This window comes from Orcinus orca, chromosome 6 (genome assembly GCF_937001465.1).
Source record: "Orcinus orca chromosome 6, mOrcOrc1.1, whole genome shotgun sequence".
In the NCBI taxonomy this organism is placed as follows: domain Eukaryota; kingdom Metazoa; phylum Chordata; class Mammalia; order Artiodactyla; family Delphinidae; genus Orcinus; species Orcinus orca.
Genome location: NC_064564.1, coordinates 40,299,222 through 40,582,664, shown reverse-complemented (window position 1 = coordinate 40,582,664; position 283,443 = coordinate 40,299,222). Strand labels below are relative to the sequence as shown.

The following is a 283,443-nucleotide window of genomic DNA, read 5'->3' as shown; positions in this document are numbered from 1 at the left end:
GTTTCATGCACACAGCCTCTTGGGAGACCCTGCTGCAGAGAACCCGGCTGAACTGCTGGGACCCCCGATTGGCTGCCTCAGCTTGCTCTGTGCCTGAGCAGTTTGCTTCCAGTGTCCGAGCATTGATTTTCCCACCTGTCAGCTGGGTGATAGTTCCTGCCTCCTGCCCCGAGCCTTTGGGAGGGTAGTGGGTAGGGAGGGTCTCCCAGTGTCATGTGGCATCTCAGCATGGTCAAGCCTCTGGATCCTGTCCCAGGACTGTCTCTCAGGGCGTAGGGAGGGAAGGAACAGAGCAGTCGTGAAGCTGCTCTGGCAAGGGCTGGGACGTTCAGTCACCTGCCCCCTTACCCCCCGCCCGCCCCCCGCCTACCCCAAGCCTGCCACATGGGTGAGGGAGTCAGGGGTCTTCACCTACCCACACTTTCCCAAGAATTTCTAATAGAAGAATAGCTTCTAATAGCTTTTGAGCACTTTTGATACACCAAGCACTGTGCTCATCTCTTTTACTCCTCAAAGCCCCATAAAGTATGTATCCTTATTTTCCCAATGAGGAAACTGAAGGTTGGAGAAGTTAGATCACTTGCCCAAGACCACTCAGTGAATTGGGGATCTGAAATTCCTACCAGGTCTGACCCCAAAACCTGTGTCCTCCCCACTCCATGGGCAGAGCAGTGGGAGCTCACACAGCTCATCCTGGAGTCGCTAAGACTGCGTGGCCCAGCAGGTCAGGACAAGTGGGAGGGAAGCTTATACCATGTCCCAATGTAGAGAATACCCCCAGAAGATGAGACCTTTTCCTACGGTGGCCACGAGGGGGCAGTGTGTATCCCCAAACCAGGAGCCTGGGAATGGGGCGAGGGAAGTACTTACACTTTGCCTCAGGGAAGCACTCTTTAAAACTTTTTAGATGAGTTTATAACCAATATCTTTTAAGCTTATCACCTTTTCATCTCTTTTTTTCATACTGTTTTTTCTCTTCTTATTGATAGACACAGTATAGGCACAGGAGGATAAACATCCCAGGCAGAGGGAGCAGCCGTGGCGAAGGCTCAGTGGTAGAAACATGCCATGCACCTTCAAGGAACAGCAAAGCCACCAGGCCAAAAGGTGAATAAAGGAGAGAGTAGCAGGGGCCTTGAGGTCATTGGAAGGCTTCGGGCGGAGGAGTGAATGATAAGATCTGGCTCAATTTTGGAAAGGATCATCCCAGCTGCTGTATTGAGACTAGACTGTAGGGCTGAGTCAGAGCAAGCGGAGAGGCTGGGAGAGCAGTCAGAAGACCACTGCTATAATGCTGAGAGGTGGTTGGATTCTGGATAGAATTTGCAGATAACACCTATAGGATTTGCTGGCAGCTGGGATGTGGAGTGTGAGAGGAGCAGAAATGACTTCAAGGTTTTGGGCCTGAGCAAGGGGAAGATTGAATTTGCCATTTACTGGGATAGGAGAGGGTGTGGGAGGAGCAGGCTTGCAGGATGAGAATCTGTCCAGTAGGCGGTTGTCTGTGGGAGTCTGAAGCCTGGAGACAGGATTGAGCTGGAGATCTCATTTGGGGAGCTGTTGGCATATAATGGTATTTAAAGGGTGGTGATTTCACCAGCCTTTCAGCAGGCTGGCCATTTTGGGAGGGAGGGTGAAAGAGAAGAGGTCCAAGGATTTTGCCCTGGGCACTCTGTCATCCAGAGGGCAGGGATCTGAGGACAGGGCAGGAATCAGAAATTGCCAGAGCCAGAGCTGGGGCCTGAAGCTGCAGGACTCAGTGATACGGGGAAGTGCTGTGGAGTGAGGGTCTCTAGGGCTTTTTTCCACATTGCCCAGGAGGGCATGAGCTTCCCTCACTTGCCCTGACCGTCTGAACCACCTGAGGGAAGGAACCAGCCCCAAGGCACAGGTCAGTTAAGGCCCCAGAGTGTTTGGGCTCCCGGGGCCCGGGGAGATCATGGGCCTTGGCTGCTTCCTCCTCTTTAGCCGTCTCTAAAACGTGGGTGCTCCCCAGGTCTCCATCGTTTCTCCCTGGGCACCTCATCCAACTGCAAGCCTTCAGCTACCACCCTGGGCTTCAAAGCGCTTTCTCTATCCCAGGCCCTTGCCTTTCCCACGATGTCCCACAAGTCCCTCTAATTCAGCACATCCAACCTCTAGACTGTCCTGTGTCTCCAACCAGTCTCCCCCATCCAGTCTCCCCTGCCCTGGCACTGGGCCTCCGTTAGGAATTTATCTTCGGTCTAATGTCCCCTGACCTGGGGCCAGAGGCCAGGGCATAGGTGGAGGAATGTGGCGGGGCAGTGAGGGCAGGAACACATTCTTGCTGGCCCTGGCAGGGCTGTTCCAGGGGCCTGTTGGAACCCTCATCTGAGGAATCCTCTTTATCAGCCAACAAGGGTTTTGTTGGGTCCCTGGAGGACTCAAAGGCTCAGCCCCAGACTTATGACCTTATCTGTGTGCCTGGGCGTACCTAGCTCTGAACCATGTGTCTCATCTCTCAGCCTCTGAGCTCCATCACTCACTCAGTCCCCCAACTGAGCCCAGAGCATCCCCTGCACACACCCTCCAGCACCTCCCCCCACCACCTTGGCTCCTGAACACAGACCCAAGGGGAGACCGTGAACTCTGGTAAACTTGTTCCATCATAGTGGAATGCTGATGGCAAAACTGAAACCTGAAGCACCTCATTTCTCTGGGCCATGTGACCCCCATTTTGCAGATGAGGAAACTGAGGTCCAGAGAGGTTCAATTAACCTGTCAGAGCTAGGTAGGGAGCACTTAAGTGTTTGGGCTTTTTTGTTTATTTAGAGATTTTGTTTTTGTTTTTTAATGTTTTACTGTTATTTTAACTGTACCTGTATGTTTTATACATACATTTACAGAATATATTTCACAATTTAAAGACCAAACAAAACCCGGCAGAGATCATATCAACAAAGGACTGGAATCCCTCCTCTGTACCCCTTACTGAGCCAGCCTCCCCAGCTCCCAGATTCCTTGGGTGTCAGGTGGGCGTGGTGACATGAGGACCACGAGACGGTGTAGAGTGATAACAGCACGCACCCTCCCCATGTGCCAGGCATAACTCATTTCATCATCCCAGCAGCCCTGGGGGGTGGGAGCTATTATTCTCCTGTCCTGCCTAAGGTCATACAGCTAGTGAGTGGCAGAGCAGGTATTTGGATCTGGGCCGGGTGGCCTCATTGTGCTCTTGGGTGCCACGGTTATGAGCCCTGCAGCACATGGGAGGGTGGGGTCACACCTGTTCCCACTCTGGGTTAAGCACAGGGGTGGGTGCAGAGCCAAGCTCAGGCTGCATGGCTCTAAGTGGCCACAGCCTTCTCCCTCTGAGGGTGCCAACACCAAGGTCCAGCCCGAGATGGCTTCTCCCACCTCTTCTGGGGCTGCAAGACCTCATCTGAAGGAGGGACAATGAGACCAGCCAGACCGAGGTGCTGCCTGTGTGTGTCTATCCCTCGGAGGCCCTGAGTGGGGGAGCAGCAGGCTGGACAGGGAGTTAGGGGCTCTTCCCAAGGCCAGGACCACTGAGCTGAGGACCCAACCTTCATCGGCAAAGCCCTGGAGGGGCTTGGCCTGGGCCTGGGGGGTCATTCTTGTCCCATCCCTGTCCCCATCTCAAACATGGCCTCACCTGGCATAGGGGCAAGGGACAGTAATGGGATCATGACATGAGGCTTCGAAGTGCTGGAAGAAGTCAGAGCTGGGAGGCTCCCCAGACACCAACAGATCCAAGCCTCATTGTACAGACAGGGAAACTGAGGCCCAGAGAAGGGAAGGGTCCTGTCTGGGTCACACAGCCAGTCCATGCTGGTCTGGGACTAGGAGAGTGGGAGAGGAGCCAGAGCTCCTATAGCTCACATCCCAGCCTGGCCTCCTGAGCTGCACAAATGTCCCTCCTGAGTCCAGCCAGGGAGTGGTTACAGGAGGGACTGTGTGTGTGAGCAGAACTCAGATCAGGGACCCGTTAGGCGCCATGACACCCACCCCACCTCCTCCCTCCCTCCCTCCCTCCCTCCCTCCCTCCCTCCCTCCCTCCCTCCCTTCTTTCCTTCCCTCCTGCAGTGGCACCTCCCTCTCTCCTCCAGAGACCTCCCTTACCTCTGCCCCAAGCCTTGGCCTCACCTCTCCACAGGGTTGGTCTGGGTTCACCCTACCCCACACACACACATTCCTCTGGCCTTGTCTTCTTCCACTCCCCCACTCTTTCCATTCCAGCAATGGTCCTTCCATGCTCAAACCTCAGATTCCTTGCACTGGCTATTCCCTCAGTCTGGCATGCTCATCCCCCATATGTCCACATGGCTCACTGCCTCACCCCCTTCAGTTCTTTACTCATTTACCTCCTCAGCCCTCCAGTCTTCACTCCTACACACAATTCCTATCCTCGTTTCCCGCTTTTCCTGCTTAGTGTGTATCACAAACACACCACATGTTTTGCACAGAATGTCAGCTCCGTGAGAACAAGGACATTTTCCATCTTAATTGTGCCTACATCCTCGGCTCTGGAACGGTGTCTGGCACGTTTGTAGGCTGTCAACCTAAGTCTGCCAAGAGAACAAAAGGGGTGTGTGCCCTGTGCACAGAAGTGCTCTGTGACCAGGGTCAGAGTTCATCTGAGCCTGACACTGGGATCAGCATCTGCAGGAGGTTATGGGCAATGGGCCTAGTATAGATCTGTAGCAGAGCAGTGGACAGTAGGAGGGGTTCTGGACAGACTCCCCCTGGCTGGCCTGCCTCCAAAGCCACCTCCCGGGAACATGAGGATGCCAGAAGCCTGAAATGGTCAGTGGGGCAGAGAAGGGTAGGAACCAGAACCCTCATCTGTGGCTGAGGCCTTAGGGTCACACTGCTCTGGAACACCAGGAATGAGAGTGGCCACCCACCCTGTGTTCACAGGGTCACTGAGGCTGAGAGGGGAAGAGACCCATCCAAGGTCACGGAGGGAGGCAGCTGGCTGGCATTTCCAGCTGTGGGCCCCTCCCTAGCCACTCCCAGCCCTGGTTCCCTGGCTCAGCTCCTCCCACCGTGGGATGTCAGACACACTCAAGTCTCTCCTTCCTCCCTGCACCCCCAGCCCCCTAATCTCAGTGGGTCCCGTACCTGTCACTCTTCCCACCACCTGTTTTCATGCTATTCCTATTTCTTCTTCATCTTTTAGAATACATGATACCTACGAATGAATATATATCACAGTTGTATGTTATAAGCACAATCACATAATAAACCGAAAAATTTACCCCAACTCCAGAACTAGGAAATTATTAATAGCTTGCGCCCATGCTCCTCCCCATCTTATCAGCCATCTCTGTCTCCATGGAGGAAGCATCCCTTCTTTTTTTTTTTAAGTAGTTTTATCACATACGTGCACCCAAAGAATATATTCCTTTTTGGTTGGTTTTTTTTTTTTTTTTTTTTTTACTATTTATTTGGTTGTGCCAGGTCTTAGTTGCAGCAGGCGGGCTCCGTAGATGCAGCTCACCAGCTCCTTAGTTGCAGCAAGCATGTGGGATCTAGTTCCCTGAACAGGGATCAAACCCAGGCCCCCTGCATTGGGAGTGCGGAATCTTATCCACTGCGCCACCAGGGAAGTCCCGTTTTTTTGCTTGTTTTTTAATGGTATAAGGTGTCGTACTCCCTCGCTCTTCATGCCTCCAAACTTTCCCCGTGTTGTTGCAGGTAGCTGTTGTGCCTTAGTTTTCACTGATGTATCGTATTCCACTATATGTGACTAGACTGCAATGTATCTGTTCCTCTGTTGATGGACATCTGGGATGTTTCCAGTGTCCCCTGACCACCCAGCTTGTGCCCCTCGTCAACCAAACCTCTTGAGAGGCCCACTCCACCTCACAGCTGCCTCTTGGCTGTGCTCCCAGGACCCTGCTCACTGACCCTTCTTTCACCCTTCCTCGGCCCCAGCTATATCCACACAACCACAGTTTCCCCAATCTCTGCTTCAACTCTCTTCTGAGCTCCAGACCACACAAAAGGCATAATGGTTTTTTGAGCACTTACTCTGTGCCAACCACTATCCTCAGCATTGTACATATTTTATTTCATTGAATATTCACATCAACACAAATGGCAGGTAATATTATTAGACCCATTTTACAAATGAGAAAACCAAGGCCCAGAGAGGCTGAGTAACTTGCCCAAGACTACACACCTTGTTTTTTTTTGTTTGTTTTTTTTTTTGCGGTACGCAGGCCTCTCACTGTTGTGGCCTCTCCCGTTGCGGAGCACAGGCTCTGGACGCGCAGGCTCAGCGGCCATGGCTCACGGGCCCAGCCGCTCCGCGGCATGTGGGATCTTCCCGGACCGGGGCACGAACCCGTGTCCCCTGCGTCAGCAGGCGGACTCTCAACCACTGAGCCACCAGGGAAGCCCAAGCCTACACACCTCTTGCCCAAGTCCGATAGGCACCTCAAAGTCAATGTGTCCACGATATAATTTATCATCTTCCCCTTCAAACCATTTCCTCTCCCACACCCCACGCTCAGTGGGGACATCTCCAACACCCGGGCCCAAGCCAGAAACTGGAAGTGAGCCCTGGCCCCCGCCTCTTCCTCACCCACTCCTTCCTCCAGTCCAAGCCCAGGTTCTGCAGGTTTTACCTCCTTGGTATTAGGTGAATCCCTTCTCTCCTCTCCGCCCACCAGCGCTGACCTGTTAGCTGCCCTGCCACTCCTCTGGAGCAGCCTCACACCACACTCCCTTGCAGGCCCCAGTCTCCCTGTTTTCCAGCATCCTGCACACTGCAGCTCAGGTGGGTTTTCTAAACCTCGTCTCGCCATGCCCACACTTCCAGAAGAAAGCTCAGCCTCCTCTGCCCGCTGTCTCCTCCTACCTTAAAGTGTGGCAACCAGCCCCAGGAAGGACACCCCCCAGCCCCCATTCTGCTCTGTCTCCTCCTGAGGCTGGCCTACGAGCCCCCTCTGCACCACTTAGCTCCTTCCTTATGATTGCCTGTCCCCAGTAGGTGCTGCCCCCCTCAAAGGCAGAGACCCAGCCTCATCCCCAGGGCCTGCACCCAGGAGGAACTCCATGATTGTTGGAAGGCTAAATGCACGAGCAGTGACAGGAGCCATGGGTGATGCTGCCTTCTGAGTCCCAGAACACAGAGGATTCCACCGGGCCCCAGGGTCAGTGGACTCTGGCTGCCCCACCGCCACCCAACCTCTGCACCTGTCCCCCTGCACCCCACGAGACCATTTCCTGTGCCCTTTGGAAGGATTTTCCTCTCCGCATCTTCCTTTCCAACTCTGGAGCTCCTTCCTGTGGGAGAGCTCTGGCCTCAGGAAGAAGGAAGAGGAGCCCAGTCTCTTACCTCCTTTCAGTCTTCATCAGGCGTTTTCAAGGGTGGGGGAGACTTTGCTCCCATGGGAGAAAAAATGGATCCTTGGAAGGGAGAGATTTTTTAAATCTTACTTTTTTTTGTATAAAGCAAAGGTATGTGTACAGTACATAAACAGATATACAGTGTATCTGTGGTATTTAAAATACTGTGTGATTAAGGAAAAAATGTCTAAAAGGCTCCTGAGGGGGCGATAATGAAAACAAGGTTGAGAACTCTGACCTACACACTTGGGACGTGACTTGCCTGGTCCGAGAACTGGCCAGAACTGAGGGAGAGTGCAGAGTCCTATCCCAGGGCATTCAAGGTATATCCAGAACTGACCCCCACCTGCTAGCTGGTGTCCCTTCCCCCAAGCTATCCCCTTCTACCCTGTGCCTGAAAGTCCACTGTTCTGTGTCCAGTGTTCTGTGATCTGATCCTGTTCTTACCGAGGCCACAGGTTGTCCCTTCCACTTTCTTCCCCAGGCGCGACCCAGCTCCCAGAGCCAGAAGGAGTCGGAGGCCTCTCAGCTCTATGCTCAGCCTTGGGTTATGGCATAACCCTGGAGCTCCTGGAAGAATCCAGGAGGGAAGCCCAACCACAGGAGGCACCCAGGAACCGGGGGTGCCACTGTGGGACAAGGCTTTCTTTATTGGGATGGGGATGGGGTCAAAAACAGTCTTACTTAGAGGTGTTCTAGGCAGATGGAGTCAATTAAGGGTGGGACAGGACTGAAGGTCTGTTGTCGGGGACACAGAGACAGGGGTGAGGGAAGAGGTCACGGGTGTGTGAGATGTGGTCTTGGGCAACACAGGTGTTCCGTGGTCTTCATACGTCGAGGGAGTCTCCAGTATCTGGGGCTTCTGTTGGATGCTGGAGCCAATGAAGATCAAGTAGATGATGGCACCTAAGTAGGCACCTAGGGGTGGGGCCACCACTGGCACCCACCACCAGTCCTTGGTGCTGCAGGCAAGAGGCAGAGGCCTGCTTAGGGGGCCGATGCCCAGCATGGCACCTGCATCTACCTCAGGCCGAGACAGAGAGTAGGGCCTGAGAGTAGAGGAGAAACCCCACCCTAGCCCGGGAGTTGCCCCTGAGCCTGGGGCACCGGTCAGCTTCAGCCTGATTCAAGGACAGAGGCGGGTCTGGGGCAGGGTTGACCTTCAGTCCAGGAGCAGGGTCTGGAGGAAAGTCAGGACCCGCTCTTGCCTCCCCAGGCCACTGGGAGCTCTGCAGGATGCTCCCGGGCTACTCCACCCCTCCACATATAGGGAGCCTACAGAAGACTCACAGCAATGGTCTGGACAAGGCAGTACCTGAAGACCTGTGTGCCCCAGCCAGCAATGAAGGTGAAGAAGCGTGGAGGCAGGTCCCGGGAGGGGTTGATGGCATATCCTGTGTTCATGCCCATGGACACTCCAATGATGACAACAAGGATGCCAATCACCAAGGCCTGTGTCCCTTCCAGTGCTGGGTTGTTCCCCTTGTCCGTGATGGCTAAGAGACACAGCTGAAGCATCCCTGTCACTAACACCTGGGGAGCAGACACCGTGGCAGCCGACACCGTGGCAGCCACCTGGGACCCTTAGCCAAGCCATAGGGCCTCAGCAGTGCCCCCAGCCCAAACCCGCTGGCAGAAACATGTCCTGGCACAAGGACAAGTCCCCATCCAGAGTTCTTGTCCTCTTCACCATGAGGGGCTCACTGCTGGCCCCCTCCTGAGTGGGGGAGGGCTTGAGGAGGGGCACCCACCCTGGACCACTGACCTCATCCAGGAAGCCCCTCCACAAGGTCATGTGGTCAGGAAGGTAGGTGGCAAAAATGTTAGCAGTGGCTGTGGGGCCAGTCACTGTCAGACTTCCCCCCGAGTAGTCGATGATGGCGGCTGTGGAAACACAGATTGAGTATAGACCTGCCCGCAGCCAAACCCCACTGCAGTCTCAGAGATGAGGCTGTAGGATGGAGGGCAGGGAGTACCTCCAAGACTTTTCTCTCCCAGACATTTTCACAGGCTAGGACACTCGGTTGGATCAGCCCATATTTCAGGGGAGGAGGCTGAGGCCAGAGATGGACAACCCAGGGCGGGACACTCACTGTAGAAGAGGCAGTAGATGGTGGCAGCAGCCAGGAAGGAACCCAGGAACTGACCCAGAACATACACGGGAAACTTCTTCCAGGACATGCGGCCTAGTGCACAGTTGGTGAAGGTCAAGGCTGCGTTCATATGGGCCCCTGCAGGGAGGGTCAAGTGTGTCGGCGTAGAAACAAACAACAAGAATCAGTAATACTGAGAGCAACGACAGCAACAATAATAACGGCTAGCGTTCGTGGAGCGTACTCACTCAGTCCTCAAAAGGACCCGGCGAGGCAGGCACCACCATCTCCATTTAACCATTACGGAAAGTGAGGGATGGAGAGGTTCAATCGCTTGCCTAAGTTGACCCAGCTAGTAAAAACAAGGGGTCAAGGGGGCTCGTGAAGCGTCTGGGCAGAGGAAAAGGGCTCAGGGTGTTCTCCCTCCAAGCCGCCCGTGAGGGCAAGGTGCTGGCTGACTTGGAGAAGGGGACAGCCGGAAGGGGGCAGCAGGAGCCCGCAGGGGACACCTGGCCTTGCCTGTCAGACGGGGCCCAGCCCACTCACCGGAGATGTTCCCTGCCATGTGCACTCCCATGGTGACTCCGAAGCCAAAACCCAAGTTGACACCGAGGAAGCTCCCCATCTTGTCTCCTAGAACCATGTGGGCCACGGAGCCGAGACCAAACACCTGTGGGAGAGGGCCTCTGAGGGAGCTGCCCGCCCAGGAGCCCCAACCTCAGAGTGGCGCTCGGCCCCTCCCGCGCTACGCCTCCCTGGCATTGCCCTTGGAGACCCTCTGCCCTCCCCCCTCCTCCAGAGACTTCCCTCCTCGTGACCTCTCCCCCTTGGCCCTGCCAAGGCTGCTCAGACATGACCAGTGAGAGCTGGGTGAGGGCTGTGCAAGGAGCCGGGGCGGGGCGGTGGAGTGAGGGGCTCTCACGGGCATGTCCAGGTCCCTAGATTCCAGGTGCACCTGAAGGGCCTGGAGGAGGCAGGGCTTCCAGGAGGGCAGGGCTGGTGTGGATTCGACCCCTCAGAGCTTCTCACATTTCAGCCTAGCCTGAAGGGAGTTTCTTCAAGGAATCTCCAAGCCTCACATCTGGACTCTGCCAGGAACCTCCAACCATCAAGAGCCCCACACACTCAGCCCTGGAGCCAGCCTCATTCCCATTGCCCTCGGGCGTCACTCCTGAACTTCTTGCCCATCCCCCAGCACCAGATCTCAGCAGGTGACATGGCCCACTGACCCCCTTCACAGGGATGTTAGAGACCTAAAAGGAGGCCCTCACTCAACAACACCCACCTGCCCCTATATCCACCTTCCCTTCAGCTCTGGCCCTTGCTCCCACCTCTCTCTCCTTCTTCAGAGACCTTCCCCTGGCCTGTATCCTCCACACTCCCCTTGAGTGGCTGCCACACGCTCGGGTCTCTTCCTTCCTGAAAGTGAAGCCTCCCTCCTCAGCCCGGTCTCCCTGTCCACCGGTGGACTCCTGGACGGCCCCTCCCATGTCAGTCAGGCTCCAGGAAGGACCTGCTGGCTGGCTCCTTTATCCCTTCCCTTGCCCTCCCTCCTCAGCCCAGCTTCTGCTTCCAACTGTCACCGACATCTGCGCTCTGTCCGAGGACTCCAGCCTCCAGATTGCCCAAAGGTCCCTTCAGGCATCGTCTCACTTGTGCTGACTTTCACCCCCTTAACCACACTGTGCTTCTGGAAAGTGCCTCCTCTTTGGCTTCCATGACATCTCCCTCTCCTGGTTTTCCTTTTCCCTCTGTAGCCTCCCCCGGTCCACAGTTCCTTCCCACATTCTTCTTCCTTCATCTGCCTCATAAAATACAGATGATCCCAGGGTTCTATCCCTGGCCCTTTTCATATCTCACCCCAGTCACTCCTGCATTTTCTTACCAGGGCTAGAGCTTCAGATATGCCTGATGCACTAATTCCCAAAACCTCTACCTGGGAGCCAGATCCCTATTTCCAGATACCCACTGGAAGTCTCCGGGGTGCTTCACAAGCGTCTCCAGCTCTATTTTGAAAGCTCACCATCTCTCAGAAAATGTGATCTTCATCCCATGTTCCCCCATCCCAGTTGGCCAAGCCAGAAACTTGGATGTCCTCTCCCTCCTCCCCCACACACAATCAACTCAGCTTACATTCTCCCACGTGCCTCAACTAGAGAGCCTGCACACCAGAAACTACAGAGCCCACACGCTCTGGAGCCCCTGCACCACAACTAGAGAGAAGCCCGCGCACCGCAACTAAGACCCAATGCAGCCCAAAATGTTAATTATTTAAAGAAAAAAAAAAAAAAGACCACATTCAGACGGCACCTCCTCTGAAAAGTCTATGTGTTTTGGATATGTTGTCTTTGAGGGACCTCTAGATGTCCAAACTGCTGGAAATCAGAGTCTAGACCCGTGTCATCCAATATGATGGCCATGAGCCACATGTGGCTATTATGTACTTGAAATGTTGCTAGTCCAAATTGAGATCTACTGTATGTGTAAGGCACACACCAGATTTCAAAGGCTTAGTAGGAAAAGGAAAATGTAGAAGATCTTATTCATAATTGTATATTGATTACATGTTGAACTGGTAACATTCTGGGTATGTGGGTTAAATAGAGTAACTATTAAAATTAATTTCACCTGTCACTTTTTACCTTTTTAATGTGGCTACTAGAAAATTTTAGATTACATATGTAGCTCATATTGTATTTCCTTTGAACAGTTCTAGAGTTTTTGAAAAAAGAAAACCTGAAGAACTGTGGACACAAGGGCTGCAGTTGAAGCCGTCGGGCTGGATGAAGACACCCGGGAGAGGGCGCAGGGTGAGTGGGCAGCTGAGGGCTGAACCTAGGACCAAACGTCAGCCCTCAGGGGTGGACGTTAGAAACCCCAGCTGGAGCAGCAGTTGAAATGGAAGAACAAAGAGAATGTGCCCTGGACCCCAGGGAGAAGCAGAGTTCCCAAGAAGGGTGTGGCCCACACGGTCATGTACAGACTCTGGGTCAAGCGTGAGAAGGCCTGGAAAACATCCCTTTGGGTGTGACCATCCAGTGGTCATGAGTAGCGTGGTGAGCACTGTGTCATCAGGCCATGGGGTCTGATGAAGCCAGGTCCCAGAAAGCGTGAGGGGGGGTAGGTGGTGAACAGTTGAAAGGACCACGGTAGACATGCCTTTGAGAACCTACCTGAGGAGGGAGGGAGAGCGAGTGTGATAAATGAAGGGATGTTCTGTGTTCTGTTGTTTTAGGTCGAGAGACCTGAGTGTGTTAAGGTTGAGAGAGGGAGGGGCTGAAGATAAAGGAGAGAGGAAAGGAGGAGCAAAGTGTCTGAGTAGCGCTGGGGGCGGGGAGCAAGGCCAGGCCAGGCTGGCAGGCTTGGGGGGTCAGGAGGTGCAGGGGCTGGAGCAGGCATGGAGGGTCTGAAGACCAAGGGTCCCCATTTCCAAGTAGGAGCTCAAAACCATTTACTAAAAATAATGAATGAGTGAATAAACCCCACGTGATCTCCTGTGTCAAGGTTGCCAACTGGCAACCCCTGGACCTAAGCCGTCCAGCCCACGTTTTGTTTGGGTAGCCTGGTCTTGACACAAGCACAGAAGTTCCAGCTTCTCTTGCAAAATCAGAAGGTCTGCAACAGTGGCCCGCATTCTACATGGCATGGCAACAGTCGGCTGGAGTGGTGGCAGCCACGTCTTCGCATAGGTCCGCACTCTGCCATTAGCCACCATCTCCGCCACCCTCAGGTGACTCTCTTTGGCCCCCCACAGCACGAGTTTGCAACCCCTGCCCTACTACTCACAACTACAGCTGGTTTTCCAGGGCCCTGATAGCCCAGCGCCCACCCTCTCTGATCAGTGAACGTGGCCCAGCCTGTCCAGGTCCCTCCAATAGCCACGGGCCCAGCCCAGAGGACAACAGCCCCGGAGGTTACAGAGTGGAACTGAGTGGAACAGTCTGCTTCCCTTATCTTGTCGGCAGTAAATGGGGCCCAAGGTCACTGTAGGTTTTCTGGCGAAAGCTTTGTGCTGATGACTCACTGAGCTTCCTATCAACTGAAAAAGCCACCACTTCTTGGCACACAGGCCCGACACCTAAAAATAACAACAATACGATGTCCTCTGTGAGCATGAACCTCACAAAGTTCTTTTACAAGGGTAACTTCCCTTCGATCCTCACAGCAACTGAATGGCAAATGTTTCTGCTCCCAAGGGAAACAGAGGCCTGGAGAGTGGTCTTGAACTACCCAAAGTGAGGGCCTTACCTCAGCTGGGGGACAGTCAGAAATCTACAGCTAAGCTAAGGAACAGAGCATAGCGATGAAGGGTCAAGACAGGGATATTAGACTGGACTGGATTTCATCTTAACTTAAAATGTGACCTTGGGCAAGTGACTTTGTCTCACGGAGCCTCATTCTCCCCACCTGTGAAATGGGGATAATAGTACCTCCCTTACAGGGCTGTTGTGAGGATTTGGGAAGATGCTGCACATAAGGGCTTAGCATTATAGTGCCTGGTATGCAGTAGGTGCTCTATAATAATCTCAATAAAAGGAAGAAAAACGCAAACGTGGGCAGTGGGCAGGCATGAATGCATGTGGTCAGTGCTTGCTTTCCCTAAGAGCTCTCTGAGGAGGCACCCTCCCGCCTCCACAGTTCCAAGGTTTAACAGCCCTCACGGGGCTGGAATGTCTTGTCATAAATGAGTTACTTTGCCCTGGATTAAGGCAAGAGCGGATCCAGATGCTGGTGTCACAGCTCAGGAGGGCAGGTAATGGAGAAGGGGGAGACAGCGAGTGGCAGGGAGGGGAGAGCAGCTGAGAGCGCTTGTAAGTTTGACAAGCAACCAACACATATGTCCTATGTGCGCTGGGGGTCGGTCTCTTGACCTTCTTCACAAAGTTGGCCAGCTCGCTATTAGTAAAGTTCTGAACAGTTAAGATGCTTATGTAAGATCACAGAGCTAGAAGATAGCAGAGCCGGAATCCAAACCCAGCTCCAAAGCCCATGGAGGCCCGATCCAACACACTTAATAATGTCTGAGAAGACAGGCTCTGAGCCACAGAGAGACCTGTCCAAGGCCAGCTGGTGACTCACTGGCAGGATGATCAGTATAAGAACCTAGGTGTCTCCAGGGCTCTGTGGATCCCACTGCCTCCTACACCGTGACTCAACGTACACACACACACGAACACACAACCACACTCGTCCTCTCCCCCCAACCCCCAGCCCCCTGCCGCCTCTGGGACACTCCCGACACCTTCACTTCCCTTCCCAGAGGCTAGCCCTTCTTTTCATGGACCTGGGCCTTCGTAAGGTGCAAACAAGCATGGCCACAGCTTAAGGGCAGAGGCTGGATGGGATAAGTGGCAGGGCCGATGCAGGTGGACGGACAGGGAGTTTCCAAGAAAACCCACATCCCACTTGCCTATGGTTTCTGTCCCATGATCCACTAAAAGAGCCCTCACCAATGTGCCCCAGGACCTCCAGGTTGCCATACTCTACAAGAAGGCGTCAGCGCTCACTTCTCTGGCCTGTCTGCAGCCTCCCACGCTGCTGACCACTCCCTCCTTGTGGACCCCGCCGCTTCTGTAACCTGGTCCCCCCCCCACTTCTCCCCTCACCCCTCCGGTCACTCCTTCTCAGGCCCCTTTGTGTGCTTCTCTTCATTCTTCAGGCTGTCCTCAACTCCGTTTTTTTCTCTGTCTGTACATTCTCACTGGACAATTTTTATAACCACAATTCATATTCTGATGTAGTCTAACTCTTTACTTCCAGCCCAAGCCACTCTCTAGAGTTCCAGACCTCTATATCCAACCGCCCCCGAGATTTCTCCCCGGCACCTCACCTGGTCCCATTAAAACTGACCTCACGCCTCACCCTGCGCTGGGCCGCAGGCTCCGCAGAACGGCCCCCTAAGCATTTACCCCACATCTGTTGCTTGCAGGTTCCCTCTTCCATAACTCTCTCAGATGTGTGCTTTCTTCTCCACAGCCTCTCTACCTCTATCCTAGGTCATTGCCACAGCCTCTTCGGTTCCCCTCCCTCCAGCTTTGCCCATTCAGCTTAGGCTCCACACTGCGCCTGGAATTTCCTTTTAAGATCCAAATCTGGCCATATCATTCCCCTGCTTGAGAACCTTCGATGTCTCCCCATTACCCTCAGGGTTAATTCTCAAAGCCTCAATGTCCTCTCCAATCTCTTTGCTCTTTGTTTCCCTTCTCCTCACTTCCAGGCATGCCCCCTGACCCACCCATCCCCAAGCAGCCCAGGATTTCATTCTGCTCCCACGTACCATGAGCCCTTTCTCTCCCAAAAAGGCTTGGTGAGAAAGACAGAGCTCTCCTTATGTTCCTATGCTTCTCCCTCAGGCTCCTAGCTCAGAGGCCGGGAAATGGACAGTGTGACTCAGGGCCCAGCGGTGGGGAGGGGGTCATGGATTGCCCTTACTGAGCCCTACCTTCCTGAGGCCCCTTCCTCAGAGCCTGCTCACCCTGTGCCACCCACCCACTCACCATCATGACAAACGTGCTCAGGAACTCGGCCAGGAACTCGCGCACCATCTCCTTCTGCAGTACTGTTTGCATCCTTCTTACTGCAGACGGTGTGACCATCTTGGACATGCGGGTGGACCTGAAGCAGCAGCCCGAGCCCATGGGCAGAAATGAGATCAGGCGCGCTTACAGTCCATCGGGTTTTCAACTCATGGCTGAGTTAATGGGTAACCCAGTGGCCTCTCCACACACCTCCTCTTGCCCAGGGCAGCTGGTACTGCTGGGGTCAGAGGCATGTGAGAGTCCCAGGGATGTGGAGAGGGACTGGGGGTATCCAGATCATGCCCCTTCTTCCTCCTGATGGGGGACTGGACCATTGAGAAGCGAGCACTAATGAGGCCAGTTTGCAGAGGAGGCAGCTGGGAAGCCAGTGAGCGCCATCTGTGCTGCCAAAGAGCCTCAGGGGAGAAGCAGATGGGAGAGAGCAGGCAGGAGAGTGGAGCTCAGTTGTCTGTCTGTCTGCCTGTCTGCTGGGGCCAGAGCTCTGGGGACACAGGTAAGGCATCAGGCAGGAGCTGGCAGCAGTGAGGCTCTGCAAACAGCACAGGTTGTGGCAAAGTCTGCTCCTGGGCCCTAGAAACAGCACTGAGGCCTGAAGCATGCCCCAGGTTCTGCCAGAGATGACGGGGACGGCACAATATACCAGGCTCTGAAGCAAGGTCAACACAAATGAATGCTTGTGAGGGAGTGAATGAATGAACGAATGAACGGGAGGGACAGAGGAAAGGAGGGACTGTGTCTTACTCCCTGGTGTATCCTCATTGTCTAGCACAGTGCCGGGCACATAGTAGGTGTGCAGTATACACTGTCGAATGAACGAAAACTGAGAATTCATCTGTTACTCTCCACTAGATCCCCAGAACTTCCCACAGTGCCTGACACATGGTAGAGGCTTGATAAACGTTTGTTTAGTAAGTGCATGATTGGATGGATAGACGGATGAAAAAGTGAGTTAGAGGCTCTATCTTCTGTTGGTGGTGGGGGAATAGGACTTGAGTGTGAGGAAGGAGACGGTGTCCGGAGGCTTAGGAGGAGGTGGGGTGCAGATGCCTCTAAGTGCAGCCTTAGTGCTTGTTCAGACTGGTGACCCTCCCCCGCCTCCCACGCTGAGTGACCCTCACCTTCCTCATCCCGCTGGGGTCAGCAACATCACCCACACCCCGCCTCAGCTTGCTGACTTTCCCCAGCCTCACAGCAGCAGAGAGTAAGGGAGTGAGAAATGTAAACCAGGCATGGATAGAACCCCTCCCACTTTTCTGTCTGAGACCCCATGCTCATTCCTCACCCACCCTAGTCCTTGCTGTCTCCTTACTTCAGGGAAACAAACCCAGGACTGAGCACATGGAGGGGGATGTAGAGTTGCCTGGATGGTTGGCCCACTGGCTCCCATCCAGCTGCAGCTCCCATGCAGCATCATATAAGGGTCGCCTTGCCCCTATGCCTCCTCAGCCCTGAAGAAGAGCCCGAGACAGCAGGAATTCAAGAACAGTCCTGGGAAGGTACCACAGAGGCAGAGGAGCAGTAGACAAAGCAGGAAGTCACAGACACCAAGAGAGCTCTGGAACCCTGGCCCCTTCCTCCTCACCACAAAGCAGGCAGGACGCGGTAAGTGACAACCACCAAGGAGCCAGTGAACCAAAGATTTATTGAATGCCTACCATGCCTGCTGTGTTCAGTGACTGCAGTAAAGAACATTGGCATGATCCCGGCTCTTAGGAAGATGAACAATTAACTAAGCAGTTACTTAAAATTGTAAAGAGTGTTGCCACAGTGAAGAGTGGGCACTATGGGGTTGCAGGGAGGAAGCAGATGACCCAGAGGAGGGAGTAGGAGTCTCTCCCAGAGGAAATTTAGGTCTAGAATACAAGACCGGCCAGATGAAGGAGCATCAAAGGAGGCTGGGGGAAGGTTCTGGGCTAATGCTTGGACAAAGGCTTGCAGCTATGACAGTGTGTGATGTATAGAGGAATTCTATAAGGATGGGCTGCAGAGAGAGAACAGAGAGTGGCACGAGATGGGCAGAGAGGGGCAGATGGCCTCATGGCCCACGTTAGGCAGTCTGACCTCGCCCCAGAGGGCCGTGGGGTGACGGATTTAAGCGGAAGCACTGTCTCCTCTTTGGAGGCAGGAATAAGGGAGCATGAGTAGAGGCGTGGTGAGCAATCGGACAGGCTGAGAGGTGATGGCAGCCTGAGCCAGGAAGGTGCAGTGGCGGTGGTGAGAGGAAGACAGTCAAACCGACAGACCTGGTGTCTTATTAGAGAGGAGAATGGAGAAGGAAGTGTCAGGGATGACCCCAGGCTCTGGCTAGAGCAGCACGATGGCCTGTGTGAGGCACATGAGAGAAGCTGCAGGCTTAGGCTGGAGAATGAGGGGTCCCCTTCTGGGTGTGGCGAGTTTGAGGAGCTCACTAGACAGCTAAGTGGTGGTGACCAGTAAGGAGGCTGCCGGTCATGTGGTCTTGTTTAGAGATACCTATTTGGACGTCACCATGTCCAAATGTCGTAGATGGTCGTCTGACCCATGGGCATAGATGAGAGAGCTCAAGGAAGGGTATAGAATGATAAAGGGCATCTAAGAAAACTAGCCTACAAACCAAGAAACTAACAGCCAATGAGGTAATTACCTAAGTAATATGTGCTAACCAAGGAACTAAATATCTAACAACCCACCAACCAACCCTTTGACTCATCAACCTAGCAACTTAACCAACTGATTCTCCTATTGACCAGCTCATTTAATTATCTAATCAACCAACCAGCTGCAAACTATCCAACTAACCTCAAGCCAACCATTTAACCGGCTAACCAATATTTATCCATTTAACACGTTTGTTGAGCAGCTACTTATAAGTCAGGCACAAGGGGGAAAAGTAAAAATCCAGTCTCTGCCCTTGGATGGCTTCATCCAGTGGAGGAGATGGATAACACCATCAGAGCAAGAAGCCCCCGGGTGGGAGGCAAGGCCTGAAGAGACTTGAAGAATGGGCAAGTGGTGGCCTAAAATGGCTGTGAGGGCGTAGGGATGTGGGAGTGAGGATATCTTACATATTTTAGCAGATTGGTGGTTAGATGTGAGGGACATGAGGTGGTTAGTGGGGGACAGAATATCAAGGACAAGGCCTTGACTTCTGGCTTGAGCATCGGAGGAGAAGGGGATCCTTGACTGAGCTGAGACCATGGGAAGTGGCGGGAGAGGAGTGGAAAAGGCTGTTTTCAGCTGGGACTGAGCTGCCTGCAGGACCAGTGAGTCTCTGGAAAAAGGGTCTAAAGCCCTATGAGAGTCCTGGGCAGAGACAGCGATGTCATTGGCACAGAAGGGACCCATTCATTCTCTCTATCCAAGAGCACACAAGCAGACCAACATCCATGCTCATGTGGAGCTGACAGGCAGAGATGAAATGTCCTAAGTAGGTCATCTGTGTGGTAGAAGGTAGTACATCCTACGGGAAAAGGTAGGGCAAGGAAAACGGGGTGGACAGTGACTGAATAGGGCAGTCAGGGTGAGCTTCACTGAGAAGGTGGCATTTGAGCAAAGACAGGGAGGAGGGGACTACCCTGGTGGCGCAGTGGTTAAGAATCCGCCTGCCAATGCAGGAGACACGGGTTTGAGCTCTGGTCCGGGAAGATCCCACATGCCGCGGGGCAACTAAGCCTGTGCACCACAACTACTGAGCCTGCGCTCTAGAGCTCACGAGCCGCAACTACTGAGCCTGTGCACCGCAACTACTCAAGCCCATGCACCTAGAGCCCATGCTCCGCAACAAGAGAAGCCACTGCAATGAGAAGCCCATGCACCGCAAGGGAGAGTAGCCCCGCTGGCGGCAACTAGAGAAAGCCTATGCGCAGCAACGAAGACCCAAGCAGCCAATAAATAAATAAATTTATTTTAAAAACGAAAAAGACAGGGAGGAGGGGAGGGAGCGAGCCCTGTGGGGAACTGCGGAAAGAACGTTTCAGGCAGGGGGGATGGCCACTGAAGGACTCTGAGCATGTTTGAAAGAAAGGAGGGGAGAGTGGGGTGGGGGAAGGTCAGAGAGGAAATGGGCACTAGATAGGCAGGGCCTTGGCCATCGCAAGGACTTTGGCTTTTATTTCACCCCAAAGAGACCTGAGCCTGAGCGGGTGAGAGGTGGTGAGTTCAGTTCAATTGAGCACAACCTACACAGGGGCAGCTGGAACCCACTGCCCAACTCCTTGACCCTCATCTGGGTCTTTCTGAGCCTCCCCTCAGCCCAGGGCCCAGCCCATGCTTGGCTATGGGCACAGGTGGGAGAGATCCTTCTTCTGGGCCCCATGGGCTGGTACGGGGTGGGAAGGAAGGAGTCTGGGAGCATCAGCTACCATGAGGGAGAGGCTGAGAGAGGGGCAGGGAGGGCCCTGGGGGTGTGCTGGGTGCAGGACGGAAGGGCTGGGGTAGGGGAATGGGTGGGATGCTTACCGCTTCTTCCTGTCAGCCTGAGCCATATTCTGTCTTTGAGATTTTTAGATGCTGTGGAGCCAGAGAGAGGTCACTAGGGCTGGGGGGCTCAGAACTTCGCCCCTCATTCTCATCAGACCTCAGCTCCCCCAGGGAAGAAGCCACAGGGACAGCTGCTGCCAGTGCCAACCCCTCAACCCAGCCGAGCTGGCAGGGACAGAGAAGGAGGGGTCGGTGTCTTCAGCCAATGGGGAGTGGCACTAAAGCCACACCCCCTCACCCCTGCTGGGCCCCGGACTCGTGGTCCCCGGACCAGGCCCTGCGGAGGTCCTCCTGACCTTCCCAAGTCTGCAGCCCAGCTTTGGACAGTGGAGATGCCCACAGCCTCCCCCCAGCAGCTCCACCCCTCATATATGCGGGTATTATTGTCTTCAGTCTAACCTCAAGCTCTCTTGCTGCTGACTTACACTGTGACTTTCCAGGGCCTTGTCTGCCTCCCCTTGCACACACACACACTCACACACACACACACACACACGCAGGATGAGGTCCTGAAAGTTCATTTAGTCCTAACCCCCACCTCAGAACAAAATCTACCCTCTCACTTTTCCTGAAAATTCCCCCCTTTTAATCCCCATTTTCCTCACAAATGACAGCACAAAGGTAACCCTGGAGTTTCCCCATCCTGCATGCTCCCTTGTTCTCTAGCCCGCTTCCCTCTAACTGCAGCCTAAGTTCACATCCCTAGCCCTGATGGCAGAAACCCTCTAGCCCCAGCCTCTCAGGAGGGGACTCCAGAGGGAGGAACCACTCCAGCAAAGCCAGAAATCCACCCATTACTCTGATCTGCATCCCTTCTGCTTTGGTCCCGTGTCGCCAGTCTCTACTCGCCCCCCGACTCCCACCCCCCAGGCTCTGCTGGCAGCCCAGCCCCACACAACCTCCCAGTCTCTGCTGCACCACTGGGCCTCCCAGCAGTCAATTTACGGGTAAGGAAACTGAAGCCCAGAGAGGAAGTGTGATGCGCCCATATGACGCAGCAACTCAGGACTAAACCAGAGCAGATATCCAGGCCTTCAACTCCCGGCTGGGGTTCCTTCCCCAGACAGTCCCACGGTCACCTCCTCCCCATGTGGTCCCCAGCAGTGGCACTCCCAGGCCTGGGTCCCAGGGGAGGCCCCCTGTCCCAGCCCTGCCTAGAGCCCGACTCACTCTGCCCAAGTGCCTTATGCTTCCCAGCGTCAGGCTTGGGGGCCTCTCAGTCACAGCAGGTCTTGAACTTGTTCCTCCGTGACTGTCTCAGGCTCCGCTGTCCCTGCGTCCCCAAGCTAGAGCCCGCCTCTCGGCCCTCCTCGGGGTGGCCCGAGCACTGCTCTACTCTGCTGTTCCAGGGAAGAGGTCAGTGAGGCAGGGGTTTGGCCCCATCACCAAGTCCGGACGCACTGCCCAAAATAGCATCCCTTCTCCTGCCAGCAGCGCCATGGAGACCAGGTTCTGAGGCAGCCTTTGTGAGGTCAGAGGTGCAGCTTGGGTGGGTGCTCTGGGCCTCACGGTCCCACAGGAAGGCCCTGTGCTCCAAGCCAAAGGTCCAGCCCAGAGCCGAAGGAAGCCCTCCCAGGGCCCCAGAGCTGGGGGAGGCTCCAGAGGCTCCTGAGTGCCCCAGCTGTGGGCAGAACTGCATGGAATGGGGATTGGAGGTGGAAAAGTCTGGAGATCAATAGCCAGGTGGAAGGGTTGGGGAGAAGACCCTGGGTCAGACCTAAGGAAGCGCCCATCCCGAAGAAAGAAAGAGAGGCTCATGCCCAGGACTCAGGGGCCTCCCAGTCTGAGGGGAAGGAAGAGACATAAGCCATATTTGCAGGAAAACCTCAGTCTAAGAGGGGAGGTAGAAAGCCAGGCCTGGTTCTCTGGAGGTTCTTAGTCTGGTGGGGAGGAGAAAGAGCCTGGGCCTCGTGCTCTGGGAGCCCCCGTCTGAGTGGGGGAAGGGGAACCCTAGACCCCACCATCAAGAAGATGCCTCCCTTGGGAACAGCAAGCAAGGCATCTGGGAAGGAGCCAAGCTGGACCAGAATGTAAGGCTGCAGGTGGGGTGACCAAGGAGGGGTCAGGAGCAAACCAGGGCACCAGCTGCCATCTGAGAGGACTTCTGGAGCCAGGGAATGGCTGAGCCTCCAAAGATGGGCCAGTTTGGGATTTGAGCAGGTGACCCAGTGCTGAGAAAAAAGGGTGGGGTTGCTGGTCTGCAGAACGTAAGGAGGCCCCCCAGGTGGAGTAGTGGATGGTGGGCAGTGGGTCCAGAAGCTTCTGAGGACTGTAGCCCCTCATTGTGGAGAGGTGGTATAGGATCTAGTTGCAAAGCCAGCTCTGGTAATAGAACTGTCCTCTAGAGGGTGCCAATAGACCGGGTCAGGTCTGGAACTTGCATTGCCCAGGTTCCCACCCCCACTTGCCCTCATTCCCCTCTGCAGACTCGAAGAGGGCTCAGGACGCTGAGTCCTTCTTCAGGGAGGTAGAGATGTACCCCTGGAGTGAGGGGCACCTGCCTTTATTCCTTTCCTTTGTGTGCTGTTGAGGCCAGGGTGAGGTAAGAGTCAAAAGTGAAGCTGGGGTCTTGGATGAGGTCAGAACTTGAGCAGAGCTGGATTGGGCTGGGATCAGGCTGGTGAGGGAGGGAAATGAGATCCATGTTGGAGTCAGGGATCCAGCCCTGGACTCATTTACTGGGCTGTACGCTGAGGACCCAGAGGTAGAGCAGACACCCTCCTGCCTGTGTCTTGGGACAGACAGATAAACGGCAGGTGGTTCCCGCAGAAAGGGGCGGGAGAAAAGGTGCGAAAGCGACATGGGAGCGCAGGTGATGTCCAAGCATTGCCCATTTTTAAGCAAGAAGAGTCAAGTTTGCCGCCAGATAATGAGAATAAAATCCTCCCTTTTCAATATGTGCTTTGTGCTGCCACCTCTCCAGCAGTGAAACTCCATGATGAAACCCTGACACATCTCAATCAAGGCCAGTCTTATGAAATCCAAATACTAGACAACAGGAAACTTGGAGAACTACCAGAAATTAATGGCAAGTTGGTGAAGAGTGTATTCCGTGTCGTGTTCCATGACAGACGGCTCCAATACACTGAACATCAGCAGCTGGAGGGCTGGAGGTGGAACCCACCTGGAGATAGAATTCTTGACGTAGATATCCCAATGTCTGTGGGTATAATCGATCCTAGGGCTAATCCAAACCAACTAAATACAGTGGAGTTCCTGTGGGACCCTGCAAAGAGGACATCTGTGTTTATTCAAGTGCATTGTATTAGCACAGAGTTCACTATGCAGAAACATGGTGGAGAGAAGGGAGTGCCATTTCGAGTACAAACCGATACCTTCAAGGAGAATGAGAACGGGGAATATACTGGGCACTTACACTCAGCCAGCTGCCAAATCAAAGTCTTCAAGCCCAAAGGTGCAGACAGAAAACAAAAAACAGACAGGGAGAAAATGGAGAAACGAACGCCTCATGAGAAGGAGAAATAGCAACCTTCCCATGAGACAACTATACTCACAGAGTGTTCTCCACGGCCCAAGATCACGTATGTCAATAATTCCCCATCACCTGGCTTCAGCAGTTCCCATAGCAGTCTTTCTCTTGGGGAAGGAAATGGTTCACCAAGTCACCAGCCAGAGCTGCCCCCTCCAGTCACAGATAACCTCTTGCCGACAACCACACCTCAGGAGGCTCAGCAGTGGTTGCATGGAAACCGTTTTTCCACGTTCACGAGGCTTTTTACAAACGTCTCAGGGGCAGATTTATTGAAACTAACTAGAGACGATGTGATTCAAATCTGTGGCCCTGCAGATGGAATCAGACTTTTTAATGCATTAAAAGGCCGGATGGTGCGCCCAAGGCTAACCATTTATGTTTGTCAGGAATCCTTGCGGCTGAGGGGGCAGCAGCAACAGCAGCAGAAGCATGAGGATGGAGACTCAAATGGTACTTTCTTCGTTTACCATGCCATCTACCTAGAAGAACTGACAGCTGTTGAACTGACAGAAAAAATGGCTCAGCTTTTCAGCATTTCCCCTTGCCAGATCAGCCAGGTCCACAAGCAGGGGCCCACAGGAATCCTTGTGCTCTTTAGTGATGAAATGATACAGAGCTTTCAGGAAGAAGCCTGTTTTATTCTGGACACAATGAAAGAAACCAATGATAGCTATCCTATCGTACTGAAGTAGGTGTGGGGCATTCCATCCTCAGTGGCTGCTGCTCCTTTCACCTATTGGGAACTCCCCTCTTGAAGGGGGTCTCAAATGGAGCTTTGAAGGGCTGCAGGAACCTGACCCATCTGACTGTGTGTGGGCGGGTCCAGGCCTTGGAGGCAGAATCCCAGGCATCTGTGTTGGCCCAAGCTTTTAGGGCACCCACAGATTACTGCCCAACATGCATTTCTGCAACTATTTCTTATTTAAAATTTCTGGACCCTATTGTTGAATATCAGTAGAAACTCCACATCACTTAGAGTGTGTGTAGGGCATAACGATGATGAGGATTGTGTGATGTTTAATGGAAAGATGTTAAATTTTGTGATATGGAGCCATGTAATTTTTTTTCTAACATAAAAGCAAATATCTATATTCATAAGACTAGATCCTCAATCTTTTTTGCCTCTGAAAACCTCATTAAAGAGAAATATGGAGAAAGGAAAATTCTTCTTTTGATTTCCCTGTAATTCTATGACTAATAGTAATTTTAGGTAACATTTATTGCACATTTAGTTGTGTCAGGCAGTGTGATAAATTCTTTTTTTTTTTTTTTTTTTTTTTTTGTGGTACGCGGACCTCTCACTGTTGTGTCCTCTCCCGTTGTGGAGCACAGGCTCCGGACGCGCAGGCTCAGCGGCCATGGCTCACGGGCCCAGCCGCTCCGCGGCATGTGGGATCTTCCCGGACCGGGGCACGAACCCATGTCCCCTGCATCGGCAGGTGGACTCTCAACCACTGCGCCACCAGGGAAGCCCAGTGTGATAAATTCTTTAAGTGGATTATCTTGTTTAAATCCTCTTAATAGCCCTATATGAAGTAGGTAATAATGATCCCTAATTGAAGTTGAGGAAATGGAGACAGAGAGTGGCCGAGGAGCTTGCTGAGTAACAGGAAGCTAGCAGCTAGTGACACTGAAATGCAAACCCAGGCCGTCTGGCTCTTATTAACTGCCATCCGTGACTGCCACGCTTGTAGTCCTCTGTGCTTGCCATCGTTTCTTACTGTGGCTCTTCTGGTGAATTGGATGTAACACTGAGCGAGAACTGAGGAATTAACACCAAAAGGGACAAACCACACCTAAAAATTGATGAACAAATCAAGACCTACAAAAAAATGAAAACATAGACACTTTCAAAGCATCATCAGTTACCAGATTCACAGAATTTGAGGTGGTGAAAACTAGGGATTATCTGTAACTCCCCAAATTCACTGTTCTTGAATGACCTTCTCAAACTATTTATTAATGAGTTAGACTAACCTCTGCTTTCTCTTTCCACTCTCTGCATCTTCTCTTGGTATAGAAAGTTCTTTTACTCATGCAGCATTCTTTTTTTTTTGTTTGTTTGTTTGTTTGTTTGCGGTACGTGGCCTCTCACTGTTGTGGCCTCTCCCGTTGAGGAGCACAGGCTCTGGACGCACAGGCCCAGCGGCCATGACTCACGGGCCTAGCCGCTCCGTGGCATGTGGGATCTTCCCGGACCGGGGCACGAACCCGTGTCCCCTGCATCGGCAGGCAGACTCTCAACCACTGCGCCACCAGGGAAGCCCCTTTGCAGCATTCTTTTATATAAGCTTTACAAGAAATTCATTCCCATTCCGTTTGCATTCTTACCATATACTTTAGTTCTTCCTGATTGTGACTGTGTGCTCTTGTGTGTGTGCATGTGTAAGACTATGGGTCTTTTTTCACATGTAAAGTTTTATCCAGAAATCCCTCTACATGTTATGCTGAGGTGAAAAATGATAATCTTCAAATGATTCTGTATTGGATTTGGATCTGTGTGTGTGTGTATTTTTAAAGAATTTGATAAAGTTTAAATGTTTTTATACAGAGATTTTTGTTCATTAAAATCAACCTTCAAAAGAAAAAAAACTGCAGGTGACTTAGGATACACTGTGTTAAGGTAGAGGGGTTACAGGAACAGCTAAGCCAGCCTGGAGGTGGGCAAGAATCTTCCAGAAGGGATGACATGGGCACTGAGTCCTTTAAAATGAGAGAGGGAGGATGGGGTGGTAGTGGTCTTTTGGTTTTGTTTTGTTTTGTTTTGTTTTGTTTTGTTTTTTATTTGTTTTATTTCTGACTGCGTTGGGTCTTCGTTGCTGCACGCGGGCTTTTCTTTGGTTGCGGAGAGAGAGGACTACTCTGTTGCAGTGCACTGGCTTCTCATTGTGGTGGCTTCTCTTGTTGTGGAGCACAGGCTCTAGGCAAACAGGCTTCAGTAGCTGTGGTTCGTGGGCTCAGTAGTTGTGGCTCGTGGGCTCAGTAGTTGTGGCACACGGGCTCAGTAGTTGTGGCTCACAGGCTTAGTTGCTCTGCAGCACGTGGGATCTTCCAGGACCAGGGCTCAAACCCGTGTCCCCTGCATTGGCAGGCAGATTCTTAACCACTGCATCACCAGGGAAGCCCCGGTAGTGGTTATTTTAAGTCATTTGAAGCCCAGTGGGATTGTGAGAAAACCTAATATGTTCTGGGGACTGTCAGCGGTTTGCACAGGGCTGGAGAAATGGGCAGGGACAGACCATGAAGAGCTTTGTCTGCCAGGACACAGAGGCAGACTTTATCCCAAGAGCCTGAGGAGCCCTTGAAAGGTGCTAAGCAAAGAGAAGAGTGAAGTAGTCAGTCTGGGGTCCTTGTGGCCTCAGAGCACCCAGCAGGCAGGGGCATGATTGGGCCCAGGCTCAGGCTGGAGAAAGAGAACAGATGTCAGCCCCTGGGCATCTGCCACAGGAGTCAATGGGCTCGCCAGGAAGCATGAGGGTGTGGGGCAAGGGATGGGGGCAGGATTCTGGGGACAGGAGGGTGACTGAGAAGGAGCAGGTGATGAGGGAGATAGAAACCCAGACACCAGGCTGCCAAGAGGACACTGGAAGCTCCGGGAGGCTGTGGCCCCAGAGGTGAGTGCTGAGGGGAGGCTAGCCTTGGTGAAATGGCGGGATGGAGGACGGTCACAGCACTGAAGAAGTGGAGGCTGAGGCGGCAGAAAGTTCAACCATGGAGAGAAGACAGGCAGCAAGAGGGTCAGCGAGGCTGGGCACTAGGGTCAGAGGTGGGTCTAGACAGAGCCTGGGGGGATCTCCAGGGCCAAGGGGGATGGTGCAGGCAGACAGGGAATACCCGGGGTCCTGTCTGCACAGGGTGGGCTCTGAGTAGGGCCGCCAAATGAAACGCAAGACGTTCAGTTTTGAATTTGAATTTCAGAGAAACAATATATGCAATATTTGGGACATACTTATGCTAAAAAATTACCCATTGTTTACAAACAAAAAAGGAAAAACAAACAAAAAATTACCCATAGTTTCTCTGAAATTCAAATTTAACCAAGTATCCTAGCTCTGGCTTCAGTGAAGACCCCGCCAGATGCCTTGCACATTTACTTGGGTTTGAGTCCCAGCTGGGCATCAGATTCACTGCCCAACCCTGGCTCAGTCCCTGCCCCTGAGCCTCTGTTTCCCTACCTGTGAAATGGGGTTGGAGGGTATGCAGTCCTCTCACCCCACTACTTTTGGCCTCTAGAAAGGATCCAGGAAAAGGTTTACAAAGGCAGCAGCAGACCATTAACTCAAAAACTAATTTGGTTGAAATGATAAATCAGTTGAAATGAATTGGTAATATTAGTGTGCTACAGGGCAATTTTTGCAGACTCTGATGTATCTTTAGGCATTTGGTCCCTCTTTCAGAAGTCATTCAGTTTTCTTATTTTAATTTTGCCTGCAGTACACTTCTTTTGCTAGTAAATAGGTTGGAAAAAACCCAGTGCTCATCAACCTCCCCTTTCTTACTCACTACACTAAAAATCTTTTAATGTGATCTAGTGATTGGGGACATTAATGTTCAACCTAACTGAAAATTTAAATGTTTATGAACACATAGCCAAACAAGTCAAGCAGATATAATTGTCCATCATTGGAGTGGAAAGTTTTTAAAAATGGGAAAAAAACTCAGATTCTTTTCTTTTACTTCTTCTATTACCTAAAACAGAAATAAGCGAAAAGAGCATTTTCCCTCCATGACAACAACTACAAAAATTCTGGTAAGTTTCTTTCTAATCCTTTTTTTAATGTATACACATACACACATTCTCCTCCCCCACCCCACACTTTGTCAACAATAAGTAGAAGGAAACTTCTATAAAGATTTGTAAAGTACTTTTTTCACTCAAACTTTAAGAACATCTTTTCCATGCCAGTAGGTCCACATCCATGTCATATATGTGGCTGTACAGCACAGAATTGTCTCCAATTTTAAATGTATCCAACTCTTTTCTATTATGAATAGCATGGGACAGACACAATTGGCTGAAACGCAGTTAGGAATAAAAATGCAAATAGAAATTTAAAAAAATCAGAATAAAGAAAAATGCCCAGATACACTAAAACTTCTCTGAACTTCCCTCAAATGCCCCCCAAAGTATCAATGTGTAAAAAATGAATCATTTCAACTATTTATTTCCACTAACATGCCATTTGATTAACTTATTTATCATGTAAACTGGCTTTCAGTCAAATTGTTTTCCACTTGGGATTTTCCAGACTTTTTTTTTTTAAGAACTTTTTTTTGGGTCCACACCATGCAACCTACGGGATCTTAGTTCCCCAGCCAGGGATCGAACCCATGCCCCCTGCAGTGGAAGCATGGAGCCACAGAGTCCATATAACTCAGGCACTGTGGTATCAATCAGTAAGAAATGAGCAGCTCTGGTTGAAGGAGCAGGGAGCGGGGTGGGAGAGCAGTGCCTGTACCTGGACAAACCCTGGTCTCTCTGAAATCACCTGACATCTTGAAAATTCTCAGACTGCTCAAAAAAGAAAAGACCCTTAATCCTCACCCAGGTAAGTGTCCCCTTTCAAACTCAGGTAGGGAACCTGAGATTCAGAGCAAGGTAGCAACTTACCCAAGATGACCCAGAACTAGAACATCCAGATCTGCCCAGGAGGCCAGGGACCCAAGCTAGGAGAACTGGGGGCTGGGTGGCTGGGCTGGCGAGGGCTGGGGGCACAGTCAGGACCCAGGATGGTCTTTAACCCTGACACTCTCCAATGACCAGACCCTCCCCCGAGCCCAGGCTCTCATCCTTCCTTCTCAGAGTCATACGTGGGCCTCCAGGGAAGAGTGGACAGAGACTGAGGCAGACAGGGTCAGGAGGCACCACCACTTGCCCAAGGACAAACATCCTATAAGTCATGGAACCAGAATTCAAACCCCGTCTGCTCCTCTCTAAAGTCCTCATCGGGCTACCTAATTTGGCATCAGAAACCAGGCATAGAGCTCAGGCCTGTCACTTTTTAGTATGAGCTGGAGCTGTCAGGGAAGGCTTCCTAGAGGAGGGGGTCTCATTGACAGAGGAAGTTGGGAGATGACACTGAAGAAATTTGCATGTGTGAGAAGCATTTGTATCTTTGTATATATCTGTATGTGAACATATGTGTGAATGAGTAGGTGTGTGTGTATATGTACGTGTCTATGTCTGGTCTTGAATGTGAAAACCTCTCTGTGGACTCACTGTCTCTCTCTCACACACACACACACACAAACACACAGAGTCGTGCACACACGAGCATGCGCCCATTCCTCTGGGTTAATATTTTCCTGCCTGCGTCAGCACGGTGCCCGTCAGCAGGCCACTCACTGCAGAAACGTGCCCTATCTGATCTGGAACAGGGGGCTGAGTGTGGGCAGAGAGCTTATCTCAGCAACCCCAGGCAAGCTACTCTCTCTCCACTGTCCTGCTCAGCCTGAAAAAGGAGGCACGCCCAGAGGGCCTGGCTACCGGGGTGTGATGTGACCACGCCATCGCCCCAATCACACTGGTGGCTCCCCGAGTGGAGCCGTCTCCCTACCTCCTTCCAGGTGGGCAAGGTCGGCTGCTCCCTGAGATACCTTCCCTACCTGTCATCTCTGCCCAAATCTGGAGGCCTCTCCACACATATATATGTTCCATTGAGGACAAAGAGAGAATAGAGACCCCGAGGAAATGCTCACAAGGTGCCCCCCTTCAGCAGGAAAGCAGCTCTGAAATGACCGTGCTAGCCTGCGGGAAGGTGGGATTTGACTTACAGCTTTCCAGGAACACAGTGATTGCCCAGGGGGCTGTTCAGAGGTCTGTGTGGGCAGGGACTTGGGCCCAGGCACCCACAGGCATTGAGCCCAGGAAGGCTTGGTGGAACACAGGGGCCCAAGGCGAGATGGGGCCTTCCCAGTTCCCGGGCCTCTCCCAGTATCAATGGAGGTTCCTCTCACGCCCAGGCTGGTCTCCTGCAGTACCAGCTGAGCCAGATTGGACTGAGCAGGTAGACACAGTCTCTTCTGCTCTCGGTATAGCCGAAGGTCCAGCGTGAGTCAAGCCCAGGTGTCCTGGCTCCTAGCCCGGCCTGAGGATGCCCTAATGCATCTCTGCATGGGAGAGACAAGGATGGAGCGTACAGCGAGGAGGACCACCCCAGCAGTGTTGTTCCCCACGGTGCAGAATTAGCAGCAGTGACTGCAGAAGGGGTGGTTTAATATGATGGTGGTTGACATTGTAATTGGATGGAATTGCAGGAAGGAAATGAGGACATGTTGCTGAGTGAATTTAGAAGAGTCAGCAGAGGTTGGGGGAGAGACCCTCCCGAGACAGAGTACAACTTGTTCAGCTCTGGTGATGGTCTAGGTGCCTCCATTGCCCTGTCCCACACCAAGGAGGGTATCCAGAGAGCTGGTCTTGTCTTCTGGGCTTCCCATCTCGTCTGGCTGGGGGCACTAGATCGGCCCTCATCTCCCCCGCCCCACCCTCCGTAACAGGGCCAGAGGCCTTCCTCTGCCTACAGCTCTGAGCTCTCCTCTTGATGTCCCTCAGCCCAAAGACTGGGCATCTTTGGTCATGTTTCCATGGCAGGAGAGACAAAGATGGAGGGCAGGAAGGCTTGACTGATTACAGAGTGAGTGGAGTTGGAAGAAGGGCTGCCTATGTCTGCCTAGGCTGACCCAGAGAGCCTGCCCCGTCTTGGGGACAATGCGCTATGTTTCAGTTCCAAACAAGGATTCCCACCAGCTACGTGGATGTCAGAGGAGCTGAGATGGAGGCGGTGGACTGGACAGAGATGAGTTCCCAGCAGTCAGGCCAGCTCAGATGCCCAAGCCTAACGCCTGGAAGCAGGCTCCATACCCCTTTACAGCATTTTTAAATGAAAATTTCTAACATGCACCAAAGTAGTGTATGAACCTCCACATAACCTTCACCCAATAAAATCATCAACCTTTTGGCACTCTGGTGTCACAGATGTTTTGGGGGTTTTTTTCTTTTATGAAGTATTTTGAAACAAATTCCAGCTATTATGGCATTTCACTCCTGCATTCTTCAGTATTCATCTCTAAAATCTATGAACATTTACTTACATAATGACTATCCCATGCCTAACAAAATGAACAATTCCATGGAATTACCAAGTACTCACATTGTTTCCAAATATCTTAATTTGTTGGTTTGTTCCAGTCAGGATCCAAACACATTGCACTGGGTTAAATGTTTTCTTAAACATGACCCGTTCCCCTTTCTGTTCTGTTCACATTCTGTTCCTGTCACTGTCACTATTGAGTACATGTGGTTCCATAGGAAGTCACAGTTCTGGGTTTGTGTTTGCTTCCTTGTGGTATCATTTAACTTTTCCTCCATCCCCTGTATTTCTTAGAATATATAGGAAGTTAGCTCTAATCATGTAATTTTATTTAGGATCAATTTGGGGGGTAGGAATCCTTTGTGGACAGTCCTGTGTGCTTCCTACTGTACTTCATCCAGAGACACATAATGTCTAGTTGCCCCAAGCTTAGTGATGCTGACCCGCCAGTGGGTTCAGAGGGTGGCAGCCTGATCCCACCACTGTCAAGTTCCCCATCAGCCATTCACCTTCTGGTTTCATCCTTTGACTTCTGCCTAAATCAATATCAAAAATCCTTCTACAGTAAAACATTTTAAAGGAGAAGCTCTGAGCAGCAATTTCTTAACCCACAAGTAAACAAGAGTCAGGGCTTCCCTGGTGGCGCAGTGGTTAAGAATCCACCTGCCAATGCAGGGGACACGGGTTCGAGCCCTTGTCTGGGAAGATCCCACATGCCGCGGAGCAAGTAAGCCCGTGCGCCACAACTACTGACCCTGCGCTCTAGAGCGCGTGAGCCACAAGTACTGAGCCCGTATGCCACAACTACTGAAGCCTGCACACCTACAGCCCGTGCTCCACAACAAGAGAAGCCACTGCAACGAGAAGCCCGCGCACTGCAACGAAGAGTGGCCCCCGCTCGCCACAACTGTAGAAAGCCCGCGTGCAGCAACGAAGACCCAACATCGCCAAAAATAAATAAAATAAATAAATTTATTTTAAAAAAAAGAGTCTAATAATGGTGGCATCTCAGGTACTGAGTTAATCAGAGCAAAGAGGGAGTCCAGATCAGGGATGCTTCATGAGAAGAAGAAAGAGTGCGGTGGTAGCAGAAAGGAGCAGTGAAAACCTCAGGGACCTCCTGGCTGGGAGCCTGAGTGTGGGGCTGTTTTGGGGTTTGGCTGTTCAGGGGTGGTTCCCCCCATCCAGGTAGTGAGCTGTGGTTCCTAACTCAGACTTTATAGACAGCAGACCTGAGCTTGAATCCAGTTTGGCTTCTTAATTGGTGCTGGGTGCCTTTGAGCAAGATATTCAATTGGGTGTCTTCATCTGTATGATGGAAATACTAATCCTCACCTCGCAGTGTTTTGGGAGAATGAGTTGGTGGGGAGTAAACACTCTGTGGTGGAGAGGACGCCTCTTTTTTTTTTTTCTTATTCGTTATCCATTTGATACATATTAGTGTATATATGTCAGTCCAATCTCCCAAGAAGATGCCTCTTCGAGGAAAGAAACCCTGCACCCCGTCCCTTCTGCCCTGATTGACTCTTGCCTGACTCCAGGACCAAAGCTAGAAGGGCTGCGGGGCCTGGGGATGGGGTAGGAAAGGATACCATGCTCATTCCACAGGCAGACAGCAAAACCAAAGCCCACGGACTTCCGCTCAGATCTCAAGATGCTCCAGCCAGCTGGGTGCATCTGGTCTCCAGCGCTTCCCATTACAGCTCAGCCGCTCAGCTCTTGGACTTGACTTCCCGGTTGCCGCCCCCCAACCCAGGGTCTGGGGGTGGGGCTTGCCCCAGGCACCGGACAATCGCCAGCTCAGTCAACAGGCAGTCAGGTCCAGGGGTGACAGGGCCTTGAGCAGGCAGCCTCCTGGGGATGCCCCAGCCTGCACAGGATGTTGTGCAGAGCAGGTGCACAATAAATGTATGTTAAGAGAACTGAGCTCCGCCTGCCCCGAGTGGGAGAGAAATAGGCTGTCAGGGAGGGCAACTAGGCCTATGGGTGGGGTGGGGTGAGGGGAAGTCTTGGGCATCCCCAGGAATTCATGGCTCGGAGACCCTGAGCCCTGGGGCGAACAGCCGGGATGGGAGTACAGCCGGGAGGTCCTCACTCCGGCTCTAGTTCCAGGCTGTTCCTTTCCTGCTCCACCTGCAGCCCTGGCCCCCAGTTAGCCTCTCAACTGCTTTCCACAGCAGCTGAGGCAACTTAGCCCAGGCTTCAGGGGGGCGGTTGAAGGAGAGGGGATGTTGAACCCCATCCCCCTCCCAATCACACCCTTTTTGCAAGACTCATGAGACAGCGCTAGCGACTGCTGATGACGGCCTAAGCTGACGCCTTCGGCCAGAGTCCATAGGAGGCACCCCCCAGGAGCCCCCTCCTGCCCCGCCCCACGAGGGACTGGCTGGGCCAGCCTTAGTCCCAGGGTCCTGCTCTTAGGAGGGACGCACGGCTCCATCCAGCTCAACCCACACACCTTCGCTGTGGCCTCCAAGTTTTCTGTTCCACGTCATCTGTGCTGCTTCCTTTCTTGTTTTGTTGACTTTTTGCTGTCTGTTTGCTCTGGCTAAGCCTACAGCCCCAGGATGAGAAGTCTGAACTCAGGGCATTTGAGCCTGAAAGACAGCAAGCTGGGAGTGGGGCGGGAGGGAATGAGAGAGGGAGAGCTGTGTGCTGGTTCCCAACCTCGGTCTGAGGGAATCTGCTGTTCAACCCCTACAGGCAAGCCGGGTTGGGAGGGGCAAGGATGGGTGGACAGACTTTCCCAGCCTCACTGCAGGCAGGTCTTGGCTTGTAACGTCAAGTTATTTTGAAGTTCAGCCCCAGAACTCTAAACACCTCATTTCTCCAGGAGGTTTGAACACCCCTTGTAGAGAAGAGGGCAGGTTCTCTGGAAGTTGTTCCCTGCTTTCAACCCCTCGCCCTTCAACCAAACATTCCCCTTGTGAAGCCCCCAGAACCAAGCCTTCCTGACTTTTCAACACCTCCATGAGACTCTGTTACCCAACAGCCTGTGAGGTGGCACCACAGGGATTGCTGCCCCTCCACATTTTACAACGGGAAACTGGAGCCTCAGAGAGGGTAAAGGGACCTCTCCAAAGTCAATAAAAGAGCTTGGGGTAGAACTCAGGCTTCCTGGCTCCCAGCCCAAGCTCTTTGCCCCACTTCAAGCATCTCTCAGATCATGGAGCACGATGGGAAGGCGGCACCAAGCCCCGGGTGCTGCGTCAGGGGCCAGCACACCCAGACGCGGCTACACACGCACACTGCATGCCAGCACACATACCAGGGGCATAGGCAACCTGGGGACGCCATGCTCTCCCCATATCCCAGCAGACCAGACACCACTCGGACCCTTATGTCCTTCCCACCCACAGAGGGAGTGAGAGGAAGCTCTGGCTGGATGCCCACACTCACTGCTCCTGGCCTGCCTGTGGTCTGTGGAGCATGCCTGCCCTCTCAGGGTTAGGATGGGGGAGCCATCCTGGCCTGTAGCCAGGGGCTTAAGGGATAAGCTCAGGGAAGCCGCTGCCATCAGCACGGGCTTAGAGTGCCTGGCATTGTCAGCTGGTCCAGCCAAGCCTTCCTTGGGGAGAATGAGCATCATCAGGGAGATTCCTCACCTGTCTCCCACCCAGGCTTCCTTCTCTGACGGCTCACCACGCTCCAAAGCCGCATCCCTCTTTCAGGGAGACACCTGAACCCGTGCACACGTGCCCTCAGAAGAGCTATGTGTTCACCACCCCCCCAGTCTCCGTGGGACACCCTCCACACCTGTGGCCCACATCTTTGGACATCCCACATGGCCTGTAGGCACAGTGAGACATGAGCACACATCTCAGACTCAGGCACGTAACACAGCGTGTACCCCCATATGGAAGAATACACAGTTCCATTCTACATACACCTGCTGCCCCAACCTGGACCATGGTCACGTGAAGGTGAGGGGTGAGTCACCTGCCAACCCGTGGGACCTGCTGAGCCAGCAGGATGGGAAGCCCTAAGCTGAAGGCTGTGGCCTTGAGGGACCAACACCCCATGTGGGGCCCGCCCTGCCAGCAACCCACAGTACCCCAGTAACACTCCACTTCCACCCTTATTATCTCCTGCCCACACCCTCAGCCAGAACTCATGCCAGAAAGGCACCTCTAGTCCTTTCAAATATGTATATATATATATATATATCTGCAGCTGAGCTAGCTGTCTGTCACTGTCAAGGTCTCCCACCAAACTTCTGCTGTTAAATACAGATGCCCAAGGAGAAAAACCATGAATCCAGCAGGACCCATCCTCTTTCCTCTCCCCATCCAAACCCAAGCCTCCTATCTATGCCTCCTCCATGGAAGCCCTTCCTATTGATGATCATTCACATCTCTTTCTCCTCTTAACTTGCGTACACTTGAGTCAAGAGCCCCACTCTGGGCCCAGACAGGCTCTGTCCCACCTGTATATGCCTGTTCAGGAGGCTGTCCCTGAGACGGGGAGCTCGCTGAGGGCAGAGGGAGAACCAGGTGGCCAGAGCAGCCCACGTGAGTGTACTGTCCACCAGATGAAGGAAGCTGGTAAGCTCCTCATACACCATTATCAGCAAGTCGAGTCTTGCTGGGTCTGAAGAATGTCCTCGAGCTCCTACCATCTGCCAAGCATATCTGTAAACACTGATCCACTTTGTACATGCGTCAATATTAAGAAACATCACTCCAGGTCTCGTTATCTTTCACATCTGAAAATATGTCGTGGTTAAGAGTGTTGCCTCTGAAGCCAGACCCCTGGGTTCAAATCCCAACTCTGCCGCTTACTAGTTATTTAATCTCTCTGGGCCTCAGTTTCCTCATCAGTAAAAGGGAGGCAATAACACATATGAAGTGCTTGGGAGAGGGCCTGGCCTAGGGAAAGTGCTGAGTTTGCTGCGACTGTTCTCCCTCCCTCCACTAATCTAGTGCCTTATAAGGTGTCCCTAGCAATCCAGTCTTCGCACAACTTGCCAACATGATCTAAACACAGATCCAGTGGGGTCTCTCCTGTACTCAAAATCCTTTTGTGGCTCCTCATAGCCCTCAGGATGGTGTCTGGCTCCTGAGCCCTGCTCCCAAGGCCCTTCACACCTGTTCCCAGTGCTCCAGCCTCACCATCTCCCCTCTCACTCTGCCCTGAATACCTGGACTCCCCTGGACCCTCTCTGCCTGAACCCTCTGTTCCACGGTGTGCTGGTGAATGCTTAACACCTGGCTTTCTAGAAATAACGTGTACTTCTATATATGTACACAAATTTATCATACATTTTATTGGTACAAAGCTGTGAAATAGCACACAATTTACAAATACTACTAAAATATACAGTGTTCTTTATTGTAAATTCTACAGCATCAATTGCTCTGTAGAATTCTCTCTTCGATTTTTGCCAACCCTTACATCTGTAGCCAATCTGTGGTTGCAGTTCATCCAAGATCTGACAAAATCAGATCGTGAACAAATGCTTGATTACTATTCAATTCTGCAAAAAGTCATTCACATCATTGACTAACGAGTATAGTCCTGACCTTAATGTTGGCTGATATTTTCATTTACATTAAAGAGTAAGACAAAAGTAAAAGAACAAAGACACGTATTTGAAACATCAGTCATTCACCAAAGATACGTGACCTTTTTTGCTGAATTGGATGACGGTCTTCAAATATTGGAAGAATGTTTCCTCAAGGTTTTGTGCTATTCACAACGTAATGGCCATAGACATGACAAACTTTTATGTTTCATCTGTGTTAATGTTTTCTCCATCGCTTTCTTAAGTCTAGACCAGAGGTCAATAAACATTTTTGTTAAGGGTCAAATGGTAAATATTTTAGGTTTCATAGGGCATACAGTCCCTGTTGAACTACTCAGCTCTGCCGTGGCCGCACGAAAGCAGCCACAGACAGTACATAAACAAATGCACGAGACTGTGTTCCAATACAACTTCATTTGCGATAGCTGAATTTTGAATTTCCTCCTGTCACAAAATATCTTAACTATTAAATAATATAAAAACCATTATTAGCTCACAGGCTGGATTTGACCTGCAAGCTGTAGTTTGTTAACCCCTGGTCCATGCAATCAACAAAACCATAAATTAAGCCCTGATGTGTAGTGTTAGTTCATTTCAATGATGCAGGGAATGCCCTGGCGGTCCAGTGGTTAGGACTCTGTACTCTCACTACCGAGGGCCCAGGTTCAGTCCCTGGTCGGGGAACTAAGGTCCCGCAAGCTGCGTGGTGCGGCCAGAAAAAAAAAAAAAATTTTTTTTTCAATGATGCAAATACTACCACCATGACTGTTTATAAACTACCAACGTAGAGCTAAGCAGCCATACACCATTAGGTAGTTCCTCCACCCAAAGATTCAGTAGATATAAATAACTTCAAGTGCATAAAATGTAATAACAATTAGGAAGGAATGTTTCATTAATTATTACCTTTGTTTTAAAAATAATGTCTGTGATTATACATGTATACAATTTAATTTTTAATAATGTCTGTGTTTAACAAGTGGTTTGCCAAATTCCTGAAAATGTAACAATTGGCCCTTGTAAGCTTATTGGAGTGGCTTCAGAACCTCTGCCTCTGTCTCTGAACCAGGCTGTCCCCCATGGCCTCCCTGGCAAACTCCCACTGACCCTTCCAGGCTCAGGGTCTACGTTACCTTGGCCCTGACCTCCCCTGGGCTTCTCTGAGCTCCCACAGCCATGTGGCCCTCTCACGTAGCCAGTAAAGGCAAAGCTACCTCACTTATTTTCCTGCCTGTTTTCCCCTGAGGGGGGACTGAGCACAAGGACCAACAATCTTGTTCACCTCTGAATCCCTAGAGCTTAGAAAATACCTGGCAAATAACAGGTGCTGGACAAATATTTATGGAATGAAGCAAGGAAGGGCCGAGGAGTCTTGAGGAAGGACCCTGCAGCAAAGAAACAGGATTAGGGAAGTGGGCTGATGAGAGAGGCTTAATCCAGGAGTTCAGAATGTCTGGGAAGGCAGGGTCAGAATGTTGCCTAGTTGCTGTGGGCACCTTTGGGTGGGGATATCTGGTCAGGTGACTTATATCCTAAAGCATCACTCTGCCCCCAACAGGTCCAGGCTCTCCACTCTCCACCTCACTCAGCCCAAATTTCAACGGAGTTTTTCTCTTAGCTCCCCAACACTTCAGAAGGAATTTATAAGGGAGACTCCCTGGTCTTTGGTGACCAGATCAGGAAACACTTTGTCTTTGGTAGACGAGGGCCAAGGAGATTCTCCCCATTTCACAGAGAAGCAACCACCGTCCAGGGCTGGCAGGTGCCTGAACCAAGGCTTACATATCCCAGGGCTTCCTCTTCAACTGTGAATCCCCTAAACCCTGGCTCAGAGCTACAGGCTACTTTGTTCCCCGGGTCATCCTATCTCCCTTGCCTTCGAACAAAACAGCTCTCTCCCACTGCGGCTGGGTGGAATGACTTTTCCCCACCCTCCTGGGAAGCAGTCCAAGAAGAGGCACCTCATCCTCCCTGATCCACCATCATCTGCCCCCACTGCAGTCTCACCTAAATCCTTCCTGCTTTCATGACACCGCCTTTCCTTCCCAGAAAGGAACCTTGGTTCCCACCTTAGAAGTGACCTCACCAAGGGGTAGTTCTCCACCCCCGGCCCTTCCCCAACCCCACGGCAGAGCCAGGACCTAGCCCAACCCAGCTTGTATCTCTGCATTTCCTGAGGGCCGTAACCAGGTCAGGTCAGCTGACCTGCTGGAACCACCTCTCCCATCTTTGACCTTTGCCTGGGATCCACCCTCGCCTACCCCCTCTCCACGACACATACACACACACCCCATCCTGGGGCCCAGGCTCCACTGTCCACCTGTCCAGACTCGCCTTCTGTCCTGCTGGCTGACACACCCAACCTAGCTAGTGCCCTGTGGTATAGACTGTCTCACTCAGGTCAGTGAGAGGAGAGGTCACCAAAAGCCCCAGTGTTATGAGTGGGCAAAATGAGGCCCCCAGAGGGCCTTGAGAGTGTGGACCCTGAGAGCCGGCCCAAGGCCTCAGGGTGGGTTAGTGGTAGGGACAAGATTAGATCCAGGGCTGGGTCCTATGCATAGTCTCCCATCCCTGCACAGGATGGTCTCCTTGCCATGGACAGCCACTAGCCAGGAGACTCAGAGGGTTCCCCGGAGGAAGCTGGGGGTACCAGAGGAGTCAGGGGCCAGCGTCAATTCTAGCAGAGGACAACCTTGCCCTGCAGAATTTTGAGAAGTTGGATACATTTGATATCACTCCCAGCTCAGTGCTGAGGGGAAGAAAACAGACCAGCTCACCCAGTAATCAGTGTTCCTTACCAGTGGCATACTACACGGGGGTGGGGTGGGAGCAGTCCTCCCTGGGGACAAGCAATAGGGGGTGCGTGACCAGCAGAGAACTGAAAAACAACTAAAAGTCAGTCTGCTTATTAGCAGCAGCAGCAGCAATTCTAAACAATGTCAATAATAAAATACTTCTTTCAGAAAGAGTGGATCACTCACCTTGCCCCTCACTTAGTACACCACTGTTCCTAACTACACATTCACTCCCAAATTCTTGCCTATCAAATTCACATTATTTCTTAGATCATAAGACAATTTCATCCCCTTTGGAGAATTTATGGATCCTTCAAGGGCATCTTTTTTCTGAATGTCTACTTCTGAGCATCTTAAGAAGTATTAATCAGTTCCTACAAGGGTACTTGATTCATTAATTACTCATTCATTCATTCATTCACTCATTCAACAGTCTTGGAAGACCTACCAAGTGCTGGTTGCCGGACGTGCCATGAAGAACAAGTCATAGGCCCAGCACTGGAGAGCTTACAAGGCCTGTAGGGAACCTGGTGAGCAAATAAGAAGTCACAATGCAGAGATCAGAGATAAAAAGCACAAGGGCCTGTAGGAGTTGAGAGGAGGGGCACCTAACCAAGCTGGGCAGAGGGGGACACCAGGGAAGCTTTCCTGGAGGAAGGGACATTCACTTTATAATTTTTCTTTTTTCTTGCGGTATGCGGGCCTCTCACTGTTGTGGCCTCTCCCGTTGCGGAGCACAGGCTCCGGACGCACAGGCTCAGCGGCCATGGCTCACGGGCCCAGCCGCTCCACGGCATGTGGGATCTTCCCGGACCAGGGCACGAACCCGTGTCCCCTGCATCGGCAGGCGGACTCTCAACCACTGCACCACCAGGAAGCCTGAATGGTGGCTTTTGAATGGCTCTGTACAATCCTGCAATTAGAACTATTCTGTGATTAAAATTTAAAAAGGAAGATTAGAGTGAGGATTTGTTGCTTTACTGGCTGAGATGGCTGTCCCAGGCACTCTAGCCGCTATGCCAAGATATCCACTCCTTCCACAGCCTCCCATTCCTATACCCAATTCCTAACACTGGGGCTCAGGAAGTGGTCAGACTGACTCCCCATCCTTATAGGCATCAATTAGAAAATCCTACAGGGGAACTTCCCTGGTGATGCAGTGGTTAAGAATCCACCTGCTAATGCAGGGGACATGGGTTCGAGCCCTGGTCCGGGAAGATCCCACATGCCGCAGAGCAACTAAGCCCTTGCTCCACAACTACTGATCCTGTGCTCTAGAGCCCGTGGGCCACAACTACAGAGCCCGTGCGCCACAACTACTGAGGCCCACGTGCCACAACTACTGAGGCCCATGTGCCTAGAGCCCATGATCCACAATAAGAGAAGCCACCACAATGAGAAGCCCGTGCACCACAACAAAGAGTAACCCCCGCTTGCCACAACTAGAGAAAGCCCGTGGGCAGCAACGAAGACCCAACGCAGGCAAAAATAAATAAATAAAATTAAATTTAAGAAAAGAAAGAATAGGGACTTCCCCGGTGGTGCAGTGGTTAAGAATCCGCCTGCCAATGCAGGGGACACGGGTTTGATCCCTGGTCGGGGAAGATACCACATGCTGCGGAGCAACTGAGCCCGTGCGCCACAACTACTGAAGCCCGCATGCCTAGAGCCCGTGCTCCGCAACAAGAGAAGCCACCACAATGAGAAGCCCGCACACCGCAACAAAGACCCAACACAGCCAATAAATTAATTAATTAATTAAAAAAACAAAACAAAAAAACAAACAGAAAGAAAGACTATCCTGTGAGGACTTCCCTGGCGGTCCAGTGGTTAAGGCTCTGTGCTTCCAATGCAGGGGGCCTGGGTTTGATCTTTGGTCAGGGAAATAGATCCTGCATGCCGCAACTAAAGATCTCGTGTGCCACAACTAAAACTTGACACAGCCAAATAAATAAATAATAAATAAATAAATATTGGAAAAAAAAAGAAAAAGAAAGAGAAAATCTTGTGTTTGTTCCTGAGGCACATGGACCTGGTCTGGTATTGTCCATCTAAACCTGACAGGGCACCCAGTTAGGGCCAGGAGCCACTCCCGGGGCAGGGCAATTTCCCTTACGCAGTTATCCTGTAGGAAGTCTAAATGCAAATGGCCAGCTGGCTGGGTTTCTCCACCTCAGACTTGTTCAATGAGAAAGATAACAACCTTCCTTATAAGGAGGATCCTCACTTCTATTTTTGCTACCTACCACCCTTCATGGGCAGACATGCACATTCTTCTCAATATAATGTTTACAGGAGATGAAAGGAGAATGGTCATTGATAAGGCCAGGGCAGAAGCGTACTAGCTCCACCTAACAGACCCAAGTGGTACACCTGAAGCACTTGACAGTACCCACAGCTGAACCAGACTGGGACCCCACTGAGGGAGGAATGCCCTCATTAGAGCACTGCCGTAAGTGCATCTTGGCAGAGCTTCCCTTCAAAAAGTGGTACCAACGCAAAAGAATCTGAACAAAATTCAAGAAATTCAGCAATAACTGGAAAGTTTAGGTCTCGCCTGGGTGGAAGAACTGCCAGATGTCGTAGGTATAGGCAGAGAAGGTTCAGGGCTTCCTGGTAAGGCCTCTACCTAGTACTCTTTCAATACTCTGGGAATAAGTGCATGGCCCCAGGGTCCAGACAACATGGTGAAATGAAGCACCCCTGGCCAGAGCAGAGAGCAAAGGTAAAGAGCTTGGCAATTCCAGATACGGAAACCCAGAGGAGGCCAGAGGCTGGAAAGGCAGGAGCAAAGGCTCAGAGGTGGGCCCATGCTGAGAATGTCTACCCCAGAGGGGAAAGCCCATTTCGAGACCTAGGTGAGGGGCTGGAGACAGGAAGATGTTGATGACAGTGATGGGGGTGGCGGAGATGGGCGGTGCTGGTGAACTAACCTGGGAAAGGTGGTGACGGTGCAGAGGACTTAGAGGTGATAGAGACTGGGACAGGTGGTAAGGGCTGTAGTGACTAGGATGACGAGGATGACAGGCACAGGTGGTAACAGTGAAAGTGACAGGGAGACGGGAATGGAACTAGCCAGTGGCAGGGTTGGGTAAAGGCCTTTAATAAAGAAGACAGTGTGGGTTCAGATAGCAACAGCCTTGGGCATGGGGCTGGGACAGGGATGGTGGCAATCTGGAGGCGGTAACATGGTGATGGAAACTGGGTCGAGTGACAGCATGGTTAAGAAAGTGGCAGTGGTTGTGATGCAGGGATGCTGATGAGGGTGGCAAATGAGTGACAGGATGGGAGATGAGTGATGACAATAAAGGTGACCCGGGGTTGACACGAAATGTGGGAGGTGAAGATGTCTGTGCTGTAGAGACACCCACCCTGCCCCCTCCCCTGGGCCTGTTTCAACATCAGAACTGTTTTCTAGGCTGCAGGTCCCATGACTCAGGACCATCCATCAGCTGCCCCCAGATAAGATCTCTGGGTGCAGCCACAGCCAGAGGGGCTGGCTGGGTGCCTTTCTTGGCTACGTCCAGGCTCATCAAGAAACCTTAGTGTTCCAGAGCCTGTGCTCCGCAACGGGAGAGGCCACAACAGTGAGAGGTCCGCGTACCACAAAAAAAAAAAAAAAGAAACCTTAGTGTTGCCTCTGCCTCCTCTGTCCTGGGCACACATCCACCCCAATCTGAGGTCCACCAAGAACCCCTAAACTCCCTCTCCTTGGAGACTACAGCTTCCACAGCTGTCCTAGCCGGGGATTTGTCTATTCCACCAGCTTCTTCCACAGCTGATTCTTCTAATGCCTTGTCATAACCATTCCCTGGAAGGAGAGAGAAAAAACGTGGGCTTCGAGGGGAGATCTGAATAATCCCATCCATTCATTCGGCAAATCTTTACTGAACCCCTTGCATCATATGAGGCGCTAGCTTTTACAATCAGACCTGTGTTTCCCTGTCTCCATGAAGCTCAGTCTCGGGGACAGACAGGTAAATGGCAGTCACCATGGAGAGAGAGTTCTATTCCCTTGTAAAGGAGGAGGGCAGACTGCTTTTTAAGACCTGAGGAGAGTAGGTCCCATTAAAGAAAATCTCAGGACCTGTGTTAGTGACCCTTTGCTCAGCTGAATACTTTACCAAAAACGTTTAGAGTATAGTGAGCAATCCAGGGGGAGAAAGTGAGGAGGGAAAGTAAGAAGAGAAAAAAAACCTGTGATGTGGCCAGAGGCTAGGATGCTAAGTAGGATAAAGGGCCAGTGAGAAATCACCACCAGCCTGATTTCCAAGAACAGGAGTGCCTGATAGTCAACTTGAACATGTTAGGTTTGTGCAAAGTAAACTCCCTCCATCTCCCCAAGCCTTCAGCAGTTTGTTACTAACGTAAGACCTGCTATGAAAAGGGAATTTCTTTCTCTTTCTTTTTCTTTCTCTCCTCCCTTCCCTCCTTCCTTCCTTCCTTCCTTCCTCCTTCCCTCCCTCCCTCCTCTCTCCCTCCCTCCTTTCCTTCTTTCCTTCCTTCCTTCCATCATCTGAATCTAAGACTGTTAGGAACCCCAGAAGAGAATCATAGAACTTCTGTGCTGGAACTTGCTTTGGGTCTCAGAGCAGCCTGGCGCTCTTGACACCCAGGCCTCTCATCATACTCCACTTACTTCCCTGATCATCTGATCTCCTTCCAAGGCAGGGTCTGGCCCCCAGCTGGCTCCTCCCTGCCCGTTAGCTTGGTGATGGATGAGCTCAAGGGGCCACTAAACAGGAGACTTAGGAAGCTTCAGTTTCCCAGATACTCCATGACCGGTATCCTACCCGACATGGCCACACCCACTTTCCAGTCTCATCTAGTACTCTAAGCTCCAGCCGCAACTGAATTCCCTCCAGCTTTTCCAGGGAATCTGATCTCCTGCCACCAGGCTTTTGCACAAACTGTTACTGCTACCTGGAGTACCCCATCTGGCTGATTCCTTCTCCTTCTTCAGGTCTCAATGAAGAGGTACAGGGCTGGCTTTATGGACAGGTGACCTGGGCCTTAAAAGGGCCCTATACTTGATTTAATACTGTTGCTGTCTTGAAATTCTAAATAATTTTTGAATAAAGGGCATTTTCATTTTACACTAGGCCCCACAAATTATGTATCCAGTCCTGTAGAAATGTTTTGTTCTGGTAAAATGTCCCAATTCCCAATTTCACCTGTTTGATTGTATTTGTAGTCTCCTCCACTAATTCATCTTTAAGTTCCATGAAGACAGGAACTATTTGGTAGGCTCTGGTTTCCCTTTTCCTAACAGTCCTCATTTCCATTTGGTAATCCATTTTGTTTGGGTGCAGCTGACATCTCTCTTGGGGCCAGAGATGGAACATGTGACTTAAGCTAATCCAATTAATTGGGCCATGCTTGTGACACAGGGCTGGGCATGAAGCCAAGCTGGTCCAATCAGAGTGTGCCTCTGGGTGTTTTCTGGAACTGTGGTGACAATGATGCTCCCTCTTCCCTGCTGGACATTAACAAGAAGCATGTAGCCTGGAGTCAGGTGTCTTGGAACCATAAGAGAATCCAGGTTTAGGATGAGGCTGACGCCTCATGGAAGGAGGAGAGGAAAAACAGAATGGAAATGAGTGCTGGATCAAGCCTCACCTGAAGTTTTCCTCTGATTTTTCAGTTTTCTGAGCCAATGAATGACCACTGCTGCCCAAATCAGATCGAGTCAGATTTTTGTGCACCCAGATGCACCCTATATGATCTTGTATATATCTTGCTCATTATAGTAATCCTGGTATCTACCGCAACCTGGCATGAAAAAGATCCTCAATAAATATTTGATGAAATAATAAGGAAACAAATGAATTAAACCCAAGCCCTCTGGCAGAAAGACCAGAGGTACAAATTTATATATAAGACTTTTCCAGGAGTTTTTCTGCAGAGTTTCTGCTGGTCTTCTTGATCCTGTATACCTTAAGGGACCCCAACAGGTCCCCATCTTTCCTGGCTAGGGCCCAAATCCCTGGGACAGGCCAGAGCTTAGTCACTTTCTGTTCATCCCCAAGCAGCTAGGCCTGCTGTGGCTTCTGTCTTCACTCAAGTGTCACTGGGCTTAGAAGCTTCCCCTGAGACTGGGACCTAAGTCTGGACTGGCACTGCCTGACCTAGTAGCTTCATGTAAGTCACCTGTATTTATTTATTTATTTATTTATTCATTTATTTATTGGCTTAAACAATAAACATTTATTTCTCACAGTTCTGAAGGCTGGGGAATACAAGATTTTTAAAAAATTCTTTTCCATTATGGTTTATCATAAGATACTGAATATGGTTCCCTGTGCTGTACATTAGGATCTTGTTGTTTATCCATCCTATATATAATAGTTTGCATCTGTTAATCCCAAATTCCCACTCCATCCCTTCCCCACCTCCCTCCCCCTTGGAAACCAGAAGTCTGTTCTCTATTTCTGAAGTCACCTGCATCTGAGACTCAGCCTCCTGCTCTGGGAGATGGCAGTGAGGATGGAGAGCCGTTGACTTCAGAGGGTGAGATGGCCCTGACTCTTTGGTTGCCTAGGATTCTAAACTTCTGTGACACAGACAGGCAGCTCTACCAACCGGAAATGGGGAGTTTTAGTCAATCCTGCTGTTCTCTTATTCAGCAAGTATTTGTCAACAGTTACTATGTGCCCTGCCCAGGCACTGGGACTCTCATCCACATTCTCTAAACCTCCTGCTTCCTGACCCCTTGCCCTGAAAATCTGGGTTGTGACCTCAACACCTAAAGGCTTCCCAAGCCCACATCCTGACCCCTGTGATGCCCACCTCTTTACCTCCTGTCTCTGCACTCACCCACACACACCCATCAGACTCATTGCACAGATGTGTGGCTTCTGGCGACCTGCAAGGAGGAGTGCCTTCGAGCTGGGTAAGTGTGTAGTCAACTGTGAGTGGGTGTGTTGACATGTACTTAAGCGTGCATGGCTGTAAGAGTATGTGTGTGTGAGGCCATGGAGTGAAGGTGCGCGTCAGAGTTTGAACGTGGAAATACTGGGTGTACAGGAATGTATCTAAGTGTGTTTGAGCACCAGAGTGTGGGTGAGTGTGAGTCACTGTCAGAGTATGAGTGTGCATGTATGAATATAGGTGGGTTGAATGTGAAGTGAGTGTGCCTGGGTGTGTTGGTGAGTGAGTGAGTGAGTGTGTAAATGCACTTGTGTGAATAGTTACAGCCCCCAGAATTCCCTGGCGGTCCAGTGGTTAGAACTCCGAGTTTTCACTGCTGAAGGTGCCGGTTCAATCCTTGGTTGGGGAACTAAGAAAAAATGCACAACCCCTCCAGTCCTTCACCAGTTACAGCAGACACACCCTCACATGTATGTGGGCATACTCGCTCCTCTTAGGGCCAAATGTGGCACAAGCTATAAACCTTCAGTCCAATAAAGGGGAGACTTTGTCCACAGGCCGGGATCAGTTTCCCTTCTCCACCCCTGACTTGGAACTGGGGAGCTGACTTCCCTGGGTAGCTAAAGGCTACCTCTCCTAGGAAGGAGCTCCCTCAGACCAGAGCCTCCAGCCTGCCTCCCCGCTTAAGCCAGTCCCCTCCCTACTCCCCCCATCTCATCTGTTTCCGGCCAGGCCCTGGCAGTGACCCTGAGCAGAGAGGAAAAGGATGAGGGTGGGAGGCAGGACATTCCAGGTACTTCCTTGGCTATGGGGTGGGGGTGGGGTGTCTCCATGGAGATGAGCGGTGGACCATGTCCAGGTGGTTATCAGAATTCCCAGAGTCCTCCCTTCCCTCACCCAGTCAGGCCTCCTTGGCTCTGAGCACAGTGAGGAAGCCTGGCAAAAGTCCATCATTCCTCAAAGGGGCTTCCAGAGAAGAGACAGGGGCTAGAGGTTCCTAGGAGTGGGCCAAGAAGACTTCCCAGAGCAAGGATCAGAGAAGCTGGTTGAGATGACTGCATCTGGTTTAAGCCTTTATCCCCAGAGAGCTCTGGAGACAGAGAAGAGTAACACCCACCCCTTCTCCACACCACATCACATCTGACTTGAAGGTATGACCAAGGCAATCCAGGGAGGTGTCAGATTGTTAGTCAGTTTTCAGCCTCTTCATAACCTCACCCCACTGGCAACCTCAGCTGTCCATAAGACCCCCCCATTAGTGACCCCCAGACCTCCTCTCCTTCGGTCATATGCAGGATTGGGTAGGGGCACACAGACCCTCTTTCTCCTCCCAAAGCTACTGGAACTCCAGGTGCATTGGTGAGAGCTGGAAAAGACCCCCAGTGTCATGGTAATTGTCCTGGGAGCTGAAGCAGGATGGCAGTGAGCCCTGAGGAAGGATTTCCTGAGTAGCAAAGAAACGAGGTTTGGAAACACAGACTGGGATTTTTGCTTCTGTCTTCAGCCACCCTGGGATCAACCCTCTCCCTCTAAACCCCTAATGCATCACTGCAACCATTCTCAACCTCTACCAGATCCCCAGAGCCCCACAAAATGGTGGGGTGCCTACCTCTCCATCACTCAGGAACCTGAGTTTTCTGGAGAAGAACCAGGATGGGAAAGGGGCTCTGGTTTCATCTCCCCTGACTCCAGTCTTCCTAGGGAAAGTTGGTTCCACTTGAGTTGGAGGGATTGGGGCTAAACAACCAGGCTGAAGCCCTTTATTTTTTAATTGAAGTACAGTTGATGTACATTATATAAGTTACAGGTGTACAGTATAGTAATTCACAATTTTTAAAGGTTATACTCCATTTATAGTTACTATAAAATATTGGCTATAGGGCTTCCCTGGTGGCGCAGTGGTTGAGAGTCTGCCTGCCGATGCACGGACGCGGATTCGTACCCCAGTCCGGGAGGATCCCACGTGCCGCGGAGCGGCTGGGCCCGTGAGCCATGGCCGCTGAGCCTGCGCATCCGGAGCCTGTGCTCCGCAGCGGGAGAGGCCACAACAGTGAGAGGCCCGCGTACCGCAAAATAATAATAATAATATTGGCTATGTTCCCTGTGCTCTTTTTGTGTGTGTTTTTTTTTTTTTTTCTGGCCATACCATGCAGCAGGTGGGATCTTAGTTCCCCGACCAGGGATCAAACCCGTGCCCCCTGCATTGGGAGCGTGAAGTCTTAACTACTGGACCACCAGGGAAGTCCCTCCTTGGTTTGTACAGTATATCCTTGTAGCTTATTTTATATATAGTAGTTTGTACCTCTTAATCCCCTACCCCTATATTACCCCTCCCCCACCTTCCATATCCCATCTGATAACCACCAGTTTGTTCTCTGTATCTATGAGTCAGTTTCTTTTTTGTTATATTCACTAGTTTGTTATATTTTTTAGATTCCACATATAAATGATATCATACAGGCTTCTGCCATCTTTCCAGCCCTCTGTCAGACAGGCGTGGAGACGCTTCTAGAAGTAACATCATGATGGCTGCCCAATGAGAACCCTAAGTTCAGTTCAAACTTGTATTGGTTGGTGATGGTGGTACTGGAAAAACTACATTTGTGAAACGTCATCTGGTGAATTTGAGAAGTATGTAGCTACCTTGGGTGTCGAGGTCCATCACCTTGTGTTCCATACCAACAGAGGACCTATTAAGTTCAACGTATGGGATACAGCTGGTCAGGAGAAATTTGGTGGACTGAGAGATGGCTATTATATACAAGCTCAGTGTGCCATTTGATGTAACATCGAGAGTTACTTACAAGAACGTGCCTAACTGGCATAGAGATCTTGTACAAGTGTGTGAGAACATCCCCATCGTGTTGTGTGGCAACAAAGTGGGTATTAAGGACAGAAAGGTTAAGGCACAGTCAATTGTCTTCCACCGAAAGAAGAATCTTCAGTACTATGACACTTCTGCCAAAAGTAACTACAACTTTGAAAAGCCCTTCCTCTGGCTTGCTAGAAAACTGATGGGACACCCTAACTTGGAGTTCATCTCCATGCCTGCTCTCGCCCCGCCAGAGGTGGTCATGGACTCAGCGTTGGCAGCGCAGTACAGGCGGGATCTAGAGGTTCCTCAGACAACTGCCCTCCCAGATGAAGAGAAAGTGAAGCTGGACTCCAGCGTCAGAAATCTAGTTTTATAGGCAACTGTCCTGTGATGTCAGTGGTGCAGCGTGTTTGCCACTTTACTATATAGCTAAGCAGAACATGTGCTTAATCTTTGGGATGCTGAAGGAGATGAATGGGCTTCGGAGTGAATGTGGCAGTTAAAAAAAAATGCCTTCAGTTTTTGGACCTGCTTATTTAGGTGTTTTGGAACACAGTTGTTTCCTCCTTGAGTTTCAAATATAAGACTGCTACAGTCACATCACACACACACACACAAAGTGATATCATACAGTATTTTTCTCTGTCTGACTTATTTCACTTAGCATAATACCCTCCAAGTCTATCCATTTTGTTGCAAAGGACAAATTTTCGTTCTTTTTTATGGCTGAATAGTATTCCATTGTATATATATTTATATATATATATATACATATATGTAGTATACATATAGTATAAGTAGTATTCCATTATATGTATATAATGGAATATTATTCAGCAGATGAATGAATTAAGATTAACAGATGAGTGGATAATATATATACCACATCTTAATCCATTCATCTGTTGATGGACATTTAGGTTGTTTCCATATCATTTTCCATATCAATTGTAAACAATGCTACTATGAACATTGGAGTGCATGTATCTTTTAGAATGAGTGTTTTTGGTTTTTTCAGATATATATCCAGGAGTGGTATTTCTGGGTCATATAATAGTTCTATTTTTAGTTTTTTGAGAAACCTCCATACTGTTTCCACAGTGGCTGCACCAATTTATATTCCCACCAACAGTGTATGAGGGTTCCCTTTCTTTTTGGGAAAAACATATTTATTTATTTATTTAGGCTGTGCTGGGCCTCAGTTGCAGCATGCGGGATATTTAGTTGCAGCGTGCGAACTCTTAGTTGCAGCATGCACGTGGGATCTAGTTCCCTGACCAGGGATTGAACCCGGCCCGCCCCCTGCATTGGGAGCTCGGAGTCTTAGCCACTGGACCACCAGTCCCAAGGGTTCCCTTTTCTCCACATCCTCACCAATGTTTGTTACTTGTGTTATTTTTGATGATAGCCATTCTGACAGGTATGAGGTGATAGCTCATTGTGGTTTTGATTTGCATTTCCCTGATGATTAGTGATGTTGAGCATCTTTTCACGTGCTGCTTGGCCATCTGCATGTTCTCTTTGGAGAAATGTCTATCCAAGTCTTCTGACCATTTTTTAATCGGGTTGTTTATTTTTTTGATGTTGAGTTTTATGAGCTGTTTATATATGTTGGGTATTAACTCCTTATCAGTCATATCATTTGCAAATATTTTCTCCCATTCAGTAGGTGTCTTTTCGTTTTGTCAGTGGTTTCCTTTGCTGTGCAAAAGCTTTTAAGTTTAATTAGATCCCATTTGCTCATTTTTGTTTTATTTCCTTTGCTTTAGGAGACTGATCCAAAAAAAAATATTACTACTATTTATGTCAAAGAGTGTTCTGCCTGTATTCCTCTAGGAGTTTTACTGTCTCTGGACTTTTTTTTTTTTTTGACTGTGTTGGGTCTTCGTTGCTTCGTTGCTTTGTTGCTGGGCTTTCTCTAGTTGTGGCGAGTGGGGGCTACTCTTCATTGCGGTGCTCAGGCTTCTCATTGCAGTGGCTTCTCTTATTGCGGAGCATGGGCTCTAGGTGCGTGGGCTTCAGTAGTTGTGGCATGTGGGCTCAGTAGTTGTGGCTCGAGGGCTTAGCTGCTCTGCGGCATGTGGGATCTTCCCGGACCAGGGCTTGAACCCATGTCCCCTGCATTGGCAGGTGGATTGTTAGCCACTGTGCCACCAGGGAAGTCCATGGTCTCTGGTCTTACATTTAGGTCTTTAATCCATTTTTAGTTTATTTTTGTATATAGTGTTAGAGAGTGTTCTAATTTCATTAGTTTACATGTAGTTGTCCAGTTTTCCCAGCACCATTTATTGAAGAGACTATCTTTTCTCCATTGTATATTCTTGCCTCCTTTGTCATAGATTAATTGACAAAAAGTGCATGAGTTTATTTCTGGGCTCTCTATTCTGTTCCATTGATCTATGTGTCTGTTTTTGTGCCAGTACCATAGTGTTCTGATTACTGTAGTATAGTCTGAAAGTCAGGTGGGACGTGATTCCTCCAGCTCTGTTCTTCTTTCTCAAGATTGTTTTGCCTACTTAGGGTCCATACAAAATTTAAGATTATTTGTTCTAGTTCTGTGAAAAATATCCTTGCTATTTTGATAAGGATTGCATTGAATCTGTAGATGGCCTCAGGTAGTATAGCCATTTTAACAATATTAATTCTTCCAGTCCAAGAACACAGTATATCTTTCTATCTGTTTGTGCTGTCTCCAATTTCTTTCATCAGTGTCTTATAGTTTTCCAAGTACAGGTCTTTTCCCTCCTTAGGTATGCTTTTTCCTAGGTATCTTATTCTTTTTGATGCGATGGTAAATAGGATTGTTCCCTTAGATTCTCTTTCTGTTAGTTCATTGTTAGTCTATAGAAATGCAACAGATTTCTGTATATTAATTTTGTATCCTGCAGCTTTACCAAATTCATTGATGAATGAATTGATGAATTCGGTAAAGTTGCAGGTGAAGGAGGCTCCCCACCTGACTTTCTCCTTCCTTTGCACTGCCAGCATTCCCAGGTGCACAACTCAGTGTCCCCACCTCAGGACAGGCTCCCTCCTCCCAATGAGGAGGCCAGTACCTGCACAGACCCTCCTGTGGGGGACCAAGGGCGTCTCTGGCCTCTGGGGTCTCTGTTCAGGGTGGAGTAGTCCCTCCTCTCCCCTTCCCACCCCACCCAATTCTACCCCACCCATGCTTCCCCAAGCCTGGGGTGGCCACACCCAGGCTTTTAGACAAACAAAATCAAGGGGAAAGAGTTAGCAAGAAGGAGGGAGCTCATTACTAGGAATTAAGGAGGAGATATGCCCTTGGGTAAGATGAGCGGGACTGGTCACTCAGACTCTCTTAAGTACATGACATGTTCATTTAGAAGTACACATAGAAAGACCCAGACACAAAGAGTCAGGCAGGGACAGAGACACAGAAAGAGACAGAGGCATGGTCAGCCAGGGGCACAGACCCAGAGCCATACCAGACAGACTGAGAGAAAGATAGGTACACCCAGCAGCACTGAGAGATGCAAAGCTGCGTGTGCGCACACACAAGCAGGCACACAAGGAAACGGAAACCCAGCTCAGGTTTCAGGGAGGTGGATTTCAATGCCAGCAAGTCAGAGCTTTAAGGAACCATGAGCTCCTCCAAAGATGGCTGTGGAGAGGACTAGCTCAGGAAGAAGGGACAGAGATGAGACGTGGGATCTTGTTCTCTCTCAAGTCCACCTTGGCAAACGGATTAAGTTACTTTTCTGAAAGAGATGAAGAGGTTTATTTCTAGAACTTGCTATCAGACAGAACTGCTGGTAGGAGGCATATCTTAGAAGGGCGTAGGGGAGGTGGGAAGCTTCGCTCCTGCCCCCAGGGGTCATGCTGCTACTTGGCTTCTGTCACTGGGCGGCCAGGCCTTCCTCTTCCTCACTCGGTCTGACCTTCCATCCAGCGTGTTCCCTAGGCTGCATGCTCCTCTGCTCTCTACACCCGTGGTGGCCCCCTCTTGTGTCTCCCTCCTATTCCTCCCAAAACCCTCCTCAAGTTAGAGCACGGCAAGCCATCACCCTGTTCTCCCTCCCCCCTCTCAGGAACTTCAGATTCGTGGAAGGAATCTGAGGCGGAAGAGGATATTAAATTCAATGACCTTTAAAAAACAGCCTTCAGATCTCTCCACCAACCACCATCCCCCCTCCCCTGTTCTGCAGGAAAAAATCATTTTTTTGACATTTATTGACTATTATCTTCCATTACCTCCTCCTCTCAATGTCTCCCAATTCACAGATGAGGAAACTGAGGTTCAGGGAAAGAAAATGACCACCCCAGTATCACACAGCTAGAGAGAGGCCAAGCTGGGCTTGGAATCCAGGTCTGACTACTTGTTCACCACTGGGCCAGAAGCCCTCCCACCACCCCCTGGTCAGGGTCAACTGCAGGAGTTGAGAGTAAGAGAAGACAAAGGGCATGGGGCATGCTGGGGAGGATAGCAGAGTGAGGGTACCCAAAGCGGGACAGGTGTGGCTGCAGTGAAACTCTGAAGCACACATTCTCCTCCCTTGGTTTGCCCTTTCTCCCCCCAGGGCCTGAGAAGGGGACACTCCCTCTGGCTCAGACATTCCAGACACGCCTCCTGGGAGCTGGGGACGAGTGGGTGGAGACCTGAGATGGAACTGCCTTCCCCCAGCCCCACCTGCCCAGAGTCCAGGCTGTGCGACCCACCCACTCTGGGCCATGGTCTCCTTATCTGTGAAGTGGCTGGGGAGCAAGAGTTGGCTCATCCTCTAAAAACCACAGTTCTCCTCCAGACCCAGGCATCCCAACGTGGTTAACTCTGCAGGAGAGCTTGGGTTGGGGCCGCCTTCCCTTTTTATTCCCAGTGAAAGTTGAGGAGGATTCGGTAAGGAAGGAGCAGGAGGTGGGAAAGGGCATGTGATCTCCCAGCAGAGCTTCCCAGGCTTCAGTCAGGGCACCAGAGTTAGTCCAATCCCAGATCCCAGCCTTACAGGACACAGGGGTGCCTCAGACTGAAGAACTGAAGCACAGGAGGCACGAATGAATGCAGCTGTGGTCTCTGGGTTCAGACAACTGACTGTAGAGATGGTGAAAGAATGGGTAAGGCAGGGATGACTTCCTGGAGGAGGTGATGGAGAAGATCAGGAGGATTTTAGTGAGTGGGCAGTGAGGTCGGAAGGCACAGGAGCACACAAAGTAGTCTGGGGTGGATGGAGCATCGTGAGGGAAGGTGTAGGGACCAGGGCCAGGTCCTGGAGGGCCTGACTGCAGGATGGAGGGGTTTGAATTGTCGCTGGGTAGCGGTAGAAAGAGGCCCACTTTCAGCGGGGGTTTTCAGAAAGATCCCTCTGGTTGCTGTGTGGACTGACTGGGGCAAACTGGAGTCAGAGAGGCTGCTCAGGGGGCTGTGGCCAAGGTCTAGTTGAAGGTGATAGAGCCCAAACAGCTGCGAGGTGTAGAAGGCAATAACAGGTTCCCGGTCTGATGGGTCTCTTCCAACAACAGGGAGCTCACTATTTCTTGGGTAGCAGTCCTCTCCTTTGGGCAGCTCTGCCTGGGAGAAAGTTCTTCCCTAAGCCAGGCTTCAGCCTGCCTTCCTGGGGTAGTAGGTGGGTGCAGGGGTTGGGAAGATGTGATTCATTGTACTGGGGGATCCCAGGAAGATGGAAACTTGGGGGAGAGTGTGGGACTCTGAGTTCAAGCTGAGCTGAAGGAGCTCTCTGACCTGTCTGTGTGACTGACCCCTGCCCCTAGGGCAGGTTTGAGTATTACCCTGAGGGTGCCCTGGCTATCTGTGGCCAAACTCACCGAAGCTCTTTAGCTGGTGCCATGAAAACAGCAGAGCGAGCAGAGAGATATTTACACAATTGGCATATATTTTATTATTTTTTTATAAAAGGCAAAAGAGTACATGAGTTGAGGATTAAAGGAGTGAAGGAAAAAAAAAAAAGGAATGAAGAGCCTATTAGAGTCTCCCAACCCCATCCCTAAAACTGTAATATTTTTATATATACACACACACACACACAAATATATATATATATATATATATATATATATATATATATATATATATATACACTTTTTTTTCCTTTTTTTAAAGAGCAAACGTGAAACTTATGACCTGGACTTCACCCCACCCACCTCATGCCTCCATCGTGACAGAAACACATCACTCCGCTCTTACTTATGCATGAATAGCTAGAGCTCCTCATCTGGGCTGTGGTCCCCTCCTCCTAGCCCTACTCATATTCCCACCCTACCTCCCCCAAAGCCTATAGAAGCCCCCTATGTAGAAAAAACAGCAGACACACACATACTAAGAAACACATGTACCTGGACCCTCCTCCACACGGAGCCCCTGAAACATGCAGATCCCTGGTGCTTTCCTCACTCATAGACAGACACAACACCCTCCCTCCCTCTGGGCCTCCCCAACACGCCCACAGATAGAATCCTTTCCACTTGGTCCTTTGCCCTGAATATCTGGAAAACCACACACACGCACACGCACACATCTGCTGCCCATTCTCTCTCTTTGAGAGACAAAGGACTAGATTGGCCCTACTCCCTGTGCCACCAGCTTACAGGCAGTGGCCAGCGGTCCTATTGGATCCTATTTCCTTCAGGATGGAAAATCCTGAAGGGGGCTTTCTAGAGGGGCGGTGGTAGACAAGGAGCTTCTTAGCCTGGGAGGGGTGTCGTGAAGAGGGCTTCTAGGAAGCAGCCCCTGCACAGTCAAAGGATGCTCATGAGAGGGGTTGAGGGGGAGGCCCCTGCCCATTCACATCTGCCCCTTGTGCTTCACGTGGGACAGCTTCACATTCTCCTCATCGGTGGAGGGTGGAGGTGGTTCCAGGTGCCAGCCGATCATGAGCTGATACACGAGGACACCCGCGATGGAACCCAGAAGTGGGGAGATGATGGGCACCCACCACCAGTGGCGGCCGGTCCTGGGGGCAGACAGATGTGGTCAGGGACGCGTGGGGCAGGGCAGAGGGGAGACGGGCTGGCGTACGCTGGCGGGGACTGCACTCACGTGAAGACTTCCGGGCCCCAGCCGGCAATGGCTGTGAAAAGGCGAGGGCCGAAGTCCCGGGCGGGGTTGACGGCGTAGCCAGAGTTGAAGCCCATGGACGTGCCGATGACCAGGACCACCAGGCCCACAGTGAAGGCCTCCAGGCCAGGCGGGACAGGGTTATTGTAGGGGTCCACAATGGCCAGCACACACACGATGAGGGAGGCTGTGCCAATGAACTGGGGAGTGGGGAGAACAGGGTGAGAAGAGCCCCCGTCCACCTTCCGGCCCCTCCTTCCACCTTCCAGCCTCCCTCCACTCTCAGAGTCTTGGCATCTCCCGTGCTCTGCTCTCCAGAGCAGTGGTACTAAGACTTTTGCTGGTTAACTTTGCAGATTCCTAGGAATCTGCTCTAGACGAGGAGTCCTGTCCCCCAGCCAGCCCATGAGCAACCCAAGGCAGCCTGGTCCTCCTCCCCGAGTTCCCCTCACTCACCCCCAGCCCGTACCTGGTCGAAGAAGCCATTGACCATGTCCAAATGTCCAGAGGGGTAGGTGGCAAAGATGCCAGCTGTGCCGTTGGGGCCCGAAACTATAAGCTCGTTGTTGGCGAAGCCCCAGATTGCATCTGGTCACAGATTAGATATCAAGTGGGTGAGGGCAGAGGCCTGAGCCCCATCTCCCCTCTCAGGCTAGGCCCACCCTCCCAGGGGTCACAGGTGAGTGTGATCGCTGCTTTATTACCCTGGAGTCGGGGGTGGGAAGGTGGAGGGGTGGAGGGCCTGACTCCATTGTTGCCCGACTCATTTCTTTCCCCTCATGACCCCCACCTGGGGCCTGTGCGTGAATGAGTCATAAGCCCGGGGCCTGGGCAGGCCCCAGCCATCTGTCATCGAAAGGCCTGGTGCCAGCAGGTCCCAAGCAGAGGGAGGGGGTAGTGGAGGAAGGCAGGGTAGGAAGCCTCACCATAATACAGCCCAAAAACGATCCCGGCACCCAGGAAGGCTCCCAGAGTCTGAGCCATGGCGTAGATGGGCAGCTTGATCCAGGGCTCACGCGCCAGCAAGCACATAGCAAAGGTCACGGCAGGGTTCATGTGGGCCCCTGGGCAGAGGGGAGATGGAACCTATTAGCCCCTGCCTGCTACAGTGGGGAGGCCAGGATTCCCCCGCCCCATACTCCCCCTCTCTGGCCTGGTGAGCAGGGATGCAGAGAAGGGTTTCTTGTACAGAATGGTGTGTTGGACTATGTAACAGACCAACTCGACTAATCTCTGATTCCAAGGTCAGAGTCAAAATTTCCAAGTATCATGTTCCTTCACCACTCTTCTTTTCCAAGGACCCAAAGCTAAGCCCTGGCTATGCCCTGTTCTGAGATGACTTCCACTCCCACCCTATTCTCCAGCGGGACACCTTGTGGGAATGCTGTGGAGGGGTGATGGCTGAGGGTGGGGTAAGGCCTTACCAGAGACCTGGCCAGCGATAAGGATGCCTAGGGTGACGGCGAAGCCAAAGGCCAGGTTGATGGTGAGGAAACCACCGTGGGTGCCCCGGCTGAGCACGACCTGGGCCACAGAGCCACAGCCAAACAGCTGTGTCAGGAAACAGAACAAAGCAGGGAGAGTGAGGACCAGTGAGTCTCACTCCAGAGGGCAGGGATGAAGCCAACAACCTCCCCCTGCCTTCATGGGGAGGACGGGAGGGTGAGAAGCCCTTTCCTGGAATCGAACCCCTCCTCCTCCTGCTGCAGTTATAACCCGTAGAAGAAGCAGACATGGCCTCTTAGCCCCAATGTCCCAACTCTACTAATAACAGGGTCCTATGGAAGGGACTGGAAGCAAAGTTTGCAACCTTGAGCCCAGAAGATGGCTGAACCATCTCCACTGATTTTTCTTGACTCTCAGTAGGAGTGGGTGGAAGGGGACACTCTCACCTGAGCAGTTCCTCCTCCAGCCCTTCAGGCCTGGCCCATAGGGGTGGGAAGGCTCTCACTCATCCCCTACCTGCAATTGCCTCCCTCTCTGCCCCAAAGAAGAGCTGAGGGGGAGAGGGCACAAAGAAAGGGAGGAAGCCAGAAGTTCTCCTGAATCTGGGGTGTCAGAGCTCCTGCCTCTCCCTGCTCTCCCTCTCAGGATCTTCAGCCTCCTTGACCTGTTCCTGACCCAGAGCCTCCTCTCTCCACTTGCCCTGACCTCCCTGCCCTCAGAGGTCCAGGTTTCCCACTCAGATTTGGAGGTCCCAAAGACAGCGATCTGTCTAGTCTCACTAGCCATAGTCCAGGACCCCCAGAGCAGTGGAAGTGGGGAGACTAGTTCTAAGCTTTCTGCTGGAAATTGGGGGGGTGGTGCGTATTCAAGAGGACTAAAATCCCTGATGTCCTGCAAGTACAGAATGTGCTATTTGTCCGTTCCCCTTGTTCAAATGTAAAAATGTTTCTGTACTAGCTCCTCTGCAAAGAGCCATTGCCCTGAGCCCCCAAAGTGTCCCCCGAAGCTGCTCCAGCCCTGCCCCAGCTCTCCTCTCCCACCTCTCCATAACTAAAGTCTTTATGCCTATCCAGCAGAAATTTTCCAAAACCTGTGCTAAGGGCCCTCGTCACTTCTAAAGGGTCAGTGTCCTGCTGTGCTGGGTGGTTAAGCATTTTGATTATCATCCTTCACGAAGACCAAGAGATAGTGGGGAAGCCAGCAGACGTGATGCAGGGCAAAGGTGTGCAGGCAAGTGAGAGCAAAGGTCAGAGAGTGTAAGTATGTATGTGTGTTGGAACAGGCACGTGAGGGTCTGGGGCACCCTGCCCAGCTTGGCCGGCCCTGGCCTCAGCTCCTTGCCTGCCTGAGGCCCAAACCTGGCTCCATCCCAGGGGGCCTTGGAGGGAGAAGCTGTCAGAGCCAGTTCCACCACCTTGAGACTCTTCTTCCTCTTCCTCCGGGCTCACTCTCCCTCTCCTCACCTTACTAGGAGCCTCAGAGAAAGGGGCTTCCCTTGCCTGAAAGCCAGCCTTGCTTCTGCCACTGCAGGCTCTCGATCCCCAACCCACAGAGGTATGCAGGTAAGCCTTCACCGACCACTTGGGCGTCTCCCGGGCCTAGCCTCTCCTCTCCAGGCACTGACACAAAATGCCCCTCAGCCACCTGAGCCTGAACGCCTTCACAGACATAACACCCTCCTTCTGTGGTCAGGGAGAAGCCAAATGATCCTGGGGCTCAGCGGGAGGCCTGACTGCTCCTTTGGGGGAAGGCAAACTGAGACTAGGCAGGAGATAGGAAGACCCCTCTGTGAAGGGAAGACAACTTGCTCTGTCCTGGCTGCTCTCAAACAGGGGGCTGGACTAAAAATCAGACAGGGACGGGGGGACACACGGCTCGGGGGCAGGAGGAAAACAAGCGTCTGCCCCTATTCCCTTCTTGGCACTTGGCACTGGGAGAGAAGAGAGGCAGATGACTGGGAGGTCTACTAGTCTGCGGAGGGGGTATGGATAAAGTGCCCCACCTGGCTTCCCCCCTTCTTGTTCCTGGAAGCCAGAGGTGAGTCCAGCTTTCCTCTCCCTATAGAATCTGCTCCACCACCACCACCCATTTAGGGTGGGCCATCCAGCCCTACTTGCCCCTAGTTAATCTTGCTAGTTCACAGGGGGCCGCCTGGTCTATGTCACCTAGGGTTGGAAGTGGGACATGGAGTACCCCATCCCCTGCAACAGAGCAAATGAACCCAGACGTAACCCAGAGGGAAACAGGTGTAACCACAAGAGTGGCCGAAAATCTGAGAGTAACTGGGACAGGAAATGGAGCCCATAACTGGTGTGTCTGTCAGATCCAAAAGTGCAGAGTCACCCAGGAACAACCCAGACCCAAACTGGCATAACCAGGGCATAACTGGGACTGGGGAGTAACCCAGACAGGGAAGCATCCCCCTCAGAGAACCTGTACAGTAACTCAGGCCCCGGGAAGTAAGTCAGAGTGCTTCTGCATGGAAGCTGACAGCATCTGTCTGGGAGTTGCTCAGCACTAGGGGAGGAATTTTAGTGACACCACATCCTTTGTGCCTGGGGCACAGCTGCCTTCCACAGACTCCTGTCTTCAGGATCCTCCCTCCTTCCCGCTTGCTGTTTGCTGTGTAGCCCCCGCCCTCTGCCCCCACCTGTGGCAAACTGTCCTTATGGCAGGGCAACTTTTGGACTTTCTTCTGAGGCTTAATTATTCATTAGGGGCCAGGCATCCAAGACCCAAATAACCCAAGAGGGACCCATTTGCCACTGCCTCCACTGCCTCCCAGGGCTGGGACTCTAGGAACCTGGGGAGCTGTGGAAGCCAGAAAGGGCTGGAGGTCCCAGACTGCAGAGGTGACTGCTGTCCCCAGCCTGTGGGCTGGGTCACTGGTGAGAGGGTAAAGGATCAGAGCTGTCACTGGGGCATAACAGCTGTCATCCTGGCAAGAGTCGAAACTGTCAGTCACTGAGGGGGTTAACGCTATGGGCGAAGAGTGCTCCGGAAGGGGTCAAGTTGGGGGCGAGGGATCAGAGCTGGGAGAGAGGTCAAGGCTGTCTTAAAAAACACAGACCCTCCGGTGAACAGAGGGACTGGGGAGTGTGGGGCTGGAGAGAGGCTTCTCCCGCCACTCACCACGAGGATGAGGGTCCCCAGGCACTCAGCCAGCGCCTGGCGAAGCAGCTGGTAGCGGATGTGGAGCATCTCCCCGCAGCGGGACACCAGCTCCTTCTGTCGACCCATGGCTGGGGCAGGCGGCGGTGCTGTCGGGCGGGCGGGCGGGCGGGCGGCGGACGCAGCAGCAGCGGCCGTCAGCGCCGAGTGGCGCCTTTTATAGAAGCCAGAGGCAGCGCCCCGCCCGCCGGCACCGCCGCCTGCTGAGCCGGGTGCCGGTCTCAGGAGTGGGCGGCCACCCCGCACTGCTCGCCTAGGGAGGCTGGAGGGGACGCTGGGTTGGGGGGACGCTGATAAGGAAGGTAGGAGTGTGTGGTGTGAGGAGGCTTTAGGGCTGGTGTTGGCCCGGGGAGGAGGTGTGTGGGGGCTGAGACTAGACTGCGGGATTGTGGAGTCTGAGAGCCGATGGTGGGGTGTAGGCACGTGCAGGACGGGGGGCTCACGGGGGAAAAGGAGCCGCCAAAAACACCTCCTTGGGCCACTCTCAGTGAGCCTCGCTGCCATCCTCACCACGGTGGAGGGGAGAGGAGACATGTCAGAAAGGAAAGGAACTCTGCTTAATTCACTGTGGTGTCCTACGTGGGAGGGAAACCCAAAAGGGAGGGGATATATGTATAAGTATGGCTGATTCATTTTGCTGTGCAGTAGAAGCTAATACAGCATTGTAAAGCAGCTGTACTCCAGTAAAAATCAGCTAATACAAAAAGAATTTTTTTTTTTTTTTTTTTAAAGAGAGAAAGGAAAGGAACTAGCCCCAGCTCTACACGATGGCTGGACCTGGCGTGTCCTCAGTCAGGGGCCTGGAGGGAGGAGGCTGTGGGCCCCAAGGGAGAAGAGACCCTCTCAGAGTCCAGACCCAGGTGGACTCAGGAACACAGGTGCTGAGTTCCAGCCAGGCTACACCGGCCTTTGCTTCTTGCACAGTTAGTACATGTCACATGTTGCATGTCTTGACCTGCTCCGTTCTCAGCTGTGTCCACACATGACATCTGTCCTATGTGCCTGATCACACTTTCTGGGCATTTTTTTTTTTTTTTTTTTTTTTTTTTTTTTTTGGCGGTTCGTGGGCCTCTCACTGCTGTGGCCTCTCCCGCCGCGGAGCACAGGCTCCGGACGCGCAGGCCCAGCGGCCATGGCTCACGGGCCCAGCCGCTCCGCGGCATGTGGGATCCTCCCGGACCGGGGCACGAACCTGCGTCCCCTGCATCGGCAGGTGGACTCTCAACCACTGCGCCACCAGGGAAGCCCGCCTTTCTGGGCATTTTTCATGGCTTTGCTCATGCCTGTTGAACATGGCTGGGTTAACAGAGCTGTCACACGTGTACCTGCGTGCATCTTGCACATGGCTCCAGAGGCTGAGCTGCAGTTGTCCTGACATGCCATAGGCCACATGCTTGCCGGCAAGGTGAGTTCCAGCTGGTTTGTTTTTTGGTTTTTAATATTTATTTATTTGGCTGCACACTCAGATCTAGTTCCCTGACCAGGGATCAAACCCCGGTCCCCCTGCATTGGGAGGGCAGAGTCTTAACCCCTGGACCACCGGGGAAGTCCCGAGTTCCAGCTGCTTTTAACCCTCGCCTCTCCCACTCTGGCTGATCCCTGGCCAGGGGCAAGTCTGTCCCTTTAAGAGATTAAGCTGGCTGAACTGAGGGTGTGTCAGTCCCATCTCAGGGGAGGCATGGGGCAACCCTGTTCCCTATGCTGCATCTGATAATTGGGAAACGGAGGTCTGGTAGCCTGGGCCTTACTCCCACAGGACTGGGAGCAAATATGCCCTCACCCCAGTCTCTAAAGACAGCTTTGCCAGGGAAGAGCACATTTTCCAAAGGGACTTAATCCAGGTGGGCTAAGGGCCCAGGGGACTTGTCCCTTGAGGAATGTCTGTCAAAAATGAGGGCTCCAGGGCTTCCCTGGTGGCACAGTGGTTGAGAGTCCGCCTGCCGATGCAGGGGACACGGGTTCGTGCCCCGGTCTGGGAAGATCCCACATGCCGCGGAGCAGCTGGGCCCATGAGCCATGGCCGCTGGGCCTGCGCGTCCGGAGCCTGTGCTCCGCAACCGGAGAGGCCACAACAGTGAGAGGCCCGCGTACCGCAAAAAAAAAAAAAAAAAAAAAAAAAAAATGAGGGCTCCAGAGGCGACTCATGACCAAATAGATAGGGTTTGGCAACACACATAGATAGATTCACAGGTGCACGTGCAGGTGTGCAGCACACACACTACCCCCAAGGCTGGCAGCCATACTTGCCTATAGACCCTGAGCTTTGTTCACGTGCTCCCAGGATCCCATTGCCCATGAGAGTCTAGCCATAGGCTCACATACATATGTAATCCCCACACAAGAGGTCCCCCATGACCCTTGGCCCAGGAAGAAGCACCATACCCCCTGAACCCCACGGGCTGGGAGGGCCCAGAGTGAATCAGGGAGCCATTACTGAATGCCTGTCGGAGGCCCCACTGCCCATCTGTGACTCAAGACAAAACCCTAGACGCCTGGTGCCGGAGCCCAGACTGTGGGAAGGGGGGGAAGCTCCCCACAAGGCTTCACTCTCTTCTCCCCACTCCCTGGTATGCTTCTCAGCCCCTCACAGCCCCAGGTGGGGCTGCACAGGGCAGGAAGTGGCAAAGTGGTTCCTCAACACTGAAAGAAAGTAGGGAGCCCCAGCCCACAGAACCCCATCCTCACTCCTGCTGGTCCTGGGCCTGCCAGCAGCCGAGCCTGGCCTGGAAACCAGAGAAAAACAGGGGCAGCTCCACCATCAGCAGGCAGAGCACACACCTCCCCCCGGCCCCATATACACATGTGTTTGCACTCAGTTCACATAGGTGTTCACATGGGCTGCACCCTGAGGGAGCAGGTCACACACATAACTGTGGATCTGTGTATCTTGCGAGTAGCATCTATTTACACATGTGCACTTACATGTACTCACACATGTGCACATTCGTGTACATGCTCACCTATAATCCTGGGGCTGCAGCTCACCATAGAGCATCTTTGCAACCTCCCACTTCCCAAGTGGATGCAGCGCCATGCCGAAGCACATGGCTTGGCAAGTGGAACGAGAGCCAGTTCCCAATGCCCCCTCACTCCAAATCAAGGTCCAACCTTCAAGACCATGACCCCATATACTCCCACCAAACTGGTTCTTTTCTGTAACTAGGGTGTACACACATGTTCATACATGTACACACCATGCATATTGGGATGGTTTAGGGTTGGAGCTGAGGAGGTATGGGTAGGGCTTCATGCTTCTTAGTGGGCCTGAGAGGACCCTGCCTGGAGGAGGGGGAAGGATGCAATGCTTTCCAAGGGTCCCTTATTCCTGTCAGCCCGCCTCGGGTCATCTGGGAATAAGAGGGGTCAGGGCCTGAGGATGCTTGTCCAGAAGCACTGGGCTGGCTGGCCAGAGTCTGGGGGGCTGAAGCAAGACCTCATTGCACAACTGGATGCAGGTGTTGGGGTGAGGAGGCTCATTCTCATTGTAGTCAGTGTGAATGGCGCCCCCAGGAGCAAAAGATAGAAGGAAGCTCAGCTTCACAGGAAGAGCCTGAGCTTGGTGAGGCAGGCCCTGACCCTGAGTCACGCGGCTTACCCAGAGCCATCTGGGCTCCCTCCTGTGCTTAGGGAAGGAAAGCCTGAGTACGGGCTGGAAGCCAGCCTGCCTGCCTGGGAGCTCCAGGACGAGGCACATGTCGAGGCCCTATCTCCTCCCAACACATCTTGAGCAAGGTCTGTGTCTCACCTGTGCAGGAGGGCTGAGGGCAGGAGGGCTGTGCCCAGGAAGGCGACTGACAGCCGATCCACCCCATGGGACGCCGTGACTCCTTGAGGTCAGAAGCTGGGGGAGTGGGTTCCCAGGCAAGGGAAGGGCTGAAGACTCAAGTGCCAGCCTGTTGGACCAGAGGGACTGGCTGGGGCCCTGTAAGGGGTAGGGGTGACACACCCTTCATTTCCTGTCCCCCAAACTCTTTTTGCCTGTATGAGAGCAGCTTGAAGCAGCATAGGAGGAGACATGGGCCTTGCTGTCAGCAAGTGGAGTGGAGAAGAGTGTAGACATAGAAAACAAGTCATACTACAGACCCCCGGCCTCCCTGAACCCCTAACCTCTTCCCGAGCATTGGAGTGGGATGGGGGAGGGGCTGACCAAAACAGACATACATACATTTTTCAAGTTTAGAAAGTACTTCCTGGGGCTTCCCTGGTGGCACAGTGGTTAAGAATCTGCCTGCCAATGCAGGGGACACGGGTTCGAGCCCTGGTCCGGGAAGATCCCACATGCCGCGGAGCAGCTAAGCCTGTGCGCCACAACTACTGAGCCTGCACTCTAGAGTTTGCAAGCCACAGCTACTGAGCCCGTGCTCCACAACTACTGAAGCCTGCGTGCCTAGAGCCTGTGCTCCGTAGCAAGAGAAGCCACCGCAATGAGAAGGAGCCTGCGCACCACAACAAAGAGTAGCCCCCGCTCGCTGCAAGTGGAAAAAGCCCATGCACAGCAACAAAGACCCAAGGCAGCCAAAAAAAAAATAATAAATTTATACAAAAAAATAAGTAAATAAAATAAAAATAAATAAATTTATTTTTTTAAAAAGTACTTCCTCCCATTTGTGAAACAACCCCCAGAAGTGGGTGTATACTTTACCCTTTCACAAATGATAAAACTAACAGTTGGAGAGAAGTCACTTGCCGTTAAGTGCTTTTTTTTTTAATAAATTTATTTATTTTAGTTATTTATTATTTTTGGCTGCATTGGGTCTTTGCTGCTGTGCGCGGGCCTTCTCTAGTTGCGGCGAGCGGGGCTACTCTTCCCTACAGTACGTGGGCTTCTCGCTGCAGTGGCTTCTCTTTTTGTGGAGCACGGGCTCTAGGCGCGCAGATTTCCGTAGCTGTGGCGCACAGGCTTCAGTAGTTATGGTGCACGGGCTTAGTTGCTCCGTGGCATGTGGGATGTTCCCAGACCAGGGCTCAAACCCATGTCCCCTGCATTGGCAGGTGGATTCTTAACCACTGCGCCACCAGGGAAGCCCCCCCATTAAGTGTTGAGCTGGATTCAAACGCCATGCGGATATGGAGGAGACGTGAAGAGGGCAGGGAGGCCAGGGAGCCACAGGTCCCTCCATGCTTCAGCACCCTGTCTAGAGGGTGCCCCACTCTTAGGCCACTGCTGGATGCTATTCCTATTTCTGGGCCTTGAGAGTCGGGGGCTGGCTCTGGACAGGAACGGGGAGTGGAGGGCAGAGATGAATCACCCTCTTATGAGCGTCCCCAGACTTGGGAGTGGGCAAGCAGTTCCTCCTGCTGCACCAACAGTCACCCACTGTCTCCAGGCAGACGAGATGGAGGAGAGCCTGTGAACACAAACCACACCCCGGGGCACCTCCGGCCAGATGTCCAGATGGAACTTGAGAAAATCTACCTTTTGACCCATATCCTGGGGACTCTGTGTTCACCTTCTGGTGTCACCCTGAGCTGCCCTCGGCACCCTTTGAGGACAGCAGAGGGTCACAGAGAGGAGGCAGAGGAATGGGACGGGAGGCCTAGGCCCTGTGCTGAGGAAGAGCCCAGAGCCACAGGGGCTGGGCTGATGGGGGCAGAGCCCTCCTGTAGACCCAGAAGCTCAGCTCCAAGCCTCACTTGGCCACTGACCAGTCAGGTGGCCGAGCCAGCTCCCTTTCCCGGCCCCTCAGTTTCAGTTTCCTCATCAGTCACCTGCAGGTTTCAGGTGGAGTTCCCCCCAACACACACACACCCAGGGCCACTGTAAGAATCAGACAAGATTATGGATGTTTCAGGCTTTGAAAACTGTATTACAGTCAACGTAGAAGGAAAGGTTCATTCCAGAAGCTGCCTCGTTAGAGTCACGTTTCCTCCTGCATGAATGTCGTGCGTATCCATGTGCATTCTTGGCTCTGTGTATGCGTGTACCCATGGAGGTCTGTGTGTACATGTGGGTGACCCTGGGGTTCTGTGTGCCTATCTGTGTGTATCCCTGTCTGGGCTTGGCTGTGGGTCTGGGTTCAGTGTTTATAAAAGCCAGAGATAGGAGGTGGGGAATCTGTTGAGGAGTCTGGAGACAAAGTGACCTGGTACAACATGATGAGAGGGTTTGGATTTGGGATTTAGGAGGCAGAATGGGCAGGGCAGGTCGGCAAGAAGCTGAGGTTGAAGGTAGGCAGAATTGCGTAGACAGGAACCTGAATCTGGGTGGGGCCCAGGACAACTGCTCTCTGAGAGGCCTGCGGTCTGAAGGTGGCCGTAGGAGGACAGGTGGTGGAAGGCTCTGCATCTGGTGTTCCAGAAAGGTGATGGGTATGTATGAGCCCCAATATACTCTCCCCTCATCCAAGCCCAGTCTGGGTGCTAATTACAGGGCAGCCACCCACTGCTGGCCCTAAGGGAGAGAAGTCTCAGGGGAAGGATCAAGAGGAGAGGACAGCCCGCAGCAGGAGATTCTGCAGTCAGACTTCAGGAATGACTTCCTGAGCGTCTCTAGACCTTGGGGCAGTGGAGAGGGAGACTGGGGAAAGGCCAGGATATCATATCTATCTTTTTCATCCAAACCGTTTGGTCATCAGGTGGAACAGGAGCTGGGTCTCAATGCCCGTCAATGACCCCTCAGTCAGGGTCCAACCTTGGCCTCGGCAGTCTCTAGGAGACCGCAGCTCTGTTCTGTGGAGGTTTCTAGTCTGGGAGAACAGAGGAGAGCTCCCAGACAGGGAAACAGAGACATAGGTTTGCGGTAGACCAGAATGCTCATGCTCCCACCCGCTACCCCTATCCTTGACCTTGCTCCCCTGGGTCTAATAACAGCTTCATTCTGCTGCCTTGTGCAGAAGGGAAGGGGCAAGACTGGCAGTCAGCCCAGGACAGGGGAGGGGCCCGGCTTTTCACTCCTCCCCGCCTCACTGGAGAGATCCAGAGCTCCGGCCTCTCTACTCTTTTATTCCTCATCACCCAACCCCTTAGCCCCAGGAAAGCCCAGGCTCAGAAGCAAGGCCTGCAGCCAGGATACATAGATTCTCTGTAACTCCCTGTGTGACCCTAGACAAGTTCCAACACCTCTCTGGGCCTGTTGCAAACCAGAAAACTTATCCTCTCCATCCCTCTTCCAGAAACTGAAGTGGGAGAGGGAAGTGAGTCTCCCTCTGGGTTTGGAACACTCTTGTCCCCCTTAGTTCCCCAGGGCAGCCCAAGATGCAAAACTCGCAAAACTAGTACCAGATGTTGAGGGGGTTAGGTGCATATTTATTGGGGTGGAAGTGGTGGGCCTCAGACTAGCCCAATCTGACTTACTAGGTCAGGGATGCAGCAGCCCTCAGGATTTCACTGAATGTAACCTGCTGCAGGGACCCCTGGGCTTTGGGGTCTTGCTTTTTTTCTCCAAAGTAAGGAGCTGGGCGGAGGAAAACAGGGTCTTCAGCTAAAAAGATTCTGGTTTAGAGGAGGTTGTCAGATAGCACAGCCCGAAGAGAGGACCCTTTGAGAATTCACCGAATGTGACTACATAGAGAGGCTTGGGAGGTCTGACAGAACTGGGGAAACTGAAGCCCCAAGAAGGGGAAGCCTTTATTTACAGCCATGTAGATTTACAGGAAGGAATCCAGAGTTCCTGCCTCCTGAGAGCTTTTCCTCCTGACTTGCTCTTTAAAAACAGAGCAGATTTTGCCTTTTACAGCAACCCAGAGCTGGAGGCAAAAACCTGCACAAGCACACTAGTATATACAGATGTGTACACACCCGAGTCCAACACACACAGAGCAGACAGATCACACCATACGTCACACACAGCCTCCCACCCCATCCATGTCTACCTGCAAACGCAGAGGCCCACAGGGGCAGACGCACATGTGGCGGCGCTGTAACACACATCCCCCTGCACACCCTCGCTCCAGCAGAAGTTCCTCCTAGGCTCCTGTCCTCTTCCCCTGAGGTTCCAGCTCCTCATGTCCCCTCTCCCCCAAGGTCATGTTAGACCACACCAGCCTCCTCACCTACTTCCCAGAGAAAATCCAAGGAAAACAGGTTGGAGCAAGCATTGAAATTGGAGCCTGGACTTCGTGCTCCCCTCACCCCGCACCCCAAGCTGGAGCAGGGAGTGCAGAAAGCATGGCGGATGTACCTCCTTGGGCTTCTGAGTCATCTGCCCTCTTCCCTTGCCACACTTGGCACCTGACAAAGCCATTATCATGGCTTCTTTCTTTTCTTTTCTTTTTTTTTTTTTTGGCCACACTGCATGGCTTGAGGGATCTTAGCTCCCTGACCAGGGATCAAACCCATGCTCCTTGCAGTGGAAGCACAGAGTCCTAAGCACTGGACTGCCAAGGAAGTCCCTATCATGCCCATTTTAAAGATGGGGAGGTTGAGCCCAGCAAGGGAAAGTGACTTGCCCAGGACCACATGGGGAGGTAGCAGGGCCAAGGCTCATTTCCCCTGATTGGGACTGGTATCTGCACTTCTTGGAGCCACGAGCTTACCTGGAGGCAGATCCCACGCGTTGCCTGCACTGGAGTTGTGAAGGAAGCTACGAGCCTGAAGCTGACCCTGGGATGAAACGGGATGGTTTGAAACCAGCCTGTACCCCCTGCCCCTCCCCAGAGTCCACGGAGGGACTGCCACATGAGGGACTAAGAAAAAGGAAAGCTGAGAAGCCAGGGATGACCACAGGGCTGGGACTGCATCTCTTGTATCTCACTGAAAATACAGCCTGGCACACTGAGATCTGGAGTACATGAATGAATGGCACAGGGAGAGAGATGGACACAGACCTCAGTTCACACAGCCAATCAGTGTATTCCCTATACTAATTTCAACCCCAGGCCAAGCTGTCCCATGACAGTGACAGGCAGGGACTGGCATAGGTTCACAAAGACTAACAGAATTGGGACAAAATTGGAAACCAGAGTTCCCATGTGTGGCTAAGCATCTTGAGGATAAAGCCAGATAGCCAGACCTCCAAGTCCCTCTACAAACAAGCCCCCACCTGCAGCTGAACTTGACCTCATTCAGAAAATGATAATGAGGAAAAGCAGGTACTTCATAGGGCTGGTATATAATCAATTTCCTTATGTAAGATATGGAAAATAACAAAGGGTATCTTATTAGGCAGGCACTCAATAAACCTTTTTTTTTTTTTTTGGCTGCATTGCATGGCTTGAGTGATTTTAGTTCCTCAACCAGGGATTGAACCTGGGCCCTCAGCTGTGAGAGTGTGGAATCCTAACCATTGGACTGCCAAGCAATTCCCAACATCAACTTTTTAATTCTCAGGCCTTTCACCATCAAAACCCTACCCATTCTAGGCAGAGATCACAAATCATGATTCTCTTTTCCTTGAAGTCTTCTGGTGGCCTGCCCTGTCCTCCATCTGCCTGGGCCAGGTGCCCCTTCTGCACACACCTGTATCCTACTTGGGCAGAGCACTGTACTAGGTGCCATGAAATCTGTTCAAATATGTTTCCTGCCCTCAAAGAGCTGACATGTAGGAGACAAGGTCAAATCCACGCAGAAAAGGCAGACAAGCCAATAACATAGGGAAATTAGATGATTTAATTTTAAATCACAGTTTAAAACAAGGGAGTTCACGCCACTGTACATGACTGCAAAGAGAAATGAACAGGCAGTAATTGCTCTAATGTTTCAGAGGAAAGAAAGCGCACCTTAGGCTGAGGGCGAGGAAGCGCTTAAGGAGGAGTCACTGTTTGAGCTGAGTCTGGAAAAAGCCAGGATTAGGGAGAGGCTGCTGCAAAGGGGGTGTGGACCAGACTGAAAGGAATCAGCACCCCCTCCCCCAGGGCACTGGGAGCTCCTGGAGAGCAGGTCTTGGGTCCCACTCACCTCTGCACCACCACTGCAGGAGCACAGAGCCTGAGGGGGTCAGACACCAGAGGCCAGGGCAGCAATCAGTGCTTTCTGCATCTCTCCTGGATGGGGGACCACCAGTCCCCCTCACCCCTTCACCCACCCAGCCCCTTCCTGTCCTCTGTGCTTTTCCATGTCCCCACCCCGGGATGCAGTGGAACCAACCCAGGAGGGCATTTTGCCCCTTCAATGCGGTGTATTCATCCCACGTAGCCCCCTCTCCACTGCTCAGTGCTGGTGCTCTGTGACTCTCAGGCAGTGCCACACCTTCTCTGAGCCCCATTTAAAAGGCCTGACGATGCACCGAAGGGCATACTGAGGTCGAGGCACACATCCTGGCAGAGGGGTGGGGACAGAGCCTCAGCCCTGGGCACACAGCCTCTTCTCCGGGCTTCTGGGAGCAGCCTGGGAAGGAAAAAACAAAAAAGGCCCAGGCCAGGCTGACAAGTAGATGGATCTCCTGGGTTCATTCAGGGGGCTCCACAGGACACCATGGCCCCTGCCCCAATGCTGGGGCATCAGACAGGAAACTGGGACAGGGCTTTGTTGGGGATGATTCAGCATGCTCGGGCCAGCAAGCCCTCCTTGGACGGTCCATACGCAGCAAGGGTGGTCACGGCATTGACATCTTGCTCCAGAGGTCTGCAGTCCTGTTGTCCATCTACAGCTTGCTCTTGGGCTGGAGGTCACACGGTCCACCTCTCACTTCGGGCCTCCACAGCCTGGACTAGGCCTTCGCCCAGGATGGCAAAGTCCTCCAGGATGGCTTCTACATTGGGCACCATCACCAGCTCCCCACCTTGAGACACCACCATGCGCCCCTTTGTGTTGGAGGCCTGAGAGAATCAGAGAAATGTAGATGGAGGTGTCACGAGAGGCACACGCAGAGACACCAAAACACGTTTCACACCCGCCACCGGGTCACTCGTGGAGCCACACACAGACACACATGCCCATGTGGAACACATGTACACACTCAGGAACAGACAACTGTCCCCAGCCAGCTCACCTTTAACGGCTGGGGCTGGAAGCTGGTGGGCTTCCAGAGGACACCGATCACCTTTCCGCCATGCTGGTCATAGAAGAAAAGGGCCAGGTCCCCAAAGGCCTCCTAGGAAAAGGCAGGACAGAGACAAGATTACAGGTGGACACCTGAGAGCCACCCCCACGGCCCCAGCTCCACCTGGATGTCCCCTCCCCAGGGTCAGTCAGCCCTTGAGGACCTACCCTGAGCTGCGCCAGGTAGAGCTGAGGAGGATCGTAGCCCAGCACGGGCATCAGGGAGGAGGGCCCCGGCTCACTAAGCAGGCCCCGGCAGAAGGAGGCAGCTGGCGAGTCCACAGCCTGGCGGTGCCGGGGGATGTGGCGGGGAGACAGGTGGATCAGCACGTCGTACATGTCCAACGGTGGCCGGAACACTGTCTGAGGAGGGGTAGTGCCCACTTGGGAGCTGGGAACTGGACCACAAACCCCTCCACATGCCCACTCTGGCTCCCCCCTTCCCTTTTGTCTGACCCGCCCACTATGGGCTCAAATGCTCATTTGAAGGCAGGAACAACAAGACCCAGTTGGTGGCAGCTTGGGTCCCCAGGAGGAGAGCAGGGTAGAAGTGTGAAGCCAGGGCCCCGATTCTCCTGCAGGCTCCCCCACTGCCAGGCGCCGTGGGCAGCTGCAACGCCTTCTCTGGATTCAGTCTCACCAGACAGGGGCCCCTAGAGCTCCAGACTTCCATGGTTCAAAGGCAGAGTCCCCAGAGCCCCTGGAGTCAGTCTGGGCCCGGGGCTTACCCTGATGTCCCCAGGACCCTGGGGATCCATTAGCTGCTTCTCTAGGACAGGCAAGGCCTCGGCTGCCAGGACCATGAGCTGGTGTAGGATCTGGGGGACACACATACATCAGAAAGGTCACACCTGACCACAGGTCTCTCATAGCTCAGGCTGGGCCTGCTTTTTCCTTGGGGGAGAAAACCACACATTTGGGAGCAGGAATGAAATTAAACCTGGGGCGAGGGTCCATCCTGTGTCCATACAGAGCTTTTGCGATCCTGGGGGGTAATGATGACCATGACGGGAAGTTTTGTCCGGGTTGCCAGGAAGACACTGCGGATCTCCACCTGCTCCTCCGCTGCGGAGGAGAGGGGGTCTTGGGTCAGCCTACTCCTCCCCCCAGACACCCTCTACTGCCCTGGGTCCTCCTACTGTACACTTAGCAGCTGCCCATCACAGGGACGTTCCAACATCCCCCAAATGGCAAAAGCGATGAAAGGGACACCGCATCTGCCTCAACTGGGCAGGGTGTTAAACTCCCAGCCTGGGACCAGAAGCAGAATTTTCCACTGCCTGGCACCCTAGTCTGCTTTCTGGGCCTGCACAAGCTGAGGCCTGCCCCTGGCCCCTTCCTACCCTGGGCTCCCACACACCTGGGGAATTAGAAAGCTGATACCTTCCTCTCTGCTGGGACCAGAAGCTCCTCATATTACAACCAGAAATCATCACTCACCACCCTCCCCTGCCACCGACCCCGGACCCAAGAGGTCTGGGCATGTATTCTAGCCTGAACCATTCCCTGCTCCCCACCGTAAGACTTCTCACCTGGTGTTCAGAGCCCCTCTTCCTCTCTCCTCTTCCCTTCACAGCCCCCCAGGTAGCCTGCTTACCATCCCCAGTCCGCTGTGTTTCTGATCATCACGTGGGCAAACCATATCTCTACAGTCTTGGAGCTCCCTAAAGGCTTGATTTGGTCCTCTTCCTCCTTAATAATTCCCTACCCCCAGGCAGTCAGGGTCAGGAGTGGATATCCGGGATAGGGGAGGCAGACAGAAAACCTAACAGACTGACAGGGAAAACCCTTGCCTGCCCTATTCTACAATCCACAAAGGGTAGTTCTTGCACTAGTCCGACCCTGATCCTACCACTTACCAGTGAGCTCATTATTGAGGTTGACAATTAGGGGGTTGTTCTTCCAATCAAAGGTTGATATCAGGAAAAGGAACCGAAGGAAGCCCACCTGGGGGGAGCTGAGAGGAAGGGGTAAGCAAAGCACCTGGGCCAGTCACACATGCCCAGGCCCCCCGCGGCCCAGAGAGCCTAGGCCCCCTTGGTGTGGATTGCAGGGGTTAGAACCCCTTCTGTCCCTTGGTTCAGCCACCTCTCCCATGTGGACTGAAGCACAGGGGATGAAAGCTGGCCCCAGTGGAACTTCCTGGCTAGGGGAAAGGTGGAGGGAATCACCTGGGAGGGGTGAAGGGCTCAGGGTGCAGGAAAAGGGCAGCAGCCACCAGGTCCAGGCTCTCATCCGTGAGCTCCTCACCTAGGAGCTGGGCGCGCACCCACCGCTTGGCCAGCCGAGCCACACCCGAGAAGGCTGGGTGCTGCTGCTGGAGTCTGCGGGGAGAGGAGGGTAGTGACCATGACAGTGAGGCCCTCAGGGCCCAAGAACAGTGTTTCAGCCCCGCTGCTGCTACTTACTCAACTTTACCCAACACTAGTTTCTGTGCTAATGCATTACACGTATCATCTCACATCTTCCTAATTAGTACCCCAAGAGGTTGGTCCTAGCATGATTCCCATTTTACAGGTGAGAAAAATAAGGTTGAGGGGAGGGGGAATCCTGCCCAAGGGACACAGCCAGTGAAGTGGCAGGGCCAGGGTTCTGGCACTTGCCTGACTCCAGAACTCATCTCTCCAACCGGCCTTCCAGCGAGACAGATGGCCAGGAGAGCAGAATGGGGCCAGGAAAGGGTCTACGGACATAAGAGCCTGTGGGGGTGGCCATACCCATGCAAGGTGCTGGTGAGCAGGGGCAACTGCCTAGTGTCCCTCTCAAGGCGGAGGGAGGCGGGAGTGTCCCTCAAGGAGATGATCCCCTCGGGGCTCCGCATCTCCCTCAGGATCTGGGGCTCCCGCTGATAGGCCACACGAATCCGGAACACAAACCCATCCTGTTGGAAGAGGGGATGGCATGGGAGGCGGGCCACCCTGACACCCCTGTCCCCTCCCTCCCTGGGTATCCCTGCCCTGCACCAGCCGAACCTTGAGGACATCGGTGTGCGTGGCTGTGGCGCGGCACTGCAGCCCATGCTGCTGCGTCAGCAGCTCTGCCAGGCGCAGCTGGAAGGCAGCCCGGACCCTCCGTATGGCCTCAGCATCCTGCGGCCACTGCCCACTGCCCTCCAGGTGACATACCACTGTGGAGAAGAGTGAGAGGCCTCAGCCTGCGGCCTGGGGTGAGAACAGTCCCTCTCACCCCCTCGCAAGAGCTCCCTCACCAGTCATGGGCTCCACGTAAGCTGGACAGGGCTTGTCAGGCCGGGGCAACAGTGAGGCCCGCTCTTGCAGCTGTTCATAGAAGGAGTAGGCTGGCCGGACTGCGGTTGGTGGGAACACCTATGGAAGAAGGGGGGCTGAGGAAGAGGCCTGGGACTGGGAGGGAGTGCCCAGAGTCAAGAAGCTGGAAGGGAGAATACCGGGTGAGTGGAGCAGAGGTGGGTGTCACGAAGCAGAAAGAGCTCCCTGCCCCTTGCGCCTCACCTCAGTGTAGCGCAGCACTGGGTGAGCTCCCTGCACAGCAGACACGGTCAGCGGCAGACCTTCCAGTCCCCACAGCAAGCGACTGAGGTCATCGTAGCAACGCACCGCAGCTGCCAGGGCCTCCTCACCTGTGCTGGAGGTCTGAGAGGGAAAAGAAAGACAGGAGGGCACGACCTTTCAGAAGAGCCCCACCACCTGGGATACAGCCATGGCTCAGGCTGCTGCTGCAGAGCCAGGGAGTCCCCTGCTGGACGCTCTGGGAAGTGCAGCCTGGCTAAGATGGGGCTCTCCACCCCCATCCCCACCCCCAAATCCAGCCACACAGGCTGCTTACTCTACAGTCCCTAGCCTTAACCCAAGCCCTGAACCAGGGCCCTTACCTCTTTCAGGCTTTGAATCAGTGCATCCAGGAGGCCCCCCGTATAGTGGACACAGGTATCTGGGATGTCAGCATGGCTGGAAAAGGGGCACAGGCACAGTGTGAGCACTGGGGGCCATGCCGAGAGCTACTGGATGTGGGCTGCTCACCCCAAAAGCTTGGGCCAGACCCCCCTAAAAGGCTCCCCAGCCCATGGCTGCCTCCTGGCATTCAGATGCTAACACTCACAGCGTTAAGAGATGAGTGACCACCTGCTGGGGAATAAGGCGCTTCTGGGCCATAGAGGCTGCCTCCCAGACCACAGCTTCCCGAATGGCTCCATCCTGGAAACGCCGAAGCTCGGAGCGAGATCCCCAGAACTGGCGGAAGTCAGCAGCCTGGGAAGAGGAAAGGGGTAGTGGTAGAGATCAACAAAGAAGGGCTCTGTCAGAAATCTCCCAACAGGGGACTTCCCTGGTGGTCCAGCGGTAAAGAATCCGCCGTACAAGGCAGGGGATGTGGGTTCAGTCCCTGGTTGGGGAAATAAGATGCCACATGCCGCGGGGCAACTAAGCCCGCGTGCCACAACTACAGAGCTCGCGTACCTCAATGAGAGAGCCTGCATGCCGCAAACTACAGAGCCCATGCGCCCTGGAGCCTGAACGCCACAACTAGGGAGAAAAATCCCACACGCCACAACTAGAGAGAAGCCCGTGAACCACAATGAAAGATCCTGCATGCCTCAACAAAGATCCCGCGTGCCGCAACTAAGAACCAATGTAGCCAAAAATAAACTAACTAAATAGATAATAAATAAATCTTGCAAAAAAGAGAAAAAAGAAAGAAGTCTCCTGACAGGCCTCAATCCAGGTGGCATGACAGTCCACTCCACTCCTTCCAATGCAAGACAGGACCAAATCACCCCTCAGACTCCAGGGCTCCTCACCTCAGGCTGGTCAGCCTCTGGACCCAGCTCAAGAACACTGGTCAGCCCCTCAGGCCGGAGAAGCAATCCCAGGGTCAGGACCCCGGAGTCTCTGTGTTTCGGTGGATCCTGGCTGATGTCCCACTGTAGGATGTAGAAAGGCTGAGCTCAATCCAAGCATCCCACAGCTTGGTCTGGAAACCCACTTTCTAGTGAGAGGGATGGTGTGTCTTTTGTATCTCTTGGGACCCTGGGTCCAACCCCCTCGGTCCCACAAACTCCCCAACCAACACCATCTCACCTCTGAGACTGGGGGCCGAGAGTGGGCCAGCAGGTGCAGCCGGGACCCCAGGCCCTGCTCCAGAAGGGTGGTTAGTGGGCCCAAAGCAGCTGAGACATAGTCCCCACCATGATCCTGCAGCTCTGGCCACAGCTTTAGTCGGTGACACGCTGCCTGCAGGCGACTCAGTGGACGGAGACTGGGGGGGCAGAGAGGGACAATGAGGGGGAATCAGGTACTGCTGGTCCCAAGTATCACCACCCCCACCCCCAGGATGATCTATCTGAGCACTTGCCTGAGGACCTTTGCCCCATCACTAGCCCCAGGGACACAGGACTCACTGGCATATCCTGGCACCCCGAAACTTACTGCAGTATGTGGTCAAAAGCCCGGACCATAGGTTTGGGAGTCATCAACAGCAGCTGGAACCCATCGTCAGCTTTGCTGTCCAGCAACACCATAGACAGCCGTGCCTCGTGCTGCACCTGGGGCCACAGAATAAGGAGGGAACTCCCGCGTGAGACCACCAGCACTGCACCCCTCCCCTTACGGAACACAGGGCCCAGACCCAGAGACGTGCCTGACCAAAGGTCTCTGGAGAGGAGTTTCTGGGGTTCTGGTGCTGGCAGAAGGGACAGGGTCTGGGCTGGGACATCTGGGGAAGCCAGGCGTGGGCGACACCTGTACCTGGTGCCAAGTGGAGGCAGTGACATCAGCACAGAGGTTGAGACGGCCTGAGGAGTCCAGGAAGACAACAGGGAAGGCCTGGTGGAAGTCAGCCAGGGCCGGCTGGGAGGGGGAGAGAGAAGCCAGTCAGGGCTGGGCCTTAACTTCAGGATGCCTTGCCCAGACTCAGCACTGCCCTACTCACCAGGGAGGGATCTGAGCTGAAGCACAAACTGATCCCGTTGACCGTCAGATCTGTACTGGCTGAAATGAGCCAGAGAAGGTGGGTGTGTCAGAAGGTATCCCCCTCCCTAGGGACCCAGCCCTCGTGACACCCACCCTCCGGACAAGTGGCTGCAACTGCCTGCCTCTGGGATTCGGTTTGCTCCTCTGTCTGAGGACCAGAGACCGAATGATCCCTGATGGGTATGAGTGGGGCCCTTGGCCTTTCCGAGTCCAGCCGCCTCACCCAGAAACTGCAAGGTGCTTCTCAGGACCTGGTAGCCGCTCATGGTGGTATGGATCTTGTGTGTAGACACCAGGAAGGCAACCAGCATGGAGACAAGGAACCCACTGAATCCTCCCAGGCCCTGAGGGGGAGACGGAGGGAAAGGCCGGAGCTCAGAGCCAACCCACCACTCAGTGAGGCAGGGAAGCTGGGCCACTCCCCACTCACCTTGTCCAGTTCCCGCTGCCGCAGCCAGACCTTCAGAAGTGCCACACCATCCTTCAGCCCCGAGGCTGAACCCAGCACGGTAGATAGCAGCTGCGCATGGGACTCAAGGGCTGTGTCCTGCAGGACCCATGTGTTATAGTGGGGGGTGGGGGGCTCTGGGCTACCTGTGGGAGGAAAGGGGAAGTCGTGAGAGGAGAAGTCCCCGCAAGACCCTTCCCTCCAACTCCACCTTGATACTCACCATCCCCTGAAGGACTCTGCCCTTGGTACCAGGCAGTCCGCACATTGTTCTTGGACGGCAGCAGGCGGCACGGGCGGAAGAAGTCAGGTGGAGGGCATGGATGCAGACGGACAGTGACCAGACGCTCATCCTTCCCTGGGGGTAGATGGCAGATGCTGAGACCCTGCAGCCCCCTGGAGCCGGAGGAGCCCCTGTACCACCCACACCGCCCCCACTCCCCATTTGAGGGCCTTACACCTTTCCCCTCCAACTTGAGGCCCAAGCTTCTCACCGTGGACTTGATGCCCTAGTTCCTCCCCCACTGGATTTGTCACCCCATACGGTGCCCTCCACCCGGTATATGCCTCCCACCATGCGGCCGCAGCAGCAGCGAGGGTTTCAGGTGGCAGCCATTGGTGTAGGAAAAGCGAACACTGCCAAAGAGTGGGTCTTGGGACAGGTGGTGAGCCAAGTGGGCCAGGTAGAGGGCACGCTTGCGGAAGTAGCGCTGGTTCAGCCCATCCTTGTCCTGTAGGATCTCCTGGAGGGGGTCAGGAGAAGAGAGAGATGGGCAGTCACTTAAGTCCTTGTTGTTGGAGAACTTGGGGGCCGAGATGAAGCCAAGGTCAAAGCTTGGCAACCCCATCTGCTGGCCAGGATGCTTAAGCCACGGCTAGCAATACCACAACTCAGATGAGGAAGACAAAGTTCCAAATGGCAAATCTAAGCTGCCTCAGGACAACTGCAGTGGTCTGTTCTTTGGATTTAGAATTCAGATTTCAATGCCCCGGCAAGCGAGAGGTGGGAAAAAGAGAGGGATCAAGGGATTTGTAGGTGGTGAAATGGCAGACCTCTCCATTCCCCAAACTCTGAACCTCACCCTGGGCATGGTCAATGCCACATCCACATTGATGTCCGGCCGGATGCAGGTGCCCAGAAGGTAACTGCCCACAACAGTGACCTGGGCTGGGGGCAGGAAGCGGAAACAGCCCTTCACAGTATAGGGCACTTGGTGGAGGGGGACTCGAACCCCATCCTGGAGCCATGCCTGGTTGGTCAGCTGTGGGGACAGAGACAGTGACACGTATTAATTTGACTGCCTTCCTAACATGTCCCCTTGATGTCTAGTAGACATCTCAAATTCAACATGTCAAAATGTTTGAAACCAAACTTCTGATCTTCCTATAAACATGTCTTCCCCATTAAGACAACTCCATACTAGCTGCTCAAGCTAAAAACATTTAAATCATCTTGACTCATCTCTGTTAAGAACACCCATTTCACTTTCAAAAGGTATCCAGACACTGACCACTTCTCTACTCTACCCTAGTCTGAGCCATTTTTCAGTGGATCATTGTACAATAGGTTTCTAACTAGTCTCCTTGATTTCACCTTTGTCCCCCTCCATTCTACTTTTTTTTTTTCTTTTTTTTTGCGGTACGCGGGCCTCTCACTGTTGTGGCCTCTCCCGTTGCAGAGCACAGGCTCTGGACGCGCAGGCTCAGCGGCCGTGGCTCACGGCCCAGCCGCTCCACGGCATGTGGGATCTTCCCAGACCGGCATGTGGGATCTTCCCGGACCGGGGCACGAACCCGTGTTCCCTGCATCGGCAGGCGGACTCTCAACCACTGCGCTACCAGGGAAGCCCCCTCCATTCTACTTTTAACGCAAAAACCTGGGTGAACTTTTTAATACTGAAGTTAGATCACAAACAAAATGCCTGCAGTTATTCCCCATCTTATCCAGAGCAACAGCCAAAGTCCTTGTTTTGGTGCACAAGGCCCTGCATGATATGCCCCCCTCCTCCATAACCTTTCTGAACTTACCTCCTTCTATCTTCCCCTCATTCTTTCCAAGGAATGTACCAGATCTATTCTTTTTTTTTAATTTTTTAGTTTAACTTTATCTTTTTATACAGCAGGTTCTTTTTAGTTATCCATCTTATGTATATTAGTGTATATATGTCAATCCCAATCTCCCAACTCATCATACCAGACCTATTCTTGCCTTTGAACCTTTGTGTTGGCTATTTTCCCTTCCTGGAATCCCTTCCCTTCCTTAGATATCTATATACCTGACTCACTTCCTTCACACAAATGTCAATTCAATAAGGCCTACCTCAACCACGCTACTTAAAGTTGCCAAACACTCTCACCCTCTGATATTCCCATAATCCCCTTACCTTGTTCTTCCTTTTTCCATAGTACTTACCACCATCTAACACTGCCATACAGTTTACTTGTCGTGTTCATTATCTATCATCCATAAGTCTAATACTAGAACATAGGCTGCTTTGTTCACTGATGTACCCTAAGAACACAACTACTGCAAGGCACGTAAGTGTTCGCTAAATGAATGAACACATAATCGACTGCACTCCTAGCTGAGACTCCTGGCAGTGAGAATGAGCTCCCTAGCACCCCATCCCCTTCAGAGAATAACAAGGCCCCTAAGGACCTCTTCTGGGCTTTCCAGTTCCCTCCACTACCTGCCTTACCTCTGTCTCAGGGGTTGAGGGCACCCTCATGATCCGCTGGTTGACCTTCTGTAGGAAAGCATCAATCCGCTCTTTCTTCTTCTCTGACAGCCTCACTTCCTTCAGTAGCTCCTCTACCTGTAAGAAGTGGCAGGGGTGAGTAGTACTTCAGCCTCAGTGTCTCAGGCCCACCTCTCTAACCCAATTCCCAACCACCCAATGGTACCTGTAAACGAAGCAAGCTGGAATGGAACAGACTCTCAGTCTCCCGAAGGCGATTCAGCTCCTCATTGGTAGGCTCCTTGTACAGTTCTGCCCGGCTGAGCTTCACGGGCTGCAGGAGGTCCTCCACTGGAGAACCAGAACGCTTCTTTGAGGATTCCTTCTTCCCCTCCTTGCCTATGCCTTCCAGAGCTGATGCCATCACCTGTGGCCAATGAGAGGGAGAACCCAGGGTGACATCACAGATATCTAGCGTCCACTGCCTGACGTGCCACCATGACAGGATGTGGGTAAAGGCTTTACCTGCTCCTGGGCTCTCTTGAATAGGGGTCAGATTGTGTAAAACTCAGAATAACTTTTACTTAAAAGAACATTACTGAGCTCTATGCTGAAATCTCCCTGAGTTGAGGGTTCCCCATCTACCTGATAGCACAAGTTGCTAGGGGTAGTAGCTGACTGGGCCAGGCACCAAGCAATGCCTCAGGTCCTTGTAAGTACCAGGAGCTTCCTCTTCTGCTGGGTTAATCCTGGGACTTTGCAAATGCCATCTCCACTCTTGCTCTATCCAAATCCTGCCAGGTTACACACACACACACACAACCCCTGCCCCAGCAAGCCCTGACTATAAACTATATAAGTATACATTAAGTGCTCAATGATGGAAGAGCCTACCGACTCTGAAGGACACACTCAGTGAAATCATCCAATCCTCACAATAATCCTAGCAGAAAACGGACACCCGAACGAAGCCCAGTGAGCTAGAGGTTCCAGTTGGTATGCCTAAACTGTGAGCAGGCTTCGAACCCTGGGCTACGGGATCCCAAACCTTCTCCCCTACAGCCCTGGGCCCCGCCCGCCTTCACGATCCCACACCCTGGAGAGCCTTACTGTAGCGCTCCAGGAGCGCCACCACGTGGAGAGCACAAAACTAGACACAAGAGGAAAGAAGATCCCGTCCAACCTCCAGGAGGACTTCGTCAGGGAAAAGACCCAAGCCGCAGAAGGGGGTGGGGTTTTTTTCAGTTTCAAGGTGTAGAGCTAGCAAACCAGAGAAGCTCAATTGTCTTTACTATTTCCATCCGGATAATGCCAAGTTCCATCTCCTTTAGCAAGCTCTGATTGTCTCGGTACCCTGGGCTGGAAGCATCAGGGGAAATGGGGCTCTTCCAGAAGGGACCGTTCTCGTGCCCTCGCTAGAGAACTATTAGGTTCTGCCATCTCCGACACGTTGCGCATTCCTTCCTCCCAGATGGCTCACCCACCTCCGGCTCCCCGGCAGTTCCGCGATGCTGCGCTCCCTTATGTGCGGGGCCCATCCCTCCCGTACTGCTCCCGCACTTCGGGTTTAAAGTCCACTTGCTCTGCACAACTTCTTCCCACGTTGACAGAAATGCCCAAACCGCGGCAGATATGTAGCCCAGAGCTGCAGCTTTGCTGCGGAGAGCGGAAGCTAGCCTCGTGGCACAGGACTCCACCCAGTTCAAGAGCCATAGGGTGAGTGCCCGACGAGTCGCTTGTCATTGGTTTCTGTCACTCTCCGGGGCCGCCCATTATGGGGGAGGGGCCAAATAGGGTTTTCCGATTTACGGCCTTCTTGCGACGCCAGGCCTGAAGCATGCTCGTAACTTGGCGGTCGCTTCCTTTTCCTCACTTCCTCCGTTTGGGTCGAAAGGGGAAGGGCGGGGCTAGATTGGGCCCTCTGGGGAGGGTTTGCTTACTTAACGCCAGTGAGTCCTTTTCTTTTCTCATCTTATCAATTAACCAATCTTGTCAGTTCCACTTCCAAAGTATATCTTGAGTTTATTCACTGTACTCTGTATTTACTGCCGAGTTTGGTGCGCATCACATCATCTTGTGCCTAGAATAATGTAACAGCTCTTTTCAGTTTATTACATTTTCCAAGTCTACTGAAGCGTTGCTATAATATTATGATGAACTCCCATATACCCTTCACCTACCCACCATAACTTAGTGTTGATGTTTTACCAAATTTATTTCGTCTTTATGGTTTTTTTTTAGAAGCCTGAGATTTATTTGTTTAATATTTATTTATTTATTTGGCTGCATCGGGTCTTAGTTGTGGCAGGCGGGATCTTCCTTGCGGCATGTGGGATCTTTGTGGCGCGCAGGCTATCTAGTTGTGGCGTGCAGGCTCTAGGGCACACGGGCTCAGTAGCTGCGTGGCACGTGGGCTTAGTTGCCCCATGGCATGTGGGATCTTAGTTCCCTGACCAGGGGTCGAACCCACGTCCCCTGCATTGGAAGGCAGATTCTCAACTACTGGACCACTGGGGAAGTCCCTGTGTATTTATGTTTTATTATTTTTCATAAACATTTGAGAATCAATGGTTCTTAAAAACCATGCCTAAGTACTTTGGCCTGTGTCTACCAAGAATAAGGACTATCTCTTATGTAGTCATAATTCAATTATAAAATTCAGGAAATTTAACCTTGATTCAATGCCATTATATAAAGTCCATAGTCAAATTTTGCAATTATCCCAATAACCTTACATAGTAGCGTTTTATTTCGCAGTGCAAGATCAGGCATCTATTTAGTCATCATGTTTCTTTTCTCTCTCTTAATCTGGAACATTTTCTTAGCTCTCCCTTTTTTGTTTTTTGTGAGGTTTTTTTGTTGTTGTGGGGTTTTTTTTTTGTTTTTGTTTTTGTTGTTGTTTTTGTGGTACACAAGCCTCTCACTGTTGTGGCCTCTCCCGTTGCGGAGCACAGGCTCTGGACGCACAGGCTTATGGCTCATGGGCCCAGCCGCTCCGCGGCATGTGGGATCTTCCCGGACCAGGGCATGAACCCGCATCCCCTGCATTGGCAGGCGGACTCTCAGCCACTGCGCCACCAGGGAAGCCCTGTTGTTGTTTTTTTGACAACAGTTTTGAGGAATATAGGACAGTTTCATTTAATAACTTTTTCTTTTAATCTTTTTTATTGAAGTACAATACACATATAGAAAAATTCACATATCTCAAGGATACAGCTTGGATATTCACAAACCAAACATACACATGTAATCAGCTTCCAGAAAAAAAAAAAAAAAGCAGAACATTTCCTGCACATTGCCAATCTCCCTTCATTCTGCCGTCTAGTCACTGCCCCCCAACAGTAACCACTATCCCAACTTCTAAGAGCATAGGATATTTTATGCAATGGCTTTTAAAGGAATTTTCACAAAAGTGGTCTTGTCCTTCTTCAATCCATTCCACACGGTTACCAGAATGAGTATTCTGCAACTAAAATCCTATCATGCCACTCTCCTTTTAAAAACTCATCAGTGGGGCTTTAAATGTCACAAATGGTAGGATTTCCTTCTTTATACCTGAAGAGTATTTTGATTTTTAAGGAAGGTTTCCTGGAGGAGATGGGGCTGGTGCTAAGTTGAAGCATGATTTGACTTTGAATTGATTGAGAGGAGAAAGCACCACTGTGGAAGTCGGAGGAAGACCAAAGGGGCCAGAGATTGGTCAACCATTCATTCCACACTGGATGATACTTAAGAAATGTCAGCCCTATGCTGTGTCAAGGATAAAGATAAATAAGACACGATGATCACAAGCCAGAAATCTGGAATAATGCTCTTGCCTTCACATTTCACAGGCTAGTCCCTGCTCTTACATTTAAAAGTAACCTCAGCGAGGCTTCTTCTGACCCTGCCTCCATTTATTTAATTTTTTAATTTTTAATTTTTTTGTGGTACGCAGGCCTCTCACTGTTGTGGCCTCTCCCGTTGCGGAGCGCAGGCTCCAGATGCGCAGGCTCTGTGGCCACGGCTCACGGGCCCAGCCGCTCTGTGGCATGTGGGATCTTCCCGGACCAGGGCACGAACCCATGTCCCCTGCCTCGGCAGGCGGACTCTCAACCACTGCGCCACCAGGGAAGCCCCTGCCTCCATTTAACATTGCATCCACCCCAACAGTTTCCATCTTAGCCCCCCCAATCACCTTCATTAGTACTCACCAAAACTTGCAATGTTATTTGTCTACTAATTTCTTGTTTTTGTCTGTTTCTGTCTCAGTCACTAGAATGTCAGCTCCATGAGGGCAGGACCCAGTCATTTGTGTCTCATTCACTACTGTATCCTTGGCATTTAGCACAGGGCCTGTCACGTAGCAGGCCCTCAATAAATATTTGTTGAATGAATGAATGGCTCTTTCTTTTTTTTTTGCGGTACGCGGGCCTCTCACTGTTGTGGCCTCTCCCATTGCGGAGCACAGGTTCCGGACGCGCAGACTCAGTGGCCATGGCTCACGGGCCCAGCCGCTCCGTGGCATGTGGGATCTTCCCGGACCAGGGCACGAACCCACGTCCCCTGCCTCGGCAGGCGGACTCTCAACCACTGCGCCACCAGGGAAGCCCGAATGGCTCTTTCTTAAGAGCAACTCACAGGCTGGGAGAAAAATGTAAACAAATAGTTGCAGTAGAGCACGGGGGTGATATGATATGTACAGATTGCTGTGGGCACATTAGACTAGGAACATTACAGCATGGTGGTTAAAAGCAGTCACACTAAAGTGGGATGGCCAAGGTTCAACTTCAGGTTCTGCCATTCACTCACTGGGTGACCTTGAGTAACTTTCTTAACCTCCCTAAGATTTAGATATTCTAGTAATGACCATGTCGAGGATTTTTGTGAGAATTAAATGAGGTTTACTGCATGTGCAGAGCCTGTCACATACTGATGCATAACAAATGTTAGCTGTTGTTATCAAAGGAAGACTGGGGCTCCTTAAGAGCACTATTCAAAACTTACATGAATTAACATATGCAGAATGAAAAACAAAACCAAAAACGGTGGACTCTTTTAAAAAAGTCATTCTAGGGAGTTCCCTGGTGTCCTAGTGGTTAGGATTCTGGGCTTTTACTGCATGGCCCGGGTTCAATCCCGGTTGGGGAACTGAGATCCCGCAAGCCGAGCAGCATGGCCAAAAAAAAAAAGTCATTCTATAAGATCAGAATTAACCTTTATAAGGCAAATAACACTCCCTCTCAGTTATTTCACCAAGATTTCCACATCTTTTCTTTTTGGAAGAAAGGTAATAGATTCTTTATAGGAGCCCTGGTTGGAGAACACTAGGTGATGCCGTACAGATTAGGGGGTGAAGGTCCTGTTTTCTTTGCCACTAGAGGGCACCAGTCAGTCAAGTCAATCTCTACCTGTCGTGAAACTATAAGAAAGCTCTAGGAAGCTATCTCTGCCATTCATTCTTTGTGTTGTAAGTACCCACTATGCACCAAACATTATAGTAGCTTGTATATGGTTATGAGAAAGATCTGTTGTCCTTCTGGAATTTATAACCTTGAGCATGTGTCTGAGAGACCCTATTAGACACGGGGGGAGGGGTGGAGGGTGGGGTTCAATTTGTGATTTGTTGTTGTTACTGATTATCTTCCTGCCCTTGGCCGTGAGCCCATGAGAACAATTACTTAGTGTTTATTTTGTATCAGACAGTGTGCTGGTTGCTGAGGATCCAGGGATGAATAAGACACAGTTGTAACCTACAAATAAACAATGTCTTACCCGCTGAGATAAAAAGCCATGAGACAAGTTCCATGGAATTTGAGTTCCTCTGATGTGAGTATGGAGTCTTAAGTACGCAACTCATTAACACACTAGGCTGTGAGCTTCCTAGATAGGTATATGTTTATTAGTCACCCATCTTAGGGTCATGGCATTGTGAATATTTAGTATGAGTTTGTGAGTTGATCTGAGTCCAGAGACAGGCTTCTGGTCTGGGTGCCAGGTGTATGTTCCAGTGACTTAGGCTAGGGATCTGCCATCTTCTGGGTCAGGGTGGGGCTATGATGAGTCTATGTGGGCGAAATGCTTTGAAGATGAACTTTCTGCCTATTTGTCTACTCACAGCCTTGCTATTAAAAGTGTCAACATCATCTCCCACGTTTCCAGGTCAGCAATCTCCCTAAATTGAATGGTGGAAGAGGGGAAGTCAGAACCAGTCAAACACCATCCTTTGGGGAGGAGGGGCTGAATTGACTAAAATACGCTCTAATTCCAGTGGAGTTTAGTCTCAAAACTGAGGGAATAGAGTTGGGAGGCTAAGGAATGATTCTTTAAAATACTGAGGCCTCATCTCTGAGAAAAAATAACAACAACAACAAAATGAAGGGGCTCTTTCATTGTGGATTGTGCAGAGTGACTTCCTTCTAAAGAGTACAGTATAGAAAGGAGGTAAAAGGAGTAACTTTACAGTGGAGAAGAGTGGCTGACATATTCTGTCAGCCAGGTGACTGAGGTCAATATCAACACTACGTCGTGTTGATATTATGTGCTCTTGATATGATGTGATGAAAATATCATTTTACTCCTGTGATCTCCCCTTCAAAACCCCAAAACTCCAGTTTAATCATGAGAAAAACATCACAAATTCTAACTGAGGGACATTCTACAGTATCCTTGACTAGTACTCTTCAAAACTTTTAAGGTCATCAAAAACAAGGAAAGTCTGAGAAACTGTCACAGTCAAGAGGAGTCTAATAAAACATGAAAACTAAATATGGCATCTAGGATAGGATCCTGGAATAGAAAAGCGACTTTAGGTAAGAACTAAGGAAATGTGAGTAAAGACTTTAGTCATTAATAATATATCAGGGCTTCCCTGGTGGCACAGTGGTTAAGAATCCACCTGCCAATGCAGGGGACACGGGTTTGAGCCCTGGTCTGGGAAGATCCCACATGCCACGGACCAGCTAAGCCCGTGTGCCACAACTACTGAGCCTGAGCTCTAGAGCCCGCAAGCCACAACTACTGAGCCCGTGTGCCACAACTACTGAAACCCGTGCACCTAGAGCCCATGCTCTGCAACAAGAGAAGCCACCGCAACGAGAAGCCCGTGCACTGCAATGAAGAGTAGCCCCCCGCTCGCCGCAACTAGGGAGAAGCCCTCGTGCAGCAACGAAGACCCAATGCAGCCAAAAATAAATTTATTTAAAAAATGATATATCAATATTGGTTCATTAATTGTAATAAATGTACTACACTAATGTAAGATGTTAATAATAGGGGAAATTGGGTACCAGGTATATGGGAACTATCTGTACTATCTTCTCCATTTTTCTATAAATCTAAAACTGTTTAAAAAAAAAGTCTATTTAAAAAATGGAGGGGGTGGTATCCAGAAAATAACTTTGCCATAAATTTTTTTTTTTTTCTTGCGGTACGCGGGCCTCTCACTGTTGTGGCCTCTCCCGTTGCGGAGCACAGGCTCCGGACGCGCAGGCTCAGCGGCCATGGCTCACGGGCCCAGCCGCTCCGCGGCATGTGGGATCTTCCCGGACCGGGGCACGAACCCGTGTCCCCTGCATCGGCAGGCGGACTCTCAACCACTGCGCCACCAGGGAAGCCCTGCCTTAAATTTTTTTAAAAATAAAATTTCCTATTTATGGATCATTTACCATATGCCAGTGATAAACTCTGTACATGGATGATCTCATTTAAATATTTACAATTGTTTATTTATTAGGCACAATTAACCCTCTTTTACAGAAGCTGATGAAAAAGGAAGAGGTCTTATAATGTAAATGATGGAGCAGGGGTTGGTACCAAGGATCTTTCTGATCCCCAAATTCTAAGTGTACGGAACTCTCACAGTATCCTGGCTTTTCTAGGAAACGTTCATGGAGTTATCATAGGACATGCCTTCCAAAGAGAAAGGGGTATTCTAAATCATGGGGATTGAAGACCTCTACATCTCACTTCTGCCAGGATTATCTTAAAAGTCCCCCAGGTCTAAGTTGGACTTTCAAGCCGGAAAGATCTGTAGGGGGTCAAAGTTCAACCAAATACGCCATTTGACAAATGGGTAAACTGGGGGATAGCTAGAGCATTTGCCCCAAATCACACAGAAAAGGGCCAAGAACCCAGGTTCAGTCTGTATTATTATTTCTCTCCTTATTTCCTACAACTCCCTCTTTGTAGTTAAGAAGGGAAGTATTAACTGACCTATCTGCCTTCCCCATTTCTCAGATGGGAAACTGCCCCCCAGCCCCCTAAGTTGGTGACACACTGCTCTCCAAGGACACAATGGCATGAGGACTGGACCTGCAGAAGAGATGTCAGGAAGCTTGTTTGCACCGACAAAACCCACATTGGCAGCACATCCTTGTCAAGCACCTACTGAGTGCGGGGACGACGGACTGTGTGTCATGGCGCGGGGGGCGGGGGGTTAGGCCTGCAGAGGATCTGGGGCTCGTAGGATGACTGCGGGAGGCCAGTGGATACAAGTAGTGGGGAGGAGGGCGATGACAGCTCTAGGACAGAGGTCCCTTCCGGGGCGCGCGTTTGGAACCGCGGCGTCAAGCCGCACAGCCGTCATTTTGGGGCCAAGGGCATCCCCTGCGGCCACCCTCGACCCCCACTGCCACCCTCGACCCCCCCCACTGCCGCTTGGCCCTAAGGGCGGGGGACACTCGCCAGGCGTCACAAAGCGCCGCCACTGCGCGGGGCGGTGGAGAGGAGGCAGGGAAGTGGGAGTAGTGGGAGGAGTGGGAGGGGGAGGGGGGAGGAGGAGGAGGAGGAGGAGGAGGGAGAGGAGGGCGGGGGAGGGAGGGGCGCGCGCACGCGCGTCGCGTCGGGCCGCCCGCCGCCGAGAGCCGCCCTCCCTCCCGACGTGCGCCCCTCCTCCCACTCTCCCTCCCTCCTTCTTCTCGGCTCCGTCGCTCCCGCGGCGCGAGGCGCTCTTGCTCTTCTCCTCCTCCTCCTCCGCCGTCGCCCCTCCCCCCGCGCAGCCGCCGCCGCCGCCGCGAGACCCCCGCGTGCCGTGCTCCCCCCCCCGCGCCCTTCGGCCCCGCGCGCCCTTCGGCCCCGGCGGCCCCGGAGGAAACGAGAGGGCGAGTGAGCGCGGCGCTCCCGGGCCGGCTCGGCCCCGTCCGCTCACCATCGCCGGCCCTCCGCCGCCTTCCTCCGCTTCCACCTCCTCTCCCCCCCCCCGCCAAGTTGAGGCCCCCTCCGGGGGGGGGAGGCCCGGGACCCGGAGCGAATTTCTCTAACTCTCTCCACCTTTCCCCCACCCGGCCCGAGTGTGAGGAGAAGGGCCCGGCCCGGCCCGCGTCGTGTGTGAGGAGGAACCGGGCCGGCCCACGGGCCGTCTGGGGCCTGGTCCGGGCCGCCGGGCGTGTGAAGACAGGGGCCCGGTGCGGGCCGCCCGAGGGCGAGCGGAGCGGAGGGGAGGGGCCTGGTCCGGCCCGGCCGGTGCGTGAGGACTGGGGCCCCGCGCCGTCGCCGCGATGGCCCAGCAGCAGATGACCAGTTCGCAGAAGGCCCTGATGCTCGAGCTGAAATCCCTTCAGGAGGAGCCGGTGGAGGGCTTCCGGATCACCCTGGTGGATGAATCCGACCTCTACAACTGGGAGGTTGCCATCTTCGGACCCCCTAACACCCTCTACGAAGGCGGCTACTTCAAGGTACCTCCGACCCCATCTCAGACCAGGCTTCCCCAGGTGGAGGCTGCCGCTTTCGGTAGTTTTCCCGGCCGAGAGTGGGAGCGCGGGTGAGCGGAGGGGGCTGCTCACCTCGGCAGCTCCCTCCCCCCATCGGTGGAGGCAGGAAGGCCTCGCTCGCTCACCAAGTCCCTTTTCTTTGTCATGGGGGCGGGGGCGGGAGGCCAGACTGCACCGGGAAATAGGAAAGCCTCTTTGGCTAGGGTAGTGGCTACCGGAGGAGGAGGGCGGTCTTTGTTTTGTTTCACCAGCCGAGGGTGTACGGAAAGAGAGGTGGTCTGGCTTTCCCCTCTCGTCTTCCCATCTCTGCGCCGGCTGGAACTACCCCAGAGGGCAGAGTGACCTGCACTTACGGGATTGGACCTTTTTTGGGGTGGGGTGGGGGAGGGGTACCGGCCTGTCATTCCGGAGGCTGCCTAGTGGCCTGACATTTGGGGGTTTTGATGGGCTTCTTGCATACTGGTGGTTCCAGCTTCGCATTCCAGCGGGCGTTAATGGAGAATAGGAACCCTAGGGGTGCTAAACAAGGGTGCCTGCATTTTCTTGCCATTAGCCACTTGAGGGAACTGTAATTTAGCCCCCTTTCTGTCCTCGTTTTGTATTTACTTCAGTGGTGTTTCAAAATGCCCTTTGTCCTCACCCTGCCACCAACTTTACTGCCCCCGCTCCCCTCACCCCCCGCCTCCCATGTAGAAATATCCACAGAGGGCGGTACATGTTATGTAGAGAGAGAGTTTCCCACTTTAGGGACACAAAATTGAAACCTTTCGCTCAGATGGTTAACTCTAGCAAATGGCGGGGGGGGGGGGTCTTACGGATGAAAAGTATCATCTGAGGTGGGATGGTTTCGCAGAGTAGGACCGCTCCTTAACGACCACAGACATTGTTTCTGTTGTTTTCCAGGATGTTAGAACAGTGGTTATTATCATTCCTGAATCCAGTAGTTTCTTTATTCCAAGACAGATAACTTGGAGATACTGAGGGGTTTTTCTTTTTGTTTTTATTTTACCATTTTTTAAGGGGCAAATCACAGGTTGAAGGTCGAATGCTTTAAATGGTGGGGGAACAGAGAGAGGAAAAGAGTGCTTAGGAATTCATTTAATTTAATTTTTTGTTTCCAAAATTAAGTAAAATAGGGCTGTGAGTCAGTCTTGGTTTGTTTTGAAGGGAGGGGCTATCTTGGCAAAAGTTTTAAATGAGTATCTTAGTCGTGTAGTTACGTGTATTTTTAAGGAGTACCCAATTACTTTAGTTTCTACTCCTCTAAAGGTAGAAGCCTCAGTTTCAGGCTTGAAATTGGGTCTATTTTGTAGAAAATGTCAGGAATTGATAGGGGAATGTTTAATATTCATGTCTCCGATAGTCACTAAATACCTAGTTAAAAACATGTATTCAGTGTTTAGAATATCGTGTATACCAACTGTATGCTTCATGTTTTGTGGTCACCGTACGCTGTACTCAGATGCAGATACTTGCAAAATCTACTGGCTAACTTTAGTGAAATGAAGTTTAATTTCCAAAAAGTATCATTGTTTGGGACAATCAGTAGTCAAGATAAATGGATACTAGCTAGAATGATCTTATTCCTATGCAGTTTGTTAAAACAACAAAACAACAACAAACTGTACATGGAAGGAAATAATGGGTTAAAAATTGTAATATTTTTGCTTAAGTAATTGGGAAGGGAGTGTGGTGACCCCTCTCAGTTTGGAATAGGTAGTTTGGAAGGAGGATTCCCTGTAGTATACACTGATTTAAACTAACTGCTTTTTAATTTGTCTTATTTAAAAAGAATGGTTTGATCTCCAATTTTGTTGCGTTAGATATCTTAATCTTTTTTTTACCTTTAATTGTGACATGTAAAAAAATATATGAAAATTCTTAAACAGGTTTAATGTTTTAGTCTTGTGTAAGAATTTTGGTCAGTTTTGTTTCTTCTGCTTTTGGCAAAGGACTTTGGCTTTTTATACCAAAGTTCTTCGTTGGAAAAAGGCAAATTTATGGTCATGAGCAGTTGACACTGGTGATAAGTTTAAAACCATTGTTTTTTATTTCACTGCTTTTGTGAAACAAGGCTTTTAGTGTGTTTCACTACAGCTGCAGTTAAAAGTTGGCACAGACTTTTCTGTACTACTGTTCTCCCTTATCAAATGGGGGTCCTTGAACATTTTATATAATTTATCAATATTTTCAAGTTAAACTCTTTTTTCTATTTTGCATTACAGTTTCCGAAGGCAGTGGGCTGCCAGTCATTCTTTAAATTTTTCATAACGTAACTCCTTTACTTTTTACATATTAATAGGCTTCTAACTGATCTTTTTCATCATGAAATAGTTGGTTCCAGTCTGTTTTAACTGTGGCATCTGTTGTAGTAGAGATTTGTGAGACCTGTATTTCACAAATTTGTTTTTTCATCCTATTTTTCTTTTTTAAATATCTTGAATCTGTATGATTCTTAGCTTGGGTGGGCAGGGGGAATCTAGATATATGATGGGCAAAGGTAGTTTCTTGTGTCTGATTTTCTGCATGTTATAAACTCTTCTTTGGCTTCACTATCTTTTTGTCTAATTTCTTGATCTCATTATTCACCCAGTGAATTTCTTCGCTGCTTCGAATTTTTCCTCTGGGGTCAACCATTATAGAACATAAAGTAGGAGATGACTTAGAACACCCAGAACACGTCTGAACTTAATTTTGCTAATGTGGAGCAAGTTGGAATTTTATTATGTTACTGGAAGAATAACTTGTCGATCAAGTGAGCAGTTAGTGATGACTTTTAACACGTTCACCTCCGTTCCTTTAAAAAGAACTGTCTTTTCAAGTAAGTCCTGATAATGATCATAACTTAGTGTGGGGGCTTTAGTATAGAACCTCCTTGGAACGCCTGCATTATTTATCTAAATGCACAATAGCAGTGAGTCTAGATACTAGAAAATGAGAGTGACTCTTTCATGATAGGAATAACGTTGAAGTTTAAGTGATGCAGAATGTTTAAAGTATTGCAGTTTTTGTAGTTTTGGTTTTATTCAGTAATGTAAGGGAATGAAATATAGGCGTGTTTCTTTTTTGGATAACTCCCAACTAATAAAATTTAGGAAGTATTTGTGATATACTCAAAGTTTTCCTTAATAGGATCTTCTTCATCAGACTTACCGCTTTGTTTTGTATTAAAGAAACTCTTCAATAGTTGTTTTTTAAAATAAAGGACATGCATTATTTTCATTTGTTCTAGAGTAAATGAATGTATTCTTTGCATGCCACCCCCCCCCAAAAAAAAAAAAAAAACACACCAAACTACCAAACTTAACCTCTGTGCCTGGCAATGGTCTTCAGATTATATATAGCACATTCTATTTTATGACTTTAAAATTCTTAACATACAGTTGAAACAATTTTTCTAAGCAACTGTTAGTCTTTTTGGTGTAGGGATCCTTTTGAGAACTTGATAAATTTTCTTCAAAAGACAATGAGGACACAGAAAGTAGTTTGTATGCATTTTCAGATGGTTAACTGACCTGTTAAGAATCCCTCTTTTGGGACTTCCCTGGTGGTCCAGTGGTTAAGACTCCGCCTTCCAATGCAGGGGACAAGGGTCTGGGAACTAAGACCCGACACAGCCAAATAAATAAATAAATATTTTTAAAAAAAAACAACAAAAAAGAATCTCTGTTTTAAGGGATTGGATTGGCAACTTTAAAAACAAAATTAAACAAACACCTTTGACATTATAAAAGTATTGCTATTTTTTTAGAAAACAATTTTATGATGAATCAGTCAGTTAAAATTTTCTTAGTTTTAAGTTTTTCCTCAGTTGCTTTAAGAACACCTCTTGGGCTTTTAGCTGTTACCTTTTCTGGAAGCTGAACTTGTCTTGAGTGCTGGGTGAACTAAAGCAACATTGTAAATGGAAACGTGGTTAATGTCCAATGGTTTGGGGCACTAAATGCAATTTTAGTCCCCTATCCCCAGCCCCCACCTCTGGCAAATATAACACCTCAGTATTTCATAGAGTATGCTTTTACTGTATTAAGTTGATTCCAAGATGCATATTTTTCTAGTTTCACTTCTCAAATTTGGAATGAGTCCATGAAGTCTTAGAATTGCCATCAGCCAGCTGACACTAGTGACCTAGGTGTAAGAGACCCTTCCATTGAAATCTTCTAATAAAATTTTTTTAAATGCCAGCATCAGTGTCTTAAATTTGATAAAATAAGGATTATTTCTTTTTGAACCAAGGATTTGTGTCCTCAGTACTTTTTGCTGCTTATTGATTCCCCTTTTTCAGAGGTTTGTGTTCGTAAACAATATTTATCGAACACACATCAAAGGCAAGCACTGTAGGAAGTGTTACTACCTTTTAGTTAGTAAGGAAAAGAATTCGGACATTGATAACCTTAGAGCTTTTATGAATGATCTTCATAAAAATCTTTGTGCAGACTTTGAAATACAGAAATGTGAGGTGTAGGTGTTACTGACAGAATTGTAATGGTAATTAAAATCAGAGTTTTAAGGCCAGTTAGCACATTGGTCAACATAACCACAGTTTGTCATGATGAAATGTTCTGTTTCATCTTTGCAACTTAGTATTAGTGGTCCTAGTCTAAGGTTCCAGAAGAATCTGTTGGAGACAGGTGAAATAAAGGAGATCACTAAGAAATTGGCCTACTTCTGCTAATCTAGTTATGGGAAAATAACAGGAAGAGTTACAAATTCAGGGTTTACGACTATAGAACTCCATCTTGCTGAAAGGTCCTATTTAAAAGTTTTAATTCTTTTATGTTCCTGAAATTCTTTTGAACTGTTTTGTGTACAGCTACATAGATATCCAAATAAGACTGAGCTGAGCCTCTTTGAAAGTGTTTTGTCAATACAGAATTAATTCATTTCAGCTTTATTCAGAGAGAAATTGTTATTCAGAGTTGTATGCTTAATGTTTCTTTAAACTAATTGATTCTGAGGTGAATGGAATGATAGATACTAAATTGAAGAGAGAATTTTAGTTTGGATTGCCAAGGTTTGATTTTACATAAATATTCTTCCATATGAGAATTGGAATATTCAGATTTGGGAATATGTATTTAAGATAGAAAATGAATATCCACTTTAAGCACCTTTACTTGATTTGTTTTAATAACAAATATAAAAATGTTTTTGTTACAATCCAATAAATTAAATTTCTGTTGTAAACCTATTGGTAAGGTAAGTAGAATGAGCACTTAGAACATGCTAAAACTCTGAAGGTCATATCTAATTGCAGATACACGCTACTATCCTTATTACAGTAATATAGATATTAGTAGCTAACATTTATTGAGTGCTTACTGTGTGCCACATACTTTAAATAGAATATCTCATATAATCCTCCTGTGAGGTGTGGCTGCTATTATATATATATGGAAACAATCATAGAGTTTGTTTAACTTGCTCGGGGTCCTCAGCTAGAAAGTTGTAATACCAAGCTGGACTACCAGACTGCTTGACTCTAAAGCCTGTGTTATTCTCTTGGTGAGATCTTTTATCTCTCAGGATGTTGTTTGAAGGTATAAAAGTGGAGTTTTAAGAAAATAAAATTTATGGATGAGACTTCCCTGGTGGTCCAGTGGTTAAGACTCTGTGCTTCCACTGCAGGGGGCACAGGTTCGATCCCTAGTCGGGTGACTAAGATCCCATATGCTGCATGGTGCGGTTCAAAAAAAAAAAGGAAAAGAAACTTTATGGAGCATTTGAAAAGGAACTATTTTTATTTTAAATTTTATAAGTTTAAAGGTCACAAGGTAATTGTCCCTTCAAATTATGGGGAGAGATTGTTATGACTTCAGCTTATAACTGTTAAATTCACTGGAAAAATTGGATTTGTTGTTGTTCTTGGACTACTTGGATTAGAGAGTAACAAATCATATTGCAGAAGGATTTTTTTTTATTGGCAAATTGATTCCTTTAATAGCAACTTTCTCATTACTTTAAGGGGAGAGTGGGAAGGTGCTAGAGTTGAGAAATATGTCTAAAAAAACTAATCTTGAGGTTAGAAATGATGATAAAACACCTCTGAAGTGATGGTGGGAGATCATAGCGGGAGTTAAATTTCTTAATACAATATTGGTTTATGCTTTTTTTTTAATAGATCTTTATTGGAGTATATAATTGTTTCACAATACCGTGTTAGTTCCTGTTGCACAACAAAGCGAATCAGCCATATGCATACACATGTTACCATATCCCCTCCCTCTTGAGCCTCCCTCCCATCCTCCCTATCCCACCCCTCTAGGTCATTGCAGAGCACCAAGCCGATCTCCCTGTGCTATGCTGCTGCTTCCCACCAGCCAACTATTTTACATTCCGTAGTATATATATGTCGATGCTACTCTCCCTTTGCCCCAGCTTCGCCCTCCCACCCCATGTCCTCAAGTCCATTCTCTGTGTCTACCTCTTTATTCCTGCCCTGAAACTAGGTTCATCAGTACCATTTTTTTTTTCTTTTTAGATTCCATATATATGCGTTAGCATACGGTATTTGTTTTTCTCTTTCTGACTTACTTCACTCTGTATGACAGACTCTAGGTCCATCCACCTCACTACAGATAACTCAATTTCGTTTCTTTTTATGGCTGAGTAATATTCTATTGTATATATGTGCCACATCTTTATCCATTCATCTGTCAATGGACATTTATGCTTTTAAAATAATAGTCTTAATGCTTTTCCAAGTATATTTAAGCACCATAGGAAACTTAATCAGTGTAAGATTAAAACTTACTTTGTTGTTCTTTCAGTTGAGTCTGTTAACTGGTATTCCTTTTTTTTTTTTTAAAGGGAACGCTGTTTATTTATTTATTTATTTTGGCTGTGTTGGGTCTTCGTTTCTGTGCGAGGGCTTTTCTCTAGTTGCGGCAAGCGGGGGCCACTCTTCATCGCGGTGTGCGGGCCTCTCACTATGGCGGCCTTCCTTGTTGCGGAGCACAAGCTCCAGACGCGCAGACTCAGTAGTTGTGGCTTACGGGCCTAGTTGCTCCGTGGCATGTGGGATCTTCCGAGACCAAGGCTCAAACCCGTGTCCCCTGCATTGGCAGGCAGATTCTCAACCACTGCGCCACCAGGGAAGCCCTGGTGTTCCTTATCGCTGTTGACAGCATCTTTATTTACTTTTGGAACTATTGATACATGTAATAATTTGGATGAGCATTACACTGAGTGAAAAAAAGTCAATCTCAAAAGGTTACATATTGTATGGTCCCATTTATATAACATTCTTTTTTTTTCTTTTTTAATAAATTTATTTTATTTATTTATTTTTGGCTGCGTTGGGTCCTCGCCGCTGTGTGCAGGCCTTCTCCAGTAGCGGCGAGCAGGGGCTACTCCTCACTGTGGTGCGCGGGCCTCTCATTGCGGTGGCCTCTCCCATTGCCGAGCATGGGCCCCAGGCGTGTGCGCTTCAGTAGTTGTGGCACATGGGCTTCAATAGTTGTGGCTTGTGGGCTCTAGGACGCAGGCTCAGCAGCTGTGGTGCACAGGCTCGGTTGCTCCGCGGCATGTGGGATCCTCCTGGACCAGGGCTTGAATCTGTGTCCCCTACGCCGGCAGGCGGATTCCCAACCACTGTACCACCAGGGAAGCCCTATATAACATTCTTGAAATGTCAGAAGTATAAACAAAAACAAGTCAGTGGTTGCTAGGGGGTTAGAGATGTTGGGGTGGGGGGAAGGAGGTGGATGTGATTATGAAGGAGGAGCATAGGGGAGATCTTTGTGGATGGAGTAGTTCTGTAACTTAATTGTGTTGGTAGTTACACAGATCTACACAGACCATAAAATGACACAGAACTACACTCACATATTGTACCAGTGTCAAATTCCTAGTTCTAATATGAGACTATAATTATGTAAGATGCAACCATTGGGGGAAGTTTAGTGAAAGGTACAGATCTCTCATTACTATCTTTGCAAATATATGTTGTGAATCTATAACTATTCTAAAATAAGATGTTAAAAAATTTAATCATCAGAGGAAGCCATATATTCATGCGTTAATTACAGCATCTTAAGATCATTGCCATAGTTTCAGTCTGTTGTGTATTTGGATTTTCAAATTTCACAGTTATCTGCTTTTCTGTATTTGCTGCATGGGCAGCTGATGCTTAATTTGAGGGATAAATCCCTTGAAATAATTTGGATTATGTGGCTCATTTAGTAGCATACATAGAAATTCAGATTGTAAACATTGAATGTTTACTACCTCATTGAAAATAACCATGGTCCCATTTATAAGATAATATTAAGAATTGGCAAAGTCACAAAACCTTGGACAATATGTAGTAATTCTTTATAGAAACAGAGTGATTTAAAGCTTAGAAAACAGATTTTTAAGTTTACTTGAAACCATACCTGATATATATAAGGCAAAATAAAAAAGTGTCATTATTCAAAGGAATATTCTTATGATTTGAAACTTTACTTTTGAAATTGTTGGTAGAGGCACAGGTAAAATTAGTCTAATACTTCATGTTCACATTTCATTTTTGACTAAAATATACTATTACTCAGATTATTTCCCTCATTTACCAAGTTGAATCTGAATCACCTTTGGATGTTTTAAAAAAAAGTCCACACTGAAGAAGTAAAGATTTGCCACTAATAAGAACATTAAGAAGTGTGTAATAGGTTCTGAAGGCAGTTCTCAAAAAAAGAAGTCTTGAATTGTTTTGAGTAGTGGCAGTCTGGCATTGTTGGAGTGGGTGTATAGCCAGCCTTCTGAGGTGTTCGCTCTGAAGGGGGCAAAGCTCATTTGAGTTCTGGTAGTTGGGTTTAAAACAAACAAACAAAAAAACCTTATTACTTAAGAAGGCTCGTCTTGGTCTTGTCACATAACTGCTGTTTCTCCCATTGGCTAAATAGGGGTAGGAGTAATATATTTAAGCCATTAAGGGCTAACCCCTGTGGGAAAACTTCAGCCCTAAAGGTAAAAAAAGAAAAAAACCACAACAACAACAAGGTCCTACTGGATAACATAGGGAACTATAGCCAATATCCTGTGATAAACCATAATGGAAAAGAATATGAAAAAGAATATATATGTGTATAACTGCGTCCTTTGCTGTACAGCAGAAATTAACACATTATGAATCTACTGTACTTCAATAAAACTTAAAAAGAAAAAAATTATAGTAACTGTGTCCTCAGGGTTTCTACTCTGAGTTCTTTGGACTTTGTTAATCATATTTCAACATTTACTCTAAATAAGAATGAGGGAAAAATTACTAGAGAAAAAAAGAGAAGTCTTACTGAAGATATGGAAATTCTGTAGAATTTAGATTAAGATCTAAGGAATCTAATATTGAAAGGGTTTTAAGGGGAGAGCACTTACTGAGTTTTGAATTGATGAGTTGCCCCTTTTCTTATATAACCATTTTTTTCTGAAGTTATTATTTTTTTTAATTGGTAAATTGTAGAATAAGTTATCTTTTGAGGGAGGTCACATCCTTTGAGAATGATAGTTGTGCCCCCGAATTCTGCATGCAGTTTCAAGAAATTACTGATACCTGAATTTCTTCCTTAGATCTTAGGTGATTCAGTCCCTCGTCTAGAACATAGTGGTAAGACTAGTGGCTCAATATTTGGATTGCTTAGTTCTTCTAGTTGTGCTTTCCCTTTCTGGAAGAAATTGGATTTTATTTGGGTTTTTCCATCAGTGACATTTTTCTATAGTTGCCAGGTTGCCTCAATTAAATCTAATGTTCTTGGTGACTGAAGGTTTAGCTAAAAATTAAGATTGAGTTCTTGGTTATATAGTAATATAGCAAATTAGGATCTCTGTAAAGGGCTTCTCTTATAATTTAAGTATTATAAAACATTTAGGAGAGGTTAAGAATTTTGGAGCAGTGATAATGAGAGGCATTAGCAAAACCTGCTAGATATAGCAACCTTGACTTCTGTAGTCCCATGAATATCAAGATTGCTTAACCTCATTTTGGAAAATCTAATGAATAAAACAAAACAATTAAACCCAGTTTTGTTTTAGCCTTACTTTTTAGAATATCAGAAGACATTAGATCTTTTAAAAGCAGACTAGAAGTGCATTTCAGAAGTGCAGAATTTCTTATAAAGTGGAGGATTTTGAAATAAATTATGAATATTTTAATGGTTCTTGATACATTAAAGGAATCAGAATAATTAGAAAAGTATATTTTTATCACTGTACTTGTGCTTTGATAATACTCTGCATGCATGCAGTTTGTTAAAGAATAATTTTGGTGACTTTTAGCCAGATATATATATATATATTTTTTTCTCCCCTCTGCAATATATATAAAGTCTCCTAAATATAAGATTAACTACATCTTGATCATTCTGTTTACATATACACCTTGAATGAAATAATTCTTAACAAGGTAGAGTAGGGAGGGAACTTTTAAAATAGGTTACATTTCTGTGGCTTGTGAACTGTAACAAACAAGCTCTCCTGGGTTATTGTTCCAGCTACCAGATATGTCCCGAAGACTTACATGTCTGCATCTCTAATTAGACCTCTCTTGAGTTTTTGCCTGCCTAGTACACATTTACACCAGTGTGTCCTACTTACACTAAACACTAAACTGAACTCTACCTTTCCCATAAGCCTCTTCTATATTAATTCTCCTGGATATTGGACATTGTCTACCTAGTCACACAAGCCTAGAAGCTGGAAATCAGTTCAGATGATTTCTGCTTCCTCTTTCCACATATCCAGTTATTTTTAGTATCTCATGTCTCTGGTATTTAGCCCCTAATCTTTATTCCTACTCTCACCATGTAAATTCCCATTCAGTTGTCACTCACTTGGACTTCGACAGCAGTGTTTTGTGCCCCTTCAGTCTATAATGCCACCAGAGTAACCTATCTAAAGCTCTAATCTGACCTGTCCCCACCAAAAAAACAAAAACAAAAACAACTTATCAGTCCATCTTCCACAAAATTAAATAAAAATTCCTTTGTGTGACATATAAGGCCCTTCATGATCTGGTTGTTGCTTACTTTTCCAACTGTATTTTCTGTTCTTGCCCCATAGGTGGTCTTTGACAGTGCCATTGCCTAAGCCGTTACCTGTCTGGAATGCCTTTTTCATTTTTCAATGTTTCTCGCATCCTCTTTAGTCCGTGAACTCCAGCTTGTATCTTAAGACCCAGTTCACTGTGAATGACCTCTTGGATTCTCTCCTGTTAATCCCCACTCTCCCTAATTAGATTGTTTTAAAATAAACCCCAGATATCATATCCTTTCATCCCTAAATATTGGAGTCCGTAAAAGATAAAGAATCTTTCTAAAAACATAATTGTATTATCCTTACACTTATTAAATAAACAATTCCTTAATATTATCTAATATCCAGTCAGTGTTCAGATTTTCCCAATTGTCTCACAGACATAATTTTAAGTTAGTTTGAGTCAAAATCCACAGTAAGGTCCACGATTGCATTTGGTGATGTGCCTCTTAAGACTGTAATAGATTTCCCTTCTTCCTTTTAAAAAAAATAGCAGCTTTATTGAGATATAATTTACATACAATTCATCCATTTAAATGTACAATTCAGTGACTTTTAGTATATTCACAGAGTTGTACAACCATCACCACAATTTTAGAATATTTTCATCACTCCAAAAAGAAACCCCATACCCTTTAGCAGTCACTCCCCATTTCTCCCCATGCTCTAGGCAACCTGTCTGCTTCCTGGGACTATAGGTTTGCCTATTCTGTAAACATATAGATTTGTATTTCATATAAATGTAATCATATAATATGTGGCCTTTCATTTAGCATATTGTTTACAAGATTCATATATGTTGTGGCATGTATCAATACTTCATTCCTTTTCATTGTTAAATAATGTTCCATTGTATGGACATTTTATTTATCCATTCATCAGTTCATGAACATTTGGGTTGTTTTCCACTGTTTGGCCATTATAAATAATGCTGATACAAACATTTGTGTTCAAGTGTTTTCATTTCTCTTGAGTATTTACCTAGGAATAGAATTACTGGGTCATATGATAACTCTATGTGTAACTATTTGAGGAACTGCCAGACTGTTTTCCAATTTTACATTCCCACTGGTAGTATGGTGGTTCTAATTTCTCTACATCTTCAGCAACACTTGTTCTCTCTCTCTTTAAAAAAGAAAAATTGTTTGTTGGCAACTGAATATATTTAATTACTGAACTGCTGTCTTCAGTTTTAAGACATTAAAACTAGACTGATGATAATTATATTTTATTCCAAACTGAAGATATTATTATAGTACCAAAAGTAAAGTTACAATGTTTCTAGCCCTGGAGGTCACCAGACATTTGTTATAAAGTAATTATGGTAAGTTTTGACCCCAAATCTGGTTAGCTACCTATTTTTTCCACATTATTTCTTCTCTGCTTTAACTCAGACATCTTTGTGCAGGACTTAGTCTTATCTCAGCTTCAACATGGAGCCACTTAAATTTAGTTTAGTAGATTTGGTGGGGAAAAATACTAAGTTCATGATGGATTAATCTTATCATGTACCTATTATATAGGAATATATTTTTTCCTAACAAAGATGTAATGAGGAACATTTATTAAGGGTGTTCATTTATTATTTTTCTTAAAATTAGTCTAGGAAAACAATTCAAGCAGTATGAAAGTCTTTCTCTCCCCCGAAAATCACTTAACTGTTTGAATGTAATCCTCCAGAAATATTCTATGTATCTACAAACATATCTATGCATTTTAAAACTATGAATGTGGTTATACTATAAGTATTTTTCTGCGTCTTGCTTTTTTTTTTTAAATTTATTTATTTACTTATTTTTGGCTGCATTGGGTCTGTGTTGCTGTGCGCGGGCTTTTCTCTAGTTGCTTCGAGCGGAGGCTACTCTTCGTTGTGATGCGCGGGCTTCTCATTGCAGTGGCTTCTCGTTGTGGAGCACTGGCTCTAGGCGCACAGGCTTCAGTAGTTGTGGCACGCAGGCTCAGTAGTTGTGGCTCGCAGGCTGTAGAGCACAGGCTCAGTAGTTGTGGCGCATAGGCTTAGTTGCTCCGCGGCATGTGGAGTCTTCCTGGATCAGGGTTGGAACCTATGTTCCCTGCATTAGCAGGCAGATTCTTAACCACTGCACCACCAGGGAAGTCCATGCATCTTGCTACTTAAAAAACAGTTTATTTTGGAGATCTTTCCATTATTAATATTTATGGGTTATCTCATCATTTGTAACTGTTGCACAATATTCAAGTCGTTAAGGAAGTACTTTATTTATTCCCCTATTCATGAAAAATTGTTTTCAGCTCTTTACTCTGACAAGCAAGGCTGAACAGGAAATTTTTACATACCTCTATACTTTTGTGAGTGGATTTGTTGGATTAAAGGGTATGTGTATTTAATTTTACTAGATAGTCAAATTACCCTTCAAAAATGTTAATATATATTCTGTGATGAAACATGAGTATTGTCAAAGTATAAAATTTGCAGTCCTGATAAATCAGCCTTTATGATGGTTGTTTCTTTTCTTTTTTATATATTTGTTTATTTTTGGCTGTGTTGGGTCTTCGTTGCTGCGTGAGGGCTTTCTTTAGTTGCGGTGAGCAGGGGCTACTCTTCGTTGCGGTGCGTGGACTTTTCGTTGTGGTGGCTTCTCTTGTTGTGGAGCACAGCCTCTAGGCATGCAGGCTTCAGTAGTTGTGACTTGCGGGCTCTAGAGCACAGGCTCAGTAGTTGTGGCGCACGGGCTTAGTTGCTCCATGGCATGTGGGATCTTCCTGAACCAGGGATTGAACCCGTGTTTCAGCATTGGCAGGCAGATTCTTAATGACTGCACCACCAGGGAAGTCTGGTTGTTTGTTTGTTTGTTTCTTATTTATTTATGGCTGTGTTGGGTCTTAGTTGCTGCATGCGGGCTTTCTTTAGTTGCGCTGAGCAGGGGCTACTCTTGGTTGTGGTTTGTGGGCTTTTCATTGTGGTGTCTTCTCTTGTTGCGGAGCACGGGCTCTAGGCACATGGGCTCAAGTAGTTGTGGCACAGGGGCTCTAGAGCGCAGGCTCGGCAGTTGTGGCTCACGGGCTTAGTTGCTCCCCAGCATGTGGGATCTTCCTGGACCAGGGCTCGAACCCGTGTCCCCTGCATTGGCAGGCGGATTCTTAACCACTCTGCCACCAGGGAAGCCCCAGTTGTTTCTTTTAATTGTGAATGAAATTTAGCTTACTTTCATGTCATTGGCCATTTGTAACATTTATGCAAGTTAACTATCCTTGTTCTTTGCCCATTTTTCTTTAGGTTTTTTTTTTTTAATAGAATAAAGGCTGCTTGCATAAAGGAAGTTAGTCATTGGTCAGATGTATTGCATGTTGCAAATATCTTTTCTTTGTGTGTCATTTATTAATGATGTAATTTAAAATATTGTGCCTAGAATTCTGTCCAATGTTAAACATGAAGACAAGTGTAGAGAAAATTGTGTTGTAACTGTTGTAACAGCTGAGAAGAAGAATTTGTAGGGTTTAGAATAAGTTCTCTTAACATGGTCATGTGGGTTACTCATATCTTTTTTTTTTTTCTCATATCTTAATGAACAAGCTTGATACTAATAATGTACAAGCTGATACGGAGGTACCTGCATTTTTCTGTGTACGTGGCAGTAACACTTTTTTTTTTTTTTTTTAAACTCAAAATACGGGCTTCTCTGGTGGCGCAGTGGTTAAGAATCCACCTGCCAATGCAGGAGACACGGGTTCGAGCCCTGGTCCGGGAAGATCCCACATGCTGCGGAGCAACTAAGCCTGTGCGCCACAACTGCCGAGCCTGTGCTCTATAGCCCGCGAGCCACAACTACTGAGCCCGCGTGAGCCTAGAGCCTGTGCTCTGCAACAAGAGAAGCCACTGCAATGAGAAGCCCGTGCACTGCAAGGAAGAGTAGCCCCCGCTTGCTGCCACCAGAGAAAGCCCGCCCATAGCAACAAAGACCCAACGCAGCCAAAAATAAATTGAACATAAATAAATTTTTAAAAAACACCTCAAAATATTTATACCCAGTTATAAGTGAACACATGTTTATGGTAGAAAGTTTTTAAAGTTCTTGAAACTACGAAGAAAAAAGTCACTTGTGGGCTTCCCTGTTGGTGCAGTGGTTAAGAATCTGCCTGCCAATGCAGGGGACATGGGTTTGAGCCCTGGTCCGGGAAGATCCCACATGCCGCGGAGCAACTAAGCCCGTGCGCCACAACTACTGAGCCTGCATTTTAAAGCCCGTGAGCCACAACTACTGAAGCCCGCGTTCCTAGAGCCTGTGCTCCGCGGCAAGAGAAGCCACTGCAATGAGAAGCCCGCGCATCGCAATGAAGAGTACACACAACTGCAGAAAGCTCACATGCAGCAACGAAGACCCAACAGAGCCAAAAATAAATAAATGAAATAAATTAATTTTAAAAAATCTTTTAAAAAGTCACTTGTAATGATGCTATCCAGAAATAATACTTTAAAGTATATTTCTTCTGAAATACACTGTATTTCATCTAAAAAGTTGGATACCGTGTATCCATTTTAAAAAAACTGAACATATTTTGAACATTTTCCCAACTAGTCATTATTTAACCTTTCCCCTTTTGTTGGATCTGGAGATTTATTTTGCTTTCTAAAGAATACTATGTTGAACACATTTTTATATCTATATTTGTGTTTTTCACATAAGTTTCTGGTACTGGATATATTGGGTCAAAAGTTATGAGTGCCTACATATTATCATATTTAGAGAACATATTTTGAACTGGTTTTGACAAGATAAAATGCAACAGTAAAAATGACAGTTTTCTTGAGGTCAAGGAAACCACTAAAGAGAGATGACTATTATGGCTTTAGTTTCAAATCATTATGTATCGAAAAGTTAAAGGAACTAGAATAATCAAAACAATTTTGAAAAAGAACGAAGTTGGAAGACTCACAATGTCCAATTTTAAGATGTACTGTAAAGCTACACTAATCAAGACAGTGTGGTGTATTGGCCAAAGGCATGGAATAGGGGGCCCAGAAATAGACTTATTCAGATATAGTCAACCGATTTTTTGACAAAGGTGCAAACATACTTCAATGGAGAAAGGACAGTCTTTTCAAATATACGATGTTGGAAAACTGGGGATCCACATGTAAAGTGAGCCTCAACCTATGTAACATATATCTTATACACAAATTAACTCGAATCATAAACCTAAATGTAAAACATAAAGCAGTAAAACCTTTAGAAGAAAGCATTGGGAAAAGTCTTCTTGACCTAGGGTTTGGCAAAGAGCTCTTAGATACAGTACCAAAAGCATGATCTGTGAAAGAAAAAATTGGTGAAGTGAACTTCATCAGAATTTAAAACTTTTTCCTGGGCTTCCCTGGTGGCGCAGTGGTTGAGAGTCCACCTGCCGATGCAGGGGACACGGGTTCGTGCCCTGGTCCGGGAAGATCCCACATGCCGCGGAATGGCTGGGCCCGTGAGCCATGGCCGCTGAGCCTGTGCGTCCGGAGCCTGTGCTCTGCAACGGGAGAGGCCACAACAGTGAGAGGCCCGCGTACCGCAAAAAAAAACCAAAAACAAAACACTTTTTCCTGTGAAGGACACAGTTAAAGAGAATGAAAAGATATGCCATGAATTGGGAGAATATATTTGCAAAGCACATATCTTAGAAAGGACTTATATCCAGAATTTATGAAGAGCTTTCAAAACTCAACATAGGGGGAAAAACCCCTAAAAAATCAACAACCCAGTTTCAAAAATGGGTGAAAGATTTGAACAGATATTTCAATAAAGATGTTTGGATGGCTTATAAGCACATGTAAAGATGCTCATCTTTAGTCATTAGGGAAATGCAAATTAAAACCACAATGAAGTGCCATTTACGTATCTTTTAGCATGGCTAAAATAAAATAATAAAATATTGCACTGACAGTACTGAGTATTGGTGAGGATGAGGATTAGCTGAAACTAATACTTCTGGTGAGAATGCAGACTCTGGAAAAGTCTGTCAGTTTATTACAAAGTATACAATTACCATCTGTCTCAACAAGCCCATTTCTAGGAATTTGTCTTAGGGCAATATAAACTTACTGTTTACACAAAAATGTGTATGTGAATGTTTGTAGCAGCACTATTCATAATTGCCCCAAACTGGAAACAACCCAAATGTCCTTCAGTGGGTGAATGGATAAGTAAACTGCTATATCTATATTATGGAATGCTATTCAGCAATAAAAAGGAATCAAGTATTGACATACTAGTAATATGGATAAGTATCAAAGCATTATGGCAGTCACATAAGATTACATTCTGAATGGGTCTAACATGATATTCTCGAAAAGACAAAACCGTAGGCACAGAGAACAACAGATCAGTGGTTGCCAGGGTTTGGGGGTGGAGGAAGGGTTTGACTACAAAGGGATAGCGTGAGGGAATTCTTTGTGGATATTGGAATTGTTTTGTATTCTATTTATGGTGGTGCTTACAAGAATCTATGTACATGCTAAAACTTATAAAAGTGTATGTCGAGGAAGTGAATACTGCTAGATGTAAATTTAAAAAGTAAAAAACTTACAGATTTAATTATCTTATAATTTTATTTGTCGATTATACCGCAGTAAGGCTGAAAAAATAAGACAGTAAAAATTTTAAAGAATAAAAGAAAATGTCCTTGTTTTAGAAAAAGATGCAGAAATGACTTTTTATAAATAACAGAGTACCACAGACTGAGTGGCTTATAAACAACAGAAATTTATTTCTCACAGTTCTGAAGGCTTGAAGTCTGAGATCAGGTTGCCATCATGGTCAGGTTCTAGTGAGGGCTCTCTTCCAGGTTGTAGACTTATTGTATCCTTACGTGGTAAGAAAGAGGGCAAGAGAGCTCTCTGGGTTCCCTTGTTTTAAGGGTGCTGATTCCATTAACGAGCATTCTACCCTTAAGACCTAATTGCAGCCCAGAGGTCCTTCTTCTAATATCACATTTGGGGTTAGGATTTCAGCATGAGTTTTGGGGGACATAAATTTGGTCCATTGCAAACAACATCCAGCTTTGGCATAAAATATTACAATTTAGTTGTATCTTTAGGATAAATTCCTAGGAATAGATTTTATGGTTCAAATATGTTTACATCTAAAGACATTTGTTACAAATTTAATATGATTTTCATAAAAATTAGATTGAAGCAAGTTCCTGAAGGATATTTAGATTTTCATTTTCTTTCCTGAGTGATATCCAATGCCTGAGTAGTATTGGTATTGAATACTAACAACTTTTAAGTTTAATAACCAGTTACGTAGAAGCTAGAGGAGGAGAAAAAGTAAAGGAAGACAGATATCAATCCATTTCAACATAAGTAAGGATTCCCAAAATTTAGTGCTTTCCATTAGAATTAAAGTATTTTGGGAAGTAGTGAATTTTTTGTCCCTGGGGATAGTCAAATGCATGTTGGATGACACCTAGGGATAGTGTTCTAAGAGGATATTAATCATCTGCATGAGTGATTAAACTGCTTTAGAATCATGTTGGAAACTTTTAGAAATAAAAGATTCCTGGCTCTATTCTCACTATTTTATAGATTCACCCTTTTTTTGTTTGTTTGTTTGGTTGCGCCTTGTGGCATGTGGGATCTTAGTTCCCCGACCAGGAATCGAACCCATGCCCCATGTAGTAGAAGCACTGGGTCTTAACCACTGGACCTCCAGGGAAGTCTCTAGAATCAGAATCTTTTGAGACTCTGGTGGGCATCTCCAGGTGGTTCTGATGTAAAGCAAGGTTCCTATTGCTGAGATTCAGTATGAGTCTATGTTTTGCTTTATTTTTTGGGTAGAGTGCATTTATGTTCCAAAGGTAATGTATCTATAAGTTCTTTATTAGCCAAAAAAGGATACTTTAAAATTCATTGTTATGTAGCTTCTCTCTACCACCAAATACTTCTCTTCCCCTCCTACAGGTGAAACACACACCCGTGAAATTATAAACAAATTTTTTTAAGCTTTTGAATTGTTGTTAATAGCTTGCCTAATTTTATTCAAAGGATTTTTGTGCATGATTTTTAAAAATTGAAGTATAGTTAATTCACAGTGTTGTGTATGTATGATTTTTTTTTTTTTTTTTTTTTTTTTTGCGGTACGCGGGCCTCTCACTGTTGTGGCCTCTCCCGTTGCGGAGCACAGGCTCCGGACGCGCAGGCTAAGGGTTCACATGCCACAACTGAGGAGCTGGCAAGCCGCAACTAAAGGAGCCCTGGAGCTGCAACTGAGGAGCCCACGTGCTGCAACTAAGACCTGGTGCAACCAAATAAATAAATAATTTAAAAAAAAAGAATATTGTTCTTTTTGCCCTCCTGGGTTAATCAAGTAGAAGGCAGTGAGTAAAAGTTGAATTGTTTTCTGTTGTAAAAAGGCTTGTGGTTAGATTTTTTTTTTAAAGTGCTGTTTAGTTTTAACTAAGTTATTGGGCTTTTATGGGCTATGATTTGAGTCTATAAGCAGATTTAGAGATTATAGCCTCAAGGTTGTCACTTAAAACTATTGATGATATTTATTTCTCAGTGGAGTTGGAGAGTAGGCGTTAAGTATTTTAGTGATCCTTTGAATTTTACTGTGCTAAATCTTGTTCTCAATGTTAAAGAACAGAGAGGCAGTATAGTATAGTGGTTAAAAATATTAACTCTAGAGTTGGACAGCTAGGTTCCAGTTCAGGGTCTATAGCGGTGATCTTGGGCAGATTATTTAACCTCTGTATGTCTTAATTTCTTTTGTAAAATGGGGGAAAGTATGGCATCTACTCTGTTAGGGATACTGTGAGAATTAAATACAGTATGTTAGTACATGTAGAAGTACTTAGAATGTGCCTGCTATAGAAAAAGCACTCGATTAGTGTTAGTTGCTACTAGTGTTAGCTATACTGTTTTTTTTTTTTTGCGGTACGCGGGCCTCTCACTGTTGTGGCCTCTCCTGCTGCGGAGCACAGGCTCTGGACGCGCAGGCTCAGCGGTCACGGCTCACGGGCCCAGCCGCTCCGTGGCACGTGGGATCCTCCTGGACCGGGGCACGAACCCGTGTCCCCTGCATCGGCAGGCGGACTCTCAACCACTGCGCCACCAGGGAAGCCCAGCTATACTGTTTTGAATGGTACTTTTCACTTTATAAGTTAATACATGTGCAAGGTAAAAATAGTATAAAGTGATATTAGGTGATGAGTTTTATATGCATACTACATTAACACCCCTCCCCATATCCCTGGTCTTACCTCCTAGCGGTTTTTTAATTTAAAAAATAATTTATTTAAAAAGTTGTGGTGAAGTGTCCATAACATAAAAATTCCCATTTTTGACCTTTTAAAAGTGTGTATTCAGTACTTAATGCCATTGATTTTTAAATTTTATTTATTTATTTATTTGGCCATGCTGCGCAGCCTGCAGGATCTTAGTTCCCCGATCCAGTCTTTTGGCAGTGAAAATGTGGAGTCCTAAGTGCTGGACTGCCAGGGAATTCCCTGATTTTTGTATTTTAAAAGCTATCTAGTTTTTTTGCTATGGGAGAAAAACACATAATATATCATCTACTTCCCCTCTGTTGTATAGCCTCCCAATTTTGTAATAGTTTCTTAAAACTTTAAAATTTCTTGTTTTGAGTTAAAGCATTTTTAAAAAGTAGAAGTTATGAATGCCCCTAATTTAAAGAATCAAATGAGTTCGACAAAGTTATTACATAAAATAACTGTCCTCCAAACACCCCTCTTCCCCATTTCTACCACTCTACATGAAACAACTTCTAATTCTTTCAGCTTATTATTTTGGCATTTACCTACTTGTAAATAGTCTGCTTCTGTTGCTACTTTTTTTTTTTTTTTGGCCACACCCTGCATGGCTTGAGGGATCTTATTCCCCCCAGCAGGGATCAAACCCCGGCCCTCAGCAGTGAAAGTGTGGAGTCTTAACCGCTGGACCTAAAGGGAAGTCCCACTACTTTTCGATTTCTAAATTTTATTCATCATATATGATAGCTCCCCACGGCAGATAAGGATTTCATTCTTTTCCCTCAACCTCCTCCTCTCTCCCTGCAGCATACATGTACATACATTCACATATACATGCACGTAGATTTCTCCAGTCTCCCAGTAAAGTTATATCATAATTATAGATCTTCACTGCTTACAATCTTAAGATGTAATTAAATATTTTTCATTTCCCACATATTTTGTTTTCCATGTAATTATCCTTTTTTCTTAGTTTTCTATATATTTACCACTAATTCTAAGAATTTTTACTAACAGCTTTGTTGCAGTATAATTCACATTATCATATAATTCACCAATTTAAAGTATATAATTCAGTGGTTTTAATATATTTAGAGTTGTGCAGCCATTATTATAATCATTTTTAGAAGATATTTTCATCACCCCCCAAGACAACCTTTTGACCATTAGCAGTCACACCCCATTTCCCCTCATCCTCTTCAAACTTAGGCAACCACCAGTCTACTTTCTATCTGTATAGATGTGCCTATTCTGAACATTTCATATAAATGGAATTATACAATACATAATATGTGATCTTTTGTGACTGACTTCTTTCACTTAGCGTAATGGTTTCAAGATTCATCCGTGTTTTAGCACGTATCAGTGCTTCATTCCTTTTTATTGCTGAATAATACTCCATTGTATGGACATACCACATTTTGTTTATCCATTCATCTGTTGATGGACATTTGGGTTATTTATACTTTTTTGCTGTTATGAATAATGCTTCTGTGACTATTTATGTACAAGTTTTGTGTGAACATACATTCATTTCTCTTGGATGTATACCTAGGAGTCAGATTGCTAGATCATGTGGTAACTGTGTTTATTAGCCTTTTGGGGAATTGCCAGACTGTCTTTCAAAGTGGCTGCATCATCTTACCTTCCCACTTGGTCTCCTGGAGTATTCTGAACTTCATTCTGTATGGTTGCTTTTTCTGTATCTAGTTCACAGCTGTTATCTGAGTTCACACCCTTCACCATAGTCCTGGGTATTTCATGAAAGCTCCTTCTACCTGTGTTGGAGTGGCTGTTTCCTATATCTTCTCTGTCCTCTTTGATTGATTCTTTTGTTTTGGTTTATCACATCCTTGAGTAGATTTTTGAGGAAGTATGCATAGCAGGTAAATTTTTTGAATTCTTCATCTAACTTTATACTTGAATTGCTTGGCAGGGTATAGAATTCTAGGTTGGGAATCACGCTTTAGAATTTTGAGGCTATTGCTTTTTGTCTTCTTGGTTCTAGAAGTGCTGTTTGAAATTCAAAGCCATTCTGAGTCCTGTCCGTTGTATGTGAACTGTTTTCTTCTGGAAGTTTGCAGGATCTTCTTTGTGTTCCCAGTGTTCTGAAATTTCACATTACTATAGGTACTTTCAGTCTGGAAACTCATGTTCTTCAACATTGGGAAATTTTCTTGAATTATTTAAATGATATTTTCTCCTATTCATTTTTGCTGTTTTCTTTTGGAAGCACCGATTATCAGGATATTGGATTGCCTAGATTAATCCTCTAATTTAAAAAGTCTTTTTCTCTGATCTGATTTTCAGTTTCTTTGTGTTTTTACTACTTTTTATCTCACCTTTATCTTCTGTCCTTTCAATGGAGCTTTTTGTTTGTGTTTTGTCTGGCGTTTTTTTTGGAGTATAATTTACATACAATAAAATGTGCCAGTTTCAAGTGTGTGATTTGATTAGTTTTGAGAAATGCATACACCCCATTTAGCCACCACCACAGTAAAATTATGGAACATTTCCATTATTCCAGAAAGTTCCCTCCCTTTCTAGTCATTTCTCCCACACCATTCTAGACAACCACTGTGGTTTTCTATCACCATAGCTCTTAGTTTTTCCTGTTCCAGGAAATCATACAGTATGTATTCTTGGGTTTAGCTTCTTTTGCTCAACACAGTGTTTTTGAGATTCACATATGTTACATGTATGGTAGTTTGTTCCTTTTGATGAGTAGTATTCCACTGTATCAGTATACCTTAATTTGTTTATCCATTTCTCTATTGATAGATACTTGAATTGCTTCCGATTTTTGGCTATTCTGAATAAAGCAATTATTATGAACATTCATGTTAAGGTCTTCTAGTGGGCATTTACTTATTTCTCTTGGGTAAATACCTAGGAGTGGAATTTGTTGTATGTTTATTTCTGCTGTTTTATTTAATTTCTAAGAGCTCTCTTTTGATATACGATTTTAAAAACTAACATTCTAAAATAAATTAAAAAAACAACATTCTGTTTTTGAGTCATGGTTGAAGTGTCTCCTCTTAATTCTCTGAACACACTATATATAAATACATACGTATAATGTAATGTATAATATGTATATTTTAAACGTTTACTTTCCCTTGTAGGCTGTTTCCTCTAGATTCTTTTTTGTTTTTGATAGGTGTGTTTCATGTTAAGTACTTTCCCCAGATGTCTTATAATCTTTGGTTATCTGCTTAATGGTTTTTAGTTGAGGTATAACATATGTACAGGAAAGGGTATATATCTTAAGTGTACAGCTTAATGAACTTTTACTGTATACTCTCTCATATATTCACTGCCTAGAACAAGAGAGAGAACATTTTTAGTTCCCCAGAAGGCACCATTGTACCACTTCCAAGTCAGTACCTTCATTCTCCTATAACCATTAATTATTCTGATGACTTATATCACCACGATTTAGTCTTGCCTATTTTTCAACTTCATATAAGTGAAATTGTTCCATTTTTTTTTTCTTCTCTACTTGTTTGTTATACATTCTTTAATTGGTTTCAGTGGTTACCCTGGATCAGAGTTTTTCAACCTTAGCACTATTGACATTTGGGGCCAGATAGTTTTTTGTTTGGGGGTGGAAGGGGCTGTCCTGTGTGTTGTAGGATCTTTAACAGTATCCCTGGTCACTACCCACTAGATATCAGTAGCAACCCCCCATTTCCCAGTTTTGACAACCAAAAATGTCTTCAGACATTACTGAATGTCCCCTCGGGGGCAGAATACCCCCTGGTTAAGAACCATTGCCCTAGATATTTCAGTATGCATTGTTAATTTATTACAGTTTAAGTTAATGCTTTTCAAAGACTGCAAGAACCATACAACAGTTTAACTCCATCCCATCCCCCTTGCCCTTTGTGCTATCGATGTTGTATATTTCAGTTCCACCTGTCTTATAAACCTCTAAGGCAATAGCATTGTAGTTTTATATAGTTATCATTTTTAATCTTTGTATTGTAAAATAAGCAGAAAATCTCACACACAAACTTTTTTTTTTTTTTTTTTTAAAATAAATAAGGCAAACATCCTTGTAACCACGCCACCTAGGTCAAGAAGTAGAACTTTTCAGCCATCCCGGAATCCCTCTACGTGTCCCATTTCAGTTATAAACCTGTGCCTCCCCCCTCCCATAACTACTGTTCTGACTTTTATAGTAATTCATTTCCTTATTCTTTTTGTTTTATCACCAAGTGTGCATTCTTAGACACTGTAGTTTAGTGTTATTGAGTTTTTTAAGTTTGGTATCTTTTTAAATATCTTTTAATCTACAGTTTACCTCTCGGTCCCTTTCTTTTACTTACAGTTTTTCTGTTGAAGAATGCTTGCCAAAATGTGAATTTTACTGATTGCACACTCATGTTGCAGTTCAGCATGTTCCTTCATCCTCTGTATTTGTTGCAAATTGGTAGTTGGATTCAGAGTCTTGGTCAGACTCTGGTTCAGTCTCTGATATTATTATAGGCAGTGTTGTGTTCTTTCATCAGGAGGCACATTACGGGCTTTCTCTCTTTTTATGATGACAGCAGTTGGGCTCAATGCCCAGATCTGTTAAATTATTTGTAGTTGCAGAATAGTGACCGTTCTGCTATTTCTTTTTCATTTATTAGTTGGAATACTTTTATTAAGAGATGCTTCTGCTTGTCTACTACAGTTGACCCTTGAATGACGTGGATTTGAACATAAAGACAAGGATTTGAACTGTGTGGGTTCACTTATATGTGGACTTTTTTCAATAAATATGTACTACAGTACTACACAATCTGCTGTTGGTTGAGTCCGTGGATGCAGAATCACATATATGGAGGACTAACTGTATAGTTATGTGCAGATTTTCAGCTGCATGGAGGGTCGGCACCCCTAACCCGTGTATTGTTCAAGGGTCAAGTGTATTTATATATTTATTTATAAAAATTTAATTAATTAATTAATTTGGCTGCATTGGGTCTTTGTTGCAGTGCACGGGCTTTCTCTAGTTGTGACGAGCGGGGCCTACTGTTTGTTGCAGTGCGTGCGCTTCTCATTGTGGTGGCTTCTCTTGTTGTGGAGCACAGGCTCTAGGCGCGCAGGCTTCATTAGTTGTGGCTTGTGGGCTCTAGAGCACAGGCTCAGTAGTTGTGGCCCACGGGCCTAGTTGCTCCTCAGTGTGTGGGATTTTCCCGGAGCAGGGCTCGAACCTGTGTCCCCTGCACTGGCAGGCAGATTCTTAACCATTGCGCCACCAGGGAAGTCCCTCAACTGTATATAGTTATTCAGGAGTACAAGTTGTATAGGAAAGGTAGGATAGATGCTTGATTCTTTGCTTTTATCACTTTTCAAGATAGCAGGTTAGTTCCTTATTATCCCCTAAGAGAAACAGCTTTTTTTTTCCGCCATGCTGCGCAGCTTGTGGGATCTTAGTTACCTGACCAGGGATTGAACCCAGGCCCTTGGCAGTGAAAGGGTGGAGTCCTAACCACTGGACCACCAGGGAATTCCCAAGAAACAGCTATTTTTAAAAATACCATTGTGAATTCAGGGATTCAAACATATTTGCTGGTTTTTAATCAATGGCAGTTATTATTTACGCTCAAATTGTCCTGTCTTTGACAAGTTGGAGCCTCCTCAAGTTGGCTGCTAGATAACTTGATCCACTCCAGGTAGTCTTTGTAGCATCCTTGTTATCTGGTATGACCAAGTGTTCCAGGCTTATCTTTTACATTTCCTGCTCCAGAGTTGTAACCAGCTGTTTTCTCCAATCTGGGCATTGAGGGTGCTCATTGCTGTGAGTTATTGTGTCTAGGACAGTTAAGGGTGATATATGTACATCTGTATATATCTGTATATCTATCTGTACATATACGCACACACATAAAGATTTTAAAAATTTACTCTCTAATTTATTACATCTATACTTCCTTTTTTCTATACCAAAAATGCTGGTTCTCAAGGATACAGGGGATAATGAATTAGAATATCCCCATTATTAATTACTCATTTGTTTTATTCCACATTATACAATAGTCTCACAATAGCAATACTAGTATTACCATTTCCAATATGATTACTGAGAGCAGTTGCATAAAATGTCTTGCATATGTTATCCTCATTCCCTTCTCACTTTGTATCTGTACTATACTATATCATCAGATTATATTGCCATTACATATTATATAGTAGTCACCCCTTATCCGTGGGGGATACGTTCCAGGACCCTCAGTGGATGCTTGAAAATGCGGATAGTACTGAACCCTATATATACTATGTTTTTTCTGTATGCACATACATATGATAAAGTTTAATTTATAAATTAGGCACAGTAAGAGAACATCTGAATTGCCACTACTCTTGTGCTTTGGGGCCATTATTTAGTAAAATAAGGATTACTTGAATACAACCACTGCGGTACTGCGACAGTTGATCCCCATAACCCAGACAGCTACTAAGTGAGTAACAGGTGGGTAGCATGTACAGCATGGATACACTGGACAAAGGGATGATTCACATCCAGGGCAGGATGGAGAGGATGGTGCAAGATTTCATTGCTGTTCATTGAGTTGCTGTTCACTCAGAACAGCAACTCAATTTAAAAGTTATGAATTGCTTATTTCTGGAATTTTCCATATAATGTTTTTGGACCCCTTGCCTGCAGGAAGCTGAAAGTGTGGAAAGCAAATCCGTGGATAAGGGGGCAATACTGTACTCTTTTTTCTTTTTTAAAAAATAAATTTATTTATGGCTGCATTGGGTCTTTGTTGCTGTGTTCAGGCTTTCTCTAGTTGTGGTGAACGGGGACTAGTCTTTGTTGCAGTGCGCAGGCTTCTCCTTGCGGTGGCTTCTGTTGCAGAGCACGGGCTCTAGGTGCATGAGCTTCAGTAGTTGTGGCTCGCAGGCTCTGGAGCGCAGCCTCAGTAGTTGTGGCACACGGGCTTAGTTGCTCCCTGGCGTAGATTTCTCCTCTTGATATTTGTCTTTTAGCACATCATTACAATGCAGATTAATCACTTCCAATTGAAGTTTAGGTGGAAGCTCTTCAACTGCACAAGTAGATTTAAGAATATGTAAATTTCTCTCATACTTTTGCTCAAGGTTTGGAAAACACTGCTGAAACTATCCTTTGAGCTCAGAAAATATATCTGTTGCAAATTTGTATGGGAATGGAGATCTCACTCCTTGTTTTAAATTTTGACTGAATAGGAAGTGAATAAAGCAGTTTAACATTACCTGTGATTCCAACAGGCTTTAGTTGTCATCAGAATATTTTAAGTTTTACTACAATATAAATTTTGCATATAAGCAGTATTTTGCCTTATAATTTTATTTAAAATTCATTAAGGAACATTATCAAGTTTGTAGCAAAAGCTGATTTCTGAAGCCATTTGGTGTTTTGTAATAATGGTTCAGGCTAGTTTTTTCCTTTAGAAAAAATTTGAGCTCATTCCTGAGCTCAAAAAATCACAATAAAACATTAATCAACTGCCAAGCCATTGATCTAGTGTGTGGTGGCAAGTCAGGATATTTGGCTTCTGTTTTGGAACGGAAGATGGCTAAATCCACGAAAGCAAATGAAATATATCTTTTGGCAATAAGACATCGTCAATAAGACATGATAGATTCAAATGTTTTCCACAAAGTACCTGCTGATGAATAACCATAGGTTTGCAATACCATATACATTTTACATTCCCACAGGTTTTGTTAATTTGTCCAACTAAGCCTTTTTCTGTTACACACATATTTTTGCCACCATCACTTGTAACATTCTTTAGCAGATTCCACTTCAGGTTGTACTGACTTCGTGTTTTCTCAAGTTTGAAAATACTGTTTCCTTTTGTAGTTTCACAGATACTCTTAGAGGTTAATTCCTTAGTCACTTCAAATTCTGTACTGACTGCTCAAATAAACAACTGAATAGTAATCAGTAACATCTGTTGACTCCTCTAAAGCCAAGGAAACCCACTGGAAACCATTTGTCTTTTTTTTTTTTAAATAAATTTATTTATTTTTGGCTGCGTTGGGTCTTTGTTGCTGTGCGCGGGCTTGCTCTGGTTGCGGCGAGCAGGGGCTACTCTTCGTTGCAGTGAGCGGGCTTCTCACTGCGGTGGCTTCTCTTTGTTGCCAAGCATGGGCTCTAGGCATGTGGGCTTCAGTAGTTGTGGTGCGAGGGCTTAGTTGCTCCGTGGCATGTGGGATCCTCCCAGACCAGGGCTCAAACCCATGTCCCCTGCATTGGCATGCGGATTCTTAATCACTGCACCACCGGGGAAGCAAGCCCCCATTTGTCTTATTTTTTAACTGACTATTTTTTTTTAATTAAAAAAATTTTTTTGGGCCATGCCGAGAGGCATGTGGGATCTTAGTTCCCCGACCAGGGATCAAACCCATGCCCCCTGCATTGGAAGTGCAGAGTCTTAATCACTGGACCTCCAGGCTAGTCCCCTTAATTGACTATTGATCTTGCTACCATTATCCTCAACTTGCTTGAACAACTGTTCTCGCTGAAAAGCTGACAATCTCAAACAAGTTTATTTTCTCTGGACGCATTTCTTTGACTACTGTAATCAAACACGATTTAATTAACTTGCCAACAGTAAATGGCTTTCCTTGCTAGGCTGACAAATGACTACTCACGCACTGAGTTTATTTGCAGTTTCATTTTTTGTTTTATGAAAAAATTCTACAATATGATATTCAATTTAAAATTTTCTAATTTTTCTGACTATTGCTTTCCTGTGAGTTGGGGATTGTTGTGATGAGTGCAGTCTAGTAATGTCTAGGTATATTGTATTCTTTAGCATAGTTATAGTGTTATTGCATAATAAAGACAAGGCTTTGCCATTTAATTTGGTGACAAAACACACTCCACTGTGCCTTAATGTGTGGCATTTGAAGTGCACTTTTCTTGTTTTTACGTGATGGGTTATGCACTCGTAAATAAAATTAAAATGTCATGGTGCAGCAGCATGTGTGACACCCAAAATGCTGTTGGATATAACTATATCACTGCAGTTTTTAGTGTACCATGATGCAGGAGTTTGAAGCCATAAGCACTGCATATGGGCACCGCATATGGGCTCTATTGCAACTACTCATTTTGCCATTGCAGTGTCAAAGCAGCCACAGACAAGTCATAAATAAATGACCATGACTGTGTTCCAATAAAACTTTATAGATAGTGAAATTTGAATTTTATATATATATTTTCATGTGGCACAAATGTTCTTTTGTATTTATGTTCCCTTTCCAGTGTTTTTCATTACTTCCTGCAGTGGTATTTTTATCTAAGATACTTTCCTTCAGTCTACAGAACTTTTAATAAATTTTGTGTGCAAATCTGCTAGCAGCAACCTCTCTCAGATTTTGCCTGAAAGCATCTTTATTTTTTGTTTTGTTTTTTAATATTTATTTATTTTGGCTGCACCGGGTCTTAGTTGCAGCATGCAAGACTCGTAGTTGTGGCACGTGGACTTCTTAGTTGTGGCATGCATGGGGGATTTAGTTCCAAGACCAGGGATCAAACCTGGGCCTCCTGCATTGGGAGCACAGATTCTTACCCACTGGACCACCAAGGGAGTCCCAAGCATCTTTATTTTTTTGAAACCTTTTTTGACTGGGTGTAGATTTCTAAGTTGGCTTTTTCTTTTAAAATCATCTCCTTTCAGCACGTCTACGTTGTCATTTCAGTGTTTTCTGACTTCCTTAATTTCTCTTTTCTAGCTTTATTAAGCTATAATTGACATGCAACCTTGTGTAAGTTTAAGGTGTACAATATGATAATTTTGATATTTGTATTGCAAAAAGATAACCACAACAAAGTTAGTTAACACATCCTTCATCTCACATAATTACCATGTTGTGATGGTGGTGGTAACATTTAAGATTTACTCTCTTCCCAGCTTTCAAGTATACAATACATTCTTGTTAATTGTAAATCACCATGCTGTACATTAGATCCCTAGAACTTATTCCTCTTATAACTGGAAGTTCATACCCTTTGACCAACATCTCCTCATGTCTCCCATCCCACCTCCCCTCACTGCCAGCCCCTGGCAACCACCAGTCTACTCTCTGTTTCTATGACTTTGGCTCTTTTAGATTTACACACATAAGTGAGATCATACAGCATTTGTATTTCTCTAACTTATTTCGCTTAGCATAATGGTCTCAGTGTTCATCCATGTTGTCCCAAATGGTAGGATTCCCCCTTTTAATGGCTGAATAATATTCCACTGTGTGTGTGTGTGTGTGTGTGTGTGTGTGTGTGTGTGTACGCACACACACACTTATTTTCTTTTGACAAGTCAGCCATTAATACTGTTATTGCTACTTTAAGGTAATATCTTTTTCTTCTGGTTACTTTTAAGATTTTCTTTGTCTTTGTTTTCAACAGTTTATGGCTTGCCTGGACTTTTTATTTTTTAAATCCTGTTCTGATTCACTGAGCTTCTTAAATCTGTGTGTAGATATATTTCATCAGTTTTGGAAGAAGTTCTTGGCTATTATCTCTTCAGATATTCCTTCTTCCCTGTTCCTTCCTTCCTTCCCTCCCTCCCTCTCTTCCCCTCCCACCTCTATTTACATATGTATTGGACCTTTTATAACTAGGTTCCACCTACCTACTACACTCTGTTCTGTCCTGTCCTCCCCCTTTTTTATTTTTATTTCTATTTTATTTATTTATTTTTTTTGCGGTACGCGGGCCTCTCACTGTTGTGGCCTCTGCCGCTGCGGAGCACAGGCTCCGGACGCGCAGGCCCAGCAGTCATGGCTCACGGGCCCAGCCACTCCGCGGCATGTGGGTTCCTCCCGGACCGGGGCACGAACCCGCGTCCCCTGCATCGGCAGGCAGACTCTCAACCGCTGTGCCACCAGAGGAGCCCTCTCCCCCTTTTTTTTTAAAAAAAAACTTTATTTTCTTTTTTTGGCTGGGTCGGGTCTTAGTTGCGGCACTCAGGATCTTCAGTGCAGTGCGTGGGCTTCTCTTTAGTTGTGGTGTGCGGGTTTCCTCTCTCTACTTGTGGCGTGTGGGCTCTGTAGTTTTGTGGCCCACAAGCTCCGTAGTTGTGGCACGCGGGGCTTAGTCGCCCTGCGGCATGTGGAATCTTAGTTCCTGACCAGGGATAGAACGTGCGTCCCTTGCATTATAAGGCAGATTCTTTACCACTGGACCACCAGGGAAGTCCTGAATTTTATTTTTTAAATTAAATCTTTTCCTCTATTATTTTCCTTTAACATACTAAATCATTGTTATTTATTGGTTTATTTATTTTAAAGATTTTTTTTTTTTTTTTTTTTGGCAGTACACGGGCCTCTCACCATTGTGGCCTCTCCCGTTGCAGAGCACAGGCTCCGGATGCACAGGCTCAGCGGCCATGGCTCACGGGCCCAGCTGCTCCGCGGCATGTGGGATCCTCCTGGACGGGGTCACGAACCCACGTCTCCTGCATCGGCAGGCGGACTCTCAACCACTGCGCCACCAGGGAAGCCCAGAACAGTTTTTTTTTTTTCTTTTTTTTTTTTTCAGTCGTATGCCAGGGCTTCCCTGGTGGCACAGTGGGTAAGAATCCGCCTGCCAATGCAGGGGACACAGGTACGAGCCCTGGTCCAGGAAGATCCCACATGCTGTGGAGCAACTAAGCCCGCGTGCCACAACTACAGAGCCTGTGCTCTAGAGCCTGCAAGCCACAACTGCTGAGCCCACGTGCCACAAATACTGAAGCCTGGGTGCCTAGAGCCCATGCTCCGCAACAAGAGAAACAACTGCACTGAGAAGCCCGCGCGCTGCAACAAAGAGTAGCCCCCACTCGTTGCAACTAGAGAAAGCGGGCGCGCAGCAATGAAGACCCAGCGTAGCCATAAATAAACAAATAAATAGATAGATAGATTGATTGATTGTATGCCAGATGTTGCATATAAAAGAATAGAGAGGCTAAGATATTTTTCTCCAAAGATGCTTTCCCCTTGCTTCAGTTAGGTAAATAGGTTGTGGGGTTGTTCTCTTCAAACCAGTTCAAGGATTAATTTAGGTTGGAGCTTGGGTTACAGTTTTAGTAAGACTCAGTCTATCTCTGTCCTTGTGCTTCTGGTGTGCCACTATGGGCTTTTGATTGAGAGAGGTAAATCTTGGTTTCCTCAGCTTTGAATGACTGTAGGAGATTGAATTCTGGCCTTATTTTTTTACCCTCCAACACATTGCAGCTGTAAAATCTGAAAGGAGATTATGTTTTTCTGTCAGTGCCCTAACGCCATCAAAATCCTTTAGGCAGGACTTCCTGGTGGTCCAGTGGTGAAGACTCCACGCTTCCACTGCAGGGGCTATGGGTTCGAACCCTGGTTAGGGAACTAAAATCCCATATGCTGTGCGGCATGGCAAATAGATAGATAGATAGATAGATAGACAGACAGACCATCCCTCCCTCCCTCCCTCCCTTGGGGAAAATTGATCATGTGTTTTATGCGCTTCCTGTCCTTCATTTCAGCTCTGTGTGACCACCAAAAATTGAGCTGATTTCTTTCTTTTAGTAGCGTCCTTCTGCCTGTGCCCAGTCTGGTTTTTTAGCCTACCTCCAAAATTGGCAAATGCCCCCCAGAAAAAGAAAATGAAGAAAATGGCCAACAACTTCTGGCTCACCAAAAAAGGGCTCTCCCCTTCTGAAATTTTAGTTCCTACAGTTATTACTTTTGTAGGTTTACGAAATCTTTTTAAAAATACCATTTTTGCAAAACTACTCCCCCAGATTATTGCAGTGGGAGCATTGGAAACAGAACTGTCTTTTTTAGTGTCTGAGTGAGTGACTGAAAGCTGACAGAGTTCTCAGTGCATGGATTGGGGGGACTGGCAACTTTTAACTTCTTTATAGAGTGATCTGGCTGGCCTTTTCCTAATGGAACCTCCCAATGTCACTATTGTTGGGCCTTTCTCTTGGGTCTGTGAGTTTTCCCAGTGAAGGCTCTTCCATTTTTCTGTTTCTGGAGGGTAAGGGACTAACTGCCATCATCCTGTGAGTCACCTGGGGAAGAGGACTAGGGTTGTCAACGTTTAGCATATTAACTTTTCCTTCATCCCCCCCTATTTGCAGCATGGGGCTCCTGCACCAATCTGAGCCTGATGTTGCCCAGCTCAAAGACCTTCCCCAGAGAATAAGGTGTCCATCTTCTGGCATGAGTACCCAGCTACATAAAGTAAGGGAGGGGATCTGAAAAATCTATATGCTTCATAAATAAACTTTCAGGCAGTCTTCCTCCTCTTAGCCTCTTCATACTCCCACTTCTAGAGTGATTTGATACTTCTAATTCTCAAGATTTTGGGGGATTGTTTGTGTAAATTATGTTGATTTTCTACTTTTCCCACCACCAGTTTAAGATTTGGCTTTCTCTGGTCATTTGGAATAATTTCTTTCTTTTCCATCTGTTTTCTACTGTCCAAAATTTAATTGCTGTTGTCTCTTTGCCAATTGTGTTTGTCCTTGTGTGTGCTTTTTTTTTTTTAAATCCCTATATTTTAACTTTTAGTGGATTTTGAGAGTGGGCAAAAATAGAACTGTTGTCTGTTCAGTCTATAGCACTAAAAAAAGGTAATATGGTTTCAAATTCATAAGGTATAAAAGGAGACATACAGCAAAAAGTTAGTCTGAATAATCTATTTTTTCTCTATTGATTTGAAATGCTACCTTTTTCATAATCCAAATTCCCCTGTTTACTTGAGTCTATTTCTGTTATTTGTTAACATTAATCTCAACCTAGTTCTACTTATTTTGGCTTAGAATATATTTTTAATAATCTCTACCTAGTTCTACTTATTTTGGCTTAGAATATATTTTTAATGTCTGTTAGGGTTATTGCCCTCTCATTACTTTTGTTTTTCCCTGAGAAATTTCTTGGCTGTTCTTCCTTATTTTTTTTTGTATGAATCTTTGAATCAAATTAGCTAGCCGCCCCCCCCACCCCAATCCTTTGAGTGTATATGTTTTTTGTCGTTGCATTTTTTGTCGTTTACATTTATAAATTAGTTTGAAGAGAGTTGACATCTTGACGTATTAAAATCTTTCTCTGACCTTCCATTTATTCAAAGCTTCTTTTTCGTTTCTTTCAGACTTTAGACATTTTAGGGGTGTGTGTGTGTGTGTGTGTGTGTGTGTGTGTGTGTGTTTTACTTGTATTTTTTTGGTAAATAAAGACTATTTTCTTAGAGCAGTTTTAGGTTTCCAGCAAAATTGAGAGGAAGGTACAGAGGTTTCCCATATATCCCCGGCCCTCATGCATGTATAGCTTTCCTCATTGTCAGCATCCCCCAGCAGGGAGGTACATTTGTTACAATTGATGAACCTACATTGACACATCACAGTCAGCTATAGGTTGTAGTTTACATTAAGGTTCACTCTTGGTCCTATATATTCACAAATGCAGGACAACATGTATCCATCATTATAGTATAATACAGAGTATTTTCACTGTCCTAAAAATCCTCTGTGCTCTGCCTGTTCACCCTGCCACTCCCCAACCACTGGCAACTACTGATCTTTTTTCTGTCGTCATAGTTTTATCTTTTTCAGAATGTCCTATATTTGGAATCATATAGTATGTTGCCTTTGCAGATTGGCTTTTACTTAGAAATATGCATTGAGGATGTCCATGTCTTTTAGTAGCTTGATAGCTCGTTTCTTTTTTTATCACTGAATAATATTCCATTGTCTGGATGCATCACGATTTGCTTATGTATTTACCTATTGAAGGACATCTTGGTTGCTTCCAGGTTTTGGCAATTATGAATAAGGCTGCTGTAAACATTCATGTACAGGTTTTTATGTAGACATAAGTTTTCAACTGATTCGGGTTTTAAATACCAAGGAGCACAATTGCTGGATTGTATGATAAGAGTATGTTTAATTTTGTAAGAGACTGCCAACTGTCTTTCAAAGTGGCTGTATCACTTTGTATTCCCACCAGCAATAAATGAGAGTTCTGTTAGTTCCTAATCCTCACCAGCATTTGGTGTTTGTCAGTGTTTTGGATTTTTATATGTATATATATATAAATTAAATTAATTAATCAATCAATTTATTTATTTATGGCTGCATTGGGTCTTTGTTGCTGCGTGCGGGCTTTCTCTAGTTGCGGTGAGCAGGAGCTACTCTTCGTTGCAGTGTGCGGGCTTCTTGTTGCAGTGGCTTCTCTTGTTGTGGAGCATGGGCTCTAACCACGCGGGCTTCAATATTTGTGGTGCGTGGGCTTCAGTAGTTGTGGCACACGGGCCCTAGAGCACAGACGCGGTAGTTGTGGCACACGGGCTTAGTTGCTCCGTGGCATGGGGGGGATCTTCCTGGACCAGGGCTCGAACCTGTGTCCCCTGCATTGGCAGGCGGATTCTTAACCACTGTGCCACTGGGGAAGCCCAGTGTTTTGAATTTTAACCAGTCTAATAGGTATGTAGTGGAATCTCATTGTTTTAACTTGCAATTCCTATGATGTGTAATGTTGAGAATATTTTCATATGCTTATTTGCCATCTGTATATCTTCCTTAGTGAGATATCTGTTCAAATATTTTGCCCATTTTTAAGTCAGGTTGTTCATTTTCCTACTGTTGAGCTTTAAGAGGTCTTTGTATATTTTGGATAAGTCTTTTATCAGATGTGTCTTATGCAAATATTTTCTCCTAGTGTGTGGCTTGTCTTTTCATTCTCTTGGCAGTGTCTTCCACAGAGCGTGTTTTTAATTTTAATGAAGTTCAACTAATCAATTCTTTTGTGCCTTTGGCATTATATCTGAAAAGTTATTACCAAATCCAAGGTCATTTAAAATTTTTTCCTATGTTACGTTCTAGGAGTTTTATGGTTTATGTTTTACTTTAGGTCTGTGATCCATTTTGAGTTAATTTTTGTGAAGGGTGTAAGGTCTGTGTCTAGATACCTATTTTTACACAAATCGCACACTTAATTTGCAGCACCCTTCTTTTTTTCCCTTAATATATACTTTCCGTATTAAAGAGTATCTTCATCCTTTTTCTTTAGTTATTAATTTTGCACATTTAAGTTTATTGCTAAGTAATTAATCTTTATTGTTGTTATTTCAAACAGGATATTTGCTTCTACTTTCTAAATAGATTTTTGTATGTGGGAGTACTGTTGAATTTATTGGTGTTAAATTTGTACCAGATTTTTGCACTTTTCTTTTTCCTGTTAATTACATTGACTGGTATATGCAGAATAATGTTAAAAACTATAATGATAAAGAATATCCTTATCTTCTTTCTGACTTGACTGAGAGTGCTTGGGGCACCTATCAAAGATTATATTGGGTTTTGGGTTAGACATATATGCTTTACTATGTTATTGAAGTATCTGGCTTTTTAAAAAATAGTCAAGAATGGATGTTGAATTCTGTTGCATGAGTTTTCAGTATCTTTGGAGATGATCATCTGGTTTTTCACTCCCAATTCTATTAATCATTGAACCATTTGATAAATAAATAAACCTGGTGGTGTATGGTTATTATTTAGAACCAGTTAAGGAAGGTGGAGAAGGTCAAGACTTGCCCACTTGTTTGAAATAAGACTGCCTGGAACTGGACCAGCCTCACACATGTAGAAAAACGGTCCAGTCTAATGGGCTGGGCAATTTTCAGGCCAGGATGAGTCTAATCTGAGATGAGAATATTGTCTTAACAGAGATTTACAGAGTTAATAATAGGCACTGTTTATTTTTATTTGTTTTTTTGATGTGGACTATTTTTAAAGTCTTTATTGAATTTGTTACAATATTGCTTCTGTTTTATGTTTTTGGTTTTTTTGGCCACAAGGCACTTGGGATCTTAGCTCCTCAACCAGCGATCAAACCTGCACCCCCTGCATTGGAAGGCAAAGTCTTAACCACTGGACTGCCAGGGAAGTCCCAAGCACTGTTTGAGTGATTAACATGTGCCTTGCCCTGTGCTAAGGGGAATTAAAAAAATATATATATATATATAGATAGATAGATAGATAGAGATAGACAGACAGACAGAGACAGAGACAGAGAGAAATATCCAGACTCCATTAGTTACTAGATGTGTGACCTTGTGCAAATTTCTAAAATTCTTTTTATTTATCTTCCTCTTTGTAATAAGGGTTTGATGATAATACCTACCTCATAGGTGGTTTTAAGAATTAAATGAGTTAAGGGAATTCCCTGGTAGTCCAGTGGTTAGGACTCCTTGCTTTCACTGCCAAAGGCCCGGGTTCAATCCCTGGTCAGGGAACAAAGATTCTGCAAGCCACATGGCACAGCCAAAAAAAATTAAATGAGTTAATATATGTAAAAAATGTAGAGCAGTGCCTGGCACATGTTGAATTCTGTGGCTCAGTAGTTGTGGCTCGCGGGCTCTAGAGCACAGGCTCAGTAGTTGTGGCACATGGGCTTAGGTGCTCCGCGGCATGTGGGATCCTCCCAGACCAGGGATCGAGTCCCCTGCACTGGCAGGCGGATTCCCAACCACCGCGCCACCAGGGAAGTCCTGGTTGACGGTTTTAAATAGTAAGTCAGAATTGTCCCTGGGAGTTAGAGATGTACTGATTCTGTGGATGTTGAATGTGGCGATAGGTACGATTATGGGAGAAACTGGGAAGAGTAAATCACCTGTATTTACTCTTCTTCTTATGATACTATACCAGATGTTCCCCTGATAACAGCTGGACTCATGAGCTGCTGAACTCATGGTTTAGATGCCCTTTGCAATAACCTGCATCCTGATGGCTGATAACTGACCTGCCTGTCTGGATTCCTGACTACCGGTTTACTCTTTTTCCTCCAAATCCTGCTAATTTAGATTCCTTACTGCCTTCCCATTACTGATTTGACACTTGCTTCTTTCTTTTAATTAAATTTATTTTTCATTTATAAAAATAATTCATATATATATAGTTTTAAAAGTCAAATATACTATAAAGTTTATAAGGAACAGTAGTTCCTTACCACTCCCCACTACTCAGAAAGCAACCTCTTCAGACAGGGAGGTTTGTCCCGAAGTTGTCTGGTAAGAGGACCAGATACCTCTTGTAGCTGTTTTAGAAATGGAGAGAAAGTGAGTCTTCGGTTACTCCTATGGTTATGTCTAGCATAAAGCCACACCTGAAGTGAGCCTTACCCCCAGACTCAGTCACATATATTTTTAAACCAGTTTTTTGTTATTGTTCCTAGGATTGAATTAATAATCATACTTATCAATTCATGGCTCTTTATCATTATTTTGCCTATACCAGACCTTTTCTTTTGTTGGTTGGTATGTATATATGTATTCATTTCTTTTTATTCCCATTCCATTTCTCCCCTTCTATCCCTTGGGCAACCATTCAAATTTATGAATATCCTTTGGTAGGTACTCTTTTTAAAATGATTTATCTATTTATTTATTTTTGGCTGATTGGGACTTCGTTGCTGCACATGGACTTTCTCTAGTTGTGGTGAGCGGGGGCTACTCTTATTTATTTATTTATTTATGGCTGTGTTGGGTCTTCATTTCTGTGTGAGGGCTTTCTCTAGTTGCGGCAAGTGGGGGCCACTCTTCATTGCGGTGCGCGGGCCTCTCACCATCGCGGCCTCTCTTGTTGCGGAGCACAGGCTCCAGACGCACAGGCTCAGTAGTTGTGGCTCATGGGCCTAGTTGCTCCGCGGCATGTGGGATCTTCCGAGACCAGGGCTCGAACCCGTGTCCCCTGCATTGGCAGGCAGATTCTCAACCACTGCACCACCAGGGAAGCTCGTGGGCTACTCTTCGTTGTGGTGCGTGGGCTTCTCATTGCAGTGGCTTCTCCTGTTGCGGAGCACCGGCTCTAGGGCGGGCGGGCTTCAGTATTTGTGGCTCACAGGCTCTAGAGCACAGGCTCAGTAGTTGTGGCGCATGGGCTTAGTTGCTCCGAGGCATGTGGGATCTTCCAGGACCAGGGCTCCAACTCATGTCCCCTGCATTGGCCAGGAGGATCCTTAACCACTGTGCCGCCAGGGAAGTTTCAAGATTAATTTTTAACAGAGAAAAAGGCAAGTGGGTAGGTCATTTATGTAGAAACTGTTTTCCAGGACTGCAAAAAAATTTTCAAGTAGTACTTATTTAAGGCCTACCCTTAGGACTTGTTCTGGCTGTGTAAAAGAATTCTCTCTTCCAAAGCAAGTCTTAGTGTCTTTAACTTTTCTATTTTAATTCTATTATGTATTATCACCATTCTTGAATTATTTTCAAATTTTTGCTGATTATCCACCCACAACATTTTCTTTTTGGATCTTAGGTGCAGAGGGTTAAATTAATCATAATCCTCAGTTTGTAGCACATTGTTGTGTTGTCATTGGTCTGTGCAAATTATACCTCTCATTGTTTCCTTCCTTTTATGCCCAAACTCCACTTTCATTTCTCTCCTCCTGCCACAGGCAACCATTCTACTTTACTTGTTCTTGTTCCTATACAATGTGTTTTGTTCATGTACATGTACTTTATGTTATTTAGGTATTGTTTTTCTTATTTCTTTCTATTAAGTTTTTTCCTCCTAAGCAGTATATTTTAAAGATCCATCCATGTTGCTATGTATACACCTAATTGCTCCTGACTGTTACTTAATATTGTAGTATGAGTCCATCACAATTTAGCTGTTGATTTTCAATGATGACCACCCAGGTTGACTCCATCTTTACTTTGTGATTGTCTCTGCTATATATAGTGAACATCCAGGTATGGATCTTATTATGTACCTTTATGAGAATTTCTTTGGAATATAGAGCCAGGAGCAGAATTGCTGGATTATAGGGGATGCATACTTAATTTGACTGAAGAGTGTAGAATTGTTCTCTAGTATAGGGAATAGAATAGGGAAGAAATGAATCTGTACTCTTAACTAACAGTGCATGATATTTCTTTTATCTTTGCCAGCACTTAACAATATGCAACTTTCTTACTTTGGCCAATCTATAAATGTACGTACTGTCCTTCTTTGTCTGTTAAAGACATTTTTTGGTCTTGAATTGCATTTTATCAGATTGCTTCTCTAGCTTCTTTTAGCTTATTTTTTCTTAGTACATTTTTCTATCCTTTTATTTTTTCCAAATTTTTTTAATCTTATAGATAACAAATTGTTGGGTTTTGGAACAGATGGATTGAGAACTAAAATAAGCATGGTATAGTATATTTAAGGAAATAAAGAATTGAAATGGTATTTGTTGTCTGGTTCTATCTGTCTCTTATTATAGTTGTATGTATCTTCAGTTGATTATTTTGGTTCATTAGCTGCTTTTTCCTGAGGTTTTCAGCTCCTGTGTTTGGTTTTCAGCTACTATTTTGGGGAAATAATTAAAGTCCAGGTTGAAATCTGTGTACATTTGTAGGGGAAGAATGAGCCCCAGGCACCATAAAATCAGTGTCGGTCATTCCTGTGCTGCACCGTACAACAACACTGGCCAGGGTTTTACTTTGAAACTCATGGGAAAAAGTAGTGGAAGGAGGCCTTAGATTATAATCTATCTTCCCTGGGGATCTGGAGGAGGAAAGGAAGAAGGTCTTGGAAGAGTGAATGCCGAGGGTAAACTAATCACCTTGCACCCGTTTTCCTCAGTGCCTTACAGTAGCAAGGCTTTTTTTTTTTTAACATCTTTATTGGAGTATAATTCCTTTACAATGGTGTGTTAGTTTCTGCTGTATAACAAAGTGAATCAGCTATATGTATACATATATCCCTATATCCTCTCCCTCTTGTGTCTCCCTCCCACCCTCCCTCTCCCACCCCTCTAGGTGGTCACAAAGCACCGAGCTCATCCCCCTGTAGTAGCAAGGCTTTTGCACTGTCCTGACTTTATACTGCAAAGTGTGATTAGACTGTTGATTTATTTGGAGAAAGGGACAGGCAGTCATTATCCCAAAGCATAAACAGGGAAGAACTAAGGACAAAATGTAAAAACTTCTCACCACCCTGTTCTTTCACCACCCTCCCCGCGGGCAGTCTTTATTTTGTTTTACTTTTATCAAAGTAATATGTGTATATAGTTGTGGGTTTTTTTGGGGTTTTGGGGGGTTGTTTTTTTTGGTAACTTTGTACCCTTTGAACATCAACTTCCTCATTTCCCCTCCCCCCCATTCCCTGGCAACCACCATTCTGTTCTCTGCTTCTGTGAGTTTGACTATACCTCATATAAGTGGAATCATGCAATATTTGTCCTTCTGTAACTGACTGACTTCACTTAGCACAGTGCCATCCATGTTATTGCAAATGGTGGGGTTTCCTTCTTTTTTAAGGATGAATTATATCCTGTTGTACGTATATACCACATTTCCTTTTGTCTGTTAGTCTGTTGATGGACATTTGAATTCTTGGGATATTTTGGCTGTTGTGAATAATGTGTACATAGTTATTAAAAAATACTTCTAGATTTATGATGTTAAATAGAAGTACCCTGTTTTACCTATTCCCTCCTGTCTTTCCTCTTTTCAGTCTTCTTTTCTGATAACAGTTTTTACCTCCAGATTTCTAAATGGTATGCTGATATGTAAATGATTTTTCAATTTTTAACATTTTCTTTTGAATTGCTGTAATGGAACCTAACAATTTAGTCATCTTATACAAGTAATCTAGAGATAATTTAAAGTATATGGGAGGATGTGTGTAGGTTAATGCAAATACTGTGCTATTTTATATAAGGGACTTGGAGCATCCTCAGATTTTGGTATCCATGGGGGTCCTGAAACCATGGATACCGAGGGTCGACTATATATGTAAGTATTATGTTGACTCCGTCCCCAGCTGTACAGTGTGATTATATTTCCTTTCTTGGAAAATCTTTTATTTTTCCTGGAGTTAATAGTTGTCTTGTTTTCCCGTTTTCCTTGGTTTCCTTTGTCACTCTCATTTATGATTCTAAATTCTCTAATAGAATTGTAAAACCCCTTTGAATACTGTTTTCCATATGGTCAAATAGATTATTCTTGATTTTGTTTTAGGTCTTTTATCATTTATTATACTTACCTTACTTTGGAGGCTTCTCTTGAAACTCCAGTCCTTTAGTTCTGGGAAATTTTATTAAATTCTTTAATTCTCTTTCTGACATTTTCTTTTCTCTCTTTCTGGAACTCCTATTACTTAGATGATGAGTTAGATTGATTCTCTAATTTTCATGTTCTCTTGTATTTTCTACATTTTTGTCTTTTTGTTCTACTCAATAATTTTCTCAACTTTTATATTCACAATCTTTTGAAATGTGTTTTAAAATTTTTGGTCATTTTGGGCTTCCCTGGTGGCACAGTGGTTGAGAGTCCACCTGCCGATGCAGGGGACACAGGTTCGTGCCCCGACGACAGTGAGAGGCCCATGTACTGAGAAAAAAAAAATTTTTTTTGGTCCTTTAAAAAACTTTATTACTGAAAATGTAAACATAAACAAAAGTGGGGAGAGAATCTTAAAATGAACTATGATCTACCTATCACCCAGTTTAGTGATTAACATTTTGCCAATGTTTCATCTCTCTAGTTTCTGAGAGCAGGTTTAGACATCATGCCATTTTACCCATAAATAATTCAATATGCTTCTCTTACTATGGTTATCTTATTATTAACTGGAAGGCTTTCTTTTTCCACGTTTACCCTTTTCATAACTTAATGTTACTGTTTTGTGAAACAGAAATTACCAGAAGATATTAATTATAGTGTTGGTTTTCATTCTTTTCATTTGTCTCTGTCTGTGTGCTTTTTACTTTTTTTTTCTTCTAATTTTGCCTCTCATTCTGGAGGTTTTCCTAAAATTTCTAGTTTTCTTTAGCCCTTGATTTATATTTAAGAGTGAATCACTAAGAAGCTGCAAGTGGGAAACTGTGTGAGTGCACATGTTGATTAGTGGGTCTCAACGAGTTTAGATTAGGGCATCAATCTTTTTATGGGAAACCCACGAGTATCAGTATCTATAGGCCTTTTCTCCTGAGTGAGTAGTTTCTCTGGATAGGAATCCTCTAATGTTCCACCTGAGAGAGAAAAGACTGGTGTCTGGATTGGTACATGAATGGGACAAGCCTGTGGTTTTAGCATTTAGTTACAGAATTTTATTTAATCTCCTTGTTTTTCAATAAATCTTACTTCTGCTCTCAGCTAGTGGTTCTCTTGTTTAACCTTCCCAGAGTACAAACCTTCTGCCATATAGGGGTAGTCACCTGACTGAAGAGCCAGAGGAAGAGATTTATGTGTTTAACTGCTTATAACTTTATACACCTTTTATCCTTTTATTTTCAGCCCCGTCTCACACCTTGACTTACTTTAAAAAATATTTATTTATGGCTGTGTTGGGTCTTCGTTTCTATGCGAGGGCTTTCTCTAGTTGTGGCAAGCGGGGGCCACTCTTCATCAAGGTGCGCGGGCCTCTCACTATCATGGCCTGTCTTGTTGCGGAGCAGAAGCTCCAGACGCGCAGGCTCAGTAATTGTGGCGTACGGGGCCAGTTGCTCCGCGGCATGTGGGATCTTCCCAGACCAGGGCTCAGAACCCGTGTCGCCTGCATTGGCAGGCAGATTCTCAACCACTGCGCCACCAGGGAAGCCCACACCTTGACTTTCAAACTGTTTCGATCCTAAGCCTTTTCAGGTTTATCTATACACAAGAGCTTGCTTCAACCCCTCATTCTCTCCCATTCTCTCCCCCCATCCTGTTAGGTTTCAGCCTTCTACCAGTCTGCTAAATTCATCTTTTTTCATATTGCAATATTCTCCCAATATCTGGTCCACTGTCCTCTTCTATTTTCTTTATCCTTTTGATTTTATATATATCTTTATTCTTCTTATGGTCTTTTTGTTAGGGTTTCAGAAGAGAGTAGAAGTGAATACTTAAGTTTCTTCTTTTGTGTTCAAACCACAATTAGTATTGACTTTTAAATAATTTTAGGTTAGAAAGTGTTATTTCCTGTACTTGAAAGTCATATTAGGTATTATTTAATTTATAAGGCAGTATTTAGTCTTGTGTATGTGCGTGTGTGAGGGAAATAACTCAGCTAGCTGATTAGACTGGTGAGATTGTTAACCTTTTATGATTTAACTATGCAAAAAATTGACTAATTGTTGAAAGGCATGCAAGCTGTTTTGCTTATAGTAGTATACAGTGACTTAAGAATTTTTTGTCTTTCAGAGTTCCTTAATAAGGGCTAAATCCTTAGAGGGGTAGCTTTTTCCATATTTTTACATATAAGTTAGGAAGTCTTGGGTCATATTCTGTTTTATACTATTCTGAGGCTAAGACACTAACTTTTTTAGGCATTAATACTGCTCATTTAGAATTTTTTTTTTTTTGGAACTCATGGAATAATCGCATATAGTAAAAGCTAACCTATTTATTCATTGCAGATAAAATACTTATGCACTTTCACATATCTACCTGTAGTACGTTACTGAGTGATGTAAATAACAGTTTTGATGTAGTATCCTGATGTATCTTCGGAATCCTCTCAGGAAGGCTAAGTTAGATTTAGAAAGATGGCTTTCCATTATTGTGAGGTAGTGCTCTTTATTCTCTTATAAAATGTCTTCTTACTGTTATATTCCAATCAGAGATTAAAGAAAATATGAAGACAGTTACCAGAGGAACAGGTGAAGGCAATAATTATACTTCGTTAAGCTTAGGTTTTTGGAAATTGATGATCTATAATAATACGGTATAAATGTTAAATTTCTAATTATAATTATTACTAAACTGTTGTATTCCACTCCAGGACTATGCCATGTAATAGTCTATTTTCTTTACGTTTCAGTTTATAGAAGAGTTCATTTTAATGCCTTCTAAAAATACACTATGAGTTATGGTTCCTGTATTTGGGAGCAGAAATGCAAATACTTTGAAAACCATTTAGCCTTTATAAATTCTTACTTTGAAAATGTTCATTATCTCATCAGTATATGTAATTGCTACTATAGTGTCGCTTTGTGTATTTTATCTCTTGGTAGATTAATACCTGCCCTAAGCTGACACACTTGGATCCTCATGAAAACAGCTGAACTAGGAAGGACAATTTATATTTAAATTTGTTTAGGCTCATTGCCCAAGTTTAGTTTAGAATTCCTGCCCTACCTTGACAGTTTTAGACCCTTGAGAATATCCCTGTTTTAACACGGAAGGTCATCATAAAATCTTAAGACTGGGATGGTCTTGTAGATACTGTTTTTCTTTTTATGTCTTTATTTTGGAAAACTTACTAGAACTAGGATTTTTCCCCCTATGTTTTTTCGTGACATAGAAGACCTTATTTAAGCTTTTTTTTGTTTTACAGAATGATTTTTGTATTCAATAAAACAAATTTGATTATTTAAAAATAAATTTAATGTTTAGCATATAATCCTTGTGGGTGTTCAAGCTATTTTATTTTAATATAATTGCATTTTAGGAATGCACATTTTCCAAGTAATTTTGCCAAAGGAAATTCTCTTAATTGGGAATAACACTTTCATGACATGCCAAATATTGATACATAAGCCTCTTTTTCTCCTGACATCTTAGCCTTTGGTATAAGTTTGTATTTTATTGCCTCTGATTCCTAATGGCTTTTCCCTAACATTTTTCTATCATTAGTTAGGTCTCAAACAGCAAGTACCATTTTGAGAGAGTGAGGATGCAACGTCTTGTTATGTTGGCATGGCATAATATTCCATAGCACTCTTTGGCTAAGTAAAAACATTGCTGCCAATACCTTTTCTAAATGAGTTCTTGTATGTCACATGTGTTCATTGTTGAATTCATATGTATTTGATATCAGAATTTTCACAGATCCATGGTTGTATAACATCAGATACCCATTTTTTACTTGTTTGTCATGTCTGACACCTACTTTTTTTCTTTCTGCGGGTGGTGTGGTAAAAGAGAATATGAGTTAACTCAGTGTTAAGTTTTAACAAGCTATTCTTCAGTAATTAGATAAAGCAAGATAAGATCTAGCTTCCTCTGCAATTTTAGTGAGGATCTATTTTCTGTACTTGAGAAATTTTTGATTTTGAAAAAAGGTGACAAGTAATTATATTAAGCTTTATTATTATTTGACAGAGTAAAATATGGTTTAGTGAAGAAAGGGGTTTTAAATCTTTTCGTTCTGTTGTTTCTTCTCCAGATGATTGTCACTGGAGGTATCGTTTGTTGATCTGCTTTCATCTTTGGTAATAAAATGTTATTGCTTGTCATTTGATATGAGAAACAGAGCCAAGAGTTAGCGATTTGTTCCTTTTTCTCTTTTGCCATTGCCACTATCAAAATCTAGACTTTCCCCCCTTCATATCTGGTGAGTTAATTTAAACCCCTTCAGCTGTCATGCATACCCTTATCAAATACCTCCTTGCTCATTATGCCAGTCTCCTGCTGGAGAAACTGTAGTGTCTTTCCCTGGTGTTTAGTTAGGAATGCAGAAGATAGTATATATAGGCAGAATACTATTAGATTCCTTTTCTTCTTTTGATAAACTTGATGCTTCGCGTATTTCTCTCTGCTTGGCTGAATTATATGCTGTATACTCTGATTTCCCACTGGTATATACAAAAAAATTCACAAATATTTATATTTGTAAAAGTTGCCGACTCATTTTGCATATATAGGAGTGGTTTTCTATCTAAATTTCTCAGAGTCCTGGAGAGTCCATGAAAAGGCTGCTAAGTAGTAGAATGTATTTCTCTGTTTTGGGCTTGTTTGCATCCTTTACCTGTTTTACTATAGACAGGTTTGTCTTTATGCTTTGATTTAGAAGCATTCTTTATGTAAATATATTAACCTTTTGTCAGAAGTTATATACATCTTTCCTAGTTTGTGGTTTTGCCTTTAACCATATTTATGGTGTATTTTGCTGTGTCATTGTTTAATTTTCATGTTATAAAATTCATCAATCATTTCCTTTAGGGTTTTTTTTTTTTTTTGCGGTACGCGGGCCTCTCACTCTTGTGGCCTCTCCCGTTGCAGAGCACAGGCTCTGGACGCGCAGGCTCAGCGGCCATGGCTCACGGGCCTAGCTGCTCCACGGCATGTGGGATCTTCCTGGACCGGGGCACGAACTCGTGTCCCCTGCATCGGCAGGCAGACTCTCAACCACTGTGCCACCAGGGAAGCCCCTCCTTTAGGGTTTTTAACCTTTGCTGTCATGCCTAAAGAAAGTGCATGATGGAATTAATAAAGTTTTTCATGAAAAATGTAGAGAGAAAATAATTCATCTTTTTTTTTTTGGCTGTGCTTTATGGCTTGCGGGATTTATGTTCCCCTGACCAGGGATCGAACTCGGGCTCCGGCAGTGAGAGTGCTGAGTTCTAACCACTGAACCACCAGGGAATTCCCTATAATTGATCTTTATTTTTTATCTTACTGTACCATTTTACAATTGCTTATGCATAATCATTTTTAACTTGTCTTAGGTACACTCTCCCAGTATAGCATCAAAACTGGTTAGTAATTTTATCTGCCATTGTTCCACATATGTGAACATATGAGGTGCTAAAGATGCCTTGTTAATAAAGGCAGAAGAGGCTGAGAGGAAAAATTCCTTAGCACTAGAATGCCTTTTCTTGTGACTGAAAGCATACTAGCTTTTTTTTTTTTTTAAAATAAAATATGTATTTATTTATTTAGGCTGCGCCTGGTCTTAGTTGCGGCATGTGGGCTTCTTAGTTGTGGCATGCAGACTTATTAGTTGTGGCATGTGGACTCTTTACTTGCAGCATGCATGCAGTATCTAGTTCCCCGACCAGGGAGCGAACCCAGGCCCTCTGCATTGAGAGCATGGAGACTACCCACTGGACCACCAGGGAAGTGTCCCACTTTTTAGCTTTGAGCTCATATGTTCAGAAGATCAGGAATCCAGGATGTCTTACCCTGGCTGCCAACGGTCTCATCATTCTTAGGTTATCCATAACAAATCATTCATGGATTACCTGTAACACAGTTATGTAGTAGTAGGAACTCTGTGAGAGGCCAAAATGCTACATAATTGTTAATAGCAATTAACTATATTTTTCAAAAGTTGTTGTCAAATTAATATATGTAAATGGTTTGAAGAGTCGGATAATCCTACGAGATTTATAATCACTTGCACTGTCCTCTTCCTACCCCTGAACACTTCTCCCCAAAGACAACTACTTTGAAACTTTTCAACCTTGTGTTCTGGTATTTGCCCCCATATTTCTAAATGTTTCCATTGCTGTTTCTAGATTTATTTTTTATTTTGTTATTAACTATTGAATTTTTACTATGGAAGATAAGGATTTTGTGCATTATGATAACACCCTAGCCCACAAACTCATTGGCCCTCCCATCCTTCCTGTTTAGTCATAATTTTGGTTTAGATTTATTTTCAGTGTTGTAATATGAAATAGTCCCAGTTGAATCATGTCATATACCATAACTACTTTTTCTTTTACATATGGTGTTTTGTTTTCTGGTGGAGTTGATTGACCTCCCCACCTCCTATTTACTTAGTTTTCTAATGTATTTATCAGTAAATACATTAGTATTTAGTAAATGAACTCTGCCAGAAGTGTAAGTCTCTCCTCAAAATGTTCAAATATACAAGGTTATTGTATTTTAACTCTAATGAAAATATTACATTTTAATTTTATCAAATTATATGAAGGCAGAAAAGTATATATGTCATAAGTATGTAGCTTAATGAATTTTCATAAACTGGGTCATCCATGTAGCCAGTACCCAGATCAAGAAAAAAAATATTACCAGGGCTTCCCTGGTGGCGCAGTGGTTGAGAGTCCGCCTGCCGATGCAGGGGACATGGGTTCCTGCCCCGGTCCGGGAAGATCCCACATGCCGCGGAGCAGCAGGGCCCGTGAGCCATGGCCGCTGATCCTGCGCGTCCGGAGCCTGTGCTCCGCAATGGGAGAGGCCACAGCAATGAGAGGCCCACGTACCGCAAAAAAAAAAAAAAAAAAAAAAAAAATATATATATATATATATATATATATATATTACCAGCACTCCAAGAGCCCTTTTTTGTGCTTCCTTACAGAACTGTCCTCCCACTACCTGGAATAATCCTAATTTCTAAAAGCATAAATTAGTCTTGCCTGTTCTTGAATTTTATTATGAATAGATTTATACAGTATCAGTCTATTTTGTGTCTGGCTTCTTTCTCTCAAAGTTACATTTCTGTGATTTAACCAAATCATTATTGTGTAGTTGTAGATCACTCCTTCTCATTGCTATATAGTATTCTATTACATGACTATTTCACTTTACCCATTCTCCTGTTGATGGCCACTTGGGTAGTTTCAGATTTTTGTCTATATGAATATTCCTACTATGAACCTTCCAGTGCATGTATTTTGGTAAAAATATATATCTTTCTGTTGGGTATATATATTTAGGAATGGAATTTCTGAGTCATAGGGTATACATATGAACAGCTGTAGTAGATACCAACAGTTTTCTAAAGTGGTTTATATTCCCACAAGGACTGTGTGAAAGTTATTGTTTTTCTGCATCATTGCCTTGCCAGTCTGTTTCATTTTAAGTATTGTGTTTTACATTTGCACTTCTCTAATGACTAATGGAGTTGAATATCTATCTTTATTTTTTATTTTACTCTTGGCATTTGGATATTCTCTTTTATGGTGTGCCTGTTTAAGTCTTTTGCCCATTTTTATTCTTTTGTCTTTTTCTTATTAATTTGCAGGAGTTCTTCATATACTCTGGGTACAGATCATTTGTTGGATATATGTATTGTGAATTATCTTCTTCTACTTGTGCTTGTTCCCTGTCTTAATGATGTCTTTTTGTTTTTTTTTGTTTTTTTTTGTTTGTTTGTTTGTTTGTTTGTGGTATGCGGGCCTCTCACTGTTGTGGCCTCTCCCATTGCGGAGCACAGGCTCCGAACATGCGCAGGCTCAGAGGCCATGGCTCATGTGGGATCTTCCCGGACTGGGGCACGAACCCGTGTCCCCTGCATTGGCAGGCGGACTCTCAACCGCCACCAGGGAAGCCCAATGATGTCTTTTGATGAACCAGAAGTTCTTAGTTTTAATGGAGTCAGATTTATCAATGTTTTCTTTTGTGGTTAGTGCCTTTTGTGTCTTATTTAAGAACATTTGTCTTCTGCAGTGTCATGAAGATATTCTCTGTGTGTGTGTGTGTGTGATAAAATATATCGAAGTGTACAGTTCAGTGGAATTGTAAGTACATTCATGTTGTTGTGTAACCATCACCACCATCCTTCTCCAGAACTTCTGACATCTTTTCAAACTGAACCATTAAATAATAACTCTTTACCCCCTGCCCCTCTTCCAGCTCTAGGTCCTTTTATGACTGGCTTAACTTAGCATAATACCTTCCAGGGTTCTCCATGTTCGTAGCATGTGTCAGAATTTCCTTCCTTTTAGAGGCTAAATATTCCATTCTGTGTATATATCACATTTTGTTTATCCATTTTTCCATTGGTGGATTCCTGGGTTGCTTTCACCATTTGCTGTAATGAATAAGCTGCTATGACTATAGGTGTGCAAATATCTGTTTGAGACTCTGCTTTTGATTCTTTTGGGTGTATACCTAGAAGTGGAATTGCTGAATCATATGGTAATTCTATTTTTAATTTTTTAAGGAACCACCCTATTGTTTTCCATAGTGGCTGCACCATTTTACATTCCTACCAGCACTGCATGAAAAGTGTTTCCAGTTCCTCCACATCCTCACCAACATTTATTTTGTTTTGATTTGTTAATAGTCATCCTAATGGCTGTAAAGTGGTATCTTATTGTGGTTTTGTGGTTTAGTCATTATGTTTCCTTAATGACTGTTGCTGTTGAGCATCTTTTCGTGTGCTTATTGGCCATTTGTAAATTTTCTTTGGAGAAATGTCTACTTGTCTTTTGTCTGATTTTTAATCCTGTTGTTGTTGAGTTGTATGTAGTTCACTATATATATTTTGGATATTAATCCCTCATCAGATATATGATTTGCAGATATTTTCTCCTGTGGGTTGCCTTTTCACTCTGTTGATAGTGTCATTTGATGAAACATTTATTTATTTATTTATTTTTATTTGGCTGCGTTGGGTCTTAGTTGTGGCATGTGGGATCTTTGTTATGGCATGTGGGATCTTTCATGGCGCACAGGCTTTTCTCTAGTTGTGACGCGCAGGCTCAGTAGTTGCGGTATGCGGGCTTAGTTGCCCTGTGGCATGTGGGATCTTATTTCCCCAACCAGGGATAGAACCCATGTCCCCTGTATTGGAAGGTGGGTTCTTAACCACTGGACCACCAGGAAAGTCCCTCGATAGTGTCATTTGATACATAAACATTTTTAATTTTGATATAGGCCAATTTACATTTTTTTCTTTTGTTGCTGTGCTTTTGATGTCATGTCCTAGAAATCATTGCCAAACTGAGTGTCATGAAGCTCTTCCCATTTTCTTCTAAGAGTTTTATAAATTTACGTGTTATATTTACGTCTATGGTCCATTTTGAGTTAATATTCATATATGGTGTAAGGTAAGGGTCCAATTTCATTCTTTTCCATATAGATACCAGTTTTTCTATCATTTGTTGAAAAGATTGTACCTTCCCCATTGAATGGTCTTGGCACCGTTGTAAAAAATTATTCGATCATATAAGTGAGAGTTTATTTTTGGGCTTTCTATTGTGTTCCATCAATGTATATGTCTTTATGCAAGTATCGCATTGTCTTGATTACTGTAGCTTTATATTAAGTTTTGATATCAGGAAGTATGAGACCTCCAAACTTTGTTCTTCTTTTGCAACATTGTTTTAGCTGTTTGGAGTCCCTTGAGGTTCCATATGAATTTTAGGATGACTTTTTCTATTTCTGCAAAAATCATAATTGGGATTTTGATAAGGATTGCATCGAATCTGTAGATCGCTTTCGGTAGTATTGACAGCTTAACAGTATTAAGTCTTCCAACCCCATGAACATGGGTTGTCTTTCCATTTGTTTGTGTCATCTTTAATTTCTTTCAACAGTGTTTTGTAGTTGTCAGTGTATAAGTCTTTCACCTTTGGTTAACGTAATGCCTAAGTATTTTATTCTCTTTTTTTATATAAATACTTTATTACAAAAATACATGTGAGAGGGGCTTCCCTGGTGGCGCAGTGGTTGAGAGTCTGCCTGCCGATGCAGGGGACACGGGTTCGTGCCCCGGTCTGGGAGGATCCCACATGCCGCGGAGTGGCTGGGCCCGTGAGCCATGGCCGCTGAGCCCGCGCGTCCAGAGCCTGTGCTCCGCAACGGGAGAGGCTACAACAGTGAGAGGCCCGCGTACCGCAAAAAACAAACAGACAAACAAAAAACAACATGTGAGAATAGAGCATCGTACAGCATACATTTTATTTCTTCCTTTTATTTATTTATTTTTTTGGCTGTGCTGTGGGGCATGCGAGATCTTAATTCCCCAAACGGGGATTGAACCCGTGCCCCCTTACAGTGGAAGCGCAGAGCCCTAACTAGTGGACCGCCAGGGAATTCCCTATACCTAAATATTTTATTCTTGCTGATATTGTTGTAAACAGAATTATTTGCTTAATTTCCTCTTTGAATTCATTGCTATTGTATACTTTTTTTTTTTTTTTTTTTTTTTTTGTGGTACGTGGGCCTCTCACTGTTGTGGCCTCTCCCATCGCGGAGCACAGGCTCCGGACGCGCAGGCTCAGCGGCCATGGCTTACGGGCCCAGCCGCTCCGCGGCATGTGGGATCTTCCCGGACCGGGGCACGAACTCATGTCCCCTGCATCGGCAGGCGGACTCTCAACCACTGCGCCACCAGGGAAGCCCTGTAATACTTTTTTTTTTGCATGTGATTTTTACATCTTGCAATATTGCTAAATTTGTTTATTAGTTGTAACGGTTTTTGTTTTGTGTGGAATCTTCAGGGTTTTCTATTTATAAGATCATGTCTGCAAACAGATAATTTTTTCTAATTTGGAAATTTGGGTGCCTTTTATTTCTTTTTTCTTGTCTAATTGCTCTGGTTAGGAATTCCAGCGTGAAGATATTCTTTTATGTTTTCATTTAGAAACCTTTATAGTTCTAGTTTTGCAGTTAGATCTGTGATCTATCTGTAAATGATGTGAGACAAGGGTCAAGGTTAATTTTTCTTTGTGGATATCCAGTTGCTGTAGTACCATTTATTGAAAACACTATCCTGTCACCCACTGAACTGTAGTGTTGTTTTCATTGTAAACTAGGTGACTCTATATATATCTGTTTTTGGATCCTCTTTTCTGTACCATTTGTCTGTTTGTCTAGCCTTGTACCAATAACAGTCAGTAACTATAGCGTATGGTACGTCTTGTAACCTAGTAGTGTATCTTGGGAACAAAAAGGCTTTACTTTCTAAGCTGAAAGAAACATTTTTATATTATTCTGTTAAAAAAATAGAGGACTATGAGTATTTATTAATACTGAGAGTTACTTCTCCTTAATTGTCAGAAGTTTACTTTTAAGAGTCCAGGGGACTTCCCTGGTGGTCCAGTGGTTAGGACTCCGTGCTTCCACTGCAGGGGACACCGATTTGAACCCTGGTCAGGGAACTAGGATCCCACATGCCCCGTGGTGCAGCCAAAAAGAAGAGTCCAGTAGGAGCATCAGGGATTTCCTGTTATTTATATTTCATCTTAACTTTAGAATAATTATATTAAGTATTATAGTAATTCTAAATTAACTTTTTATATTGAGATTTGTAATCCATAAAGACATAATTTCTTGACTTTAAAGCCTGTGGCACATATTATAGCATCACTAGGTATAGCTATTCAGTATATTAATTACATATTGTTAATGAACTATTTGAGTTTGTACTGGTGGTTGGCAGACTTTTGAAACTTGCAGCAAGTTAATAAGAAAACATGTTTTGATTGCTTTTGCTGTCATGTTGGAAACATATCCAATAGCAGATGTGAGCTGATGACATAGCAGAAAAACTCAGCAGTGGGAGTATCCTCATTTCACACTATCTTCAGGCACTAATCCAAATGCAACAGCAACTCTACATTTGTTGTCAGCTGACCTATTACCAAATATAGTTGTGTTTAGGACTGGGAAGCTTTTTCTTAACTTACTCATATTAATAATCAGGTAGCAGGAATAATTAGAATATATTTCTCTATTCATATTTGTTTTTTGTTATGTTATAGCTGAAATTCCATATGAAAATACTTAGTGGGATAACAAAATTACTTTAATGTTGCACAGTGGGTTAGCAAAATTTTGTCCTAAGCTGATGTATACTTCATTTCCATATATTAATGTTATCTAAATTAGTTTTTGGTGTTATGCATTTTAGTGTTTCTTTTTCTTTGCCCAGAAGTTTTTGGTTTTTGTAATGTGTCACATCTGGGGAGAAGATTCTTCAAAGAAGAAAAGTATTCTTTAAAGAAACAGGGAAAAGTTATAATGAGAGCACATTAAGTTAAAAAGAAGATGAGAGGAGCTAAGGAGTATAAGAAAGAATGGACAGAAAAGCTAGAGCATGAGGAGACAGTGGAATTGGTGAAGCCCAGTAAATACATGGTTAGACAAAATGATAAACATTGCGGAGATGCTTCTTGGTAGTCAGCAATATGGACTGGAAGATAATCTGTTCCTAAGTTAAAAGTCATCTGCAATTTGTGGCTGTACATGCATCTCACCTTTTAATTTTACAACTGAGTGATGAAATGAAATGATGCATATGAAGCATTTAACCCAGTGCCTGCCATTTAGTACATACTTTGTTTTATTTATTTATTTATTTATTTATTTATTTATGGCTGCATTGTGTCTTCGTTGCTGTGCGTGGGCTTCCTCTAGTTGTGGAGAGCGGGGGCTACTCTTTGTTGCGGTATGCGGGCTTCTCATTGCTGCGGCTTCTCTTTGTTGCCCAACACGGCCTCTAGGCGCGAGGGCTTCAGTAGTTGTGGCTTGCGGGCTCAGTAGTTGTGGCTCGCGGGTTCAGTAGTTGTGGCTCGCAGGCTCTAGAGTGCAGGCTCAGTAGTGGCACACGGGCTTAGTTGCTCCACGGCAGGTGGGATTTTCCCGGACCAGGGCTCAAACCCATGTCCCCTGCATTGGCAGGTGGATTCTTAGCCACTGTGCCACCAGGGAAGTCCCAGTATCATTGGTTTTCAACAGTGATATGTTGAATGATTGAATAAATGAAAACATTAACATAAATGCTCAGTGTGTGAATAACTAAACATAGATGTCTGGTGAGTTCAGTGATTTCATTAAGGGTACACTTAGGAGTAACCTGAGCATTTTAGAGAAAGCATATGTGGTAATGGTACAGAAAATATTTTGGAGATACTTCTTAGGCGTTTGCAGGTTAGTCAAGAAAGATATAAGGAGCTGCCTTAAAAAAGAGTCAGAGTCTAAATTACTTGTTAAACAATTTGTATGTTTTAAGGTGTGACTTTTCAGATTTATTTCCCATATTTCTTGGTACAGTCATATATGAAATTTAAAACTGTACTTCATGAATAAATTTGTAAAAGGTGTAAAAGACCACTCTTCAGTACTTAAACCAAAAATCACAAAGCTGAGTTTATTGCTTACTTAAGAGAGTTTTGCTGGTCAAATCACAGTCTCTACACATAGAGCAGACTGCTGATCTTATTATAGGGTTTTTGAGAAGTGTGAAGTTTAAGGATTGGTGGATTTTTCACAGTCTTTGTGGGGTTGGCATCAGCTGTGGAAGCATGGGTACTTGGCTGAGACCATTACTGATTGGTTGGTATTCAGAAGTGTGTTCATTGGCAGGAGTGTGTTCCCAGTTGGCTGGCTTTCAGAAACAAGGGACCGTTACTGATAGGTTGGCTTGCCAAAACATACTCACCAAAAAAGTTGTTTAAATGGGTTTAAAGTTGGTTCTTGTTCCATGCCTACAGAACTGTCAGGTATTGTTTAAGCAATTTAAAACTGATTCTGATTATATATAGAATGGATAAAAACAAGGTCCTACTGTATGTATAGCACAGGGAACTATATTCAGTGTCCTGTGATAAACCATAATGGAAAAGAATATAAAAAAAGAATGTATGTGTATATACATATATGTAACTGAATCACTTTGTTGTACAGCAGAAATTAACAAAACATTATAAATCAACTATACTTCATTTTAAAAAACTCATTCTGGTGGCTCTTTGTTACTGTGGCAACAGAACAATCTATCTTTTGCTACTAGCATATGAACTCCTTTTTACTCTTGGAGATCAAGGATTGTCCAGTTCTTCACCACTGTTGTTGATTCTTCTTGAAGATGAGGTTTGATCTTTTTCTCCTTGAAAGTAAAATCTGATTTTCTTTTCAAGTGTCTATAAGCATCTTTACCCCTTTATCCAAAGGAAGAGTCATTTCCCCCAACATTTGAATCTTTCTCTTACTTATTTGAAATGTTGCCTTTATTGTTTTCTGAATAACTTATTCTATATCATTGATCTGTGTGTAGTCTCCTCCTTTAATAGTATCTCTGTAGGATGTTTTTCTATCTGCTAGTGTGAACCCCTCCCTGTTACTGGTTTTTATCAAAAACAGTATTATTTTCAAGTATTTTCTCTTTCACATGAACTTTATTATCACCTTGCCAAGTTCCATCATGTTCACATGGTTAATAGTGGCATCTGGGCTTCCCTGGTGGCGCAGTGGTTGAGAGTCCACCTGCCGATGCAGGGGACACGGGTTTGTGCCCCGGTCCGGGAGGATCCCACATGCCGCGGAGCAGCTGGGCCCGTGAGCCATGGCCGCTGAGCCTGCGTGTCCGGAGCCTGTGCTCCGCGACGGGAGAGGCCACAACAGTGAGATGCCCGCGTACCGCAAAAAAAATAAAAATAAAAAAAAAAATAATGGCATCTATTGCTATCATAATGGTATGATTATGCTAGTTATGCAAAGCACTGTAATGCTTTAAAAAAATAATTGTATATTAGTCATCTCATTTCTTAAGCTTTTTGTATGTTTGAAATTTTCCATAATATGAAATTAGAAATAGGAGTACAGTAAACTCTTTGTGTACCCATCACTCAGCATCCATGATTAACTCATAGCAAATATGGTTAATCTATACCTTATCTACTCCTCTTCACATTATTTTGTAACTGATTTCAGACAACATATCATTTCACTTGTGAATATTTCAGAATGTATTTCTAAAATATAAGGGCCTCCTTTAAAAAAGTAACCACAATGCTATTATTACAGCTGAAAAAGTTAATTCCTTAATATCCAGTCAGTGTTCACATTTCCCTTGTTCCTTGTTATAAACTTATAAATAAGTTTATAGTTTGTTCAAATCACATCCTAAGATTTACTAGGATTGGAAATGGATAAGAGCAAGTTTTATACTTAATTAAACTTAAAAAATTTTCACCGATATGATTATGGGTGAACATAAATATGATATAATATGTTTAAATTATTAATAAGATTCTGAAAAAAAGTAATAGTGGTAAAACTGAATAATCTCAGGGAAGCACTGTAGCAGAATATTCCCCTTGATTTTAACTTCAGCTAAATTCTTTAGGATTGTAAATTCCATTGAAGGAGTTCTTATAACAATTTTAAGTAGCCTTACAGGGGTACACCACCCAATGTTACCTTTTTCAGTTGAAACATAAGCATAATTTAGGCATGATACATCCTTTTTTTTTTTCCCCCAGCTGCGCCACGTGGCTTAACTCCCCGACCAGGGATTGAACCTGGGCCACGGCAGTGAAAGCGCTGAATCCTAACCATTGGACCGCCAGGGAACTCCCAGGCATGATACTTTTAAAAATCAAAAATAGTTTTTGACTTTATTCTGGAGATGCTACTTTTAAAAATTTTGTGGCGATAAGTAGGGTTCAAGGTACAGAGATACAGATAAAAGCTCAAAATATTATTAGATGCTTACAGAAAATATAGAAACCCAATTAACAATAGTAAGTAATTAATGTTTATTAATTATATTTAAGTAAAAAGTAATTAAGATTTGTAAAGCTCTTAGAAAACTGGTTCCGTAAGATTCAAGTTCTTAGGTTGGGAAGAATCTCTCTAGTTGTCTTTTCTAAAGCTGGTAGTGTTATAATCAAAAGGCAGGTAAGTAAAAGCAATAAAACAAAGCGAAAATGAGCAGTCTATAAAAGACGCTTTTTATTAAAGAAGGTTTTCTGACATAACCTCTGCCAGTTCAATTTGCAGTTTTTAAACAAAACTCTTACATATCTTTTATTATATGTTAAACACTGTTCTAATGCATTTTACACAAGCATTGACTCATTTAATTCTCATACCAAGCTGTTTAATAAGTACTATAAGCCTTATTTTACTGATGAGGAAACTGGAGACACAAATAACTTCAAAAAACAGCTAATGAATGGCAGAGCCAGGATTCAAACCCAGGCAGTCTAGCTTCTTGAGTGGATGTTCTTTTTTTTTTTGCGGTATGCGGGCCTCTCGCTGTTGTGGCCTCTCCCGTTGCGGAGCACAGGCTCCGGACGCGCCGGCTCAGCGGCCACGGCTCACGGGCCCAGCTGCTCCGCGGCATGTGGGATCCTCCCAGACCGGGGCACGAACCCGTGTCCCCTGCATCGGCAGGCGGACTCTCAACCACTGCGCCACCAGGGAAGCCCGAGTGGATGTTCTTTTACTACTCTTTCATATTGGTGCATGTTCTTTATAAATTTTCGTGCAACCATTCCTAGTTACTCTGTAAAGATTTCTTTTAATATAGTTAGTAGTCTAGGAGGACGTTTTTGGGGACCTAAAGATTTGACTAACAATACTAAATTTTATTGATTATTTTTAGAAAGGATAATCTAATTTCCCATAGAAATATGTTAAAGGAGGTTACATTTTCAACGATCAGAGTTCCAATTTTGTATGGAAATTTTTACAATCCTGTTTTATTCAGATATGCATTATATAACTATGTCATCATTACTGAAGCTTTCTAAAGTATATGCATATTCTGGAGATGAGGCTGATTAAATGAAAAAGATAGGAAACCACTCCTAACTTCTGTCTTTTATCCCATTCAATCCATCTTTTACAGTGCTGTCATAGAGTCATTTATTCTAAAATAGACATCTTGCCTTTGATTTTCATTTCTTTTTTTTTTAAATTAATTTATTTATTTATGGTTGTGTAGGGTCTTCATTGCTGTGCGCGGGTTTTCTGCAGTCGTGGCAAGCAGGGACTACTCTTTCGGTTCACGCGCTTCTCATTGCGGTGGCTTCTCTTGTTGCGGAGCATGGACTCTAGGCGCACGGGCTCAGTAGTTGTGACCTACGGGCTTAGTTGCTCTGCGGCATGTGGGATCTTCCTGGACCAGGGCTTGAACCTGTGTCCCCTGAATTGGCAGGCGGATTCTTAACCACTGCGCCACCAGGGAAGTCCCTGATTTTCTGACTTTATGTAGTTTCCCACTAAAACACCTAAACAAGGCTTCAGCCTACCTTCATCCAGTCTTCTATCTCCTGTAGTTACCACCAGGCATCCCACTAGCCATACCTGACCACTCCACATTCTTTGCACCTGGTGCCTTGCTATTTCCTTTGCTTTTATCCACCCAGGGACCTACTCAGACAACACCTAACCATGGTACCAATACTTTGCAGGCTTTCAAAGTGTACAATTCAGTGGTTTTTTATTCACCAGGTCATACAGCCATCACCACCATCTAACTCCAGTTTATTTCATCACCTCCAAAAGAAACCTCATATCTATTAGCAGTCATGCTCAGTTCTCCCCTACCACCCCTAATGTCCTTTTATTATTCCTGTATACAATTCAGAATACTGATTGCATTTAGTTGTGATGTCTCCTTAGTTTCCTTCAATATTTGATGGTTTTCCCATCTTTCTTTGTTTTTCATGACCTTCATAGTTTTGAAAAGAAGTGGTTGGGTATTGTGTAGAATGTCCCTCCATTTGGGTTTGTCTGATGTTTGTCTCATGATCAGACTGGGTTATGGGTTTTGGGGTAAGAGCACCACAGAGATGAGCTGCGTTTCTCAGCACATCTTATGAGGGAGGTCATGATTTCAGCGACTTAACACCACTGATGTTAACCTTGATCACTTGGTTAAGGTGTTGTCTGCCAGCTTTCTCTATTATAAAGTTAGTATGTCTTCCTTTCCATATTCTTAGGAAGTGAGTCATTCAGCCCTGCCCACACTTGTGGGGAGGGGAATTAAACTCCACCTCCTTAATGGGATATATCTACATATATTATCTGGAGGAAGATAATATATGCTGTGAGGAAGATTTGTCCCTTCCCCAGTATTTTTTCATTCAATAATTTATACCAAAATGCACTCATTTATATTTATTTTATACCTTGGGTTATCATCCAGTACTATGAATTGCTTTACTTTTGGCCAGCAGGGGCTCTTTCAGGTTGGCTCCTATGGCTTTTTGTTGTTGTTTGCTTTTTTTGTTTGTTTTTGACATGCCTCCATATTTTTTCTTTAGCATTTCCTTACTTTCAGGCACTATAAGATGCTCCATGCTCATCTTGTATTTTCCTTGCCCCACATGTAGAATCAAGTATTTCTCCAAAGAGCCTTGTTTCTTTTTATTAGAAAATGGTATTTTGAAACCAAGATCTGAGGAACTGAGTATTCTTGTTGCTATTGGGGTGTGACTGCTTTTGGACTCCAGTTTTTTGTTTGCTTTAATTTTTATTTATTTTTAAAGATTTATTTATTATTTATTTTTGGCTGCATCGGGTCTTAGTTGCAGCATGTGGGCTCTTCGTTGCGGTGCACAGGCTGCTCTCTAGTTGTGGCATGCAGGTTTTCTCTTCTCTAGTTGTGGCGCTTGGGCTTCTCTAGTTGTGGTGTGTGGGTTTTCTCTTCTCTAGTTGTGCGCAGGCTCCAGGGCACGTGGGCTCTGTAGTTTGCGGCGCACAGGCTCTCTAGTTGAGGCGCATGAGCTCAGTAGTTGTGGTTCACGGGCTTAGTTGCCCTGGGGCATATGGGATCTTAGTTCCCTGACCAGGGATGGAACCCGCGTCCCCTGCGTTGTAAGCATTGTAAAGCGGATTGTTTACCACTGGACCACCAGGGAAGTCCAGTACTTCATTCCTTTTAACTGCCACATAATATTCTAGTGTATGGATATATACCACCTTTTGTTCATTTCCTCAGGTGATGGACATTTGGGGTGATTCTACATTTTGTCTGTTATGCTGCTGTGAACATTTCTGTACAAGTTCTCATGTGGATGTAATGTTTTCATTTCTCTTGGACATATACCTGGTAGTGGACTTGCGTGGTACATGGTTAACTATGTTTATTCTTTCAAGGAAATGCTAGACTGTTTTTCAAAGTGGCTATACCATTTTGATCCCTTCCAGCCATGTATAAAGCATTCTAATTTCATGACATCCTGGCCAGACATTTTGTTTGTTTAATTAATTAATTAATTTACTTTTGGCTCCGTTGGGTCTTCGTTGCTGCGCTCAGGCTGTCTCTAGTTGAGGCAAGCGGGGGCTACTCTTTGTTGCAGTGTGCGGGCTTCTCACTGCTGTGGCTTCTCTTGTTGCAGAGCAAGGGCTCTAGGTGTGTTGGGCTTCAGTAGTTGTGGCTTGTGGGCTCTAGAGCGCAGGCTCAGTAGTTGTGGCACACGGGCTTAGTTGCTCCGTGGCATGTGGGATCTTCCCGGAGCAGGGCTCGAACCCGTGTCCCCTGCATTGGCAGGCAGATTCTTAACCACTGCGCCAGCAGGGAAGCCCTGGGCTCATTTTTAAATTGAGTTATTTCTCTTTATTACTGAGTTATAAGCATTCTTTACGTATTCTGGGTACATGTCCCTTATCAGATAAATGATTTGCAAGTATTTTCTCCCATCCTGTGGGTTGTCTTTTCATTTTCGTTATGGTGTCTTTTATTCCTTCAGGTATTCCTATTACATGTATCTTACACTTCTTGTAGTTGTCCCACACTCCTTGGATATTCTGTTCTGTTTTTCCCCCCCAGTCTTTGTTCTCTTTGCTTTTCTGCTTTCGAGGATTCTATTGATAATATCCTCTAGTGCAGAGGTTTTTTCCCTCAGCTGTGTCAGTCTTACTCAGCCCATCAAAGGCATTCTTCAGTGTTTTTATCTCTAGCATTTGTCTTTGGTTCTTTCTTAAGATTTCCATCTCTCTGCTTACATTGCCTATCTCTTTTTGCATGCTGTTTACTTTGTCCACTATTAATTATCCTTCAATATTTGATGTCCGCTATTAATTATTAATCATCGTTGTTTTAAATTCCCAGTCTAATAATTCCAACATCTTTCCCATGTCTGGTTGTGATAATTGCTCTCTCTTCATTTGTGATTTTTCCTTTAGGTATGCCTTATCATTTTTTCATGTTAGTTAGCTGTGATGTACTGGGTAAAAGGAACTGCTATAAATGCCTTAGTAATATGGTGGTGAAGTGTGAGGGGAAGGGGAAGAGTTCTGTTCTCCTATGATTAGTTTTCAGTCTTTTTAATGAGGCTTTGACTCTGGACTGTGAACTTTTCAAGAGTTTCTGTTTTTCCTCACCCCCTATGTGGGATATTAGGGCTGGAGTATTTTCCGTAAGATGTTATGGAGAAACCCTAACGAACTTTCGGCTAGCCCAATATTTCTCTTTCCCTAGGTCAGTTAGGCTCTGACAATATCCTAGCAAGTTAGGCTGTAACTGGTTTCTCCTGAAGGCAGGCCTTGTTAAATACAGAGTCCTTTGGTGTATTTCAAAGGATTTGACTCCATTCTTTTGCATGTGAATATCCAGTTGTCTCAGCACAATTTGTTGAAAAGGCCTTTCCCCCCATTGAATTGGCCTTATATTAGTACCAAACTGTCTTGATCACTATAGATTTGTAGTGTTTTGAAACTGGAAAGTGTGAGTTGTCTAACTTTGTTTTTATTTTTCAAGATTGTTTTGGCTATTCTGGGTCCCATGAGTACCAGCTTTTCCATTTCTGTAAAGAAGGCAACAGGGGTTTCCATACAGTGATGCTGAATCTGTAGATAAGCTTGAGGAGGATTACCATCTTAACAGTATTGAGTCTTGCAATCTATGAACATATAATATCATGGATATTTAACATTTATTTAAGTCTTTAATTTCTTTTAAAAATGTTTTGTACTTTTCAGAGTGTAAGTTTTGTATTTCTTTCATTATACTTATTCCTAAGTATTTTATTCTTTTTGATGCTATTATACAGGTTTTTGTTTTGTTTTGTTTTGTTTTTTGCGGTACGCGGGCCTCTCACTGTTGTGGCCTCTCCCGTTGCGGAGCACAGGCTCCGGACGTGCAGGCTCAGCGGCCATGGCTCATGGGCCCAGCCGCTCCGCGGCATGTGGGATCTTCCCGGACCGGGGCACAAACCCGTGTCCCCTGCATCGGCAGGCGGACTCTCAACCACTGCGCCACCAGGGAAGCCCCTTGATGCTATTATAAATGGAATTTTCTTAATTTCATTTTCAGTTTGTTCAGTGCTGCAGTGTAGAAATATAATTGATGCTGGTATATTGATCTTTTATCTTTCAATTCTGCTGAATTTGTTATTCTAATATATTTAGTGGGTTCCTTTTGAAAATCTATATACAGGATTATCTAATTTGCAAATAGAAATAACTTTGCTTCTTACTTTCCAACCAAGATGCGTTTTATTTCATTTCCTTGCCAGCTGGCCTGACTATCATCTCCAGTATAGTGTTGAATAGAAGTGGTGAGAGTGGACATCCCTGTCTTATTTCTGAAATTACTTCACCACTAAGTATAATGTTAGTTATAGTTTTGTTTACTACATTCCCTTTTTCAAGTTGAGGAGTTTACCTTGTATTCCTAGTTTGTTGGATGTTTTCAGTCATGAAGGGGTATTGAATTTTTGAGTTATTTCTTAGTGGTTACCCTCGGGATTACAATCAACATCATATAACTGTATCTAAGTTCAGTTAATAACCATCTTAATTTCAGTGGTGTACAGAATCTTTGCTCTTATGTAACTCTGATCCCTCCCCTTTACTTTGTTTTTTATTGGTAAACAAATTCCTTCTTTGTGTATTTTTTGCCTTTCAATAGATTTATAATTATTATACTATGTAATTATCTTTTAAATTAGGAGGAAAAAAGTTATAAACAAAAAGTACATTTATTGTTTCTTTCATATTTATCCTATACTTATCCTATGTTTTGATTTGTGCTCTTTCTTCATGTTGTTTCATGTACTGGCTAGTGTCCTTTCATTTCAGCCTGAAGGACTCCTTTAGTGTTTCTTTTTGTTTTTTTTTTAATTTATTTATTTTTGGCTGGGTTGAGTCTTTGTTGTTGCACACGGGCTTTCTCTAGTTGCGGTGACCAGGGGCTACTCTTCATTGAGGTGCATGGGCTTCTCATCGCGGTGGCTTCTCGTTGCAGAGCACGGGCTCTAGGTGTGTGGGCTTCAGTAGTTGTGGCATGCAGGTTCAGTGGTTGTGGCTCGCTGGCTCTAGAGCACAGGCTCAGTAGCTGTGGCGCATGGGCTTAGTTGCTCTGCAGCATGTGAGATCTTCCTGGACCAGGGCTCGAACCTGTGTCCCCTGCATCGGCAGGCGGATTCCCAAACATTTCCCGCGCCACCGGGGAAGTCCTGAAGACAGAATTTTTGAGGTTACTGACTCTGCCATTTTCACTGCTGTCCTTAGCTTATTTATTCTTACCTTGTTCTTTCATTCCCTTCTTCACTCCCTCTTACTAGTACTGTTAGATGAGAATTTGTCTGGATTTTTTCATATGTGAAATGTGGGACACTGCCAAGGACATTCACTGTAGCAGTATTTACAATAGCAATAGAGTGAAAAACAACCCAGCTGTTCCAAAATAAGGAAGTAGTTTTTTTTCTTTTAATGGTTCATCTATATATCTGTATGATGGAACATTATGCACATACTAACAATCATATATACAAAGGAAAATGTTTATGATATGATACAGATTGAAAAAACAGTATAAAATAAAATATATTCAAGTTTTCGAAAATAAGTTTTGAAAACTTGAAATACATTCAAGTTTTTGAAAATAAGTTTTGTAAAGAGATAAGCATATATTAGCATCAAAAACTCTTGGAGGAGCCATATCAAAATGGTAGCATTTGTTACTTCTGGTTGGTAAACGGTGTTAAGTAAAACAAATTATCTTTGTTCTGTATTATGTACCATAAGGTTGTATTAATTATTTTTTGTTATTAAAATAAAATATACCCATTAATGTGACACACATATTAAACTGTTTTTCATTCGTGTGTTCAATTATATAACTGTTGAACTTTGGCAATTTAACATTAATTTTTATAAATATTTAAAGAGATAGAACACATGCTAATAATAACCCTGGCATTGGGGCTAACAAAATATATATGAGCTATTTTAATCTCCATAGTCTACTGTGTAGAAAGGAGTTTTGTTGCGCTGGAGTATATCAGGGTGAATTGTTAGTTAGATGAATAACCTGTAATCTTACTAGCATTTCATTCTTTTTCTTTTCAGGCGCATATTAAATTTCCTATTGACTACCCATATTCACCACCTACCTTCAGATTCTTGACCAAAATGTGGCACCCCAACATTTATGAGGTAAGAGATGTCTATCATGAATTTCTCTGAAGATTTATTTAAGATAATATCCTTTAAAATAGCCTCCATAGCTCAGTATGCTGTGGTAGTTATGCTGTAGTCACAGAGAAGTATTCATGGTTTCCCATTTTTGGTTAGCAGTCTGTAGTTGAATTGCTCAAAAATTGGGGTTTTTTAATACCAGTGTATATTATGGTTAATTTAAGGTTGAGGCTTTAAACCTTTGCTGCTCATCACTAAGATTATAATTCATATTTGTTAACATTTGCATTTTTTTAATTTAGTAGATAAAGTCATACAAATTTATTTGTGTACCTATCCTCTAGCTTCACAGCAAGGGTTTGTTTGTTGCTTTGATCAGAGATTCAGCTTTGGGACAGGAGGGGGTGGGAATTTATCCTACTATATTTGTACTGGTGTCCTTTAAGGAGTTGCTGCATACCAGTTGAGAGCCTCTTTTGGAATAAATCCAAGGTTAGGTTCTTCTACTAGACAAGTCCACATGCCTGGGAAAATAATTTGTAGCTTTTTTTATGAAATGTACTTAGCTTTGTGCTAATTTATAAGGATGCTGGAACAATGCATTATGTTTCTCAGGATATATGTCAAGGCCCAGTAAAATATCCTTTGAGTCTACTCCTTTACCATTCTGTAATCTTTTTCATTGCAGTAGTGCTGTGAAGTTGTAGCTGAGGCCCAGGCATTAAAATTGTTTTTTAAAATTTGCAGCCTTAGTCATAGTTCTTTTTTTGGTCAGGTGGTTATTGGCAAGCACCTTTCCTCCAGAAACAGAGCTACAGAGCCTTTAAAATGCTTATAGGCAAGGGATGGAGAACTTACTCTATAGTCCTGAATTTGGATCTCAGTCTATAAATGAGCACACTGGGGTAGCTTTATTATTTTTCACAACCTGCTTTTTCTGTCAGTCATTTTCTTCATTTTTCTTTCCTTCTTAAAACAGGATAAACTAGTGCTCAAAAGGTGATGCATAGTAACATTTCCAGAAATAGGTTCCCAGAATATTGTTTTCTTTAGTATCTTTAGTATTTGACATAATCATAGTACAAATAAACAACAATGAATATGTTGTACTATTCTATATAACAAAGTTATCCTGTTGTAGGGAGAGACTATAGAAATAATTCACTGTTCATAAGTTCAAACTGGGTTTAATACACATAGAAATATTTTTCTGTCCCTGTCCATTTAATAATCAAAAATTCTTGCCTTCAGAACTATGTGGTATAAAAGCAACTATACTCCAATAAAAATTAATTTAAAAAATTTAAAAGGAACGTGAATTCAAGAAGAAAAACCCAACTATGTGGTATGTATAGATTTTTTAGATAGCAAAAGAGAAGTGAGAAGGCTCAAGCTTTTTTTGTCTTGCTACTGAGAACTAATTCACCTTAGAGCCATATATTCGCCTGTTTCCATCTCAGTTATCTAATTCTCAAACCCTTCTCAACAAAGAAGCAAAAAGGAAAAACAAAAAACAGAATAAAGGATTCAAAGCTCTTTCAGAAGAAGGTGTAGGTAGATACACTCCACTTTCCACTGCTTTTTCACCACTTAGGCTGTTTAGTTCTGTCTCTTAAGATTTAGCATTGGATCATTGTTTTTTAAAATAGGTTTCATATTCATAATAAAAATTTCAGCAGTAAAATAAAACATGCATATCTTATAAATATGCAGTTGTTTTCCATGCCATAAAAGTTCTGTTTTTAAAGAAGTGTTAAGTCCTAGTTAGAAATTAAATTTGATGTAATCAAATGAGTCACAAGAGACTCTTCTTACAAATTAATAATACGTTAATTTACTTTGCTACATTCTGGAAACAGTATCAGAATTGAACTTTTTGAGGGCCCAAGTCAGTATTTGTGATTTTAGCCATTAGGGCTCATGGTTCTTAGCCAAAGGGATATTCCAGGAAGTTGCTCTCTCCTCATCCATCTTATGTTGTCACCTAGAAACACAATGGACCTCAATGTCAAATTGCTCTGGTCATCAAATTGTTTACTGCAGAGTTATTTGTAGTAGAACTGGAGATGAAATGGGGGAACAATGGCAACAGTGTCAACAGCAACAAGACAAAAATACAAAAGGAAATGTGTACTCAAATGCCAAAATATGTGAATTGATGAGTTTTTGTATATAATAACTTCATGAGTATTAAAAATATCATAAGGACTATTTTTGGTAGAAAATAGTTTATTTTATCAAGTTTTTAGTTTTGGTTACAGTTTTATTAAATATATTCACAGACACATTACTGCAGCCCCAAAAGTTATAAATACTGCTGTGTTATATGAATGAACTTAATTAATTTAACATTTCTAATATCATTGCCACATATGTGAAATTTATAAATACCAAGGGGAAGCTCAGAGAACAAAAGAAATTTAATATGAGCTTGTCATCAATGATCATACTGCACAGTCTACTCCTTTTTGCTTCATAATATGTTGAGTGATCTCAATAATAGTTTCCTGGTTATGTTTGTTACTGTGTGCTCAGAAGTAGATAACCAATGAAGCCCATTTGCTTCACAAACCGTGTATTAAAATGAGGTTTTTGTACACTCTTCACTGTGAACTTCAGAGCTATGGCAACTCAGAATCTCACTGCTCTTAGTATGTATTTATTTAAATAATTTTTTATGTAATAGACTAATATTTAGAGTAGTTTTAGTTTTGCCACAAAATTAAATGGAAATTATACAGAAGTATTTAGCATTTGATGATCCTTTTAGTACTAGTGAATTGTAGGACACAGTATGGCTCTTTCTTTTAAAAAATAATAAAGATGTTGGATGTTTTTTGAAGGAGTATACAGATCATTTTTCCTGTATAGTGTTTACAGGTGAATGTCACAGGTGTAGTCATGAAATAAATGTTACAGTAAGATGGTGTATTTTAGGATACTTGATAGCCAGTAGGAAAATATTTTACTGTTTTACGTAAGGTTCTAGTTCTGAAGAGTTATTCTTGATTCTAGGCTCAGATGATTCTCAAGACATTATACTAATCTCTGTAGCCACTGACACTGCAGTTTGGCTACTATTCCACTATCATTAGGGCATGGTATTTTTAAATGTTATTGTTCTAATAATGATTAAAAATAGATCCTACTGTTTTAATATAACTCCGGCTGCCATAAATACCATAGATGCGGTGGCTTACAACAACAGAAATTAACTTTCTCACAGTTTAGGAAACATAGTTTCTACTGAAGACTCCTCCTGGCTTATCTCTGTGTCTTCATGTGGCTTGAGAGGAGAGAGAGCACAAGCTTGCTCTCTGGTGTCTCTTACAAGGTTTTTTTTTTTTTTTAATTTATTTATTAATTATTGGCTGCATTGGGTCTTCGTTGCTGTGTGCGGGCTTTCTCTAGTTGTGGAGAGCGGGGTCTACTCTTCATTGCGGTGCACGGGCTTCTCATTGTGGTGGCTTCTCTTTGTTGCAGAGCATGGGCTCTAGGTGCACGGGCTTCAGTAGTTGTGGCACACAGCCTCAGTAGTTGTGGCACACAGGCTCAGTAGTTGTGGCACATGGGCTTAGTTGCTCCACGGCACATGGGATCTTCCTGGACCAGGGCTTGAGCCCATATCCCCTGCATTGGCAGGCGGATTCTTAACCACTGCGCCACTAGGGAAGTCCCTCTTAAAAGGTTTTTGCCAAGTCTGCAGAGCAATTGCTTTTGGAATAGTAAAATTTAGGCTCTGTAAGTGGAAAGTGGGTCTAATTACATATAGTTTATGATCTTTGTATTTATTTATATGGATTATAGCCCATTAGGAGCAAAGTGGATGAGACCCACAATCAGCGCTTCAAAAACTGAAAAGAACTCAGTGTATCAAGAGGTCCTTTACAATAAAGCTGTCATTATAAATTATATTTTGAAATTACACAGAAAAGATCAGGTAAAAGCAAAGATACTGTGTCAGTTGGGAGTATTCAGAGAAACAGAACCAATAGGATATATAGAGATATATGTAAGAGGAGGTTTATCATAGGAATCGGCTCACGTGGTTATGAAGACTGAGAAATCCCACAGTCTGCCTTCTGCAAGCTATAGAGCCGGGAAGTCTGGAATTATAATTCATTTTGAGGCCGTAGGACTGGGAGCTGTTGGTGTGAGTCCCAGAGTCCCAGGACCCAAGAACTAGGAGTTCAGATGTAGTAGCCCAAGAAGAGAGACAATTTGTCCTTCCTCTGCCTGTTTGTTCTGTTCAGGCCATCAAAGAATTCGATAATGCCTATCACATCATCATGATGAGGGCAAGTCTTTTTTACTCAATCTACTGATTCAAATACTAATCTTTTCCAGAAACACCCTCACAGATACACTCAGAAATAATATTCTACCAGCTATCTGAGCATCCCATAGCCCAGTCAAGTTGACGCACAAAATTAACCATCACAGATAGCTCTCTTTTTCTACCATTCCCCCCTTGTCATCTACATTATGGTCCTTCTATACTCTGTGTACATCATTATGTTCTCAGGGGGTGTAATTTGACTGGCACTACACTTGAATCCTTGAAATAGCAAGTTGTTTATAGTAAGGGTTTATGCCCTTCTTATTTCATTACATATAGTAAAATTATATTTAGATAGAAAAACAATGGTAGCCTAGCTGGTTCTGCTTCATCTCCTCTGATCATTTAACACACATTTTTCTCTCTAATTAAATTATTATTCTTTTCTCTGTTTAGTGGAATTATCTCAGAGCTTCTGTGGTATTTCCGTAATTTCTTTGAGAATTTATTTTAATGGTTTTTCCACCGAAGAATCAAATAATGAACCCCGCAAAATACATTAGGATTGATTACAAAGTTGGAATATTACATTCTCTGATGATCTTTCAAGACCAGGACAAACTGCTTTATTAGTTCATTATTCTTGAACTCATTTCATACAAATTTTAAATACAAAGTTTCTAAATTATAAAAAATTTAGAATACGTTTTGTTAAAATGCTTTGATTTCAATATCTATGTTATAAACATACTAAAATATTAAGTTTAAACCCACTAATTTTTTAAATTTTGAAATAATTTTGGGCTTGAAGAGTTTCAAAACTAGTACAGAAAGTTCTCATATATGTACCTTTTACTCATATTCTTCTAATGTTAATATCTTTTACAACCATGATACATTTATCAAAACCAAGAAATTAACTTTGGTACAATACTATTAAGTAAACTAGACTTCATTTGGAATAAAGTATGGCATGGGGAACCTAAAACATGTATTACTTGTCCTTAGCTAGGTGAGACAAACTGTTTCTGTATTGTGTTATTAAACCATCAGAAACAACATGCTTGAACTCTGATCTTGATTCACATAAAGGTGCTGAGTGCTGTGTTATAAGATTTTGTTATATTATCAGAATTTATTGTGTTCATTTTTTAAAATATGCATTTGATGAACATTTTAAATTTACATAATTTTTACTCAGTTGTCTTTAAGAAGGGACCTGAATAAAACAAAAGATTCTTCAAATGAATGAATGCTTGCTTAATCAGCTAATCAGAAATGTGTTATGCAATATATTTTATTTGCTTTAGCTACTAGGATAAATTGACAGAAATAACTTCTCTTTGGTACCTGGTAAAATATCTTTGTTTTCTTTCAGTGGTTTTTATCATTAAAATAACTCATCATTAATTGACTTGTAAAATATTCTTTATTTCTAAAATATTAGAGAAAAGTTTAGTGGTAGAATGTTCCTATAAAACTTCTCAAGTCTACAATGTGAGTTTCATCTTGGTTTATACCAGATGAGTAAGGTAGAAAGTTAACAGAAACCAGAAGACTTTGATTTGGTGTTGAAAGTTTTCCTAGTAAATGTAATTTAGTATTACACATTATTAAAGGTTTGAACTCTATCTTGTGCTTGTTTAGATTTTGCTTCTTTTTCCTCGTATTTTTTTCTTTTAAAAAATGTAAATTAGGATGCCAGTTTGCTCTATGAAGATATATATACCTTAAGGATTTAACTATAGATACATTAACCACCATTTAGAACATGATGATATTTGGGCCACCAAATTTGTCCTTTTTAGAGCTGAGCTCTGGTTTGTAAATAATTTGTGACAAGCCGGATTTTATGTATTTTTATGTAATTATATTCATGGATTTGCAGATATTATGCATTCTCTCTAACTTTAAGGTATAGGGAATAGGTTTCTCTAGGCAGTGATGTCCCCAAATTTGGCAGCTTATCAGAATCTTGTGGAGCAGTTGTTAAAAATAAAGAATACTGGAGATTTTGGTTTGATTGGATTAGGTAGGGCCTAGGCTATATAGCCTTCATTTTACATCTTAGAACTGCCTTTCTGGAGGCTGAGAACTTCTCCCATTAAAAAAAAAAGGGTGAGGGGGCTTCCCTGGTGGCGCAGTGGTTAAGAATCTGCCTGCCAATCCAGGGGACATGGTCCCTGGTCCAGAAGGTCCCACATGCCGCGGAGCAACTAAGCCCGTGCGCCACAACTACTGAGCCTGTGCTCTAGAGCCTGTGAGCCACAACTGCTGAGCCCGCATGCTACAACTACTGAAGCCCGCGTGCCTAGAGCCCGGGCTTTGCAATGAGAAGCCCACAAACTGCAATGAAGACCTGACGCGGCCAAAAATAAATAAATTTATTTAAAAACCCAATAATTTATTGAGATAAAATTTCACATACATAAAATTAACCATTTAAAGTGAACACAATTCGGTGACATTTAGTACATTCCCAGCGTCGTACATCTAACACCTCTATTTGTAAGGCATTTCCATCACTCCAATGTAAAACATCTTACCCATGAAGTGATTCTTCTCCATACCCATTTCTCCCTAGTCTCTGACAACCACCAGTCAGGTTTATGTCTCTATTTATCCATTCTGGGTATTTCATATAAATGGAATCATACAATATGTGACCTTTTTTGTGTGGCTTTCACTTAGCATAATGTTTTGGAGGTTCATCCATGTTGTAGCATGTATTAGTACTTCATTCCTCTTCATGGCTGAATAATATTGCATTGGTTGGATATATCACAGTTTATCCATTTCTCTATTGATGGGCATTTGGTCTTTGTCCACCTTTTCTTTTTTTTAATATCTTTATTGGAGTATAATTGCTTTAAAATGGTGTGTTAGTTTCTGCTTTATAACAAAGCGAATCAGCTATACATATATCCCCATATCTCCTCCCTCTTGCGTCTCCCTCCCATCCTCTTTATCCCACCCCTCTAGGTGGTCACAAAGCACCGAGCTGATCTCCCTGTGCTATGCAGCTGCTTCCCACTAGCTATCTATTTTACATTTGGTAGTGTATATATGTCCATGCCACTCTCTCACTTCATCCCAGCTTACCTGTCCCCCTCCCTGTGTCCTCAAGTCCATTCTCTACGTCTGCGTCTTTATACCTGTCCTGCCCCTAGGTTCTTCAGAACCATTTTTTTTGTGTCCACCTTTTGTATATATAAATAGTGCTGCTATAACCATGTGTATACATGTACTTGTTTAAGTACTTTTTTCACTTCTTTTGGTTGTATACCTAGGAATGGAATTGCAGGGGTCAAATTGTGATCCTGTGTTTTGCTCTTTGAGGAACTGCCAAACTGTTCTATAGCAGATGAACCCCCTCACCAACCACCAGCAATTTATGAGGGTTCCAGTTTCTCTACATCCATCCTTATTTTGCATTTAAAAATTTTAATTATAGCTATCCTAAGGGGATATGATGTGATAACTCACTGTCATTTTGATTTGTATTTCCCTAATGACTAATGATATTGAGCATTCTTTCATGTGCTTATTGTCCGTTTATGTATCTTCTTTTGAGAAATGTCTGTTCAAGTCCTTTGTTCATTTTTTAATTGGCTAGTTTGTCTTTTTGTCATTGAGTCATAGAAGTTCCTTATATATTATGGACATTAAATTCTTATTAGATGTATGACTTGCAGATACTTCTGTATTTATAGGTTGTTTTTTTCACTTTCTTTGGTAATGTCCTTTGCACAAAATATTTTCATTTTAATGAGGTCTAGTTTATCTGTTTTTGTTTGCTTGTTTGTTGCTCATGCTTTTTGTGTCATACCTAAAATATCCATTGCCAAATCCAAGGTCATGAAAATTTTACACACACACACACACCCTTTTTAAGAGTTGATGATTTTAGCTCTTAGATCTTTGTTCCATCTTGAGTTAATTTTGTATATGGTATGAGGTAGGAGTTCAGTTTCCTTCTTTTGTTTTTGGAAATCCAGTCCCAGCATCATTTGCTGAAGAGACTGTTCTTTCCCCATTGAATGGACTTAACCATCTTGTCAAAAATCAATTGGCAATGTATGGGTCCGTTTATGGACTCTCAGTTCTATTGCCCTGGTCTATCATTATGCCAGTCCTAAACTGTCTTCTTGTCTGTAGCTTTATAGTAAGTTTTGAAATCAGGAAGTGTGAGTCCTTCGACTTTATTATTCTTCTCCAAGATTGTTTTGGCTATTGTCGGTCCCTTAAATTTCCGTATAAGTTTTAGGAACAGTGTGTCAGTTTCTACAGAAAGGGAAGCTAGGATTTTGATTGGGATTGCATTGAGTCAGTAGCTCAAACTGGGGAATATTGCCAACGTCAAGTCTTCCTACCCATGAATGCAGGCTGTTTTTCTATTTATTTAGGTCTTTAATTTCTTTGAGCAATGTTTTGTAGCTTTCTGTAGCTTTTTGTAGTCTTCTTTAATTTCTTTGAGCAATGTTTTGTGGCTTTCTGTGTACAGGACTTTCACCTCCTTGGTTAGATTTATTCCTAGATATTTTATTCTTTTAGAGGGCATTGTAAATGGAATTGTTTGCTTAATTTGTTTTTTTTTTTGGTTGTTGTTGTTGTTAATATTTATTTATTTATTTATTTGTGCTGGGTCTTAGTTGCAGCAGGTGGGCTCCTTAGTTGTGGCATAGGAACTCTTAGTTGTGGCACGCATGTGGGATCTAGTTCCCTCACCAGGGATTGAATCCCCCAGCCCCCTGCATTGGGAGCGCAGAGTCTTAACCACTGTACCACCAGGGAAGTCCTGCTTAATTTTTTTTTTAGGTTATTCATCACTGGTGTATAAAAATGAATTTTTTTTTGCCACGCTACACAGCTTGCAGGATCTTAGTTCCCTGACCAGGGATCAAACCTGGGCCCTTGGCAGTGAAAGTGCAGAGTCCTAACCACTGGACCGCCAGGGAATCCCAAAATAAAACTGATTTTTGAGTGTTGATCTTGTATCCTACAACTTTGCTGAATTGATTAGGTCTAGTAGCTTTCTTGTGAATTCTTTGGAATTTTCTTTGACATTTGCAATGGAAATAGATTTACTTCCTTTTCAATCTGTACACTTTAAAATTTTTCTTTTTCTTCTCTAATTGCTCTGGCTATAACTTCCAGGACAGTGTTAAATAGCAGTGGTGAAAGTGGGTGCCCTTGTCTTATTTCTGATCGTAGGAGGAGAGTTTTCACCATTAATTAAGTATGCTGTTTATTAGCTGTGGGTTTTTTGTTTTTGTTTTTTTAAATAAATTCCCTTTACAATTTTAAGATAGCTAGAAGGTAACTATAGTTTTCTGAGTGTTTTTATTATGAGAAAGTGTTGGGTCTTGTCAAGTGCTTTGTCTGCATCAGTTGAGATGCCCATCTTTTAATATGTCATTTCTAAGTACAGATCTATTTTTGTCATTTCACTACTAAGAAATTTTACTTACACACATATTAAACTCTGAACAAAGTAACATACTCCTCTCGACTAATTTTTGTGCTCTATTTTTCATTCAAGCTGTGTTCTTCACTCCTGTGGTAGGTAGAATAATGGTCCCTCAGATATGTCTACATTCTAATCCCTGGAACCTGTGTTATGTTAGATTACATGTTACGAGGAATTAAGGTTGCTTATCAGATGACCTTAAACTAAGATTATTCTGGATTATCTAGGTGGGCCCAGTGTAATCACAAGGGTCCTTTAAAGTGGAAGAGGTAGGGTAGGCAGAAAATGAGAGTGAGGAGATGTGACTTTGGAAGAAAGGCTCAAAAATGCAACATTGCTTGCTTTGAGGATTAGAGGAAGGGGGCCAAGAACAAAGGAGTGTGGGTGGCCTTTAGAAGACAGAAAGGGCAAGGAAAGGGATTCTTCCTTAGAGCCTCCAGGAAGGAATGCATTGCTGCCCACACACTGACTTTAGCTCTGTGGAGAGCAGTGTCAGACTTAGACCTACAAAACTGTAAAATAATAAATTTGTGTTGTTTTAAGCCACTAAGTTTGTGGTATTGGTGTAATAATACAAAATAAATGTAACTGCCTGAACATATTTTATTTATGATGCTGGTTTCTTCAGGCAATTTCATGTCTGGATTTCCCTTAGGTTATTAAAATTGTAATCATTATTGAAAGCCCATCTCAAAGCTTCCTCAACGATTAAGCTTTTTGTTTTTCTTCCACACCATCTCCCAGGTGTCCTCTCCAAATACACCTAGTTTCTCTCTCCTTGTTTCTGTAGTGCTTTTTTACTTTCCTCATGTTATCTAACAATACAGAGTTTTGGAATATAGTATTCGGTATTGGCTTTATTAAAATTTTATTATCCTTTAAAAAACGTTCTGTTATCTTGGTGTGTGTAAATTTGGGTTTATATGTAAGTTTTTTTCACTTTATATGGTTACACCTCTAATTTTTTAAACATTTGAATCTTTTGTTTCATTTTAGACTGAGAGATAGGCAACTGTATCGTTCTCAGTCTTGTCTTTTCTGTTAACAATCTGTATTGCATATGGTAGACAATCCATATATGTTTGACTTTAAATGTACTTGTAATTTAGGTCCTATAATTTACATTTATGAACCAGAATATTATAGTGGTGAATTCTTTCTATCCATATACTGAGGGAGTTATATATATAATTAAGTTGTTGTGAGGCATGTGTCAGTTTATATAAACCATATTTATTGAAACCAGTGATTAATATTAAAGGTGATTATAGCTTCTCTCCAGGCATATTTTAAGCAAGGTCAGATTTTTTTTTTGTTTCTTTTAATGTTAGATGTGTAAAAATAGAGAGATTTAGTTGCTTCTCAAGACTCTTGAATCATTGATTTATCATGTTTGTCTGTTTCTATTTTTAAATGATTTGTTTTAGAAGGATGGTGTTACAGATAATAGTGTTTCTTTTTTTAACTAAGAAATGTATTTTGGAGATTGGTCAAAATGAATATTTATAATATAAAAAAATGTTTAATTCTTCTTTATCATTGATTCCAAACAAGAAGAAAAAGCAGGATTGTTTACTCCCCTAATGGTAAGAAAACAAGTCTTCTAGGAGTAAAAGAAATTTCAGCGGAATTGATATTTTTTCAATAACATACTTTTGAGTATTTACTGAATGTGATATTTGTGTCTCGTAGAATGGAGATGTATGCATTTCAATTCTTCATCCACCTGTAGATGACCCACAGAGTGGAGAACTGCCGTCTGAAAGGTGGAATCCTACTCAAAATGTCAGGTAAGGAATTGCATAAGGAATAATCTGGTTTTTAGGTGGCTCTGAAGATTGGATATTATCTTTTAACAAGTACAAACGAATCCTTTCTATATTTGGTTGTTTTGTCTTCTACTGGAGCTTTAAGTAGCATGTATGCCTCATTTTGAAGAGTTGTAATTCTGGAGTAATAATGCATATGTTGTTACTCATTTCTCTGTGTTCACTTTGGAAGAATTTTTCTACTCTGAATTCTTCCTCTTACATTAAGTTCCATCCTGCAGCTTTGGATTTCATGAGTTCCATGTTTGGATTGGTTGCTTCCTTATTCTAGGATTCTTATTACTTTTTGCTGAAAAGTCTTAGTCTTTACACTTTGTTTATCCATTCACCAGTTGATGGACATTTGGGTTGTTTCTGCTTCTTGGCTATTATGAATAATGCTGCTGTGAACATTGTGTGACATTGAACATTGTGTGCAAGTTTTTATGTGTACATATGTTTTCATTTCCTTGGACATATACCTGGAAATGGAATTGGGGGTGCATAACTCAGTGTTTAACTTCTTGAGGAACTGCCATATTTTCCAACATGGCTGCACTAAATTTTACAGCATTCCCACCAGCAGTGTGTGAATTCTAATTTCTCCACATCTTTGTTAACACTTGTTATTTTCCATGTCTTTTATTATAGCCATCCCAGATGGTGGACATGGTATTCTCATTGTAGTTTTGTCATCAGTGTGTTTCTTTTAAAATAACTGTCAAAATTTTAGAATGGTTTTAGATTTTTAGAAAAATTATGAGGAAAGTACAGATAATTCCCATATTCCCCACACCTGCAGATTTCTTTGTTATTAACATCTAACATTCATTTGGTTCATTTGTTACAGTTAGTGAACCTGTATTAGTACATTATTATTGACTAAAGTCCATACTCTTTCACGTTTCCTTAATTTTTACCTAATGTCATTTTTCTGCTCTGAGATCCCCATGCATGATAGATAGCACATTATATTTAATAGACAGTTCTCCTTAGACAACTGCAGCAGTTTCTTGGACTTTCCTTGGTTTTGATGACCTTAACAATTTTGAGGAATACTGATCAGGTATTTTGTAGAATGCCCCCCAAATGGGATTTTTTTTTTGATGTTTTTCTGCTTATTATACTGGAGTTATGAGTGTTGGGGAGGAAGACATGGAGGTAAAGTACATTTTCATCACGTCATAGCAGGGGTACATACTGTCAGCCTGACTTACCACTCTTGATGTTAACATTCATCACCTGGCTGAGACTCTTGTTTTTAGGGTTTCTCCTCTGTAAAGTTCCTCCTGTCCCCCTTTCTGTTCTGTATAAGGGAAGTCCTAGGTGCAGCCCACACTAAGGAGGGGGGAGTTATACTCCCACAAGGCTGAGATACCTGTATAAGTTACTTCAATTCCTCTGCACAGGAGATTAACCTGCTCTCCCCCATTTACTCATTCATTCATTTTGTTAATCATTTTTAATGATCTGGAAGCTAGTAACTCAATTAGAATCTCCATTTTTGTCAAAAGCAAAGAACTTGAAGCTTCCTGATGCACACAAGGATTTCTTACCTGTCTCTTATCAAGTTATGTGTTTGCTTCCCACCTTCTGGGAAGAGTAGACCAAAAAGTCTATTCAAGACATATCAAATACTATTGATTATGCTGGTTACTCGTTTCTTTAGGTACTTTGTTCCATCCAGTATACTTAGAAAGGATTGGGAAAATAGATACATTTTAGATTTCAGCACATCTTGCCAGTATATTTTTTTAATGAGAAAAAACTGACTTCCCTTTTTAATTTAAATAAATGTGTTGATACACCTCACCTTGACAAACATCATGCCTCTGAATAATTCTCAGATAGATCAGGCCTTGAGACTTGCCATAAGTTTATTATGTCTATAAAATAAGGAATCATTGCATATTCCATATACTTTCTGCTTTACTTTAGTGGGACTCTCCCTCGGCGATGATGCATACGGGCCTCTCACTGTTGTGGCCTCGCCCGTTGTGGAGCACAGGCTCCGGACTCGCAGGCTCAGTGGCCATGGCTCACGGGCCCAGCCGCTCCACAGCATGTGGGATCTTCCCAGACCGGGGCACGAACCCGTCTCTCAACCACTGCGCCACCAGGGAAGCCCTGATGCATTTCTTAACAATAATCAGAGATGGAATTAATTTGTTTTAGTGAAAATATAATTCCAGCAGCCCCAATCTATACATATCTGAATTTATTATACTCCACTATATAGCAAAATACTTTTTTTTTAACATCACTCTATGCTTTTAACAAAATTATTTATGAGAAGGGAAAAGCAGTCGGCTCTATTTGTAAATTTCTCTTTGTTTTGTACATCTTATGTTTCATCACTAGGCAATGCACCATAGAAATATTTGGGATGTGTGGGAGGTATGCATTTCTTGTAAAGGGCAGTTGTGAAAAGGGAAGCTGGAAGGGAGAACTGATAGGATATTTCGTATGTCTCCAGGGGCATGTATATATTTTAAGACCATTGTTTTACACGGGATCTTTTATGATCATTAGTAAAATTAGTATATTTCTACTTCATCCCCTCATATCCGTATATCACACAGTTGTTAGCTGATTATTTAGACCTTTAACTTATACGTACTTATTACTTGATTTTTCAGCATCAGATGGTATACTGACACTTAGATATAAAAGAAAAGGAAACCTTCTCCCTCCCCCTTCTAACTTTTAAATATTGTTTATTGTCAGGGTTATAAAATTTATAATATGTACTCTGTAGCTTAATCCCAGTTTTAAAAATTCTTATTCCTGTTGTTAAATGAATTCATTGTTTGTTCCTCATTATTTTACTTCCTTTGGTCTATTAACTGGCTGAAATTGTCCATCAGTAATTTCTCAAGGGATTGCTCCTAGGAGCTGTATTACATTCCGAGTTGTTACGTGTTCAAAGTACTATGTGCTTGTGTATATGGGAGTATACGTGTGTGTTTGCCATTATACTTCAAATGACAGATTTTAACTAGATATAAGATTTCAGGATCATGCTTTCTTTCCTTGAGGATATTATGGGATTACTCTGTTGCCTTGGAGACGTTTGGCTACCCTATTTCTCATCTCTTTCACACTATATAATTGTTTAAGAGGCTGGCATGCTTTCGAAAGAAACACATTATTTTATCAGTAAAATTAAACTGACAATGTAGAGAAAAGGTTTTAAATATCTTGGAAGATTTGTTGAAAAATTGGACCAAAAATGCAGAGTTGTCTTTTTTTTTTTTTTTTTTTTTTTTGCGGTACGCGGGCCTCTCACTGTTGTGGCCTCTCCCGTTGCAGAGCACAGGCTCCGGACGCGCAGGCTCGGCGGCCATGGCTCACGGGCCCAGCCGCTCCGCGGCATGTGGGATCTTCCCGGACCGGGGCACGAACCCGTGTCCCCTGCATCGGCAGGCGGACTCTCAACCACTGCGCCACCAGGGAAGCCCCAGGGTTGTCCTTTAAGTATGATTTTGGTGCTTGTTTTTCAGGACTAGTAGTAACCCTAGAATAGAAGAAGTAGTAGCTCTAAGGTGTTAGTGATTCTTGCTTTTGGAGGTTGAATGTTGAATCAAATGCTTCACATACCGCCACCACACCCACCCTTTGAGAAAACAAGCCTCCTTTTTTTTTTTTTGGTGCGGCTTAAACAACAGAAATTTATTTTTTCACAGTTCTGGACTCTATAAGGTACCGGCAAGGTTGGTTTCTTCTGAGGCTTCTCTCCTCATCTTGTCTTCTCTCTTTGTCTTCACATGGTCTTCCCTCTGTTCATGTCTGTGTCCTAATTGCCTCTTCTTATAAGGACATTAGTTATACTGGATTAAGACCTGTTCTAAGGACCTCATTTTAACTTAATTACCTCTTGAAAGACTCTGTCTCCAAATATAGTCTGAGGTACTGGGGGTTAAAACTTCAGTATAGAATTTGAAGCCTCCCTGTTCTTTAGATGCAAAGCCCCAAACAAGATTTTTCTCATTGCATTCTCGTGCTGCTTGGATGGACAATCTATTACCATTACCCACAGGAATTCAAAATTTTTGCCTTTACTTCTATGTAAATACACACAGACTGTATTTGCCTTGTCTCAGCCTAAAATATTATAAACATTTTTTCTTTTTAAGAAAGGTCTGTTTGGGGAATTCCCTGGTGGTCCAGTGGTTAGGATTTAGTGCTTTCACTGCTGTGGCCCAGGTTCAATCCCTGGTCAGAGAACTAAGATCCCACAAACCATGTGGCATGGCCAAAAAAAAAAGAAAGGCCTGTTTCTCATTTAATCCATTCCTTTCAGGGCAGGGAACTCCTTTCATATTAATCTGCCCTTTAAAACCACCTTAGCCACTTTGGGCACCAGCATCATTTTTTTTCTCTCTGGGCCCTCAGGTCACCTGAGCCCCAATTTAGAAGCACCTGGACTTCACATGAGGGATTGCCTTCCCTGCATTTATGCTTTTTTTATTTAGAGGCTTCACAACCAGAACTTAGTTATCTTCAGATTGCCCCTTTGATCTTCATCCATGGCTCTAAAGGGTATTTGCATTGGAAATCGTTACCTTCTTAGACCTTTTTGTTTCTTTCTTACTTAGTTCCATATAATCATTGGATGGTTCTTCAATGTGTTTCTTGGGGTGGGAGAGTGAATGGAGAGTTTTGGTGTTTGTGGATTTCTAGGGGGGGACATAGAGTGTTTTGCATGCCTTGTGGAACATCATCTGGAACACCTGGTGATGTCCAGAACTCTGAAAAGTCAGGAAGGTACTACCTAATGTGGGACACTTTTCCCTTTCCCATTTGTTTCTGTGTTATTTGTTTTGAGACAAGGGAGCTCCTTAAGGTAGTAAACTGTACATATTTCTCACAGGTTATTTACGGCACTGAAATATCAAGAGGCAAGATATGAGATGCCAGGGATTTTCCTTTATATCCCTTTGCTACTAAATTATCCAGAGTAAGCACTGTCTAACTAAGGGTTCTAAGCTCCATATCCAGTTTATGGCTGTAGCCAAGACAGCAGTGGAGGTGGCAGAAGGTTCAGTTCAGCCTGTTGTAGGGTCTTGACTGCTGAATGGCACTGTTATCTGAAAGTGGTTCCATGTTCACACGTGTTTGGACTCCTCCATGACCACCTGCACTAGTCTTTCATTTAACACCTCAGTGAACATATTCAGAAAATAAAGTTGTACAGGCTTTTGTAACCTGAAGAAGAGTAAGGAATTCCTGTTACCTTTGAGAGCCGAAGTCGATTTATATAACAAGATCTAGTGAGTAGTGAGAGTTGGCTAAAGGGGAAACCAAGAAAAATGTACTATGCTACAACTGTAGGGATCCAGAGTGGCAGCCAGCTAGCTTCCACTAAAAGCTCAGTAGTTCTCCTCTTAGAGGAAGCCAGCATACTTTCTGGAAGAAGAGATCCACAGTCCTATCCTCAGATGTCCAGGATTAAGTTTAGGGGGTGAGAGTTCCTTATGGAATTGGGAAGTTTTGAGGAGTAGGCATTAGTCAGCAAAGAAAGAAGTTGGGAGGATAGGGCCCCCCGATGCTGCTACATGTATGTGATTAGGAGTCCACAACACCATGCCTCTTCTTGGTGAAAGAAAGAAAATGTGCCTTAATCCATGTTCTGTCCAGAACCAAGTGGGAGCTTCCAGGGGGTGGGTGAGGTAGGTGGGTAGGGGGTCTCTCAGACCTTGCAGTAGAATTCACAAGTGCTTTCTCTGAGGCACCAGCCCCAGAACTACCTGCCATACCTGCTGCAGGCTCTTGGATAGGAAAGTGGTCTTTGGTAGGGATTTGCTTTCCTTTGAAGGGTAGATAACAGTGTTTTCTTTGCCACTGTGAAGATGTATCATGGGACCAGATTTATGGATCCACTCCAGAGGCCACACCTTCATGTAGAAGCGTCTCTCAGGAGTAGGGTAGGGTGTTGTTTTCCTATCTAGTATTCTCTATAACCCACTGAAAGGGCAGGGAGCTAGAGACTGCTGCAATGATTGGGTGGCAAAGTAGACAAGGTCATAGGAAATGGCTATGGCTGTGCTGTTCCTAGGGCTCCTGTAAACCCCATTCTGGGCCAGGACTATTTTATTTATTTGCTCCCTTGATGTTTGCATATTGGGTCCCACTGCACTCAGATTGTGAAAATGATATGTATTTTGTGTATTTAAAATTTTTCCTTTTTAAACTAAAATGTGATTTGGTCATTTTGTGTATTTTAATCTGAGACCCTTATTCCTACCATGTGTTCTCAGGGGTATGTCAGTCAACGGTAGCTCCAGGGACTGCACAGCAGGAACTGTTGTATTTGTTAGTTGCTTTATTATTTTTTAAAAAATATTTATTTATTTGGCTGCTCTGGGTCTTGGTTGTGGCACATGGGATCTTCGTTGTGGCATGCAGGATCTTTGGTTGTGGCATGCGAACTCTTAGTTACAGCATGTGGGATCTAGTTCCCTGACCAGGGAGCGAACCCTGGCCCCCTGCATTGGGAGCTGGTAGTCTTAGCCACTGGACCACCAGGAAGTCCCTGTTAGGTGCTTTAGCAGCATAAAGAAAAACTGTTTGTAGTGTGTGGACTCATTAAGCTACCATGTTTTATCTTCCCAGTCATAACAGACTTCTTTACCATGATGTCCTCTTTAAATTTCTCTCCCATCTTGAAAGCATATAATGAGGATTGAGTTTTAATTGGGTGATCTTCTGGTGTTACTGGTCCATCTTTTGAAATAGTGTAAATGAGAGCTTAAAAGAGCCCTTCTAGGTCAACTAGAAGGGTCAGGCAGTGAGCTTTGCTTCTCTGTACGTCACTTTTTAACAAATTAAGGCCTGTAAAATCTAAGAATCTCAATCATTCAAACTCTCTTTCAGTATTTCTATGTATGTTTTAAGAGTCAAGTAAGTTGAAGTTTTAAAGAATGAACCCTTTCTACCTCACACGTTGCCTGGGAGGGTCTGTGTATGCACTGGACGAAAAATGCCCATCTTTAATCCTACAGAATTCCAAACTTTTGCTGCTTGGCTTCTGGGGAGACCCATAAGCCATGTCTTCTTTGTTGAGCTAAGGCCAGTTTCTGCCCTCCCTGCTAAAATTGTACTTGCGGTGACATAGTAGCTAACAGAGAAAGGGCAGACCCATCTCACTGATTACTGTCTGTATGTTGAAAAGGGACAAATACAGTATTACCCATTGGGTCATAGATGTTTAATTATGATCTCTTATCTCCCTTAAATACTTCTTTTTTCTTGTGAAAAAAATACAATAAATGAGAAAGGATTTTAAAATACTTACTGAAACTAACAACTGAAACTAACAACTGAAACTAACCAAATAATAGCAACAACAACAAAAAAAGGTAATTGTTGGAATAGCTTCAGGATTCAATTGTGTTTTGTATGTTCTACATACATTTCATTTTTCCACTCTATAAAAATAGGATTAATAATACTACCTTGCAGAGTTGTTTACCATGCTACAGATGTAACACCTGTGTTAAATTATTTTGGTACAAGTGCCAGACAGTTTAAACTATGTATGATATTGCTTCCCATCCTTTTCCAGTCACGTTACATAGAAAATATGAAATGATAGTATTCGTAGATCACAATGTAGTAAGCTGAAGATGCTCCTTTGGCCAGAAGTTATTGTTCCAGAGGCTCAAGTTGTCCCAGGTCCTACCTACCAATCTGCCTGAGGGAATCACATACAGTTTACCTGTAACCCACTCACAACATACTGGTTGGGAAATTTTGAATAGTATATTGCATATGAATTGCATCAGGAATCTTCATTAGTGTTGGAGTCCTTTGCCAGCACTTGGTGGTATGTCTACTGCTGTGGGTAGGTAGGTTTTTATGAAGGTGTGGCATGGTTGTTGTTTGAAGGTGTACTAGAGGAAGGAGATTAACCCCATCTGAATCAGTGGAATGGATTCCCTGTACAAAAAATGGCTCTACTCTCCAGACAAAGGGAGGAAGTGAAAACGTGCTGGGTTAATAACTATTATCACAGTCAACTACAGTTAGTGCCTGAGGCTTCTGAAAGCATCATGTATTTCAGTTTAGGGAGTGAGTACATGGTATTAGAAGTGAGTTTCTTATGATAGAACTAGATGATTCACCATTTTAAAAAATTATACTTCCCAATATGGCATTTTAATAATAAACACAAGATATAAGAAAATCAACCTGGTGAAACCACTCCTGGGAAAAATTTCCTAATTCAGTTAATATAATTCATCTAGACCTGTGTTGTCCAGTATGATAGCCACTGACTACATGTGGCTATTTAAACTTAATTAAAATTAGTACTAAAAACCTCATTTCTTCAGTTGCATAATCTACTTTTCAAAGTGCTCAGTGGCCACATGTGGCTAGCGGTTACCATATTGGATAACACACAGATTATACATTTCCATCATCACAGAAAGTTGTAAAGAAATGCTGATCTGGACCATTAAACTGTACCACAGTTTGTCCTTATCCTGCTTATCTTTCTATCAGGTTTTGTATATGTTTTCTTCTGAAGCAATCCTTACGGAATTTTTCTTTCGCTTCTAGGATATTGTCAGTCCATTTTGCATTTTTGGCAATGATGAGTTTCTTTAAATTTTCTTAGTGTAATTACTGAAGAAGTCCAGAAGGATGGAAGTGGGGGTACAGGGAGTTATTCTTACCCTAATAGAAAGGTGGGAAGTGTATATGTGGTAAATGAATTTGAACTAGATGGGAAAGTTTTCTTTGAAAGTGCCTTTGTCGTAATCTTGTATAATCACATAACAGAAACTCTCTACCCTTTTTAGGAAAAGGTTTCATCAAATCAAACATCTAATTGCCTGGTTCCCTCCCTTTATTTTTTGCTTGGGGCCAGGAGCAAAAGGCTATTTTGCAACAACAAAATCTATAACCTCGCACCAATGAGAAAAGGTAGAGAAATTTAATTTTTCCTCCCATGTTTCTCCTTACCTACGTGCACATAGCTTTTAGGGGAGAAAAAAGCCTGGGAACTATTTCAAACATTTTTGGAGCTTATTGAGCTTATTTTATTTCACAGAAACTTTATTCCCTGTGATTAAGGTGTCTAGTTTTTATCTGTGGATGAAAATTTCCCACAAGATTTCTGAGCCCTGCGAGATCAGGGATGGCAACTAACTCTCTCACTATTGTACATCCAACATCTCACTAGATGCCTCTGGCACAATAGTAAGGGTTTAGTAAATATTTTTTGAATCAAGATTTCTGTTATTCAGAGACTAGTTCTTCCATGTCAAGGCTATTGCTTTTTCTCCATTCACCTGCTTAACTCTTATCTTGCTTCCCTTAGAAGTATGGAAAAGAAATACATTTGTATGTGATATTGGTTTTCAGATCTTCTAAGCAGCCATGGTATGAATTAGATATATGGAGTAGCATCATTTTTACCCTTTTCCACAAAAAGATTGCCTTCAAGCTAAATGTTTTTTGCTCCTGCTTTTTCCTATTGCACTTAACTTGTTAATTTTTTAAATGTTATTTGAAAAGCTTCCAGACCTCCAATTTTTGTAGATTGGAACATGTTGCCAGTTAAGACAGTGCCTTCTACAGAGTTCATATTTTGCCCTGCAACCTAACTTTTATGCTAAACTCAGATTCCCTCTGCTTTGTCTCCCAGGTAGCAGCTTGTTCCTAGCCTAGCCAGATGAGTACTGAAAACAAAATTTTGATACTCTATTTCCATTTCCCTAAAGTCTCAAATATAGTCTTAAATTTAAAACAAAATACTATTGAATACTGTGAATATGAATATTCATAGCTGACCCTTTTTTCCTGTTTCTAGGACTATCCTGTTAAGTGTAATCTCATTGCTTAATGAGCCCAACACCTTCTCCCCAGCCAATGTGGATGCCTCGGTTATGTTCAGGAAATGGAGGGACAGTAAAGGAAAAGACAAAGAATATGCTGAAATCATTAGGTAAGGTGTTTTGTTTTGTCTTCTGTTTGATTACTTCAAGTCTTCATACAGAACCAAAGTATATCCTAGAACCAAGGGTTTAAATTGAACTTAAATATCCACTCCACTTCTGTCAGTTAGATTTATTGTTTGGGAAGAGGTTTCTGCCTGAGCCTAATGAGTTTGGCTTTTGAGACAGCAGATATGATTTCCCAGGACACAGAACTTCCAGGTTCTAAACTAGTCACGTTTGCAAACTCTTCCTCCTGATCATTTTAGGGACACTGTTCTGGGTTTTGAACATGTCCTTTAAATGTATCAAACACCCAGTGTATTCCAGACATTCCAGGTATTTTTGTTTTCAAATTTTTTATTAATGAAACCTTATATGGCCTTTCTGACCATAGCAGCAAGTATCTTCTAGGAATCCCCATTATCAGCAACTCTAGTATATGGTCTAACAGAGCCCTAGAATAAGAATCAGGAGACTGAATAAGAATAAGGAGTAGATTCTTATTCTACTTCTAACAGAGTAGCTCTGCCACTGTCATGTGACCTTTTATCAGTTAACTTTTGGGGGTTTTTAATATTTCCATCTGTTAAAAAAAAAAAGGTATTAGGCTCAACCATTCATCTCTCAAATTATATCCTACATAGGATATAAGATTTTCCTAACAGTACTTAGTGATTGGTAGAGCCCCAAGGACAGTTGCAGCACATTCTGTGACTTTTCAAAGTCCCTCTCTATAAATCTAGTTGGCATTATACCATGTGATATGGAAAAAAAATGCATGTCATCTGACAGCTGAATAAGTTTTCTGCCCACCGTAATCAGCTTCTTAGACCCTCTCCCTAATCCAGAGTCATTTAATGAAATTACAAGGATAGAATCTGGGCATCTGTATTTTGTTTTTACCAAGCCACTTAGGTGACTGGTATATACCAAAGATTGAAGATAACTAGTGTAAATAGTAAAGACCTGTAGAAGTTTAGAGTGAGAGTGGACTGAGGATTGGAAAATGGGAATGCTTCATAAAATAGTCAGGACTGGAGCCTGATGTTCAAGGAAAGGGAGGGTGTAAGGCATAGTCTTTCTCCTTAGAGAGCTCATACTTTTGTTTGTAAACAAAGAAATGAACATGTAATATGATAAGTGCAACTGTAGAAGCATAAACAAAATACAGTGGAAGGAACATATAATATGGTTCCTAGGAGAGATAATGCTTCATAACCAAGAATTTTTCAGGGAGAGAGAAACATGCTTGCTAAAACACGGGTGTATAATAACAGCATGACACATCAAGAGAATTGTAAATTCTGATTTGAGAAGTAATGGGAAATTAAGAAATGCATCAGGTCTTAAAAGACACTGAAGTCATAGGGTGGGTTTGGTCCTTAATCTTAGAGGTGTTGGAGTGTCACTTAAAGATTTTGTGTGAAAGGATAATCCTATTTGAGTTCCAAAAGAACACAACTGACCAGGATACCGGCTGAGGTTTGAGGAGGCTGAGATGAAGACTAAACTGACGTAGTAACAATCAAGAATGAGAAAACAGATTTGAAAACATTTAAGACTTTGGAGTAGTAAGAGTTATAATTTTAGGAACTGAATACTCCATGGAGGTGGACAATGACAAATGCAGACTTCCGGAGTTAGGATTCCTATGGAACGTCAGGACGGAGACATCCAGTTGCTCATATAAGGGTACAGAGCTCAGAAGAAAAGTTTAGGCTGGACCCTGATGATTTGAGAGCTGTCAGCATGAAGGGTTAGAACCATGGGAATGGACAAGATGGTTCAAGGAGAAAGCTGTGAGAAGAGAGATTCAAGCCTGAAAGCCTCAGCAGCATCAGGATGTAAGGCAACAGGATCCACCAAGAGAGGTCTAATTAAAAGGGAGAATAGTGGTTGTGTTTTTGTGGGGCTTTTTAAAGTACTTTATTTATTTGGCTGCGCCGGGTCTTAGTTGCGGCATGTGGGTTTTTTTTTTTTTAATTTTTTTAAGCTGCGGCATGCGGGATCTTTAGTTGCGGCATGCGAACTCTTAGTTGTGGCATGCGGGATCTAGTTCCCTGACCAGGGATCGAACCCGGGCCCCCTGCATTGGGAGCACAGAGTCTTAGCCACTGGACCACCAGGGAAGTCCTGAGAATAGTGGTTTGATGTTTTTAAGTTCAGTTTTTCTAGTCCCTTGAGGGGTCGAATTTTCATACTTGTTGAAGGAAACATTAACCTTCATGCGTTCATACAGTCAGTATTTGTTTCACAGCTGTATGTGCCCAGGCGGTGTTCTAAGCACTGGGGAAATAGAATTAACTAAGATAGACAAGGTCTCTGCTCACATTCAGGGGCGCAAGGAGAACAACGGAAAAATGAACAAATGAGGAAGATGAGTAGGATAAGATGAAGGAATTACAAGATGGCTGCTTTAAGTTGGATTGTCCGAATAGGCCTCCTCTAAGGTGACATATAAGTTCATATCTGAGTGACAAGAAGCAGTCAACCGTATGTAGGGCAGAAGAGCAACTGGTCCTCACAGAAAAATCAACTAGGTATGTTTGCAGGTACTAAAAAACCCCCCGAGTGGCCTGAATGTTTTGGAATTGGAGAAAGTAATGGGTGGCGAGAATGAAGCGATAGGCAGGTGGATCATGCAAGACTTTGGAATCCAACATAAGATATTTGGATTTTTCTCTAAGTAGGAGGACTATTGAGTTGATGGGACTGCATTCCGAGTTTAGTGCGGGAAGACAAGGCGGAAAACCTGAGGTGATTTCTGGCCAACCAGCATGTGAGGTGCATGGCTTTAAATGCCCTTCAGAAGGGTCTTTTTTTTTTTTTTTTTTTGCGGTACGCGGGCCTCTCACTGTTGTGGCCTCTCCCGTTGCGGAGCACAGGCTCCGGACGCGCAGGCCCAGCGGCCATGGCTCGCGGGCCCAGCCGCTCCGCGGCATGTGGGATCTTCCCGGACCGGGGCACGAACCCGCGTCCCCTGCATCGGCAGGCGGACTCTCAACCACTGCGCCACCAGGGAAGCCCTCAGAAGGGTCATTTTTAAGTGTCCTTCAGAATGGTACCTGATGGGCTAGAACCTTTGGTGTAGTAGAGGGTATCTTATCAAAGATGCTTTCAGGTAGGTAGGTACTAAAGTTCAGAAACCAGTAAGGAATTTTGGATTGTTTAGGCCAATTATAAATCCATCTTCCAGAGACTTATATAAACTATCCTCCCTTCAGGAAACAGGTGTCAGCCACTAAAGCCGAAGCAGAAAAGGATGGAGTGAAGGTCCCCACGACCCTGGCGGAATACTGCATCAAAACTAAAGTGCCTTCCAATGACAACAGCTCAGATTTGCTTTATGACGACTTGTACGACGACGACATTGATGATGAAGATGAGGAGGAGGAAGATGCCGACTGTTATGACGATGATGATTCTGGGAATGAGGAGTCGTGACGTGCTCCTTCGAGGCCCCTGTACTGCCCTGCCGTCTCAGGCCAAAGGGAGGGGAGCAAGTGGGGACCTAGCAGTGGCCCCTCAGCAAAAACCTATCATGGGGGTGGGGAAAACAAACGGCTCCTGGTGACTCCCCTTATGGATCTCAGTTTGCTCCTTTTTATGGACCTCTTAACGGAGAGAAACTAATCCTCCACAGAATGTCTGAATTCTTGCATTCTTTACCCTTCCATCACTGTATTGATTCTTTTTTTTTTTTTCTTTAAACTCAAACTCCCACCTCACTTCGTCTCTGCAAAGTGTTCACAGCAAAACACGTTTGGTCTGTTTTTAGATTCTTGAAGAATTAGTCTTTCATCAAGACGTTTAATGTGTTTAAAGCTGGGAACCCATCGGGAGTTCACAAGTGCTGCATATGCTGGGTAGCAAAAGAAAAAAAAAACCGTAAAAGCCCCACAAAACGTTTCTTAACAAAGCAAATTTGCCAAGTTTTAGCTGCTCATTTACCTTAGTGTGTGTGCATTCGTTCAGCCCCGTGGTGGTGAATTTTCTTTCCCTTCTTAAGGCTGGGGTACAGCAGGCGTCAGGGACTTTGTTCTGAACCTGTTGAAACGTGTTCCTAAGGGCACAGGGCCCTTCAGCCTAACACAGAGGCCTCAGCTACTCTGAGAGATCAGATTTTGTTTTTCGAAATCGATTGGGATCTAAAGCCTGAAATAAATATTCATACTTTACATAGAACTGATTGCTATTTATTTTGAAGGCAGAGTTATTTTTTTCCCCCAGGGAGTGGGGAGAGAGTGGGGATTAGTGTGTGTGTGTGTGTGTGTGTGTGTGGAGTCTTAGTGACGGGAACGAAGAGTTAAAATCACTATGCTGGTTTTGGTTGATGCTGCTGGGGGAAAAAGTCAAACTACTGGGGACCACTGTTGGGAGAGAAAACATCTGTTTTATATATTTAACATGGCCTTTCCCTGAAAGATACACTCTCACCATGAGGATTTTTTTTAAGTAGCGAGTTTTAATTACTTAGTATTAATACTAGGTGCATGTGTTAAGATTTTGGTTTTCATTGAGCTGCTTATACTGATAGTGGTAACTGTGGATATATGTGAGACATGCGTGACCGGTTCCCGCTTTTCTCACTGGATGTGACCTGGACTTTTCTCTCCTTTCAATGTGCTCGGGCTATGGAGTGCAAGCGGAAGTTGTGCATGGAGCTTTCCCCTGAGCTTCTTTGACTCTTCTGGCAGAGCCAAGGGAGTTGGCTGCAAGCAGTGTCTGGGCAACGCTAGATCTTCCTGCCACGCAATTGCTGCAGCCTTGATTTCCCCGGTGTCGATCGTGTGTTACTTCAATCAATACCGAGTTCCATCAGCCTTCACCAACCAGGGACTTCTTCAGTACTTGGCAATGATTTTTGTTTCTTATGGGGGCGGGTCAGTTCACAGGAGGGCAGTGTTCTTTCAGTGGGGAAAATACCGCTATGAACCTACTTCAGATCCCTGCGCGCTAGCGTTCAACTCCTTTTCTTCAGATCGTATAGCTCAGAAAGAACGAAAGGGTTGATGAGGGACAGAGGTAGGATGGACCCTAGGACACAGTCTGTGATACTTAGGTCCTTAGTTCCTCCTTCCTTTCTGATCTCAGGGTTTTCATTCGCTCTTCAAACTCTCCAAACATTTGCCAACTAATTCCCAGCAGCCTTCTCTGGAATCTAGTCTTAAAAAAGTGGGAATGTTGAACGTGCTAAGGTTCACATGGGACACTGTTGAGCCTGGTCCCAGAATCTGTCCAAACTCCATGGCCTACTTGCACCCCTGAGTCAAGCGACTCCAGTCAGATTCAGAGAACAGAGCAGCTCTCCTGTGACAAAACACCGAGTGCAAACTCTCATAGAAGGACGTTGAAACTAGTTTTTTGCCCCACACATACTCATAATGCTCTGATCACCCCCTATCAATCACTCCGCACTCCCAAAACACACACGCGTGCGCCGCGTGCTTGGTCTTACGCTCTCTCGGAGCCCTAAAACTAAGCCTTTTCTCTTCCTGCCAAAGCGTCTCTCCCCCAGGGCAGGCCAGACTCCTTGGCACTGTGGGAGGTGCTGTGCTGCTCAGCCCTGTCGCACAGGCCCTGCTGGCCTCTGTTTTACGTTGACTCAGAGAGCCAGGTGGAGGTTGTACCTCTCAGCCTTTGGGGTGTTACTCTTCAGAGCTGGGTTTGCCTCTGATGAGAGTAGTCGTCAGTTCCAGAAAAGACTGGGGTGTGCTGATTTGCTAGGAGGTGGGACATTCTGATAGGTCAGACTGACTTGTAAAACCCAGGTGCTGGTTCCAGAGCTCTGTCCTGCGAACACATACTATGGCAAAAGAAAACTGAAGCACGTAACTTCTTTCGGGAGTGGAGATCTCAGGCTTAGGCCACAACCTTGTGAGTACAGTTGTGCTGATTATTTGGTGTAACATGAATTCAGGATCCATCCTGCATTTTTAGGTTCCTTTCGATTCTAGTGGAGGCCTCTGGACGCTCTTCAGGTCTGTGTATTTTGAGGCTGGGTGGAGAACGTACATTATGATTCCGTTGTTGCTTCTCGCAGTCTTCCCCTTTCATTTCACATCATTCCAGAGTTCTTTTTTCTATTAGCCAAGCTTTTTTGTAGTCCCTTCTTTCCTCTTCCCTGGTAATTATTTGCTTCTTTATTTGCTGGTTTCCTTATGTTTGGAAAATACATAGTAAGCGATTGAAGGGGAAAATGTGTAGTTCTCCACTGAAAATTAACTCTCTACCCTCCCATCCTGATTTTTAAAAAGGTTTACATTTACAAAGATTCAGATGCAATTTTCAACTATTCTGAAACCAGCAGGACACACCTGACTTTAATAGTTTTCTTAGCTGAAATTGTAGATGTTTTTCTTTAACTTATGAGAAAAGATTATCTGATGCATTTTGTGTTCAATTTCCCCTTTAGTGGTTTATTTTTTGTCTTTTTCTGCCCATCTGTCTACTAATAAAATGTGAAATAAAATATACCTGTATTGCTACTTCCCCATGGGATGACCCTCTTCTTTTTTTGTGTATTAAAATTAAAAGGTGGTCTTAATACTTGCTCTGTTCCCTTGCAGATTATGCACAGGAGTCAGCTGAAAAACTAAAACAAAAACCAAATCTTGCTCACCTGCCTTTTGACAGTCTGCTCAACTCACCTCCTTGCAGAATAAATATCCCCAAATCCTTACCAGCTTTTAAGAAAGGTTATTAAAGACAAAGCCATTTGTTAACCTTAATTCTGAAATAGGGCGCAAGCTGCCAGTACAAGTAGGTCGGTGAAGTGATGGAGGAGTGCTCCACTGCCCTCCTTATGCAAGTTTTTTGTTTTCATTGTCACTTGTCAACTTCCCGCTGCTAAAAGAAGGGATCAGAAAGCAATAGATCACATAATTTAGTAAGTTTCAGTTGTGGACACTTTTTTTTTTTTAAGCCAGCAGTGCTTGACCTATCTGATGAATGACCATTGATTTTGGAGGTCAAAAACAGACAAGGTAAAGACTGTACCCCCTGGGCTGGTTCTGGCACGCTGACTTGAAACGGGATGCTATAATGCCTCGGGCAACACCTCAAGGCCTTGAGCCAGCTGCCAGGCTGGAATACAGCTGCGCCTCAGACAAGCAAGGAGATCTGCCTCCTGGCGGAGACATGGATAGTTTTACGGCCCCAGTTCCTTCTGGACTGGTGGCCTGGAATCAGGAGGGAGGAGCTTAAGAGAAGTCAGAATCCTGGCCCCAGGTGAATGGTTCCTTGGGACTTTCTGGAGCAGATATTTAGCCCAGGACCCACTTACCTACTTCACACCACCCTGGCTCACTAGTCATCTGTCCCGCCACAGTCCTCGACGGTCAATCAAGATTGCATTTGGTTGATGAAGAGCAAAGGGCAGAGAGGTTTAGCTGTGCAAACTTAGGCCTGGAACTGTATTCTCAGAGTTCTTACCTTTGTTCCTTTGGAAAAGAAATTACCCTACCGTAATATCCTGTTGACAAGACCCTTTTAGAGACCGCCTTGTCCCCTAAGTCTGTTACAGAGTTGCAAGAAAAACAAAGGTAACCGTTGATAAGCACTGCCTGTCAGGAGGGTTAGCTACCTTGTCAGCTGCGTCCTTTACCTTTTCCCTCCCTGAATGCTGATTGTTTTGGGACAAGAGAAGGGCCCAGCAAAGCAAGGAATACCCACTGAAGCCCTAACACCCTGTTATCAGAAGCCTGTGACCACGGGAGCTCTACTTCAGCCCTGTGAAGTCCAGGGTCCCTGGAACCATAATGAAGATGGTCTCTGCCCTGAGCTCTCCCTGAGTCACACCACACAGAGAAAGTATGCTCTCAGAACTTTATTAGGTGGAGTTTGGGCAAAAGAGAAAACCTCTGAAACAGTCGCCCACCTGGTTCAGGACGACTGGAATAGAGGAGCCTTTGCTTGGAGACATGTTGTCACTGAGATGACGGCATATCTTTGATTTTTTTTTTTTTTAAAGGGGAGCTGACTGGCTGAGTATCTCTGAGCGCAAATTCAGATTATTTTAAAAATGGTCAGCCAGAGGAAGGCAAGTCTCTGGGGACAAGACCAGATCAGAAGCCGAAGCCCCAGCTCTCTGTGGAGACAAACAGGTGCCACCTCTAAGGGGGGGGGGGGGGGGCGCGGGGCAGGGCTATCTCTCTGCCATTCCCAGATCAAGGTTTGGAGGGAGGGGAACATGACAGATGACAAAAGGACCAGTTTCTCAAAAAGCAAGGGATAAAGTAATTACACAGGGACGAAAACTCAAAGAATGGTTTACAAGGGAGGGAGAAGGGAGGGAGATGAGCCGTGATTCTTCATTGGTACCTGACCCCAGTCCCCAAACTGCCTCCAGCCAGCCCTTCCAGACGCTGCCCACCGGGGGGCTCTGTAGAAGGCCTGAAGGCAGAAGGGGGGAAGGGGGCTGCTGCTGCTACAGCAGGAAGGGGCTTGAGTGGGGAGAGGAGCAGCTGCTCCCCCCTCCCCCAAGCCTTCTACCACATTTACAAATACATACATAAATACATTACATACAACAGGGAGTCTGGGAGGCAGGCTCCCCATAGAGGCTCGGCTGACACGTCTCAGAAACTCTGGGGAGGGTGCCGGGCTCTGTGCGCTCTCCTGCCCGGGGTAGGCCCCGCCCTGGCCCCCCAGCTCTTCAGGGTTCAGTTTGTCCAGTATGGAGAGTTGCCGTAGGCAGGTTTGGAGGCTTGTGCCTTGGGCTGCAGGGAGCTGGGCTGGCTGCGCTGACCCGCGCCGCTCTGAGGAGGAGGAGAGAAGGCTGTCAAGGCTGCAGCGGAGCCCCCAGCCCAGGGCAGGATGGCCGCCTGCTCCACCGGGCTCACCTGAGCGTCCTGCGGGAGGTGGTGGTGCAGCAGCTGTGAGTGAGGCTGCTGGTGGGCGGGCAGGACGTGCACGAGCGGTGAGGGCGCGTAACCGGGGCCCAGGGGCCCAGGGGAGCCCAAGGCCGAGGGCAGGCTGAACGGTGGTGGGGTCCCTGCATGAAATCCCTGCCTGTCGAAAGTCTGCAGGGCAGAGAGACGACAGTGAGGCTCGCTTGGCAGCACTCTGCCAGCCCTCCCGCCAGTGCCGGCCCTCCCTCACCTGAGTCTTGCTGTAGACGGACCCAGTCACGTCAGGGAGGCCGGGGCCGCTCGAAGACGCCGACACTCCTAGAAGGAAAAGCGGCTGTTCCCACATCAGCTGGCCCCAGCGCCAGCCTCCCCCCGCTCCAGGGGCCCTCTGGGGCAGCCTCGCCTGAGAAGGAGTCAGGGGAGGAGACGACTGCTCTGGGCCGCAATCCTGGAAAGGCCTACCTTTGCCAGGCCCAGAACCTGCAGACTTGCTCTGTGCCTGCGATGATCCACCATAGCCACCCTTGGTGTAGTCTCCCGCCGCCGCCCCCTGGCTCACGTCATCGTAACCTAGCACGGCAGGGGACAAGAGGCACGTGTGAGCTAGGTGAGCCTGTCCTTCCCGTGCCTCTCCGTGGCGGAAGCACCCCTCACCTGCGCTGTAGCTGTGCTGGCCATAGCCACTGGCCTGCTGGAAAGGGGTGGTGGGGCTGCTGAGGCTCACACCGTGCTGCTTGGCTGAGGCCGGGGGGACCTGGTGGCAGGCAAGCAGGAGAGGCATTAGTAGGGGGACAGAGCTGGGGGAGCAGGTCACCCCGGCTTAGCCTCAGGCAGTTCGTGGCACAACCACTAGGGAGGTGTCTTCAGTAGCACAACACGCTAGATCTCAAAACAGATGGGAAAGGAACCTCGCCCTCAAGCCGGACTCATTCCTCAAGGCCAGGTGACACTCTGAGTGGGGACCTGTCCCTCCCTCCCTGCTTCCGTTCCCTGGAGCTGGAGTAACACCCCCCTGAATACTCACAAACACGGTGGGCCCATACTGGAAGGCACTGGGTACGCCTGTATAGTAGGGGAGGCCAGTGTAGCTGTAGCCAGGTGGCAGGGCAGGGTTCAGAAAGGGCTGCTGGGCTGTGTGGTGGGCCTGGGACTGGCTCTGCTGGGGCTGAGCCAGGGTGGTGGCAGGTGCAGGGGACGCAGAGTCTCCTCGGCCAAACTTTGTGACATCACCTGGGAGAAACGGGGCACTGAATCCAGTCACTGCCCCCTATCCAGCCAGGAAAAAGCCAGACTGGTCCCCGTGAACAGGAACAGGCCTGGCTGCCAGCACAACAACAGGAAGCCGGTAGGTCTCTGCAGCCCTTCTGCGTCTGTTTCCAGACTCCCGGGATGAGCCACAGGCCAGTCCGATGAGCACTCCGCCCCCATGCCTAACCCCCTGAACAAGACTAACCTGAATAGGGATTATTAGCAAGGCTCCCATCTCGACTGGCGAGGGCTGCGGGTGTAGCGAAAGGAATCCCATAGTAATCCTAGGAGAGACCAGAGAGGTTCAGTCAGCACAAGAGCCTCACCCCACTCCCAGGACAGCAGAACCTGCAGGCAGTACAGATGCTCCAGGCAATGCCACATTCCCCAGGCTGACCAGACCGCAGGGACGTCACAGGCACACCACCAGAGGGCAGCACTCACAGAGAATTCAAAACAAATGGTGCCGGTCAGAGCTGTGCAGTGTGGCAGGCACACAGCATGTAGACGCACTGACCGATCCCTCAGCCTTCCCCGGGCAGAGCCAGCGGAGGCCCAGTCACACACATCCATTCTACATCACAGATGGATGCTGGTGAATGTCATGGGCCAAACCAACTCTCCTGGCTTCTCCAGTGAGAGGGATTCTGAAGGGCAGCTAGGAAAGTTAACAGGACAAGGAGAAACCTGAGGAGGAGGAGGGGCCAAAAGGGTTTAACAGGGGTCAGGTCCTGAGCTAGGAGAGACCGCCCACTCTGCCCTGGCAACGCTGACATTGCACAGGAGTCAGGACAAGCGTGGATGCTGAGGCAAAACACAGTGGAGCTCTCTGAAGAAGGGGAGGCCTGCCCTGACCCTCACTCACTGCCCAGGGCTCTGGCAGCCCTGGACATACTACACCCCGGTCCTCTGAGCCGAGGGAAAGCCCTCCTGCTTTCCTCGTGGGCAGCAGTGTCTAGGAAAGGCACCTACAGCCTCCTTTGGCCCCATCTCCCAGACACCTCCAGGGAACCCACGGCACCCTCAGACCAGAACCACAACAGAAGGCAGGGCTAGAAAAGCACAGTTAGTAGAACACAAGCGGGGACAGGCCTGGAGGAAGCCCAGGAGGGGGAGCTCTTTGACACAAGAAAATCCAAAGGTGGAAATGAGGCACAAAAGTATCAGAATCTAAGAAATAACCAAAGGGGAAAATGAAGGAAATGCATCTCAAAAGGCAGGCTCAGAGGTGATTGCTTCTAAGGCACAAAAAGATTGAAGCAATATGCAGCAGCCCAGGATGATTCCCAGGGCTAGAATCCCACTGAGTCATTCCTAGGGGCCCAACCAGGCACCACCTTCAGACTCATTCAGGACCATCTCCTGCATTCCATCTCTGATGCCCTGGGGCTCCTGGCTGCAAGGTTTCCTGAGTGTCAGGGGGACTAGGGCCGCTTCTGGTTTCCCTGCAAAGCCCTAGGGCTTAAGGCATCCCCAGAAACCCTAAGTTCTGTTTTCCACTCTAGAAATCTGTCATCATGTCCTCAATATCCTTTCTGGGCCCTCCAGGGACATGGGCAGCAGCTGGAAAGTCCCGCAGGCCCCTTGAGCAGTAGTGTGATTGGCTGCTGGTTTGCACACTGGGGAAGAGCTGCCCAGCTACCAACCTATGGAAACATTCCAAGCAGATGAAAGGGTCTTCTGAGACACGAGCATCAGCCACTGGGGCCTGGGAGGTAGAGGTGGTGCCTGCAGCTCCCTGAGCTCTCTGTGGCCAGCCCAAGAGGGGCTAACACCAGTGGAGAGGAGTCTGAGGAAGGACACCTCACCTTCACTTGGGGAAAAGGAAAGACCATACCCAGGAGAGTTGACATCGGGGTCCAAATAGCTATTTACTCCCAGACAATGTGACAGATGCCCTGGTCTGCTGCAAATGATCAGGAGTCTGGGAAACGCCAGACCAAGAAGGGGGTACAGGAGCCTGCAGGCTGTCCGGGCAGGGAGCGTGCCTCGTCCTGTACCTCTTCTGCACTGCAGTCCTGCTCACGTGGCCATCCCAGAGAAGGCCCAGTGCTTCATCCTGGTAGCAAGGGCCAGAATAAAGAGGCAATGCTGCCCTCAGAGTGAGACTGCAGCAACCAGAGAGATCCTGGGGCCAGCGTTCTTATACACGGGATGGCAGGCTAAACCCAGAAGGGCCCTTGAAGACTGCTGGCTCCAGCCACTCACTCAGAATAACAAAGCTGCCATCACGAGCATCACCAATGGCCACTTCAGAAGCCAAAAACACTAGATGGTACTTCGGAGAGCACTTTTTTAATAAAAAGTCTAGGGGCACGTAAGCAGCGCCACGTCCTGTTTGTTTGTTTGTTTGTTTTGGTGGGGGGAGGGGTGGAACTTGAGGGAAGAGAAGGACCCACGTTTGGTAGGGACACTGCCTACTGGGGCCCCAGGTCCCAATGATCTTCAAGATCCCCAGGCACGAGCGCAGGACGCTCGAGTGCCCAGGCTGTAGGTGCAGCAGGCACAACCACCAGATGGAAGCAGCTTTCTCAGCTGTGGTGCTGAGGGAAGTCCTCAGGCCAAGTGTCCTGAGGGCCAGAGAGGGTAGCAGTCACGGCCGCGCGGGTGAGATGCGCGAGACTCAAGAGTCTGAATCCCCCCGGCCACCAGCCCAAATCCCACTCACCATCGGCAGCCGTGACTGCAGCATCTGGAGCTCGTCATAGCCATAAACCTGTGTGAGGACCAACAAGGCTGTTAGATGCCCTGCCTTGACGGAGTCTAGCTGGAGAAACGCCCGGGATCCGAGCGGCAGAGGTGGGCTCAGGGAAGGAGCAGCAGCAACCCAAGGCCCCCAGGTCCTGCCGGGGGCCGGCCCAGAGCCCCACGTGCGCTCACCGGGTAGGCAGGAAGCAGTCCTCCGGGGCCCACGAGGTACTGGCTGTGCAGCAGGGGAGGCGCCCCCTGGGGCAGGCTGGGGGGCGCTTTGCCTGTGAAGGCAAACTCAAATGGAGTGAAGGGGCCACCACAAGGGCGAGATTCCTCACGTACTGTGGGCACGGCGGGTGTCGAGCCCACTGTCACGGTGCTGTCCCAGACGAGGCCACGGGCAAGAGGGGAGGGCAGCAGCCGAGAGAAACGGAAGCCATGCTAGGGGGCGGGGGAGACAGAGCACGTGCCACCACATCCAGGCTGTGTTACCAGAGGGGTCCGCGCCCTGCGGCACAAAACACTGCCACCCTCTCCTGAAGGCCGCACTGCGCCGAGAGGGCCCGAGCAGCAGGAACCGCCTGCCCCTCAGAACAAAGCAGGCCGGGCAGCGCCAGGAGAGGCACAGCTGGGCCAAAGGCGGGCGAGCAGTCGCTACCAAACCACAGTCTGCCCGGGTCTGGCTGCCAGGCAGTCACAGCAAGAGCAGAAGAGCCCACGAGAGCTGCTCCGTCATCTCAGCTCCAGGGATGAGCGAGGACAGAAAAGAATGGGGAGCTACGAGCACAAAGGCTGCCAGGGATCTGCCCAGGGGAGCGTGCCCCCAGACACTGATTTCAGAATCACCCAGAACCTGGCCCCCACATTAGCTCTGGAAGATCCGGCCTCAAGAGGTGAGTGGAACAAAGATGACAAGCAAGTGGCGGCACAGCCGGAGGGAGACTGTGAGCTTCCGATGCTCGTGGACCCCCCCAGGCCTGCCCGCCTCGGCCTCCTCCCGGGAAGCAGAACAGCACCTTCGAGGGGCGGGGGAGCTGGAAAGGCCCCGGGGGGCACACACCTGAGGTCACCAAGGGCGTGGCCCTGGCACTGCTGCTGGGGGCACTCACAGCGGTACCGCCCAGGCAGAGGCTGTTGACCGTGTTCATGCTGCTTGGCAGGCTGAGCCCTGAGGACGCGGCACTCGAGGCACAGGTTGCTGCCGTTGAGAAGGTGGCTGAGGACTGGAGGGAAGGGGCGCTCTCCACGCCGGCATGCTGGCAAGACAAAAGCCAGGACACATGGATCTGGGGGCAAAGCACAAGAGTGCACAAGAACCGGCCTGGCCTGTGTGCCCGCAGTCTCAGATGGACCAGTGTGCTCACCGTGGCCTCTCACACTGCAGCCACAGTAGGCCATTGGGACACAACTCATCAGCTGAGCTTTCAAGACCATTAAAATGGAGATTTACGACCAAAACACCCTCCTAAAAAATCATTAAAGTTGCTCAGGCTTTGGTAAGTGAAACAAAGCACAGACACAGATGAGCACAGAGCATCTCAATATGAGGTGAAAAGCCACCTCACAGAAAAGCAAGGAGCCTCAGGAGAGTCGAGCCTGTGGCCACAAGCAGCCCAACCCAAGTCAGAGCCTTCCTGGCTCCTCTGACCTGAAGTCACAGGTGGCCAAGAGAGGCCTTTGCTCCAGGATCTGGTGACACTTTGTGGGTCACCAGGGACTACCAAGCAGGGCCCGGCCCGGCCCTAGGCCTGCCCGACAAGAGCCACCGAGGAAAGAAGGGCAAAGCCTAGCAGAAAGCTGTGAGGAGCCTGAGTGCCAAGGGTCCTGCCCAGCTGCTAGTAAACGAGGCATCAGGAAGGGCTTCAGGGGCTGAGGGGTGGGTGGAAGAGATACACCTGGCTGGGCAAAGCAAGGGTCAAAGAGGGAGGAAAAGGCTCTGCAAGACTGAGACCAGCCTCCAAATCAGAACTTGTGCGCAACAAAGAAGCCAGGAAACTCCTGGAGGGGAAGCTGAAGAAGCGAAGGACCAGGAGAAAGGGGGCCCCCGTGTGCTCTGCTTTCCACGGCACAGACGGCGCCGTGCGGGTCCCAGCCCCGCGGGCCGCCCTGCCCACCCGAGCACTAGTATCCAGAATCGGCTCAGCAAGTGAAGACCGCTGAAATTATGGTCTTCTGGGGCTCCTCGGGACTCCTGCCCCTTCCGCCTAGATGGACAGACAGAACCAGGAAGACGAGAGCCCAGGGTAGGGCCAGGGCTGCCCAGCACCCATTCCACGGCCCCCTGCGTGGAGCCAAGGGCACCCGCCACAGGATCAGGAACGGCTCTGACCACCGCACTGTGATGGTGGCACTGGCCACACAACCTTTCAACCACAGGATTAAAAAAAGAAAAAAAAAAAAAAAAGAACATTCCCAGACTGGGGAGTATGAGGAATCCACGGGAACTCCAGAGTCACTCAGCAAGCCTCTCCTACTTCAGTGGACCCTGGCGGCGTGTCTGTATCTGCCCCCTCACCTCTCAAATCTGTGAGGGAGACAAGCTGCTGGCTCGCTCGGACCATCCGATGGGGCTGCCACTCAGCCCCTCAGATGGGCCCAGAACAGCACAGCTGCACCAAACCTTCCACAGAACACGAAGGGCAGGAGAATACACTAGATTTCCTTTACAGACAAGGTAGGAAAGACCTGGCTGTGACAGACTATGATATATCTGACTATTCAAAAATCAATTCATAAAATGACAAACCTAGGAAAAATATTTGCACTTCCCATCACAAAGGGCTACCTACTACAGAAATAAAGACCACAGACCTGACAGGAAAATGAAAAATGTAAACAGCTCACCCAAAAAGAAATTAATGGCTTTCCAATATATAAAATAGATGTTCAAGCTCTTTCGATTAAACACTATACTGACAGGTCATTTTTCTATTAACACATTGGAAAAATACAAATATTTGGTAACATCATTTCAGGAGGACGTGGGGAAAGAGGACATTTCATTCTTTGCCAGTGAGATCTAAGTGGGTTAAAATCACTATGCAGAGCAATTTGTATAAAATGACAAATGCCTAGCAATTCCACCTCCAGGGTTTACACTCTAGACACAGCTGCACACGTGAAACACGTGCAGAAGGTTATCCACCGTTGTTTGTACAGGCACATCTCATGTTCTTGTGCTTCTCAGATACTGCGTTTCTTACAAAGTGAGGGTCTGAGGCAACCCTGGGTCAAGAAAGTCTATCAGCACCATTTTTCCAACAGCATTGGCTCACTTCCTCTCTCTGCGTCACATTTTGTTAATTCTCACAATATTTCAAGTCTTTTCATTATTATATTTGCTATAATGATCAGTGACCTCTGATGTTACAAATGCAAAAAGATTACAACTTGCTCAAGGCTCAAGTGATGGCTAGCATTTTTAGCTAATAATGTATTTTTAAATTAAGATATGTTGTTTTTGTAGACATGTTATTGCACACCTTAACAGACTACAGTATAGTGTAAACAAAACTTATATGCACTAAGAAATCAAAAGATATATGACTCACTTTCCCACAATATTCCCACGGTGGTGGTCTATAACTGAACCCACAGTATTTCCAAGGTATCAAGACTGAAAATGGCCCTAAAGTTCCATCAGAGGAGGCCTGATTAAATAATGTAATGCAGCAGGGCTGTGAAAAAAGAACAAAGAACTCTGATTCAACACAGAAACCTCCTGAAGCTACACTGTTAAGTGAGGGAAAAAGATAAAGGACACTATGTAGAGAATACTCCCATTTATATTACAGGAAAAGAAAAAGGGCAGAAGGAAAACTGCTATGTATGCATTTTATGGGTTTATAAAATACAAACTAGAGGATCAAGAAAATAGGAGGAAAAGGCGTACAACCAAGTAGAAAAGAGACAAAAACTTTTCAGTATATATCTTTTTATGTCTTTCGTTATTGAATCTGTGACGATGTTAGCAATTGTACTAGGTGATTCTGGCTGTGGCCATTGGGACTGTAAGATTTGGGGTTTCCTGCTAAGACACAGAGTGCAGCTAACCCATGAGAGCAAGAGCTCTGGGCTCCAACACAGTGCCCGGAACAGGAGGCCAGCTCTGCAGGGCTCACAAAGGGAACATCTCAGGGCTCCCACTGGCCAAACAGGAGGCACTGGCTGGTGGGCAACTTACTCCAAGGGCAGAGAGATTCACACCAATCTCTGCTATGAAGACAGTGATCTATGTGTTTTAAGACAAAGAATTATGTGTAAACTGATTTCACTTGGAAAGCTAGAGTATGAAAGCCATGATGTTAGCCAGGTCCTGATAAAGGATAGGACCTGAATCTTCCATTGCTTCATTCTACAGCGAAAGATTCGACTTCTTCTTCAGAGGAAACCAATTTCTCCCGGTTTCCCGACTCTCCCGTTCATCTGCACCCAAAACTTCCTTCCCTACTTGAGGAACCATCTACTTCCACCTTGTGGAAGCCTGCTGTCTCCCAGGAGAGGGACACTGTGCTCTCTCCAGGCACCTTTCCTTCCACGTTCCAGCCTCCCCAGCTGCTAGCACAACACCCGCCTGCTGCCCTGCCTCCTTGCACGGCCCGGCTGCCAGCCCTCAGCCCGCTCGGTCTAGACCGAGTCCTACCCAAGACCACACTCCCAGCTCCACAGCTCAGAAGCCGCACCTCAGCAACCACCATCTAGGTCACTCTTCAGCGCACCAGGACACTCGCCCGCTTGTGCTTCCACTCTTGCCTCTCCATACCCACACTTCCTTCTTCAACAGCAACCTTCCCAAAGCCTCTGCCTCTGAGCTGGGGAAGATGGCCTGAGACGGCAAGAGTGAAGTCTCCACGACCACCAGCAACCTGGAATGCAGTTACACTGACTGGGCTGTCAGTCTCAGAGACACGCGAGCTCTCCCTTTCCTTTCAAGCACTCTCCCTACAGTGGGCTTCACAAAGTAACAGAGCATTCCCCAGGAACACTGCTCTTGATTAAACTTGACTTTTAGTAGAGCCCATGCGGAAGTTAGCAACGAGTCTACTTTCCTCTACGAAACTTGCAAAGACCTCAACATAAGAAGCCCCAGCAAATAAAACCAACCCTGCCAGGTAGAAAGGTCTCCTATCATGAACAGGGAGCTCAGTGAGTTCTTGGGAACAAATTCACCACCTGACAGCCCTGCCAATCATCTATCAGGTGTGGAGAACCAATTCTTCCACAGAGACATGGACTTAGGAAGCAAGATGTCCTCCATGTTGCCTAGGAAATCATCTGTTCAAACCATGTACCTAGATGGAGACATTACAGCCAAGCTATTAGAGTATTTCAGATATTTAAAATCCACAAACTAAAGCCCCACCTGCACATGACTAAGCTCCAAGCTGGCTAAGCAGGGTGCTGGGCGAGGGAGCAAGGAAAACACTTACCGTGTGTGACGTGCTGGTGGAGAGCACCGTGTGCGCAGAGGAGAGGCTGCTCTGGTGGCCGGAGAGAGAGCTGGAAGACAAGGCAGAGCCCCGCGTGTGCACCCCCCAGCACTCCACTCGAGGGACCCACGCGTCTAGGAGGGCTGCACACGAGCTTGCCCATCCCTTCACATCCTTCCTTCCATGTGGCCTTGGAACCCAGTCCAGGTGCTCTGTGGTCAGAAATGATCTAAAGGGTCACTCACCATGAGGATCTGGGACATCCTGCCCTAGGAAAGCTACAGAGCCAGCTCAGACAACTCTAACCATTTGCTCTGCAGACTGTAAATGCTAAGACCAGGATTGCACTAAGAACACGGCCAGCCCCAGAGACCCCATTATATTTGTGTGTGAGGGAAGAAAGTTCCTACGTTCAACCCCACATGCCAGAGACAGAGCTTGAATTCCCATCAAATGCAGAACTCAAACCAAACGCTTTTGTTCCTGGCTACAGGAGGAAAGAGGAGAAGTCTACTCAGAAGACAGGGTAAGGACCAGACAAATCCCATTCTCCTGCACCCTGTTCTGATAACTTGATCTCTGACACCACGACAAGTGCGAGGCAGTGACCTGCTCAGAAAACCCCCAGCACTCTCACCCCACATCACAGCAACGGGGCCCAGAATGCGGAGGAGAGACAAGGTTCGGGGCACCCTCCTGAGGGCTGAAGAAGAGTAGCAGTGACCCCTTGGACCCACCTGATTCCCAGGGGACCCAGGGCTCTGTGACAGCAGGGGCATTACAGGACAGCAAGGCTTTCACACTCGGTGCCTGTGAGACCCTACCCAGCCACCTATGCTGCGGCCTTACTGCAAAAGGCCAGGACATCATGCAGGGAGCAACAGTGGGTTCTGCTCATGGGAACAGCCATGTAGAAGGGCTCCAGGACTTCGCCCCCGTGTGCCTCGGACTCTGGGCCCGTATTTTCCACATACCTGCTAAGTTGAGAGAGGGGGCTGCTGGACAGGTCACCAGGCTGGGACAAGGAGGGCAGAGCGGCAGTGTGCTGGGGTACAGAGGGCAGAAGCGGAGTGCAAGAGGTGGTGCTGGGCAGGGAGCCCACGGATGGGAGGGCGGAGGGAGGGTCTGTTGTCTTTGGAGCTGGAACAGATGAAGGAGCTGTAAGAAACAGATCTGTTTAGCGCCAGAACCAACCGTTAAGTATCAGAAATATGCTCAATGTTTTGTGACACGTCAGGCTCAGCTGAGACATATACAAAGTTACACCCCTGGGGAAAATGCACAAGCATGCCACAGGTAGGCCCTTCTCTGTCTGCTGCGACTATGGAGAGGACTGTCAGAACACAGGCCCCAGGCAAGGAGAGAAATGACATCTTTACCAGCATACACAGCCCCTCTGGGGTGAACATACTCCTCCCAACTAAAGGAACCCGACCCTGAGCCACACCCAGAAAGGGAAAGAGGCTCTAAGTTTGACAAATACAGTTACAACATGAGCACAGCAAGGGACAGTGAAAATCTGGTAGGCGAACCACCCAGGGGTTAGGTCTGCTTCTATCAAATCAGGCTGACTTTGTGAAAGGTCACAGACAGTTTAGGGCAGGAAGGGGTTAACAGCCCAGGGTACATATACTGTGGAGAGCTACACAGGCCTAAAATCTGCAGAAGACACCCCTGCTGTCCACACCTACTTTCAAAAGCGCAGTGAGCACTTCCTTCGCATGTGCTTGAACAGAACAGACCTCAGAGCACACAAACGCACGCGTTAGGCTTTCAGAAGAGCATGAATGCGATCAATCCTAGCTGCAGAAAAGACTCAGTTTTAGTGCCATCCACACATACAACTCAGATATGTGCTTGGGAATAAAGCATCATTGTCTTTTCCAGTTAGGAGGAGGCAGCACCTTTCCTTGGGAGGCCCTGGGAGTCCAGGGGACACACACTAGTCTCTAAATGGAGGATAGCTCGAAAACCAGAACAGACAGCAACAGGGCAACACAGCACAGTCAGTTCTTAAGAGTGGTCTTCACAACCCTGAGGCTTGTTTTTTACTCACAGTCCTTCCCAAATGACACCTGTTCTTACAGAAACTAAACACACCATAGATGTCCCTGGCCCCAAACTCACCTCCCTGAGTGTCGGATCACGTTAATGACAGGTTCACGGAAAGCCTCTCAAAGAACGTGTGTTTGTATGAATTTGAATGTGTATGTGTGTGTGTGTGTGAGACAGAGAGAGAGAGAAAGAAAGAAAGGAAGAGAGAGAGAGAGAGAGAGAGAGAGAGAGAGAGAGAGAGAGAGAGAGAGAGACAGACGGTTGAAGAAGAGAGCACAGGACATAAAAACCTATCTAAAACGTGCACTATGTTTTACGGACATTTCACATCTCATTATCTCACTTAAAATCTCCAGTACACCTCTATGTGCTCTCGACCCCATGCCTGGACAAAAGAAACTTCCCACTACGGCTTGTGGAATTCATACTTCCTGTGACACCAGTGTTCTCAGAGCTACCCACGTTATCACATGTGTCATTTCAATTCCAACTGAGGCCCACTCCTGGTCTGGCAAAATCCCATGGCCACTCTCCAAAAATTCCTAAATAAAGAGGGTCTTTTTGACTTCCATACCGATAGTGGATACCCATTTGCTTTACTGAATGATGAATGAAAATCAGTTTCATTTTAGACTATGATCATAACCATAGATAAATTAGCTAAGAACAAAGGAAACAACTAATGGGGATTCACCTACACTATCTCCAGTGATCACTGAGCTGTGCTGGATATGGAGGGCCCCCTCCTTTTCTCCCAAGTGTTTATAGTGAGCAACATTTTATCTCTCTTCCTCACAATGTCTTTCCTGAACTAGCATGCCAATTTCTGCTTGAAATGTCTTTCACATTATTGAAGTGAGAGCCCTCCGAGCATCCTGGAACCTGGGCCTCTGAGCCAAGCATCTTTTAAATCCAGCCTACACTCTACACTTGGGGGTGCAGTCTGACAAGGGCAGAATAATACAATACCTCCTTCCTGCTGTGGATATAACATTTCTAATAACACCATCAGCTCCAACCTGGTCACGGGGAATCTCTAGCTAAACTCAAAACGCAAAGAAATGATGCCAACGATGGATCAGACATAGCTCTCAGAAAAAATGTAGAAGGACTATTTTTGCAGAATTAGCCATTGGCCAATCGTTTTCCCATCACATTAGCTACGCTCTTTGTCTGTCTGTGGTTTCCACCAGCCACGACAAGAATAGTTAGCTCATATACTTACTGTCTACTGTCTGCTGACTTCGACTACCACCATGTCCATTCTGTAAGAAAGAGAAAAGAAAGTAAGCAAACCCGCAGAATCAAATGACAACCTAGATGACTTTCTACGGGATTTAGCCACAAACATATGAAGCATTATGAATTAAGCAAAGAACTATGGCCTATTTTGTTTTGTTTCTTAATAAAAGGAGAGGCAATACAACAAATTCTTAATAAATCTCAACAAGCTGACATTTTTTTTAAAACAAACTGGGTATTTAAGGAAGTAACAAGGATAAAACATAAGACCAAAAGCACAGGAAGCAATGAAATAGTCCTAAAAATTATTAAGCCATAGGAAGGACTTAGGAATTCTCATTATATTGAAATCTCCACAAGCCTTCCTGTCTCAAGCACATTTTGTCTCCTGAGTACCCCCCATACAAGAAAGAAAATGTTTCCAAATTATAACAAAGATAACTTTCATACAAGGAATTATCATATTTTATATTATTAACAAAATGGTTCTCAGAGAAAGACGTTACTTTGAAACATGTTTTTTTCTGAACTGGGTGGGGAAAGAGTGAGTTAGGACTGTTTGGTAGTCAGTCCCAAAAAGAACAGAATCTGAAAACAACTGGTTTGAGTTAACCATAAAGCACTTCACTGGAACCTTCTCACAGAAGGAGGCATCCTCACAAGGAAAACTTTACTTCCACAGACTGGGTGGGGAGACCCGGCAAAGAGTGATTGACACTGGAACCTACTGGGCTCAGACACTGGTCCTGGATGGAAGAAGGAAGCTGAGGAAATAACCTTCTCACAAATGTCAAAACTACTTAAAAAAAAGAGACAAACCTTATAGCTTTTGACTCTGCCTTAACCAAAATCCAGTACAATTTCTGCTCATAAAATCTTAATTTACAACACATTTTAGTCTTAAAACAATGAGATTATTTACAAGAAATGTAGACAATAAAACAGAACTGCTAGGAAAAAACAAAACGAGTTAAAAGACTGAAGTCAGAGAAAGGGAAACACCAATATACAAAGACAGGTGGAGAGCAATCAAAGTTCTACTCTTTTGCCTCCCTCTCAACAGGGGTTCACTATTCAGTAAATACATACACATGACATCAAGCATGTGCAGCCAAGACAGCACAAACCCTGACATACAAAGTCTTCTCAAAACTACACCAGAGGGCTTCCCTGGTGGCGCAGTGGTTGAGAGTCCGCCTGCCGATGCAGGGGACACGGGTTCGTGCCCCGGTCCGGGAAGATCCCACATGCCGTGGAGCGGCTGGGCCCGTGAGCCATGGCCGCTGAGCCTGCGCGTCCGGAGCCTGTGCTCCGCAACGGGAGAGGCCACAACAGTGAGAGGCCCACATACCGCAAAAACAAACAAACAAAAAACAAACCAAAAAAACTACACCAGACAAAAAAAAATAGAAAAGGGGAACGAAACAGCTGCCATCATAACTTAGGAACACCTCATCCCACCTAGAAAATCATTTTTTTAATTTATTTGGCTCTGCCTGTTCCCTGACCAGGGATTGAACCCGGAGCCCCTACATTGGCATCGTGGAGTCTCAGCCACTGGATCACCAGGGAAGTCCCTAGAAAATCATTTTTAAATACAAACAACGAAACAACAAGGTCCTACTGTATAGCACAAGGAACTATATTTAATATCTTGTAATAATCTATAATGGAAAAGAATCTAAAAAAGAATATATGTGTATAACTGAATCACTTTGCTGTATACCTGAAACTAACACAACATTGTAAATTAACTATACTTCTATTAAAAAATATTATAAACAAAACCAAAACACTCCACAAACAATGGACAAATTGACACAACAAAGGAGCCATATTATTTGGGATGGGGGAAATTCTAGGCAGAAGCATGGTGGGAACAAAAATAAAGTATCAGATGATCGGGAGAGATCAGAAATCTGGTTCAATGAGCTGAGCAAGAAACGAGGTGAACGGTGATACAGACAAGCAGAACAAGAGGTAAAGTTAGAGCTGGAACTGAGATGTCATGGAGATGACAGATTTAAGCACACAGTCTGATTTATGTTTTAGAAACTATAGACCAGCATGTTCCAAGGCAACGGAATATATTTTTTTAATTATTTATTTATTTTTGGCTGCATTGGGTCTTTGTTGCTGTGCGCTGACTGTCTCTAGTTGTGGTGAGCGGGGGCTACTCTTTGCTGCGGTGCGTGGGCTCCTCATAGCAGTGGCTTCTATTGTTGCGGAGCACGGGCTCTTGGCGCACGTGGGCTTCAGAAGCTGTGGCACGCAGGCTCAGTAGTTTTGGCTCGTGGGCTCTAGAGTGCAGGCTCAGTAGTTGTGGCGCACGGGCTTTGCTGCTCCGCAGCACGTGGGATCTTCCCGGACCAGGGCTTGAACCTGTGTCCCCTGCATTGGCAGGTGGATTCTTAACCACTGCGCCACCAGGGAAGCCCGGGAACAGAATATTCTGCAATAATGGAAATACTGTCTGTGTGTGCTTGGTCTTATATTGTAGTGACTAACCATATCTAGACAGTCAGCATTAAAATGTGGTATGTCTGAGAAACTAAACTTTTAATTGTGTATTTAATTTAAATAAACTACTACATGTGGCTAGTGGTTGCCATGTCGGAAATCACAAAAATAAACTTCTTAAAGAAGATATATGAAGAATACACGGCTTTTTAAAAACATGTAAACCAAGAAAGGCAAATACAGGTGGAAAATGAGAGCAACAAAATTTTGTACAGTAGAAAGCAGATTCCAGAGAGTAACTCTGACTTAGCTGACCGGGTAAAGCCAAATCATAAGCAACTAGTAGGGAAAACCAGAAAACCACTCAACTGACATCAAAGAACCACACCAAGCAACTCAGTACTTATATATATCACATAACTTTGGAAGTGGGTATGGAGGTAGGGCTAAACATAGGAGAAATGTTTTAAACTCTGTACAGCAAGGTGAATGCCCCCTTCCACCATCTCCCACAGGCTCTAAACTTCATCAAGAGGGTAACACATGGCAAGGAGTACTATTAAAAAAACACAGATTAAGTCAATGCAGACAAAACAAATTATTCCAACAGCAGCCTTCTGTCTGCACTAGGCTCTTAAGACACTAACAGACAGGTATAGGCCCTACAGGGAAGAGACTAGAAGAACAGTCCCTGGAGAATCTAAACAAACTCAACAGAAAAGGCCCACAGGGGCTGATGAAGGAACTCCCCACCCCTAGAGAAATGGCCGCCCACACTGTCCCTCACGAAAGCCCACATCCAACAACCTACTGCCACAGGCAGTTAACCTTTCAGTGTCAAGTGGGCAGCCTGGAATCACCAGACATTTGAGGAAAACATCTAACATGAAAGACGGAAAAGGAAGGGAGGAAAAGTCTCTTAAGTTGATACGTATAAATATTTCCTCAGAATCTTAGAAGGAAACCTAAGAAAAGACAACATACCCAAATTTCTGCTATGCCAATTCAATTGTTTTCATTATTTTCATGTTCTCATCCACTCTTTAAAGTAGCTCTCTCTATAATGCTTGAATGTCTTTGCCTTACAGGAAAGTGAAATATTACAGACTATAGTCCCAGCCTACGCCATCCAAGCCGCTCTGAACAACTCAGGGTATATCCTTACACTATCCTTATACCAAGTGTCTGGGTCCATTCACACAATCCTTGTGCAAGGGTGCTTGAAACACAGGTTTCAAATGAGATGGCCACTAATGGCAAATCCAACGAACTATACGGATTCTACTTAAAAGGTTAGCCATTTCTAAAAGGAAATCTTAGCCAAAAAGCATGATTTCCCAACTACACACTGAACTCCAAATAGGATTTCCTATGAGGAGAAACCGGAAACACCACTAACCATGATGGTTCCTGGAGCTGACTCCGATGGACTCACAGAGCTTTGGTACGCGCTCCTGTCATGCACAGAACTCTGGTCGTAGGAGGAAGATGTTGTTACGGGACTAGTGGAGCTCAGCGATGAGCTGGTCAGACTGGAGGAGGTAATGACTGAAGTTGTGTGGGTGGAGTTCTGCACTGCACTGGTCACTGCTAGGGAGGTATTCAAAGAGTCACTACAAAGAATAAAAGACATGAGACATAAATTTGTGTCACTTTACAGGTTTTCATGGAGTGGTTTCATCTCTTTATTGTCATATTCTAAATTAAATAAACATATCTGTAACTACAAATTTACACTACTGCATTATTTATTTAGTTGTTAATTTTTCTCGTGCAGGATCCAATCCAGGATCATCTGCATTACTTTTTATTTTTTTGTAACATCTTTATTTTAATTGCTTTACAATGGTGTTAGTTTCTGCTGTATAACAAAGTAAATCAGCTATACATATACACATATATCCCCACATCTCCTCCCGCTTGTGTTTCTCTCCCACCCTCCCTATCCCACCCCTCTAGGTGGTCACAAAGCACCGAGCTGATCGTCCTGTGCTATGCGGCTGCTTCCCACTAGCTATCTGTTTTACATTTGGTAGTATATATAAGTCCATGCCACTCTCTCACTTCGCCCCAGCTTCTTACCTGTCCCCCTCCCCGGGTCCTCAAGTCCATTCTCTACATCTGTGTCTTTATTCCTGTCCTGCCCCTAGGTTCTGAAGAACGTTTGTAGATTTTTTGATGATGGCCATTCTGATCGGTGTGAAGTGATACCTCATTGTGGTTTTGATTTGCATTTCTCTAATGATTAGTGATGTTGAGCATCCTTTCATGTGTTTGTTGGCAATCTGTGTATCTTCTTTGGAGAAATGTCTATTTAGGTCTTACACCCATTTTTGCATTGGGTTGTTGGCTCTTTTGACATTGAGCTGCATGAGCTGCTTGTATATTTTGGAGATTAATCCTTTGTCAGTTGCTTCGTTTGCGAATATTTTCTCCCATTCTGAGGGCTGTCTTTTCGTCTTGTTTATGGTTTCCCTTGTTGTGCAAAAGCTTTCAAGTTTCATTAGGTCCCATGTGTTTATTTTTGTTTTTATTTCCATTTCTCTAGGAGGTGGGTCAAATAGGATCTTGCTGTGATTTATGTCAGAGTGTTCTGCCTATGTTTTCCTCTGAGTTTTATAGTGTCCAGTCCTACATTTAGGTCTCTAATCCATTTTGAGTTTATTTTTGTATATGGTGTTAGGAAGTGTTCTAATTTCATTCCTTTTACATGTAGCTGTCCAGTTTTCCCAGCACCACTTACTGAAGAGGCTGTCTTTTCTCCATTGTATATTCTTGCTTCCTTTGTCATAAACTAGGTGACCATATGTGCGTGGGTTTATCTCTGGGCTTTCTACCCTGTTCCACTGATCCATTTCTGTTTTTGTGCCAGTACCATACTGTCTTGATTATTGTACATTTGTAGTATAGTCTAAAGTCAGGGAGCCTGATTCCTCCAGCTCCGTTTTTCCTTCTCAAGATTGCTTTGGGAGGCTTCCCTGTGGCACAGTGGTTGGGAATCCGCCTGTCAATGCAGGGGACACAGGTTAGAGCCCTGGTCTGGGAAGATCCCACATGCTGCAGAGCAACTAAGCCCGTGCACCAGAACTACTGAGCCTGCACTCTAGAGCCCACGAGCCACAACTACTGAGCCCACATGTCACAACTACTGAAGCCCGTACACCTGGAGCCTGTGCTCTGTGACAGGAGAGGCCGCCACAACGAGAAGCCTGTGCACTGCAATGAAGAGTGGCCCCCATTCATTGCAACTAGAGAAAGCCTGCATGCAGGAACAAAGACCCAATGCAGCCAAAACCAAATAAATTTATTTTAAAAAAAAAAAAAGATTGCTTTGGCTATTCGGGGTCTTTTGCATTTCCATAAACATTGTAAAATTTTTTGTTTCTATTTCTATGAAAAACACCATTGGTAGCTTGATAGGGATTGCACTGAATCTGTAGATTGCTTTGGGTAGTAGAGTCATTTTCACAATGTTGATTCTTCTAATCCAAGAACATGGCATATCTCTCCATCTGTCTGTATCGTCTTTAATTTCTTTCATCATTGTCTTATAGTTTTCTGCATACAGGTCTTTTGTCTCCTCAGGAAGTTTATTCCTAGGTATTTTATTCTTTTTGTTGCAAAGGTAAATGGGGTTGTTTCCTTAATTTGTCTTTCAGATTTTTTGTCGTTAGTGTATAGGAACGCAAGAGATTTCTGTGCATTAATTTTGTATCCTGCTACTTTACCAAATTCATTGATTAGCTCTAGTAGTTTTCTGGTGGTATCTTTAGGATTCTCAAGTGTAGTATCATGTCATCTGCAAACAGTGGCAGTTTTACTTCTTCTTTTCTGATTTGGAATCCTTTTATTTCTTTTTCTTCTTCTCTGACTGCTGTGACTAAAACTTCCAAAACTATGTTGAATAACAGCAGTGAGAGTGGGCAACCTTGTCTTGTTCCTGATCAGAGAGGATATGGTTTCAGTTTTTCACCACTGAGAACGATGTTGACTGTGGATTTGTAATATATGGCCTTTATTATATTGAGGTAGGTTCCCTCTATGCCCATTTTCTGGACAGTTTTTATCATAAATGGGTGTTGAATTTTGTTGAAAGCTTTCTCTGCATCTATTGAGATGATCATATGGTTTTTCTCCTTCAGTTTGTTAATATGGTGTACCACGTTGACTGATTTGTGTATATTGAAGAATCCCTGCATTCCTGGGATAAACCCTACTTGATCATGGTGTATGATGCTTTTAATATGCTGTTGGATTCTGTTTGCTAGTATTTTGTTGAGGATTTTTGCGTCTATGTTCATCACTGATATTGGCCTATAGTTTTCTTTCTTTGTGACATCTTTGTCTGGTTTTGGTATCAGGGTGATGGTGGCCTCGCAGAATGAGTTTGGGAGTGTTCCTCCCCCTGCTATATTTTGGAAGAGTTCGAGAAGGATAGGTGTTAGCTCTTCTCTAAATGTTTGATAGAATTCACCTGTGAAGCCATCTGGTCCTGGGCTTTTGTTGGAAGATTTTTAATCACAGTTACTACTGCATTATTTAAATGATGCAACTGAAGATTCAAAAGAACCACCCCTCCCCCCCTCCCAAATTAGACCCACCTAATTTAACTGACAGGCAGGGTGACATCTTTAAGGATCCTTAAGAATCTTTACGGAATCCAGATATTGTGAGTCCTTCCTTAGAAAAGGGAACTCAAGCAATTATCAGATTTTGGCTCTAGAAAAGTAAAAAATTTAATAAAATAGAATCTAAAATCTGGGATTCTCTATTTATAAAATATTCCACTGAAAGAAAATAAGTGTTGACGAAGATGTATAGAAACTGCATCCCTCATAAACTACTGGTAGGAATCTAAATGCTGCAGCCTCTGTGGGAAACGTTTGACAGTTCCTCAAGCGGTTAAATATGAGAGTTACCATATGATCCAGCAATTCCTAGGTATATATACAAAAGAAATTAAAGCACACAAAATTTTTAACTGAATTTTCACACAGCATGATTTATAATAGCCAAAAAGTGGATGTAACCAAATGTCCATAAACTAATGAATGAATAAACAAAATGTGATGTATCTGCAAAATGAAATATTATTTGGAAACAAAATGCATGCACACTATAACATGGATGACCCTTGAAAACACGATGCTAAGTGAAAGAAGTCAGATACAAAAGGCCAGTTACTGCATTTTTTTCTAGTTATGTGCAGTGTCCAAAACAGGCAAATTCAGAGACAGATTACTGCTTTCCAGGGGATGGGGGAGGGGGGAAATTGGGAGTGACTGCTAACAGGCACAGGATTTCTTTTTAGGGTGATGGAAGAAATGTTCTGTAATTAGATACTGGTGATGACAGCACAAACCCATCACTACAGGGTGTCTTTTCTCCACCAGGTGATTTCTTAGGCTCTATTTTGTTTTACTTTGCAAAGGACTTACTTAACTCAGTCAAAACCGGAGAGAGAAGTAGGAAGTTGTATACCTTAAAGATTTCGAATACAAGCTAATGGGAATCTGGCTACTATTTTCACTGCTTGCAGCTGATCCAAATTCAGAGAGAGACGGTTCTGATCCAAATTCCAAGGCGCCAAACTGGACATTTAATCCTGTGACATCTGCTGAACCAGGCATTTCCACTGCAGAAGCTGGGACCTGAAAAAGCAAAACCATGATGTCAGCAACAGAGGTCAGAGATTCCAAGTCCCAAGGCCTACAAAGCTAACAAGCACTGGGTTCCCAGGGCATTGTGGGCAGGCCTGAGGAACAAGGAGTGAAAGGCTGAAAGGAAGGAAAAAGGAAGATGATTTTTTTTAAAGAGAAAGAAAGGAACAGAGCAAAGAAAAATTAAAAAGTTAAGAGGACAAAAAAAAAAAAAGTTAACAGGACAATGGTCAGTGCCACCAACTGCTTCTTTGAGCAAAGAGAGGGGGGAGGATTGTGGTGAAGGATGACTGAAGAAGAGGGGCCTCTAATGAAAGCATTACCTGGTCAACGAACCACTCATCCTCTGTCTACAGAACACAGCTAAATACGTAAGAACAGCAGGTCCTGAGTTAAATACACAAGACCATCAGATTTCCTGAGCCAGACCTGTAATTTGAATGCACAGTCCCTGTCTCTTAGCACAAACCCATTCCCTCTATATTAGCCCAGTTGCTCAGAAATGACTGAGTCCTCATAAAGCAGTAAACTATGTACTTGAAAATACCACAGGAACTAAGTGTTAAAATACGTCCATCTTTGGGACTGTGACTTCACGATGGAAGACCCACCTTAGAAGCTGGAGGTATTCGCCGTTTAGGGAGTTTGATGTGTTTAGGCTGTGGCTGGTGAGCAGACACGGCGATGTTTTCGACAGTCATGCTGGGAAGCTGCAGAAGTTTGTTCACAGTGGAGGTACTGCTGTCTCTGGGTGCTGACTCTCGGAGTTTCACCTGGGAAGGAAAGGACTCCAACCCAGGAGGAGGAACAGTGACTGCCTGAGTCTGCTGCTGCTGTCGTTGGCTCAGTTGGCTAAGAACAGGGGATGGCTCAGGCTGAGATTTGAAGTCTAAGAAGGTGGGGGGGGTGGGGGGCAACAATCAATCATTTAGGCACATGAGCTCACAGCTCCCTCTTCCACCAGCACTGATGCTGAAGGGTTGCTGTCATCACTAGTTTCTCCCAACCGTCTTCTAGCTGAATCCCAAACGTGGTGTGTGCGTGTGTCTATAATGTTTAACAACTGGTATATGATAGATTGAAAAGAACACCTGAATGGGTTTGTAGCTAATGTCTTATGCAGAGAGGAGATTCAGTTTATGCTAAAGCATATGGGGTGGGGAATAGGTGTTTTATATTAACTTCTGAAAACTATTTTATTGATTTTTTTCAGTAAGTAACATATGTGATATTACAAAATCTAAAAGTTACAAAAATACACATGAATGTGATGTGAATACAAATCACCCTTCCACCCCATCCCCAAATTTGATCCACAGAAGCAGACACAGTACCCAGTTTCTTGAATATCTTCAGATATACTGTTTCAGTATATATACATAGAGACACACACACACACATATATCTTGCTTCCTCGCAAACCATTTAGTTTTCAGAGACTGTTCCACATTAACGTATAAAGAGCTACTTCATTTTTATGATTACAAAGTAATCCATCATACATAGGTATTGATTTTTAAAACCAGTACTGTATTAATAAATTTTTAGGTTTTCCAATCTCTTGCTATGAAAAACAATGCTGCAATGAATATATTTCTACGTAAGACATTTTGGTCAAGTGCAAGTATATCTGTAGGATCAATTGCTAAAATACAGTTGCTGGTTCAAAGAGTGACTATATTTTAAATTTTGACAAACACTTCAAAATTCCTATCCATAGACAGAACACAAACTTTTTAACATACTGTAATACCACACTTTTATCCTTCTTAGTTTGGTGGAAAAATGGCAGAAAAGACACAAATTAAAATGATATAAGTTTCAGGGCTTCCCTGGTGGCTCATTGGTTAAGAATCCGCCTGCCAATGCAGGGGACATGGGTTCGAGCCCTGGTCCGGGAAGAACCCACATGCCGCGGAGCAACTAAGCCCGTGCACCACAACTACTGAGCCCGTGCGCCTAGAGCCTGTGCTCCGCAACAAGAGAAGCCACCGCAATGAGAAGCCAGCGCACCACAACAAAGAGCAGCCCCCGCTTGCCACAACTAGAGAAAGTCCACGTGCAGCAATGAAGGCCCAACGCAGCCAAAAATAAATAAATTTTTAAAAAAAAATGATATGTTTGGCTAAAAATCATTGCATACACGTAAGTTTTCTTTGCCTATGAACTCTGTCCATACCCTCTCTTGACCATTTTTTTACTTCGTTGTTGGTCTCCTTGATTTTTAGTTAGTTTTTATATTAAGGAAGTTAGCCCTCTGCCTATGATACAAATTTTTTTTTCATAGGTTGTCTCCCTTTTCATTTGGTTATGGTGTTTCCTATCATATCTAGAAAGGTCTACCTCACACAGAGTATATCAAAATCTTCCCATGTTTTTCTCTATTATTGTTCTAGATTCATTATTTATGTTTGGGTATTTCACTCATTTGGCACTTTGCTGAAGAGTGGGAGTTAGGGATCCAACTTCATTTTCCAGCCAGTTACCAAACAGAAATAAACCGTCTTTCCATCATTGAGTTGAAAAGCTACCTCTGTCATATAGGATAGAGGTTGGCAATCCTTTTCTGCAAAGGACAAGACAGTAAATATTTTAGGCTCTGAAGGCCTTCTGTTAGCAAATTCTCAACTCTGCCTTTGTAGATTGAAAGTAGTTATAGGAAAAACAGAAATGAATGGCTGTGGCTGTGTTCCTGTAAAAGTGTACTTACACAAACGGTGGCAAATCCAGTTGAAGGTTTGCCATCCCATGACTTAGTATATTTCCATCATAGATGAATCTACTTTTGGCTTGATATTAGAGGCATGTACAAAGAAGACAGGCTTTTAAAGAATATGGGAATAGCACGCTCAAATCTAAAAACTCACACCACTCATCTGTTAAGTGTGCAGAAAAAAGTTAACATACATAGGAGGCCTATAGCTGCCATCAGAAATGCCAGCTTGCAGATGGGCTCTCAGCTTCTGTCTGGGAACAGGGAATTTTGGTATGTTCTAGACAAAGGATGCCTACACTCTAACTGATAAAAGGGATTCTCTGCTCCTCGATTATTTGTACAATGTGGTTTATGTTGAATACTTGCTTTCCTTCTGGGATTCTACAATTTTGGTTTGTACTAGGTGGAGGGTGCCCATGTAACCAAGTCCCCCAGTAAAAACCTTGGGCACTGAATCTTTAGTGAATTCCTTGGTAGACACGACTTCAAACCTAGAGTAGTCTCAGGTACTTCCGTAACAGTAAACCATTTCATTCAGCAGAGAAATGTGCTTCCATGTCTCTCAATACACCCTAAACATAAACCAGACAGCTGACCCTATGGTTAAAGTAACCCCCTGCTATTGTGGCATGTGCGTGTTGGTGAGAAATGGTGGTTTAATGTCAAAAAGTCTATGGGAGTACAGCTTAGAAAACATCCAACTTACACACGATGCCTTTAAATTATAAACCACAGACATTAAGGCTGGACCAAATCATGGTGGATACATGCATGTGTTAGAATCAGAAAGCAACCAGAGGATGTGATTTAAAGTGGTGTCCACATTCCACCTTCTTATTCTAATAAAGCTCAAAAAATCTGTCTAGGCATTTATTCAAAGTGTTGTTTCCTTATATTTGCATGAATATTTCCATGTTTTTGCACATCTCTTCAAGGTATGTACTTACTACTACTACTAATATTAACAAATAAATGCAGGTATTTATACAATGCCAAGCTGACTGATTTAACTCAGCAACTCTGCAGAAGTTCTACTAAAAAAGAAATATGTCTGGTCAAATCCACATTAGTGTGCAAAAGTCAACCTGCTCTGCTAATGTTCGGCATGTCCTCACTAGGGGCGAACCACCACACTTACCAAAATACACTTACCAAAATGACTAAGGACTGAGGACTGGGATGCTGAGGGCTTGAGGTCCCAAGAAGAAGCGGTTGTGGGAGGACCTATATTATTCTGCTGTGAACTTGGGGTGGTGGTAAACTGGCCCAAACTTGGAGCTTCCAACTGGTCCAAAATCTGGGAGCTGGTGATGTTTGCCATTTTGGAAGGTGCGAGCTCTCCAAATCCTGAACCAAGGACGGATGACTTTAAAGGGAAAGAAAAGCAAAAGTCCTCAGCGATACAGAATTTCTACAACAGGCTCTAAAACACACCATGTATTTTCACAAGGATTTAAAAAATTATAACCTAAAACATTCTGAATTAGTAAGAATCATCTGAGTAAATACTACATGAAAACATTACAAGATCTGACTACATAAATCCAACAGTCCTTCCTGATTCTGATACAAGAGGTTAGAGGGGGGCTTCCCTGGTGGTGCAGTGGTTAAGAATCCACCTGCCAATGCAGGGGACATGCGTTCGATCCCTGGTCCGGGAAGATCCCACACGCCGTGGAGCAACTAAGCCTGTGAGCCACAACTACTGAGCCCACGTGCCACAACTACTGAAGCCCGCGTACCTAGAGCCCATGCTCCACAACAAGAAAAGCCCGTGCATCGCAACGAAGAGTAGCCCCCGCTCGCGGCAACTAGAGAAAGCCCGTGCGCAGCAACGAAGACCCAACGCAGCCAAAAATAAATAAATAAATAATTTTAAAAAAGAGGTTAGAGGGAAGGGGAATATTTGCCCTAGACTTTAATAAATTGATTTTTATTTAAAAAGTGATGTCACAAGTTCACAAACACAATACTACTCTTTTTAAAGTAAAGAGAAATACCATGAATAAAATGACAGAGACAAGCCTGAAAAACAAAATACAGTCTTTAACTTTTTAATGTTTTTAATAGGTTTAGTCACAGAGAGATCAGCCATCGGGTCACCCGGCAAGATCAGATGCAGGTCACAGTACTTACTTAAAAAGTTTGTATTCTAAAATCAGATATGAATTACACAGGTGGTATTTGTGTATTGAGCAGATTCCCTAGACACTACTGTGTTTATTTCAAGGTGTTTAGATGACTAACTACACCAAATACGCTCCCAATGCGAATGAAAGCCTATGACTAGACAACATACAGTTGAAGATCAACTGCATTTTTACTTATCATGATCATTCAGTTTCTGGAAAGGTTAAGTCCTTTGTCAAAAATAACTTTGCAGGGACTTCCCTGGCATTCCAGTGGTTAAGATTCTATGCTTCCACTACAGGGGGGCACAGGTTCGATCCCTGGTTGGGGAACTAAGATCCCACATGCCGTGTAGTGTGGTCAATAAATAAATAAGTAAACAAGCAAACATTAAAAAAATTTAAAAAAACCCTTTCCATAACCATCTTAAAGGTTAAAAATAGAAATGATTTGCATTTCATCAAGAGGTCAGATCTAGAGAGCAGAATTATTTCTGCTATCAATTCCCAAAGGCATGGACTATCTATCCCAGTTGTTCTAAAGATATCCAAATTCTCCAAAACTAGGCTGTCAGCAATTATTGCACATCAAACACAGAATCTGCTTCTATTAGAAAGTTGTGCTAACATTACTTATTGCTACTCCTGATCCTGTGCTCATGCTGCCCGCTACACTACTCTTATGTTGCTATAAATCCGCCAAAACCCAGCTCAAGCCTACTTGCTCAATAAAGGCTTCTTGGATGATGCTTCTATTCTTTCTCTGTTTTCTGACCTAATCTCTATCCTGTTTCAGCATTTAATCTTAACACACTTTCTGTGTGTTTCACAACACGATGACATCACTGCATCAATGACTAGCACCTTGCTTTAGGTAACACTTAGCACAGGACTTTAATTCCACCTATGCATTTCAATCAATGGGGGCAGTTTACAAATGTGTCTGTTGGTACACTTGTGCACATGCACTCACATATATATAAGCACACACAAGTGCCCAAGCCCAAAGATTCTGACTGGTCTTGTGTAGAATCTGGTATAATTTTATTATTATTATCATTATTAATGTTGCTATTAACTAAAGTTTTCCAATGATTATAAAAGTATAGTAGGGTTGGAACTTCCCTGGTAGTCCAGTGGTATAAGAATCCGCCTTCCAATGCAGGGGACACTTAATTCCTGGTTGTGGAACTAAGATCCCACATGCTGTGGGGCAACTAAGCCTGCGTGCTCTAGAGCCCACACGCCACAACTAGAGAAAAGCCCGTGCACTGCAATGAAAGATGCTGCATGCTGCAGTGAAGATCCCGTGTGCCGCAGCTAAGACCCAATGTAGCCAAATAAATATTTTTTTTAAAAAAAAAGTACAGTAGGGTTGAGAACCACTGCTCTAATATGCTAAACAAACAATTCTTACTCCAGTTTCTCAAGATGTTGTCCACAACAAAAAGCAACATACCTGGGGGATGCTGTAAAAAGCAGAAACAAAAACAAAAACTCAACTCACGTCTTATCTACGCTCTCAGTGGCCTGACTATGATTCCAGCAAGTCAGCAAGGACATCACATCAGTATACCAGTGGCAGATGGAGGAAAGAAATTGGATGGTTCAATCAAACTCAGGGGTATTACTGGGCCCTCTCAAAACAGAGACAGCACCCTGCCTTGGGCCTGTCCGACTTCAAGCACTGATACCCTCTCAAACACTATCAACAATGGCACTAAAAATGTCAAGTTCCCAAGCCAGTTATACTTGACATGACATGACTATGTAGAGTAGAAGACAGCAATGAAAAGTTTACATATTCAATTCTCCATTTTTTTAGGGAACAGCAAAGGATTTTGAGTCAAGTGGGAGACGGTGATTATCATATATCGTATTCATAAGAAATTCCATTTCAACTGTAGATTTCAGGTAAGACACAGCAAAGAATGAACCGAAGTAATTGTCACTAGGGAAAGCTGTGGATCTGTGTTTATAGTCCTTCCAACCTCCCCTCTGCCAACTCAGAACTACCCACACTTGGACAGGGACTTGAGTTCACCATTCTGCAGCTACATTCTTTCACGTTCTATGCTCTTTTATTCCCATCACCTATCTTCATATGCTTCACTAAAGGTTCCTGAACTTCTTTCTGATGGGAGTTTAATTCTTATGGGAGCCAGAGTCATATATGCAGCAACAGATGACACTGTTCCATTGAAAACGCATTTAAATTTTTAAGGGCCTCTACTACATAATTTTTTGGAATAACAAATAAAAATGAAAAAAATATAAGAACCTAGGCAGACCTAGAAAAAACTATTCTTGCATATTAGCAAGCCAATACTCACAAACATTAGCATTTAAGTAAACTGGAAAACAAATGAAAATTTAACATCTTAAGTACAGAGACAGACTTTGAAACAAAATCCAAGAAAAAAAAATCATTAGTAAGAAGGATGCCTAACTAAATGATTATAACTAAACTAATTCATAATTCAATGAATCATAAAGAAGTATTTTTATCTTCATCCAGAAAACTCAGTAGTTGAATTCCACATGGCATCATCAGATATGTGCTTGGAAATTATCACATCATTGTTTTCTGGACTGAGATCTAGTGTAGAAACTTTTATATGTAAAAACCATAAGGCATGTGTCATTCTAGAATACATTTGCTCATGGGTACATTCCTTAAAATCCCATACTGAAATAAAAGTGAGTTACCAGACTCTGAGGTGGATAGGGATTGACAGCAGTGGAGCTGCCAGTCCCTTGTGCCATCTGACTGTTGTGCTGAGAATTTGTGAAGACAAGGGCTTGGCCAAAGCCCTGCTGTTGGGAAGTTTCAAAGGAGTTGACTTCTGAGGCTTGACTGTTGTGAGGAACAGGCTTCTGGAGCAAGGCTACCAGATCAACACTAAGCAGACAAAAAGCAAATGAAGAATGAGTCACAGGCAAATCTCACCAAAAAAATGAATTTGAGAAGGGAGTCAATATTAAGTAATAAGTTCATGCTAAAAATAATTCCAGTGACGAAAACCCTTGGAAACTGGAGTTTAAGGGAGCCAAAAGCAGGGAATCAATCATCCGCCACACACTCCTCCTCCCCAAAAAGGCATACCAAGCCAGAGAGTGAAACAGGGCTTTGCAGAGAAGAGAAACGAAAAGGTGCATTAAGATGTTTCCACAGAAATGGCACAATGACAACTGATTTGAAAACCTGGAGCAACTGAGTACACTTAAACAGTTCTCTCAAGTTTGGCTTGTTTCCTTTAGAACATTTGGCTCCCTTTATCACTTGAAACCAGTCTCTCTTAAACTTCCCTAAAGGAGAGTGAATCCATATTTTTGAGGAATGAGGACCAAAGCCGTACTAGACCACTGAAGCAGTCTGACATTTATCATAAATATTCCTATAAGTTCTGCATTCTATCCAATAATATATTTACATTTATATAAATCTCATATAATTTCTCTCTTAAATATTTAGGAAAAAATGCACAATGTATTAACAAATACTCTGTTAACTAGGATTCTTATAACGTCCCCAGAAAGACAGAGATCCAAATTTGAGAATCATGGTCTTAAAACCTGAAAGCATGAGGAAGAAGCGATCTTCCAAGTAATATACTACTTGACATGGGAATGAGCCACTAATTTCTCCACAGGATGACCTAACATGATAATTTGCTCCATTAAATCTTTTTAAAGGCCAGTTCCCAGGCAGTTCTCCTAACGGAAACTCTCACCATGCCAGTGAGGCGGATTCTGGAAGGTCAAATAATTCAAAACTCACTTGTGATATATAGCAAAGTTCCTAGGCCGAAGTTTCTCTCCTTATCCACTACCAACTCTCATGTTCCCATAACCGGATTGAAGTTATGGGATCTAGTATTTTGGACCCCAAGTTACTGTTCTAACTTATGACAGCCTAATTCTAGGGATACAAATCCATGGTGGTTATATTACATATGACCCATCTTAAAAGTTCCACTACTAAAAAAACCAGAACCAAGTTCGATTCCAAAAGATTGATAAGACATATGCATGAAAAACAGTCCAGCACTGTCTTCTGAAAAATAACCATTGAAAAGGTCCATTTCTTATTTTTTAAATGAAAATGATCCTATCAAATTCATTGAGTACTAAATACAATGCAGAAGTTATATCCGTTTAAGGAGAAATTCTGAGCAATTCACAAAATATATTGCAAGACATAACCTTTGATCGTTTTTATTTCCCTATAATGAAGTCTTATAACCATCACATTTAGCAAGAGATTGAGCATGTTGGGCTCAAAACTGTCTTCAATGCTCAGATGTCATATATATCAAGGCTCTCATCCTTCTAGATCACTGCATTTTGAAACCATAATCAAAGGTTTTTAGGATGCAAATAAATGCTTTTCAATAATTCAATTCTGCACATATTCTAACAATGTTTCTATTACCCCAAAAGCTCCTTCCTTTTCTGTAATCCATGAAATCAGTAGATTAAAACTAGTAGAACCCATATAAAATGAGCTGAGAAGATCTAAATAAATGGTATTATATGAAGAAACCAAAGGATAGTTCTGTTAAGTTTATTTGTCAAAAACAGTATGCTTACAAAAGTAAAAAAAGAACCATTAAATAGATTTAACATTATCTCTGTCACAAATTCTAACACAAACATAATCGCTATTTTAATTCATCACTGATCACAACAAATTAGGAAATGATGGAGGCTCTGTCAGCTCACCAAGTAAGTTAGGGATAAAATAAAAGTCTCACACAAAAAAGAGAAAAAAACAGAAAGAGAGTCAAGAAAAGGGTAAAAAACAGAAAGAGATCTGAGGAAGAAAACAACTCTCCTGAGACAAGAAATTTCAATTATGCTTTGACTAAAAAACAAAAGGTGGGGGAAAGCGTTTACCTTTGCCCAGGTGTGACAAGATGCTCTGCTGGAGCAGATGAGGAAGTGAAGACCTTTGTTTCAGAAAGCTGTTATGAAAGGATTAAAAGTATTTTAATCTTATTTTAATCAAAATGTATCAAATTCCTGACAATTTTTAGTCACTGGTACTCTTATTCTAGCTCACCCAAAAGGTGGTCAAAGGGAAAGAAATATACAAGTGATTATGGCACATAATTTTCTTATGGTGAAGATAAATTTAGACTGATAATCCCACAAAAGAATTCCACATCAGTGAAACAAGAGAGTGAAGTAGTAAAGCCAGACCCTTGTGCCATAGTTCAAGTCCCAGTTTCACTATTCTACTTCACATTATATAAAATGAGAACACCAATAAAAACCACCACTAATGTTACTATAAACTCCAAAAAGGAGTAGGAAAGTTTGAAAGGCAAAATAATTGACGTTCTTTCCCCAAACACAGATGGTTTTAGTATTTTGTTCATTAGTAATAGGTTTACTAGTCATAGATTTCCTTACTGTTTTTATCAAAATAATTTTATTGAGGTATAACACATACAATAAACTGCGAATATTCAAACCGAATAACTGAATGAGTTGTGTCATATGTATACTCCGTGACACCATCACCAAATCAAGACAATGAACGTATCTATTACCCTAAAAGTTTGCTCCTGTCCCTGTGTAATCAATTCCTCGAGCACTCACTTTCGTCCCCAGGAAACCACCGGTATGTTTTCTGTCACTACAGATTAGGCTGTATTTTCCAGAATTTTAAGTGGAATTTTTTTAAACATACAGTCTTTTTTGTCTGACTTTTTTGACTCAACATAATTGCGTTGAGATTCATGCATATTGTTTTAAGGCACACAGGATAAAATTTCTTGAAACTTCAATTGACATTATTGAAAGGCAGACTCTTTTTATGTTTTCAAAGTGGGGCATGGGCTTTTAAAGGCCGATTTTGTTGATCTAATGGCATAATGTGAAAAATTAATGAAAATGCTATTCGAAGACTGCTGTAATTCTTAACAATGCTAAATGTCTCAGAACTCTGAAACCCAGCATAAAATCAGACTTCCTAAGACACTGATATTAAGGCAGGGGCAGAGCAGACAGTAGATGTTCATTCTCCATAAAAACAAAAGTGCTGAATTGATTATACTGTTTCAACAAGAAAGGCTTATGCTATGCTGCACCCTAATCCAAGGTAGTATCTTTTAAGAATTCTAAGGAATCCATTTTTGCCTTAAAGAATCTTACAAATTAAATTAAGACAAAGACAGAAGCAATTAAGGAGTAATTCTATTAAAAGTAACAATAGAGTAGATTTAAAGCCTTGAAAACATTAAGTTCAAGGAAAATGAGAACTACATTTATCACTGAAATCCTATCTAACCCGGTAGAGTACAGAAAATTGCAGTTTTCTTCTCCTAAGCTCTAGAAGGAATTTAGGATTTGCATTTTAAATTACTCACCTTTCAATCACCATTACTTTGTATATGTCAGAAAACTCTGAAGTAATTTTGATATTTCCCGAGAAAAGAAGATGCCCAAATTCCCTACTGTAATTCTTTTCAGTAATTATACTGTGATTCAATATGGTCTATACAGCAGAATATTACTGCCTATATGTGTGTACATTTGAACTGCTTGTTAGCAGATTTACATCGTAAGACCTCATCTGAAGCACAGAAAAATCCCATCAGTTAGGCATGACAGTTATTATGATATTCATTTTGGGGATGAAAAATAGGAGGCTCAGAAAGGAAAGATGCCTCATCTGAGGTCAACAGGTCAACCCAGCTAGAATCTGAATACGGGTCATCTGCCCTCTGACAGCCTGTTGACTTTCTAACCTGCCTACTGACCCAGACAACAGGCAAGGAGATATAAAGCTTTTAGCTCTGGAAGCCTTTTTTTCTCCCAACAAACTCTTAGCAAAAATTCTAGTAACACAAAACATTTAAAAGTAGGACAGCTCTGTTTGAAATAAGGTATGGTGTCCACAGGCTGCTCACTCTCACTTCCTATTATCACTGGTACCATCCCTCCACTGATTCTAATAGCCACCCATCTAACTCAGTCTCCTCAGATTACAGGTAACAGAGAGCCTGCTGACATCATACCCCAAGGACTTATGGTTAGTATGTAGCAGAAGAAAATAAAAAACCCTAAATTTCCCAAATTCCAATCAAATGAGCATCTTTCTTTTTCATGCCCTACCCAGCTCATTCCCTAACAAGTCAGATAAAATAGTGCTAAAAAGAAAGAAAGCACAAGTGCACTTTTGTTTCTTTTTAAAAACTGTTTGTGAGTACAAAATGGGGAGAAGGGGAATAATCTCAAAAAGAAAAATAAAATCTCAAAGTCTGGATCACTTTATGCAACTTTGAAGGTCAATACTTGTAAACCCTTTATTCTCTCCCTTCCAATGTCAGCTGTAACTAACATGTACATACTTTTGTTCTGGGCCTTAAGAGTGAAACAGAAAAATAGTTAAGATATCTTATGCTGAACACAGAACCTAGAGACCAACACTACCCAGAAGCTAGTACAGTATATTCAAAAATGTCTGTGGAATAAATGAATACAAAAAGAGCCAGTCTAGTTGAAAAGGGAATTGGTTGGGCCTAGAACCAGAATGATTTATTCAGGTTAATTTCAACTATAAACCCCAAACATAGACTGCCTCCTTTAATAAAAAGGTTATAAAGAGTAAGTATCGTTCACAGGCCAGGATAATAGCATCAGCTAGTTATCAGGCCAAATAAAACAAGGATAGAGAAAAAAATGATGTCACTCCTACTTAACACCTGGTCTTTTTTTTTTTTTTGGGCCGCACCACATGGCATGTGGGATCTTAGTTCCCTGACCAGGGATTGAACCTGTGCCCCCTGCACTGGAGGCACAGAGTCTTAACCACTGGACTGCCAGGGAAGCCCCAACACCTGGTCATCTTTAAACGGTTGCTTTAAAACCAAGTTTCGCAAAAACCTGAAAACACCAACTTCCTTCTGAGAAGCATCTGCTAAAAAAAACATGGTAATCACAGAAGTCTGTGATTGTAAGTGTAAACACTTACATCTTCAGTCCAGTCTTCCGTTGTCCACTCGTCCACAGAATTCTTCCAGGCCCCTGTTGACAATCACAGTTTACACCACAAAGTCAAATAATGTCTGATTCCAAGTGGTTCTCTACTGTGTACGGCACAAGATATATCACATATACCATCAGCAATATACTTTACAATCCAAGAAATATGAGGCTCTTAATCTATCTCAAGAAAATCAGTCATGTTTTCAAATGCAAGTTGGCTAAGTACTATCCACAAAAACTCAAAAGCAATGTCTCAGATTGCTTTTGGATGATATCCAAGCAATTCTGCCTTAAGAAAGAAAGTATGGCACAGCACAAACAAATATGTTTAACAAGGAGTTCCTTATGATATATATTATTTAAAAGAGAACACAATTCAGTATAAGGCAGCTCTGCTTTGGGCCCTCATTTCAGGTGGATTATCAAATTTAGAGAAGTATGCTTTTCTTTTCTTGGCTGTATTGGGTCTTCGTTGCTGTGCGCAGGCTTTGTTGCGGTGAGCAGGGGCTACTCTTCTCATTGCAGTGGCCTCTCTTGTTGTGGAGCATGCGGGCTCTGTAGTTGCAGCATATGGGCCCTAGAGCGCCTGGGCTCAGTAGTTGTGGCTCATGGGCTCTAGAGCACAGGCTCAGAGCAGATTCTTAACCACCGTGCCATCAGGAAAGACCCGAGAAGTATGCTTTTTATATTAGTTCCACTGTATGGTTTCCTAATAGGTCTCCAGCAAAGCTAAACATTAGTCCTATTCATATAAAGTCTGTGGCTATTAACTCCTGATAAGCAGGTACAGAATATGTGCTGAAACAATTCTTACAGAACAATCATTTATATATAAAACAATTAAATGCTTTAAAGAAAAGCATGAGTTCAGATATGCTGACACTAGTGCTTAGCGATTCTGTATAAGTATATTCCCATTATTTTATTTTATTTTTTTTGTATTTTTTTGCGGTACGCGGGCCTCTCACTGCACAGGCTCCGGACGCACTGGCTCAGCGGCCATGGCTCACGGGCCCAGCTGCTCCGCGGCATGTGTGATCTTCCCAGACCGGGGCACGAACCCGCATCCCCTGCATCGGCAGGCAGACTCTCAACCACTGCGCCACCAGGGAAGCCCTCCCATTATTTTAAAGCATACGTGCAAACACATACCCAGATAAAATGCTTTTAAAAGGAAGCACACCAAGATACTAACTATAACCAAAATCATGAAGTGGGACTGTGAATGTTTTCAGTTCCTTCAATGGGAAGAAATAAGTTGAGCATCTGACTTACAATGAGGTTTGTGTGTGGGAAAAGGAAGGGCATACCCCTGAAGGAAAAAGGCAAATGAACAGATCTAACTTCCTTGGAATCATGTCAATAACCTAATAACTAAACTGATGGTGTCACCTAAGAAAAGAGTCCTTTTCTATGGAATGCTTTCAATAGGATGTCCCTAATTTGAGATTGATCATGGCAAACAAAAGTAGAATCTATGGATTTATGGAGCATGGCTCCTTGTAAAATACCACCCCAGATATGCTACTCTGTGATTATAAAACAGAGATGTTTCAAACCTGAAAACATTCTCTATTGTGTGAGAAACCTACACACACCACTTAGAGACATCACCTATGCTGTGGATCACAGGGCATATGCACTGCAGGGAAGAACTCCCTGCTCTTCTGTCCCTCTCAATTGCATGTATCCTTGAAATAACAGTAAAGCTTGATAGATAAAGGTTTCAATATTTTTTAAAATAAATTTATTTATTTACTTTTGGCTGCATTGGGTCTTCATTACTGTGCGTGGGCTTTCTCTAGTTGTGGCGAGCGGTGGCTACTCTTCATTGCAGTGCATGGGCTTCTCATTGCGGGGGCTTCTCTTGCTGCGGAGCACGGGCTCTAGGCGCGCGGGCTTCAGTAGTTGTGGCACGCAGGCTCAGTAGTTGTGGCTCGCAGACTCGAGAGTGCAGGCTCAGTAGTTGTGGCGCACAGGCTTAGTTGCTCCGCGGCATGTGGGATCTTCCCGGACCAGGGCTCGAACCCGTGTCCCCTGCATTGGCAGGCGGATTCTTAACCACTGTTCCAGCAGGGAAGTCCCAGGTTTCAATATCTGAACTGACAATCTGATCCTTTGTTTTGGCTAATTTATCATATCTTTAAATGGTTTCCATAATTTCTCCAGAAATGTCACAAAACAACTATCAATTTATGTGCCCCCAAAACATCTCTTTGAATTAAAATATTTTCATAAACGAAAGCAGAAAAACTAATAGTTTTAAGTGAAGAAACACAAGGTGCAATTAGTCCCAGTCAGAAATCAGTACTGGAACCTGGATCTCCAGACCCCTGCACAGGCCTCTTAGCACACTGTACACAAAGCTAAATGAATCCAACACAAGCCATCCACCTATAATTCAATATCATCTTCCTTTCTTAAGTACTAACTAGTGCCTTTCTTAAGTACTTATACATAATCTCCAACCTTTTACTATATTTCCTTCCAGACTTTTGTCTAAGTACATACATGCGTAGTTTTAAAAGTTTACAAGTGGACTAATTTCAAAGATGGCCGGTACATAGTGGTCTTGGTGCCACCTCCATCCAACTTACCCTGTGTTCATGCTGTCAAATTCATCATAGGAGACAGTACTCTAAAGACTACAAATTCTATAAAAAGCTGAGCCTCATTCTAAGCAGATTTAGGAACACTCTAGTCAAGAAATAGAAAAAGCCTCAAGTCATTCATAAAACTTTCACCTTCAAAGCAACTAAGATTATAACAGGAAACAATTTATGATGAATTTTCCTTAGGAACCTTTCATCATCAATCATCAACCAACTAATCCTGGGTTAAAAGCCTACATGTAAAGAAAGCATGATGCTAGGTACCAAAGTCATATCTCACTGAAAAGACAAGTAAAAATTTAGGGAGTGATCAGGGTAGTATATTACTGAATGATATATAAATTACATGAATCTGATTAATACACTGGAAATTTACAGGATGAAAAAGTTATGGAAAGCTAGAATGCTAAGAGAAACTTTACGGGAAGATGAATCACAGCAAAAACCTTGAAGGCTGGAAAATATCTGAACAGATATTTAAGAAGGGATATTCGGGACTTCCCTGGTGGTTCAGTGGTTAGACTCTGTGCTCCCAATGCAGGAGGCCCAGGTTCGATTCCTGGTCAGAGAACTAGATCCCTCATGCCTCAGCTAAGAGTCCGAATGCCGCAACTAAGACCTGGTGCAGCCAAATAAATAAATGAATGAAATTTTTTTTTTTTTTTTGCAGTACGCGGGCCTCTCACTGTTGTGGCCCCTCCCGCCACGGAGCACAGGCCCCGGACGCGCAGGCCCAGCGGCCATGGCTCAAGGGCCCAGCCGCTCTGCGGCATGTGGGATCTTCCCGGACTGGGGCACTAACCCGCGTCCCCCGCATCGGCAGGCGGACTCCCAACCACTGCGCCACCAGGGAAGCCCTAAATATTTTTTTAAAAAAACACAAAAAAAAGAAGGGATATTCCAGGGGAGAGAAACAATGATGAGGCATTACAAAAAATTATAAAATATTAAAATTAACCTAAAGTTCAGAACATCCTTTTTTTTCCCCAAAAAATGTGTAAGTTGTGGCAAAATACTTATAAAATTTACTACGGTAATCATTTTTTAAGTGTACAATTCAGTGATACTAATTTAAAACACACATTCTTATACATGATATGTAAAGAGACTGGCCTACCACTTAGAGAGGAGTATTATGAAAATAATCGAAATGCAAACTTAGACATGTAGAAGAGGATGAGAAGCTGAGTACATTTACTTATTTTATTTCTACTTATTTCTGGCTGCATTGGGTCTTCATTACTGCGCGCAGCCTTTCTCTAGTTGCAGAAAGCCAGGGCTACTCTTCGTTGCAGTGTGCAGGCTTCTCATTGTGGTGGCTTCTCTTGTTGCAGCTCTAGGGAGCATGGGCTCAGTAGCCGTGGCGCACGGGCTCAGCTGCCCTGCGACGTGTGGGATCTTCCTGGACCAGGGCTCGAACCTGTGTCCCCTGCACCGACAGGTGGATTCTTAACCACTGCGCCAACAGGAAAGCCCCGAGTACATTTAAAAGCAGGCAGAAGACAACGTATGAAATTGTAAGCAGAAGTCCAACATGGTATGGTGTTATGTCAAGCAACAGAGGGGAAGCCCCGTGTCAGTAGCCAAGGTCAAGCTGTTGCAGTGACCCACCCTAGATACACGGACTCGAAAAACTACATGACATTAGATACAGAAGAATACAGAGTCAGGTCCTAAAATCTTATTTTGGAATATTAAAATTTTACAGGAAGACCTTGCTCCTCGTTGTAGACCTACAGACCTTCACATCAAACATACGAGAAAAATTCAATGACATTAATTTATTTCTAGCTTAAAACAATAAATTTGAGATGTATGCTTTATGTTCAGTTTAACTTGATGTTAGCCCTCTATCAAAAGGACATATAAGGCAGCCTTACAGAAAAAAGGACAGCAGTGATGCAAAAATCTGTGTCACCTTGAAGGCCAATGTGAAAAACACTTCCATTATCAAAAGCTGATAATTACTTTATCAAGCAGTTGTAGAAATATAGTTTACAAACATTCATCTGATGAATTTTTATTAGCTAGCCTTGATAAAAATGGAAGATATTTTAAGCATTTTATCAGATTCTTAACTAAGAAATTAAAAAAAAAATTCATACCTTTGAGTCCCAAAGAATTTTTGTTTGGCAGATTCTGAGCTACATTTTGAGCATTTGATGCCAGTTCTGTGGATCAATGTAAAATGGAAGGTTTTAACATATCACAACAATTAAGGTATTCATCAGAAGAGAAATTGGTCAGCAAATTAAACGAAGGAGGGAAAGCATCAAACTAAGTATATGCTGTGTGTCCAAGGAAAAAGAAACTTACTGCAATCCATGCTATGACAGACTGCTATGGTCCAACTATGAACCTTAACAGCCAGACAGATCTTGAACATTCAATTTACATCAATTATGCTTGTTCTCATTCCCATGTTCACCAAGTTCCCTTCCCACTTGTCAAAGAAAACATTCCAATCTGTTTAAAAGGTATGTTTTTAGTAAATTTATAAATTAGCATTTTGACTACCCTTCAGTCTTTCTATTTTGGGTAATGTTTGATTCTGACTCTAGGGAATGGATTTGATTATTATCCTGTCAAGTCAGGTTTCTGAGCCTATGAGGCTGTGGGCTAGACTCAGAACTCTGGGTTATCAACAAGACAATACCATTCTGTGAGGCTTCTAGAGAAATAGCCAGCACTCCATCAGATGACATCTTTTAACTGTATTTTGCATCGAACACATTCTGCTACTCTAAATGAAAATAAGAGGAATGAGAGGGAAGAGATAAAGACAAAAGGAGAAGGAAGAAGAGATGGAGGAATATGAAAAAAGAAAAATAGCAGTTAATGGACTAATTCAACATTCTGTTTCAAACATCTGATTTAAAAATCAGTGGCGGTTATAAATAAAGCCACTATAAACATCACATGCAGGCCTTTGTGTGGGTGTTTTCATTCCTCTTCAGTAAAAACTTAGGGTTGGGATTGTAAGACTGTATAGTATATGTACACTTTCACACCAGGAACGTAGGAGTTCGAGTTACTCTGTCACCTTCACTAACACTTGGAACTGTCAGGTTTTTTTAAAGCTATTTTAATGGATGAAAGGTGGTAGCCTACTGTGGTTTTAATTTGTATTTCCCCAATGACCAATGATGATTAGCACATTTTTGTGTGCTTATTGCCATCCATATATCTTCCTTTGTGAAGCATCTGTTCAAATCATTTGTTCATTTTTCATTAACTTTTTATTTTGAAATAATTATACATTCACAAGAAGTTATCCTTCACCCAGTCTCCCCCTATGATTACATCTCACATAATTCCAGTAAAATATTATAGCAAAAAAACTGACACAGATACAGAATGCACATACCGTTCTATGTCAAGTTTGTATTGTGGTAAAATAATGTTTATGTGGTAAATAAAATTTACCATGCTAACCTTTTTTTTTTTTTTTTTTTTTTTTTGGTGGTACGCGGGCCTCTCACTGTTGTGGCCTCTGCTGTTGCGGAGCAAAGGCTCTGGACGCACAGGCTCAGTGGCCATGGCTCATGGGCCTAGCCGCCCTGCGGCATGTGGGATCTTCCCAGACCAGGGCATGAACCCGTGTCCCCTGCATCGGCAGGCGGACTCTCAACCACTGCGCCACCAGGGAAGCCCGATGCTAACCTTTTTAAGTGTACAGTTCACTGGCATTGAGTAATTCACAATGTGATATAACCAGTATCACCATCCATTTCCACAACTTTTCATTTTTTGTTCATTTTTAATTGCTCATTTTACTAGGTTGTTTGTTTTCTTCTCAACGAGTTGTGATAATTCTTTACCGATTCTGTATACAAGTCCCTTTTCAAATAGAGGTTTTAAATAAATATTTCCTCCTAAACTATGCCTTGCTCCTTCATTCTCTTTATTCTCTTCTGAAGAACCATGTTTTTCTTTTAGACTCATGTTTATTATGCCCTACGTAAGAAATTTTTGCTTAATCCAAGGTGGCTAAGATTTGCCCTGTATTTTCTTTAGAAGTTGTGCTTTCAGGTTTCACATGTAGAGCTATTATCCAATTGTGGTTATTTTTTATATACAGTATAATGTATACCACTGAATTGTCTTGGAACCTTTGTCCAAAACCAATTGTATCTGTGGGTTTATTTCTAGATTTGCTATTATATAATTGATCTGTCTCTGTGCTTTTGCCAATTCCACAGTCTTGACTACTGTACCTTTAGGGTAACTTCTTGAAATCAAGGAGTGTGAATCTTTGAACACTGTTAGTTTTCAAAACTGTTTGGGCTATGTTCAGACCCATACTTTTCCATAAAAATTTTAGAATCAAGTTACTGACACACAAAAAATTTGTTAGGATTTTGAATGAACTTGTACTGAACCTGTATATCAATTTGGGGAGAAACAACATGTCAATAATATTGAATCTTCCAATGCATAAACACTGAGTATCTTGCTCCCTTTTTGGGTCATCTTTGATATTTATCATTGTGTTGCATAATTTTCAACATATAAATCTTGCACATATTTTGTCAGATTTATACCTAAGTGCTTCGTGTTTTTGTACTACTATAAATGGTATATCCTTCTGTTTATTAATGCTTCTTCAAACACTCAATTTTACATTTTACTGTAAGATTTTATAATTTATATTTTCATTTAGAAGTCTTATCTTGCACATCATTAGACTTCTTCATAAGCATCTGATATTTTTTGAGGCCACTAATTTTTTTTCCATTTTCTCTTTGTTGATGGTTTATAGAAATATCACCTGTCAACTATCTGCACTGTTTAAAGCTTCCTAATTAATTTCATTAATTTATCTATAGATTCTTTTATATCATTGCCAGAAATGACAGGTTTTTTCCTCCCTTTACCCTTCTTTTCTTTTTCAATCTTTGTTTCAGTGTTTATGACCTCTGGTACAGGGGTGAATAGAAATAATGAGAGTAATACTCCTGTTTCTCTTCAGTTCAACTAAATTTTTTGCCTTTATTTAAAAAAAAAAAAAGGTAAGAGGGTAAGAGTAGTGAGAGTAAGCCCCTTGATCTTGTTACAAAAGAAAAATATTCTACACATCACTATTAATTTTGAGGTCTGCGGTGACTTTTGTAGAAATCGGGAATGAATGTTGGGTTTTGTCAAATGCTTTTCCTTATTAAAATGATATGGAGTTTCTCCTTTATTCTGTTAAAGGGGTGAATAATCCTTTTTTTATTGAGATATAACTCATATAACATAAAATCCACACTTCTAAGGCAAAGAACTGATTGGTTTTCAGTATATTCACAAGGTGTACAACAATCACAACTACCTATTCCAGAATATTTTCATTGCTCCAAAAAAATCTGGCACCCGTTCCTAGCCACTCCCCATTTCTCCTAAACATTCCCAGCCCCCAACAGCCACCAGTCTACTTCTGTTTCTATGTATCTGACTAATCTGAATAATTTTTCTTACACATTCAGCCACTGAAGGACATTTGGCTTTTATGTGAACCTGTATCTTCCATTCTCTTGGGTATATATCTAGGAGTCATCTGATTTTTTAAATGTTAAACTTGAATATTAAGTATAAACTTAACATGGCCATGATACATTAGCCTTTTTCTAGTCTACTGAATTGATTTCCAATATTGTGACTTAAAAGTTTTACAGCTGTTTTGAAGAATGAGATTAATCTGTAATTGCAAATGTTAGCAAAAAATTTATTGACAAAGTATCTTCTGATGATTTTTAATAGCTATAATATTAATTATAATAGATTATAAAGATAATTAATATCAATATTCCTTTTCTCATTCCTACAACGAATTATATGTTTCTTCTGTTTCCCTTGATAAGTCTCACAATAAACTTATCAATTCTATTGATACTAGTCTTTTCAAATTACTGTTTTTATAACTTTCGTTGGTCCTCTTGATAGTATATTTGATTTCTAGTTCGCTGTGCTTCTGTGGTGGTGGCAACTGTCTTTTTTAGCTAATTATTGAGCTATACTTTTATATTTTGGGTTATAATTCACGAAGTGTCAAATTATGTTTTTATAAATATAATCACAACAGTTAATATATATTATCAGGAAAAAATCTTCAAACGAGCTTTACTAAATAAATAAGCCAATTAACAAGTATTTATCTGTGAATTTCAGTAAAGAAATAATCTTAAAACTGCAGGACACAGAAAAATCTGCAAAAGCAACTGTTGCCCTAAACCCATCTATCATCATCTACCTCTTTACCTGGCCAAATTTGTGTTCACCATTAGGAATGGTAAATACTTTGTTTCAAGTCTTGCACTAAGAAATTCTATATATCCCTGACACTGAGATTTGAGTGTGGGTTTGTACTGCCTTACACAGATTTATTACAGCCTCTTCTTCAGAGTGCAAAAGGGGTAAACCACATACTTTATCGTCAATGAGATTTATAAGTGAGAAACTTTGGAGGTAAGAATCAGCTAAGAGTAGTCTCAGAGGTAGGACAGCTGCCTGTTTTTCATTCTTCTCCACCAGCACACTTTGATGTCATCTTTGTACGTTACGAGCTCAAACAATTAAAGTACATCTCTGGTGAGAACAGACACTTACCAGTTCCCTCATCTGCACCATTCTGAGCAGCTTCCCAACCTACTGGTTTTGTCCCACACCCATCTATAGATGGAGAATCTGAATAGTCCGCAGGGTTAAATGTCCTTGGGTTTGAAATAAAGAATAAAGGCAAATCACAAAATTAACTGTACATCATCTTCCCCGAAACAAGCCCTGTACCTTCTAAGAACCACTATAAGAAACTTCACCCTCCTTCTCCTATTTAATTACAGCCAACTCTTCTTGCCATCGGAATGCAGATCTTCTGAAAAGCAGAGGTTGCCTAGAACCTTCCATACACTCTTGTATGATGCTCCTACTTCCCTAAGTTGTTGTCCTCTGCATCCTAAAGCAAGTGTGGAGACCTATAATAGTTCTAGGCAGGGTAATGGCTCTAATGAAAAACTCACCCACCCCCTCCCAACTAAGCCTAGACTTAAATAGGCAATAGGTCTTTTCTTCCGAAGTCAGAATCCAATTTTGGATTTGCACCTTTTACAGTAGAAGTATATGATTCTTTTTGTTTAGATGGATGTAAATAAAAAGTTTTGTTCAGTGCCTCTTTTTAAATTAAAATCCTCAATACCCACGATTCAGATGTCTAACTAGAGCCAAATTAAATAGCACTGCTAAAATTTTCACAACAGAATTAAAAAAAATTTTTTTCAGCATTATTGGGGTGTCACTGACAAAAAGAACCACAAGAGTATTTTTTAAAGTAGACAGCAAAATCCACAAAATCGTTTAAAGCTACTGGGTTGGGCACATACGTTCATATGTTCCGGCCAGTTTGCTCCCTGTGTTTTCATCCTTCCTTTGTCCACAGGGAGCTCAGGCAGAAAACAGAGATGGCAGGAGTCACCACCTGAAGGCAGTGACCCCCAACAGTGCTGCCCTGGAGATATGGAGAAACAAAGGACTTTTCCTTTCTTGACTGTCATCTACTTATGGCCTCTATAAGAAGCTTAAAAACTTTTTATAAAGATCGGGGGGAGCTAATGTTTTGGATAACAGCAAAAAGTGAGAGAACCAGAAATAATGAATAAATAACTGATTATACCATCTATTTAATAACAATATACTCATCCTTCACAATTCAAGATAAAAATGATTGCTTTTCATAAAAAACAAAACAAAAACATTTCATTTACTTACCATTCAAAGATAATTGCTGGATTTACCAACATAACTCTCTTAAGCAATGGTTTTCAACTGGGGTGGCTGTGCACCTCCCTCCCAGGGAACATTTGGCGATGTCTGGAGACATTTTTGACTGTCACAACTTGAGGAGGGGTGCTACTGGCATCTAGTAGGGAGAGGCCAGGGATGTTGCTAAACATCCTACAATGTAAAGGGAACCCCACCACCTCAACAAACTATTATCCAATCCAAAATGTCAATAAAGCCAAGGCTAGAAAACTGCTCTAAGGCCTACTGCAATACAGTTTTATTTGTGTTATTTTGCTTTTTCAGTATTGTCTCTTTAAACTACAGAAGGTAATTAATTACTTCAAAAATAGGATGGCTAAGACTTACCCCATGCCTTGTGTTGAGAATCTTCCTGCCCCTCTCCCTCTGCCACGTCCAAACGCTTTTAAAGAAAATATAGTGTAAGAATAATACTTATGTCCTACACAACTATAATTCTACCAACTTCATCCCTTACACACCTACCCAAACATTACTGTCATTGTTCCTAACAGCACCAACATTCCCAACCAGTACACCCAATCTGCTGGTCCCTAATGACACAAATATCTACAGTTATTGATCTCAAAGGATAGAAAAGAATTTAATTCTGCTTGTACAACACTTGTCATATTTAGCAGCTTAACACGGGCAGGTTTTATATATATATATATATATATATATATATATATATATATATATAAAATTTATTTTTGGCTGCATTGGGTCTACATTGCTGGCCGCGGGCTTTCTCTAGTTGCGGCGAGCAGGGGCTACTCTTCATTGCGGTGCGTGGGCTTCTCATCGCAGTGGCTTCTCTGCAGTACGTGGGCTCAGTAGTTGTGGCTCACAGGCTCTAGAGCACAGGCTCAGTAGTTGTGGCGCATGGGCTTAGCTGCTCTGTGACATGTGGGATCTTCCCGGACCAGGGATCAAACCCATGTCCCCTGCATTGGCAGGTGGATTCTTAACCACTGCACCACTAGGGAAGCCCCTGATGGTGTTATTACATACCATTTTTAATACTAAGATTCTGACTGATGACCAAAAGGGCAGCAAACAAGAGAGCGAGCAAGCAAGAAGAAATAGTTCTATTCAGTGACTCTCCAGTTTTTCTTAATCGAATCCTAAATTGTGGATTAAAGACCTAAACACAAGAGCTAAAACTATATAGCCCTTAGAAGAAAATATAGAGCAAAAGCTTCATGACACTGAATTTGGTAATGATTTCTTGGATATGACACCAAAGACTCAGGCAAGAAAAGGAAAAAATTAAGACTTTAAACTGGTGTATCAAAAGGCATGAACAGACTAAAAAGAAAACCCAAAGAATATTTACACATTCTACATTTGATAAGGGAGTAACACTGAGAATACATAACGAAATTCTACAACTCTCTAACAAAACAAATAACCAGATTAAAAAATGGGCAAGGGACTTGAATAGACATCTCTCCAAATATAATATAAAAATGGTCAATGAGCAGATGAAAATATTCTCAACATCACTAATCATTAGGGCAATGTGGCACCCATTACAATGGCTACGAGTGAGAAACAGAGAAAGAGAGAGAGAAGAGAAAATAAGTGTTGGCAAAGATGTACAGAAACTGAAGCCTTTGTACACTGTTTCATGGGAATGTACAATAGTGTAGCCACTGTGGAAAACAGTTATGGCAATTACCCCCAAAATTAAAAATAGAACTAAATGATCCTTATAGCACAGAGAACTCTGCTCAATATTCTGTAATAACCTAAATGGGAAAGAATTTGAAAAGAATAGATACATGTATAGGTATAACTGAAGCACTTTGCTGTACACCTGAAACTAACACAACATTATAAATCAACTGTAGTCCAATATAAAATGTAAAAAAATTTTTTAAGAAAAAAAAAAAGAATTATATGATCCTGCAATTCCACTTGTGGGTATACGTATCCAAGAGAATTTGAAAATAGGGTCTTGAAGAGATACTTGTACACCCATGTTCACGTTCATAGCAGCCTTACTCATAATAGCCAAAAGGCAGAATCAACCTAAGTGTCCACTGATGAATGAATGTGGTATATACATACAATGTAATATTATTCAGCCTTAAAAAGGAAGGAAGGGGTTTCCCTGGTGGCACAGTGGTTAAGAATCTGCCTGCCAATGCAGGGGACACGGGTTCGAGCCCTGGTCCGGGAAGATCCCACGTGCTGCAGAGCAACTAAGCCCATGCGCCACAACTACTGAGCCTGCGAGCCACAGCTACTGAGTCCACATGCCACAACTACTGAAGCCCGTGCGCCTAGAGCCCGTGCTTCGCAATAAGAGAAGCCACCACAATGAGAAGCCCACACACCACAACAAAGAGTAGTCCCCGCTCGCCACAACCAGAGAAAAGCCTGCACGCAGCAACGAAGACCCAATGCAGCCAAAAATAAAATAAATAAATTATAAAAAAAAAAACGGAAGGAAATTCTGACAAATGCTACAATGTGGATGAACCTTGAGGACATTTTGCTAAGTGAAACAAGCCAGTCACAAAAGGACAAATATTTCATGATTCCACTTATATGAGGTATGTAAGAGTACTCAAATGCAGAAAAAGGTGGTTGCCAAGGGATATGTTAGCCATGCTAATATAACTAAATGTATATTTAATCATGTACAGTTAACTTATCCAGTAGTTCAAGTTAAACTATTAAAAGATACGGTCTTAACAAAAATCCACCCTATCCCCAGAGACAGGGGAAGAGAGGGAAATGTCCTAAAAAGTGGAAGAATTCTAATAATGCATATTAGTGGCTACTATCTATTTTAACACTGTTGAAAGGCAAATGTAAGACTTCAGGTAAGTCTAAAAGAAGGTTGGAAACTTGGGTTTAAAAAAAAACAAACTTAACTCTAAGAAGAAAGCTTTCAATGACCAAGTTTTGGCAAGACTCCTTACAGTTAAGAGAGGTGGTAGGGTGGGGGGAGGAGAGTCATCATGTAAGAAAACGAATTCACAGGACATAAAACACTTAACTGTAAAAAAAAAAAAAAAGCAAACAAACTTTAGTATGTCCATACAATGGAATATTATTTGGCTATAAAAAGAAATGAAGTACTTATACACGCTACAACATTGTGCTGATATGTGGTAGAACATCAATGAATCTTTAAAACATTAAGCTAGGTCAAAGAAGCCAGTCACAAAAGAGCACATATTGATAGATTCCATTTACATATCATATGTCCAGAACAGGAGAATCTATAAACACAGGAAATAGATTACCGGTTGTTTACTGCTGGGATGGCGGGGGGAGGGGGAGGTGATGAAGGAATTGGAAATTGATACTTAAAGGGTATGGGATATTCTTTTTGAGGTGATGAAAATGTTCTGAAATTGATTATGGTGATGGCTGCATAATTCTAAAAATGTACTAAAAACCACTGAATTATGCAATGTAAATGGGTGAATTGTACAGTATGTAAATTACATCTCAAGAAATTTTAGAGGGCGATAATAAACACTGTTACCAGTGAAGAAAACAGAGAAACAACACAACTGCTCTTGATTAAGTGCATTCATGTGTACCCATTCAGTGGCAAACTGTGTGACAAAAGGAATATTTAACAGTGGTTAAGTATTAAGAAAATAGGGGCAATTTTTAAAAAAGGATTCTGCTAAAAAATCATTAAACAATTATCTAATACTTGAGCCAGAAAGCAAGATGTACATGAAAGAGAAGAAAGGAATTTATAAAAGAAAAACATATCCTCAGGCCAAAAATTCAAGAAATCCTCCAAGTCCCCTGGAAAAAGTCAGTATCAACTAAATATCTCCATGTCTCCAGAGAGCAGTAGCCACACCCAAGTATGAAACACAAACAAGCCAATTATCTTAAGTAGATTTTAAAAAATCAAATCCATCTTCATGTACATTTTAGCAAGCTAACAAAATTGTTCTTTCCTATTCACCTGGCTAGTTACACTACCAGTAACATTGTTATCTGTGTATATACATTTTCCTATACTGTTATCTGGTACAAATAGCTGTTTTCACCTAACAGCTCGGAAGAGAGACCTGGGTTCTTATAATTGAGAAAAACAACATTAAAGTAAATTATCATAAAGAATAAACCAATGTTATGATAAATGCTAAACCTTTACTCATAGAGGTCTATCTAGTGACTCTGCACTACATCTATGTTGAATAATTGCTCAAGTTTTTAATTGTTTAATATTTATGTCTAACACTGAGAGCCAGAGTAGAAAAGTTGCCCATTTCCCTTGAAAAAAGCCAAAACACAGAGAACAGCTAACCACCTCTAGTGGAGAAGGCAAATCTAAAGAACAGATATCCCCTCTGGGGCTGAACCTAAAGTTCAACCTAAAGAAAAATAAGAAGATAGAAAGCAATCCCTTTCCTTCACCCCCAGGAGACTGTAAGCAGGGCTTTGATAACAGCAAATGCACCAGAAACTGTGGGCTCTTGAATTTATCACTGCACACTCTGGGTCATGATCTTTAAGATACTGAGTAGTTCTAAAGTTTTTTGTACAGACAAAAGTTCCCAGATTTTCAGGGCTAGTTCAATGATCAAGATGGTTGCTGTGTTGACCACAAGCTGCCCACCTGCCCAGAGACCTGTTCAGCCCACAAAGAGAACAGGGCACTCTGGGGCTTGTGGCTCAGAGACTTAGGACTCAGGCAAGTTGTGCCTCTTTGTCCCTGGGTCACGGTTTATCCACAGAGATAGGAATACGTATTCCCCAATCGCAAAGTAGCGTAAATGAGTCAAATGACAACAGCAAATGCCGCAGGGACTCAGTGAGAAAGAGATCTTATTTCGAGTCTTATCCTCATATCTCATATATTAGCTTTTCCTTAGCAAATAAGTCTGATTATAAATGTGTCACAATAATTATTTCAGGAAACAATTAATGGATTCTAATACCAGCGAATAAAAGTCTGATGGGAAAACGGTTATTTACACAGTCTCAGAGCACTCCCCCCCAAAAATATGTATTAATTACAAAGAATGAGGGAGTAACTTTACAAAGGAGAAACTTAGCAGAAACCACTTTCCTTAACTAATCAAAGTTAACGTCACTAGCAATGGGATAAATCTGCATCACGTACCCTCTAACATGAGGTACAGCTATATCATTCTGTGGCATTCCGGCCAAAAACTGGTAACATGAATCTAATCATGAGGAAACTTCTCAGTTTGCTAATCAAGGACATTCTACAAAAGAGATACTTCCAAAGTGTCAAGGGCATGAAAGACAAAGAAAGACTATTCCAGATTGATAAACTGTTCTAGATTGAAGGACACTACACAGACATGGGAACTAAATACTGTGTGTGATCCCAGACTGGATCCTGGACCAGAATATTTGCTTTTTGTTATAAAGAACATTAGCAGGATAACTGGAAATTTTTGAATAAGGCCTATACATTGTATTGATGGTAATTTCGTGATTTTATCATTTTAAGGTAGCTCTTTAAGGCAATATATTTTTTCATAAGAGTTACACACTAAAATATTAAGGGGTAAAATGGCATTATGTTTGAAATGAACACACAAGGGTTCAGAAAAAAACAGTAATATGTACATACAGAGAGGAAATATAGCAAATGTAGCAAAATATTAAAGCTTGGGGGGGAGCTGGGGGGGGGGGGGGGGGGGGGGGGGGGGGGGGGGGACTCTGGGTAACACTATGTAAAATTCTGCTGTACTTTTTTATTTCAAAGTAAAATGTTAAAACCGCACCCTAAGCACTTATATGTATATTTTATATTCCAGTGAATACATTTTATTCTGTGAAAAATCTAAGTTGTTCTTCATGTTTGCACTAGCTAAGCTGATCCTTCTACACAGAATGTTCCTATCCAGATTTTCACATGGCTTTCTTCCTCCTCACTTTAAATACCATCTCCTCAGAGACCTCCCTAGGTCCATCTAAAGGAAACCCTATTGGCAGTTGATCACGTCACCAATCATTTTCTTAAGTCGAACAGTGCTTTTACTTGATTGTCTCTCCTCCTTCCCCACTAAGGATGTGAGGAACCATGTCTTATGCACAGCAGTATCTTCAACAATATAACAGGTACCTAAGTATCAGTTGTTACGTTAAAGACTGATACGTAACCCCAATGTCATAAACATGGATTTTTTTTCATGGACCCATATTTAGAGGCATAATAATAATATTACTATTCAATTACAGGAAATAACCTAGTTGTTCAGCAACTTATTTTAGAGCACTGCATTTTGTAAAATACTTTTTGTACCATGACCCGAGAAGGCATTATAGAAAATTCAAGAATTAAAACTAGAATGTCAGCACCTAGTAGGTGCTCAACAATTAACCTTTCAGTTATATTATATAGGCCATATTCATAAATTAGTTTCCCTGGTGGCGCAGTGGTTAAGAATGCACCTGCCAATGCACAGGACACGGGTTTGAGCCCTGGTCCAGGAAGATCCCACATGCCATGGAGCAACTAAGCCCATGTGCCCCAACTACTGAGCCTGTGCTCTAGAGCCTGTGAGCCACAACTACTGCACCTGTGTGCCACAACTATTGAAGCCTGCGTGCCTAGAGCCCGTGCTCCGCAACGAGAAGCCACCACAATGAGAAGCCCGTGCACCACAACGAAGAGTAGCCCCCATTTGCCGCAACTAGAGAAAGCCCACGTGCAGCAATGAAGACCCAACGCAGCCAAAAATAAAAATTAAAAAAAAAAAAAGTTAGCTGAGTGGCTTGATTATATTGTAACTTCTGGATTATATTGTAACTTCTTATATTGTAACCCAACGCAGCCAAAAATAAAAATTAAAAAAAAAAAGTTAGCTGAGTGGCTTGATTATATTGTAACTTCAAAAGCCAAGTAGTTTCATCCTGGAACACAGAATTATATTATTTTTTTACTAACTAACATGGCACATGATGAAGAACTTTATCAAGAATACTCCCAATCTGAGTTTGAGATTGGCATGTACACACTACTATATTTAAAATAGATAACCAACAAGGATCTACTGTATAGCACAGGGAACTTTGCTTAATATGCAGTAATAACCTAAACAGGAAAACAATTTGAAAAAGGATAGATACATGGGCTTCCCTGGTGGCGCAGTAGTTGAGAGTCCGCCTGCCGATGCAGGGGACACGGGTTCGTGCCCCGGTCCGGGAAGATCCCACATGCCGCGGAGCAGCTGGGCCCGTGAGCCATGGCCGCTGAGCCTGCGCGTCCGGAGCCTGTGCTCCGCAACGGGAGGGGCCACAGCGGTGAGAGGCCCGCGTACCGCAAAAAAAAAAAAAGAAGTACAACTAGAGAGAAGCCTGCACGCCACAACGAAAGATCCTACATGCCTGAACGAAGATCCCGTGTGCTGCAACTAAGACCCAATGCAGCCAAATAAATAAATACATAAATAAACATTAGAAACAAACAAACAAAAAAGCATCATATGGTAAAACACTTTACTATGGGTAAAGTCCAACATAGGAGAATTAATAACTTTTTGGTCAGAGTTTCAAGTTTTAAGTTATTCATAGAAAGGGCCTTTCTCAGCTCATTTGAAAACAACCAACAGGTTTCCTCAAAATTACATAATCCAAACACTTCATTCATTGGCATCAGTAAATGAATCAAAAGATTTCAGATCAACCATTCTTTCAGAGTACACTGCCATGGCTTAATGTACTGAGTATATGAACAGCCTGCCTCCTTCTCCCGATCACAAGCATCTCCGTCCGCCTTATTCTGTCTTACCTCTACCACGAGCTCTCTTGCCACGGTCTGAAGGCTTGTCCCCTTGATTGCAATCAATTCCATTCTCTTCACCTCTAACTAAGGAAGAAAAAGAGCACCCCTTATACATAATCAAACTAACAGCTATTACAGCTATTAAAGACAAGGACAAAAAGACTCCCTCCACCCCTCAACAAAAAAACGTTTTTTAAAAAAAGGTTAAAATTTAACCAAAGGGTTTGGAAAACAAGAAAAACCAAACCAGCGTGGCTCAAAAAACTGAATGACAGCACAACCTGCTTAATTCATAGGTGAAAATTCAAAAAGAAATTAAAATGATGTACCACCTTTATTTTCTGTTTTGACGTGCCCTCCTGTAAAGTAAGTTTACTTCCAAAAAAAAAAAAAATACCTTTGTTATGTAACCATACACAACAAAATCTGCTCATTGGTTAAGTTCAAAGCCTGGAAAGGCACAGATTAGCAAACTGCAATACCAAGGAAACACTGAATTCTTGGGGAAATCACTGTTAGAGAGAGGTTTTTCCAGGTTACTGTCCAGAAGATGCCAACACAGGCTTTTCTTCTCCTTATTTCTATATTGGCATTAATGACTCTGTATAATACAGAAATTTTATGAACAATATTGGCACAGCTTGCTCCCCTCATCTCTTTTATGGCTTAAGTATGTGAGTTGTCAGTGAGGCCTTCCTTGGTCACTGTCTTTAAATTTGTCAAACCCGTACCTATAATTCCCATCTCTCTGCCTTTGTTTTTCCCCAGAGCATAATTTTCTACATAATGCCATTAAAATAGTACAATATCAATATGAAATGTTACGTCTCTTTTTTATTGTTACATCTCACTCTACCTCCCTTAAAAGATGTTTTAGAAGGGCAAAGATTTCTGTTTTCTTCATTGCTGTATGACTTGAAGACTATCCACTACACTGTAGATACTCAATAAACATCTGTGGTATAAATAAACTAGCAAAAGTCTATGAAGGAACATGTTAAATATTTATCATCATTTAGCCACTTTGGTACGTCTGCATAGGAGGTAGTGTTGTTTTGGGTGAATGATGCCAAAACCTGAGTCAAATGGAGAGAACTGAGAAAAACCTTTCCTATTCAACAACTTTCCTCTTAATCTAAACCTTGCATATATCATGAGTATCCATAAGTGGGGAAGAATAAACAGCTTTAGCTACCAGCCAACAAAAAAACCTTCTTTAAAATTAGACGATGCACTTGATTCATAACAGAAGGCAGTCTTAAGACACAACACAAATACCTACAGCCCAGGTCAGTGCTAATATGAAATTGTATCAGTTAGGGTGCTAATAAACTACTCAGTTGTAGCTCATTACTAACTGTTAACTATACTAACAAATATGGCACTGAGAAAGTGGATTTATAGGCATTCATTGGATCATTCTATCAGCTTTTCAACATGCATGAAAATTTTCATAAAACCAAAGGTGAGGAGAAAGGTCTGTACTTACAGTCTCTCCCACGATTGCCACCTCTTACTTTCCGGTTGTTGCTTCCGCGTCCACGGCTCACTTCTCTCTCACTTCTCTTCTCTCTATTCTCTTTGTTTTCTGAACTTTCTTTTCCAAAATTCTTCTTCTTCCCTCCTACAGTCTCCCATGAAGTCTATCGAAAATAAGAGCATTTATTCAGAGTTACCACTCAAAGTGTGGACTATCAAGAGTGTGTGCATTTATCTTTCAGACCTAATTACGCATGCCTTACAGCTTGCATGCCTACCATTTTAATTCTTCTCCATAAACGTACTGTACTCTCTGATGATAACGACAGCAAATCTCGTTAGGTTCCTGTTGCTACAGAGAGCACAAAAGATTACAGCAACTAGTTGAACTGACAACATACTATATGTTGTCCCACCACAGAGCCTTTTCCTATGCTGATAAGCATAAAGTAAATGTTATTTCCCCAAGCTCCCACTCTATGCCATCCCCACCTACCTCAGTAGTAGCCATGGCTACTGCAGACAACAACAAGGTAAGTAAGAAGGCAAACAGGATGAAAGAAAAGATGGACCATGGAGTAATCCTAAACAAACCAGGGTTTCAAAGGACTTCCCCTCTGCCTCTCCATTTTCCCTATAGCCTTCTCATCTCCAAACAGGCAAATGCCTTTTGTGTCTGTATTCAGGCCCTAATTTGCTAGTTTCTCACCTTTTAAGAAAACAACATGCCAGATCTAGCCCCAACTGTGTGACTTCTAGGTTCAAGAGGTAACCAAAGGGCTTCCCTGGTGGCACAGTGGTTAAGAATCTGCCTGCCAATGCAGGAGACACATGTTCCAGCCCTTATCCTGGAAGATCCCACATGCCGCGGAGCAACTAAGCCCGTGTGCCACAACTACTGAGACTGTACTCTAGAGTCAGTAAGCCACAACTACTGAGCCTGCGTGCCACAACTACTGAAGTCCATGCTCCTAGAGCCCATGCTCTGCGACGAGAAGCCACCGCAATGAGAAGCCCGTGCACCGCAATGAAGAGTAGACCCTGCTCGCTGCTACTAGAGAAGAGTCCGCGTACAGCAACAAAGACCCAATGCAGCCAAAAATAAATAAATAATTTTTTTTTTTTTTTTTTAAAAAAGAGGTAACCAAAGAGATCTTTATGTAACTTTCAGCCTAGAACCACCTCCTTTAGGTTCAGTCCCAAATGAGGAGAGGAAGTTGAAAGTCTTTATTGAGATAGAACTGGCTGATCATGTAAAACTTAAAAGATTCACCCAGCCACCAAAGAAAAGGAGTGATGAATCTGTGGGAGCTAAAGGAAAGGCAACAGGAAAACAGTATTCAAGCCTATCTCTACCATATAAAAGAAAATATGCCCTCCAATTAATGATTTGGAAATATTTCATTTATTCACAGTGATTTTTTTTTTTTAATAAGAAAGCAGTTAAGCCCTTCAGTTCATTTTAAAAATAAGGGAGAACTATTCTACACTGCATCCATTAGCAATGAGGTGAACACCCCTCATAGTTTATAAAACCCAGCAAATACATGCCCAAGTGTCAGCAAACAAAAACTCTTCAAAATTTTATTTCCTCACTTAACATGATATATTTTCCCAACAAACTCACATATTTGGTAGTTCATCATGTTGGACCAGTGTAATCTTGCATAGAATTTTACACACAAATACTGCTATACTCAAATAACGAAATATTTTCCCAATTATCATTAATTTTTATAATTACAAATTTTATTCTGCTTGTTTCCTATTAAATAAAAATATACTCATTTCAGTTTTGAGCTTGTCACAGTAGTTCATTTTAACACAGCCTGTGCCTAAAAAAGCCTACCCCTAAAAACGAGAACTCGATTAAACCTAAACAATGATAAGGAAGGCACTTTTTGATGTGTTCATCTTTATACCCCACTTAAGTGAATCATTATTTGTTTTAATCTGCTCTGAACTGGTTTCCTCAATGAAAAAATACAAATGAAATACTGTGTAATTTCCATGTAGAAATCAAAAGATTAGGGCTGACACCTGCCTCTGGTGTGGCTTTAGCTGCATCCTTCCTAAAATAAAAGGGAGGAGCTTTAGTGTGCATGTGCATTCCTCAAACTTGATTAAGCTTAAAAAATTTTTTTTTCTTATTTTATGTATCTGTCAGATTGTCATGAAAATGTGTCTGTAGAATATTCACACATAAGCAAATACAGATACCAGCAAATCCTGGTTTTCTGTTAGTCTAGAGATATAAGGAGTGGTAAAAGGTGACAATTGAGATGAAGAAACATGAGCTGTGGAGCCAAGAGAAGTTTTTCAGGTGGTGAAAATGTCCACAGGCCCAGATAATTTTGGCAACTGTGTAAGGCTGGAGTAGATGACCAAGTTCTCTTTCAAGTCTTCAGATTCTACAACTTCATGAAGAAAACATACATAACAAAAACAGTCATTTCAGGTTAGTGTTCTTTCTGGACTTAAAACATATATGGAATGGCACCCATAATCCCCCTCTACCACCACCACCGAATAAGGTGAAGTTGAAAATGTAATATGGAACTGGAGAGAAATCTTAGCATTGCAAATCAATTAATAATACTTACCGTGTCTGAATTCCCTTCCAGCAATATATTGATAGCTTTGTTGACATCTCCATTACAGTCATGCAAAGCCACTATGCATTCATCCTGATTTTTTCCTGTCACTTCCATAAGCTGTTGGAATTATAAGACAATGATTAGGGAAACAGAAGAATGGCACTTGATATTAATCCTAAGAATCTACTATATAAAGACAGAAATTATGCAATCCTTCCACATGAAGATGGCCTTTTCAAGACTCTGAGATTACAATCCAAGATCAGGTTTACCTGTTTTGGGGGGCTACTCCATGTCTTTCGACCACTACTGGTAAAGTCAAGCTATTAATCAATGCTCCTCCAAGCTGACAAAGTATCAATTCTTAATCGGCAGCACATACATACATACCAACATTCTCAGAATACTCAGGATGAGCTATGTGACTGCTCAAACTAGTTCAGTGGCCTGGGACTCCCATATTTCTGAGCTACTCAAATATTAAGTGGAACTATACGTTTCCCAAAGACCAAGCCTGAGTATGTGGCCACAATTAGCCGAACATCCAGTCCAACTGTTTGCACTGCCCAACAGTCCACTTGACTCCATCAATGTTCCATACATGGGCTATCACTGCTTGGATTAGAACACTGTACATATAAAATAATTTTTAACACCCTAAAGTCTCACAATTAGAATTTGGCAAAGCAATCTACAGATTCAATGAAATCCCTATCAAATTACCAATGGCATTTTTTACAGAACTAGAACAAAAAAATCTTAAAATTTGTATGGAGACACAAAAGACCCTGAACAGCCGAAGCAACCTTGAGAAAGAAAAAAACAGAGATAGAGGAATCAGGCTCCCTGACTTCAGACTATACTACAAAGCTACAGTAATCAAGACAGTATGGTAATGGCACAAAAACAGAAATATAGATCAATGGAACAGGACAGAAAGCCCAGAGATAAACCCATGCACATATGGTCATCTTATCTTTGACAAAGGAGGCAAGCATATACAATGGAGAAAAGGTAGCCTCTTCAATAAGTGCTGCTGGGAAAACCAGACAGCTACATGTAAAAGAATGAAATTAGAACACTTCCTAACATCATACACAAAAATAAACTCAAAATGGATTAAAGACCTAAATGTAAGACTGGACACTATAAAACTCTTAGAGGAAAACACAGGCAGAACACTCTTTGACATAAATCACAGCAAGATCTTTTTTGACCCACCTCCTAGAGAAATGGAAATAAAAACAAAAATAAACAAATGGGACCTAATGAAACTTAAAAGATTTTGCACAGCAAAGGAAACCATAAACAAGACGAAAAGACAACCCTCAGAATGGGAGAAAATATATGCAAATGAATCAACGGACAAAGGATTAATCTCCAAAATATATAAACAGCTCATGCAGTTCAATAGTGAAAAAACAAACAACCCAATCCAAAAATGGGCAGAAGACCTAAATAGACATTTCTCCAAGAAGACATACAGATGGCCAAGAGGCACATGAAAAGCTGCTCAACATCACTAATTATTAGAGAAATCCAAGTCAAAACTACAATGAGGTATCACCTCAAACCAGTTAGAATGGGCATCTTGAGAAAATCTACAAACAACAAATGCTGGAGATGGTGTGGAGAAAAGTGAACCCTCTTGCACTGTTGGTGGAAATGTAAATTGATACAGCCACTATGGAGAACAGTATGCAGGTTCCTTAAAGAACTAAAAATAGAATTACCATATGACCCAGCAATCCCACTACTGTCCACATACCCAGAGAAAACCATAATTCAAAAAGACATATGCACCCCAATGTTCACTGCATCACTATTTACAAGAGCCAGCTCATGGAAGCAACCTAAATGCTCATCGACAGACAAATGGATAAAAAAGATGTGGTACATATATACAATGGAATATTACTCAGCCATAAAGAAGAACGAAACTGGGTCACTTGCAGAGACATGGATGGACCTAGAGACTGTCATACAGAGTGAAGTAAGTCAGAAAGAGAAAAACAAATATCGTATATTAACGCATATATGTGGAATCTAGAAAAATGGTACAGATGAACTGGTTTGCAAGGCAGAAATAGTGACACAGATGTAGAGAACAAACGTATGGACACCAAAGGGGGAAAGCGGGGCTAACAGTGGTGGGATGAACTGGGAGATTGGGATTGACATATATACACTAATATGTATAAAACAGGTAATTAATAAGAACCTGCTGTATAAATAAATAAATAAGAAAAAAATTAGAATTTGGCAGCTATCACAAAACTCACTCCTGGACATACTATTTTCTCAAGTAGCCTCAACAGGGTGCTATGTTTGAAATCAAAGAAATCTCCTTGGTGCATTCCCTTTAACAAGGGATAATTAAGCTACTTAATATTTTCAACACAAGGAACAATCACAGATTAGGCACAATATAGGTTTCTCAGTTATCAGTGAACAAATGTATGATTTAAATATCTGCTGTGTTTTAAGTATCTTTGACTATTTTAGTATGTATCAGCTGCAGTTCAAAACAGTTTGACCCCCAACATCTGAAGCGATTTCTCTGTGGTCACAAAACAATTAGCCTTTCGGGAAGCCAGGTCTCCTGGTCTCATAAATACAGCTCTTTACACCACATCATTCCATCTGATTTCCTCCCTGTGTTACCCAGCAAGGTTCTATACATTCTACAGCTTTCCCATGCTTCAGTCTTTGGATGTCTACTAATAAGGTCAGATTTTTATCAACAATCTATAGTAGGTCAATACCCGTCACAGGCAGTTGTTAAGATGCACAGCAGGGACTTCCCTGGTGGCGCAGTGGTTAAAAATCCACCTGCCAATGCAGGGGACACAGGTTCGAGCCCTGGTCCTGGAAGATCCCACATGCCATGGAACAACTAAGCCCACAAGCCACAACTACTGAGCCTGCATGCCACAACTACTGAAGCTCACGCACCTAGATCCTGTGCTCCGCAACAAGAGAAGCCACCGCAATGAGAAGACCAGGCATCACAACAAAGGATAGCCCCCACTCGCTGCAACTAGAGAAAGCCCATGCACAACAACCAAGACCCAATGCAGCCAAATAAATTAATAAATAATATTTATTTAAAAAAAAAAAAGATTTATAGTAACCTTCAAAACTCCCCCAGTGATTGGATTAGTAAGAGAGAGAACCATCGTTAAAACTTAAAGCTCTGGGGCTTCCCTGGTGGTGCAGTGGTTGAGACTCCACCTGCCGATGCAGGGGACGCGGGTTTGTGCCCCGGTCTAGGAAGATCCCACATGCCGCGGAGCAGCTGGGCCCGTGAGCCATGGCCGCTGAGTCTGCGCGTCTGGAGCCTGTGCTCCGCAACGGGAGAGGCCACAACAGTGAGCGGCCCGCGTACCACAAAAAAAAAAAAACAAAAAACTTAAAGCTCTGAACTCCTCTACCAGGGCTCTTTTTTGTGTATCTGCTATGCTACTCAGATAAAAGGCGACATAATATGTAGAAGTATGTCTCAAACAATTCATAAATCTCATTCCAGCGAATAAGTTCTATGATTTTTAATAAATAATATTTGTGGCGTTCCAAAAATATCACCATTAAGTCTAATGACAGCAACTATAAGTAAGAAGAAAGAGTTTACATACTAAAGGGCTAAAATAAAGAGTTCACCAAGGGACTTTCACTCCAAGGAATTACTGGTAGACCTCTTCCAAGGTAAAGGTTATTGCTTGGTTTCTAGAATCTTGAAGGGAAAAGAAGTCTTATCAGGAAAGAAGAATGTGAAATTAAAATAATATTATATCAGTGAAGTTCTAAGTGAAGACATCACCCTAAAATTTAATTTTATAACTTTTCCAATCTACGTTTGGGACCACCACAATATGTGAAAAGGCAAATCAGCTCTTCTGTTACACTGAACAAAATTTTCTGAGAACCTGCCATATACTAAATATACTTTCTATGCACAGGTATATACAATGCCATTGTACTTTCACAAATGCTCATTGTTCACATGTAACACTAGTAACTCAGAAAGGTCCTACTGCCAAAACTCCTTCGCTCTAGTCACCAATACAGGTATTTTGATTTTGAATCACAAGTTCAAAATCCAATTATTTACAACTAAGCAAGAAGCATAATTTAAAATAAGAATCTCTAGTGAAATTATCTTTTTAAGCACAGTAAGAATAGATTACAAAAATGACAGTATCCTTTGCCAGAAACATACCTGTTTAACTTTACCTTCAAACTCTGAATCATTTTTATCAAAGATCACTTGAGCAAGACGCATCTGTTCAGCCGTTGCCTGGAAAAGCACATACAACTGTTCAAGATTGGAGCACCAAAAATACAAGTTAGATGCCAAAATCTGGTATAAACAGATAAAAACTCTCTATCACTGTGGTAACAGAAATACTGATTAACTAAAAAAAAGGACTCTGAATTTAGACCTCTTAAATGTATACAGTGTATTCCCAAAAGGTAAATAAGCATCAAATTAAATAGCATAAAGGTCCCAGTCCTTTGACCAAAAGACCTGAAGTCCTGTTCATCTTCATTAGCCTTGTGACTCATTTGAATTTTCTTTTTTGAATTTTCTTTCCCCTGGGCAGATGAAGTTACAGCGTAACAGAAAGTGGAAGAACAGGAAGCAGTGGAAACAACCGCCAGGATACAGGCTTAGACACAACCTTGCTGTCAAAAAGCAAAAAACCTCTGCTATCAACTCAAAAAAGGTCAGTTCGGAAGGGAAAAGGCTGTATTTATCTAAATAAAAATTATTTTTGAAGTTACATTTTTATTTTTAACCACAATTTTAAAATGGTTTTAATTTAACAGAATTTTAAGGAAGCAACTTTCAAACGCTTAGTCAACTATGTAGAAAACTCTTTTCCAGTTGCTTTTTTCACTCAAAATCCTTCTTAAAAAGAAATTCAAATTACCGAATTTTTGAGGTTTCCTTTTGTAGTATTTCTGGCAATTAAACAATAGAAAGGTATTTTTTATTTATTTATTTATTTATTTAAGGCTGCGTTGGGTCTTTGCTGCTGTGCGCGGGCTTTTCTCTAGTTGCGGTGAGCGAGGACTACTCTTGTTGCGGTGTGCGGGCTTCTCATTGCGGTGGCTTCTCTTGTTGCGGAGCACAGGCTCTAGGCGTGCGGGCTTCAGTAGTTGTGGCTCGCGGGCTCTAGAGCACAGGCTCAGTAGTTGTGGCGCACAGGCTTAGTTGCTCCGTGGCATGTGGGATCTTCCCAGACCAGGGCTCGAACCCGTGACCAGGGCTCGAACCCGTGTCCCCTGCATTGGCAGCAGATTCTTAACCACTGCACCACCAGGGAAGCCCAGAAAGATATTTTTTAAATGAGGAAACTTTGGGGAATTCCTTGGCAGTTCAGTGGTTACAACTCCGTGTTTTCACTGCCAAGGGTGTGGGTTCTGTCCCTGGTCAGGGAACTAAGATCCCACAAGCCATGTGGCACAGCCAAAGAAATAATAAAAAATAAGAAATTTGAAAAAGGTAACTCTTGTGCAATCAGTTAATAGTAACATACCAACCATTGCTAGCTAAAATCTTTACTAACTCCCAACATAAATATTTTTAAAGTTAAATCATTTAAATTACTGAATGAGCTTGGGGGGGAGGGGAGACCCACCAAGTGCTAATAATAAACAACTTTTTAAAAATATATTTATGTATGTATGTATGTACGGCTGCATCGGGTCTTCATTGCTGTGTGTGGGCTTTCTCTAGTTGCGCAGAGCAGGGGCTATTCTTCTTTGCAGTGTGCATGCTTCTCATTGCGGTGGCTTCTCTTGTTGCGGAGCACGAGCTCTAGGTGTGTGGGCTTCAGTAGTTGTGGCACGCAAGCTCAGTAGTCGTGGCTTACGGGCTCTAGAGCGCAGGCTCAGTAGTTGTGGCGCACGGGTTTAGTTGCTCTGCAGCATGTGGGATCTTCCCGGACCAGGGCTGAAACCCGTGTCCCCTGCATTGGCAGGCTGATTCTTAACCACTGTGCCACCAAGGAAGTCCCAACAAACAACTTTTCACCTTTGCTTTTAATATAGATTCATAATAATCTCAATGGGGGTGGAGGGGGAGAGGTTGTTAGTGTTTTTTACAATGTAAAAACGCTTCTCACAAGAGCTTTCCAGTCCATGTTGTTGGATGATTATACAAGCCCCAGCTACCTTTGGTCTGTTCCCTCCAATCCAATGGCCAATCCTTTCATCCCAACCTACGCCTGCTGTGACCTCAGTTGTAGTGTTACATTACACCCAGAAAGATGTTTGTACAGTTTCTACACACACGGCAAATTTTACCTCAATTCTAACCAGTATATATAAGGGCCTTCTTTACACACACCCTCAAGTGAGAAGTCCCAATGCAGCAGCCAAAAGGACCAAGGTATGAAATAACTGAATGAAGTAAAAAGAAAAACCAAAGGGGAAGGCGAGTTCTGGAAGACGGCACTTCCACGTTATACATTTGAGCTTTGGGTAGTGGCAACCTTTTATGAAAGTAACCCACTGGGATAAAAAAAGAATATATATATTTTATATATATATATATATATATATATATATATAATATATATACATATATATAACTGAATCACTCTGCTGTACAGCAGTAATTAACACAACATTGTAAATCAACTATACTTCAATAAAAATAAAAAATAATTTAAAAAATAATAAACTAAAAAGAAAAAAAAGTAAACCAATGTGGCCCTTAGTGCTAAAACCCTGCATGATTAATTTTTGCCCGTTTTTCCTGATAGCAATCACTTCTACTCTGACTACTTTCAAATCTAGAAATTGTACCTCACACATATTCATTGAGCCCTGCTGCAACCCAAGCAATATGAATGTTCATCACTTACCATTAAATTTCCTTAAATTACAAAATTTTCACAAAGCCCACAAGAAAATAACAGTGACCCATAAGGTAACTATCTAATACCAAAAACTATTTATTTGGTACTTACATATTTTTCTCTTATATCAAAAACAAAATACTAATCACACTACTTTGTAGGAATACATAATCAATTGTAAATACCTATATCATAATGCTTATTAGCTGCATACAAGTCTACAGAATAGGTCTTGCATTTTACTTACTCTGAATTCTTCATTACTACCCAAACACTACAGGAAGCCATTATTACACCTAATACATCCAGGATAGCTTTCTTAGAATAAATACAAAGATGTGAAACTGCTAGGTCAAAGAAGTATATAGAAAAATGTTAAAAGTAGTTTCATACCATCTGCTCAAAAATGCTCTTCACAAAGGCTGCAAAACTTTATACTCAATTAACAGTGTAAAAGAGCCTGCGTCCTCAAACTCCAGTCTAAAAAAAATGCAAATTTAACCAATTAAAAATAAAAATGATCTCTATTTGGTTTGATTTTTACTTCTTAGATCATTAGAGTAATCTTTTAAAAATACACTTACTGGGACTTCCTGGTGGCGCAGTGATTAAGAATCCGCCTGCCAACGCAGGGGACATGGGTTCAAGCCCTGGTCCGGGAAGATCCCACATGCCGCGGAGCAACTAAGCCCGTGCGCCACAACTACCAAGCCTGCACTCTACAGCCCGCAAGCCACAACTACTGAGCCCACATGCCACAGCTACTGAAGCTGGTGCGCCTAGAGCCCATGCTCCCCAACAAGAGAAGCCACCGCGATGAGAAACCCACGCACCACAACAAAGAGTAGCCCCTGCTTGCTGCAACTAGAGAAAGCCCGTGCACAGCAACGAAGAACCAACACAGCCAAAAATAAATACATAAATAAATTTTTAAAAAATAAAAATACACTTACTAATATGGCAATGATAAAAAGACTATAAGAGGGAGTAGTAGAGCTGAAAACACCTTCATTTTGCAACCATCACAGTAAAGCCTATTTCAAACAAGAATCATCAACGAATGCTGATTCTAAAGGGGAAAGCTTGATGAGGAAGAGGTTATTTACACATGGTCTCAAAGTGTCTCCACAAATATTATTTTTTAGTTGCTGGCAGAAATCTAGTAAACAATAAATTAAGAGAAATGGGAAAACCTGGACTCAGTGATCAAAATTAACATCCTCAGGGAGGGGCAGAGAGACATCACGTGACTCTACATATGGTACTCAAATACTCAATGTCAGTTAAACAGCATTCCTGAGATCTATAACCTGAATCTCATCAGAAGGAAACATCAAAACACAAATTCAAATTGAACGTTTTTTACAGTAATTGGCCTTCTTCAAAATTGCTATTATTTCAGAAGACCAAGAAAGGTTAAGAACAGTTCCAGATTAATGAAGACTAAAAAAGCATGTCAAGCAAAGGGGATGTGATGATGCTATACTGGAAGAAGGAAACGTGCTATAAAGGACATTACTGGAGTAACTGACATTACTGGAATAAATGAAAGTTCCACATTGACAAAACTGGAATATTAACTGTAGAGAAAGAACACTGTAACAATGATACATTTAAGAAATTTGATAGTGGAATTATGTTTGTATAAAGAAACATCTTTGTTCTAACTTTATAGCAAACCTAAAATCCCGTGGACAACAACACAGGATAAAACTAGGTGACAAGGTATCCCTTACAAACCTCAAAATACAAACAGGAAAAGAAAAAACAACAGATACAAGATCTGCATGGTAATAATTGTGGTAGAGGCCAGCACTGGGGTGTTTGACTGGCCTAAGAACAGGAAAACCCCAAGTAGCCAAGAGGCACTTACTGGAAAGTAAGGTGGGCCAATTTGAGCACAGCACCTGGCACTATAGGGTTTTGACAACTCCAACAGCAAACTATGTGTGAGGATTGCAGAAAGGTTTAAATAGGCTGGGGTAGTTACCATCATAAACTACTGAAACTAACCAGCTAAGGTTCCCATCAAGAGAAAATACTGGGAGTAAAATCAAAACTGGGCCACATATATAGAAAAATCTAAAAAAGTCCACACTGGGGGAGGAGAACAAAGACAGGAAATCTCAGAAAGCAAGCCAACATAATTATACAGAAAAAGAAGAAACACTATGAAATTAGAAAAGCCACTTTGAACCATGGTGCCATGTTAAAGTCCAAGAAGACTCATTTCACATAAAAATGAGCAATAGAAAATTAAAGGTCAAATCCCATACAAAGTTACTCTAAGAGAAAAAGAATATAAGCAGGATAATACCCCCCAAAACCAATGACAGTACACCAAAAAAGGTGCCTAGGAAAAAAGCAAAACTGCTATCTTCTGTTTCAAAATGCACTAAAAGACTGAGCATGAAGAAAACAATAAAGACGTAAAAGAATAACATTTTATATCTAAGTTTTTCTAATTCAGAAATGAAAATGAAGACTAAACTAGAAGGAACACAAAAATAAACTTAACAGTTAATGCTACAAGAGAAATAAAAGGTGAAAGAGGAAAAATACTTTAAGTAAAAAATTTAAAAAAGGAAAAAGAAAAGATAAAAGAATGGTAGAAAGAAAGTGTCAAATGTTGAATGTAGGCGAAAGACAACTCAACCTGAATCTGTGGAGAATACAAGTCTCTGAAGAAGACAAGGACAGAAAGGAAACAGTACAAATGTTTAAAGCTAAAATTCAAGAGAAATGTCTGGAAAGCAAATAGAATAATGTTCAAATTTGTGAAAGAAAACACACCATACTTAAGAACATCAACCCATAACAACCAATACTGAGAAATTTTCTAGTAAAATATCTGGACTCTAAAAAATATCCATCGTGCATGTAGGCAGAAATGACAAAAGACTTACAAGGGAAAGAAATCAGTGTGTCATTAAACTTGTCAAAAGCAGTGCTTTATGCAAAAAGAAAATTAAGTAACATTTTAAGATACTCAAGTACAGAAAATATGAGCCTAGCATTTATAGAGAGCAAAACTGACTTTATGCTCAAATAGAAAAGGCATAAATTGTTACCAGCACGGAAGAAAACAGGAAAAAGGCTTATTCTCATGAGCCTTTCCTGAGGAATCAATAACAGCATTGGCTTCAAACAACCAAAATGACTAGAGATACTGACCTAAGTATTAATGGTGACTGTTAAGCATATACTTATTGTAGAAGTAAAACTAAATGATGTCTCAAATGGAGAAAGTACAGTATACAATAGGGTATGTAGATACAGTATAATATTTAAAGGGGGGTAGAGGGGGAATCTTACAAGTTTCAGATGGAGCTTATCGGCTGATTCAGGTGCAATGGGTACCAAAGGCTGTACCCTGGAGCAGTGGGTGCACCAATCTGTCCTTCAGGCTGGCATTAGCAGCCACATCATTTTTTCACTTGAGGACCACCTCTATCAAGTAAAATATGCTTTGAAGGCTATTAATGGAGGCGGTCTTGTATTAAGGCTCTCACAGTGAAAAACCAAGTAGTAACCATCATAAAAGAAAGCAGATAACAAGCTACTAAATTCCAGCAGAGTGACTAACTTATTCTAGATAACCAAAAACGCTGTCATGAAATAATGGAATGACAGCTGACAATGGTTCCCAGGTACAGAGTCACATTATGAGACAGCAAACAGCAAAAAAAAGGATGGCTATGAGATCCCTGTTTGTGTCGAAGAATTGTAGACACTTACTTCCCAGGTCCATACACAGAATGCCTCTTGGTTGTTGAATAATTTTCACCAATACTAATAAAGATCAAGGCCCTCAGATGTGCAAGTGTGATCATCCTGCAAGTTACTATCAGTTTAAAAGCTACTACAAAAGAAGCTGAAGCAAATAAACGAAGCAGTTTCCTTGAAATTTCAAGTCGGCAGAAATTATTCAGTTAGACATTTGTTCTATCAACTGACTTCAAGATAAAGTTTAAAATTCTAAATTCAGAACATTTTTACAGAATCAGAGACTGATACACACGTTGTTGCTCCAGCAAAGGATGTAAACATTTATATCAGGACTCCCCTGGTGGCGCAGTGGTTAAGAATCCGCCTGCCGGGCTTCCCTGGTGGTGCAGTGGTTGAGAGTCCGCCTGCCGATGCAGGGGACACGGGTTCGTGCCCCGGTCCGGGAAGATCCCACATGCGGCGGAGCGGCTGGGCCCGTGAGCCATGGCCGCTGAGCCTGCACGTCGGGAGGCTGTTGCTCCGCAACGGGAGAGGTCACAACAGTGAGAGGCCCGCGTACCGCAAAAAAACAAAAAAAAAAGAATTCGCCTGCCAATGCAGGGGACATGGGTTCGAGCCCTGGTCCGGGAAGATCCCACATGCCGCGGAGTAACTAAGCCCATGCGCCACAACTACTGAGCCTGTGCTCTAGAGCCTGCGAGCCACAACTACTGAGCCCACGTGCCTAGAGCCCATGCTCCGCAACAAGAGAAGCCACCGCAATGAGAAGCCCGCGCACCGCAAGAGAGTAGCCCCCACTTGCCCCAACTAGAGAAAGCCCGCACGCAGCAACGAAGACCCAACGCAGCCAAAAAACTTAAATTAAAAAAATATGTATATATATAATTATACCATCCCCTGGTTCTGAAGAAACTAGTATTCTCAGTGTAGAAGTGATCAAAATGTAATATAAAAGAAGTGAAAATCCTGTAGTCCTGAATTTGAACTATCAGCATTACTAACTCATAAGGCATTTTACTTTTAACTGTCCACTGGAGAGACCTATAAACAATGACAAGCCCAGTAACAATAAACATCAGTTACCAGATTGAGGTCTCTAAGTGCCATTTCCTACTAAAAGATGCCAGGATTCCTTAGAGCAATGTCTGATCTAGGTACACAGCAGGAATTATACAAAATAAGTCTGGAATAACTCATCATACCAGTTTATGAAGAAACCATCAAAGATTACTAGAATGTCAAAAAGCCCTCAGGAGTCAATTTGAAGAGACCTGGCCAAAGATAGGATAATTTCAACTTCAAAAAGGGTAATAACTAGAAATAACTGAAACCCTTCAAATGTTTAAATTCATAGGTTCACAATAATATTTTTAATACTAATTATTCACCTTTGGAGGATGACAGGTAACCAAGTAATTACTTTAAAAACCTGTAAATAGGGGCTTCCCTGGTGGCACAGTTGAGAGTTCGCCTGCCAATGCAGGGGACACAGGTTCGTGCCCCGGTCCGGGAAGATCCCACATGCTGCGGAGCGGCTGGGCCCGTGAGCCATGGCCACTAAGCCTGCGCGTCCGGAGCCTATGCTCTGCAACAGGAGAGGCCACAGCAGTGAGAGGCCGTGTACGAAAAACAAAACAAAACAAACCTATAAATATACTCTTCAAATGTGCAATGGTCAGGAAAAACAAGGAAAGACTGAAAAACTGTTGCAGATCAGGAGAGACTAAGGAGACATGAAAACAAATCCTGGAACAGAAAAGAGAACTTGGGACTTCCTTGGTGGTCTAGTGGTTAAGAATCTGCCTTCCAATGCACAGGACGCAGGTTCGATCTCTGGTCAGGGAACTAAGATCCCACATGCCATGGGGCAACTAAGCCTGTGCACTGCAACAAAAAGATCCCACATGCCACAAGGAAGATCCCGCGTGCCACAACTAAGACCTGACTCAGCCAAATAAATAAATAAATATTTAAAACAAGAAAGAAAAGAGACCTTAGTGGAAAAACTAGGGAAACCCAAATAAAGACTGTATTAATTTAATAATATTGTGCCAATGTTATTATCTTACTCTTGACAAATAATTATATAAGACAGAAGTTAGTAAACTATAGCCTAAGATCTGATTTTTGTATGGTGTGCCAGCTAAGAAAGGTTTTAAAATTTTTTAAATGTTGTAGGGACTTCCCTGGTTGTCCAGTGGTAAAGAATCTGCCTTCCAATGCAGGGGACACGGGTTCGATCCCTGGTTGGGGAACTAAGATCCCATATGCCATAGGACAACTAAGCCCATGCGCCACAACTACTGAGCTCAGGCGTCTCAACTAGAGAGCCTGGGTGCCGCAAACTACAGAGCCCATGCACTCTGGTGCCTACACACCTCAACTAGAGAAAACCCGCAAGCCACAACTAGAGAGAAGCCCGCACGCCACATTGAAGAACCCGCATGCTGCAACAAAAGATCCCTCATGCCCCGCAAGCTACAACTAAGACCCAACACAACCAAACATAAATAAATTAAAAAAAAAAATGTTGTAATACAACAAAAACAAAGAAGGAACATGCAACAGAGATTGTGTGTGGCCTGCAGAGCATGAAATACTTGCCATCTGACCCTTTTTGGGAAAAGTTTTCCAACATTTGATATAAAATGTTAGCATTAAGGGAAGATTGGTACATGTTGTAGAGACCTCTGTATCATTTTCCAACTTTTCAGCAAATCTTCCAAAACACTCATTCCAAAACAGTTTTTTAAAGAAAGAAAGAATAGAAACTACAGTAGAAATAAACGAAATAAACAAGAGAAAAACAACAAAATTGACAAACCTTTTAGCTAGAACAAGCAAGAAAAGAGAGAGAAGCCTCAAGTTATTAAAATTAGGAATGAAATAGGGAACATCACTACAAACTTTAGAGGAATAAAAAGGATTATAAGAAAATAACCATGAACAAGTGTATGCCATCAAGCTGGATAACCTAGACAAAAATCAACAATTTTGTCTAAAAAGGCAAATTCCTAAAAAGACACAAACTACTGAAACTGACTCAAGAAGAACTGAAAATCTGTTAACAAGTGATTGAACTAGTCATCAAAGAAGTTCCCAGAAAGAAAAACCCAGGCCCAGATGGCTTCACTGGTAAATTCTACCGAACAATGAAAGAACATCAATCACCAATTTTTCACAAACTTTCCCGAAAAAATAGAGAAGGGAACATTTTCTATATCATTCTATGTGGCCAGTATTACCCTGATACCAAAAGCAAAGACAACTAGAGAAAAATATCCCCCCACAAAATCCTAGCAAACCTTACCATACCAGCAACTTACCAGTATGTACAATGACCAAGTTAAGTTTACCCTAAGAACGCAAGGTTGTTTAACATTTTAACGTAATACACCATATTAATAGAATAACAGACAATACCCACATGATTATTTCAGTAGACATAGAAAAAGAATTTGATAAGATCCAATACCCTTTTAGGATAAACAAACAAAAAAACCCCAACAAATCAAATAGAAGGGAACTTCCTCAACCTAATAAAGTCAACTTAAAAAACCTACAATTTAACATTCTACTTAATGGTGAAAGACAACTGAAAGCTTTCCTCCTAAGATCAAGAACAAAATAAGGATGTCTGTTCCAGCCATTTGTACTGAAGAGTCTAATCAATGCAATTAGACAGGGAAAGTCCTTAGGCAATTAAGCAAGGCAAGTAGAATATATGCATGAACTAAATTCTTACAGCTTTAAAATATTAGTACACACAGACACACACTCTCTCAGAAAAATGCCAAAACTTGAGAAAAACACATTAAAAGTATTATACAGGATAGGGCCAACAGCAATTTGGTAAATAACCATCATGAAACTATTCATCCATGAAGCATTATCTTTCTATAAAATCAAAAAGTTTCTGTTATAAAAATTATTAAATCATAAAGTAGAGCTTCTGTTTTATCGCTAGAAAGATCTTAAGAGGTAGTAATACAGTTCAACTCCATACTATACCCCTAAGTAATTTACTCACGCTTTATGCTAGGTGTTACTGGCACAAACCTCCTAACTACCAGAGGTGTGTAGTATCCAGTATATCAATCATGCTGCCTCCCAACAAGGGAAGAAGCTATTTGAACAGTCTAAGAATGCAGTCATGACAGTCTAGGCTAGTGTGGCCACAAGAAGGAAGGAATGTAAAAGGAGATGTTTCTTCTGTCACTTTACATTTGAAGACTGAGAAAAGTGACTACAACATGCACAAGAACTGGGAGAACCCAGTCTGCATTAGTCATAGGAAATCTTCAAGAATCAAATGAAAAGAGGCACAGAGAAAGATGGAAATGAGAGTTCCAGGCAAGGTGGAAAGCAGTCAACGGTACATTAAGAAAATCACCAGAACTCTAAAGCAGGTGTCTGTACCAAGAAAATAAAATGAGGGACTTCCCCAGTGGTCCAGTAGGTAAGACTCTGCGCTCCCCATGTAGGGGGCCTGAGTTCGATCCCTGATCAGGGAACTAGATCCTACATGCTGCAACTAAGAGTTCGCATGCCGCAACTAGAGCCGGCATGCCGTAACTAAAGATCACGCATGCTACAGCTCAGACCCAGCACACCCAAAATAAACAAATAATTAATAAATAAATAAATATAAAATAAAAATTATGTTTTTTTGAAAAATACAATGAGCAGAACTTTCTGGGATGAGGGTGATGTTCTGTATCTTGATAGGAGACTGGGTTACACAAGTATATGCATCCTACAAAAAATGATCTGATACACTTAAAATGTCTGTATGTAAATTTCACATATAAAAAAAGAGAAACCTAGATAAATATTAAACTCTAGTTAATGATATATAAGCTAAAGTGTTCAAGGGTAAAGTATGTCTTCACTTTGAAACGCATCAAAAAAAAAATAAGATAGCATGATGGATAGTCAGATGTGGTAAAACAAATACAGCAAAAAAGGTAATTGTGAGTTTATGGGTGTTTGCTGTACAACTCTTTCAGCTTCTCGTTATATTTGAACATTTTCATAATAAAATGTTAGGGGGGGAAAATTTCAGCAGATCAAAAAAAGAGGTCTGGAAAAAGGTCAAAAAGAAAGGGCAAGGGACTTCCCTGGTGGCGCAGTGCTTAAGAATCCGCCTGCCAATGCAGAGGACACGGGTTCGAGCCCTGGTCCAGGAAGATCCCACATGCCGTGGAGCAGCTAAGCCCATGCACCACAACTACTGAGCCTGCGCTCTAGAGCCCGCGAGCCACAACTACTGAGCCCATGTGCCACAACTACTGAAGCCCACGCACGTAGAGCCTGTGCTCCGCAACAAGAGAAGCCACAGCAATAAGAAGCCCGCGCACAGCAACGAAGAGTAGCCCCCTCTCGCTGCAACTAGAGAAAGACCGCGTGCAGCAACGAAGACCCAACAAAGAAGGAAGGAAGGAAGGGAGGGAGGGAGGGAGGGAGGGAGGGAGAAGCAAAGGAAAAGAAGGGGAAAACACAGATGTTAAACAGCAGCTAAAATAAAAAATATAAACGAAGACAGAGAAAGACAAGTATTATATGATATCACTTATATATGGAATCTAAAAAATAATACCGGACTTCCCTGGTGGTCCAGCTGTTAAGACTCCACACTTCCACTGCAGGAGGTGTGGGTTCAATCCCTTATCAGGAAAGTTCCGCATGCCACGCAGTGCAGCAATCAATCAATAAATCAATCAACCAGTAAAATAAAAAATAATAGCAATGAATCGATATACAAAACAGAAATGGACTCACAGACATAGAAAACAAACTTATAGTTACCAAAGGGGAAAGAAAGCAGAGGAGGGATAAATTAGAGGAGTACGGGATTAACAGATACAAACTACTTTACAGAAAATAGTTAAGCAACAAGGATTTACTGCAAGAAAAAGGGAACTGTATTTGATATAATAACCTATAATGGACAATAATCTTAAAAAATATATATATATATAAAACTGAATCACTCTGCTGTACACCTGAAACTAACAATGTGTAAATCAACTATACTTCAATTAAAACACACACACACACACACACACACACACGCACACACATATATAATAAATGGGAAAAAATGCAAGAAAGTGAACTGCAAACCAGTTGTAGAAATTCACTCACTCACTGTATGATGTTTATTAGCAGAATGTGCCTGGTTCAAGACTCCTCACACAGAAAATATGGCATATAGAAATTTCACAGAGTATAAGATACACCAAAGCCAGGGACTCTGGCTGTAATATCTTTCTGAAAAGGGATGTAGGATCAATTAAAAGTAATAGGGCAAAGGAGAAGATAACTACAATAATAGCTCTAAAGGCAGGAATATTTAAACTTAAAAACTGCCAGAGAATTGCCTGTGCTTCCTAAATGTATACAAATTACAGAAACAAAGAAAGCTCCCCAATTCTATTATCTTATAAAATATTAATAAGAAAACACTCAAGTTGACAGACTTCCAGTAAAGATTATAAGCAGAATAGTTATTACCAACAGCATTTTGCTGTAGACAACAGTCTAGGGCTTCTACATATTTATTTTCATTTTATTTTTTTAACATCTTTATTGGAGTATAATTGCTTTACAACAGTGTGTTAGTTTCTGCTTTATAACAAAGTGAATCAGCTACACATAAACATACATCCCCATATCTCCTCCCCCTTGTGTCTCCCTCCCACCCCCCCATCCCACCCCTCTAGGTGGTCACAAAGCACAGAGCTGATCTCCCTGTGCTATGCGGCTGCTTCTGTTGTGCCCACACATTTCTAACCCTGAAGTCACTATTCATTACCATATGTAAGGTAAATACCAATTACTAATTTATTCAGACTTAGCTTTTTCAGCTTAAATACTGTGTTTCTTTGCACTTCTCTTCAGTGATATCATCTGTTTTATTCCTAAGAGATTACAGACCACCTAGACATAACTTCTGAAAGCACAGCTGATGCACTTGACAGTGGTTTAACAAGTACAGTATTGCAATACTAGCATAGCACAGTGATGAAGTATAAAACGTTTTAAATCAGAATTTTAAATATTTTTTTCCTTTGCTGACTGACCTAGTCCAGAGAAAATCTTTAAATATTCGAAAACCAAAGCACCAAACAAATTAGAGTATGATAGGCAAGTTGTCAGGCTGAGCTCCAGAATGTGTCAAGAGATCTGTACAGTTTGTGAAATCAGAGGAAAAAGCAGAATAAAGGGGTAAGTTAACAAGGTTATACACCCTCCCCTACAACAAACATCAGTGACATTTACCATACAACTGTCAAGTGGAAAAAAACTCTTGCCAAGAAAAATAGCATTACTAACTCTCTTTCTCTGGATCTCTCTTTCATTCACTTGGCTCATAAGAAGCTAAAGCTACTTTCACAATGAAGAATGTGTTCATAGCTTTTCTAGTGGAGCCAAATGTTTTGTGCTGGATCTGTCACCCAGTAAATTTGGAAAATATAATGAAGTAGGATTTTTTGTTTTTAATCATCCTTATGCCCACCACCCAAAGATAAGCATTATTAATATAGCCTACTAGTCTTTTTTCTTAAATGTTTTAACAGTTGTGCTATAATATTGGGTCCTTTCAATAACCGGGCCTTTTCCATCAAAATTTCAAATATTATAATCACTTCATAACTTATGTGGAATATACAATAAAAGCTACCACTTCCTGAACACAACTTATGCAATTTCTAATTCCTTCCAACCATCCTGCAAAGTACATATTGTGAGAATAATAACGGGAAACCTCGCTAAAATGGAATCAGGAGGCCAGAAGGGGAAGCTCTCATGCGGTACCACTTGAGGTCAATTACAGGAAAAACTATCATTGTAGGCCCCAATGGGAAAAGATGTACACTGCATCCCTACAAGAAATCAACTACTCCAGCAACTCAGCTAATGAGAAACCCTTATCACCCGGAACCTCACTTTTCTCTAATGGACTGGCTCCAAACAACCCCTCCCAACTTCCTCTTCCTCTATAAAATAAGGTTCCTCTGTTTCTGGGACTCGCCTATGGTTGTTTTTGTTTTGTTTTTTTTATTTCTTTGGCTGTGTCGGGTCTTACTTGTGGCACGCTGGATCTTCGTTGAGGCATGCGGGACCTTTCACTGCGGCGCGTGGGCTCTTCGTTGCGGTGCGCGGGCTTCTCTCTAGTTATGGCATGTGGGTTTTCTCTTCTCTGGTTGTGGCGCAGGCTCCAGAGCACGTGGGCTCTGTAGTTTGCGGCATGCGGGCTCAGTAGTTGTGGCGCGCGGCCTCAGTTGCCCCGTGGCATGTGGGATCTTAGTTCCCCGATCAGGGATCGAACCCGCATCCCCTGCATAGGAAGGCAGATTTTCTACCACTGGACCTCCAGGGAAATCCCTTGCCTATGGTTTTTGCCGTGGCTTGCTTGTTCTGAATTGCAATTCTCTGCTATTCCCAAATAGGCCCATTTTTGCTCATAAAATAACTTTTATTTTTAAGTTCAATATTACCATACTTCATTTTACATTTTTAAAAACCGGAGTTTTTTTATCTCCCCACATGATACTATATAATCAAATGACAAAACTGATTACGAGTTTATAAGACAAACCTATGTCCTATACGTCATAATATGATGCATTAAGGACAGATCATCAGGACTTCCCTGGTGGCGCAGTGGTTAAGAATCCACCTGCCAATGCAGGGGACATGGGTTCGAGCCCTGGTCTGGGAAGATCCCACATGCCACGGAGCAACTAAGCCCGTGCACCAAAACTACTGAGCCAGCACGCCCTACAGCCCGTGCTCCACAACAAGAGAAGCCACCACAATGACAAGCCCACGCACCACAACGAAGAGTAGCCCCCGCTCGCTGCAACTAGAGAAAAGTTCGCACACAGCAACAAAGACCCAACGCAGCCAAAATTAAATTAATTTAAAAAAAAGATCATCGTTTCTGTGGTATTTCTACCAAAAATGCATAACCCCCCTCTCATCATGAGAAAATATCACACAAACTGAAATTGGGAGACATTCTACAAAATAAATGGCCTATATTCTTCAAATACATCAATGTCATGAAACAGAGACCACATTAAAAGAGACTAAAAAAGGGACTTCCCTGGTGGCGCAGTGCTTAAGAATCCACCTGCCAATGCAGGGGACACAGGTTCGAGCCCTGGTCCAGGAAGATCCCACATGCAGCGGAGCAACTAAGTCCATGAGCCACAACTACTGAGCCCGCGATCTAGAGCCCGCATGCCACAACTACTGAAGCCCGTGCGCCTAGAGCCCGTGCTCCGCAACAAGAGAAGCCACCGCAACAAAGTGTAGCCCCCGCTTGCTGCAACTAAAGAAAGCCCACGAAGTGTGGCCCCCACTCCCTGCAACTACAGTAAGCCCGCGCACAGCAACAAAGACCCAACACAGCCAAATAAATAAAAAATATATAAATAAATTTATTTTAAAAAAAGAGACTAAAAAGAATTGACACCTGAATACAATGTATGATCAAGGACTTAATTAGCTAAAAACGACACTATTGGGACAATCCAGAAAATATGAACACAATGTACAGGTTATATTAGATGAGTTAACATCCTGATTTTTGATAACTGTACTGTGATTACGTAAAATAAGATCCTCGTTTTTTAAAAATATACACACTAAAGTATTTAGGGGTAAAGATGCACCATATCTGCAACTTATTCTCCAAAGGTTCAGGGGAAAAGCTGTGTGTAGTTTCTCCTTTGTAGAAGGAGAGAGAAAAGGATAAATTAGTAAACATGGTAAATATGTAAAATCTGGGGGGATATGGAAGAAGGATATTCGAGAATTATGTATACTACTCTTGAAACTTTTCTCTAACTCTCCAAGCATTTTTTTTTTTTTTAAACTGAGGTTCAAAGAGACTTAAGTAATACATCTAATTGGTAAAGTGGTAAACTTAGGTCCCAAACCCAGGTTTATTCAGATTCAAAAGAGCTCAGCGGTTTTTCTCTTACATCCTGCTACCTCCATAGGGTATCGCAGTACACCTCTACCATTACACATTTAGAACTGGGCGATAAGCATCTTGTGGAATGAAACACACACACCCCACCCCCAATTTCAGGTTGCTTCCTTAGGAAGTACTTCCCAGAATGGGGTTAATGGATAAATGAACATGGACAATTTTACTAATACTCCTTTGAGAAATTCTCACAAAACTTTTTTTTTTACAAGGAAAATCAGAAATCTAAGGGTCTAGGAATCCTTCTCAAAGCTCAGTGGGCAGCTTTTTTCTTCTAATTATATAAAATGAGCCATCCCCAAAGGGCCAATGGAAAAATGATTAGGGACAACACTTGGCAGGAAGGGAGCCCTCCTTCCTCCATTCCGGAGACTTTGATTCTCTGGAAATCATTCCAAGGATTTTATTTGGGTGGAAGATGGAGATAGTTTACATTCCCAACAATTCACTTTTAATATTTAATCTTTACTGATTTGATAAATAACAAAATAAAATGTTTTAATTTATATTTGACTGTAGCAGGATTGTACCTATGATTACTCATAACCTGTATTTAGGCTATTCATGAAACAAACATTTTCTTAAGCATTCATCTATACAGAGAAGGCCTACTCCATACAGAAAGTCCAAATTTTTCCCACAATAGCCAGTCTTTCTCGATCAGTTGTGAATAAATACCTATCAGGGTAAGTGTATTTAGGAGCAAACACTAAATAAAAGATGTTTGTTGATAGCAGCAAAATACAAGGCTAACCTTATACTGGAAGATATGATGCAACCACTGAGTTGACTCCATCTCCTATGTCCCTTAACATCAACAGGGAACTTGTTAAAAAAAAGTACCTGTAGGGCTTCCCTGGTGGTGCAGTGGTTGGGAGTCCGCCTGCCGATGCAGAGGACATGGGTTCGTGCCCCGGTCCAGGAAGATCCCACATGCCGCGGAGCGGCTGGGCCCGTGAGCCACGGCCGCTGGGCCTGCGCGTCCGGAGCCTGTGCTCCGCAACGGGATAGGCCACAACAGTGAGAGGCCCGCGTACCGCAAAAAAAAAAGTACCTGTAATTAGCTATCAAAGTACAGTCAAATCATCAATCTGAAATTATGATAGACTGCATAAGGTTTATTTACTTACTTCCATACTGTCTCTGAAAAAATGTTTGCCAATCTAATCAACAACATGTATAAAATGCTCAATTCTGTACCATGTACTGTGCTTAGCTAGCATTTTACTTGGATTATCTCACTTCATTTAAAATAATACAAATTGAGAAGGAGGGACTATTTAACATTAAATATTTTATACAAATGGATCTTGTTCATTAAAAGCCTTTCTAAGGGACTTCCCTGGTGGCGCAGTGGTTGCGAACACGCTGCCAATGCAGGGGACACAGGTTCGAGCCCTGGTCCGGGAAGATCCCATATGCCGTGGAGCAACTAAGCCCGTGCGCCACAACTACTGAGTCCGTGTGCTACAACTACTGAAACCCGTGTGCCTATAGCCTGTGCTCCACGACAAGAGAAGCCACCACAATGAGAAGCCCACACACCACAAAGAAGAGCAGCCCCCACTCACCACAACTACAGAAAGCCCACGCACAGCAACGAAGACCCAACACAGCCAAAAATTAATTAATTAATTTTAAAAAAAGCCTTTCTAAGATTAAAGCACTCTACCTAGGGGGCTTCCCTGGTGGCACAGTGGTTGAGAGTCTGCCTGTCGATGCAGGGGACACGGGTTCGTGCCCCGGTCCGGGAAGATCCCACATGCCGCAGAGTGGCTGGGCCCTTGAGCCATGGCCGCTGAGCCTGCGCGTCCAGAGCCTCTGCTCCGCAACGGGAGAGGCCACAACAGTGAGAGGCCCGCGTACCACAAAAAAAAAAAAAAAGAAAAAGAAAAAAAAGCACTCTTCCTAGGTAACGATGCATGAAAGAAAAGGAAGGTTTTGTTTGTTTGTTTTTTTGGCCACACCATGCAGCATGTGGGATTTTAGTTCCCGGAACAGGTATCGAACCCGCACCCCCTGCAGTGGAAGTGCAGAGTCTTAACCACTAGACCACCAAGGAAGTCCCAGAAAAGGCAGCTTTTTAAAACTGTATAATTCAGGGACTTCCCAGGTGGTGCAGTGGTTAAGAATCCGCCTGCCAATTCAGGGGACATGGGTTCAAGCCCTGGTCAGGGAAGATCCCACATGCTGCGGAGCAACTAAGCCCGTGTGCCACAACTACTAAGCCTGTGCTCTAGAGCCTGCAAGCCACAATTACTGAGCCCGCAAGCTGCAACTACTAAAGCCCGCGTGCCTAGACCCCTTGCTCCGCAACAGGAGAAGCCACTGCAATGAGAAGCCCGTGCACCGCAACAAAGAGTAGCCCCCCCTCGCCACAACTAGAGAAAGCCCGCGCGCAGCAACGAAGACCAAACGCAGCCAAAAATAAATGAATATTTTAAAAAACTTGCATGATTCAGACATTTCTCTACTTCAGAGTATTACTTCTCCATATACTTGGGGTTTTCGCATTACATTCCAGGGACACACCTAGATTAATAATAAAGAAAAGAAGGGACTTCTCTGGTGGTCCAGTGGTTAAGACTCCACGCTCCCAATGCAGGGGGGCCTGGGTTCGACCTCTGGTCCGGAACTAGATCCTGCATGCCGCAACTAAGAGCCAGCTAGCCACAACTAAGACCAGGCGCAGCCAAATAAATAGTTTTTTTAATAATAATAATAATAAAGAAAAGGAGATGGCCTAGGTGCTAACAGGTAGGAGGAAAAAGTTCAGGATTAAATAGTTAAGAAACAACGTCCCACGTTACCTGAATCAGTATCTACTCTTTCCTATTATATACTACCTACCTTTTAAAAACAAGTTTCAAAATCCCAGGTTTCCTAAAAAAGAAAACATTAAAGTACATGTGCCCCCTTAATTTCTGTAATTTTAAACAAAGCAAACAAGAGTTCCACAAAAACTTACCTGTACCACCTGTTTCTGTAGTTGTGTTGCCTGTGTCGCTGAAATCTGTGGCTTTTCCCGAGCACCTCTGGACCGGTCACTGCTCACCGAAGTCATCATATACAGTATATACAAAATAATGTATGCACAAAATAGAAAATCTGAAAGAAAGCAGACACAGTAAGCAAAACTTCCAGATTACAGAAAACAACACGGATAAAATTCAGGGATAAGGAAGAAATGTGAGATAAAACATAAAGGTTCTCTAGAATGCAAATTCTCAAGAAACAAACCATTAGGATTTTAGATTTTCCTGGTAGCTCTTAAGCCAATTTACTAAAGCAGTCTAAACGCCTATGGTTTATGATTATACCAATTTTAAACAAAAATATCAAATATCACCAATTTTAACCAGCAATTATTTTACCACTATATAACCAGCCCTCTGCATCCACAGATTCAACCAACCACGCAAAATATTAGAAAAAATTTTTTTCAGAAAGTTTCAAAAAGCAAAACTTTGAGTCTGCCAGACTATCGCAACTATTTACATAGCATTTACATTATATTAGGTATTATAAGTAATCTAGAGATGATTTCCCATTTTTAAAATTTATTTATTTATTTATTTATTTTTGGCTGCATTGGGTCTTCGTTGCTTTCCCTAGTTGTGGTGCACGGGCTTCTCACCGCAGTGGCTTCTCTTGTTGTGGAGCACGGGCTCTAGGTGCGCAGGCTTCAGTAGTTGTGGCGCATGAGCTTAGCTGCTCCGCAGCATGTGGAATCTTCCCGGAATCCCGGAAGAGGGATCAAACCTGTGACCCCTGCATTGGCAGGCGGATTCTTAACTACTGCCACCGGGGAAGTCCTAGAGATGATCTAAAGTATACAGGAGGATGTGTATAGGTTATATTCAAGAAATATCATGCCACTTCTTTTTTTTTTGGCCACGCCATGTGGCATGCGGAATCTTCGTTCCCCAACCAGAGATAGAAACCGTGTCCCATGCAATGGAAGCACAGAGTCTTAACCACTGGACCACCAGGGATGTCCCTATTATGCCATTTCTATAAGGGACATGAGCATCCACAAATTTTGGTATCTGAGGGAGGTCCTAGAACCAATCCTGTGCAGATACCAAGGGACAAGTGTATGTAGTTACTACTACATCAGCGGTCCCCAACCTTTTTGGCACCAGGGACCGTTTTCCTGGAAGACAATTTTTCCACGGATGGTGGCTGGTGGGCGGGTGTGTTGATGGGATGGTTTTGGGATGATTCAAGCACATTACATTTATTGGGCACTTTATTTCTACTATTATTACACTGTAATATATAATGAAATAACTACACAACTCACCATAATGCAGAATCAGTGGGAGCCCTGAGCTTGTTTTCACTTGCCACTCACACATAGGGTTTTGAGAGGAGTCTGCAGGCAATTGATTTATTATGGTCTCTGCAGTCAAACCTCTGCTGATGATAATCTGTATTTGCAGCTGCTCCCCAGTGCTAGCATCACCGCCTCAGCTCAACCTCAGATCATCAGGCATTAGATTCTCATAAGGAGCACGCAACCTAGATCCCTCGCATGCACACTGCACAGTAGGGTTTGAGCTCCTTTGAGAATCTAATGCTGCCGCTGATCTGACAGGAGGCAGAGCTCAAGCCGTAATGCAAGTGATGGGGAACGGCTGTAAATACAGATGAAGCTTCGCTCACTTACTCGCTGCTCACCTCTTGCTGTGCAACCCAGTTCCTAACAGGCCACGGACCAGTACCAGTCTGTGGCCTGGGGGTTGGGGAACCCCGTACTACATGTAGTTTTATCTGCCTCTTCCCATTTGCAGTTAGTATTTGAACCCAAAGGTGACGTTATGTCCAGCCTGGATTTTACCGGCAATAATGTAATTCAAAATGTGATGTCTAGGGGACTTCCCTGGTGGCCCAGTGCTTAAGAATCCACCTTCCAATGCAGGGGACGCGGGTTCGATCTCTGGTCAGGGAACTGAGATCCCACAGGCTGTGGGGCAACTAAGCCTGCGTGCCGCAACGAAAGATCCCACGTGCCTCAAATAAGACCCAATGCAGCCAAAAATAAATAAAAAAATTTTTTTTAAAGAATGTGATGTCTAGGAGCAAGTTATACCTTAAGGCAAAAACCACTTATAAACAATAAACCTTCCAAACAGACAAAAATGACTGTAATTTTCCTTTATTTACTCAACACTTATTGAAGAGCTACTAAGTGCCAAGCATACAACTAAATATAATATGCCATCAAAACACGATTATAACAACAAAACACACTTCACACCCAGTAGGATAGCTATTATGATAAAAAATTAAAAATAGAAAATACGTTTTGGAGAAGATGCAGAGAAATTGGAATCCTTGAATACCACTGGTAGGAATGTAAAATGGTGCAGCCACTACGGAAAACCAGTATGGCAGGTCCTCAAGAAAAAAAAAAAATCAAAAGTAGAATTACCGTTGATTCAGTAATTCCACTTCTGGATATACACCAAAAAAAATTAAAAGTAGGGTCTCAAAGAGATAGTTGTACACCCATGTTCATAGCAGTATTAATCACAGTAGCTAAAAAATAGAAGCAACCCAAGTTTCTATCTATAGATAAAAGGATAAGCATATATGGTGTATACACCTACAATGGAATGTTATTTAGCCTTAAAAAGGGAGGAATTTCTGATGCATGCAACAAACGTGGATGAACCTTGAGGACATTATACTAAATAAAATAAGCCAGGCACAAAAGGACAAATACCCTATGACTCTACTTATATGAGTTACTTGGAATAGTCAATTTCACAGGCAAAGTTGAGTAGTGGTTACCAGAGGCTGAGAGCATGCGGAAATGGAGAGTTACTGTTTACTGGGTATGGAGTTTCCATTGAGGAAGAGACATAAAAACTTCTGAAGATGGATGGTCACAAAACCAAGTGAATATACGTAATGCCACAAAAAAGTACACTTTAAAAATGGTTAGGGACTTCCCTGGTGGTTAAGAATCCGCCTGCCAATGCAGGGGACATGGGTTCAAGTCCTGGTCCGGGAAGATCCCACATGCCGCGGAGCAACTAAGCCCGTGTGCCACAACTACTGAGACTGCGCTCTAGAGCCCACAAGCCACAACTACTGAGCCCACACGCCCTAGAGCCCGTGCTCTGCAACAAGAGAAGCCACCGCAACGAGAAGCCCGTGCACCACAATGAAGAGTAGCCCCCCACTTCGCTGCAACTAGAGGAAGCCCGCATGCAGCAACAAAGACCCAATGCAGCCAAAAATAAAAATAAAAATGGTTAAAGTGATAATTTTTGTTATGTATGTTTTACCCCAATTTAAAAAACAGTGCAGCAATGCCTTAAGAGTTTAACTTCCAACCTAGAATTCTATACTCAGCAAAAATTCCAATCGACGTGAACACAGAAACAAGTTGAGTTCACACATACAATACCTCATAAACTCAGGAAGCTCCTGGAATAAACAAAACCTCTAAAACAGCAAACCAAGAAGGGGCTGTTTGCAACTGACACCACAAATTACCTACCAAAATCCATTTACAACATATTTTTCCCTTGCAGTTCTCTTGCAAAGAGGGTGAAAAGCTAAATACTTTCTCAGCCTCCCTTGTAGCTTGGGATAGCCATAGGCCACTTTTCTCGAAAATAATCTGAATAGTCATAGTGCCTTTATTTACAGTCTCCCAAAACTGTAAATACACCAACTGTCCTTCAAAGAGTGAGTAAATGTAGCATAACCATACAGTTGAATATTACTCACGAATGAAAAGGAATCAACTATTGAACAACACGAATCTCAAATGCATTATGCTAAATGAAAGAAGCCAGACTTAAAAGGCTGCATACTGTATGGTGCAATTTTTATGACATTCTGGAAAAGACAAAACTAGAAAAATAAAGCAGATCAGAGATTGCCAAGAACTGGGGGATGACAAGGGGGTCTAACACAGGAGACAGGAGGCTCCCCCAAATGACAGTCAAAAAATATCAAGATGACATCTTGACTGCTGACAGCTGACAGGAGGCCTATAGAGCAACCAAATCTAATCAGAGCAGGAAAATAGTGGGATGCCAAAGAGACGCCTCCAAGAAAACGTTCTTGACCATCTAAAGAAGTTAATTTGCACATATGAAAAAGTACACGGACTTCCCTGGTGGCACAGTGGTTAAGAATCCACCTGCCAATGCAGGGGACACGGGTTTGAGCCCTAGTCCGGGAAGATCCCACATGCCTCGGAGCAGCTAAGCCCCTGCGCCACAACTACTGAGCCTGTGCTCTAGAGCCTGTGAGCCACAACTACTGAAGCCCATGCGCCTAGGGCCCATGCTCCGCAATGAAGAGGAGCCCCCGCTTGCCGCAACTAGAAAAAGCCCACGCTCAGCAATGAAGACACAATGCAAACAAAATTTAAATAAATTAATTTATTTTTAAAAAAAAGAAGAAAAAGCATAGAGTTTAATCAGTGGTGGGTACATAGAAACCTAAGCAACTGTGGGAAAAAAAACCAAAACAATTATTTTTCCCCATAAAAGGCAACACAGCTCAACTGTAATGCCTATATGATCACAGCAACTTTTTATTTAAATTTACTATGTGCTGAGCACCAAGGTGAATGTTTTACATAAATTTCTCCCTGTAATCCTCAACACTCTATAGAATTTGGCATAATCCCCATTTTAAGGATCGGAAATAAAACTTGAAAAGGTTCTACACAGGCCAATGAGATGGAATATAGTTAAGTCCCAATCGCTTATTTCCTAGGATACAGAGCCTACAAACCAAACCAGGTACTAAATTACAAAATAACTGTTGCCTTCATAATCCTAAACTAGCAAAACAGTAGCAAGAGGCCAGGATGGAGGAGACAAAACTCTTAATTATGAAAACAAGCCACACAACATCCAGCTGTAGACACTGCAGTCTCCATAATTGAGACACCATAATTTGTAGCCTATCTTTAGCACGCCTTACCATCTCCCTAACTTTTCCTGACAGTCATATACACTCAGAAAAATAGCAATGTTGAACAACATGAACATTTAAAATAACATCAAAGTAAACCCTTTTATATTTTCAAGAATTTTAAATCACTGCTTGAATCGAAGGTCCATTGGAACTTCACAACTAGGAGGTCACTGGTGATCACTGCCAATACAGCTTTGAAACAGTGGTGTGGAAAAAGCCAAGGTGAGTGAAGGAGAGTGGCAGTAAACTTATCATACTTGTAAGAGGTGGTAGCTAGAAAGAGATACAGAGCATCAAAGCAGAATTTTGTCAGGATGAGGTACATTGAGCAATTCTAATACACTGTAAGCCCCATGAGGACAGTGATTACATCTGTCCTGTCGCTTTTGTTCTTCCAGGGCCTAACACAGGGTGTGCGCTTAATTAGTTAATATATATTTACTGAACAAAAGAGGCCTATCTATAAGCTGAAGAGGAGATAATTGAGAGGCATTAAATTGAGATAGCAATAAAGAAAAATGATTCACTTGGACAGGAAGAGAGTGCCCTCTCCTCAGGCCAGCAGAATGAAGGGCAGGTATGGCAGCAGCTAAATTTTTAGGAGATTAGGAGACAGACAATGGAGTCGGTTGTATTTGTCTTTACTTTTTTAGTAAAAGAGAAAAAACACCTGCAGAGAATGCATACTAGACGAGTGGGGGTGGAGGAATGTAAGAAAATGGCAAAGGTTTTAACTGCTACTAAGCTGAATATGAGAGGAAGTTAAAAGAAGTAAAAAGAACAGAAAAGTGATATGGAGGATCCCAACTGAAAGCAGAAATCTTGACCTGCTAGTGGCACTAATCCACATATTACCATGAAATCAACTAGACTGTCAAAAATTCAGGATCACAACTTAAATGAATAATCAAGGTAGAAGTGGGTTAAGATGAACAGATCCTTTGCTGAAATATCCCACAAAATAAAAAGAACTTGAATTTCAAACTAGAAAGAGTCCACCTACTCAAGTCACGGATGATGTCGCCAGGTGAAGAGCTGCTCATATCTACCTCTAACACTGGGGCCTTTCTCATAAGCTTTAAGCTTCAATACATATTTGAAAACATCCCTTCCTAAAGAATGTTCTCTCTCCAGTTTATTACAACCCTGGATGCCAGATTCGCAACCCCATTAAAGGTAAAAATAACACTTTAAAGTAATGTTTTGCATTAAACATGTGTTTCTTTCTAATATAATATGGTGACTCAATCTTTTGGGCCATTAAGTACTTAGACAATTTGAAGAAATCTATGGACCCCCCCCCTCAGAAAAAGGCATATCCACAGAAATTTCTGCCTGAAATTTCAGGAGAATTATATCTCATCTCTCCCCTGCCTTCCCCCAAAACCCATCCATGAACAGCCCACTCCACCTCCTCAATGCCCATGGATGGATACCCAGGCCAAAAACCCTGCTCTAAGAATTTAGTAGAGCTCTAAACTGTACTTAAAGCTTAAGGGTATCCCAGGATCAAGCAAAATTTAAAACTATAACTGCTAATTTGGTCATTAAACAACATCATATAATTCACACTTTTTTAATGGGCTCTATTCTCCCTTAAAAACAAAAGGCACCTGCTTTGTTCCCAAAGGAACAATTAGGGGAAAACTCTGACCCTCAATAAACTTACACTTAGTATTTAATCAACATACTACCTATGTCCTTTCTGACGAAACTGTTATCAAGATCTGCTGAGATGGTACAAACCCAATCAACTAATTGTAATGTTAAAAGAGTCCGCTGTTTTAGGTGAATATAATTAGCAGGAAAACGTATACATCCTCCCCTCTGAACCACACTTAAGAGCATGAATTGGAAACAGACTAACCATCTATGCCCTACAAATATCTGCTTGAATCAACTGGCCTAAATGTGGCACATAAAAAATTATGTACTTCAATGGAATATTACTCAGCCATGAAAAATGAAATATTGCCATTTGTAGCAACATGGATGCACCTTAGAGATTATCATACTGAGAGAAGTAAGCCAAATATATGATATAACCTATATGCAGAATCTAAAAAATAATACAAATGAACTTACTTACAAAACAGAAACAGACACACAGACACAGAAAACAAACTTATGGTTACCAAAGGATTAGGGGGAAGATATCAATAAATTAGGAATATGGAATTAACAGATACACACCACTATACATAAAATAGTTAAGCAACAAGGATTTACTGTATAGCACAGGGAACTATATTAAATATCTTGTAATAACCTATAATGGAAAATAATCAGAAAAAAAATATGTATAAATCACTTTGCTGTACACCTGAAACTAACACAATATTTTAAACCAACTATACTTCAATTTAAAAAAATAAAAATACTCCCTGGGGAAGTACAAAATAATAATAACAACGTATTTCACATCAAAAAATTTTAAATGTTGAGCCTACTAGATTGAAAATTAAATTTGGGATTTAACACTGTGCCACTTAAAAGATGATTCAATGGATGAGATGTCCAAGACAAAGGTATACTACAATGCCCTAACTGATCCAACCTATCCCCTTTAGACTGTATCATATCCAACTAGGGAAGCCTAGAAACCCGTTATCAGCCTTCTCAAGGCCCTCTTTTTAAAAAGCCAGATTTCTCTCTCTGCTGCCAAGGCCTAAAATGGGGAAAGCATTATGTAAAAAACCAGCACTTTTCAAAGCAGAATCAAACCTACTAAGTTTTTGGTTTGGCTCTGTTACTGCTCCAAGAGCTACTACAAGGCATTTGAAATTGCCGGAACCCTGCCTCCAGAAACAGAGGCTTCAAAAAAGAAGGGCAGGAGAGGAATTGGAAAACAGAAAAACAAAACCAATTCCAGTGGCTAAATATAAAATGTTATATCAAGTTAAATAAAAAGCTGAAAATGGAGCGTGGCAATATATATGGCAAAATGAAAACTCTAATGTAGAACCGCCGTAATATTTCATGCTTAGGGAACATGTTAAAAGTTTTAAGAATCCATTTTAGTAACAAATCATTTTTACAAAAGGGTAGCAGTAAAACAAGAATATCCACTCGGAAACAATTTCCTTAATATTCTTTTGGTCATATTTCGTAAGAAGTCTCCATTGCCCCTTAAAATGGCCTATTTATTGACTTATTTATTTATAATAAGCAAGCAAGCACACACATCTGTATCTATGCTCATCTCTACCCAGATTATAACCATCAGGGCCCCAAATTCTTATTTCCCTTAGCCTTGCACTCCACCGCCATCCCCAGAGTATCTTTGCATCCACAGCTGCTGACAAAGGTTAGAGGTTCTGGGTCTACCATGAGGTAATTGCCAACAAAAAAATACAAATGATAACACCCTGGATTGAAACCAGAAATAATGGAGTCACCTATAAGGGGTTAGCGAGACAGTTTTGAAAGGACCCTGCTTTTCAAGTGTACGATTCAGAGGAATGAGGAACATTAGTTAAAAAATAAAAGGTCAGTGCTCGTTTCAGCAGCACATATACTAAAACTGCAACGATACAGAGAAGATTAGCATGGCCCCTGCACAAGGATGACAAGCAAATTCGTGAAGCGTTCCACTTTTTTTTAACACAACGTTGTAAAGCAACCATACTCCAATAAAAATTAATTAAAAAGGGCTTCCCTGGTGGCGCAGTGGTTGAGAGTCCGCCTGCCGATGCAGGGGACACGGGTTTGCGCCCCGGTCCGGGAAGATCCCACATGCCGCGGAGTGGCTGGGCCCGTGAGCCATGGCCGCTGAGCCTGCGCGTCCGGAGACTGTGCTCCGCAACGGGAGAGGCCACAACAGTGAGAGGCCCACGTACCGCAAAAAAAAAAAAAAAAAAAAATTACTTAAAAAAAATAAAAGGCCAAAAAATAAATAAGTAAATAAAAGACAATATTACCATACCACATTGTCACTCACCACTCTGAGAGGAATGATGGGTAGAAGGGGCTGAGTCAGCCGCAGAAAAATGACAAAATATCTACCCCCAGCATGGAATAACCTACTTGGCAGGTGATGGGCTATCAGAAAGGCCTGACTGGGTAATTCCCTGGCAGTCCAATGGATAGGATTCTGTGCTTTCACTGCCACAGGTCCGGGTTCAATCCCTGGTCGGGGAACTAAAACCCCATAATCCACACAGAGAGGCCAAAAAACAAACAAACAAACAAAGAAGGCTTGACTGGAACACTGTAGATATAGGGGGAAAGCCTCTTAAGAAAAAGAGAAGTTCCATGCAGACTCAATTCTACACTATAATAAGGAAAGCAAAAAAGACTGAAGATAGGAGGTAAATCTACAATTGTGAATGAGGAGACTAGAGGACCACAATCCTGGAAATCAACAAGACTTCTGCTGTAAAGAACATGTACTAATCATAGTTTTTTTTAAAAAAAAAAAGTGGCTCCTGAAATCAATCTTGGATAAATCTGAGAAACTGAGCAGAAAAAGACAAGAAATATAAGTTCAAAGCTTGTACTGGGGGGCTTCCCTCGTGGCGCAGTGGTTAAGAATCCGCCTGCCAATGCAGGAGACATGAGTTCGAGCCCTGGTCCAGGAAGATCCCACATGCCACGGAGCAACTAAGCCCGTGTGCCACAACTACTGAGCCTGCGCTCTAGAGCCCGCAAGCCACGACTACTGAGCCTGCGTGCCACAACTACTGAAGCTGTGAGCCTAGAGGACATGCTCCACAACAAGAGAAGCCACCACAATGAGAAGCCCGCGCACCACAACCAAGAGCAGCCCCCGCTCGCCGCAACTAGAGAAAGCCCGCATGCAGCAACGAAGACCCAATGCAGCCAAAAAAAAAGCTTGTACTGGACTAAAGCTGTGGTCAAGAAATATTTATGAGGAATTCCCTGGCGGTCCAGTGGTTAGGACTCTGCACTTCCACTGCTGGGGGCCCAGGTTCGATCCCTGGTCAGGGAACGAAGATTCTGGAGGCCACGCAGTGTGGCCAAAAAAAAAAAAAAAGTATTACAAAAAGAACTGAGGTCAAGCAGCATTACAAACATCCTAATTTGTAGAACAGAGGCATTCCTAGCAAAGCTAAGTACACTTTTTAATATTTAGAGCTGCAAATTTATTATAATAGTAGCAATTGCCATTGTATTATCGACACTCCAGGAACCACTTTACCTCCAAATTATCACATTATCTGTGCAAGGTGGGTATTACGATATCTGTTTTATAGGTTAATATATAACCTATCACATAGACCTAGGCCAAGTAATAAGGGAGTTGGGATGTACAGGTCTGTCTTGATGCCAAAGTTTGGACTCTTTCCACTACTTCACACATTCTAGCTCCTTAATAAGTTCTCTTCAGAAAACTGTGGACCCAAGGCATTCAAAAATTAATGCACCCCTATGGCTGTACAACAATATGAATGTACTTAATGTCACTGAACTGTACACCTTAAAATGGTTAAAAAGGTAAATTTTATGTTACACATATTTTATTACAATTTAAAAAATCAATTCAGCCAACAATTTTGCCCACAATTACTATCACATAATTAAAGAACAAGTCATTCTAATTATATTAAAGAGGCAAGACATGAAAATGAAAATATGAGGATGAAATTAGCCTTGATACTAGAACCTGGTAAGGACAGTAGAAGAAACAATAATTATAAGTCAATCTCACTGACAGATGTAGCCATAAAAATTCTAAATTGAATCCAGCATTGTATAAAAAAGAAAATACACCATAACCATGTCTAGGATGTCCCAGGAATAAAGTTGGTTTAAGAAATGAAAAATCCTCACAGACTTAGAAACCAAACTTATGGTTACCAAAGGGGAAAGGTGGGAGGGAGGGATAAACTGGGAGTCTGGGATTGATGTATACACACTACTACCTTTAAAATATATATATTTTATTATATATATTACATATATACCAAAAAGGACCTACTGTATAGCATAGGGAACTCTGCTCCATATTCTGTAACAACCTAAATGGGAAAAGAATTTGAAAAAGAACAGATACATGTATATGTGTAACTGAATCACTTTGCTGTACACCTGAAACTAACACAACACTGTTAATCAACTATACTCCAATATAAAATTTTTTTAAATTTTTAAATAAAAATAAAATTCTAAAAAAATGAAAAATCATTTAATATAATCACTTTCACAGAATAAAATTTAAAAATTTATGATCGGGCTTCCCTGGTGGCGCAGTGGTTGAGAGTCCGCCTGCTGATGTAGGGGACACGGGTTCGTGCCCCGGTCCGGGAAGATCCCACATGCCGCGGAGCGGCTAGGCCCGTGAGCCATGGCTGCTGAGCCTACGCGTCCGGTGTGCTCCGCAACAGGAGAGGCCACAACAGTGAGAGGCCCGCGTACCGCAAAAAAAAAAAAAAAAAAAAATTTATGATCATATAAGCATTTCAATAAAGACATTAGTGAAATTCAACATTCACTCAAAATAAAAATTCTTAGAAAACAAGAATACTTCTTTGACTTGATAAAAGGTTATCTATATAAACCTGCAGCAAAAACCACACTGAATTAAAAGCATTCCTTTAAGATAACAAAAATAAACAACAAAATACAGGCATCACTGCCATGATCACTTCCATTTAAACACTGATTTGGAGGTCCTAGCCAGCTCACTTTGGCAATTAAAAGACACACTCAAAAGATTAGAAAATAATATTTTAAAAGATCCCACTTCCCTAATAATTGTACAAACAAGTGTAAACACCTGAAACTAACACAACATTGTAAATCAACTATACTTCAACAAAAGAAGTGTAAAGAATCTTCAGCTATATTATTATAATTGGTTAAGTTTAGCAAAACTTCTAGATACAAAATAAAAATAAATGTACAAAAATTAATTACACCTATATACCAGCTAACAAAAAAAATTCTATGTCTATGGCTGCTTTTGCACTACAGTGGCAGTACTGAATAGTTATAACACAGGCAAAGCAGAAAATATTTCCTATCTGGCCCTTGAAAAACGTGCTCCAATACCTATTCACTCAATAAAAGTTATCATTCTTCCTCAACTAGATTCGACAAATTCCCAACGAAAGTCTAACAAGGGTTTGTCTCAAATCTGACAAGGTGATTCTAAAATTACACAGGGGAGCAAATAGTCAACAGCTAAGACGCTCCTTAAAACAAAAACAACAAGGCCCAAGGCTGATCGTCCAGGTAGCAAGGATTATAATGCCACAGTAATTACAACACTGCAAGACTGGTACAGGGAGAGACAACCCGTGCAATGGATCAGAAGAGAAAGCCCAGAAATATGATTTCCAAAAAGATGGCAATGCATGTGGTCAGGAAAGAACAACTTTCAAAGAGGTTGAAAGAACTGGTTGCCTATAGTTTAAAAAATGTTTTTTACTAGGCCATACGTAAAAAAAGTTGTTTAACAGGTATTTTAAGAATATACAGGGCTTCCCTGGTGGCGCAGTGGCTGAGAGTCCGCTTGCCGATGCAGGGGACACGGGTTCGTGTCCCGGTCCGGGAAGATCCCACATGCCGCGGAGCAACTGGGCCCGTGAGCCATGGCCGCTGAGCCTGCGCGTCCGGAGCCTCTGCTCTGCAACGGCAGATGCCACAACAGTGAGAGGCCCGCATACCGGAAAAAAAAAAAAAGAATATACAAAAGTCAAAATTATTGATTTCAGAAGAAAATAAGGTTAATTTTTTCACCCTGTATAAAGGAGTTTTTATCTCATAATAGTAATTATTTTCTTAAGAGAAGCCCGCGCACCGCAACCAAGAGCAGCCCCCGCTCTACTCACTACTCTACAGCCCCCTTCACTACTAAATAGGTGTCAATATAAGAACTGCTAAAATTGCAAAGATTAATACCTTTTTTTTTTTTGGCCACACAAGCGGCATGCGGGATCTTAGTTCCCCAACCAGGGATTGAACCCAGGCCCCCTGCAGTGGAAGAGCAGAGTCCTGACCACTGGACCTCCAGGGAAGTCCCAAAGATTAATAACTTTAAAATTAAAAACTTCTGTTCATAAAAAAGCAGCTGGCCCTGTGAAAATACAAGCCATAAACTGGGAAATTTTTTATCAACATACATGTGACAAGAATTAGTATTTGGATTTTATCAATATTAAGAAATACTGGGGACTTCCCTGGTGGTCCAGTAGTTAACATTTCGCCTTCCAATGCAAGGGGGTGCGGGTTCAATCCCTGGTCAGGAAGCTAAGCTCCCACGTGCCTCAGGGCCAAAAAACCAAAACATAAAACAGAAGGAATATTGTAACAAATTTAATAAAGACTTTAAAAATGGTCCACATCGGGCTTCCCTGATAGTGCAGTGGTTGAGAGTCCGCCTGCCAATGCAGGGGACACGGGTTCGTGCCCTGGTCCGGGAGGATCCCACGTGCTGTGGAGCGGCTGGGTCTGTGAGCCATGGCCGCTGAGCCTGCACGTCCGGAGCCTGTGCTCCGCAACAGGAGAGGCCACAACAGTGAGAGGCCCACATACCACCAAAAAAAAAAAAAAAAAGGTCCACATCAAAGAAATCTTAAAAAAAAAAAAATACTCTGATGGATAAACAAGGTCCTGTTGTATAGCACAGGGAACTACATTCAATATCCTGTAATAAACCATAATGGAAAAGAATATGAAAAATATATATGTAAAACTGAATCACTTTGCTGTATACCAGAAACTAACATTGTAAATCAACTATACTTCAATTAAAACACAAAGAAAGAAAGAAATACTATGGGGAATTCCCTGGCAGTCCAGTGGTTAAGACTCTGCTTTCACTGCTGAGGGCCCGGGTTCAATACCCGGTCATCAGGGAACTAAGATCCCATAAGCCGTTCAGTGCAGCCAAAAAAAAAAGAAAAAAAAAAAAAGAGAAATACCATGAAACACAAAGCAACAGAAAATTATCCAATAGGAAAACCAGCAAGAGTTTGTCAGAACTTCATAGTAGATAACCAAAATAGCCCTTAAGTTTCCATCAAAGTCCATTTAAAATATCCCAAAACAGCCTACAGATTTCTAGGATTATATTTCCTAATACTTTTTTTTTTTTTTTTTTTTTTGCGGTACGCGGGCCTCTCACTGCTGTGGCCTCTCCCGTCGCGGAGCACAGGCTCCGGACGCGCAGGCTCAGCGGCCACGGCTCACGGGCCCAGCCGCTCCGCGGCATGTGGGATCTTCCCGGACCGGGGCACGAACCGGCGTCCCCCGCATTAGCAGGCGGACTCCCAACCACTGCGCCACCAGGGAAGCCCCCTAATACTTTTTATATATTAACTTTCCTTTGAATTCTACAGTACATACATGCAATTCATATTTTAGCTTATCAATTCTGTTTCTTCTATATCTAACTTGTCTTCCTAACCTTAAATCATAAACGAGTTAAGACCAGAAATTCATTTTATTTTGTTTTTTCCCTTCACTACTAAATAGGTGTCAATATAAGAGACATTTGATAAATATGTTGAAATGACATGTGATAGAAGCTGGTAACTTATAAAAATTAAGAATGACGTAAGAAAGACCAAATCATAACAGAGCCAATGATTCCAAAAAAGAACAATACATGAATTGAATTCTGTTTTCTAAAACAATCAGTTACAGACACCTCAAAGCAAGCACTCCCATGATGTGAAACAATGTTCCCCTATTTATAAATCTTACACATCTCAGGTTAATGAAATGACATTATACAAGTATTTCTAGTTATCTTTTGGACCTGTGTATCTTAAATTTAGAGAAGAGACGAACCATAATTCAGGATACCATTTCAGGCATCACAAGGAAAATTATGTCCCTGAAACCTATTTTAGCTAGAAAAGGTTTCACAGGCTTTTCATTGAATCAGCTATTCTAATATTATTTACTAATTTTCTTAATAGGTCCTCTGTCAACTGGAATGCTAAAGGCCACAGGCATATTACTGCACTGCCTTATACATACACTGTAGATAGCAAATAACCAATTAACCAGAATATCTCACATTCCTAATATGCCGGTTTAAAATTTTTTACTCTATTTGAATCCGTCTCTCATTGTCAGTATGAATACACACTTTGCATATTTTTTTGAGTTAAATATTTTGAGATTTTATTGGTTTGGGTTTACTGTTTTGGTTGTATTATATAAACAAGATTAATTGTTTTGTCACGATTATTTTAAGAGCTTTCTTTGAGTTTAGTGTTCTCAGATATGAATACAAACATATGAAACTGTCAAGCATCATACAAATGTGAAACTAGTATTTCTGAAATAAAGGGATTACTTGATTCTTTCTAAAATCACTTTGAGCACTAATACTCTATAATTCTATGCTAAATATCTAAAAGTTAAGCATCCAACCAAAACCTGCCTGGCTGAGTGGTATTCCCAGGGTAAAACCTTTTTTTAAAAAAGTCATTTTTAGTTTACCCACAGATTTCAAAACAGTTCTTTTTTTAATTGAATTATGTGATCCTTTTCTCACTCATCTTTAACTGTTTAATCCTCAGTGCCCCCATTTATGAAAATAAACTAGGTACATTAAATATAACAAAATGAGAATCTCTTCTTACAGCAGTGCCATCTGGTGATGAAAATCTGCATGTACAGAAATAAGCTAAATTGAATGGATGCTTAGATCAAGTTTTTTGATTTACAGAAGACTTTTAGTCTTAATAGTCTTGCTATTAAAACCAAACACTTTGATGTAATGTATCTGAATCTCACTTGTCAATCAGAAAAACCATAAACTCCTTATATTTCAAACTATAAAAAATTTACTAATTCACTGCCTCAATATAAACATTAAGACTTTATATCTCTAGGGAATTCCTTGGTGGCACAGTGGTTAAGAATCCGCCTGCCAATGCAGGGGACACGGGTTCAAGCTCTGGTCCAGGAAGATCCCACATGCCACAGAGCAGCTAAGCTCGTGCGCCACAACTACTGACGCTGAGCTCTAGAGCCCACAAGCCACAACTACTGAGCCTGAGTGCTGCAACTACTGAAGCCCGCACGCCTAGAGCACATGCTCTAAAGATAAACGTGCAAGTTTATAAAGTAAGCAGAGGGGGAAAAAAGTGTTACTAAAATCCTCTGGGAAAAAACAGAGCTCAGAAAACAAAGTCAACAGGATGTATGATTCAACAAATTTTCTTATGTCTTACATAAAGCCTCTGGAGACAATGAATTCATAAAACAAGGTAAAAAGCATGTTACCAAAATCATTATCGACATCCTTAAAAATTACCACCAGTGAATTGTGAAAATGAGTAAGTCACGGAAATTAGACTATAAAAATCAACACCTTGGGACTTCCCTGGTGGCGCAGTGGTTAAGAATCTGCCTGCCAATGCAGGGGAAACGGGTTCGACCCTGGTCCGGGAAGATCCCACAGGCCGCGGAGCAACTAAGCCCGTGGGCCACAACTACTGAGCCTGCGCTCTAGAGCCCACAAGCCACAACTACTGAGCCCGTGTGCCACAACTACTGAAAGCCAAGCACCTAGAGCCCGTGCTCCACAACAAGAGAAGCCACGGCAATGAGAAGCCTGCACACTGCAAAAAAGAGAAGCTCCCGCTCGCTGCAACTAGAGAAAAGCCCGTGCGCAGCAACGAGGACCC

The 283,443-nt window shown here is 43.8% G+C and overlaps 7 protein-coding genes and 3 non-coding genes across 16 annotated transcripts; 4 read left to right on the top strand and 6 right to left on the bottom strand.

Moving 5' to 3' along the window:
- Positions 1 to 5,989: 5,989 nt before the first annotated feature.
- On the bottom strand, positions 5,990 to 21,736 carry AQP7 (aquaporin 7). Its single transcript, XM_004275084.4, is given in 9 exon segments — positions 5,990 to 8,092; positions 8,095 to 8,303; positions 8,657 to 8,874; positions 9,107 to 9,225; positions 9,435 to 9,572; positions 9,981 to 10,104; positions 15,932 to 16,049; positions 20,411 to 20,461; positions 21,602 to 21,736. Coding segments are annotated over 8 exon segments (990 nt in total). The 5' UTR covers positions 20,437 to 20,461; positions 21,602 to 21,736; the 3' UTR covers positions 5,990 to 8,054.
- Positions 21,737 to 21,982: 246 nt separating this feature from the next.
- Positions 21,983 to 26,516, top strand: LOC101277929 (alpha-globin transcription factor CP2-like). Its single transcript, XM_049711107.1, is given in 2 exon segments — positions 21,983 to 22,086; positions 23,355 to 26,516. Coding segments are annotated over 2 exon segments (1,275 nt in total). The 5' UTR covers positions 21,983 to 22,073; the 3' UTR covers positions 24,617 to 26,516.
- Positions 26,517 to 49,155: 22,639 nt separating this feature from the next.
- On the top strand, positions 49,156 to 50,528 carry LOC101278175 (GTP-binding nuclear protein Ran-like). Its single transcript, XM_033437794.2, has one exon. It carries the CDS (start codon positions 49,951 to 49,953, stop codon positions 50,392 to 50,394), a length of 444 nt encoding a protein of 147 aa, XP_033293685.1. The 5' UTR covers positions 49,156 to 49,950; the 3' UTR covers positions 50,395 to 50,528.
- A 5,321-nt stretch (positions 50,529 to 55,849) lies between these two features.
- Positions 55,850 to 61,792, bottom strand: AQP3 (aquaporin 3 (Gill blood group)). Its single transcript, XM_004275085.3, has 6 exons — positions 61,627 to 61,792; positions 58,473 to 58,599; positions 57,975 to 58,112; positions 57,518 to 57,636; positions 57,031 to 57,248; positions 55,850 to 56,944 (listed from the first exon to the last, which is right to left on the bottom strand). Exons 1-6 carry the CDS (start codon positions 61,732 to 61,734, stop codon positions 56,776 to 56,778), a joined length of 879 nt encoding a protein of 292 aa, XP_004275133.1. The 5' UTR covers positions 61,735 to 61,792; the 3' UTR covers positions 55,850 to 56,775.
- A 9,401-nt stretch (positions 61,793 to 71,193) lies between these two features.
- On the bottom strand, positions 71,194 to 83,352 carry NOL6 (nucleolar protein 6). 4 transcript variants are annotated; one of them, XM_004275086.4, is made up of 26 exons: positions 83,138 to 83,352; positions 81,880 to 82,080; positions 81,675 to 81,791; positions 80,058 to 80,237; positions 79,550 to 79,718; positions 79,199 to 79,333; positions 78,958 to 79,121; positions 78,751 to 78,871; positions 78,487 to 78,545; positions 78,303 to 78,404; positions 77,985 to 78,100; positions 77,637 to 77,814; positions 77,357 to 77,479; positions 76,660 to 76,808; positions 76,433 to 76,508; positions 76,053 to 76,193; positions 75,791 to 75,908; positions 75,555 to 75,709; positions 75,300 to 75,463; positions 74,754 to 74,906; positions 74,442 to 74,539; positions 73,523 to 73,647; positions 73,311 to 73,400; positions 72,751 to 72,945; positions 72,533 to 72,634; positions 71,194 to 72,359 (listed from the first exon to the last, which is right to left on the bottom strand). In XM_004275086.4, exons 1-26 carry the CDS (start codon positions 83,189 to 83,191, stop codon positions 72,210 to 72,212), a joined length of 3,435 nt encoding a protein of 1,144 aa, XP_004275134.2. In that variant the 5' UTR covers positions 83,192 to 83,352; the 3' UTR covers positions 71,194 to 72,209. The 4 variants fall into 4 exon arrangements, with proteins under 4 accessions (XP_004275134.2, XP_033293680.2, XP_033293682.2 ...); XM_033437789.2 differs by lacking the exon at positions 83,138 to 83,352 and adding an exon at positions 82,946 to 83,115; XM_033437791.2 differs by lacking the exon at positions 83,138 to 83,352 and adding an exon at positions 82,837 to 82,951.
- Positions 83,353 to 90,667: 7,315 nt separating this feature from the next.
- Positions 90,668 to 185,072, top strand: UBE2R2 (ubiquitin conjugating enzyme E2 R2). Its single transcript, XM_004275089.4, has 5 exons — positions 90,668 to 91,306; positions 157,008 to 157,094; positions 168,518 to 168,615; positions 178,454 to 178,588; positions 181,805 to 185,072. The coding sequence occupies exons 1-5, from the start codon at positions 91,130 to 91,132 to the stop codon at positions 182,022 to 182,024; spliced, it is 717 nt and encodes a 238-aa protein (XP_004275137.1). The 5' UTR covers positions 90,668 to 91,129; the 3' UTR covers positions 182,025 to 185,072.
- UBAP2 (ubiquitin associated protein 2) lies at positions 182,269 to 266,986 on the bottom strand. Of its 4 annotated transcripts, none has more exons than XM_004275090.4 (28): positions 266,847 to 266,986; positions 247,494 to 247,571; positions 243,281 to 243,391; positions 240,688 to 240,841; positions 239,205 to 239,282; positions 231,797 to 231,851; positions 230,261 to 230,364; positions 225,778 to 225,843; positions 221,047 to 221,099; positions 217,962 to 218,029; positions 215,772 to 215,964; positions 212,086 to 212,299; positions 208,829 to 209,106; positions 208,039 to 208,208; positions 203,957 to 204,170; positions 200,081 to 200,120; positions 197,775 to 197,958; positions 196,801 to 196,870; positions 192,432 to 192,627; positions 191,561 to 191,652; positions 191,349 to 191,396; positions 188,886 to 188,964; positions 188,457 to 188,662; positions 188,087 to 188,186; positions 187,895 to 188,002; positions 187,683 to 187,750; positions 187,424 to 187,603; positions 182,269 to 187,339 (listed from the first exon to the last, which is right to left on the bottom strand). In XM_004275090.4, the coding sequence occupies exons 1-28, from the start codon at positions 266,943 to 266,945 to the stop codon at positions 187,244 to 187,246; spliced, it is 3,402 nt and encodes a 1,133-aa protein (XP_004275138.1). In that variant the 5' UTR covers positions 266,946 to 266,986; the 3' UTR covers positions 182,269 to 187,243. The 4 variants fall into 4 exon arrangements, with proteins under 4 accessions (XP_004275138.1, XP_004275139.1, XP_033293673.2 ...); XM_004275091.4 differs by having other exon boundaries at positions 187,126 to 187,339; positions 197,775 to 197,940; XM_033437782.2 differs by lacking the exon at positions 266,847 to 266,986 and adding an exon at positions 194,923 to 195,048 and having other exon boundaries at positions 187,126 to 187,339.
- Positions 198,606 to 198,687, bottom strand: LOC117203398 (small nucleolar RNA SNORD121A). The gene has a single exon (XR_004486134.1). It is a non-coding gene; the product is annotated as a small nucleolar RNA SNORD121A (small nucleolar RNA).
- Positions 215,575 to 215,655, bottom strand: LOC117203397 (small nucleolar RNA SNORD121A). Its single transcript, XR_004486133.1, has one exon. It is a non-coding gene; the product is annotated as a small nucleolar RNA SNORD121A (small nucleolar RNA).
- Positions 266,987 to 275,324: 8,338 nt separating the features above from the next.
- On the top strand, positions 275,325 to 275,431 carry LOC117203399 (U6 spliceosomal RNA). The gene has a single exon (XR_004486135.1). It is a non-coding gene; the product is annotated as a U6 spliceosomal RNA (small nuclear RNA).
- Positions 275,432 to 283,443: the final 8,012 nt, after the last annotated feature.

Coding starts and splice junctions, on each gene's coding strand:
- NOL6 (XM_004275086.4), bottom strand. CDS start 83,191: ATGGGCCCCGCACATAAGGGAGCGCAGCATCGCGGAACTGCCGGGGAG. Junction 76,194..76,432: donor TGATTCAAAGCCTGAAAGAG/GTAAGGGCCCTG, acceptor TTTCCCTCTCAG/ACCTCCAGCACAGGTGAGGA. Junction 75,909..76,052: donor CAGTGCTGCGCTACACTGAG/GTGAGGCGCAAG, acceptor CTTCTTCCATAG/GTGTTCCCACCAACCGCAGT.
- UBE2R2 (XM_004275089.4), top strand. CDS start 91,130: ATGGCCCAGCAGCAGATGACCAGTTCGCAGAAGGCCCTGATGCTCGAG. Junction 91,307..157,007: donor ACGAAGGCGGCTACTTCAAG/GTACCTCCGACC, acceptor TTTTCTTTTCAG/GCGCATATTAAATTTCCTAT. Junction 178,589..181,804: donor GAATATGCTGAAATCATTAG/GTAAGGTGTTTT, acceptor TCCTCCCTTCAG/GAAACAGGTGTCAGCCACTA.
- AQP3 (XM_004275085.3), bottom strand. CDS start 61,734: ATGGGTCGACAGAAGGAGCTGGTGTCCCGCTGCGGGGAGATGCTCCAC. Junction 57,637..57,974: donor CGTTTTTGGGCTGTATTATG/GTGAGGCTTCCT, acceptor ATCTGTGACCAG/ATGCAATCTGGGGCTTCGCC. Junction 57,249..57,517: donor TCAATGGCTTCTTCGACCAG/GTACGGGCTGGG, acceptor CCCACTCCCCAG/TTCATTGGCACAGCCTCCCT.
- LOC101278175 (XM_033437794.2), top strand. CDS start 49,951: ATGGCTATTATATACAAGCTCAGTGTGCCATTTGATGTAACATCGAGA.
- UBAP2 (XM_033437782.2), bottom strand. CDS start 247,556: ATGCGTCTTGCTCAAGTGATCTTTGATAAAAATGATTCAGAGTTTGAA. Junction 188,663..188,885: donor TGCTAATAATCCCTATTCAG/GTTAGTCTTGTT, acceptor CGTTTCTCCCAG/GTGATGTCACAAAGTTTGGC. Junction 187,340..187,423: donor ACCTCCCGCAGGACGCTCAG/GTGAGCCCGGTG, acceptor CCTCCTCCTCAG/AGCGGCGCGGGTCAGCGCAG.